The 229,327-nt window shown below is 38.9% G+C and overlaps 8 protein-coding genes across 23 annotated transcripts; 1 reads left to right on the forward strand and 7 right to left on the reverse strand.

Moving 5' to 3' along the window:
* The first annotated feature begins 256 nt into the window (after nucleotides 1-256).
* Nucleotides 257-81,310, forward strand: LOC311301455 (potassium channel, voltage gated eag related subfamily H, member 7). Of its 3 annotated transcripts, XM_084426579.1 has the most exons (18): nucleotides 257-779; nucleotides 2,252-2,482; nucleotides 32,724-32,879; nucleotides 42,053-42,514; nucleotides 46,078-46,098; nucleotides 46,638-46,661; nucleotides 46,904-47,118; nucleotides 64,917-65,342; nucleotides 65,700-66,099; nucleotides 68,601-68,800; nucleotides 69,859-70,102; nucleotides 72,398-72,603; nucleotides 73,587-73,695; nucleotides 74,107-74,331; nucleotides 77,541-77,685; nucleotides 77,870-78,017; nucleotides 78,765-79,068; nucleotides 80,848-81,310. In XM_084426579.1, the coding sequence occupies exons 1-17, from the start codon at nucleotides 704-706 to the stop codon at nucleotides 79,044-79,046; spliced, it is 3,570 nt and encodes a 1,189-aa protein (XP_084282705.1). In that variant the 5' UTR covers nucleotides 257-703; the 3' UTR covers nucleotides 79,047-79,068; nucleotides 80,848-81,310. The 3 variants fall into 3 exon arrangements, with proteins under 3 accessions (XP_084282705.1, XP_084282704.1, XP_084282706.1); XM_084426578.1 differs by having other exon boundaries at nucleotides 78,765-81,310; XM_084426580.1 differs by lacking the exon at nucleotides 46,638-46,661 and having other exon boundaries at nucleotides 78,765-81,310.
* Nucleotides 81,311-81,367: 57 nt separating this feature from the next.
* dnah9l (dynein, axonemal, heavy polypeptide 9 like) lies at nucleotides 81,368-130,078 on the reverse strand. The gene is made up of 86 exons (XM_084426244.1): nucleotides 130,024-130,078; nucleotides 128,791-128,934; nucleotides 128,504-128,688; nucleotides 128,211-128,406; nucleotides 127,549-127,648; nucleotides 126,935-127,146; nucleotides 126,587-126,829; nucleotides 125,963-126,130; nucleotides 125,387-125,503; nucleotides 125,080-125,217; nucleotides 123,136-123,260; nucleotides 122,826-123,021; nucleotides 121,602-121,706; nucleotides 121,318-121,490; nucleotides 120,285-120,507; nucleotides 118,972-119,301; nucleotides 118,483-118,737; nucleotides 118,001-118,170; nucleotides 117,549-117,771; nucleotides 117,354-117,470; nucleotides 114,541-114,627; nucleotides 114,171-114,329; nucleotides 113,917-114,000; nucleotides 113,505-113,663; nucleotides 113,251-113,373; nucleotides 113,051-113,173; nucleotides 112,224-112,448; nucleotides 112,063-112,154; nucleotides 111,815-111,941; nucleotides 111,530-111,691; nucleotides 111,322-111,447; nucleotides 108,326-108,433; nucleotides 108,111-108,242; nucleotides 107,861-108,021; nucleotides 107,617-107,773; nucleotides 107,374-107,519; nucleotides 106,817-106,933; nucleotides 106,543-106,681; nucleotides 106,358-106,450; nucleotides 106,053-106,247; nucleotides 105,883-105,960; nucleotides 105,563-105,695; nucleotides 104,577-104,704; nucleotides 104,337-104,485; nucleotides 103,567-103,717; nucleotides 103,333-103,464; nucleotides 103,038-103,211; nucleotides 101,494-101,698; nucleotides 101,152-101,317; nucleotides 100,952-101,054; nucleotides 100,134-100,373; nucleotides 99,814-99,975; nucleotides 99,535-99,728; nucleotides 98,963-99,125; nucleotides 98,725-98,848; nucleotides 98,488-98,630; nucleotides 98,238-98,399; nucleotides 97,435-97,668; nucleotides 96,650-96,796; nucleotides 96,379-96,492; nucleotides 96,056-96,199; nucleotides 95,415-95,597; nucleotides 94,970-95,015; nucleotides 94,353-94,390; nucleotides 94,189-94,290; nucleotides 93,944-94,078; nucleotides 93,625-93,798; nucleotides 92,316-92,551; nucleotides 91,851-91,973; nucleotides 91,526-91,730; nucleotides 91,267-91,431; nucleotides 90,184-90,324; nucleotides 89,824-89,994; nucleotides 89,600-89,722; nucleotides 89,203-89,396; nucleotides 88,503-88,651; nucleotides 88,166-88,293; nucleotides 87,852-88,079; nucleotides 87,371-87,562; nucleotides 87,036-87,155; nucleotides 84,106-84,348; nucleotides 83,840-84,022; nucleotides 83,552-83,667; nucleotides 83,081-83,193; nucleotides 82,268-82,408; nucleotides 81,368-82,161 (listed from the first exon to the last, which is right to left on the reverse strand). The coding sequence occupies exons 2-86, from the start codon at nucleotides 128,818-128,820 to the stop codon at nucleotides 81,914-81,916; spliced, it is 13,164 nt and encodes a 4,387-aa protein (XP_084282370.1). The 5' UTR covers nucleotides 128,821-128,934; nucleotides 130,024-130,078; the 3' UTR covers nucleotides 81,368-81,913.
* A 4,486-nt stretch (nucleotides 130,079-134,564) lies between these two features.
* Nucleotides 134,565-164,690, reverse strand: sp3b (Sp3b transcription factor). Of its 9 annotated transcripts, none has more exons than XM_084425320.1 (8): nucleotides 164,624-164,690; nucleotides 162,481-162,664; nucleotides 158,948-159,104; nucleotides 139,284-139,381; nucleotides 136,580-137,753; nucleotides 136,040-136,220; nucleotides 135,728-135,924; nucleotides 134,565-135,542 (listed from the first exon to the last, which is right to left on the reverse strand). In XM_084425320.1, exons 4-8 carry the CDS (start codon nucleotides 139,350-139,352, stop codon nucleotides 135,265-135,267), a joined length of 1,899 nt encoding a protein of 632 aa, XP_084281446.1. In that variant the 5' UTR covers nucleotides 139,353-139,381; nucleotides 158,948-159,104; nucleotides 162,481-162,664; nucleotides 164,624-164,690; the 3' UTR covers nucleotides 134,565-135,264. The 9 variants fall into 9 exon arrangements, with proteins under 9 accessions (XP_084281446.1, XP_084281444.1, XP_084281441.1 ...); XM_084425318.1 differs by having other exon boundaries at nucleotides 136,580-137,756; XM_084425315.1 differs by lacking the exons at nucleotides 158,948-159,104; nucleotides 162,481-162,664; nucleotides 164,624-164,690 and adding exons at nucleotides 155,267-155,379; nucleotides 156,809-157,832 and having other exon boundaries at nucleotides 136,580-137,756.
* A 10,907-nt stretch (nucleotides 164,691-175,597) lies between these two features.
* ola1 (Obg-like ATPase 1) lies at nucleotides 175,598-181,044 on the reverse strand. The gene is made up of 11 exons (XM_084425326.1): nucleotides 180,918-181,044; nucleotides 180,188-180,288; nucleotides 179,474-179,617; nucleotides 179,258-179,385; nucleotides 178,868-179,043; nucleotides 178,662-178,742; nucleotides 178,061-178,158; nucleotides 176,483-176,623; nucleotides 176,197-176,293; nucleotides 175,999-176,121; nucleotides 175,598-175,920 (listed from the first exon to the last, which is right to left on the reverse strand). Exons 2-11 carry the CDS (start codon nucleotides 180,286-180,288, stop codon nucleotides 175,819-175,821), a joined length of 1,191 nt encoding a protein of 396 aa, XP_084281452.1. The 5' UTR covers nucleotides 180,918-181,044; the 3' UTR covers nucleotides 175,598-175,818.
* A 719-nt stretch (nucleotides 181,045-181,763) lies between these two features.
* Nucleotides 181,764-200,522, reverse strand: gpr155b (G protein-coupled receptor 155b). 2 transcript variants are annotated; one of them, XM_084425312.1, is made up of 17 exons: nucleotides 200,412-200,522; nucleotides 198,958-199,431; nucleotides 198,684-198,862; nucleotides 198,377-198,597; nucleotides 192,312-192,477; nucleotides 192,058-192,213; nucleotides 190,538-190,621; nucleotides 190,003-190,123; nucleotides 189,771-189,855; nucleotides 189,527-189,617; nucleotides 189,247-189,442; nucleotides 188,337-188,408; nucleotides 188,130-188,233; nucleotides 187,887-187,982; nucleotides 187,722-187,786; nucleotides 187,495-187,632; nucleotides 181,764-184,764 (listed from the first exon to the last, which is right to left on the reverse strand). In XM_084425312.1, the coding sequence occupies exons 2-17, from the start codon at nucleotides 199,373-199,375 to the stop codon at nucleotides 184,716-184,718; spliced, it is 2,241 nt and encodes a 746-aa protein (XP_084281438.1). In that variant the 5' UTR covers nucleotides 199,376-199,431; nucleotides 200,412-200,522; the 3' UTR covers nucleotides 181,764-184,715. The 2 variants fall into 2 exon arrangements, with proteins under 2 accessions (XP_084281438.1, XP_084281437.1); XM_084425311.1 differs by having other exon boundaries at nucleotides 192,309-192,477.
* A 442-nt stretch (nucleotides 200,523-200,964) lies between these two features.
* Nucleotides 200,965-216,372, reverse strand: wipf1b (WAS/WASL interacting protein family, member 1b). Of its 5 annotated transcripts, none has more exons than XM_084425322.1 (9): nucleotides 216,261-216,372; nucleotides 215,930-216,006; nucleotides 207,995-208,080; nucleotides 206,608-206,737; nucleotides 206,193-206,345; nucleotides 205,109-205,858; nucleotides 204,811-205,023; nucleotides 203,555-203,668; nucleotides 200,965-203,375 (listed from the first exon to the last, which is right to left on the reverse strand). In XM_084425322.1, exons 3-9 carry the CDS (start codon nucleotides 208,043-208,045, stop codon nucleotides 203,323-203,325), a joined length of 1,464 nt encoding a protein of 487 aa, XP_084281448.1. In that variant the 5' UTR covers nucleotides 208,046-208,080; nucleotides 215,930-216,006; nucleotides 216,261-216,372; the 3' UTR covers nucleotides 200,965-203,322. The 5 variants fall into 5 exon arrangements, 4 of the variants coding, with proteins under 4 accessions (XP_084281448.1, XP_084281449.1, XP_084281451.1 ...); XM_084425323.1 differs by having other exon boundaries at nucleotides 215,930-216,003; nucleotides 216,261-216,279; XR_014629373.1 differs by lacking the exon at nucleotides 216,261-216,372 and having other exon boundaries at nucleotides 203,555-204,452; nucleotides 204,621-205,023; nucleotides 215,930-216,134.
* A 211-nt stretch (nucleotides 216,373-216,583) lies between these two features.
* Nucleotides 216,584-225,795, reverse strand: chrna1 (cholinergic receptor, nicotinic, alpha 1 (muscle)). The gene is made up of 9 exons (XM_084426352.1): nucleotides 225,589-225,795; nucleotides 224,297-224,439; nucleotides 224,146-224,190; nucleotides 220,629-220,738; nucleotides 220,278-220,473; nucleotides 219,689-219,926; nucleotides 218,641-218,864; nucleotides 217,483-217,722; nucleotides 216,584-217,329 (listed from the first exon to the last, which is right to left on the reverse strand). Exons 1-9 carry the CDS (start codon nucleotides 225,632-225,634, stop codon nucleotides 217,201-217,203), a joined length of 1,371 nt encoding a protein of 456 aa, XP_084282478.1. The 5' UTR covers nucleotides 225,635-225,795; the 3' UTR covers nucleotides 216,584-217,200.
* Nucleotides 225,796-226,315: 520 nt separating this feature from the next.
* On the reverse strand, nucleotides 226,316-228,683 carry atp5mc3b (ATP synthase membrane subunit c locus 3b). Its single transcript, XM_084426438.1, has 5 exons — nucleotides 228,607-228,683; nucleotides 228,305-228,392; nucleotides 227,570-227,647; nucleotides 227,047-227,237; nucleotides 226,316-226,616 (listed from the first exon to the last, which is right to left on the reverse strand). The coding sequence occupies exons 2-5, from the start codon at nucleotides 228,341-228,343 to the stop codon at nucleotides 226,502-226,504; spliced, it is 423 nt and encodes a 140-aa protein (XP_084282564.1). The 5' UTR covers nucleotides 228,344-228,392; nucleotides 228,607-228,683; the 3' UTR covers nucleotides 226,316-226,501.
* Between the last annotated feature and the right edge of the window lie 644 nt (nucleotides 228,684-229,327).

Here is a 229,327-nt window from a genome sequence, read left to right on the forward strand (position 1 = left end):
CTTCCTCTCTTTCTGTAAGTTTATTTTTTAACTTTAACGTCGAGATTGATATCATTTCAACAGGAGTATTTCCAGCACCATGGACAGTCCCAAAATTTACCACACATGCGAATAAGCACTTTGAAGGGCCGAATCCATTTTACTATTACTATTGTTTGGCACGTAAAAGTTTTGCCATAGCATTTTATGCATAAACACTCTTTAATTGATAGATCTAAATCACACTGTAATTGACCTGTCTAATTTAGTAGCAGCCGCTCTTAATTTCACTGTCATGGAAATCCTACGTGTTGTGTTGTTTGACGTGGTTAGCGGATAGCGATCCGTGTGAACTGTGCCCTCCTCCAGGGCTTCTCTCGCGCGCATCTCGTTGCACAGTGTCGCGTTAGGGCTCCTCGCGGAGAGACAGACGTCACTGCTGTCAGTTTGTGGCCATTCGTCACACTTGGTGGGTTTCAGTTCGATTGAGATGCTGCTCAAAGCAGAGCGCCTCGTTTTCTCGTCTTTCGTTTTAAACGACTAACGGTGAAGACCAAAACGGGAATGAATAACGGAAAGCGACAATCTAGAGGTGGAAAGAAGGAGAAGACGTCGCCGGAATGATCCCCAAAGAGACGCGTTTCCTCGCGCTGCGCTCGTGAAGCTCAAAGGATTCAAAGGGGCGCGCGATCGAGCGGCTCTCGCGCACAGCCAGCCGTCAATCATGCCCGTGCGACGAGGTCACGTCGCGCCACAGAACACATTTCTCGGGATTATTATCCGCAAATTCGAGGGTCAAAGTGAGTGTCACCTTCCAGATGTTGCAGTAATGTTTGTTTACTTAATTGCAACAATAAAAGCTGCATGTGTGGCGATTCAGTCGCGGTTTTGTTAGTGTGACCTCTAAATAGTGAGAATTTACCTCCACGTACTGACAGTAGCCTACAACTTGTTTAATCCTTTCTCCGATGTCCAAACCTAGAAATGGATACTTTGATTTATTAGTGCTGTACTGTTACCGTAAACATTGATTATTTAAGTGGTTAACAGCGCAATAGATTTTGGATAGTGTTTGGAATCTTTCTCCATTAGACTTTATGGGAAGGAAACTGTCCATTAATGTTGTTCAGTGTTCGGCTAACATCATGTCAGCATTTGAAAAATTAACCGTTTGTGATGTGTTTGAGTGTTAATGTTTACTCGCACTATACCAGGCACTCAGTTGAGTTGTCCACTGCCAAAATCTTACTCTTCCATGTGTTACTGTCTCTGCTGGTTTCTCTCAAACAAAACTGTTATAGACGGACAGTTTCTGGTAGACAACATGGAGGACACAAGCAAGCATAAAGGTTTTTGACAAAAAAATAGGCGTAAGGTGTTTGACCGTCTGTACATTTGTTGACATGACCATATGTGCAAAATGTTCCTTAATCAGGAATATTCTGGGTTCAGGTAATCTCAGTCAGTGTTGATTACCAGATTTACCACAAAAAATAACAAAATTGAGAATTTAAAAGAAATGTGAAAACTTATTTAATCTTGTTATTCATACTATTTGATCTGTAAATCTGTTTAAATAATCTTTACACTCGTTTTAGGATTGCATTGTCATGGTGATACATTTGGGAAATTAGACATTTTACAGGGAAAAAAGTTAATAAACAATAATGTTTTCACACTAAAATCATGCCAACAATGCATATTGTGTCTATAGTTTTGAAACGGTAAGTTTTCTTTGCACAAATTAGACCTATTCACTTCTAATGTACTGTAAGGTGCTCGCTGTAAATCCGAATTTAGTTTTTAGTTGTTTTTTTTTTTAAACAAAAGGACACACAAAATGTAACCAGCATTATGCCACAAATTCTGTTGATTGAGATTAACATAATGAACCCTGTATATTCCTTTAAATTGTTCCATACTTTCATGTTTTCTTGATGCAGTGAGGTTTATTTCCATCCAGCACAGATGGTAGGTTTATATTAGTTGTGTACAAATGCTAAAAAAAGAGTGTGTTGTTTGTGCTAAAATCCTCAGTTTGAATAGCAGAATAGCAGTTTGTCAACAAATCACAGTGTAACGGCATAAAATTTGCCCTAATTACTCAAATTTAAAAGTACAATCTAAAAGTACACACTGCCAAAAGCAAAAGTGCTCCTAAGGCAGTATGAGTAACACTTTTATGAAAGCTTTAAGAAAGGTTTACTCTATATCCTTTCACCTCAGTTCCCTTTTCTTTATCCCAATAACTCTTTTCTGCCCATTTCTACAGACAAGAGATTTGTCATAGCAAATGCACGCGTCCAGAACTGTGCCATCATCTACTGCAATGATGCCTTCTGTGAGATGACCGGGTTTTCCAGGCCGGACGTCATGCAGAAGCCGTGCACCTGCGACTTCCTGCATGGACAGCTGACCAAGCGGCATGCTATTTCGCAGGTAGCACAGGCTCTCCTGGGCTCGGAGGAACGCAAAGTGGAGATCACCTACCACCGCAAGGACGGTGAGTGTGTGAGCTTTACATGTTTATAGTAGTTCAATGAACTTGAGAAAGTCTGTGGGTTGAGTTTACTAAATGTTTCTCTGTACATTAATGTTTTGGTTAAAATAACCTCTGTTTAACTCTGGTGCTCTTTGCATGTCAGGCATAAATTATAGATTTTTTTTTTTTCAGTGAAATGAATGTACTATATTTTAGTTAGATTATGCTTTTTATTTAATATGTTGTATTTTTAGGGGATTTGATGGTACCTAAATATATTTACGTTGTATTTATAATCCATTTATTCACTGTTTGAGCGTAGACCTGAAAATGTCATTTCCAATTTAAATTGTCATTAATCTTGAATGCTTTAGAGCACAGACTTAAGTTTGATCTCTCTGGGCTATCTGTTGGCTGACCAATGACAGACAGGAAGTGAAACATGTTTAAAAACAATAATTTTTGAAATTCCATTTGGTGATGCTTTTGTGGAAATGCATTCAAATTGTTTAATGCACAGCTAGCCGTGGATTATCTTGCTTATAACATGGTCATTTGTCAACATTGACAACTTAAAGCTGTCACTGATGTTTGCAGTGCAATATTTGACCGGAAGGGTACAATTGATGGTTATTTTCGTCAGTTACGGCTCGTTAGATCAAGAGATAAAGTAGTGCGTAAGATTACATTTATTTAAATGAATGAATCCTAGCATTTACTTGAATTAATTATCGAGAGAGATGTGTACCTGCGCCTTTTCAGCGTCTCTCTCTCTCTTTATGAACAAATAATCTGTGAGTTTAATTACTTAAAATAGTGATGTCTAAAACCCCCTTGTTGCTGAGAAATATAATGTAGCGATTCAGTATCAAAGCTATTGTCTAAAGCTAAAAGTCGCAGGGCGGCGTTAAGTTTTTGTGCTCCTGAATGTTTCTGTGTGTGCGTAGTCATATCTCCACTTTCTGTGTGTGAGTATGTGTGTGTGCGCTTCAATGCAATTCAGTGCAGTGCATTATATAGAGCTGTCTCTTGTTGGAAAAAGCATATGCACTGAGAATTTTTTTTATTTCCTCTATAAGAAAATTGTGATTGTGTATTTACTTTTTCAGTAAATACACAAATGTGCTGTTCACACAAGTAACACCTGTGTTACGCCTTTTTTGTCACGGTTTGGGGTTGAGGAGATGAGGCGAGGACTCAAATGCGGAAAAAATAAAGCTTGTGCTTTTATTAAGCAAAAAATAAAACTAAATACAAACAAAACTACCCCGAGGGGGAAGACTTGACTTGACTTGACTTGACTTGACACACAAGGGTAAACATACAATGTACATATGACAGCAAACCAGGGGCCCGTTCTTCGTACGTCGCTAACTCACTTAGCTGGATTTGATTGTTGGCGATTTAGCATGATCTTGGATTGTTTGGTTCTTCAACGCTCATCCTGGACTTGCTGTCATAGCAACAGGTGCGCAATCTTAAACCTGCTCGGGAGCAGGCTTATTTCATGTAAACAGGATTAGACTGCGGCTCATAAACGGAGATGATACGGGAAGTCCAGCGCAGTGCGATAGTGCACTTTCTGATATATATATTTTTTTCCTCGTGACTCATGAGATTGTCGTTTACATTATTAATTTGTTGGAAACGCACATTTATTTTCGACTTGTCGGAGTCGGGCTTTAACTACAGCACAAACTGTACCCTAAGATTAATTGAGAGTGGCTCTTTCCTTTACACTATTGGAGATGCGGAGAACTTGATGGAAAGTGCTGTTTGTCGTGTCATTCGGAGTTTACCTGGCGCTTTTAGGTTTAAAAAACAGTTTTTTTTTTTTTTTTTTTTTTGGCATTTCCAAGCCACTGAAGACCCAATGTAAATCAGTTTTTTTAAGCAGCTTTTTTTTTTTTTTTTTTTTTTTATTAGACTATAGCCTACTATTTATTAGACTATTTAAATATTTTTTTATGAAGATCATGCGATCATGACCATGCTGATTACAGTATGTCACTCAGGCTTATAGGCTAGACTGCCATCAAGGCCTCAATAAAGGGGATTATGTGAACAGAAAGGGGGTTCACAATGTAAATGTGCAGCCCAGTTACTATTGTGATTCTTAATATTCCAGATTAATAATATTATATCAAATAAAAAAAAGGCAGTTGACAAATCTTCCATATCACAAATGTGAAAGCAAAATGGTCAGGATCTGTGTATGACTTAAGAATTTTCAGAGATTCACATTTATGCACATTATTTGAAAGTGGTAGGAAAGTTCCACACTTAAATATCAAGCTCACTGTATTACATACACTTATGCTGATCCTAACAGAACTGCATTTCTTCATAGGTGATTATGACATGTTCCTGCCTGCAGACAGGTGTTTTAAGACCCCATTCCCTGACCCAAACCAGTTACAATGCAGCTCTAGCCAGGACAAGGGCACACAATGAAATGAACTTTGGCTAACTAAAGGGAAGATTTCAGTGTCTGAAAAGTCTGAGGGTTGCACACCTGACAGGGCCTGTGACATTGTTGCATTTGCATGTGCCATATTACACAACACTGCCAAAAAAAAAAAATACACCTTTCATTAAATGTTTAATAAAAGACAAATATGCTTAGTTCCTTGAGTTTTATTTCAATTGTTCTTTGTAAAGAAAAGCCAGTGGTCAAGTGCCTGCAACAAGAGATATTAGACACATGCCTCATGCAACAAATAAAAGGAAAAGTTGGCTATCCACTGCCCACCTGTAGGCCTATGTCTCCTCTGTCTGTGCAGACTCTTCTGTAGGCCTTTCTGTAGATGTGGAATCCTTAAACTTATATTGCAGCCATAAAGCATACAAGTATAAATGAAGTAAAGTTCTTTATGCACTTGCAGGTAGGCTAGTTCCTCCATATGACAGTTATCTGAGAGGGTTTATTCACTGTCCAGTGCAATGGAAACAAATGGACATTACAAAGTCTTATACTTTCTTTCCTTTGGAAAGTTAGAAAATGTCCACTTAAGTTAACAAGTGTTGGTGTATTATGTAAAAGTGCACAAAAGAGGAAAACACAATGTCATTACAATGAACTACACTTGGGAAAAATGTGATCAATAACTCTTTTTGAACTCTTCTTCAATACATATTTTTACATTAACATAAGTTTATCAGTTTTTACTTCCACAAGTCAAAGCAATTCATCATTGCTCAAGATTTAACAGCTGAAATGACTATACGGCCTTAATTTAATGCAGCAAAAATACAGTGTAGGCTACTAAGATCTTTTTTTTTTTCTCAGCCTTTTTCTTGATTGCTTTTATAAACTTGATTGCTTTTATAAACAGACAACCATTTATTTAACAGTGCCTTTCATAAAAGAGACTATAATATAACTAAAAATTACCATTAGAATATTTTTGTACTTCACTTTTATTTGTTCCCATATTCTAGTGTGGTGACTCTGACATTACAATGAACAAAGTAATTATGCAATTATTAAAATACAAAAAATATAGGCTATTAAGTGATAAAAACATCTAACATGGCCACTTCTAACGGATTTAAATTGTCTGCTACTTTTTGCCAGCCCTCTCTCCTGGCTTTTGCAGACTTTGAGGTGTTCCCTGGCGTTTTGATTAAAACATTAAAATTCCGAATAAACTTCGACTATTAGTTCTTGCTCTGCTGAGGAGAAAAAACATAGATATAATATGAGAAAAACTGTGCGCGCTCTTTGGCCACGCTGAGCAGCCAATGGCAGCGTTGCTGATCAATGTTTCCACTATCGATACATATCCCCTTTTAAGCCAGCGCGTGAACGCGCAGTTATCTCAGATAACTCAATCCAGCGATACTAATCCTATCCGGCAAGTGTGTTCGAAGAAGTCAATTAGCCGGATTATGATTAGCACGATGAAATCATCTTGGATGTGTCATTTGATCTCGGATGTAATAAGCAACGTACGAAGAACGAGCCCCTGCACAGGACTGAAAACACAAGGAGAATAAACAGGGAGCAAAACAAGGCTGATAACGAGGGAGGACAGGTGGGGCAAATTAATCATTAATCAGGTAACAAGATGGGAGGAGCTAGACAAGCACATGGCACACGGAAACATACATGACAAGCCATGTGCTCACACAAAACAAGACATGAACACGCAGCCAATGAGAACACTCATAAGCCACTTGTTCACACAAAACATGACAACATGAAAGCACACAACTAGTGTAAAACACAAGCTGTGTGCTACACAGCACAAGACAAACCATGACATGAAAGGACAGGACACAACAACACGTGCAGACCGAAGAGCGTACGAGAAACCGCACGCTCACGTGACAAGACAGAGCGCACGAGAACGAGCGAAAGCTCATCCCGTACGCTCACAACAGAAAACAAACACGCGGAGCATGGATGTCTGAATCCCGACACAGAACCGAAACCAAACTAGACCGATGTGCCGGGATCCAAACACCAATGCCCCGCACATGCAACAAGACACGTAGACAAGTGAGTGCTCGGCTCGAAACCGCGCACTCTGACAAAGACGAGACAAAATCAGGAGTGTCAGAGCTCTGTCACAAAACCAAGAAATAAACTAGACAGAAGTGACAGAACCCTGACATTTTTACTGTTAAGGGACCATTCATACATCAGCACCAAAATGACGTTAAGCTCTGTGATGTCACTCATCTGAAATGACCTTTAAACGCTGTGCTGTTGTCTTCATCTGCCTTTTAGTTTCACTATCTGCCCAATTTGAGAATTGTTTTAGACTTGAGTGACAGGCTGATCACACAGAACCTGTTTTTGCTCTTAAAAACAAAAGAGGCTGCATAATATTATCCAATAGTATCCACCTGCAGAGCCATAACTGATGAATGGAGAAAAAGGCAAGGGTCTCAAGATGCATTTTGAAAAACGCGGTGATCTTGCTTGAGATGCGGCACAATGGGCAAAGACATACAACTTGCACATGTTTACACTGAAAAACAATTAAAAAGCAGCAGAAATTACTGTACATTGCATCTGAGCTTTATGATTGGTCCAAAGCAGTCTTCTTACGTTTCCGGCAGGAAAGTGACGTCAATGCATACCCTCTATTGACAAATCAAGCAAACACAATTGTTGCAAAAAAAAATATCGCTGGTTCCTCTATTCATATATAATATTTTTAACTGTCGAGTCAGCTAATTAAAAAAACAAACAAAAAAAAACAAAGGAGAGCGTATTCATCAGGATATACAGGTCATATATGCTCTGAGAGAAAAAACTAAACAAATGTCCTCTACATTGGACAAAATTAATTGATGAGTGCCTGGAGATAATATTAATTAATACATTATTTTACATTATAACATTTTAGATCTGAATCTGTTTTTAGAGCAAATGCTGAAAACTTTTTTTTTTCCCCCGAGATAATTTCTTCAGCATCTAGCATATTGAATCTCTTGTACAACCAAGCTTCCTTACAACAGCACAAACAGGCCCCTTGTCCACCCGCTGAGGATTCTCTCAACTCAATATTCTTCTTATTCTCAATATTCTATACACTTCTTATATTCTCCCCATCTCTCAAAAGTTGATTCTCTAAAGAACCATATCAGGAGACTTTATCTGCTTAGTTCTGTCTGGGCAAACCTCATTCCTTGTGCAATGTCTTAACCACAACTATTACACTCACAATTGAAAGTGTAAACTTGTAATAGTGCATTATCCAAACAGTATATAATGCATTAGATCCATCATATATCATTAATCCCCTTTAAAAATTCAGTAGCAGTTTAAGAGTCTTTTTAATAGTTTCTAACTGAAGTGCTACATTTCATTCATATAATCCTATATAATCAATCATAATGCTGGCAGCATAAAAAGCACCTGCAATTTATCTGACATCCCCTCTCCATTAAACTCCCTGGCTTTTCTTCATAGTCATGTCCCAGGGGGAACTTTGAGCTACTGTTTCTAGACCTCACTTTATTGTCAACAAAATCTGTCAACTCTGTTCTGAATGCCTCTTAGATATCATAAGAACTAATTGACATGTCATTATGCAGGTTTCCACCCTAGAGACCGCATATAAATTAATTTCTCTCTCTGAGGTGTAAATGAGGCTGCTCTCCTCTCGCTGAGACACAGCACAGCATGTTCTGGACCTACTCTTTATTTTCTATTGTGATTTTAGTGGGTTCTACTGTGAATGCATTATACTGTGAACGATGAGCAGGTGCGTGTATAATATTTTTAGAACGCCTCTGTCTTTCTCTCTCTGGTTTCTTCTTCATTTTTCATCCTTCTATTCAATTACTTATCAAACAAAATAAAGATTAAATTAGAACCAAAAGAGTTTAGTATCCTTATGTCTTTTTAGAATCTTTTTAAGGTTAGTTCACTTGTTTATATGTTTTTAGAATTTCATCTATATGGAATGGTGCATTTGTCTTATACATTACAATAGAACTTCCGTTAGGATATGTATGTATATCCATGTGTAACAGCTTCTTGAACAGGAAAAAAGGTGGGGTGGGGCTTCATTTTGTCCATCAAGAATTGATTGGATCATTTGATGGTTGTGGTTTGCTATTGCTGCAATCTCAAGTGAGTGACAGATTGTCCCATTATGGCGCAGTGAGAAATGTCTTATCAGTTAATCATTACTCATAATCGTTATTTTGATTTAAATCTAGGGCACGTGAATTAAGAAAAAGTATGATGCGCACTGCATAGATAAATCATTTATAATAAATTCTGCAATATTCCATTTGAGTAAAAACAACAACAACAAAAAACAGGAATTGTCCATTTTGATTTAATGGTGACTTTAAGGCTTAATTAACACCGAAACCAGAAACGTTTCTTTTTTTAAACTGGATGTCATGTAACACTCAAAATTAATCACTTTTAAACTAAACACAATCTGTAGATGAAAACCAGACTCACAGTGTCACTTAATTTCTATTTGAATACGACAGTTTATTGATGGATAAAGCCTGCGGAACTTGTTACATTTGCTATATTCATCACACAGTCGTAATGAAAATTAAGTTTTGAATGTCAGATTGTGAGTGAAAATAAATGTAAGAAAAATTACATTTAAAAAATCATTTTGCTGCTCTTATTGCATGAACACCTTAAAAATATCAGATAGCATATTTCAGGTTTAATCTAGCTAATTATCACTCATTCAGTTTAATGTATAAATTAAATTATAATACTAAAGTAAGAAATTATTGAATTTTGCACAAAATATTGTACAAATGGGTGTGGAAAATATTGAGCCCTATATAACAGGTTTTTTTTATTAGAAGAGGGTTCTTTGCTGAACCTAGAAGTTGCTGCTAAAAAAACACTGAATAACCATTGAGTGTGTGGTCATATTAGATGATCCCACACCGCTTATTCCATTTGACATGCGCACACACACACAGACACACACACACACACACGGTTAGGTGCTTATGAGAATGGGTCATGCCTTATTTAGCATTTATATTGCAGTAGAATGTGATAGCCCTGCATGATTCTTCTGAGACTTCCTTTCTGAGCATTGGCACTATTATCCTTCACTGCTGGCTTGGCAAATTCCCTGCTGCAAAGGATTTCATTCAACAAGAATAAAATAAATAATACAAATCAGCTAAACCCATTTCTTGCAGCATTTTTGCATTCAGCTTTTGTACGTTTTCATGTTGCAAATACATTACACACAATCCTCCTCTGGGTGCTCTTTTCTGTATGTAACATTTAACAAATTCTGGTTTCAACTCAAGTCCTTTATAAGCTGTTCTTGAATAAGTCAATTAGTCTTTTAAAAACAAATAAATTGAGATTGTGTTAGCAATAACTGAAATAGAGAGATTCAAAATAATTCCTTCGTTAATAATTCGTTACACGAAACTTTATTATATTAAATATTAATCACAAATGATTCACACCTTCACAAAATCCAAACATTCAGTGTAAGAACATTATTTATAATACGTTTTATTTGATTCACAGCTTATATAGAGTTTTGACCTCGCATTTTACCGCAAACTTGCGAATCATCATTATTGATTTCAATAATGTAGGCTAATAGTAAATGGTGAAATTAACATTAATAAAGATTAATAAATGCTGTAGAAGTGCATGTTAACTAATGTAGTTAACTAGAGTTTAATAAATGGAAGCTTATTGTAAAGTGTTACCGATTTGTTATACACGGATTCAGACGTCTCGGGAGTTCAGTGTTGGACAGATCAGTTTTTTTAACCATTCATTAAATGGAATCGGTTCAAATGAGTCATTAGTTCGCGAATCGGACGTGTCATTAGCGGACCACGGCAAGCGTTGTGTGATTATCCCGGCAGTTTAGGACATCGCACAAGATTTGTGTCAACACAGAAAACACTGGATCGTTTTTTTGTTTGTTTATTCAAAGTGTTTTTTATTTCAGCTGAATGTGCGGAATGCTTTTCAGAGAAGATAAGGCAACGTTTTTTTTAGCACAATTCACACCCAGCGGTAATTCAGGGGAAAAATCTCTGAATGCTCCACGTGAACTTCGGTCTTCCGATCTTTTACCATCGTGTCAATTCTCAATTGATTTTGATTAATATGCGCAAGGGAGCGAGAGAGAGCAAGACAGTTTGAAGACGGTGAGAGTGCTCGCGCGCGGCCGGGGCTCTCTCTCTCTGATCGTTCTTTCAGTAACATGCGCCCTGTCACAAGCGCAGCAATCATCTACATCACTAACCGATCAAATGAGGCTTTGGCGGGACAAAAATTCGCTTTGGCAGCCGAGAGAGACTGAGGGAGAGCAGGGAAAGGAAATGCAGCTGAACGAATACGCTGCGTGTTTTAAATAGCGTTAAAAAAATGAATAATGAAACGCAACATGTGGTGGCCGGTGTTGATTCTGTGGCGCACCGCCACAAATTAGTCTATGTGTGGGAAACACATCATGCAGTTGCTGCAGATTTGTCGGGCACACATCCATGATACAAATCTTCTGTTCCACCACAACCCAAAAGAGCTCTATTGGATTGAGATCTGGAGACATCTGTGGCATTTAAACGACGCTCAATTGGTACTAAGGGGCCCACAGTGTGCCAAGAAAATATGGCAAGCCGTTTTTACTTTTATTAATTTCCAGGATATGAATTCTTGATATCAACAATTACGTTCAAATTATAGTTATTGATATCAGGAATTAGATTTATACTAGTAACAATGCTAATTCTTAATATCAACAATTTCATTTTTACTAGTTAAAATGCTCATTCTAGATATCAAGAATTGAATTTCAACTAGTAAAAACTATAATTCTTGATATCTGTAATTGTATTTTCACTAGTGAAATGTCACCATAGGCTGCCATTCAAAATCAATTGTTGACATCAAGAATTGATTTCTTACTAGTTGAAATTCCAATTTCACATATCAGAAATAGGCCTACAATTCTTACTAGTAAAAACCCTTATTTTTGATATCAAGAATTCAATTGTCACTAGTTGAAATGTCTATTCTTGATATCAACAATTGAATTGCTACTTGTAACAATGTTAATTTTTGATATCAGTAATTCCATTTTCACTTGGGTTGGGTTGACATTTTTTTCAATAAAATTTCAACAAGGTCCGTAGACAACTAAAAACAAACATATATTCAGCAAACAATAAATAAGTTGCAATATTGAATTAATTGTTTAGGGCTTTCACCGTGAGGTTGAGTTACCAACTAATGAGCATAAATCGTCTTTGTGCGCGTGTGAGAGAGAGAGAGAGAGAATGCACACATTACCTACTTGCATCTGTGTTTACGGGAATACTCGACTTGGCATTTTGATATATTTCTGTTTTTATTTGGCCGTTTAGGCGAGCAACCAAAGACAAAGGCTACTATGCTTGTCCGTGTTGCGCTCGTAGCGCGCGCACAGCATCCTGTCGGTAGAATTCAGTTCTCTTTCGCGACTTATCGCGCTTTTAATATTTCTTTTCAGTATAAAGCACATCCTGCTCTTTTCTTTCTCATTCATTCATGTTTTGTTATTAATAACTTTAAACAGAATCGTCAATTTGACACATTCGACACATTTGTAGGACATAAAGGGTCTCTGCGGCAAAAGTGAAAGTACCAGCGGCCAGCAGGTGAAATGTTTCGAAATGTCTCTTTGCACAGCAAAGCACCCGTTTCAATAAAAGGATATATTAAAGTTTATATAGCCTACTTTTACATTTTCGCTGCTGTTCTAAAATGGTTTTCACCAGCTTGATTCCCAGTGCAGGAGTTGTAGAAACGTAAGCGGTTAGTTGATTGCTGTGGTGACTCGTGACACTCGCGAACAGCACTGTACAACTTCAATATTATTATTATCATAAACTTTTCATTAACTTCGGTAGGCTGTACAACAAGGGAATTGTAATTGGCTTTTTTTTCTGCAGAGAGCTGATCTCTGTTGATGTGTCTTAATTCGATCGTTTGTTGATAAAGGGTGAGAGACCTTGCGAGCCACATGATTTTTGCCAAAGAGCCAGGTATGGCTCGCGAGCCACAGGTTCCCAACCACTGGTGTACACAAATCAATAGATTAAATGACGTGACCATTTCACGAACTGCCGTGAGCCTGGGCTGGTCTGACAGGGTGGGGGGCGTGGCATCACGATGGTGGCTCTCCATCGTGATGTCGGTCAGCCATCACGATGGACGATGATATTGGCACAACCCTAGTATCAGGTAATAGCATAGCTAGTACTGGACCCTTACCTGCATGTGTTGTGTCAGCCATTAGGAGACTATTAGGGGACTTTATAAAGGCTTTGAATGGTCCCATTTTGGTGACAATGAATAAAAAAACAAAATAATCACAACTGTCTTACTGTATAAAAACTTTATATGTAGAAACAGCCAACACAAACATTAAAGTGATTTTGTACAGATTGAAAATGAATTATAGAACATAATATATTATATTTATAATAATTAAGTTTCGGCTGCAGACTATTGACAAACACATAAATGCATTACATTACAAGTTTATGTAGGATATGTTGATGATTTAGATTAAGACAAGGCACATTTTGGTAACCAGATGTAAAATAAGTCATCTCTGACGGATCCATGACCGTCATGTTTCCCGCCGGCAGCCGAACCACATGCTGATGACGAACCCGATGAAGGTGCTGTGACAGTGTGCACTGAAGGAACCGCACCAGCCCGGAGTCTGACTTGGTTCTTGCTTCGGCATCCCATGTTGAACTCCATAGTTCTAAAGTAATGCATTCATGCGCCTTATGTTTTAAAGAGCAACAAATGAATTTACATCACAATTACATTTTAAATTTTACCTCAAATATTGCATGAAATTATGGATTTATTTATGAATTAATTATTGAACAAATGCATAGAATGTTTATACAACAGTTAAAATAGTTACACACTTTTAAAAGGTATACCCATATGGAATACACAAAACTCTCAAAATCATAGACAAGTCTTCACTTACCAAGAATGATCATGCTTGGTAGTATTCAGCGCACAAAGACAATGAACTACAGGAAACAGTCTTTAATTCAATAATCCAACTTAGAAAACACCAGCAAACGCAGGAGTAAACACAACCAACAATTGACTACACCGAACAATGAACTCCGGAAAAATGAACTCCGGAAACACACGGCTTAAATACAAACAAACAAACAAACAAACTAGGAAACCAGTTCAAATCATGACAGGGAGACCGAACAGAACTAAATCAAAACACACTGAACAAAACCATGAACCTGACAGTACGTCCCCCCGGGAAAGGCATGTCCTCATGCCGTAAAAGGTCCAACTGAGGAGGGAGGGCGGGGGCTCTGGAGGAGGATGTGGAACAGGAGATCTGTTCTGGGGTAGGCAGAATCTGTACGGGGGAGTGGAGGGTGGGAGGAGCCAGGCGCATCAGGAGGATCAAGATAGGAACCCAGAGTTCAGCCAGGCCGATGCCCCATGGTGGAGTCAAAGGAAGGGAAGAGCCGTGGTGGAGATTTGGCTGTCAACACCAGGGGGACAATGGATGGAGATGGAGCCGCTGGAGGTGGAGACCCAGGTGTAGCTGACTAGCCGAAAAAGTCCATGTGACATTGATGGCTCTGGAGACGAACGTCTGAGGTGGAGCCAGGAAGCCAGAAGCTTGAGGGCGGAGCCAATAGGCCCGAGGATCAAGGCTGAGCTGGAGGGAAGACAGAACCGGACAGAGCTGAAGGCTCAGGCAGGACGAAGTCTGACCAAGGTGGCGCCCAAGGGACGAGGCAGCCGGGTGGAGAAGCATGGACGATGGTTTATGGTGGAGCCGAAGGAGGGAGGAGCCAAGGCGAAGCCGATAGGTCGACAGGCTGAGGTTGGAGCGATGGGTTCAGAGACTGGAGGCGGAGCCAGGGGATTCTCTGGACTAGGCAGACCTGGTAACCTGAAGATCCAAGGCAGATGCTTACTGAAATGTGTTGGAGAATATGCAGAGGGGCTGAAAGGAACCAGTGGAGGCGGGGCTTAGGATTTGGCACTCTGGAAACATAGGAAACTAAGCTGGGACGGGATCAGCCGGAAAAAAGGAAATTCTAGGCTGGGTGGGACTAGCAGGGATGGGAGAGACAGGGGAATTACCTCCTCAAAAAGTTCCAAACACTTTACAGATGCTAGGCTGAACTCATCCACAGCGACAGGGTTGTGGGCGGCATGAGGCTTCCCTCCATGCCCTCAAACTCCACAAGCGGTCCCTCTGTGACACACACTGTTGCCTGCTCACGCACCTGGTCAGACTCTCTTTGTGGCTCAGGCTCCGGGGCGTTCTCTCATTCCGTCCTCATTACAGGCTGGGGCTCGTAAATACGTAATCATGTTTCGCTTGGTCCCCTCAGTCGTCACTGGTTGTTCCTATTGTGCTGGGTTAGACCCTACTCTGATTACCAGATTAAATCATGACAGGGAGACAGAACAGAACTAAATCAAAACACACTTATCAAAACAATAAACGCAAGAATTTTTGTTCTTGCCTTATTAAAGTTATGAATTGTGACCAAGTATAATTTTTGAGGTTTTTGTTTGTGGGTCTTGGCTCATGACTGTATATTGTCAGATTAGGAAATGTTTGGAAAAGAGTGACGCATGACTCTTTGCACTGTGCTCACTAATGAACATATGCTGTCATGTTACCCTGCAGGCCGCTCTATATGATTAATGAGCTGTGTTTATTAACACCCAGCTCCACCAATCAGCACACAACTCCATGTACCAGTCATTTTAAAGACTGAACAAAACCATGTCAAATGCTGTATAAATGCTACTAGTATAGAAATGAGGTGATGAATGGCAAATAATGAAGATCTGTTCAAACATTTAAATTCCGTTCCAACATCTGGCTCAATTATTCACTTTTTTCCAAATTCAGTTCCTCTAGGAGACAATCATCTGGATTTACTTCTTAATGAAATTGGAATTATCCGCATGTGTGCCTCTGTATCTTATATCTTAATTCTATGAAAATGAAATCTGTCGATACAGATCCTCTTTCTATTATGAGCAGATTAAAAGTTACAGTTTCACTTTGGCACAGACAGAAGAGAGAGGAGGACACACACACACACACACACACACACACACACACAGACAGACAGAGGTATTTATAGCTCTTGTGCTTTTGGTATGATGTTTGGAGTCTCTGCTCAGGGGAACAGAGACACAGACTGCACTGCTGTACTGTTAACCCACAGCAAAATGGCAAGAACAAACCCCATCAACACTAGTCATTATAATTATTATTATTATTATTATTATTATTATTATTACCAAGAATAAAACATGCTCTGTCAGATTATGAATGCTTTAAGCACTCTGCAAAAAGAACAAGAATATTAAAAGTTTGTTTGTGGAAACACTGATTCGTTTTATCCCTATCAACACATACTTTCTGGCAGACTACAAACCTTGTCTCATTACCATGAGCAGATTAAGAGAAGCACTGAACAGATGACTGTTAGAGCTCTGTAAAGAGATACAGATAGTCATTCTGATACTGAACCCATGAGCTCCACAGTCAGATGGGGATTTTGTTAACATGGCAGGCCTCATCTTTAGTCTGTCACCATTATGTTCTGTTAGTGTTATCATCATGGACTTTTAGTTTGTTTTCATTCTCATCATGTATTCCTTTGTTCAGTTTTCCCGCTCCTCATTTGTGTTCATTGGTTTGAGCTGTGTTCTATTAATTATCCTTGTTTGTGTTTGATATATAAGTTGATCCCTCACATTCATTCTCTGTTTTTAGTGTATGTTGCCCTTCCTATCTGATTATTATTTTTCATAATCATTATTAAACTTGGTATTGAAACTTTATTCTTCATCTTCGTCTGCCTTCCTGCAACCACCAGTGACATAATCGTAGAAAACAACATGCCACATTCATTTGTCTCACCCTCAGACAACATGCCCACTGACCATCATAGAGCTTGATAAAGTGCATGTTGCTTTTTACACTGTAAAAAGTTTGTAACTTGTAAGCTTAAAGAGCTGGTTCTACCTGATCTAACCCTTGAGTTTAGTGTAACCAATGTATTAACATTGATTCAGTGATGTTAAATAATATAATTAATTTAGATATTACCACATTTTTAGGTTAAGATTTTTTGGTCGATAGTTGCTACAATGAACGTTTCTAAGCATGAATTAATCATTGGATTTGGGTGAAGTTTGACAGGTTCATGGTTTTTTAATTATTTAAAGCAATAAAAAAGCAATAAAATGTTTGTTTTCAAGAAATGAAAATTCATTCTATACATTTTGAATTAGTTGGGTTGAATTAGTCCTTGAATTTCACTCTAGATAAACTTAAAAATGAACACAATTGGAGAGAAATTAAAGGGGTGTTTGATTATGATTTCACTTTTTAACTTTAGTTAGTGTGTAATGTTGCTGTTTGAGCATAAACAACATCTGCAAAGTTACAATGCTCAAAGTTCAAAGCAAAGGGAGATATTTGCTTTTAAAGAAATCACTTTTTAAGGACTACAACAAACGGCTGGTAGGGACTACACGACATTCCTCCAGGGTTAGTGACATCACCAACCCTAAAATTTACATAAACCCCGCCCCCTGAACACGATTTATAGATTATCAAGACAGAATATGCTAATCAATGACTAGAAGATAACTACACATAAGCTACATAAATTCATCAACTAACCATTCAGAAACATGCTGTTGCGTTCTACATGTCTCCTGTTCTTGAGTCTCTCCATCATTGTCTGAATCCGGTTTGAACATAAAAGGCTAACATTTTTTTAAATGTTCAGTGCATGTCTGTGTGAGTGCAAGCTGTTGAAGCTCCGCCCTCTGTACTGGGAGCAGCAGCTCATTTGTATTTAAAGGAACAGACTCAAAACAGTGCATTTTTGCTCACCCTCAAAAATGTACAATTTTAACATGCTATATAAAAATATCTGTGGGGTATTTTGAGCTAAAACTTCACATACACTGGAGACATCAGAGACTTGCTTTACATCTTGTGAAAAGGGCATTATACCACCCCTTTAAAGCCTCCATTTTCTCACCATGTCTTACACAAACACAAGCAAAACAACTTACAAATAGTTGACAAGGTTTGAACCCTCATCCTTTTTGGAAAAAGTTGGCAGAAGCAGCTCAGTAGGGGCTATCTGACATGTTGACCATACGATGTGTGAGTGTGTAACAGTGTTTTCTTCTCTCCTGTAATCACAGTAATAACCAACCTGTTACACGCTCCTCAGAGAGCCATCAGTCACAGTGTTTGAACCTGTGTGAGTGTGTGTGTGTGTGTGTGTGTGTGTGTGTGTGTGTGTGTGTGTGTGTGTGTGTGTGTGTGTGTGTGTGTGTGTGTGTGTGCGTGCGTGCGCGCAGTGGATGGCTGCGCTGGGAAATTGAGATTGCAGACAATGAATAATTCAGCCACACAGTTTCCTCACCTTATACATTCAGGAGATACTCATAAATGGAATGTATACCTATTCGCATTAACGCAAACAAGCACATCGGCACGTACTGTACATGCACGGTAATGGTGAACATTATGAATGGATCGCTCAGGAAAGCGTCTATTGGAAAAAAATGTCACCTATTCCAAAAAAAACCCAGAAGAGATAGACCTAATGGAATGAATTAATGCTCTTAACCGTATTGATTTGAAAACGCATGACAGGTAAGAGTGTGTGTGTGTTTGTGCGCTGGTGTGTAGGTGAATATGGATTACTCTGTTTAAAGAAGTCTCCACAGGCTCTGTAGGTTTAATTATTGATAGTGGAAATTGAATCTAATGAAATTTCCATCATCTTGAAACAAGAACTGAGCTCGATACATTCTATATGTTCATATAAAGAAGAAAATTAACATATACACAAACACACACTCCTTCAAATAATTTCAGTAACCTGCATTCTATAGAAAGCAATGATCTTTTTCAGATTAGGAGCATATGACCTGAAGAAAGGGCAAGGGGAATATTGTCTTGGGAATAAAGTTGTCCATATAATCTGTCAGACATTATTTCTTAGAGTTCCTACATGGAGTTCAGATGCTTTTTCATCAAACACATTTAGTAGTGCGACTGTAGATGCATGATTCTGGTCATAGATCTCCCTTGGGGCACATGCTTAATATCTTAAGTAACAGCTGAATTTAACACACACCGGCCTGTGTATCCTGTAACTTGAGGGGATAACCAGCATGGAAGAGCTGCAAAATTCTGTAACTCTTCCCCTACACATTTCACAGTTCACCTCAGGACACTAAATGCAATTTATGTGTGGGAAATGAAGACTGAAACATGAGCAGTACCTGAGCTGATTTACTTTTGCTTTCATGCTGTGATGGTCGCCCAATCGATGCAGCTACTGCTCGCAGAAACTTCTCAGAGTTTGAAAACGAGCAATATGATCAAACCTATAAAAATGTTGCTAAAATTGTACTACAATAAGAGTGCTGGTTCCACATGGCAATAATATTTCATCAAAGACCAAATCATTTCCTTTGAGAAATGTTTGTGTAACAATACAACATTTATTATCTGGCTAAAAAACAATGTGACTCTCAGTGTGATCACCATCAATAGCAGATTGTTCAGCTTAGATGTCCATTGTCAAAATGCCCAACTTGCTTCCAAGACTTTGAAAAAGCAAAAACAAACTAACTAAACACTTGAAGTTGGACTTGGAAACTGACAGAAATGTTCAGATCCAACTTTGCAGGTGTATGATTCATTTTAGTACTAAAGTTTCTGATAAATCATGATTTGTTTGTGAAAATATTCATACTCAGAAATATCAAATTAGTGCATATGCACGATTAGAAAATGAGACCCAGTGTGTCTAGATTACATGCAAACTGTTTAGCAACCATTTGCAGATGTAGATGCTGATGCTCAAAAGTGCACATTTTGTGGTAACATCTAAATATACTGGTATTATTCAAGTAGAGTGTAAAACACAGTAAAAAAGGATCTTGATGATAAAGAAACAAATGACTTGACTTGACTTGATTTAACCCATAATTTCAACCTAATTTGTCAGGTTGATTAAATGACATTTTTGACTTTGACTTAAACCAGCTAATTTAAATGTTACCACAGGGAGCAGATTTTAAGGTTAACTGAGAAAAAAAAAATTACACTGGAGATGCTGTAAAATATCAATCTTCAATAAATCTAGCATTCAGATAACTTCAGGTCTGCTCTTTTTATAGCAATGGACAATAGCATATCTGAACTCTTTAGTAGTTTAAAATAGTTAATGCTGAGAGCTTCATGTGCCCTGTTAACCTCTCTCAGTTTATCTTTCTAGTTTTACAGTGGTTTCTCCTGCTTTATACATTCAAGACAAGCATTAGATCACATTTCCTTTAAGACGTCATTGGGTCAACAGATTCATTCTTTATTTATGGAGGTCATGGTAATGGAGCGATTTAAAATACCTCTGTAAGTCCACATTGCACAAACATGTGTACGTTTGTTTGTTTGTGTGTGTACAGAACCATACACTCACACAGTCATACTCATTCTCAAACTGAGACTGATTTTAGTGTTGTACCACACATAATTGACCTGTTGTCCTTTTGATGTCCTACATAATGCAAATCCCTTTTTATTAAGTATTTTTGTACATCCATCAAAGGGAAATATATAATTCTATAATAAAATAATATGCACTAAAATATATATGATTTATTTTAAAATATATAATTATATAAGATTGCTGAATGTTTTTCATCTGCCCCTGGACTACTTAATTCATTTAAACAGCACCACAGCAGAACGAAATTCAAGCGTTTAAAGCTCTTATTCAGTTCCATAGGGCTAATCTCTTAAGCTTCTCTTGTCCTTTCAGTCTACACACACACGCAAAATAGAATTCCCTAGATGGTTTTCTGAATTTGCCTTTCACCTAGGTTAATACCAAACATAACCAACCAGGACTGTTTGAGATTATCATCTTCAAGTACTGAAAAAACGAGCCAATGCACATTGGCGCGCGAAATTTGTATCTCGCGCTCCGCCCCGCAGCGCGGGTATAAACACTGAAGCGGATGCACGCACCACTTGTTTTTCGCTGAGGATCCAAGCGGAGCCCGTGGTCAGCAGTGATCCAGCACTAGTGGCGACGGGACTACAGGCTTTGTAAGCCTTGCCCGTGAGAATGGACGAGAACTTACAGGCACAAGAGGGGAGACGAAGATCACTCTTCCAAGAGGTAGCCTTCGCCGGACACAGCTGCATCGCGACAGACCGCTTCACTGGAGGGATAGCCTCGTATCCCTGCACCGCTCCTCCGTCAAGGGTAGAGAGGGGGGAGGAGGTACTAAGGCGGTTTCTGGTAGCTCTGGAAAGAATGGCACTGGGGCGGCAGGCTGAGGACCAGCCCGGCCCGCCCCGAGAAACCAATCATCCAACCGAGACGGTTCGGGACACGGTGGAGGGTTCCATGCGAGCCCAACCGTCTCGGCGGCCCGTTTCAGCATAGCTGACATTTCTGGATCCAACTCTGGCAACGCTACTCAGTAGCGGGAGAAGGAGGCAGCGCAGCCGAATCATCATCTCCGGAGTCCAGCTCCCCTTCTGATGCAGCGATCGACATCCTGTCCTCAGGAGGAGTCCCGAACGAAACGGCTGGTCGGTCCACTACAGAGGGACCAGCACGTTCCACAGGGAGAGGATTAAGGGGCCCACGGGTACTGGTTACTGGGTGGGGAAGCCCTCACTGTGATCCTCAGATCACCCATTCAACACGGCGCAGTAGGTCTCCTCTGGGATTGGCCAGCAACACTGACAGGAGATGGTGCAGCCTGTGCCAGTGAAGCACTCACCCTCTTCGCCCTCTAACCGACCGTCAGAACAAACGAACACAAAGAATGCTGTTAAAACAGCAGTTGAGAGCTCAGAGGGCTCGCGTTCACCGCTGCACCTCGCGCTGTAACACACCAGCACCGGGAGAGACTTCCAGAAGAAGCACCGACACACTCGCTCGTTGAAAAACACTCCAACACTCTTCAGAGACATCGAATCCAATCGGCTCCGAAGCGAAAGACAAGTGGTTCGTGCACCCGCTTCCGTGTTTATACCTGCGCTGCGGGGTGGAGCGCAAGATGCAAACCTCGCACGCCAATGTGCATTGGCTCGTTTTTTCAATACTCGAAGATGACAGGCTCCCTAAGCGTGATCCCAATCAGTACAGTATGTCCGACTACGTAGAACGTGACCTAACTGAAAGGGAACTGGCTGGTTGTTGCACTCTGCAAACATTCCTGCTGTAATAGACCTTATTCACAGCAGCGCCATCTTTGATTTTTAATGGGAATGAAAGCGAGGCTGTGAAGGACAGACACGCATCTCTTCAATGGGCTGTACTGTTATTTAATGTGTTTTTTTGGTATTGTTCTGCTCATGAAACACTGGAAAAATATCTTTTCAAGACATTTCAGTTGACAAAAAACTCCAGACAATGTAAGCTGTGGAAAATTGTAAGTAATCTAGGAGCTTTATACAGCTTTTTACAGCGGATGCCATTGGAAACACGGCAAGTCTATCCCTCACAGCCTCACTTTCATACCTGTCATGGCGCTGCTCTGAATAAGGTCTATATGGATATCTGCTCAGTCATGCAATAAATTGTATTCTACACGTAGCTAAGCCAGTATCCAAATGCAAGCATCGCAAGCTAGTTTATTTAAAATTTACTTTGTTGTAGACAGTATATTTTTTAGATTGCACTTTTATGGTGAAAATTACATATCTTTTAGCATAATGTATAGCATAAAAATTAACTTGTTGCAGCGTTGCAATTTTAGTCTTTATTATTTTATATTTGTACTTTTTTCTGTTATTAGTGTCAGGGTTTGGTGAGGGATGAGGCAAGGACAGATGCAGAGAAAATGGGCTTTTATTTGACAAAAAAAATAAAACAAAGCAAAAAATAACCCCTGGGGGAAACATGACTGGCAGCTTGTCTGGACAGGACAGGACAGGACTGGACAGGACTGAAACCAGCAAGGCAACACACAACTGGAACATTTGATGACAAACTGGCACAGGATTGCGAACAGGTGGAGCAAATTAACAAATAATCAGATACCAAGAGGGACGGGGTCAGACAACAGACAGGAGAGCACATGACACAAAGAAACAACAAAAGGTTGTTTGGTTGGCTTGCCAATGTATTAGATTTCTCTAATACATAAAATAAGTAAGCTTGATCAGATGGGGGGAAGAATTGATTGAATTCTATTGAATTAGGGGGATTATGGGGAGCCACTTACGGACTCTTACGGAGCCACTCCTTAGTTGCCCTGGCTGTGTGTTTCGGGTCGTTGTCATGCTGGAAGACCCAGCCACGACCCATCTTCAATGCTCTTACCGAGGGAAGGAGGTTGTTGGCCAAGATCTCGCGATACATTAACCCATCCTTCCTCCCCTCAATACGGTGCAGTGGTCCTGTCCCCTTTGCAGAAAAGCATCCCCAAAGCATGATGTTTCCACCTCCATGCATCACGGTTGGGATGGTGTTCTTGGGGTTGTACTCATCCTTCTTCTTCCTCCAAACACGGTGAGTGGAGTTTAGACCAAAAAGCTCTATTTTTGTCTCATCAGACCACATGACCTTCTCCCATTCCTCCTCTGGATCATCCAGATGGTCATTGGCAAACTTCAGACGGGTCTGGACATGCGCTGGCTTGAGCAGGGGGACCTTGCGTGCGCTGCAGGATTTTAATCCATGACGGCGTAGTGTGTTACTAATGGTTTGCTTTGAAACTGTGGTCCCAGCTCTCTTCAGGTCATTGACCGGGTCCTGCCGTGTAGTTCTGGGCTGATCCCTCACCTTCCTCATGATCATTGATGCCCCACGAGGTGAGATCTTGCATGGTGCCCCAGACCGAGGGAGATTGACCGTCATCTTGGACTTCTTCCATTTTCTAATAATTGCGGCAACAGTTGTTGCCTTCTCACCAAGCTGCTTGCCTATTGTCCTGTAGCCCATCCCAGCTTTGTGCAGGTCTACAATTTTATCCCTGATGTCCTTACACAGCTCTCTGGTCTTGGCCATTGTGGAGAGGTTGGAGTCTGTTTGATTGAGTGTGTGGACAGGTGTCTTTTATACAGGTAACGAGTTCAAACAGGTGCAGTTAATAGAGGTAATGAGTGGAAAACAGGAGGGCTTCTTAAAGAAAAACTAACAGGTCTGTGAGAACCGGAATTCTTACTGGTTGGTAGGTGATCAAATACTTATGTCATGCAATAACATGCAAATTAATTATTTAAAAATCATACAATGTGATTTTCTGGACTTTTGTTTTAGATTCCGTCTCTCACAGTTGAAGTGTACCTATGATCAAAATTACAGACCTACATGCTTTGTAAGTAGGAAAACCTGCAAAATCGGCAGTGTATCAAATACTTGTTCTCCCCACTGTGTATATATATATATATATATATATATATTTATTTGTATGTACATTTATAATACTAAACTTAGTATTATATTACATTGCATTAAATTACAAGAAAACTAGTTAACGCTGCTGTGAGCGTGTTTCTAATACAGCGGCTGAGAGAGAGACGGTAAAGTTGACATCTTTCTCTCTTCTGACTGCTGTTATCAGTCTCTATTTTTGAAAGTTGTGAAAACACTATTGTGGAGTTTTTCTTTTGCTATTTGAGCAAATGGGAACACAAAAATATATTTCATGTATTATCTCATTCACCACTATAGAAGTTTACCCAACTATGACGACCAGGCACTCACAAAACATTTGACAAGCGCACGGTGAATAAATGAATACACAACCTGTGCACTTGCATGAGAGACAGAACATGGAGGATGAGTGTACAAACCCTGACATGGAACCGAAACTAAACTAGACATGAGTGCCGGGATCTGAACACCACGCTCCGAGGCGCGCGGACAAGAGGGCACGTGGCTCGAGCACACTTGAAACCACATGCTCACACAAAGACAAGACAATGCAGGAGTGTCATGGCTCTGCCACAAATCCAAGAATAAACCAGGATGAAGTGACAGAACCCTGACAATTATATTTTATTATATCAAGATTTAATATTTATTATTATCAAGATTTTTATATCAAGACTCCTTTCAGCTCCTTACAACTTTTAGTTGTAATTGTGTGAAAAAAGAAAGTTTTCTGAAGGGTAAGGCCATGTGTCCACCATAGCGTTTTTTTTCCGGAGGCTAGCTTATTTTTCCAATTGTTTTTTAAAACGGCAACAGCATGACGAGGCGCTGTGCATCTATTTCACGCTGAGCGTTCTGCATTTTTTTACCGGTTGCTGAGAGTTGAAGAATGTTCAACTTTGGGTAAAACACAGTCACTGTCATTTTTTATCAAGCCGTCCAATCACAGTGGAAGAGGGGCGGGACAAATACCACATCGTCCAACTGCCAAATCCTGCTTGTACAACAGCAACAGGCAACAACAAGAAGCATAATATTGGAACAAAATCATTTAAAACAAGAGCCAGAGCAAATACTTTACATTGTATCTACATTTTTATATTGAAACAATACAGAAACAAACTATCTGCGAAATGAGATACTAGTAACACTTCCACAGATATTCCGTATCATAGCAAGCAAATTGCTCAACTGAATAAAAAAGCTGCACTGCCGAAGTGCTCTCAAGCGCCCACAGATATGCATTTTCAGCAGAGCGCCTGGCGTTTTCAGCTGGCTAAAAACGCTTTGGTGGACACGTGGCCTATGTGGATTCAAGATGTGGAGGTAGAAAGTTTGCATGTGAAACATTTGTCAATCACCTGTTATACTTAAAAGTTTCTGACATGGTAAAGTATAAAAACTAACTACTGGAGCACAAAATGCTTTTCTTGCAGATATTTCCTTATGGCCTAAAGTGTTCATACTGCATCTCTCTCTCTCTCTCTCTCTCTCTCTCTCTCTCTCTCTCTCTCTCTCTATCTATCTCAGGATGAATTGCATTATGTGGTAATATTGACAGAGATGTAGTAGAGGGTCATAGTCTGCTTACTCTGGGCACAGCTGCCTCTTGTATTCCATCTGTCAACTGCAGAAAGAAAGGGAGAGATTACATTAAATTCATTACTACACTTTATCAGTATCATTAATTTTCAAACTTTCCAGTCCTGGATACTAATTATTCAATACAGTGTTCTAACTATGCAAAAATACTCATTATACTATTATGTGGAACACCTGTTCAACTAGATGCTTTATACTCTGAAGAAATACAACACCATAGCAAACAACAGTAAAACCCACAACCCATTGAAAGGACTGTCCCTCAAAGCCCTTTTTCATTCAAGTTAAATGAAATATAATGTCTACCCTGAATAAGGTTTATAGTGTAGTAGTGTTCATTTAAGATTTTTTTTTCCAAAGCTATGTCGCCCGACAAAGGCTAAACCCATTATACAGCAACTCTGAAACACAAATTTCGATTGATTTTATATCAGTTTTCACATTCTGTTTCCTCTGAATCTGATCATAGCCGACCCAAACCATTTGCTTTCCGTTTCACAGCAGGGCTGTTTAAAAAAAAATGTGCCACCCTAAATATCATCATCATCATCATCTGCATCTTCATCTTCTTCTTCTTGGTCTTCGGAAATTGTTTTCTTTTAATTGCTTTCTTTTAAATTCACACTGTATTGTTAAAGTGACAATTTAAGCACCAATACCATTGGGTATTTAAACCTGAATAGAAACATAAACCTACTGCTATCGATAAAATAAAACAATTTTAAAATAAACAAATTAATCTCAAGATTTCTAACCAATCTTTAGAAAGACGAATGAAAATGTCAGACTTGCTGAATTTTAGCTTAATTAGTGTTATTATTTTTTATTATTGGTTCTATGAAAATATAAAAGTATATAAGATTCTTAATTCTGTACTATTTGTACTATAATATGTTCTATTATTTATTCTATTCAGGTTTTTACACTTCTTTTCAAGCATCCCCTTTGGGGTCAACCATAATTCGTTGAGTAAATTAATACAGTAGTTACTGTGATTTGCCTTTGCACAGCAGTCACAAAAACCTCAGAGATGATATATAACCATGATATATATATAACCAAACATATAACCATGTGCTCTGAACTGTCATTGCTGTTGCCATAACGATTATGTTGTTTATCTGAGCTCTTTAAGCACTGGTTGCTGTTGTTAGTTCCAGGTGTGTGTGAGTGTTTGTGCGTTATAGATGTTCTGCAGGTGGTGATTACAGAAGGTCTGTGGTGTGTGTGTGTGTGTGCCTGCACAGCTGCTAATAATATCACAGATTGACAGAGAAACTCTAGGCACACCGGGTGAAAGTTCACTCTATTCATATTTATAGATCACATGCCCAAAATAAAGCACACAAACTAACAGTACTTCTTTCTTCTGCTTGTCTCTGTCACCGACATGTGATCATTCAAGCAGTTTTATTCTGAATTGAGCTGATTCTACAGGCATATGCACAACGGCTGCTCCTGCAGGCTGGAATAATCAAACAGGGAATTCTTGTCACAGTAAACTCTGTACTGGTCTCTGATTGTTCTTGAGATGATTCTCAAAAAACGAACACAAGTAACTGTCAAAGCAGGTGAGCTCATTGTGCTGAAAGGGCGATCACACTGACAGTGATTTGCAGCGACCATGAACGACAATGACCGTTTGTGATGTGACGCAGTTGAGCAGAGATTTCCATGTACAGTGTGAAGGGTGTAATATAGAGCTCTAAACTGTTCAACTCAAAATTTATCAGTGAAAGGAGGGAGATGCTTACTAAGGAGGTCAGATCAATTTATATTATATTATATTATATTATTTTATTTAGGGCTGTCGATTTAACGTGTTCATTTAATTAATTCGCTATGGAAAAAAAACAAGGCGTTAAAATTAACGCATTAAATGCACCTGCCCCAGACCTATGTAGGTCATCTGTCTTTTCATACAGTTGACGGTGAAGAACAAGATGCAGGGCAACAGCTCACTGCATGATGTAGCCTAGAGCAGTGGTTCCCAAACCTGTCCTGAAGGCACCCCAACACTGCACATCCCATGTGATAATGAGCTGATGAGTTGAATCAGGTGTGTTTGATGAGGGAGACAAAGAAAACGTGCAGTGTTGGGGTGCCTTCAGGACAGGTTTGGGAACCACTGGCCTAGAGAACGCAGTTAGAATGCCCCTAAAATTGATGCACAACATATAAATGTGATATTTCCATCAAGAGGAGCATACATTGCCATGTCCAATGTAGTCCAGCAGTCTGTAAAGTCCAGCACTCTGTAAAGTCTCCTCTAGCACATCCCAAAGACTTGAATTTAAGGTCTTTACTCAGAGGTGTCAATTCATGTGTAAAATGACTCTTCATGCTCCCTCCCATTCTTTCACAATTTGAGCCTGATGAATCTTGACATTGTCATCCTGGAATATGGCCATGATGTGTGTGTCATTCAATTCAATTCAATTAATGTTTATTTGTATAGTGCTTTTCACAATACACATCATTTCAAAGCAGCTTTACAGAAAGACCATGAGTCCATATTACAATTTAGAGTGTTTTGTTATCAGAGGTAACCGTCAAGTTACAAAATCACAGTTAGCTAAAAATGTATTAATTAAAAAAATGTAGTAATTTAATGCAGATACAATGACCTCATTGAAGTAATGAATACTTGTTTGTTAACAAATGATTATGACATTTAGAGAATATAGCATTGGTGCATGTTGATTCAGAGTTGGCGTCATCTGAAGTCTTCACAGGACTTGGCGTCGTCTCTTCATACTGTAGGTATTGGGCATCTGTAGTCTTCATAATAGGCTGGTTCCAAACTGGAACTCTCTAGTTACCTCAGGATGGGCATCCCAAGATAAAACAGAGAAGCAAATAGAAAATAATTAGCGTAGCTGCTGTTCATAACATTAATCAAGGATAATCATGTCCATTTGATCTGATATAACTGTATATGGTTAGGTGATGCATTATATGAATGCTAGGCTAAAGAGTCTTTAAACTTGGAGACTGAGTCTGAGCCCCGAACATTATCAGGAAGGCTATTCCAGAGTTTAGGAGCAAAATGTGAAAACGCTCTCCCTCCTTTAATGGACTTAGAGATTCTAGGTACTATCAAAAGCCTACTTTGTGACCTTAAAGAGCATGATGGATTGTAAGGCGATAGAAGATAAGTAAATACACAGGAGCTGTATCTTCATGGTTGTTTAAGAAATGAAAAGCTACACACTCCATCAATTAGGGTTAAAGAACTGTTCCCAAACATATTACATGCTAAAAACATAATAATCACTGCAATAATGATCTAGTCATAGACTCTTAAGTATTTGCCTCTTTAAATCCAAACAGCAACTTTTTTGCCAGTGTATATTATATTATATTATATTATGTTGATTTATGTTATGTTATGTTATGTTATTGTAACACAGTTCAATGTTGTGGGAAGAAGGAGGCGGGAACCGGCGAACATTCACAACTTTAATAATAAAATAATTATTAGCCCCTCACGGACGACTGCTGTGACATAGTTGTAAGCACAGGTGGGACCACCTGCAAGGCATTTCTGCCTGACGCACTTCCGCCAGTGCCTTTTGGTCCGGCTGCAGGGTCGTCAGCCGGGAGCCACCCTTCACAGATGTTTCGCTCCTTTAATCCCGGAACATCTCCGGGTGGTGGAGCAGCGACAGGGACGTCTCCCTGCCGCCCCCTGCAGCCAGCCTTAGAAGGATCGTCTTTCCTCCAAGCCTTGTCCTTTCTACGGAGCCAGAGCCAAAAACTCCCTTGCTCTGTCTCTTCTGCCAGCTCCTTGCGGACTCTCTCTAGTTTGGCACCTCTGATGCCAAGGGTCTTAAGGAGTCGTTGGATGGAGGTTCCAGTGAAGCCCCTGTAACCAACTTCCACTGGGTAGGTGTATGCTCTCCACCCAGCATGTGCACACGCAGCTGCCAGTTTCGCATACCTCTCCTTTTTTCTTTCGAAGGCGGCCTCCAGCCCATCCTCCCATGGTTAATTCGGCCATAATGACGGTCTTCGTGGCGATGGACCAAATCATGATGTCTGGCCGGAGGGAGGTTATGGCGATCTCCTGAGGGAACTTCAACTGGCGATCCAGGTCAGCTCTAAGGGCCCACTCCCCTCCAGGTGTCAGCAAGGACCTCTCTCTTACTGTGCTACTGAATGCCTCTCGCCCCTTGTCTAACAAACTGGATGGGCGGGTGTGATGTTATTGGGCGGGCACGGTTCACTTCGAGCCTGCGTGCTTCGATGGCTTCTGCTAGCTTTCGCAGAACTCTGTCGTGACGCCACCCGTAGCGCCCCTGGCTCAGCGCAGTCTTGCAGCTAGAGAGGATGTGCTGGAGGCTGGGACGTTGGTGGCCGCAAAGCTGGCAGGGCTCCTCTGTGCCGTACCAGCGGTGCAGATTTTGGGGACTTGGGAGAGTGTCATACGTGGCTCTGATCAAAAAACTTAGCCTTGCTTGGGGCAACGTCCATAGATCCGACCACGTGATGGACCTGTCGGTGACAGCCTCCCAGGTGGTCTATCTACCTTGCTGGGATTGGGTCACTGCCATAACCTTGTAGCCCTCCTCTTCCCCCCTCCTGACTTCTGAAATCACGAGTTGTTTCCTTTCCTCCCTTGAGGCTTTCGACCATGGCTTGGATGGTGTTCGCCATCCAAGACCTGCCATGCCATATTGCACCGCCTCTACGACCTCCTGGTGTTTCAGCCGAGTTATGGCCTGGTCTAATGCCTGTGATGCGTCCCAACTTCTTCCTGTTCTGACTTGGACTTTGGCACTCTGTACCACTGGGTCGGGTGAATCTTTTAATTCGAACAGCAGTCTCACCTTCTCCAGTTTATAGCCCAAGCTGATGGTTTTCAGCGGAAGTCTCAAGGTGTTCCTTCCGAATAGAGCTGCCCTTGACAGGCATCGGGGAAGGCCTAGCCACTTCCGGATGTAATTGTTTGCCTTAGCATCCATCTTCAGGACTGCTTAAGAGGGGATGTCACACAGCTTTAAGGGCCACATTATGCGATTGAACAGGGTGAACTGGTAGCACCAGACCTTAAACTTGCCAAGTAGAGGGCTTTGGTCGATCTTCTTCAGACCAGCAGTGAGCTGTGCAGTCACCGAGACCACCATGTTTTTGTCTGACAGGTCAACTGTATATAGCCTTCCCAAGCTTTTCACCGACTGTTCTGCCAGGCGTGGAATCTCCTCGCCATCCACTGTGAAGGAGATGTCGTCTCTCCTGGCTCCTTTGCGGATTGAGACACTGCGAGACTTGGATGGCTGGATGACATATAATAAAACAAACAAAACACAAGTCTAGGCCTGTCCTCTCTCGATCTTCACTGTTGTCGCTCCTCCGTGAGAGATACGAGACCGGTGCGTCGCGCAGGTGTCACTCATTATTAATCACGCCACCGGCCTCGCGCCGTCCTCCCACGGCCCTCAACCTCGTCCTGCTCGCCACAGTTATATTATATTATATTATATTATATTATATTATATTATATTATATTATATTATATTATATTATATTATATTATATTATATTATATTATTTTATATTATTTTATATTATATGTTATAATGTTTACTCTGTTTACTTTATAAACATCTGTGTAAAAGCTGTTTTCCTTTCTTTTTTGAGATTTGCGATCTATACAACCAAAAATTTGGACAAGACTACTAGCAATAACAGTGAACCATGATCAGGATGCAAAGGCTAATATATTATTTAGGTAAAATAACCATTAAATAAATTTGGTGATTCGCAAAGTTTTAGGCTAGTATTTTAATTAAGATAGATTGTTTTAATATATAAATAATAATATCACTTATATTAATAATAATATGTTAATTTAAACGATTGTTAAGTTATCCTGCGACCACCTTGGAAGTTTGCTGAGGCCCCCTAGTGTGTTCTGGCCCCTAGGTTGAAAAAAAACTGTGTTAGATTGATTTTGAATTTAATGCTCAATAATATTGTATCTCTCTAAAGAACCCGGAATATGCTTTTATCGTTTGAAAAAAAAACAAAAAAGGAAATCCATGTTAAGTGCCAAGAACTGTGTGGAGTTTTTGCAGAAACAGTGACATTGTGTGTAATCTTGCCTTGTGACCAAATCTCAAACACCAAATCATCACTGTAAAGTCAATTGCTTGTATGAATGCACTGGAAAAAACTGAATGATGATTAAAAATTGTTATGACAATGATGAGGATAATTGTGTCTTAAGATGGGGGACCATGGCTAATAGCATGTCTGATAACCCTTGTGCTCCAGTATTGATCAACTCATCAATCCACAGGTTTCTATCAAATGTGAAGACGAATCAGAGCCACGGCTCCATTGTGCTTTCTCAAGAGTTGTCTTGCCCTTTAGTTGCCATAGCGACCCCTGACTTTGCCTGTCAGGAATAAATCCTGAACTTGTCAAATTGAATGAGCATCAACATCTATACACAAAACTGCATGTTTGTTAGTAAAGTAGTGAATGTAACCTGCTCTCCACAACCACCATCTGCCTCTGTTATTTATTAGTAATCTTATGCTAATTTCTTAAGCAAATTAATATGAAGAAATCTCAATTAACCGGAATTAAGTGGTCATTTAAAAATGCAAAGATGCTCACTGATCTTAATGGTTGAATTTGATTAGCTTTCAAAACCAAAAAAGATAATCAAGATTCACAATATATTGTTTTTGTCACTTTACATCCACAGGATCAGACTTCCTGTGTGCGACACACATCATTCCAGTGAAGAACGAAGAAGGTGTTGTCATGATGTTCATCTTGAGCTTTGATTACGTGCTAAAGGAGGGTAGCATGGATTCGTTAGACAGACTCAACCACAGCTCCCCACCCAGACAAGAACAAAGTAAGAATGCTTCTCATGTTTTCCTTTTCTCGTTTTCCCTATCTATAATGCATTTTTTTCTTTCCCATTACTGCAGTAAATTGACAACATCTGTCTTAATTGCTTACTTCCTGTCTCTTCCATTTAAACAAATGGAGTGTGGTTGATGAGTAGAAATGATGGAGAGGTGTGCAGGAATAAATATGGAGATGGCAGAGGAAGAGAGAAGGGTTTTTATTTTCTCTAGTTGCTCTGGCTCACCAGCACACACTGTCAAGCCTGAACCCAGTCAGCTAGAAAGGAAATGAAGTGGGGGGAAATTATTTATGTAACACAGTGTTACAATTATTTGGATACCTGAGGCCAGGTGCTGAACGGCGCTTCATTTATAGGACAACTGTGCACATTAAACCACCCAATACAAGCAGAGAGAGACTGTGCGTGTGTGTATGTGTGCGCATGCTATAATTGTGGCAAGTGTTCATAGAGACCTGGAAGCAATAAAACTTCTGCACTGCATTTTCTGTAAAATATGCTACTGCATCAGTATACACACATGTGAACACACACATGCCTGATGTCCTCCTCTAACTTTGTATTGGAAAGTCACATCTGAACTATGAAATCCAATTAATATCCAATGCTAAAACCATCTCTGTGGTATCATAGCAACAGGGAATATTTTGAAAAGGACATCTGCGTGTGTTCGTATGCGAGTAAGTTAGAGGGACTGTTTAGTTAGGGCTGTTATTGCATTAATTTCCTATTATAACTGTAAAGCTGCTTTGAAACAATCTGTATTGTAAAAAGCGCTATATAAATGAAGGTGACTTGACTTGACTTGTTATAAATTGATTATTTGCAATGGCAGTGTAGAAAGTATTATGCTGAGAAAACACAACATGATGCTTTTAAAAGCTGTGGCAAAAAATTCCAGCTGGGATGAATATAGATTTCTTAGATCTCTCTTCCTCTTGAGAGCAAGGCTGAGAGTTAAATTGAGAAGAAGTGCATTGAACCAGCAAAGCAGACACAAACTAGCTAGTAAAATGTAAATGAAAAGCTTTTCCATCCTGATTGTGTCAATGATTTATTAGGTAAGGTACTCTGATAAAAAATGAAGGATGTCCCACTCAAAAAAGCCTCTTTTGTGGGATGCATTAGGCTGTTTTGATGAAGGAGTGATATAAATAGCCCAGTTTGGAGACTTTTAATTAATGCTGGCGTGGTACTGAAACCCCAGGGGAAGAGACAGACAGAGAGAACCTGAGAAATTGAGAAATCACAATGCAGAGATAAAAAAAATATAGATTCTTGATAATAATGTACAAGGCCTTATAACTTTGTTTAGCTTTTGAATTAAATAAAATATGTAATAATAGTGTGTCCCTGTATGTTGTTTTAAAGGTTCCTAATGTTGTTTTGGAGGTCTCCTACAAAAGGTTTACATGCATCTAAGGTCAAAAAAAGCTTTAATTTTCTCTTCACGAGTTCAAAAGAGTAAGCGTATTTGGCGTGCTGTCCAAGGAGAGGGCTCTGAGCTTGTTGTTTTGGCACAAACCCAGAGTACTTCCCCCGTATTCCCTGGCTGTGATAGTAACCAGCCAAGAGTGAGGAGTCGGAATCATTTGAATGTGTTCCTCCCAACTTTGTCACCTCTTTTCTTATGGTGTCTGAAACGGTTCGGCCTCTCTAGTCCCCCCATCCCCCCAGCCAGATTGGTGTCTTCGAAAAGCTGTCTCAGTGTAGACAAAGGCCAAAGTGTCGAGAAAAAGATGCATTTTTAAATGTATTCAGATATGTGTAGATGTAGCCTCAGACTGCAGAAAACTGCTGACGCTGCTTGAAATGTCATGTCAACTACACAAATACAACAGAAATGGGTGGCATGAGCTTTTCTAGGACACCAGTAATGATTTTGTTGGGCATCAAGCTTTCAAGAAGCTCTCCTATTGTTGTAGTATTGCCAATAATATAATGTTTAATATAATGTACTATAATAAGCTGGTCTCACTGGTCCATAAATAATTTAGCTGTATTTTCTTTTTGGTTGGTATGAAGCTCAGGTAATAAAAATCCATGTGGAGTCCTAGGGCTGTCTTGCCCTCCAGAGGAGAAAGAGACATAGAGAAAATTCGAATTTAATGCATGTTTCATCTCCTTTCTCTCTGAATTTTATTGATGCCCCAGTTTTCCCTACAACAGAGACATTTCTGCTTCTTTAACATTCAGGCAGTTTTTGTTAAAGATTCACAGTGTGTGTAGGACCATGTGGCTGCAGAGGATTTCCTGCATTGTCCCCATCAGAGTAACTTTGTTTGACGACTACTATCATTAGTTCTTCTGGTGTTAATAATCATGTATTCTACTTTCTTTTTATTCCTACACTGAGACTATGCAAAAACATGCAATGACCCTCATTGCTGCCCCCCTCACCTGAGCAACCCTACTTCACCCAAAAATTTAAATTGTTATCATTTACATTTACTATCATTTGCGTCCATCCACCAGGCCTCTTATACAGCCTCGGCCTTGGCTGTAAGAGCCCTCAACGTCTCCTCCCTGCTTTCTGCTTATCAGGCCAAGCTCCTGGTCGACATGGGAGAACAACTGAAGAAAGGGACGCCTGCTCTCTGGAAGGAGATAGTCACTGTCAATGATCTCGTTGTCCTTAATTCCCATCAAGCTGTCCAAGCTAGCGGGCATTCAATGGCTCTCTCGGTCATAGGAGGATGTGCACTGTGACTTAATCTATCTGGTCTCCCCGATAGTGAAAAGCGGTGCATCGCTGGAACGCTGGTTGCAATGACAAGCACTGCAATGACAAGAATAAGGAGGATGAGGCTTTCACACTTTGCCTTCCTAGAAAGCCTGTGCCGCACCAGATGTCCTCTGTGCGACCGCCTAACCCCCCTGCTCTGGATGCCAGGCAGGGCAATAAAATCTTGCGGCAAGCCACAGTCCCAGCTTTGTATTTCCATTCAAAAGACGGAGGATATCTGTCGGCGAGGTCAGCCCCCCCTTCCTAATTCCAAAGAAAGAAGGACGGTTCTGTCGGCCTACCAAGGCATATGTCACAGTTCTTCCTTTTGGGCTATCTCTTAGTCCAAGAGCTTTCTGTCTGTGTGCGGAGACGGGCTTAGCACCGCTGAGAATAGCGGGGCTCAAAATCCTGACATACATTGACGATTGGCTGATTATAGCCGATTCGAGAGAGAAAGTGATGCAAAACACTGCTTGTTTGCTCGCTCACATCACAGCGCTAGGCTTCAGAGTGAATGCGGGCAAAAGCAAATTCACTCCCGCTCAGAATGTTATATTTCTGGGTTTTGAGCTGAATTCAATTAACAAGTTTGTAAAATCTTTAAGATATTAGGTTAAACCTATTTGGCTTGCTGTCCACTGATGAGGGGCTCGATGAAGCAGCTTCAACTCGAGCTCTGATATACCCCCCACAGTGGCTAATTGTAGGATATGATTACGAAGGGCAAGGTACCTAAGATAAAGGTGGAGTTTGGGGAGGTGGAGGGATGCTGGAACAGCTGATGCTAGAGAGAAGTAAGCGGCTGCTTATATACTCAGGCTGTTGATTGAAAGATTAGATTGGCTCACTCCTCCCTAACTTACGTTTAGGAACTTCATTTAATGAGTTTGTTTGCCCATAAAATCTTTAAGATATTAGGTTAAACTTATTTGGCCTGCTCTCCACTAATGAGGGGCTCGATGAAGCATCTTCAACTCAAGCTCTGATATACCCCCCAAAAGTATCTTGGGACTGGAGGTTTGAGTACAAGGCTGGAGAATGCCCTGCCTCTGTGTCCATGACATGGAGCCCCATGAAGTCAAAGGAACATGGGGCTCCCAGATCTCACAGACGGAGGAGGAGGTACTTGTCCCTAGGCAAACAGGCCACTGATATCCAAAGCTAACTTCCCTACCGCAGAAGGAGGGAGCCTACGGTATATAGAGAAAATGCAGAACTACTGTCCTTCTGACGCGGGGGGCTTAGATCACGTAAACGCATAAGAGCCCGCTGCACTCAAGGGACTTACGATCCTTGGTACCTCCAGTCCGCTTGTTCGGATAGGAGGGCCCAAACTGCAATCCGAATGGGAGAGCCTCCATGGTTAAAAATATGAAGGATCACACAACGATTCGGAAAGGGAGAGGTGCTGGAACAGCTGATGCTAGTAGAGAGAGGTAAGCAGCTACTTATATACTCAGGCTGTTGATTGAAAGATTAGATTGGCTCACTCCTCCCTAACTTACGTTTAGGAACTTAATTTTTAATGCGTGCGCATCTCTCGCGAGAGCACATTCTCTCCTTAACGTATTGCCTCTCACAATTCAGAGAAGGAGTGAGGGTACAATATCACATGTCTCAGGCTGAATGACGACATTCATGAAGTGGGTTTTATCTCTTCATCTCAGCCCTTTAAGCAATCTGTGCCGCTCTGTCATAGTGACGCACTCGTGCACAGCACTGGAGGAATGCGGACCCCCCTCGGATGATCATGTTGTGGAAAGTGGTAACAACAGACGCATCCTTAACAGGGTGTGGGGCCACCCAGGAGGGCAGAACTGTAAATGGTGAGTGGCCAAGCACACTTCACTCAGACCATTTAAATTATTTGGAGCTCCTCACTGTGTGGAAGGCTCTGAATCATTTTCTGCCCCATTTGCAGGGGCATCACGCGCTGGTATGCGCAATACCACAGCTGTAGCACATAGTGTTGTCACGGTACCAAAATTTCAGTATTCGGTACCAATACCAGTGAAAATCCACGGTTCTTGGTACCAATTTCGGTACCAAAGGGCTAGAAATCAATTCATTCTTTGCTGATACTTCCTCGTCATTATGGAGAGCGTAGTTTGCACCGTTTCAAAAATAGTCGATCTCCGAATGCGAATGAACTGACTCTGAATTTTAGTATTGTTTCTTATATGAGGATCCTTTTTCAAATACAAGGTCAACATTGATTTTCACTAACGACAAAACAACAAATTATCCGTGAATTTATATGGAACTAATCTTTAAGAGCTTTCCATCTTTACTCTCCTCATGTTACGTTGCATTCGGAGATTGACAAGTTTCTCCTTTCCACAAGCGCTTGCTCTCCCGTGGCGTCTGTCGTTGCTATGCAACGATGAATATAGGTGCGCCTGGAAAATGCCGTGCGCCTACATTTGGAATAACGAATCTGCACGCGCAAAAAACGCGCTATGTGAACGGCCACTTATGGCAACGTGACATTAGCCTAATCCAAAATATTTCCATATGTGTCTCTTTTCTCCTTTCTTATCAACAAGTGGATTTACAGCCACCACATCAGCAGCACCACCGGTCGCCATGTCTCAGTGCTTAGAGGACGCAACTGCACGCGCTTCGGGCATGCACATGCATCAAGTACCGGGTTTGAGAAAACCTGGTACCGTGACGTTTAAAAAAAAGTACCGGGTCTTTGACAACACTAGTAGCACATATCAACGGCAAAGGGGGGATGTCCTCCTCTAAGCTTCATGCTCTTGCTCACAAGCTATTAACCCTTCAAGGTCTAATGGGGTTTTAAGTCCGCCAGGCACTATGTTAATATTTTGGCTTCTGGAAAGGTCAATTTTCATAGCAGAGTGAAGAGAGTCATATTTCTGGATTCTATAGACCCTCAGCTATAAGGTGGATGCATTGACAATACACTTCTTGAGACACTTGTATGGGTTCTGATGTGATATATCACCAAGAAATACAAAAAACGGAAGTTCAAATTTTTGTTTTTTATTATATAAAAATAGTAAACCATAATGAATAAGGGATTTTACATCAAATATTGATTCCTCAAAGGGTTTAGAACACCTGTAAAAAATTGGGTGAAAAAATATAAAGAAACAAAATAAATATTTACATTTCTGTGACTGTAGTCACCATACGTTTTTTGGGGAAAAACAGAATATTAGGTTAGGTTAGGTATACTTTATTGTCCCAATGGGACATTTGTTTTGGGCTCACGAATACAGCCACTGCATTGTCAAACATATAAAACAAACACATAACATAATAACAGAGAAGAAAGATACACATTTACAATCAAGTAATTGGCCAGAAGCGGTGCTGTGTAGAAAAGGGCGAGCGGTCTGGGTCCTGGGTTCACCAGAAGATGTAGGCTACTCGGCTGCTCTGGGGTTTCCTGATTTAGACTAAAACACACAGATTTTTTTATTAGTTTACATTCCCACATATCAAAAGTTGTACAGCCTTTAGTACAATGTGGTAAATAAAGATTAGCTATTCATCATCATGTGTGTATTTTTTACATCAAGTAAAGAGTCATAGAACTTCTAACTACAAAATTAGTATTTCTATTATCATAGCAATGATGTAAAGTATGATATTAGTAGGCTATCATGTAAATGACACTACTTTAGTAAAAATGATGTAAATGAGAAAATATGAGTAAATACAATGTCTAAACCAAACCCCCTCTCCATTTCAGCTTTATGTAGACAAATAGTACAGGCCTTAGATAAGGCTTACTGCACCATTATTTCTGAAAAGCTACAATAAAATTTCCCTAAAAGCATTACAATAAAATAGACAAGCAAAGTAAACGAAATATAGCTTATTACTATGCAAATGAAGATGTACTACATGCGGCCTAATCTGCAATCTCATTTTAGCAATAAGCTAATGTACTACCGTTTATGTAGCAGACAAAGGCCCATGAATTTTTAAATCTACTTACTAATAGTAATAGCGCACATTATTTGATTACTGCACCGTTATTTCTGACAATAAAATAATTTTAATAAAAAAAAATGACACAATACATATTAGACAATATATTATCAGCAATATTGCCTTCATACTTACTCCTCAAATGGATCGATTCCGTCCAGAATTTTATCCTCTTCATCTGAATCATATCGGTCTGGATCAGATCCGTTATCACTCTCATCGCTCTCAAAAAAAATCATTGCAGCAGCTTGCTCGGCACGAGTCGGCTGTGAATCTTCGTTTGGCCATGTTGATTTTCTGTAAAATCTAACCAGTACAAAAACGTCTATCTCCACAGTAATCCAAATGTATCGTGTCCAAAAACCGTATATAAAAAGATTGTGTCTGAGAAGAAGACGCGCGAGATTTATTACAAACCCCTCCCTTTTTTACGTTCCTAGGACACCTGATAATGTCCTTGTTTGTTTTATATGGGTCTGTGATTGGTTCACACACCAACAGCATTATATATCATTTGATAGGGTAAAGTACCAGTCCTCTGTTTTGCGGTAAAATGCTATAGATTTGCACTCAAATACGGAAGGCTTAATTTTTTTTTTTTTTTTTTTTTTTTTTTTTATTAAATGCTTGTAGAAGATCGGAAGGCTTATCATTCGCGGAAGTCAACACAGTTTACTCATTATTATGCAGACGAATGTCAGCTTTTTCATAGAAAAAAAAGTAAGTTAATACCTTATTCCATTCCGAAGCTATTAATAGATATGTCAGGCATGCGCACTTTGACGCTCTAGAGCGTCAGTCGACTTTGAAGGGTTAATATGGAGCTGGTGGCACTTTCTGTCGTTACGGGCGACCCATGTCCCGGGCATACTGAACAGGGGCGCAGACCTCTTGTCGAGGGGGAACCCACTCTATGGAGACTGGCGCATCCATCCTCGATACTGAGTCTGCTGTGGGAGAGATTTGGCCAGGCTACCGTTGATCTCTTTGCCTCACGTGAAAACGTCATTGTCCTATGTTCTTCTCGCTACTGGATGAGGATGCCCCCTCGTCGTGGACGCACTGGCCCATCAGTGGCCTAACATGTTGCTCTACGTAGTTCCTCCCCTTTGCCTTTTAACACTGACTCTGGTCAGGGTGAGAGAACAAAGCCTGACTGATTTTGGTAGCAGGTGGCCCAAAACACCATGACTTGATTATTCCTCTGCTGTATGCCCAGCTGTGGCCCCTCCCATCACTCTCGGACCTCTTGTCCCAAGCGAACTGGGAAAATTACCATCCTCATCCAGACAGTTGCCCTCTGTGCCTGGCCCATGAGAGGTCAAACTTAAACACACTGGGGTTCCCCTCACGTGTTATTGACACTATTCAGAATGCTAGGGCCTCTTCTACACAGTCCCTTTATGACTGTAAGTGGCGTGTGTTTGAGGAGTGGTGTGAAGGGCACCGGGTGGTATCATATCAGTGCTCAGTTTCTGATATTTTGTGTTTTCTGCAAGACCTTATGGATGTTGGAAAATCTTTCTCTACTATTAAGGTCTATTTAGTGGCTATCATGTCATGTTGGGTTTGAGGCTGCTACGGTGGTGCGCAACACCCTCTTATATTTAGATTTCTGAAGGGTGCATATCGTTCTCTTCCAGTCACTAGAAGAGCGGTTCCAGAGTGGGACCTCTCCATGGTGCTGGAGGCTTTGTCTCAACAGCCTTTTTCTGAAAGTGTGCTGCACTGCTACACCAAATGCTGACCAAGTATTTGAAGGTTGAGCAGCAAGCTCATTGGCTACTGATATAGCAGGAACCAATCAGCTGTGCCCTATAGAGAATGATGTGATTGCAAGCAGATTGAGTTAAGGACCTATCAGCCTCCGCCATCTAGTTTCATGACAGAACTTTGTATTTAATTTAGGCTTTTATTCACATATAAACATTCATCACCACACACAACAGATATGGTAAATGGAAGCTCAAGTATGTTTGCAGGTTCATTCTCGTGTGTAACGCAGTATGTTTGAGCTTCTGCAAGAACCAATGAGGTTTGTTCTCGCGCATCAAACAAGTACGGTTGAACTTTTGTCTATGTTTGCTGATCGATGTTTATATGTGAATAAAAGTTCAATCTGTTCATCATATAAAGCGATCAAGTTTCTTCAGAATTTTTTTACTAAACTGCTCAATTTTTTTACTAAACTGAACTTTTTGAAGCTATAAATTGGTAGTTGTGTGGACTGTCAATGGAGGGACAGAAATCTCTCAGATTTCATTTAAAATATATTTTGTGCTATCGCAAAAACTCCCCTTATCTTGTATCTTGAATTACCCAAGCTCCCATTAATTTACAACCCTGGAGAAGGACATGTATTTTTTATTACATTTTATACAATATAATAAAATTATGCTTCTTTCTGGTTACCTCCCCTGAACTCCTGGTGTCACTTTGTCACTCCTCTGTCACTTTATTGTAGAAAAAGGACGTTTCTTCCGTTTTCGTCTGCCTGCCCCACTAAGCATGCTAGGAGTGAGTAAGCAATCCCTCCCCCAAGAAGACCCGGATGAGGTGACCATTCATTCGGCTGATCAGAATGAGAAACGCTCTTCCTGCTCGTCATCTCTCTCCCTTTCCCTCTCTCCACGTGAACTCCATCCACCAACCGGCGAGAGCTGTAGCCCCTCCTATGGAAATGACACCCGGGCTCTGATTGGCCAGAGTTGTCTGGGGTCATGCTCGCCGATCTCAGGGCCACAGGATCACTCGTCTCCACGGGGCCCCTGGGAACGGATGGACCTCCAGGAGCCTTTGGCGACTGCATCCAGGATGGCATCACAGGCCAGTATGTGCACATTTAGGAGACCATCATCTACACAAGATTTAGAAGGACTCAGTACGCACACACAGAGGACGTACCGTGATCGCCATGCTAGCGAAGGTATGCACACGTTTCTAAATACACAAGCATAAGCTTTTATGAATTTTTATACAACCATTTAGTTTGTAGTTCTAATAAAGTGACTTGATTTGGTAAAATCACAGCAACCAATGAACTGGAAGGTGCAGAAATTAAAAACAGCCACACATACAGTATATGCACACTGTTAACTCATCTTTAGGGGGGTCTTTCTATTCACGTCTGTTGATCCTATTTTATCCGTTGTAATATATGTCCATTGTAATTTCCACTACAATTCTATCATCCTATATATATATATATGCTGCTATTAATTTAGAAACTTTTTTAAATAAAAAAGAAGGTTCTACATATGAATAGGGTAAGATATTTCCTTGAGAATTATACTTGGTTATGGGTGCAGTGTCAGACTTTTACTCAAAGTATCTAGCCAAAAATATACTCGTCAAATTAAGGTTTCCACATTTAACTGTACTTAAATATTTAAAAGTAAAAAATTATCTTTTTTCTTAGCCCTTGAAACTGACTGATGAAATCAAGAGACAGGGCAGTTTTTTTCCTCATTAAAATGAATAATTTTCTCAATGCCTTGACTTTGTAAGGCTCTAGGACACGGCAGGTGTTAAACTTTGACCTATATCCTGAAATGTGTTACCTGAAATTACTGAGCATTAAATTCAACTGCAGCTTGTTTTATAGTTGTTTGGCACTTGAATATCATTGGTTATGAACTGCTATAATTAAATTACTAATTTATTAACTTAATTCAAAAGCATTGCTTTAGGTCAAAGGTATAAAATGTTGCCATGACTGTAGAGATATATCTTCATAAGGACGATTGACTATAGCTCTGAGGCCAATTGAAATTGATTGTAAACGGTTCAAATAAAAATGACAAAGAAGTCAAGGTGGCGAGAAAGTCTGAGTCTTTATTAACTCCAAAATCAAACAGAAAAACACCAAGCTTCTCTCACACCAAGCACAATATAACATTCCATGGGGAAAAGTTCTCTCTCCCCCTGTCCCAGGTGTGCGGGTGCTTATATCCGTCTCTCTGCCATTCACTAGAATTAGAGACAGGTGTTAGTCATTATTCACTTGACCTTTTCATCACCGCTCGTCTCCGCACCTGTTCCCCCGCTGCAGACCACGCCCCCCTCGCCACATTGATTTTATTTTTAAATAAAAGTGCAGTAAAATTCACAGGAACGTCATGTGACTTGTTAGTTTAGTAAAACAGACAAAATATGTCTTTTAAAGAAGATTATAGATTCCCATCATGATAACCAGTGAAATATGTAGCTTGTACTTGAAGGCCTTTTACTTTGAAGTAAAAATGCATGTTTCATTAGTACTCTAGAATAAATTCCCCAAAATAATACTTAATGAAGTACCATTATTCAATTTATAACCCTGATATCCATTGCTTTTAATCTGAATTAAACGTGCCATATAAAATATACATTTTAATATGAAAAAGACCATCATATTAAATATGCACACATTTACATATAATATCAAAATTTATATAGAGTCTTACCCTTTTGTTTTAATGTTGTCATTTTGTTTCATGTGATAATTTTGATTTGTAATTGTCAAAACTAAGGATCTTTATTGACCAAAATATATAATAAAACTTGGAAAAAGATTTCCAGTAAACCATCTCACAGCATTATCATTTAAGCACAATTTAAAACTAGTGGTCTCTACATAATATAAAATATGAAAGCGTACATTTGTGGTAACACTTTAGTGTCCTTTTTACACATTACATGTAGTTACTAATAACTAAAATTATGCATAATTACATGCAACTAATCGTAACCCTATAGAAAGTACATTTAGTTAATTAATATTACTAAGTATTTATGTATGTATGTATAATTACAAGGACACCTTAAAATTAGACACCTTAACCACATTTGCTATATGAGCAAAAATGCCACTTTAAATGGGGTCATGATATGGATTTTTTATATATATATATATATGTTCCTTAAGGTTCTCTTATAATCTTAATAAAAAAATTTGCACAAAAAACAAAACAAATATATATGTGTAAAAACTATTATTTTCAACAGTCATTCTTACGCTCTGTCTGAAATGATCTGTTTTAAGTGGTTGACTCCTTTAAGGCTTGTCAGTAAACGGCCACTGTTATGATTTGCATCACTGCATAGGAAACAGTATCAACACCCACTCGCTATTACACGCGAGTAAGTGTTTTAAGAACCTTATCCATATAAAACCGTTATTTACAGACAAAGCATTGTGACATTGTTTACTTGCGGCAGGGCCGGCTCTAGCCCTTTGGTTGCCCTAGGCAAGATTGAGTTTTTGCAACTGTAAATTGTTTATACACAAATTCTACAAAGAATGTTCAAGGATATTTACCAAATTGGATTAATTTAAGCAAATTATGACCATTAAACTGGTTTAACTATACCTTCTACAAACAAATGTGCTATTATGGATAATGTATGTACCACTACAAAATTAAAATATTTAAGTTCTTTTAGTTCTATCTCAAATAATAAAATATTAACAGTTGTTTCTGCCATTTCTATTCACCTTCAAAGTAACTAGCTAGCAAACTAGCTTAGTGACAGCAATGAAACGTCCAATATTAGGTGATGTAGGCTACAATACTAAGTAAATTTATCTCATTGGACACCTTAATAGCTAAGATGAGAAGACTTACTCTATACTGAGCTTTATTTTTTATCTTCTTCCTTTCTCCGTTTTCGTCCCTGTGCACCAGAGGTTTAGACCGCTTCATTTTCGATCAACGCGCCAGCAGCTGAGCACTTCCCTAACGTAACGTAACGCAACCCTCCCGGCCCCGCCAATCCAGAAATGGTCGACAAAAATCATAAATTCAATCTAATAAGTAATTAAACGTGTGGTTGAGGGGCGCCCTTTGATCATGTTTAATAAACATGTTTTATTTCGCGTTTCGTTCTAATTTTATGATTAATATGGGAAGTAGATAGGGCGACACTAGAGTGCGTGCGCGCCCCCAACACATGTGTCGCCCTAGGCAACCGCCTAGTTCGCCTATAGCAATCGCCGGCCCTGACTTGCGGTTTGTGATGTAGCTGCTGTCAGATCTAGTACAGTTGGCTGCTTCATCTTTCAACAAAAGTTTCTTTGCAAACTCTCCATTACATTGTGCCTCATTTACAAAACAACATGCAGTCAAATAATCATATAATATAAACATATAATCCTCCAACTTATTCCATGATGCCACTGAAAATTAACCCTCCATCCTGACGCTGATGTCCTTCTGAAGTTACTACAGAAATAAGCGAATTAAAATAAATATGTTTTTCTTACTATGTTTTCTAAATGTAGCAGCAATATTGGGGAAATTCACAATTGTTAAATCCACCCAAAATCATTATTTATAGTTCCTCCCCACCTACATTATTTATTGTCTTTATGAACCTACTTTCCATTAGGTACATCTCACACATAGTTTAAACACCTAATAGATCTCACCTATCACTGATGGTTTTGACTGCCTTTCACTGTCTTTCTCTCCTTTCACCCTGTCCATCTGTGATCTATTGCTCTCTCAGATAATGGGCGTAGTATTAAAGGTAACAGAGCTGTTACTCAGCACATGCCTGCCTGCCTGTCTGTATGAAGCATGCTCGGGCTTACACTGAATGCTCCCGAAATGCATCAAATTTACAATCACAGAATACTTTCAAAGAAAATACTGATAAATAAGTGTACATGTTACAGAGGGACAGAGGAAACATTTGCATGCATAATGTCTTATGTGACATGAAAGTGCATGGGATAGAAATCACTTTTTTTAAGAACTAAGTTTCAGCTTTTGCAGCTTCTTCTGTCTTTTTATTCTTCCTCTCCCTTTTCTTTTTCTAAATCTCTCTTTCTGAACCTACATGGTTTTCACAGGAGAATGGATTGTTTAGATTCTTGTAGTATTCTTATCATAAATCCTTTAAATTTACAAGACTGTGGACCATTTTAGTTCAGCGATCTGTTTACATCAGTAAAGTTCTTGAGATGATACCAGATTCTCCTAAACTTTGACCTCCTGACTTTTTCAAAAGTTAAATCATTTTCTGCTCCCCTTCCCTCTCTCTTTCGCTCTCTTCTTATTGGCTAGTGTCGCGCTCTTGGATGGCTGGGGGTATGGCTAGAGCTTCACTTCTTTGATTTAATCGTTGGCATGTCTCTGTCGTCTGTGCGTCTGCTGTCTTTGTATTTGTGTTTGCAATTGTCTTGCAATTGTTGTTGTTAGTGATGATTTTAATAATACTGGTCTGGAAATGCAGATTCTTAAAATAAACAGTGTTGATGTCACTATTAATGTGAGTCCTGCTGAATGAGAGAGCATTTACATTGCTCATAATTTGTGTGTATGTGCTTCAGGTCCATTTAATCAGATCAAGTCCAGCCTTCTGGGCTCCACGTCTGACTCAAACCTCACCAAGTACAGCACCATCAACAAGATCCCTCTCATCACTCTGAACTTCTCAGAGACAAACAATGACAAGCGGGCATCATCTCCGCATTCCTCAGAGAAAACCATCATCGCACCAAAGGTCAAAGATCGGACACACAACGTCACAGAGAAGGTCACACAGGTGAGAGATGTTTACAATTATAAATGCAACACCCAAACAAAGTGGAGTCAACAAAGTGCTTTCACAAAGGCTATTAATTACTATTAAATTCTACATTAGTGTCTCTCTATTGGAAAGTCAGACATATAAAAGGTTGTTTTAATAATTATAGAAACCAGGCCTGCAGCTGGGAGTAAAAGTAAATAACAGGACTAACACAGACACACACACACACACACACACACTATATCAGTGGTTCCCAAGCTGGGGGGCACGACAAGGCTAAGGGATATTGTACAGTCAGCAGATTGTTATGCAAAAGAAACCTCTTCAGGGTGATACAAGCCCCCACTGCGTAATTGTCCCGCTTATTATGCAGCTATTTGATTAATTTGACATTTATTACCTCAGGACTCGCAGTACCCACTTGAGTGGTCTGTTATCGGTTGTAGCGTTTTTTGTCGGGCAATAACAGACCACTAGATGGAGCGGTTGAAGAATAAGAATTGAGTATTGCTGGAAGCCCTGTAAAATAAATGAATGATGCATGATTATGCACTAAGCAAGTTTGTGAAAGCACTGCTAGTGCCAGGTAAACATAATTCGTAAAACTTAAAAATTATTCACAAATACCAAAACAGCCTGTCCAGAAGTAGAACCCATTATAATCAGTGATGCTGTCTACTGGATGCGGTGTGACGCAACAGGACAATCCCTGACAGTAAACTGATAACCCATTCTATTTCTGACATATTTCCGATTTGCAACGCTCATTTTTCCGTTTCCAGTAGACAGTCCGGCGCAGTTCGGCCGTCAAGTCCGCTGCAGTGAAAAGACAATATGACGAGGCATATCTTGCCCTCGGATTCACCAGTACAACGGTTGGTAATGAAGAGAGACCACAGTGTGTTACGTGCCTCAAAATATGAACTTCTGACAATATGAAGTCAAACAAGTTAAGACGCCACCTAGTGACTAAACATCACAAACACAGAGAGAAATCTGTTGATGTTGAGAAGTTGTAGTACTGTATCAATTACAATATTTTAAATTAATCCTTTAGAATTTTGCAATCAAGGTCATGTCTGAGAGTGTCTTTATGTGGGTGCATCTATATTCATCAAAGAATCCTGCAAAAAATAGTTACCTCAAAAATTTAGAGCAGCACTGCTGTTTTCAGCATTTATAATAATCAGAAATGTTTCTAAAGCAGCAAGTCAGCATATTAGAATGATTTCTGAAGGATCATGTGACACTGAAGATTGGAGTAATGATGCTGGAAATTCAGCTTTGCCACCACAGGATAAATTAAATGGTAAATTATACATGTGAATACATTTGTCATAAAGTAGTTCTCCCTCCATAAAATGTGTCTTCCTAAACTTTCAACAAAATGTTATAACCAATTCTCCAAATTAATATTTAGTAATTTTTTTTATGTAATGTTGGAACCTCTCTCAAAACATTGCAAAACAAGTAATTTATATAATTAAAGGTGCACTATTTAACTTTTTTCCCTAGCGGGATGGTTTTTCGTGGGAAATTGCGTACAGAGGAGAATCTGCTGGCAAAAAGAGAATGCAACAGAGCTCGTAATAAAACGAAAATAGACATTGGCTTGTCTTTTCCGAGATGGCGAGAACTGAGGTATTTGAAGTAAAGTAAAAGCAACAGGGAGACAAGTGATTAAGGTATTTTATTGATAAACTGCCATATGTAGCTTTCTAACAGAGTTAGAAAAAAGGGTCATTTCATTATGGGTTGTTGTAGCGCTGTGCTTGAATTTATTTTCAAGGAAGTACTGTGTCTATTAACGGGTATAGCTACAGTAATATCTTCAGCTATTCAGCTTGAGATCCTTTCTATCCAAACTGGTTATATCTCTTAAGCCTACTGGTGACTGTTTTATGAACAGTATGATAACCATATTCATCCGCACAGTCATGCAGAGCCTAAGCACAACCAAAACAATGTTCTCCTGCAAATTTTTTATTTTGTTATTTAACCACTAGAGGGCCAAAGTTACATAGTGTACCATTAATTTAGTGAGCCCACAGTAGAGGTCTTCACAGTGAACCCGAGACCTGTCGACCCGGGACCCGACCCGGTCTATATTTTAAATGATCAGCCGGGTCCGGGTCGGGTCCGAATCTATTACTTCGGGTCCCGGGTCTGTTTAACATTGTGTGTAATACCCGTGCGATCGGAGTCATCAGATCAGACTCGGAGAAAACCCGGTCGTGATTAGACACTGCTTGTGTTTTTTTGTAACTTGCAACTTGTAAAATTAGGACACTCAAAATAAATTGCGTTAAAAAGAATTTTGTTCTTTTGAATCTTTGTTCTTGTCATTGTTTCTATGGCAACCAGTTACCAGAGCTTCAGTGAGGGACCGCCAAACCACGCTTTAGATTTTACAATATAAATTAACAACCGTCTTGTTTAATCTTAAAGTTTTAGTGGTCAGATTAGGACTCGATGCAGAGCAGAGAGCACGGAGATGATAGCAAATAAATAACGTCAGCGGCCATGGCACTGAACGAGCAATCGTTATTATAGTTCAAAAGGGCAAACAGTCAAAGTTATTATGCGAGTTAACTCGAGTCAGAATGTAAGTTACATGTGCAAAGTTGCACTTGTCATCCGTCACCGTGACATCAAGTGGACTTAATGAAATAATGAGTGAATTAAGCTTGGACTTGGAATATCGAGAGGAATAACATGAATAACTTTCTTGTCGGAGGATTGTAATGCATGATCACAGCCAGTCAGGTAACGTTACAAGGAAGGGAGAGGAGACTACTACGCTACCACGGCTCCTTAAATTAAGACAAAAAGTTGTATTTTTCGCAACAGGTTTATTGACTTGTAATAGCAGTTTAAGGTGGAATATGTGACAATCGGGTCCAGTCGGGTCTGTGTCTTCCCAGCGGTTTCGGGTCCAGCTTTGAAATAATAGACGGGTCCGGGTCGGGTCCGGTTAGGCATTTCTCGGATCTGCACGGGTCCAGGTCCAGCTTTTGAAATAATAGACGGGTCCGGGTCGGTTCGTTGTAGCACATTACGGGTCTCTTTCGGGTTCGGGCACGAATTTTTGGACCCGTGAAGACCTCTAGCCCACAGTACACCTCTCTTCATTGGCTTCTGGTCACTGCCAACGTCAAGTTCAACTTGTGCACAGAACTTGCCTCCATTGCCTCTTACAAATTTACGTCCACTTTGAAGCCTGAAGTTGTTGAATGAGTGGCGAGTACCATTATGGAAAGGCATGAAATCATGTTCCCAAACATTCATGGTTCCTCTTTAGAGAAATGATCTTTTGAACCCTACCCAGACACCCAAATCCCTTGCGATAATCAAGAAATGGCTGAAATATTCACTCTTTCACTCTTAACTGCATCTTGCTGATGTTGACTCTAAAAAAAAACTTCACCATTCACCTTCACTTTCACCATTTGTTAAATCCTTCCCTGTTCTAACCTGTACTCTTTTAGACAATGTTTGAAAGTTTATGTTTAGCACTTCTTTTGATCAAGGTTTTTTTTATTGTTTTCAAATTATACAGAAAGAACAAAGATATACAAAACTCAACTCCCCATCCCTCATACACCAGACAAAAACATAAAGATACTATACATAATCAGGCGTCCATAAAGAGATAGTTACAATAAATAAACAACATGAAGTAAGTGTGAATAATATCCCCCCCCCCCCCTTCTTTTACAATGTCATATTGTCTGCTTTCATTCCCTCCACAAAATTTTGAAAAGGTTGCCAAATATTATAAAATGCCCCAGTAGACCCTCTGACTGTATACCTAATTTTCTCCAGCTTAAGATGGTACATAACTTCTCTTATCCATTGACTAAATGTAGGTGGCAAAGGGTCTTTCCATTTAATCAGTATCAATCTTCTAGCCAGAAGAGAACAGAAGGCCAATATTTTAATTTTACTTTTAGTAAAACTTGTATTTTCATGGGCCACACCAAACAATGCAATAAATGGGGATGGCTCTACTACCTCTCCAAATAGCCCAGAGAAGGTCTCGAAGATATTAGTCCAGAACATGTAAAGTTTTGGACATGTCCAAAACATATGCAGTAGTGTTGCGGGAGCCTGCCTGCATCTATCACATGTGGAATCTATGTTAGCTATAATCTTAGAAAGTCTGACTTTAGACCAATGCAAACGGTGCACAATTTTAAACTGTATTACAGCATGTCTTAGGCAAATGGATGATGTAAAGATTCCCTGTATTATTTTGTGCCAGACTTCCTCTGAGATTAGTTCATCCAAATCTTCCTCCCATTTATTTTTGAGTGAACTTAAAGGTGTTGAATCATAAATGCTGAGTAATTCATAGATCCTACTTATAGCCTGTTTTTGGACTGATTTACATTCAAAAATTGAGTCCAATAAAGAAATTGAAGGGCATGATGGGAAATAATCAGAATTCAATGCTACAAAATTTCCAAGTTGCAAATACCTATAGAAATGTGACTTGGGAATGTTAAATTTCTGTGCCAACTGTTCAAATGATGCAAAATTGCCATCAATATAAAGTTCAGACATTGAGACCACACCCTTTCTTGCCCAAACCTCGAAAGCATCGTCCATCATTGATGGAGCAAACATGACATTTTTAACAATTGGTGCAGCCTGTGATAAATCTTTAAGGGAAAATGATCGCCTAAACTGATTCCAAATTTTAACTGAATGTATAACAACTGGATTAGAAGTTAAGCTAGAGATTGGCTGTGTGAATGGTATTTTAGAACATAATAAAGCTGTTAAAGACGTAGACCCAACTGAGGCCCTCTCCAGAGTCGTCCAGGCAGGGACAGTGATGTCATTCCTTAACCAGAACAGCAGAGCCCTTATGTTGGCTGCCCAATAATAATACATGAAATTTGGAAGTGCCATCCCTCCTTTTGTACGAGGTCTCTGCAATATACTTCTTTTAATTCTTGGTATTTTTTTGTTCCAAATAAAAGTCGATATCTGATTATTTAATTTGGAGAAGAAAGATTTTGTTAAAAAAAACGGGAGGCATTGAAAGATATATAAAAACTTGGGCAGTACATTCATCTTTACTGTATTAATTCTTCCACCCAATGAGAGAGGGAGGTGATCCCATCGCTCAAAATCTTGTTTTAGATTAGTTAAGAGAGGTGGGTAGTTGGCCCCATACAAGTCTTTATACTTGTGCATAACCCAAACCCCAAGATACTTCAGTTTTTTAAGGCTAATTTTGAAGGGAACTGAGCGTAAAGATAATAGGCTGACCCCATCACCAACAGGCATTAGTTCACTTTTCTGGATATTAACTTTATAGCCAGATATTTTGCCGAATTCTGTAAGTAGAGTCAACAATTTGGGAAGACTTGACAGGGGTTGTGACAGGTATAATAACATATGATCCGCATAAAGCGAAACCTTATGTTCCAATCCTGCCCGCTGGATACCCTTGATATCAGCCCTTTGTCTCAAAGCTAAAGCAAGTGGTTCCATTGCGACTGCAAATAGAAGTGGGGACAAAGGGCATCCCTGTCTCGTGCCGCGTTGAAGCTCAAAATAAGCAGATAGATTATTATTAGTGCGCACAGCAGCCAATGGAGACGTGTATAAAAGTTTGATCCATGATATGAGCTTACGACCAAATCCAAACCTCTCCAGTGTGTTGAAAAGATAACCCCACTCCACCCGGTCAAACGCCTTTTCCGCATCCAGTGAAAGCACTACCTCTGGTGTACCGGGCGGAGAGGGGCCATAAAGAATGTTCAGAAGTCGTCTAATGTTAAAGAACGAATGACGATCCTTAATAAAACCTGTTTGGTCAGGTGATATGACGAAGGGAAGCGCTCCCTCTAAACGTCGTGCAAGGACCTTAGCGAGCACTTTAGCGTCAGTGTTTAGAAGGGAGATTGGACGAAATGAGCTGCACTCAAGAGGGTTTTTGTCTTTTTTGAGAATTAATGAAATAGTTGCCTGACGCATGGTTGGTGGTAGGATTTTTGATGAAAGCGACTCTTTAAAAACTGATAACAATAAAGGGGAAAGCTGTTCTGAGAATTTTTTTAAGAAATCTGTTGGAAAACCATCCGGTCCCGGTGATTTGCCACTCTGCATAGATCTAATTGCTAATGTTATCTCTTCCACCGTGAGGTCTTCTTCCAATTCAGCAGCCCTCACTGGATCTATAGAGGGAATATGTATATTTTAAAAAAAAACTTCCGGCGAATGAGGGTCGACACATAAATCGGATGTATACAGTGACTGGTAAAAAATTTTGAAACAGGAATTAATTTTTAAGCTATCAGTATTTTTTAAGCCTTGCTCATCATTAATTACAGGAATGGACTGATTGGCAATCCGTTGCCTCAGCTGATGTGCAAGTATTCGCCCAGCCTTGTCCCCATGTTCATAACCCACGTACCGCGATTTAGAAATGAGACACTCAGCCTGCCTCGTTGACAGGAGATCAAATTCAGTTTGCAATAGTATACGCTTTTTCATTGTATCTGCAGAGGGCAGATGACTATATAGCCTATCTAGTTGCAGTATTTCATCCGCCAACTCCTTAAGGCGTGCAGTGTTGTTTTTATTCTTATTTGCACAATATGAAATTATCTGGCCCCGTAAATATGCCTTAAGTGACTCCCATATAGTTGAAGAGGACATCCCTGGCGTTCGATTGATCTCAAGGAATGATGTAATCTCAGTGGAAATTAATTTAGTGAAAGTTTCTTCTGCTAGAAGCAGAGAATTGAATCTCCAGGGACGGTAGCTGGACTGTGTATTAGGGATACGCATTTTCATAACTAGGAGACCGTGATCAGATATAACTATAGCTTCGTAATCACACTTGGTAATGAGAGGAAGAAGTCTTTTATCCAGAAAAAAATTATCTATACGGGAATAGGTCTTATGGACAGAGGAAAAGAAAGAATATTCTCTGGAAGTAGGGTTGCGAAACCGCCAAACATCAGCTATGCCATATGATTTAAGAAAAAGTTTAATTGAACGTGCTGATTTGGACAGGGGAGCTTTTTTGAGCGAACTACGGTCTAAGACAGGGGAGAGTGTACAATTTGTGTCACCACCAAGAATAAGGTGGTGTGATGTCATATTTGGTAACTGAGAAAAAAGATTGGAAAAAAACGCTGGGTTATCCCAGTTTGGTGCATAAATATTGACCAGGATGACTGGAAAAGAATAAAGCTGCCCCACCACAATTACATATCGCCCCAAAGAATCAGCCTCTACATTAGTCACAGTAAATGGCACATTTTTCTTGATGAGTATGGCAGCACCTCTAGCTTTTGAATGAAAATTAGAGTGATATATCTGTCCCTCCCAACTCCCTCTAAGTCTGAAATGATCCGTTGTACGTAGGTGGGTCTCCTGAAGGAATGCGATATCTACATCAAGTTGCTTTAAATGTGCAAATACTTTTTTACGTTTCACTGGATGATTAAGAGATTTAACGTTCCAACTCACCAAGTTGACTGAACAGCCATTAAACCCTTTGGAAATATTGATGACAGCCATGTTAAGGGGAAATAGTTATATATATATGAAAACTGTAGAAGCTTCGTGACAGCAAATGAAAATTAATATGGACATCTGACAGAATAAGTCTGGTAGGTAAACAAAACTGGTAAACCACCCTGCCCCCTCCCCCTCCCCCCTCCCCCCTCTAGCATCTACAAGAACATGGTGAGCACAATACCCTTCAAAAACAAATCCACACATTAAGTGTTTGTGTTTGGGAACACTATAGAGCCAACAGCTCAGGCCCCGCCATACTAAAGTAACTCAAATAACGCATTATGATATTATATCATAAAATCTGCTGCATAATACAATGACAGAAATAATAATGATAACAATAAAATAAAGTAAATCTAATGACATTGGTCAAGGCAATAATACGCTTCCCATGAATAACTGAGCAACACAGGCTCTCAACTAAGAGTGCACCTTATTGTTTTGCATGAGAAACATGAAAACAAGAATGGAAACCTTAACCGTGTAGCTGTTCATTATAGAATCAGTGGTATTAACATAAAGAGCAGAGTTATTCAAATAAATATTATCCTGTCAAATTGTCCTTGGAATGCATAAGTCTCTTACTCATGACTGAGTAGCACAATCCTACTCTCATGGGTGGAACTAAAAATAATGAAAACGAACAAGTTCTTAATACTCCAATGGGGTAGGATTTAAGTTAGGACAACGCATAAATGGATAGAAGATAGTCTCTGCATTATTTTCAAGCCTCTGTGGGGATAATGTTCTTCTTGACATACCTCATAGCTTCTTCTGCATCTGTGAATTCTTTTTCTTTACCGTTATGTGAAATACGTAGACGGGCTGGGAATAAGATGCCAAACCGGACGCCCTGACGAGTACGCAGTAATTTCCGAACCTCCGTGAACGCAGCCCTGGCCTTGGCGACGCTTGCAGTATAGTCCGGAAAGATGGCAATTGACTCTCCGTTGAATTTCAGCGGGGCTTGAGTGCGCGCACGGCTCAACACCTCAACACAATCTTGGTAGTAGTGAAGTTTAGCCACGATGGCGCGTGGTTTTCCTTCCGATCTTCTAGGAGCCAAACTTCTATGCGAACGGTCCACAAGTACGTCCTTTTCCAGTTGTAGCGTTTCTCTCAGCAGCCTCGAAACCGACACAGTGGAGCTTGATCCATCCGTCTCAGCTACCCCCAGTATCCTGATATTGCACCTTCTCATCCTTCCCTCCATGTCTTCGCATTTTCCTCTTAGCACGGTCATCTCTGCTTTCAAGTCAGTTACCACAGACTGTAAAGTTGTCACCTCGTCAGACCACGTTGATAGCCCGCCTTCCACCTCTCTTATCGTAGCCTTCATTTGGTCTATCTCTGAGTGAATCGCCGCCGTATTATTTATTATTTCCTTTTTAACTGCTTGCAATTCGTTTTTAAGAAAATTGAAATCATCGGAAAGCGCACTTTTCAGTTCAGATTTGATCACTGCTGAGATGTCCGCTTTTAACGAACGAAGGATCTCTGATTTCAAGGCCACCGTGTCCATTTTCTCTGGGCTGTCCAGCGGGGTTGGGGTCGTTCGGGATCGCGTGATGGTAGAGCACGAAGTCGAGGCGGCGTTGGGCCTAGTGTTGGATGATGCGTCGTATTTATACTTGCGTAGCTTTTCCGCCATTGACCCGCACATCAACTATTTCCTCATTTCAGAACCAGAATCAGAGCAGATTTTATACAATGTTTTGTAATGTAAGGCGTTTATTTATTTTATAAAACAGGGATTCGGCGAGAGCCCGAGCTAGACACGTCTTACTCCATTGGCATACAAGAGCGCCCCCCTATGTTTAGCACTTCTAATGATATAATAATTTGTTACATTTGTTTAGAGCTTTTCACTTCTCCTATTATTACCTGCTCAAAGTGAATTGCTTTGTTGTTTTCCTTTTTTGTAAGTCCCTTTTGGATAAAAGCATCAGCTAAATGAAATGTCCACTACTGTTTTTTTTGGGGGGGGGGGGCTTAATGTGTGAAGCCTGAAGTTGACTTGACACCACTGAAATTCCTATCGTCGTAATTTAATATGCAATTCATAGTTTGCAGTCACGTGACTACCATGGATACCTGGCAGGCAACAAACGGGTATTTTCTACATAGAGTCCTGTAGTTCCAGGTCTTAGTAGCTATCAAGTCTGTTAGCGAGCTAGCTGCATAACTATGGACTAGGATTAACTCCAAGGTAGCTAAATTGTGTAAAGCAGACAAGGTTTTTTAAGATAATCGAGGAGTAATAATTCCTCCGTAAATAATCTAGCTCTACTGTTGGGTCATCTCTGGTTCTCATTGAAAACCATAGATATCACAAACCTCAAAACAACCTATCACACACTTTTGTTGTTGTTAGCAAAAGACGACAGCTGTTACTGTGCGTTCACACCGCCACCGGCGAGAGCGTCAAAGTGCCCGGAAGTCATTCATTTTCAATGAACTTTGCCGCTCTCGCCAGCGGCGGTGTGAACGTACAGTTAGCCTAGCTTAGACTCATAACACAAACAGCTGACTCGGCGAACCAGCTGGTGGTGTTGATTGACGAAACTACAGGGTAACTTAAAGACACGATTAATTACATGATCATACACCCATTGTATTCAAACAAATGTTGAAATTACCTTTGATGGAGTGATGGAATGATCACTGCACAGACGTGTATACTGTGAAGGTTGCTTATCTCATCTGCGGTTAGTGCATCCAATCGCACAACAACTATCTGGCATGTCGTTTACACCTCAAAACACCAACTTTTGTATAGTAAAACTGGCGACGTCCTGGCAAGATCCTTGATTAGTTTACTGGTTTTCGTTGCTGGAGAATGACGTTCTTGCCCACCAGCCAGTACGTGTGACGTCACGTGCAAAGTATAAATAGTCTGAAGAGAATAGCTCACCTTGACTAGGACACTATTCAAAGTTTTGTGTTGTCACTCAAAACAATCAAATCTCTAGACTCATCTATGTTCTGGAGTTCTAAGAACATTCTCTTTAGTTCTATCTTTGCAGGTCTCATTGTTTCCCTGAGATCTGCCACGGTTAAAAAAAGTGATGGAAAAATGCCTCCACTTATATATTATCCAGCATGTTGGTTTTTAAAGGTATAACACCTATGTACTATATGGACCCAAGGTCTTATTTTTTGCATATATATTTAATAACGGGATCTATAAAGGTTATAAGCTATAATGTTAAGGGCCTTCATAGCCTTATGAAGAGAAAAATGATTCTCCGTCAGCTAAAACAAACTAACTGTCAAATAGCTTTCTTGCAAGAAACGTATCTCTCTGACGCAGAACAGAGATGTTAAAATACCAGTCTTCTGAATTTGGTTTTACATTTGACTCTTATAGACATGCATCTTCCATTCTAAGATAGATTATTTTTTCAAAGAAGAGCTATAGAATAGTAGATATGAAGATATTACAAATGACAATTTCGGACTATTCACCAGTAGAACTAATGTGGAGCATAGGACATAGACAAACTTCCATACAATGGAGATTAAATGCCTCGCTCCTTAATGATAAAGAATTTATTTCATTTGTCACAACAGAACTTAAATTATATCTAAGTATAAATGACTCTACAGAGGTATCACCACTCATAGTATGGGATTGTGCAAAAGCATATCTCAGAGGTCGGATTATTTCATTCGCAAGTGCCAAGAAAAGAGAGAGAGTAGCTAAACAACAAGAATTAGAACACACTATTAAAAATTTAGAGAAACAACATAAACAAAACTCAAACCCACAACTACTAAATATAATAAAGGATGCGCGAAGAGAATACAATAGCTTAATCACTGATAAGATTGAAGGCAATCTAAGACTTATTAACCAAAGATAAAATGAACATGGCAATAGGGCTAGCAGATTGTTAGCAATTAGATTAAGAGAGCAAAGATCTTCAAACATCGTACAAAAAATAAAATCTCGTAGCTCTATCAATCCCCGTACTAAGCCTGATGAAATTGCAGAATCCTTTGCAGATTTCTACAAATTCTGATACTTGCTCTGATGATAATATTCTGGCACCGTTCCTAAATAATATAAAATTGAATTAAATTTGGCCCCAATTTCATAAAGTAGGTTCAAACACTCTACACAAATCCACTCGCCTCAGTGAGAGTTAACGGTTGTAGATCTGGACGCTTTACTCTAGAACGCGGATGCAGACAAGGATGTCCATTGTCGCCCTTGCTGTTTGCTATCAGCATCGAACTCCTTGCTCAACTCATTCGGGACGACAGTGCAATTAAGGGAATTGTAATTGGAGAAGAGGAACATAAGTTGTCCTTATACACCGATGATGTCCTACTTTTCCTAACAGAACCTGAGACAACAATTCCATATTTAAAAAAGCTAATTCTCAAGTATGGGTACTACTCTGGATTTAAAGTGAATCTGGATAAAACTGAGGCCATAGTCAAGTCAAGTAAAAGCAGGTTCAAATGGCCCAAGAATGGGTTTAAATACTTGGGCATCTTTATTCCCTCCTCTTTGGACCAGTTATACTGTACGATACAAACTATAAAAAAGTGATTAAAAATATTAGTGAAGATTTAAATGGTTAGACAGCTCTCCCTCTCTCTCTGATTGGCCGTGTTGAATCTATTCATATGAATGTCCTGCTGAGATTACACTATTTGTTTCAGATGTTACCCATAGAAGTGCCAAAATCTTTGATTTGCTTAATAAAATAATTTCTAAATTAGTTTGGCAAGGAAAACGGCCAAGAAAAAGGCTTTAAATACAATCGCCTAAAACAAATGGCGGGATGGGACTCCCAAACTTTAGGTTTTACTTTTGGGCAGCTCAATTGAGGCCCCTGGTTTCATGGATGAGAGAAGACACACAAACCCAGTGGATCAATATTGAAAAGAACTTCTGTTCCATGCCCCTTAATAGTACCCTTTTCCAGTGTATCATTAAAAAATGCCTCCATGGGTGAATGGACCAAAGTTACTTTAAAAATGTGGAGAACTATACAAAGATCAAAATCTCATCTGCAGCAAGCATTGGCTATCTTAATGACTTTGCACCATCTCGTACAGACGTGGGTTTCAAAAAGTGGTCACAATATGGACTTGATTATCTGCACCAATTATTTCATAATTAAATAAAATTTGAAAATCATTTGAACAAATAAGAAATGGATTTACACTCTCAAGGTCAGAATTTTTTCGATATTTACAACTGAGACATTTCCTCACAATGCATAAGGAACTAGAAATGATTAAAAAACCCTCCCCAATAGAAGTTTATTTTAAAGAAATACAAATTGGACATGCGGTCAAAGAAATTATTTCTAAAGGATATCTGTTATTTTTGTCTAAGAATTCAAATAACACATTACAGATCAAGGAAAAATGGGAGGCCGCAATTAATGAAACAGTCCCTCTTGAAACTTGGGAGGAAGCTTGTGGAGACATCTACATCTCGTTGTACTCTAATGTCTGGAGGGAATTCAAATGGAAGATAATAACCAGATTTTTTCGAACTCCACAGATAATTGCAAAGTGGAATCCATCCTGCTCAGACAAGTGCTGGAGAAATTGTGGCCAGCATGTTGGTAACCACACCCATATTTTGTGGTCATGTCCAAAATTAAGAAATTACTCTTCCATTATGAAATCCCAGAAGACCCCATAATAGCCCTTCTAGGTGTGCGTCCAGAGGGCCTTGAGGGTAGAGCTAAAATATATTTACAACAAATTTTACTCGTTGCAGCCATCAAATGTATTACATGCAGATGGTTAAAATTTGACCCTCCATCATACAACGCTTGGATTCAAAAAGTATGGGAGTTGTACGAAATGGAACAAATCACATTTGCATCACAACTTCAGAAAACGGTTTTCTTAAAGAAGTGGGCTCCTGTAATGCCTTTAATACTCATGAGTTATACTGTCATATCCACCCTGTGTTCATCTCTGCCTTTCTCAATTATTATTATTTTTTTTATTCCTCCCCCTGGCCTGTACTAGGTGTATTTGTTTTCATTCTCTGTATAATGTGTACGATATAATTAAGTTTTGAAGAATTGTCAATATTGTGGGAACATGATGGACTAACATGTTAAAACCCAGTGCCATACTGTATTGTATGTAATGCTGTGGTTCTAAAAAAAAAAGTAAAAAAAAAACAAAAAAACAATCAAATCCAACTGATGTAGCGTTCAGTGGCGGAATCCATTGACGATCCGCCTGATGAACAGTTGAGCGAAATCAACAAAAATTTGGATGTGCTGAGAGAGCTTCTAGTCCCTCATAGGAAGAAAGCGTGAATGATTTCAATTGGGGTCAACCTGAGTGATAAAGGTGGGGACCTTTCTGTCAAACGTGGTGTCACAGGAGTTGGACCACGCCTAAGGTGATTAGTTAGGAAAGTGAAGTTAGAGAAAGAACCTTATTTAACATACATGTATTATATAACCACATAGTATACACTTCATGTCTGGAATAAGTAGTAGGAACTAATATTGAAACATGAAGTAAATACAACTATATTATTATAGTACAAAGCATAGTAGGGTTGAAAGTGTACAGTATATGCATAGATGCACCATTAATGACTAAACACATATATGCAAAATATTGTCTCAGTTTGTGTTGCTCTCCCTCCTTTTCTGTCTATTTCTGTCAGTGGTGCTGTTTTTGTTTGTTTGCCACATTATAGACTTGTTGCCCATAACTAACCAGATGGCCAGTTACTGTACACACACAGATGGCTTGTTTCGTCTTTTTCATCCTTTGAGTCGTGCTGGTTGAAGAGTTGGACTCTAATTAAACTGGGTCTTGGCATCTATTCCTGAAACTCAGCCTCCCACGCACCCTCAACCTTTATGCCAAATGTGATTTCACTCTTTCTGATTGACCCCTTTTTAATAATATCTCTTTATACTCTTCTTAATAGTATTGAAAAATCCTCAGGATATTAAACTGAAAAAGTTCCTCATGAGTCACTCATATTCACATTCAACCTTGTGTTTTTAACACATTCATATTAGAATAAAAATAACCAAGCTATCCACAGTATCTCAAATATAAACAGAACTTGTGTACACGCTGAAAAGGTGGATTTGTAAGTAAGCATGCAAAGGACACTAAAAGCAAGAGTTTGATTACCGCACTGCATTATTGATTAATAATTAAATCCCAATCATTTATCCACTGCAGGGACAACGTCATTCTGGCAGGACACAACTTATCAAGTGACACACAGACATGCTTACGGATACACAGGGATGCTGGCTGATACAGTAATTAGGTGAACACATAGTTTACAGCCAGCTCCAGTTGTTCTATACTAATTATGACGGACTTGGTCAATACAGAACTTTTGTGACCTGCACTATTATTTTGAACGTTTTTACCCATTTTGAGTGAGCACTAAATTAAAAATAAAATAAAAATGTTTTGGGGGTCTGTAGATAAGTGACAGTAAAGACGTTTATAATATTACAAAAAAGTTCTATTTTATATAAATGTTCTTCCTTTGAACTTTCTATTTATCATAGATTCCTGGAAAAAAGGTTTAATGGTTTACACAAATATTAAGGATCATGTGATACTGAAGGCTGCTAAAAATTCAGCTTCGCCATCACAGGAATAAATGACATTTTAAAATATATTATGATAAAAAGAAAATGGTTATTTTAAATTGTATTAACATTTCCTCCTGTGTGACCTCTTAGTGTCCGCACCCCATGGGCTTCCCAGCAGAAACCTACATTATTCAGCAAGTGCGTGCGTGAGAAGTGAGAGAACCCTCCATGACACAAATACACACAAAGGCTAGATGAAGGCTTGGCAATTACTGAAACAGAAAGCAAGAGGAAATGATCTCTCATCCTCTCTGTATCAGTGGAGGAGTGGAGAGGAGAATTGCCTCTGTGACATTGAGACTGTCCTAGTATGTCCCACACGCATGCTGTCATAGATTGCTGTACAAACTTAAGCAGCTGTTGACTCATTTGTAATAATAGGTATTTCTGTATGCTTCTGTAATATATTGTGGTATATGATATGCATTCATTTGCTTACTGAACACCCAGGCTGGTCCTTTCCGTTCAGCCTGGTTCCCTGATGGGAAGGACATAACAGCCTTTCTGTTTGTAATTTTTTCTCTGGCTGGGATGGTGTGCTGTGGTCCGTTATTAACTTATGGCTGCATCAGCCGTGACCTGTCACCATGTGGCCTTCTCTCTGCTTTTAACATTGCCTTCTAAAAGCTGGATCATGAAATTTGCATCATAAGCAATGATGTATTGCTCTCTCTTTCTTCAATTTCTCTTTCCCCCAAATTTCTAGAAAGTAGACACAGTATATCATGATCTTTCGGAAGAAAGGAGGTCAGTGTACTAGTAGACATACTCTAACATTCACATTGCAAAACTTCCTCATCAATCCAAATAGATTATTTCTTGAAACGAAGCTGCAAAAATGGTTTGATCAGAAATGTTCATGATTTTGGCACCTGAATGTGATTACATTAACATAAAACCACCCAAGTTTATGCATCAATGGCTATTTATTGTTCAGGAACATGGTCTGCCTTGAACTACAGTATGATCTGTGCTGGTACAGAAACTAATTTACATATTTTATTCTTAAAGGTACAGTAGCAAAAACTGTGCATTTAATCCTAAGGGCCCTATTTTAATGATCTAAGCGCATGGTCTTAAGTGTACAGCTCAAGTGCACTTAGGGTGTGTCCGAATCCACTTTTGCTAGTTTAACGATGGGAAAAATGGTCGGCGCGCCCAGCGCATGGTCTAAAACGTTTTTTTCCCATTCTCTTAATGAGTAATGGGTGTGTTTTGGGCATAGCGTGCAATAAACCAATCAGAGTGTCATTTCCCATTCCTTTTAAAAGCCAGTTGCGCTTGCACCATGGCGGGTTGCTATTTACATGGCGGAATTTGCAAGCGGAAAGACTGAACGCTTCTGCTCGTGTGCGAGGTTAAAGCGCACAAGCAGATCATCTATGGGACAAGCCGGATTCCACCATATCTTTATGTAAACAATATTAAGGTGGGGTGGTGTGGCGCAATGGATAAGACACATGCCTTTGGTGTGAGAGACCCGGGTTCGAATCCACTGTGAGACACCAATGTGTCCCTGAGCAAGACACTTAATCCCTAGTTGCTCCAGAGGCGTGCGACCTCTGACATATATAGCAATTGTAAGTCGCTTTGGATAAAAGCGTCAGCTAAATGTAAATGTAAATGTAATACTTTTTAATTATGTAATTATTTATTATCTTTTTTAATATTTAGCATGTTTGTGTGCTGCTACGCGTCCCTGTGTGTGTAATAAGCAGAGTGTATGTGTGTTGTGCACCCGCCTATAGGCGCATATTACTAATGCGCTCTTTAAATAACAAAAAAATATATACTGCGCCATTGACTTTAGACCAGGTTTTTGTTAGTCAATGGCGCAGTCTATTTCAGTTGCCTCAAAATAGCAACGTGCCAACATTGCGCCTGAACACACCTCGTTTTCAGACCAGCACGCCCATGGGGTCCACAAATAGGCACAAAAAAACTGGCTTAAACTGAATAACAAGTTGCTCTTTGGATCATTTTCAAATCATCCTCATCAGGATTTGCATAAACTGTATAAACCTCAGCTCGGGTGCATGTTGTCATTTAAGTAAAAGTATGCTATACCAAATTTTAAGACATTCTAAAATCCATAAACATGACCAGTTGCCATAATCTAATTTCTAAAAAAAATTAAATATTATTATTAACATCATGAAAACTATAACTGAATCCAATTAAGAGAAATAATCGTCACATTTGACACTATATAATGTGTACATTTCATACACGAGCCACTGTGTTGTTTCCAGGCTCTGATTTAGCAGCTTTTGATATTGTTGCTAGTCGTTGCAAAATATAAAAGCACTATTCCTGGGAGAGCCTGGGTTCTCCCAAGGTTTTTTTTTTTCTCCATTAGGTCACCGGATGGAGTTTTTCGGTTCCTTGCCACTGTTGCCTTTGGCTTGCTCAGTTGGGGATATTTGGGGATATTTAATTTAATTAATCAATCAACAATACTATTGATCAGCATTACCAAATGTGGATGTTTTCCACTAGAAACAAACATTGATGTATTATTTTAATTTAATACTGTGAAGCTGCTTTGATACAATCTGTATTGTGAAAAGCGCTATATAAATAAACTTGACTTGACTTGACTTGACTTATTGTTGTCATAGTAACCACATCTTTATGCTTCAGGTGTTATCGCTAGGCGCCGACGTGCTTCCAGAGTATAAGCTTCAGACACCAGGCATCAACAAGTTCACCATTCTACACTACAGCCCCTTTAAGGCAGTCTGGGATTGGCTGATTCTGCTGCTAGTCATCTACACCGCTATTTTCACGCCCTACAGTGCAGCCTTCCTGCTCAATGACCTGGAGGAGGAGAGGAGACGTGAGTGTGGTTATTCCTGCAGCCCTCTCAACGTGGTGGACCTCATAGTGGACATTATGTTTATTGTAGACATTCTTATCAATTTCCGGACTACGTACGTCAACGCAAACGAGGAGGTGGTCAGCCATCCAGCTAAGATAGCTGTGCATTACTTCAAGGGGTGGTTCTTCATAGACATGGTGGCAGCCATACCCTTTGACCTGCTCATATTTGAGGCAGGATCAGAAGAGGTGAGCATATGTATATGCAAATGTATGTGTGGTTTGATTTATTTTAAAAGTTCTATAATTTACGATGAAGGCGTTTTCATGCTATTCATATTGTTCAAAGTCTGAGTTTTGGATTTTAACAAATCCATAGTGACTATTTAAAAAAATAAAAAAATAATATACTTAAAATGAAATAATATATATTAAATATAATATACACCAACAGCTGAGCTTTAATGCTTAAAAATGGCTAGAGATATGAATATATGACAGACTGTTTTAGCTTTCTTGCAATAAATATTTTGTAATTTTTATCTAAATACATTATTTACATTATGTAAGCGTGAATTTACAGTATGTTTGCACTCTCTCGTTCAGACAACGACTCTGATTGGCCTATTGAAGACCGCCAGACTTCTCCGATTGGTCCGTGTGGCACGGAAGCTGGATCGTTACTCAGAGTATGGGGCGGCTGTCCTCATGCTCCTCATGTGTATATTTGCGCTGATTGCTCATTGGTTGGCTTGCATATGGTATGCAATCGGCAATGTAGAGAGGCCCTATCTGGCGCACACGATTGGCTGGTTGGATAATCTGGGCATGTCCATCGGCAAGCAGTACAACGTCAGTGACCGCTCCTCTGGCCCCTCAATCAGGGACAAGTATGTGACAGCACTGTATTTCACATTCAGCAGTCTGACCAGCGTGGGGTTTGGAAATGTGTCACCAAATACCAACTCAGAGAAGATCTTCTCCATCTGTGTCATGCTCATTGGCTGTGGGTATCAATATGTCGCACCTTTAAAATTTAACTTTAAAATTTAAATTTAACTTATGCCATCACCAGTACCGCAAAGGTCACCGTGATTTTGCTAAGACATGTTCCTGGATCAACATATTTTGTTGATCCTGGAACAACATTTCTGTCCGAAAATTTTGTCCTAACCCTATCCCTGCCCCTAAACCTGCCCATAACTTATCCCTAAAATCAGAGGGAGATGATAGGTGAATAACACTGATGTACAAGCTTCTAACCCTGATTGTAAACCTAAACATGACATAAACTTTAAACTTGTCCCTCAAATCTGATAGGTTGATTGAAACGTTCTTCCAGGATCAAAGAAGATGTTGATCCAGGAACATGTTGCACTTGGTCAAATCACGTTCACCCCCGAAACCTACCAATCACAGAAAACATTGTGCATTTTTACATTTTCAATGTTGATTTGATTTGAAAAATGCTGTTTTCCTCATTGGGACCAAAAAATGTCCCGACAAGGATTTCGCATATTGCCATCTTTGTGTGGACATTTTGTACACACACACACACACACACAAAATATATATATATATATATATATACACTACTGTTTTTGAAAGAGGTCTTTTGAAAGAGGGCTCACCAAGGCTGATTTGATTTGATTTGACAATTTTTATTATACAGACAAAAAAAAAAAAAGAGAGAGAGCGTACATTAAATCATTAAAGAGACAAGCATAAAAGAGAAAACATTGTCTGCACTTTTATCTATTTAACTTTTATTCTATTTGAAAATATGTGAGTGACCCGTGCTGGCAAAATGAGTCGGAATGCGCACACGCAAAATTACAAGCTACAGGCAAAACAAGTGAAAAAATGACAATTTTGATAGAATCTGAAGTCTTCACAAAAATGAGTTCATTAAGCCCTTGTCTAGTGATCCCAATGCCCCAGAAAGCAATTAAACATCTAAACGTATCTTTATTTGTTTGTTTTCTGAGAGGAGTACCTTTCCTTTGTCCATGAAATAATGCAGTTTTTCTCTGCTCGCTTATCGACGACTGGCACTTCCCCCCAGCACAAGTTTGGTATCTTTTTAAAGTGCAGCATTCCAACTTTGTGAATATTCGATGTCATGAGTCTGAACCAATGAAATGTGATTTTCAAACTCATGCTGATGTAAACAAAATTATCTTACTTGCACTGATTTACAGATCCAAAGCATGAGCACAAAGGCCTCAGACAGTGCGCGATCCTGATATACACATAGCATATACACAGATTTACAAAATATCTGTCTTGGCGAGTATTCACACAAACATTATCTGTTATGTCTTAAGTGAACGTTTGGTTAACTGTTGGGGAAAAACATCTGATGTGTATATTTATATCAGATCAGTGCGGTACATGTCTTAATATATAGGCTGACTTTCATTAATGTTAATCAAACAATTGTGGTATCGTGAAAAAAAAAAATCAATATATATTTTTCCTCTAGATATTTGGTTTTGACTTGGTGTCTGCCAAATTTGGTGTTATTACCAGGGATTTTAAGGTATGGTTGCTAGGTGATTTTCTCGAAATTGACTTTGCTGTCTCTATCGACTAGGTTTAGCTCAGTGTTTTTTTTGTCAAATCATACGTCATTTTGAAGGTTTTTTTATTCGAGAATGTGAAAATAACAACTAATTTTTTTTTATTTGCTCATTGCAACTCATTTTGCCAGCACGGGTCACATATTTTAAAATGCAATTTAGTCCTGTGTTGCCAAATTTTAATGTTCAGCATCATTACTCCAGTCTTCAGTGTCACATGATCCTTCAGAAATCATTCTAATATGCTGATTTACTGCACAAGAAACATTTATTGTTATCATCAATGTTGAAACCAGTGTACTTTTTTTCAGGATTCTTTGATAGCTTTTGTCACATTATAAAGGTCTTTACTGTCACTTTTGATCAATTTAATGAGATGATTTCTGATCATGTGACACTGCAAACTAGAGTAATGATGCTGAAAATTCAGATTTGCCAACACAGAAATAAACTGCATTTTAAAATATATTCAAATAGAAAGCAGTTATTTTAAATTGTAAAAATGTTTCATTGTCTATTTCCAAAAAATGATTTTCATTTGAAATTTCTATTTATCAAAGAATCCTTTAAAAAATGTATCATGGTTTACACAAAAATATTAAGCAGCAGAACTGTTCTCAACATTGAAAATAACAAAAAACTTGTTTACTTAAGCACCAAATCAGCATATTAGAATGATTTTTGAAGGAATTACAGGATTTGTCACAGGAATAGATTACATTTGAAAGTATATTAAAAATAGAGAACAGTCATTTTAAATTGTGATAATGTTTCACAATATTAGTTTTAATGTATAAATGTTTTGATCATATAAATGCCTTGGTGAGCATAAGAGACTTTCAGAAACATTGAAAAAAGAAAAATCTTTACTTGACTTTATAAATGACTTAAATCCTGACCTTTGCCTCCTCTCTTTCTATTCTAGCTCTGATGTATGCTAGTATCTTTGGGAATGTGTCTGCTATAATTCAGCGACTGTACTCTGGAACAGCTCGGTACCATCTGCAGATGCTTCGGGTCAAGGAATTCATTCGCTTTCACCAGATCCCGAACCCACTGAGACAAAGATTAGAGGAGTACTTCCAACATGCGTGGACTTACACCAATGGCATCGACATGAACATGGTACGAGCCAGGCTTTTTTTTTTTTTTTTTTTTTTTTTTACTAAATATGAATTACTGTCATTGAATGAAGACATGCATTGATGTCACTGTGTAAGCTATCTAGTGTTTATAACATATGTATCTCAATCACACAGTATTAATGTCAAATGTGTTCATGTGTCTACGCAGTGATCTGATATGCATTCTCTTTCTTATACGCACTCAAACGGATTGACTTCAACACCCTGGTGAGCAGGAGGTATAGAGTAATGTTTGCTTTTTATCAAAAAAGCTGCAGTCATTTTATCTTAAATGTTTCCATAATGTCTGTATATTTTATAGAAGCATACAGTTGATTTTAAACCTTGAGCAGTGCTGGTTATATGCATACCGTTTTATGAGGTAAGAGTAGTCTAAATGTTATAGCCAATCAAAGTAATTCAAGTTTGGTCCATTTAATGACTGATTTTAAATCAAAAACTCTATTCTCAAAGCTAACGGCAATGGGTACTTTGACTCATCTTGCACACAGGCATTTCTATTTCAGTTAATTTCCTTCAATTAAATCAGTTTCACTTTGATTGACCTAGGTCATACTGACATTTCCTGTTGTGTTAGGCATCAGATTTAGTTAGTCAGTCAGATAGATAGTTACTGCAGATTAATATATTTCCATGACAGTCATTGTTTTTCCCTGGCTGACATCCCAAATCCAATTTTAAACAAGGAACATAGCGTTTTATAGATGAATCAGAAAAATTGGGAGAAAACGTAATTGGCAGTTGCATTTTCTTCTGCTTAATGTGCCATATATCATTTTTGATGAAGCAAGAGCAAATTAAAGGCTAACACAATGCAATGCAATGCAGCAGAAACAAAGGGTCCCAGATGTATTCTTACTTTGCTTCATCTTTTATGTATTTGCAGTTGAGGGAGACAGGGCTATATTAGCATTGTTTTATCTGATCTCTAACGCAAAGCTCTTAAAAACCGGCAATCATTCTGCCCTCCTTCTCTTCTCCATGGGGAACACTCTTTCTGTCCTTTTCTCTCTCTTCCCCTCTCTGCAGGTACTGAAGGGCTTTCCAGAGTGCCTGCAGGCTGATATCTGTCTTCATCTGAATACAAGTTTGCTCCAGAGTTGCAAGGCGTTCAGCGGAGCGACCAAAGGATGCCTTCGGGCACTGGCAATGCGCTTTAAGACCACCCATGCCCCACCAGGTGACACGCTTGTGCATTGTGGGGACGTTCTCACAGCCCTCTACTTTCTCGCCAGGGGATCCATCGAGATTCTGAGAGACGACATAGTGGTGGCTATCCTGGGTGAGCAATAAACAATTAAACAAACTTTCACTGTAAGCCTGTAAACCTGCTAGTAAAACCACCAAAACTTCATGGTGATGAAGAGAGTTTGTTCCATGACTTTCACAAGGTGTCACAATCAGCCCTTGTAAGGGTTAAACCTGTTGTCCTTTGGTTGCCAGGCCAGATCTTTTTAACCATTATGCTTTTCCACCACATAATAAATGACCTTCATATTGTTCTTAAAATGTGTGCATAATCTTTCATCAAAACCTCTCTGAAATGACTTTTTTTGCTGGAACCAAGGCTGCACAAGAAGAAAAAATAGTTTACCATATATCACCCTCCAGTCAAATCCAAAAAGGACAAAAATATGTCCCGTTTAACTTCCAGTTGAACATTTTGCCTTTTGGAAATTAAATGCTTTACAAATGCTGCTAACTTCACATCTAAAAGGCTGGCCTTCTAAAAAAGGAAGTAATGAAAGTAATCTGCTATTTGGATATTTTATATATAGATATATTATATATACACACACACACACTGTATAGTACAGTATCAATGTCAAAATATCAGATTACTGGAATGCTGTGGAAATTGGGTGGCTTAATATATGGCACTTGCACACATCTAAATTTAATATAAACAGCTCAGAGGCTCACAAGGTAATAAAGACTTAATGAAAAAAGTGCTGTCCTTCATTCAAGGATATCTCTCCTGTGATGAGCTCATGATGTTTTTATAGATGGAGAGCGACTGAAATAGAGGAAAGCTGAGGGAAAATTAGAGAACGAGGGAGAGAAAGGTTGTAATTAAATAAGAAGATGCGGGAATGAGATTGGCAGCAGTGTGGTGCATGTTTCCCTTGTTCATTAGATTTGCAAAGTGTCACTTAGTGTGACAGAGAGCCCAGAGTGACAGCGCTAGTTTCATTATTTACAGACACATTAATAAACTCGCGCTCACATGCTTAGAGTCTCCAGTCACATCGGTGCAGCGGGCAGGTGGAGCAGGGTAAGCCGAATTTAAATGGTCCATCCCTCTTCCTACGCAAGCTGGCTTTAACAGAATAAGGCCAGGGGAAGAAAAAGAGACACACACACTAACATACTCATGCAACTCAGCAGAAACTTGCCGTACACTGCACAAATTGCTGAGAGAAGCTACCTCCTGCTTCATATGTACTGTATTCTTAGGTCTCAGTTGAAGAATCACTACCTCAGCAAGAATTTATTGTCTTACGAAAGTGTTGCAGATGGACACTTAATCACTGTACACTAATTCTGGCTCTGGCCTGGGCTCTGTTACTCTAATATCATACTGCTAATAGGCTCACCGAAATACTTAATGTGCAATATACAGCACCAATGGCTTTAGCCACGACCCTGAGCCGGATTTAGATACGGTGGCAGGTGGCCACTGCCCAGGTGGCTGTCGTTTGTTTGTCAGGTCTGACCTTTGATATGTATCACTGCAGAAATGTGCTAGAGAAGCTTGCAGGGGCTTTCAGAAATATGTGCTCACATCAGTGTTTTTCAAGTTATGGTTTACCCAAATTGTGAGTTTGCAATCAATGGAAGCCCATTTCTGCCACAGAACAAAAAAGTTCATTGCAAAAAAAAATCTTGAATTTAGATTTTTTTCTCTCAAAATTGAGTTTGCATTTTGCAATTCTGACTTTATCTCTCAAGAGGTGCCTAATTTCGTTGATGAAAGAGTGTATCTAAGAAAATTGTTTAACAAACAGAAAATTGGCTAAATTTAGAGATTTTTTTAAGAGATCTAAAGTCAGAATTGTGAGGAAAAAGTCATACCTTTTTTATTCTGTTGTATTTTAATTAAATAAGCAAATATCTTATAAAAACAGTACTGTCTTCATATTGTATTCAGTATGTAGTAAGGATCAAGTTAGAAGGTGCCGTAATATTTACAGTTGCTGGTCGGAATTTCGCAAGTTATTTCAAAATCCAGTTATTTCAACAGCGATCAGAAATTTTGCATGAAGGCGAAAGATTTCCCCGTTCAGATTTTGCAACGGGTTCTGGTTGGTCACACGGATTCATCGCATTAATCGACATAAAGCTACGTGGTTTGAAAGTGACTTCTGTGTGAGCTGTGTTTCATACATTGCTACTACTATAGAAAATAGACTTTTTTTGCCCATAAAATTTTGCCTACCGGTACATACAATCACACACTCTAATGTGGAAACTTGCTTTCCCCTTCTCACTCATTGTCCATTTCCTTCATTGTTCATTGCTTTCAAATCTTCTCTTCCCTCTCTTGTCCTCTGATCACTGTACACCTACCTCTCAGGTAAGAATGATATTTTTGGAGAGATGATTCATCTGTACGCCAAGCCGGGGAAAGCCAACGCAGATGTTCGAGCGCTGAGCTACTGCGACCTGCACACCATCCACAGAGAGGATCTTCTGGAGGTTCTGGACATGTATCCTGAATTCTCTGACTACTTCCTGTCCAATCTGGAGCTCACCTTCAACCTGCGCGATGCGAACACCAAGGTAAAGCAGCAAGCTATTACTATGTACTTACAGTTTTGGAATAAAAAAATGAATGTACTATGCAAAAATACACTAACATTCACTATATAAAGCTCCCTCCGCAGTCCACCCGGACCCTTTATGGAAACTAAGTAAAACATCTTCAGAAATCACAGTAATGAGCACATTAATAAAATATTTATAAAACTTTATTAATCGTAGATGTGTAATATTACTGTAGATTTGGGCATACAGTGAAAAACACAAACATTGGGGTACAGGTGAAGACATTAGAGATCAAGAGAGATAATGGTCAACAGTAGTGTAGAATAATGCTACAGAAATAAAAATGGATCATTTAATTGTCAGTATGAATTAGGCCAGTTGTTTTCACATGCTTCATAAGAGTTTACATAAACATTTACAAATAGAAGTCATAAATTGATACTGGCACCGGCACTGGAGCTTTCAAGCTTTAAAAAGGACAAGATAAAAGAAGAAATAAGAAAATGAAAAGTCATGAAAATGAATGAAATCTAATATAAAAGATAACTTAAAATAAGAAAATGAAAAGTCATGTAAATGAATGAAATCTATGTAAAATAAATTCTATAGGTCTTATCAAGACCCTTATCAAGTAAATAATGAACAGGAAAAGTCATGGAGCTTTTAAATATTGTCTTCCTTTTTGTGACGAATGGACATAAAATTCACGTTGTTATTCTAATAATCTTCCTTCTCCTTGAGCCATTGAGTTGATTTTCAGAGAATAATGACTTTTATTAATTACTTTTATGATGCACTTTTCTGTCATTTTGCTGTTTGACAGCCCCAGTCTCCATTCACTGTCATTATATTTAAAGAATAGTCCTTCAGAAAAGGAACTTTTGGGTTCCTCAGAAGAAAACCAGTCTGTTTTTCCCATACTAATTTTGCTGCAGTAAATCAAGTTAAATGCCGTTTAATGCTTTTCCTAATGTGATGTCATTTCTCGTGTGTGGCAGAGCGCCACTACGGCTCCTCAGAGGAACCTTTACACGGGGATGAGTGACTCAGACACTGAAGACCCTGATGTCAGGACTAAACCCTGCTTTAAGAGGAACCACTCCTCAGGTCAAGACCTTCTCCTCATGTTCTGCTCACATTTCTGTCTTCCTCTCCTCCATTGTTCTCTCCTTTTTTCGGTCCCTCCTTTGTTTCCCTTCCCCCATTGCCTCCCCTCCTCTTTCCACCCATTTCTTTTCCCTCCCCGCTGGGTTTCAAGCTGTTGCCATGGTGATTGTTGGCCACAGACAGATGTTTGTTATTGTGTGGTTGCAACGTGCCAGATTTTACCTGAATGGTCAAGAGCTGTTTTATCCCCCGTCCCTGTATAACCTGCTGTTTGGATTATTTATCCCAGCCAAATCTCTCACTCTTTCTCTCTTCCTGGCACACTCTCTTTTTTCTTTGTTCAAGGTGCAATCTGGAGAGTGACCGTGAGAACCATGTGTGTAATTCTGTGAGGACGTTGTGTTCCCTCAGGTTCTCCGAGCAGACAGAGCGGGACAGACCAGGAAAGGGGAAGAGATCGAGAGGTTCACATGTTGCCGGGAAGGGGGGAGGAGGAGGAGGAGGAGGAGGAGGAAGAGGACGGTGAGGAAGTGACAACGAGGCCTTTGAGTTTGGGTCAATCCCTTCCTTACAACCTGAACACCATCCATGACACATACAGTAAAGATTGTGTTGAAAACAATCTGTTTCATAAAGGTATAACATACTCATTCATAAGGGTGTCCTACTGTAATAAAAGAAAACTAAGTGGTTGGAGGCATACTGTATCAAGATGTTTATAATGCTCTGTAATACAATTTTAAATTCATCTATTCATTTCTAAACAGTTGCAATATGAATATAATATAGTATACAATATAAAAAATTATGAATGCTGTAATTATATTAACAACCCTTTCTATGAAGCCTATATAAATAATACATTGTATACACCAGCGCTATAAAAATTATTGGCAAAATAAATTGAATTCATAAATAACTTGAAGAAAACAATGACTCAAACAAGTGCTGCAGTTTTACTGAGACTCTTTACTGTAAAGAAGAGCTTTTGTAATGTGTGAACAATAGCTGCATCCTTCGAAGGCCGATTGTGTCACCGCGTGCGACGAAGGCTGTCTCGATTCGAAGGCTCATTTAAATGCGGCCTCAAATGAAGGATACAACAGATGGATCCTTCGCTAGTGATGTGGAAAAATTAAGCTTTTCAAAGCTTCGAATAAATTGAACCAATTGATTCGAACTGTTTCGAAGCGTTCGAAACACCACACACTGGTGACCCCTACTGGTCAGAACACTGGAAACGCAACAAAAACTCGGGCCAAACGTGCATTAAAACACCTTTTACAAACCCATTGCATTTGTTTTATTGAAAATAAAATCTATCAAATGCAATTGACTAATCATCTAATAAGATTAAATATCAAGTATATGTGTAATATGTGTTCTTTTATAAAAAAATTAACAGGCCAATAAGAGACTATTACCTACTATTATTACTTTTTAATTATACTAATGTTTAATTAAAACATGTACAAATGTATAAAACTGATAGCCTAGAAATCTAGACGCACCCTAGCGGCAGCAAAATTATTTTGCAGCCAGGGTGGGTCTAGCAACTCTCAATAGACCTTTTTGCTGCAAAAACCTAAATTGGGTCAGGCCAATCACGTCGTGTATAGAGTAGGCGGGGGCGGGCTTAACATATGACGACAGAGTTGCGACGGCTCCCTGCCACTTGAAAACAAAGAATGGCTGCTGCGGATGGAGAACAACGGTCTTTCGAATCGGCTTTGGCCGCAACTCTGGAGGAGTTGGAGTTAAGTTTTTCTTTGAGAAAAGAACAAAGAACGGCACTTAAGTCATTCTTAAAAAAAGGAAGATGTGTTCGTAGTTTTGTCGGCCAGATTTAAAAGTTGAATCTATCAACCAGAGAATGTCTAATATGGCGAGAAGTTTCACTCTCACTACACTTCCGGCTTCTGAACTGGTTGCAGTTCCACTCTGATTCCATATGAGGGCGCTCACAGGACGAGTGCAGAATGAATGGAGGTCTATGGAGCTATACCCCTCAAAATCCACTTTTCTCAGGATATAATTTTTTGTCTAGTAATTTGAATGTTGTATTCGAAAGGAGATGCAAAGAAATTACACATTGCTGGGTGTTAGATTTTTTAGAGTCACTTATTTGCTTTAAAAAGTCTTTCAAAATGTCAATGACATCAGAATGCTGACGTCATTAGCAGAATGCTAGCGTGTTATGGGCAACAACAACTCAACCTGTAAGAAATCGAAAGGACATAAGTACTCGTTCATTCAACTTTCGACCTAAAACCCATGTTGAACTTGCAAAATCTACAATCAGATCTGAGATTTCTCAACGGCAATCGGGTGAAAGAGACAAATTTAGCTGTCTAGCCCCATTGACTCCCATTCATTTTGCACTCATGGCGATCGCCCCCCAGTGGAACTCTGGTGGTACTACAACCAAAATTCGGTACAATAGAGCTTAATAGGGAGTGGGCAGGCTCTCCGTAGACGGGCTCTGCTATCAACTAAGCTCCGCTGTTGGGAAAACGCTCTGGTTGGTTGAAGCGCTGTCCTATTGTGTGCAGAGGGAATTTGAAAGACAGCCGTTTATCCCGCCCATCAGATTGACCGTGTCTATGGTGAGTTGCCAGACTAAACATCTTGATGTACGTCTGGTTTGCCAGGCTATAAAACTGATCAGAAATCAGGTAAACCCCATAGGCACTTATTTAATGGTTTGTCACTAGGGGGCGATCTTAGTGAATCCACTTGATTCATGGGTTCACAGAGATCATCGTCCGCCAGCGGTGAACCACTGAAATTTCCCAAATGTTTCGAAACAGTTATGACATGAAATCACGTGACTTTGGAACTTTGATACATGCTCCAAACTACTGATTCAAAACAAAAGATTCATAAAGGTTTCGAAGCTTCATGAGGCACTGTTTCGAAATCGCCCATCACTATCCTTCGCAGCCTACCCTTGCCCAGAATTCATTGCGCGCTGGTGACAACAAGAGTATTTTGAGAGAGATTGGCGGATTACATTTTTTTATGTAAGTATTGGGTTTTAACTTAACGAATATCTAATGATACAAATATAAAAATGAAAACTTTAAAGCAGTTTAAATGTTGACTTAAATCTTACGAAGATGTGATTTTATATATTTTATACTCTTTATTATCTACAGAAATGGACCACGGTGAAAATATTTAGACAGGTTTTGAACCCTGTTTTGTTTTCATGTAACTTTCAAAAAAATCCAGTACAAACATTTCTGCCGCTCATCAACGGCAGCTGTCACAGTTGCTAGGCGACAATAACCATCCATCCCATTTAACAACACTCAGTCCGACCGTCGCAGTCTTGGAAGGCGTGGCCTTTGAGTCCAAGTCCTTTGAAGGATGCAGCCTCTGAATTGGGACACAGCTAATGACTGCTGATATAATTACACAGCCAGGGAGCTTTCCTCTCTATTCTTCTCTCATTCTTCTTCCTGCTCTCTAAATATTACAAAACGGCCCTTAGAGCTCATGATTAGACTGAGCTTGGTGTAATATCTTGAGGCAAACACATTCTTATGGCTTCTGGGTATTACTTCTGTTATATTAAGGGACACTGGTGCAGTCTGGAGATTATTAATGACGTACATGTTTGCGTATGTGTGTGTGATGTATAATTTGTCTTGTCGGAGTGCCGTATGTTTTATTACAGTGTGTATGTAATCTCTCTGTGTGTGTGTGTGTGTGTGTGCAGTACAACTGACATACAAGCATGTTGACCTTACATATGTGTGCATGATGCGTTAAGTTTGTGTGCATCTGGCATGTTGTGTGTGTGTCTGTGACTAATTGCACTGGGATTTGTGTTTCTCTAGATGTTCGTGTTGAAGAATGGCCTTGTGGGAATGCAGATGACTCAGCGAAATCTCGGGACAGAGAAGGAGGAGACGACTCTGAAAGTGACATCACATTCGGTGAAATGGAGCAAAGACTGGATCTACTACAGGAACACCTGAATAGGTGAGAGAGAGAAATTAAGTTAAAGTAGGTCACATGAAAGAGTAAATAAAGAGAAAACAAGTTGAAACATCAACTTTAACATCCAGAACATTTTGTGCTTTTGATAGAATGGTGCCTACCACCATCTGCTGGTCACAGACGGTATTGTACTTCTGCGTCAATATGTCTGTGTGCGTTTGTGTAGGCTGGAAGTGCAGATGACTTCAGACATCCAGGCTATTTTACAGTTGCTCCAGAGGCAGAGCGCTTTGGGACCTCCAGCGTACAGCACTGTGGCCGTCAGCCCAGAGTACCACAAACCTGTGCAGCCTGTCACCGCCATGCAGACACAGGTAACACACAGGCTGTGTTCACAATGGAAAGCTAGCGTGGATACAGCACGTTATACACTCAGAGAACCCCAGCAACCAATAAGAACACCCTAGCAACTGCTTTACAATCACTGAAAAAACACTTACAGCAAGGTGACCAGATTCCTAAAATGAAATCTGGGGACATTTTTGTATGTCTTGTCTTCTTTTTTTAATTGTTACTTAAACAATGGTTCCATGTACTATATTACAATTAAGAATTATGATTGAAGAATCAAACTGACCCAAACTGGTTTTAATACAATTTACACTGTAAAAAAGTGGAGGTAAGGTGTTTTCAGTAAATGCTCAAGACTTACGGTTCTTTAGCCGCTATAGGTAAATATCTAGAAGAATAACCAGTCCAGTAAACGCTACAAACCAATGTTTATAATTATAGTACATCAAACTAATTTGGTAAGAAATACCAGTTTGCAATATCAGGCAGCATAATGAGATGTTTTGTACAGCTAAAAATAACCGGAAGCAGAAGACACCGGAAGCCAAACACATTAAATTGACAAATTACCGCATTTGCTCCTAAATATTTGCTCCTAAATACAAATATTTTATGTCTGTGCTTTTGGAGACTATGTTGGCCAGGCTTTTTTTGCAGTGTATTTACTCATAGCTGTAGGAGACAAGGAACAGATTGCTGTTGATTTCGCTTGAATTTGCAGCAGCATACTAGCATGAACGGCAGCGTTCAATGTGTTTTCTTCTTTGCAGAGTCCTGATCTAGAGAACGCCTACAAAGCCAAAGACTCCACGCCTGCCGTTACCACGGAGATGACCTCTGATGTCAGCACGGCGACTCCATTTGTGACAGACCCAGAGTGGGAGGCAGGCCTGGGACTGAAACCATTGGAAAATGAGCTCTCTGCACCACAGCAGCCAAGATCTTTCCAGATGTCAGCCAGACAAGCGTCTCTCCCGGATTCGTCACCCGGAGGCGGATTGACGCCGGGTCTCCACAGGCCCTCCTCTGATCCTGGGCTGCCAGGGCAGTAACATAAGGTCAAAGGTTTTGATGGTAATGAAGCAGAGTCCAATAACAACTAGGTTAAGTTCTAATAAGCTGAATTGTGAATAAGAATGCCTCATAGAGGAATCTCACTCCTGTATGCTTTCATGTAACTATGCATAGAGAGAACAAACACTACAGTAAGCTCAGCCTCCTCCCTTCTACAGCTAGACTCAGGGTAGAGAACACCAAACCGAAGAGTCGTATGCAAAGAACTTCCATGTCCCTAATAGTTACCTTAAAAATGCTGTAGTTGAAAACAAAAGCAGTTGAGCAGATGCATTAATGCAGAATGAATCAGTTTGAAGGTTGTTCATTTTGTAAATACATACATAGAGCGCTGTTCAGGAAGTAACATACTGGACATACAACCATGTTAATGAGAGAAAGATGCATGCTAGGGGGATAAAAATGCAGTGTTTATTTTTTTGCATGTTTCTTAAAACACTTGCATTGTTAAATTGGTGACGTGAGCTCCTTTTTGTTTTTTGTTCTTACATTACCTATTTGAGATTTACATGTATTTAACTATGAATTTCCTGGTATTCAGGAAGAATCTTTACTTGAACTGAACTCTGCAAAGCAAAGCCTCATCATGAAAACTGTTGTCATCATCTCAAAATATCACATTATTCGACCCATATCAGATTTCCACTGCACCGTTACATTTAACAACGACACACTGTCCCTTCAGAGCCAACTCAACATTTTAGCATTGTCAGTATTGCAACATCACGTCTCAGTATTGAATTTGATCATTGTGACCATTCTATGGCCCTCATGGTGGGTAGTTCAAACCACAGATGAGCGCTGTATCTCCCCAGAAACAGTTAATACTTTAGGGGTCATTCTTAATCCTGGGTAAATCTTATTTGCTATCAATCTCATTTACCCCATTAATAGGCATTGACAAATGCAGCTCACAACCTGTTTTAACAACTGCTTGTCCATCTGAGGAAATGTCGCCACATAGATCCGCTCTGGTCTCTGCGGTTCCAGAAAAGCTTATGAATATTTAATAAGGTAAGCACTGAGGCAGTTTATGATTAGCTAAATCTGTTGCTAAAAAATCTCGCCTTTGGATTCTAGCACTCTTAAAGCAAGGTTAACACTTCATTTCCCATGGTTATTTGCAGTGCTAATACAATTGCGTTGCCCCTTCCCCTTAGTTTTGCACTCTCGCGTGAATGTGCAAAACTAAGGGGAAGGGGTAAGACAGAATTGTGATTGGGCCCTGTGGAAAGCCTTTTGTGTTATACATGCTTTTTGTCCATTTCTTTATGCAGTTTACGGATTCATTTTAGAAGGTTCTTACATTCTAAAGCTGTAGCAGTGTTAAAGTTTAATTTGTATCTGTAGAAATATATCTGGATAACGCGATCTGCAGGAGAAAACACTAGCTTTTGTAGCAGCAGTCATCCCTGGCCTTCCAGAAGATAGATCTACGTTAACAGAACCTATTAAACGCACACTTTTAGTCTTGCAGTGTAACATGACAGTGAGTTCATGTGTAGGAGGACTGCATGTTTAACCAAAGTTAGTTAGTTGACGTAATCACTTAATCCACATTTAATGAGATGCATTGAAGCACACCGTCTTCCTAGTGTCTGCTAAAACAAAAAGAGCAGAAAAAATGTATGCATGTTTAGTAATTTGCTCATAGGGCCACCAGATTTAGAGCTTCTGCATGAATGGATGAATCTGATTGGTTGGCTGAAATCTGGAGGCGGAGCATCATGACATATCGTATGCGAAAGAGGCTCTAAATCCTCATCTTTCATCACACAGATATGTGGTTGGCCGTCATCATCACTGGCTCGTGTGACCGCTGTGATCACAGCATGCACTGACCTAACAGTTTCCTGTGAGATGGTCCAAGTCATGTCTCGTGTTTTAGTAAGTTGGCCGGAGTGGGTTTGCCGTAGGGGTGTTTCTGGGACGAGGACACGTGCCAGTGCGGGAAGAGAGCAAGAGAAGGATACGATATTATTGCGATCTTTTGCACAAACTCTTTAAACATCTTGTACAGTGTCACTTTTTAAAACTAGTGCTGTTCACAAAATTGTTTTTATGCATTTTTTTTTAACTGTTTGACACTGTATTTTATACAATGCAACACATAACAGCAGGTTAGAATGTTTTCTTCCTTGGGTATATTGGTATGTATTATATTTATGCTGTATATTGTGAATATTACAAGAGTTAACGCACAACTCTGTGAATTAATAAAGGACAGAATGCTTAATTTACAATGTTGCACAAGATCATTTATGGAAAAAGCACTTTATTGCTCTAAGAACCTGTGGAAAACCTAAACGAGATGCTTTGTTTGCGCTTCCATCTGCAAAATCCTTTTGAAGCGTGTCTGTTCATGCTGTGGCCATCTTGGTAACTTTCCAGAGACAGTGCACAGTTTGTTGGCGGGAAAAAAACGACTGCCAAATCTAAATGTTAATAACATACAGTACAGTGGGGTCCAAAAGTATCAGACCACTATTACATTTCTCCTGTTTTGCATTATTAATTTACTTTTTTTTTATTTATTTTTTTATTTTTTTATTCATATACATCATAACTTTGATTCACATTTTTTCAAAATCCTAAAAAAAACCATATATTTCCAGGTTTTCATACTGTAAGTCCTGGAGGTTTGCATCCCACTGTATGTAAATCACCACTGAAATGACAACAATATAATATATTTTGCTTTTATAGCTCAAATCAGGCTAAAAACAGTTTAAAGTTGATCCAACTAATGCACACTGTAGAGTAAGAAAGACCAGGTGACGTTTTTACCTACAAGAAGCTTTGCTTGTTTAAATAAATGAACGTCCTTTCCTGTGTTTCTTCATCATCACACACTAAGCAGCAGAGCGACCCCTGCAAGAACCCATTTTGCTGGCCTCTCTCTGGTCTTAAGGCTGAAGGTCCAGATATACGTGTTAGCACGTAGTTTGGTTTTATAGACGGGGCATTCGTAGGTATTGCGCGTCTCCTGGCGGTCGTTCGGGATGGCTCGAACAGCTATAACAGGCATGCTGGGAGTCAGTTCCTTCAGGCGTGCTTCTGCGATTGTCCCACCCTGAATATCCCAGCGTGCACCTGCAGTCACAAACACTGACTTAAGAATCAAATGAGCATTTTGATTGACTGATGGAAATGCCCTGTGATTGGCTAAAACTGTTGTATTTAGATGGATGATACAGACCCTCCATGTAAAGGCCATAGATGTAGGCTCCCTCTCTGGCCGGCTGGTTAAACTCCTCTTTGAACTTCTTGGTCACATCCACCGTCAAATTCATCTTGTCCAGCGGCCATTCGTTCTTGCGTGCCAAACTCTGCATCACAGCTTCAAAGACAAAGTGTGACAAATGAATGAATGTAAAGAGGTCCTCTGAAGGAAATGTCTTGCACTACTGTTCAAAAGTGTGGGGTGGGGGGGTGTTGGAAGAAATGTCATTAAATTGATCTGAAGTGACAGTAAAGAAACAATGTTACACAAGATTTCTATTTCATATAAATGCTGTTCTTTTGAACTTTCTATTAATCAATCAAAGAATCCCCCAAAAAGGTATCATGGTTTCTTCAAAAATATTAAGCAGCACAACTGTTTTTCTAACACTGACAATAATAAGAAATGATCCTTGATCACCAAATCAGTATATTAGAATGATTTCTGAAGGATTATGTGACACTGGAGTAATTAATGCTTAAAATTCAGCTTTACCATCACAGGAATACATTTTAAAATATATAAAAATAGAAAAAAAAATTTTTTTGGATCAAATAAATATAGCATAAGAGACCAAAAAAATAAATAAATAAATAAATAAATAAATAATATATCAGGTCATGTATATTTATAATTGTTCTAATATATATATATATATATATATTATTATTTTATTTTTTTTTTTTGGTCTCTTATGCTATATTTATTTGATCCAAAAATTTTTTTTCTATTTTTATATATTTTAAATGTATATATATAAAAAATGCACTTGTCTGTGTTTTACTGCACCTGTTAGAAACGACTGAGGGTTAAATAAACCAGAGATCCAGACCACACTAGGCAGAGAGAGATCATGAGTCCAACTATCTAACTCTCTACAGCGCAGTAACACATCATTGTACCTGATTGGACACACACACACACACACACAGAGACATTATACAGAGTGGTATCATAAAACAGTACAACAGTTATATAGTTCCAAAGCTTATTGAGTTGCCCAGCTAAAATATAATATTTACATAATACCAACATAAACTCTTTATTTCAGCTAATTGCCAAGACAACATTTCTCATTTTCTTTTTAGTTTAAGTTGAGGTACTAAAAAAAGTACAAAAGCACACAACAAATATACTAAAACTTTAACTAAAATGAAACCAGAAAATACAAAAATAACTAAAATTAGAATGAAGACAGAAAATATAAAAATAAATCGAATAAAAAAAAAACTATAATAGTATATCAATGATACTGCTTACCACTGTCCGAGGCTGTATATAGAGGGGTAGGCCAGTCTGGTCCAGGTATCGGGAACATTATCAAAAAACAAAGCTGTCTGTATCTGCTCCATCTCGGATGAAATTGCCAGCTCTCCCTGCCAGAGAAAAGAAGAAAATAAGGTTTACGCTAATAGTCAAACGCCTGGCCTCACAAGCATGTGCGTAAAGTAAAATTAAACAAGAAGAGACCGTGACCAAGCAGAGTTCATTAATCTGAAATCAATCGATAATAAACTGGCACAGAAGAAAATTCCAATAACAGCACACCTTCAGCCCCAGGTCCAGCTCTTTGAGCGAGCGTCTGATTTCATTGAGGAGCATGTTCATACGCTCACACTCCTGGAAACACACCAGAATGTACGGCGAGCGTTCGGCTGTTTTGGACGTGATGTCAGACATGTTGTACTCTTCTGGTAGCTTCTCCAGGATGTCATCCAAGATTGTCTTCACCTGAAACAGCAATGGCTTAAACCTTTGTAGAAAGCTATCCGTCACCACACGACCAATGGTCTTTCAAAAGCTCAGAACCAGACCTTCTCTTCAGTGGTCTGTGAGGCTCCTTCACCCATGTTGGAGTCTCTGTACTGCAGCTCCAGAAGCGTGTGGAAGAGGCTGTCTGACGTCACTGTTAGAAACTCAATCTCAGCGTTTGGATGAAGCCCATAATGCACTGGGCTTTCGTGGGGCAGCATCTCATCTATGTACGCATGATAGCCTTGGTAATCCAAGTTAGAAGGCACAACTAATCCTGGGGCCAGTGACAACTTCCTGTCGAACTGAAAGGACAATGAGTTAGAGTGTGTTTGTGAGACGAAATATTTATCAAGAGCCAAAATAATTGGGATCAACCAATATTCAGACCTGCAAACTCCTCAGACTAAAAAAGGTGACAGTGTCGCGGGGGGGGGGGGGGGGGGGGGGGGGATGGCATGTTTTTTTTTTAGCTACATGCCATGGGATTAATCAATGCATGCTGATGAATAATGTATAATAATAATAATAATAATAATAATAATAATTAATCTGCATACCCTAGTTTTGCACTGATGTAAAAAGACTGACAGTGACACAATAAGACCTCATGTTAGCAAAATGTTTTAATCTTTTAACTCTTAAAAAAAAAAACTCTTAAAAAAAACATGTATGTTCTTTAATGTTTGATTATAATTTTACGGTCTTCACATAGGGATGGGAATTGATAAGATTTTATCAATAATAATGCCACTGACGATTCTGATTATCGATCCAATTCTTTATCGATTCTCTTATCGATTCTTGATAGCACTGTGTGGAAAAATGTAGTCATATGCTTCTTTTTTTTTGTAGTCAAAGTGGTTTTCTTTATTTTGAAGTTTAAGCTTGAGTTAGCAAACTGTACTTTTTTATATAATTTATGTAATAAATATAACCTTATTGTAAAGTGTTACTGATTAGTTACACCGATTCAGACGTCACCTGAGTTCACTGTTGGAAAGATTAGTTGTTTTAACCATTCATTAAAATGAATCGGTTCAAAGGAGTCACTAGTTCGCGAATTGGACGTGTCGTGCGCGTTGTGTGATTATGCCAGCAGTTAGGACACTGACATCCAAGATTTGTGTCAACATAAAAACATTTCATCACTGTATAGTTTTATTTCGTTTAATTAAAGTGTTGTTTAAGTCAGCTGAATGTCCAGAACGCTTTTCAGAGAAGATAAGGAAACTTATTTAGCAAAATTCACACCCAGCAGTAATTCAGAAAAAAAAAGGTCTTTCGACCTTTTACCACCGTGTCGATTTATTTTTGATTAATATGTGCGTGCGAGGGAGAGAGAGCAACACAGCGCCTAGTTTGGAGACGGTGAAGTCGTTTACACAGAGAGTGCGCGCGCGCGACCGGCTCTCTCTCTCTCTCTCTGCTCGTTCTTTCAGTCAAACATACGCCCTGTCACAAACGCAGCCGTTCATCTACATTACTCACCGATCAAATAAGACTTTGGCGGGACAAAAAATCATTTTGGTGGGCGCTAAAATGCAGGAAAATTCATGCGCGAGTTTCCATTAGACTCGCACGGTAGCCAGGCGTCTCATCAAATGGCGAGCTCAGCTCAGTTGGCGCTGTGTGCTTCAAGATTCTGACGCAAGTCCTAAGATTCCAATTGGCCAAGAGAAAAAGTGCTAAGATTCCGATTGGCCCAGAGAAATGTCAATTATAAGAATTATCCAATAATGTTTCGCAATTCTAGCCTGCATGGCAGTTACTGTGAGAAACAATATACCCCCCCCCCCCCCCCCCCCCCCCTCCTCGAAAAAAAAAACTCTCCGGTTCTACGCGATTCACGTAAATGACCCAATTGACCAAGAAAACGGCGATTGTCGCCGAAAAGCGACAAGTTTGCAGGTATGAATATTGAAAATCAAATTATCCAATACAGATCAACAGATAATTATTTTCATGTTTTTCCCAATAAATGGAAGATAATAAAATTCAATAGTAATACTTTACAATAAGGTTCCTTGTGTTTAACATTAGTTAACTACATTAGTTGACATGAGCTAACACTGAAAAATACTTCTAAAGCATGTATTAATCATAGTTCATGTTATTTTCAACATTTACCAATGCATTAGTAGAACCAAAGGTTTTATCTGTTAATATTGTTTAATGGACCTGACATGGACTAACAAAAAAAACAGATGTATTTTTATTAACTCATGTTAACGAAGATTTATAAATACTGTAATAAATGTGCTCATTGCTCACTAACTAATGGGACCTTTATTGTAAAGTGTTACCATTTCAATACTATTTTGTCTAAATAAATGTCAAATACAACACTAAAAACTAAAAATAATTTTAAATGCTAAAAGTGAATTTGTAATGTACAGTCTGAAAAATGGATATTCTTTTTGAGGTTTGCTAAAATGTACATTTACCTGTTATTAAATTAATTAGTAAAGATTCATTTTAAGTGACCATTGGACAACAGCTGAAGTAACCTACATGTAAAAATATGGCAAATGCATATGAATGTATATTTTTACATTTTGAAAAATACAGACATTAATAAAAAAAATAATAAAAAAAATAATAATAATGGCCGATAACCGATTTGGTATCAATAATATATAGTCCATCCATCCCCACAAAAAACTAAGATCAATCATTTCAAATGCTAGAAGTGGATTGAAGCATCACAACATTATTATGTGCATTATAAAAGATAGATAAACAATATTTTGTAAATGTACTTAAATGATGATTATTTTTAATAATATTTTTGCTATTATCTAGCACTAATTTAATCTAAATCTTAAATTAAGTGGATCAAGTCAAACATCAGCTGATAAATCTTCTGGACTGATCAATCAAATAAAATATTACCACGCTGACTTGTATTTTACCACAGTCTTGGTACACTTTGTTGAGTGTTTGTGCTGTCATTCAGTGTGTGTGTGTGTGTGTGTGTGTGGGTGTACACCTGATTAGGTTGCATGTATTCTTCCAGGTAAGTTCTGCACAGTCTCCTGTCCCAGTCATCAGTAATGTGACCTCCATACATGATCTCACCAAACAAGTAACGAAGGTCTTCCCATGGTACCTGTGCAACACGGGTTTGTTTACATGGCTCAGTATTACATACACACTCTCTCACCTTATCAGTGGAATTAGTATCTCTTCCAAAATGATTTCCATGTTTATATCAGTTACCAACACATGGAATTAATACATTAAAGTTACATTTTGATTATAGATCACAATGTTTCTAGTGAGGCCTCTGGAGATGGTTAATTTGGTTTTCTGTTAATTACACACCTGTGAGTTGGCTTCTAGGTAGTTGTAGAGCACATTCACTGATATGGTGAGATCCCCTGTGTTAAAAGGGTACTTCCTGTTCCAGCCCTGTGGCCCAAATTTCCTCCTTTCAGCCACACAAGCGTGAAAATAACACAGCGAGAACAGGATGGTCTTAAACTCCTGCTCACGGGAACACTGGTCCAGAATGTCCTGCATTCACAACACAAACAAATGTGCATGTAACCAAAAGAGTTCCTGTAATGCAATGTTCTCATTTGACTTAATCATACACGAGCAAAGATTTGGTGTTACGTCTCATCCTTGACAAGTCTGAGGCCTTACAAAATTGTGTTCCTTTGGTTCGTCACAGCCTATTAAAACATATTTGATGTTTAATATACAGCTATTTAAGCAGGATTTTGGACCACTAGCATTTCATTGTGGGTGGAGCCACCAGCACAGCATGATCAAAACAAAGAAAGAGTTCATTTGGTTTAACCTGATCAAAGTTGTCCAGAGCAGCATGTAGGTTGGCCAGCATGCCTGTGGGCGGCTCGTTAGTGATTTTGATGGAATTTTCCAGAATTCCCTGTGGAATGATGTGTTCCTGTGGAGTGGGAGAGGGTTCTGCACTCATGAACACTCTGTAGTCTTGGTGACTGTTCTCACAGCAACATTCGAGAAGCTTCTCAAGACTTCCCAGCCACTTTGCCACCAGGTGAATGTTCTAGAAGAAATGCATGCATTTGCATAAGCTATATGCATAAAACAACAGAAATATACAGTATACAGATCATGTACACAAAGACACACCTGTAAAATGACCCAGTGGCCCTCTCTAGAGGCCTTTTCCATGGCAAGTTCAGCCACAGATTCCTGGCCCTGTCCTAGAGACACATTATGGAGCTTCCCCAGGTCTATTGTGAAACCCAGCTTCTTGCCTAAACATGCACAGAAATACACAGGCTTTCTTCACAATGTCAGTTCAAACACTGTTTTTAGACATATCGTATTCAAATCTAATGTTTTTCTGAACCAGTGCAGGGTCATGATGCAGTACCACAGTCAAGATGATGGCACACTCTCTTTGACAAGCTAAACGTTAAAGATTCATGCATGAGATAAAAGAAGAGCCAGTATGTATTTTTACCCAGGGACTCGACATCTTTTAGGGGGTCCACTCCAGGGGACAGGATGAAGAATACAGGGGAAGCAGGACCGCACTCTTTAAATGAACGTGCAAACTCCACCTTCCTGCTCTCGGTGTACTGCACACCTAGTTTCTCTTCCACAAAGTTCCTACACACACACATTTGTTTTTGTTTTCTTGATGGGGACTTTCCATTGACTTTTATTGTTTTTATTCTAAGCTTATCAGACCTTTGTTCATCTTCGAAAAAATAAATGATGATTTTTTTTTAATACTCTCTATTCCTTTTTGTTCATCCATTTAAAGTCTGCGCAACCAACATTTTTAAGCTTCAAAAATGACATGAAGAGTAAGTAAATGAAAAGTAATCCATAGTCCATATTAATCCAGGTGTTCTGAAAAGACACGACCGCTTTATATGATGAACAGATTTTATTTAGGCTTTTATTCACATATAAACATTGATTAATGCACATAGATCTAAATCAAATATGGTAACATCACATGACACGTTTGATTCATATGGATTACTTTAACCATGTCTTTTTGTACTTCATAATGTGTGAAAGTTTCAGTTTCGTGGACTTTCAATGGATGGACAAAACGGATAAGAGAATATTTAAATCACCATTTGTGTTCCGAACATGAGCGAAAATCTCATGGGCTTTTAATGAACACATACTACACCTCGTAGACTTACCGGACAGCGTACGTCATCCGGTCGGGTCGGAGAGCCCTCATAAGGATGAGTTTCTGGAGCGAACTCTTGCTTTTCCATTCCTGAGGGAGTTTCTCTTTCTCTGGACACTCTGACTCCACAACTTTCTTCCAGCGTTTGGGTGAACCCTCGATGTCCCGGTCCAGACCACGAAACTCATCGGTGAAGCTCATTGTCTGCAGGAAGACACCAGGGTAATAAAATAACATTTTTCAAATACTTGCAGTGCCCCGACTCTCTGCCACAAGGAAAAGTGTGTACGTCTGCTTGAAACCTGACGCGGCACTAAGCACTTTTCCACGTCCAGGCCTCAGGAGTGTTGCAGGTGATAATTGTCACCTCCTTGAGCGTGTGTGTGTGTTTCTAAGTTTGTGCTTACTTTAACAGCACTCCAGGCGGTGTTGGAAAGGAAGTCGACTGGGCTGACATAACTATGGTCAATGTTGAAGCGCAGCAAAAAGTCCAGCTCCCGAGGATCCACTTCTTTACTCATTAACAACAACTGATACACACAAAAGTCACAAAAAGTATCCGTCAGGACAAACAAAACAAAAACTCACCCATCCATTATAATGCGTGTGTGTTTTACCCAGACTGCATTACCTGAAATGTAAGCTGTGCTGCGAAGGTGAGCTTGTCTCTCTCAAACAAGCCTCTGTTGATGTAATTAAACGTAGAGAAGGTGATACAATCAATCAGTGTGTTCACACGGGTCTTTACATCTGAAGAGGCATCTGCGTTCTGCACTGCCTTGTGGAACACAACGTTAAATGCCTGCAGAACGAAGATAACATGCAAAGTGATTTCCCTGAAACACAGCAACACTATCTCAGCCGAGTTGAGTTGGGGCTGGGACTTTCTGGTGACGATAATGGCGCATAAATTACACAGAAATATTTCCAGGAAGACCCGAACACCTGTCTTACAGAATGCATACACAGACGCATACAAACAAGGCCAGACCTTGAGGGAGAACTGGTACATGGGGTTGATCTTGTTAAGGTCATTGATGATGAAGTAGAGCAGGGATGCTCTGACAGCCACGGCCCGGTAGTGTTCACGAGCCTCATTAATCTTCACCTCATTAACCTTCGCCTCCAACACCTACACAACGCAAAAGCAGAATCAGACCGAGAAGAAACAAACGCCAACTGAAAAGAAAACTCGAAATCTCTGGCTGGTCTAATGTTCTCTAGGGAATGTGGTTAAAAACCAATAATAGCGCAGTCCTAAACCTCAGAGAGCAATGCTCCCAACATGAAGACTGTTCAAAATTAAGCAATTATACAATACTTTGTTTGGGCCAATCTGTGACCACAGAATTGACATGTCTATTACTCACACAGTTCTCTATATTACACATAAATAAACATCACGTTTATTTCGTATATTGGCTAATTTGATTATTATGCTTGAGCTACAGTATCAAGAGCGTAGTTCAGCTCAGCTCAACAGATTGTAAAATGTCTTACACTGCCGTTCAAAAGGTTTTTGAACATTTGTGAGAACTTCTGCTTACCAAGGCTGCATTTGTATGATCAAAAATACTGTAAAAAAAAACTGTGATATTGTGAAATGAACTGTTTTAATTTTTTTACGTATTTTATGTCATACCTGTGATGGCAAATTCCAGTCTTCAGTGTCACATGACCTTTTTAAAAAAAATCATTTTGTGCTCATCAATGTTAAAATCATACTTTTTTCAGGATTAAACATTAAAAGTTCAAAAGATGAGCATTTATTTAAAATAGAATTATTATTATTTTGTAAAAATGTAAAAGTATTTACCTACTTTTGATCAATTTAATACATCCTTCTTAAATAAAAGAAAGAAATATTATCGACTACAACCTTTTGAATGGCAGTGTAATCAATTCCCACAAAACCAGTGCAGAAAATGCCAAAATGTCAGCAGATTCGATCTAACTCTAAGGATCCGACATGGCTACAGCAGCGAGGCAGCTCACTTGGGTTGGAACAGAGTGACAAATGTTGGAGGAAGGAGAAATCTTTTGTCAGGGAAAAAACGGTTGAAAATACACAAACCTTCATCTCAATCTCGGCAGCAGTGTGTTTAGTGCTCTCGAGTTTCTCGACCAGAACGTTGTCTCCCAGGAAGTTATTCTCAGCCGCGGAGAGACGTGTCAGTAACTCATCCTCGAGCTGCTTTAACTCGATTTTAAATGTGTTCTGTTGTTTAGTCAGCTCTGACTGCAGATACACAAAGATCACTATCAGTAACACTTCACTCAAAAGCGTGTCCAGGTCTGATTAAACAAGCCCACACACACACACACACACACACCTTGAGATGTTCGAGGTCCGGTCTCTCCAGGTTGACCACCTCCGCGAGCAGCTGGTCCTCGAGCCCGTCCCGTGTGACGGTAAAGTTGATGAGGGTGGTCTGGGCCTGGATCTCAGGTTTATAGTGCGGGTTTGCCAGCTTAGTGTGCAGAATCAGACGGAAGTCAGGATGGAAATAACATTCCTTATCCCCCACTTTAATACATCTGCAGAGGCGAGGAGAGAGGCATGATGAGGGGAAGTTATACTGCTATATTGATACACTTTTTCTGTTTCTGTATTATATTTTGTGAAATGCTGTGTGTTGTTGTGTTGTGTTGCTTTACCTGCCCTTCTTGATGGTCTGTCGGCCCAGTAGTGGATCAAGAACTGGTTCAATTGTCTCCTCCAGATTCTCAATCAATACAGGCTGTCCTGAGACCACGGCCTGTTCAATCACATCCACATACCTGTAGCGACAACGACACAGGATAAATACGAAGACAACATGAAATGGCATTAGCAATGCATTTACTTCCATTGATAAGTGAAACATTATTTATATGGAGATAATGTTGGACAGGATTTGATTTTATCCATCAGGATTATATCCATAGAGACAGTTATTGCATTTTGTTGAAAGATTATGAAAATAACCATTTTGTGCACAAGAAAACCTTTTATCTAAAAAACTAAATAATTATAAATAAATAAAAATATTTTAAAAATGCAATATTTATAAGGTCACTATTTTCACATTGTGTGAAACCTCTTGGGACGTCATTTCTGAGGTATGTTCATCAACCGCTCACCCCTTCTGGCTGAGGTTAATGACCTTCAGGCTGTTGCCATAGCGACTCTTGAGCCACTTGATGCCCTGCAGCTGGGGGTCAATGAGCAGCGGCCAGCGCTCACAGTTGGTCAGTATAGTGGCGTTCTGAGTAGATATCTTATCACCCGGCAAGCCCTCGTTATTCCACTTCGCAATGGTAGCGCCATCGGTTAACATGGAGATGGGATCTACGCCCTCAGTCATAGGGATGGGCACCTGAAAGATGTCAGGAAATGGAGAAAGAGAATAACAGATTCATTTTGTATATTAATACTTCTATCCTTATAAGGGATAGATTAACCTCCTGTTATTGAAGGACGTTTCTACAAAGGACCTGACAACAAACCTGCAAGATGTATTAAGCACATAGTCACTTTTCCACCATCGGACCAAACCGTTCTCTTAACTGTGCTAGATTTGAAGTGGATCAAAACCTTTCATCAAAGTTATACATGAATTTTGAACAATACCCGTTCTTGTCTTAGGACAACTTTGATGAACTTTTTTAATCCACTTCAAATGTTGACTACTGTATAACTGAAATAACCGTATAACTGTATTTAGAACCATTCGGCCCGACAGTGGAAAAGCGGATAAAATGGATACTAATTTCACAAACAGGTTAGCCAATCATAACATCATAAGGTCGCTGACATACAATTTGTAAAAGTACAGAAAAGTGTCAACATAATTATTTACCCTGTTGTTTTACGTAAAGTTTACACTTCTGATTTTTTTTTTGCATGTTTTTTTGTTCTTTGTATGTTTACTCATGTAATACTTTTGTAGTTTATTCCTTTACATTTAAATGAAATATATTTGTAGATTATTATATATTTTTATTTATTTTAACTTAACTTCATTAGAATTTCATTGCAAACCACCGTTTGGGATTTCCTGGTGTAAGATATGGGTTTTTATAACGGAACGCAAAGGATAAATATGTTTCAATTCCTTGAAGGTTACTTTCGTGAACAAAAACTGAAATTAAAACTAAACCTATTGGTCAAAAAACATTTGAAAAACAATTAAACAATGAAAAACTAAAACTAAACAAAACTAACAACAGTTACTGAAAATCTAACTGAAATGAAATAATTAGCAAAAATAAATAATCGTGTTGGCTTGTCCTCTTGTACAAGAAGGTACATACTCTATGCAGTTTGAGGTTTCTGAACTTGAACAGGTGAAACATTACACATTTTAGCACCACAATCTCATTTTGATATGGAGACAATAACTGTGAAACTGTTAATCTTGAATACTGATTTTCTCGATCCCACACTCACCTTCTGGGCGCGCAGGTAAGGCATCCAGAGGTTATGGAGTAACTCCTCTCTGTATCTCTTTGAGAATGAGCCAGCGTATGAGATGAAGGCTGCAGTGAGGAGAACGTCTCCACACAGAGTGGATTCCTGCTCGCGGTACTGAGCCACAGAGTGAACCCAGCGGACATTTTCAGACTGAAATATTTCACAAAAACATGTGGAAGATTTAAATAAATGATTGATCCCTACTAGCAATGCACATATGGTATGCACCATGAAGTTACAAAATTAAACGTACAACTATTGTCCGAAAGACAAAACAAGCGTATTGTATTCTGACCTCTAAACCCTTGACCAGGCGGTTGGCCAGCTTGATGGTGTTGTTGGTGTGGTTCACCTCATCCTGACAGCGGAGTTTCTCCGAGGTTGCTTTTTCAAACGCAGCTTTCAGGGTGTCCAAACTATCATCCAACTCCTCCACATTTCACACACACATTTGACATTATACAGTGCACTTTTGTGAAATGCTGATAGGATGTTGTGGTGGAGAGAGAGAGAGTGAGAGCAAACGAGAGAGAGACTTACGGTCAGCTTCTTTCTGATAACCTCTAACTTTTCTGCAGCCTCAGCCAAGTCAGCATTGGCCTGAGACAGACACATCCTCTTCACCTCCACCTCACAGAACACCTTATTAAACCCAAACACATTTAAACACACACACACAATACCAGAACGTTAGAATGGTTTACAGAGCACTGGATTGAACTGGAGATGGAGGATTCTTCGGCTAAATAGAATTATTGGCAGACATTTAAACACTTGAAGATGCAATAATAATCACAGTTGACTACATACTCTACTGTTCAAAAGTTTTGGGTCAATATGGGTTTTTGAAAGAAGTCTTCACCAAGGCTACATTTCTTTGATAAAAAATACAGTAAAAACAGTAATATTGTGAAATATTATTACAATTCAAAATAACTGTTTTCTATTTAAAAATATTTAAAAATGCAATTTATTCTTGTGATGGTAAAGCTGAATTTTCAGCAGCCATTACTCCAGTCTTCAATCACATGATCCTTAATGCTGAACTGGAACTGTGTTTCGTTTTTAACAATTGTCATGATATGTACTAAAAATGACAATAAACTTGACTTTGACGTGGTGCTCAACATTTCTTATTATCATCAATGCTGAAACTTTTGAATAGTTATGTATATACTTATACAGATTCTATATTAATTGCAATTAAACCAGTTTAAACAGTCATATAAAATCTGTTGGGTTGCGTTGAAATGGTCTTGTGTCCAATATTATGTTGTTTTATAATTTATTGATCTGAACAGATTAGCAAGTGTTTACTCACATAGGTCTGGACAGAACAGCATGGAGGAGGGAAGCAAAAAAACACACTGTAAACAATACAATCACAAAAACTCAATGAGAATCCCACACAAGACATTAATTCAGTTCATCTAAAGTTCTACATAATAGCAGCACTCTCTGTCTTAGTTTGTGCAAAAGCGTTTACATAGACACATTCATTTTAAAATCTTGCATTTTTGAACTTGGTGTAAAAAGTTACTATATATATATATATATATATATATATATATATATATATATATATATATACACACATATATATATACATATACATATATATACACATATACATATATATATACATATATATACACATATATATATACATACTATATATATATATATATATATATATATATATATAGTAATTACATATTGATAATTACAAATAGTTATTAATGCTTGATGGTGTAAGTGAGCAGAACCTCATGGAAGCGGATGATGTTGATGACCCAGGCACAGAGACCAGCCGCTGCAGAGGATTTCAGACGGACAAACTCTGGATTGAACTCAGGATCACTCAGATACTCGTCTTTGATCACACGTACTGTGGCTTCAGGGATATGCTCTTTATCAAAATTAACCAGCGCCTGTAAGAAGTCATCCACCTAAACACACACCGAAAGAAAAGGAATAAATCTAGCTCGATGGTGTTTTTAGCCCCCAATGGCTCCTTCCAGGCAGCGAACCCTAACCTCAACCTTAAACCTACCCATCCCCTCGCTGCCTGGAAGGCGCCGTTGGGGGCTAAAAACACCAAACACCATAAATCTACCCAATTTACCTCTTTGCATAACCTGCTGAGTTACAGTATACAGTAGTTTCACTGCCAAATTATTCATACATCTCGACAATCAGTATGTCATTTGAAAACTTCAATACTCAAGATTCGCTAACATTTTTTGTTCTCACATTTTGGCAATTTAAGTAAATTTCAGCCTTTTGCTTATAGATGGAATATGAGGTAAAAGCTAGATTTCAAGAAGATGGCTAAAGTTAAATGTCAGAAAATTGTCAAATATGACCATGAGAATAAATCTTAAATGTCAGCTTCACACACACTCACTTTACTCATGACAACTTTAGATGCTTTCCAGCTGCGATCCTTTGGGATACGGCCGCCAGGAGCCAGGAGCACCACAACAGCTGCGGACACATTCGATACGATGGCGGGAGGATTCGGAAACGTCCGCAACTCTGTTAGATTCAGCTATACACACACATACATGCATTCACAATTACTCTGGACAAAACCAATCAAGTCTGCTAATCAAAACAAAGCATTTGGATATTGAGTGTGAGGACGGTTCAATACAGAAGACAAAGCACACCCGTTAGTCCCCAAACTATAGTCAAGTACATACATACACTACACACACAAATACACACCCTGTTGAGTGTGTTGAGTGCTGCATTAGCTGCCTGTAAAGCCGGTTCTGCTTTCCACAAATCTGCTTCAGTCTCTTGCTGCTGTTTGGTCACTTCTGCTTGGATTGCTTCTACCTGATATTGCAATCATTATGATGTCTTTCTCAGATACATACTCATCTATAGCAATTATTAATATAAACAAACAAGGATGGGAATCATGTGATATTCTAATATGGTGATACGTGTGACTTTGTGCATTAGGGTGGGAATATCGTTATGTGCGTCTCACTTTTTGCTCCTCTGCATCTGCTACGCTCCTCTCCTGACTGAGTTTTTCACTCTGCTGGCCAATTTTAGCGATGAGAGCTTCAGTATCAGTGTTTCTTAGCTGCAACTCCACTTCCTGTGTGGCCAGTTTAGCCTTCAGATCCTCCACCTGAGAGAGAGGTCCAGATAATGTCAAACTTAAAGCTCTAGGACTGAGAATATGGTGTGATAATATACATTTATTTGAGTTTTTGCAGCTCCTTCAGCTTCCAAAATGAGATGCATTCTCCTGGCACAATCAGTCTTGGTTAAAGTTCACTTAAAAATGAAAATTCTGTCATCATTTACTCACCCTCATGTTGTTCCAAACCAGTATGAATTTTCTTTATTCTGCTGAACACAAAAGAAGATATTTTGAAGAATATGGGTAACCAGACAGTTGATGGACCCCATTGACTTCCATAGTAGGAAAAAAATACTATGGAAGTCAATGGGGTCCTGTCTGGTTACCAACATTCTTCAAAATATAAAAAAAATTGTGTTCATTCATTGTGTCAAATTCATACAGGTTTGAAACAACTTGAGGTGAGTAAATGATGACAGAATTTTCATTTTTAAGTGAAATATTCCTTTAAGCCAAAAGAAAATAGAAATCCTTTCACAGGATGAGGTGGTCACATTTTCATACAATTTGGTAGATTTTGGTGAAACCCTGTGTGTGTGTGTGTGTGTGTGTGTGTGTGTGTGTGTGTGTGTGTGTGTGTGTGTGTGTGTGTGTGTGTGTGTAGTTTTAAATGTAAGTTTGACCTGTGATGCAGTGTTCAGTAGTTTCTGCAAGCCGTTCTCCAGACGTTCCATCTTCTGTCTCAGTTCTCTTCTTTTTGTCCCCAGCAGGTTGCCGTAAAGTTTCATGAACTCCAGGAAGCTTTTGGGTGTGGTGTAGTTGAAACGTTTTTCATTCTGCTGATACTTTACACTGACTTCATTCACACTAGTGTGTGCGAACGAGATAAAGTCACTGATGGACACTTGCACCTCTGGCTACAGAAAAGAAAAGCATGTCTTGGTAAATGCATTTAGACTACTGTTGTAAAGTTTGGATAGGTATGATTTTTCAATGTTTTTATGTTTTAATGTTTCAGTAAAAACAATAATATTGTGAAATATTATAATTTAAAATAATAATTTTCTATTTTAATATGGTTTTAAATGTTTTTATTTATTTCTGTGATGGCAAAGCTGAATTTTCAGCATAATTACTCCAGTCTTCAGTGTCACATGATCCAATATGCTGATTTGCTGCTCAATAAACATTTCTTAATATTATAGTTTAAAAGAATAGCATTTATATAAACAAATCTTTTGTGACATTATGTCTTTACTGTCACTTTTGAACAATTTAATACATCCTTGCTAAATAAAAGTATACACATTTTTACTAGCCCTAAACAACAGTTAAGTAATTACTTAAAAGATGCGTCTTAATGTAAAGTAAGTAATTAATCAAAGGTGAAATACGTCCATTAAATGTGCAGATGTATGCAAATTAGGATGCAGCTATGATTTAATCTATTTTATGTATATCACCCTTGCTGTCCCTAGATTTTTACCTCCAGGCCAGAGATATTTTGTATAAAAGTGCTGCTGACGGACAGCAGTGCATGCTGGGGCCAAGGATGGAACCAGTCAATGGCGGTACAGTTCACAAGAGCCGGAAACTTCCGTGCACGTGTACGAAGAGTGAAGCCAACCGGAGAGAAACACAGCACCACCTACAGAGTAGATTAGAAGAAGCATGACATTCACATATTCACACGTAATATATACTTAGGATACAGTTTTCTAAATAAGGAAACCAACCTTGAGCTGTCTGCGTATACGATCAATGAAGAAGTTCCAGCAGTTTTCACGTGTGTCCAGCAAACCAAGCGCCCTCAACTCCACACGAATAGAGGTGACGATCATATCAACCTCTTCCTCACTGAAGAGATCAGGTATATCCCCTACACACACACACATATACATAAACACAAACAAACTGAGAGCTACTGTCAGGATTGAGAGGAAGAAGAAAATGTGAGAGTTTGCAATGCGAACCTGATGCTAGCATGTCGTTGATCAGGACCAGGAATCTTTCATCAGGAATCTGGGCATCTGTGTGCAGGAAGACTGTGCCGATGTTCTTCACTCCCACCTTTATGTACAGTGCAGCGATATCACTCTACAAAGAAAGAACAAAGGATGGAAGTAGAAGGGAAAACTTTTCACAATATTTCATATTAAGCTTCTAACAAAGAGAGATCATTGAAATGCAGTGTGTGTGTGGGTGTGTTACCCTGAGGTCGCTGATGCCATAACCCTTTCTCAGTGTGATCTGAAATACTTCCAAGCTGCTGAGAAAAGCAGCCAACCGACAGAGACTCTGTTTCCCACTACCACCTACTCCAATCAGCAAGGCATTACCCATAGGAGACTCAAGAATACGACTTATCCTACAACTGCACACAAACACACACAGATTACCCATGCAGATTAGAGCTTGGTGATAATATAGTTTATATTTTGAGATGATACAAGCAATCAAGCCGTTAAGATATGAGATATAGTATATATCGCCCTACTCAAGTATACTGTATGAATGCCGATAAAGTTGGACATACTTATATATATCCAACTTTACATAAAGTAGAATGTACTATATATCCAATTTTTTATATATTTCTCAGCAATAATATAGTTTACAAATGAGGTGCTCAAACTTCAGAAAATGTCAACTTTTTTTGATTGTCAACTTCAAAAAGTCAAACTAAATATTATATGAGCTGTTTTATGTTTTTAATGATGTTTAAAATTCTGTTAAATACAGTTTAAAACCTGAATGATTTTGTTATTTTCTAGCAGGCTCACATGTGTTGCATGGCTTCCTCAAACAACACCAGGTTCATGTCAGAGTGCAGCTCATTGTAGTGCTCAAGAGCATCCATCAGGGTCTTCTGAAGCTTCTCCAAGTCCGTCACCTGTGCATAACGTGGCTCACCCATACCATGAGCGAAATGAGAGTAGATCAATGGCTGGTTGATAAATATAGACTCATCTATACCCTACACAAGGAGAGAGAAAAAGGTTTTACTTGATAATTAGACTATCAGTTTACAGGCCACAAGGGATTTGAGAAGTTCTACTCACCTCAAAGTATCTCTTTCCTGTGTCTAGCAGAATCTTGTTGAACAGCTCAACGTCTTTCTCCTCCATCAGTTTGTCTGAATACACACGAGAAGACTCATGCAGCCATAGGTGCACCAGGTCTATAGGGTACCGCACATGTTCTGGCAGAGCAAAGAGAATTCCCTACACACACAGACAAAGTATAAGAACACAGAAAAAAGCATGTCAACACTAATACTAAACACAAGTAGGCCACTTTATACATACATACAGCCATAGTACTCTGTATTATGGTACATGGTAACTGCACAGACACACGCATCTGTTTCATTGACACACACCTGGAAGATGTTAGATATGTCTCTGAGGTTGAAAATGTAGTGAAACCGAATGGCTGTGGGCAGGAAGTTCTGGCTCATTTTCTGATGCAGGCAAATGGCACCCTGGACCAGTGTGTTGGCCAAGCGACTAACACCAAAACTGTAGCCACCCTGCTGGAAATGACCACTCAAAATACTGCTGTATATAGTTGCCAGAGCCTCCGGACTGGGGAAATGTACAGCAAACACTGAAAAATGTCTCTGCCAGGGGGAAGATAAAGATCAAAAAGAAATGTGAAACATAAAAACATGTGCGTATTTGGACAGGACTTTTCTTTGTTTGGTAAACACTAATGAAATTGTAAGGCAGGCTATCTGTGCTTGAGGGTTTTGCATAAGTTGGTTTTTATGGTCTACTTTTCTGTATTGTGCTGGATTGTCTGAAGCCTTTAACACTGTTAAACACCAAATCTTCCTTTACCAAGTTACCATGGGGTGCCTCAGGGTTCAGTACTTGGCCCTCTCCTTTTCTCGATATACACAACATTACTGGGGCCTACCATCTGCATTTTATTACCACAGCTACGTTAAAGACTCATCAATAATAATCCCAACCAGGTCAGCCAGGAAGTACTGTTTGATGACCAGTTGAACTTAATGGAACACACAACAAAATCAGACCCATCCTACAATATCCGAGCATGCTGCACAACTCCTTGTCCAGGCTCTTTTCATGTCTACACTGGATTCTAGGCTGTATATTACGTATAGTCAAGGGTGAAATATTGCTATGGTTACTTTCAGATGAGGGCTGGATATGTATTGGTTGCTATGGTTACCTGTAGCCGAGGGTTAACTGAGAAGCTTCCTGCTGTTGGGTTCATGCAGGTGATGTACTGACAGTTATGAATCTCCTTGAGGACTAGTCTCTGACGGTCATACCTACAAAATAGAAACATTCATTTAATCAAAAGCACATTTAAAAACAAGACTGTAAATAATGTTTCATCTACATGCTTTAATGCTCATGTTCTCATACCAGTGGGAGTAGTCCAGGTGCTGCCTGATAAGAGTATGAGGCTGAACAGTGCCATATGCATCTACCTCAGGCATGTTCAGGTCATCCACAAAGTAGATGAGCTTCTTAGTACCATAAGGAGCAAAGTTTCGCCCTGCCTTCTTCTCCAGATGTTTCTCCAGTACGCCTACATTTAAACAACCAGAATGGAAATATTGCCTGTAATTTGTACGATGATGTCCTCCTGCATACCTTGCAAATGTGTCCATGCGTTTACATGCATAAATGTGAAGTTTGTGCACTACATGTCTTTGTGTTTATGAGAGAATATGGTGTGTATACAACTTTCATCATCTTACTCACGCTGTAACATGGCTGAGGTTGTGTAGTAATTGAAAGGTACTTTGGCCACCATGAATTCCTCTTTAAGTTTAGAAATATTATCCCAGACCAGGATGGTTTTCCCTACACCAGCATTTCCTACCAACATCACTGGCTTCCCCTTCTGCATAAGTAACTCAATGAAGTATGTCAAGCAGATCGTCTCGGCCGATTGCACCAATACTGTCTGTACACATGGACAAAATTTTAAAAGGTGAATCTTTGCAGCTCTTTGATTAAATATTCTTAATATAAACCTACAGAAATAATCTCATTATAAGTCTGCATAGCATCAATGACATGACATGCTGAGGAAGTAACACCAAACAATAATTATAATAACCATGAACATAAAGTTTAAAAAAATTATGTTGACTCTAAAAAAAGAAAGAAGGTGGGGTCCACTCCATAACTATAACGATAATGGCACAGAGGAACAATATCACTGGAATCACATCAAACAATAAAAACAATGATAGCTAATCAAAATCTTTCCAACTTTAAAGTGGATGATGCAATTATGTTCACAGAACATAACTAAAGCATGAGAACAGAATAAATCATAATTATCCAATGGTGTGGACGCTAATATAGATATCATTAAAGTTATCGTTATACACAGGGCTTGACATTAACAACACCCTGTTATGTTAAATTTTATACATAGTATATACATTTTTCAATTGTAGTCTTTTAAAAAGACATCTGAAATAATAAACTAAGTGCAATGTAGTGTTGTCAAAAACAGTTTTTTGATACATATTGATACTGAAATATCTAAATATCTGAAAAGCTTACAATACTCATTTTCCGAAGAATAGATACACAAAACCAGCTGCGCTTTCTCGCTCTCTCATCTCTCTGACAGCAAGCTGACACACACATACGGCTCACTGACTCGTTTCATTTGCTCCGGATATATATTGTTAATGTTACAGGGCTTGAATCTCGCCGTGGAATTGCATGTATTACACATTTTTACTCATTCCCGCAGATTTTGTGCTCACACCCAAAGTGCATGCACATAAAGCCGCCTCTCAGTACTAAATGGAGTTCTTTTTCGCTGCTTATTGTGCTTAAACAGTCAAATACACACACAAAAATCATGTCAAAATACCGGTCTTGTCAAGTATTCACAACAGGTAAACACAGTTATTTATGTTTTACTCTAAGTGAACGTAAACAGTTGAGAAAGAAAACGCATGTGTAACAGTATGATGGATCCGTGTGTCAGGTCTTAAAATGACAGCAGCCTAATATATCTGCTGCCAAAATATGTTTTTAATATTAACTAAATATAAAGTTTTTGTGGCCAGTGACTGGTGAGCAAAAAAGTGAATGTCAAGGCCTGGTTATACAGGCCTTAAAGGGATCGTTCACTTAAAAATGAATATCAATTCTGAATTTTGGTTGAACTGTCCTTTTAAGACTCTGAAGGAAATTAAGCTGTGATAAATTGTTTAATGAAAACAAAGAATATAAGACAGACCATATTTTCTGTATTTTGTGTTTTGTTCGTAATTGACCTGCAAAGGGATGTCGGGTTCCAGCTCAAAGGGAGGTGTGCGTTCACTCCACGGAGTGAACCGTTTGGTGTTGGGGTCGATGTAGTAATCAAACACTGATCCCTGAGAGGGAAACTTCACAGCTCTCATCTCCTTACACCACCAACGACTGAACTCTGAACGATAGTCTATTAGCTGACAAGAGACAAAGCAAAAGAATAGAGATGGAGTATCACAAATATAGTTTATCACAAAGTAAAGATCACATTGGATATGTAGCTTATAGCAAACAGTGTTCATGAATTTGCAGACTAACATGGTCCTGGAATAGAGCCCCTCCAAAGGCCCACACACATGCAAACACAAAGTAGAGCTCATAGAGCTCACGGGGAGAGTCCGGAGGGGTGTTATCATCAGTCAGCAAGCAGTCCAGCAGACAGCACAGGGTCTGATGCATACAAACAATAGGAACACGTTAAAGTTACAAAAGTTTGGCTGTACATATCTATACTGTATGTAGCCTATGTGTGTTGGACTGTGTGTCTCTTACCTGTACCATGCTCATCTCAGGTATAGGTGTGATCGTCTTAAGGTTGCATCTGACCTGCTCCAGACAGTAGGGTACATACTTATCAAACAATATAGTGAGATTTGCTCGCTCAGATTGGGCCTGACGGGTGTCTATCCAGCTTGTCACAAACCTGTTAATTAAAATGAGGGGTTGAGGGTCTCAAACACAAACTGCAGTATTGGATGCAAAACCTACTCTACGGCTCAAAAGACCCCAGGGTCAGTAAGATTTTTCTCCATAAAAATGATTTTCAACAAGAATGCATTAAACTGACCAGTAAAATGACAGTAAAAACATTTCTAATGTTACAAAAGTTTCCTATTTCACATAAATGCTCTTCTTTTGAGGTTTATATTCAAAGAATCCTGAAAAAAGTGTCATGGTTTTAACCAAAATTTTAAGCAGCACAACGGTTTTCAACATTGAACATAAGAAATGATTCTTGAGCAACAAATCAACATGATTTCTGAAGGATCATGTGACACTGAAGACTGGAGAAATGGCTGCTGAAAATTCTGCTTTACCATCACTCACAGATATGTTGCATTTTAAAATATATTAAAATTGAAAAGTTATTTTAACTTGTAATAATATTTCTGTATATTACTGTTTTTTTATCAAATAAAGAAAGCCTTGGTGAGCATAAGGGAACTCTTTTAAAAAAAAAATCTTACAGGCCCCAAACTTTTGAACGGTAGTGTACATTAAGAAGAAAGAAATGGGTCAGTGAAGTGAATACTGTCACTCACGAACTCCAGCCCAGATCCTGAGGGTTCACGTACAGAATTCCAGCCCTAGATACTGTAGCCGGTGTTGCAGCCTTCAAGTGGCTGATCTCAAACAGCAAACGCATGGAGGGGGTCAGTGATATCCGCTCATTACTGGCCAAGGTAAGCACCTAATATATACACATCACGTACACACATAAATAAATATAAACAATCACACAGTACACACATTGATGGCAATCTTAAGTCAGGACAAACAACCTTATTATCATCCATGACAGTATTCAGTGATTCAATCCACATGGGGTCGATGTCTCCATCTAGAACAATCCACTTCGGTCCATCATGAGATATGGCAGAGAGTTCTCTCATAGTGGATGAAAACAGACCTGAAACCCACAGATTTGTGATCACACAAACACACCTTTGCACATATTTTTATACACACACACAAAATGGCACAAAAAAGTATCTGAACACTTAAGCCACACATGAAAATGTGTAAATGGCCTCAATGGCCTGCATTAGATATTATTACTGATGCTGAAAACAGTTGCAGTGCTTAATATTTTACATTTATATGATACATTTTTCCAGGTTTCTTTGATGAATAGAAAGTTCAAAAGAACTACATTTACATTTACATTTATTCATTTAGCTGACGCTTTTATCCAAAGCGACTTACAATTGCTATATATATGTCAGAGGTCGCACGCCTCTGGAGCAACTAGGGGTTAAGTGTCTTGCTCAGGGACACATTGGTGTCTCACAGTGGATTCGAACCCGGGTCTCTCACACCAAAGGCACCAAAGGCATTTGTCTTATCCATTGCGCCACACCACCCCTTTACTCCAACAAAAGCACAGCATTTACTTTAAATATAAATCTTTTGAAACTTTGTCAATTTAATGCATCCTTGCTGAATAAAAGTATTTGTTTCTTTTAAAATAAATAAATCTTACGGACCCTAAAAACTGTAGCATTTAATATAATCCATTTATATAAAATGCTTAGATTTTAATTTAAATCACATTTTGCCCTTTTATGAATAAAAGGCCCCCGCCATGTTGTTTATATCAGATATTTATGGGACATATGGTTCCTCATAGCAATAGACAAACGCAACACACACTCAAAAGTTTAGCGAACCAGTCGCATATAAACACATTCACACCACAGCTGACAGCTGTCTACAGAGATGAACTTCAAAAAAAGGAATTAAACCACACTCCCATAAACACACCCACCATCTTTCCACTCCCGTGTAGCTGGGTGCAGAAAGCCAAACAGCTCATCGGTGGTGACAGCTTTAGGGTTGATGTCAGTCCAGATGGGCTTCAGTTTCATGTTAGAATAGGTCTTATGCAGTGTCTTCAGAATCTGACCCATAAACAACCACATAATTCAACCATATATACAGGTTAGTTTACTGAAACAGCAACATGACCCACTCAATACAATGGAGCTGGCTAGTATAGGCTCTCTGATACAAATACATAGAGTTAGAAACTCAGAGGTCAACTCAACCTCAGAAACATTTGTCTCTTTATTTCTTCATTGGACTGACCTGACTTTTTCCTGTTCCAGGTCCACCTACTACAAAAACAGAGTGTCTCACTGCCAACAGCTCCTCCAGCTGGGTCACCTGAAAGCAGAAGGCGTGATAAGAAACAGAGGGTACATGCAAAACCATGAAATGTAAAACATTTGAAAATTTCTCACATACGACAGACAGACCTTGAGTATGAAGTTCTCCTCTGGCTGCAGGTGGAGTTCAGCGACTGACTGGCGTACGTTCTGCTCAAGCTCATTGTCTCTCTTGCGTGGGATATCCAGAAGAGGAAAGAGATCACTTATAAGTCCCAAAAATATTGGCACATCACTCGTCACAACCTTTGGCAGGTTAAAGTCTCGCAGAGCACGCATCAGCACCTGAAAAACACACATACACCACATTACAAAATCAACATTTCTGAATATGTTTTAAATATAAAGCAACAAAGAAAAATGCATCACTTCTAAACAACAATTCCCATGAGCACCTGCTCTTCAGGGCGGCTCCTCTCCTCCCGCTTCAGTGACCCAGCAACAACCAAGACTGACTTTATGGCCCTCAGGCCCCAGTCATAATGATCCTACAAAAAATAATGATCTTGTTTGAAAGATCACCCAATACAGTGGATAAATATAATGCATTAAGTGTGTTTATGTTTCAATGTGTGTGTACCTGTTTGGAGAGCAGCTCTTTGCAGAGTGTATAGAGGCTGATGAACTTGCGTGCGAGCAGACGTGCTTCTATAAAACCTTCAGCCACCAACATGATCTCACAGATTAACTCATAATCAGGAATCACCATCGCACATGGCCTGACACACGGAGATAAGAGTTATAAGATTATAAGTATATAAGAATGTTCAGTGGACACCATATGTCTATCTTTCCCATATAAACATCTAAAAATCCAATTTCATTCCATTCAATAGCATAACCAGAGCCTAAACCTGAAAAGTGCTTTAAGGTTTTCTGGTAGTTCAGTCCTCCCTGCATATCCAGGGTTCAGAGTGATGAAGATCCCAACTGTTTGCCTTAACTCAATCTCCTCCCCCAGGAAGTGGAACCTAATACACAGTGGAATGAAGGGGTAAGAGATGGGATAGAATGGAATGGTTTGACATGTTATGAGATAGAATGGAATGGAAATGGATGGCATGGAATAGGATAGAAAAGTGTGAGTTATGAGTTATACTTGAGAGGATGGGGTGAGATGGAATGGGAGATGGTATGATGGGATGGGATAGAATGGATACAGAAAATATAAAGAAAAGAATGTAACAGAACATGATGGAACAAGACACAATTGGATGGTATGGAATAGTGTAAGATGAAATTTGTATGAAATTGTATGGAAAACAATAGAATAGGATACAAGAGGGTAGGGCAAGATGGAATAGAGGGTGGGAAAAAAGATGTGATAGAACATAACAGAATCAGGACATGATAGGATTTGATAGAACCGAATGGTGTGAAATAAGCCGAAATGGGGTGAGATGGAGCTGACCTCTGTTTCTTGTTGCGAACTGCATCCTGAATGGTTTTCACCTGCACAGCAACCACAGACAGAACCTCCACAGAGATCCTGTTAAACTCGTCAAAACAACCCCACACTCCCGTCTGGGCCAAACCTTTATAGATATTACCTATGGACTGAAAGAGGAAGGAGGAAAGAGAAAGAAACAATGCATAAAGTAAAGAGAGGTGTGCCAGTAGTGTTCCTGAGACCGATGTGCTGTGGCCTGCACACCTTGTAGTCCATTTGCTCTGAGCAGTTGAACACATAGACCATAATGCCGAGCGATCGGCCAAGGTCTTTGGTGGTTTCTGTCTTGCCAGTTCCGGCAGGACCAGAGGTGGCGCCACTCATGGTGAGGTGCAGAGACTGAGTCAGAGTGATGTAACATCTGCGGGTACAATGACCAGCATAGTCACATAACATCAGTAACAAGATCACTGCACAAATCTGATCAGTAATTATGTGTGACACTGACCGGTCAGTGAGTGGTGTTATGACCAGTCTGTTGGTATTCCCTAGATACTCGTACGAGAACTGAAACTGTGCGTCACAGATGTTGATGTAACAGTGCTTCTGCTGCTCATCCCATCGGTGCCGTAACTGTGACAGCCACGCAAATGCCTGTCCACTGGTCACCTAGGACACATGTCATTATGATGTCATCATACTTCCTCTTCCTAAACCCTTATTTTAGGCAACACAAAATTCAATACAGGTTTGATTACCTTCTGAGATACGAGTTTAGCGACTACATCACGAGCGTGGACATCAATAGTGCAGATGGTCATGATCTTTTGTCGGTCTCCAGGGGTAAGGTCACCCAGTAACATGTGTATCAGAGAGTGGAGCTGACCGATCTACAGTCAGTTACAAACAACAGTGATTTTCTCAGATATCAACATAAAGTGAGATGAGTTAGTGTTTTTATATTTGTATTTACCTGTTTTCGGTTGTAGTCTTTCAGGGCAGTCTCAAAACCTTCCTCCACCCTCTCAAAGGCAATGCCCACATCTATCGCCCACCAAATTTGACTGCCAGTCAGTGCGACCTAAGAACCAGACATATACAAATGCACACACATTTAAAATTAATCTGTTAAATAATTGTTAAATTATTGCCTTCATGTAACATTATTGTTTTTCATTTATCCAACCTTTAACCTACTTATTGTAGAGTTAAAGGGATACTCCACTTTTTTCGGAAATATGCTCATTTTACATCTCCCCCAGAGTTAAACAGTTGAGTTTTACCGTTTTAGAATCCATTCAGCCGAACTCCGGGTCTGACGGTACCACTTTTAGCATAGCTTAGCACAGATCATTGATTCTGATGAGTCCAGTAGCATTTCTTTCAAAATGACCAAAGAGTTTCAATATTTTTCCTATTTAAAACTTGACTCTTCTGGTTTGCTACTGGACTCATCAGAATCAATGATCTGTGCTAAGCTATGCTAAAAGTGGTACCGTCAGACCCGGAGTTCGGCTGAATGGATTCTAAAACGGTAAAACTCAACTGTTTAACTCTGGGGGAGATGTAAAATGAGCTTATTTCCGAAAAAAGTGGAGTATCCCTTTAACGAAAGTTATCATGAGCATTGTAATGTTTAAAGCGGATGTTTAAAGTGAGTGGTTCATTCAAAAATCTGCAAGATCTTACCTTCATGCTGTGAAAATACAAACTGGAGTATAAAACACAAACGGGGCTACATGAGGTCTATAAAAGTTACAAACTAATAGGATAGGGATCATAAAGAATTTCAATTCTGGTTGTGATTCCTTCTAATGAATCTCTCTTTTTTTTTGGTTCTTACAATAATTAATACAAAACAATACAATACTCAAAGGGATAGTTCACCCAAAAATAAAAATGTTTACTCACTCTCAAATTGTCCCAAACCTGTATAAATGTCTTTGTTCTGCTGTACACAAAGGAAGATATTTGGAAGATTGTTTGTAACCAAGCAGATCTCAGGCCCCATTGACTACCATAGTATTTTTTTTCCTACTATGGTAGTCAACTGGGGGCCGAGATCTGCTTGGTTTTGGAATTGGACTAAACTGATACTGCTGTATGTTTCATGTAGTAAAATAAAGATATAAGCCTCAATTGCTTTGAATTTTGAATTTTCCAAAAAAAATACTTTTTCTAACTCCTCATAGGCCATTGCTCTGATTTTCACGAAAAATGAATCAGATCATCTTCATACCATGCCGACGAAAAGTTATGGAATTCAAGTCGATTCGTCATACCGTTCTCGAATAACGAAAATGCACACCAAAATGAATGTGAGGCTATATCTCCGAAACACTTTAGCGTATTCTGTCCAAATTTGGCGCGTGTTATGACAACCATGACCTGAGGATAGTGGTCAGGAGATATGAAAAGTGGCTATTTTTGCTTATAACTTCTGAACACTTTGACCAAAAATAACAAAACTGGTCTTTTTAGATTCGGTGCAGCATGCCAAGTCATACGATACCCAATTTTCCCATATCAGCCATTTTAGGCGATGGCCATCTTGAATTTTGTCTAAAAAATGCTATATTTTACAAACGCATTGGTGTATCATTACGAAACTCGGTATGTGCCTTCAGCACAATGCCCTGACAGTTTCGGGGCAGCGCCACCTTGTGGTCAAAATTTCCAAAAATGCTAATTACTTTTGAATAAATTAGCCTATTATAATGAAACTTGTCTTAAGATTCCTTGGATCATGCCGACAACATGGATACCAATTTTGCCATAGTCAGCCAAACTTCCTGTCCGCCATTTTGATTTTCTTTAAAACCTACTTTAAAGGCAGGGTAGGTAGGATTTATTAAAAATTAAAGATCCAAATTTGTTAAAACTTTCTATATATATCAATACATAATTAAAATGTAAGAACTCTGAAAAAAAGAGTATAAAAATCAAGTGACTCTAGACCGTTTAATCTGTATTAAACACAGCTCATTATTTCGATTCGGGACGAATCAAAGGATTGGCTTAGGCGACTGTCACTCTCTCGCAACCATGGCAACCACCCTTTTGCCACACAGCACCTGCACTTGCGCGCGACCGTTTGATTTGAGGAGTGCGAGAGGCACGGAACCTGATCACACCTCCGTCCAGTAGATGGCGGTAATGCACTATGTTTGCAAGCTGCCAATAAAATCTATCGAAGAAGAAGAAGAAGGCACTGAACCTAGGAATACCAAAACAATGGCAGAGAAAGAGCAATCTAAATTTACAGTACCGGCATATGCAGTTAGTGAAGGCAAACCAGGCAAAAAAAATGCCCCTTCCCCTCCGCTTGTCTCAGGTAAATAATGCGTCCTCTAGCTCAGCGGTCGGAGTCGCGCGTTCATGTGTTTTGGGGGCGTGGCTTTGGAAGAAGCACAGAAATGAGGGAGTGGAGTGAATGGAAATAATGAGATGTCTTTAAAACAGTCGTGAGAGGTCTACAGACACTCGATTTTGATACTTTCTTTTTCAGAGTACTTACATTTTAATTATGTATTGATATGTACATAAAGTTTAAACAAATTTGAAAAATAAAATTTTTAGACCATTTCTACCTACCCTGCCTTTAACCGTTAGTCCAATTTTCACCAAAATTGAATGGTATTATCTTCAGACTGTGCCGACATGGGTTTCATGTCGATAGACAAAACAATTTTCATATACTGCAGCAATAAATTTCCTGCATGATGCCAAAATGACTCTGAGGCTGTATCTCTGCAATGCTTTGACATATTAACACCAAACTTTGCATGTGTCATTGTCACTTCACTCTGATCACAACACATCAATTTGGTCACAGTGCCACCTATTGGTCAAAAGTGATAAAACATTAAATCAAATTACTGTGAGTGAGTTCAAGTTTAACTTTATCTCAAAGCATTAAAAGTCAGTGAAATCCCTAACTAAAATGGAACTAAACACTCACTAACACACCTGTGCCGGGTAGTCAAACAGCCACTGATCTCGTGGCTTGTCTTCATATGCTGCCACAGCTTCAGAGATCTCCTGGCGAACAGTGGAGCGCATGGCCTTCTCTAGAGTACTCAGCCAACACTCGGCCTGTTACATGATAGACAGACAAAATGTTTTTCAACTACAGCATCTAAAGATGGAGTGTTGTGTATGTGTCATTGAGTCTCACCTGTCCTTCACACACACAGGGCTGTGAGAAGGGCACATATTCTCCCTCTCTACTGTACATTCCCAAGGCAACAGTTGTTTTGGGATCAGTGGCTCCATCATCATCCTCTTTGAAGCGGAGGTCAGCCAGATTGTCAAAAAGCTTCAGCAGGTGTCGTGTCACCTGTGCATTATACACACATTTACACACAAATGCATTACAACACACATTCTTTTGCAGATAAACACAAAGTGGACTTTTTGCCTTTCATTTTTTAACTTTGTGGTGTGTTAGTATAGCAGCAACCTGTCTAGGCTGAGTTCCCTTAGAAACTATTTCCAGCAAGTCACTAGCCGAGACAAAGTAAAAGCGTGGAAATGTCAAACGCTTTGTCTCCAAATACTCAGCCAGAGCCTTCTCGCACACAGACAATCTGCAATACAGAGACATACACAAATAAAATTATTCATGTTTTACAATAATCTATTATGGTGGAGTATTGAAAGGCGTTCACACAGAAAGTGATTTGCAATGACAAACCATCCAAAAGTTACCTTTGCTGAAGAGTCTCAAGTTGCTCCAAGAAGCCTGGCTGGTTAGTGACTTTTATCACATTATTGGTCTCCACAACAGTGATCATTAAACCCTGAAACCAGGTTTTGTGTTAATACATTTCTGATCTTGCTGGCAACTCATGCATAGTCTGTCACAATACCTGGAAGTCCTGGTGGATGCCCTGAAACCGCTCTGCGTCATGGGCCAGCTGGTTCCGGATGTCCTCAGAGTTGGTGAAAATACTTTGGAGGTGAGCCCATGTGCGCTGAACCGCCAACCACGTGCCAATGACCAGATCAGCCACCACCAGCTTCCGCTGCCAGCCACTCACCTCCACCATGAAATACTCCACATACTTACTCATGAGAATATTCTGCAACTGAACCTGGGTATCACACATATACAAAACGAATTGAACTAAATTGACCTGATCTAATCTAATATGAATGGATCATAACCACACCAAACTGAGCTGATTGGAACTGACCTGAACTAAACTGATCAGAACTGAACTGTTCAGAACCACACCAAATTGAACTGATTTGGATTAGGACAAATTTGGACTGATCAGAACTAAACTGATCTGAAGATATCAGATCAGATCGGTTCAATTATTGGAGCCGATCTGATCATAACCAAACGAAATTGGTCTGATCTAAATGGAATTTGAAATGAACCAAACTGAACTGAACTTAACTGAAACAATCAATTCAGATCAAATCAAAATAAAACTAAATTTATCTGATTTGACTGAAACTGAACTCAACTGAACTAAACTGATAAGAATTTAACTAAAAGTTTTGAACTAAATCGAACTAAAAGATCAGATCAAAATAGAATCAAACTGATCTGATCAGAATTTAGACTGATCTACACTGATAATAACCAAACTAAATTGATCTGATCAGATCAAAACCAAACTAAACAGAACAAAGTTAAGTGAATGTTGATTTAAGCTAAACCCAGTTGACTGATACAGGAAGTTACCTGGTTGTCCTCCAGGGTTTCAATCAGGTTCTCATTAGCTTTGAGCAGAGGTGTTCCAGTACTTGTGTGCGTCTCATACGACAGAGACATCATGGACCAAGTCTGGTGAATCTCACCCAGAATCTGTAAATACAACAGATACATTTTATTGTGCCCTGAAATGCCTCAGAGTTTCTAAGAAATGCTTTAAATCTCTCTACCTTCTCAATTCCCATCTCTTTGACTGCTTTGTCCACAATGTTCTTCACTTCTTCCTCCACACGGTGGAGCTGCAGCTCTAAGAGATCTCCAAGTGTGGTGTTCTCATCCATCACAAAACTCACCTACAGGGACAAGAAGAGAGGTTAGTCCCTCTGTCTATTACTCGCATGATATTTATCACTCAACTGTTATCTATTAGGCATTAATAGGTTTTCGATCCTATGGTTATGCTATGCTGGTTTGTGTTTGTTACCCCCGTTGTGTGCATGAGCTGTTGCCAGTGTCTCTCTCTGACAGCAGAGTTTTGAAGTTCATTGACAGCTCTCAGTGATGTCAACAAATTCTTAACAATGGATTCCAGGCCGCTGTAGACGTCCCACGCACGCACATCTTTATCCAGAGTCTTCATCTCCTACATATTCACAGACACTGTTATTCTATGACAATTCATCACAAAGTGACAATAAACATACATAAGGCCCCATTTAATTTATAATCTAGATAACTTAAACTTCTGGATAAATATTCAGAGCTTTTGTATTTATTTTTGTATATGTTTAGATACAGTAATTTTTCATACACCTCGTCCAACCACTGGTTCTGTTCTCATTTTTTGCACATGGTGAACGTTAAAGACAGACAGAACTTTACGATGAAAACTGTACCTTAGCAAACCTTCTGAGCTCCATATCCATCTGTTCCACATTGATCTCCTTCCATGGAGTCTTAGTCCAGTCTGAGATGCAGGACTACATTACCCATCATTCCCAAGAGGATGCCAACCAGAGGAGAATATTGGGTTAACATTTTGGAAAGTTCAACAAAGACTTTAAATGACTTTTTCTGTATGTGTGTGATCTGTGTAAGTGGGTTATTGGAAGTACTTTGTGCTGTAGATCTTGTGTGTAGTAAAGATTACCTTGACAAACATAACCATATCCCAGACTGCTTTAACCAGGATGATGTCTGACCGACACTGTCGAAGTTGTTTGTAGTCAGGGAAACTGACCTCGAACAGATTGGCTGTTTGTTGAAGCTTAGACATCTCACTCTCCAAATGAGCCACCGCACGATTTGTCTACACAGAAATGCAGATAAACAAAGAAATTTATTCAAGCACATTTAAACAAATAGAATGTATATCATTTATATATTTTTTTTAATGAGCAAGCACCATCTGGGCTAGAACAAACATTTCAGCAGAAAAATAAAACCTTTTTATACACATACACACTCACTCATTCAGACACAAAATAGTTTTTTTTTTTTGTTTTTTTTTTTAAGAGCACCTTGTCGATGAGTTTGTATGGCTCCTCCAGGCTGATAAAGAATATGGGCTCAGTGCGGAATTGTTCCCTGAATTCATGCTGTTTAACCTAGGAAACAAACCATAAATGCTCAACAACATCTCCACCCCTCTATATACAAAAGTTCTCAACAATAAGGATTTTTTTCTGCTGTCTTGGACAAAAACTATTTACTGGTCCCACCACAAAAACCTTGTCTTTATAGCCACCAGAGGGCACTCCATCCCAGATAATTGTCATTCCCTCACAAACCACATTTCCCAGAACTCACTGCCAGTTCTCATCATCTCTGATTATATTCAACTGTCTCATTATCTCATTACCTCAGCCTTTAAATTCGTGTATCTCTCAGGGTATGCTTACACAATACTGTTTTCAACTAAAAACATAAAACGTATGCGTTTTGCCTGAAAACGCAAACTTTTAAAAACAGTCTCCATGTAAACAACAAAAACGCAAATCTCTGAAGACGATGACGTCATGCATATGCGCATTACGTGTTCTGTCTATAGTGTTTCATCGTCATCTAAATCATAGATATCATATATAAACGCTAGATGTCTTATGGCGCAGTCACTTCCGGCATCATCGTTCGGCCATCTTGTCACAGTGCTCTGTGCATTAAGGTGAATGATCAGCACGCACACAAATCCTCTTATCTCGCTGAAATCTTGACAGATTTACAAACGGTTTGGTTTCTTACAAACGTTATTAACGTGGCTATAATTCCGAATGCTTGAACATGTAATAATAATAATAATAACTTTGACTTTTATAGCGCCTTTCAAGAAACCCAAGGCCGCTTTACAAAGGGTGGGAACTGGTTGGGGGGGGGGAGGTTAGAGAGGTTAGAGACCAAAGGCCTCTGTGAACAAGTATGCCTTGAGGTGCTTTTTGAAAGACAACAGTGTGGGGGCATGACGTATGTGGAGAGGTAGTTTGTTCCAGAGGGTGGGGGCAGAAACACAGAATGCTCTATCACCAAAGGTCCGTAGCCTGGTGCGAGGAGTGGCAAGCTGGTCCTTGTCAGAGGATCGCAGGGACCTTGGCTGTGAGCAACGGTGGAGGAGATCTGCGAGGTACTGGGGTGCAAGTCCATGGAGTGATTTGTAGGTTAGTAGCAGGATTTTGTATGAAATGCGGGATTTGACAGGGAGCCAGTGAAGCTTCTTGAGTGTGGGGGTGATGTGCTGCCATGGCTTCGATCGTGTCAGGACCCTAGCAGCTGAGTTTTGGACATACTGCAGTCTATCCAGGGTCTTACTGGGCAGACCATACAGTACACCATTGCAGTAGTCCAAGCGGGATGTGATGAAGGCATGGATGAGTGTTTCAGTCACAGAGTCAGAGAGTGATGGCCGGAGTCTGGAGATGTTTTTGAGGTGAAAGAACGCCGACTTGGTGGTGGTTTTGATATGGGCCTGGAGTGAGAGTATGGGGTCCAGGATGACACCAAGGTTGCGTACCTCTGGGGATGGCCTGATGGTATAGCCATCCACAACCAGGAAAAGATCACCAACCTTCTTAGCCAGTGATGGGGGGGCCACCACCAAGAGCTCCGTCTTCTTATTATTAAGTTTGAGTAGGTTGGCAGTCATCCAAGTTTTTATTTTATGCAGGCAGTCGACAAGGGATATGGGAGGAAGCTGAGCCGAGGGTTTGGTGCTTATGTAGAGCTGTGTATCGTCAGCATAGCAGTGGAAACTGAGTCCATGGTGACGAATGATTTGACCAAGGGGGAGCATGTAAATGGTGAACAGAAGGGGGCCAAGTACCGATCCCTGGGGCACACCATGATTGACTGGAGCAGGGGTTGAGTTTGAGTCTTTGATGGTGATGTATTGTTTCCTACCGGAGAGGTAAGACTGAAACCAGGAAAGAGCAGAGTCAGTGAGTCCTAAGTATTCATGAAGGTGGTTGAGGAGGATGGCGTGGGAGACAGTGTCAAAATGTATGTTATAATTTTTCATATGTATGCAGTGTATGTATGCAGTGTCATAACTACATCTCTGACGTTTATAACAAACCAAACCGTTTGAAAATCGGTAGAAAAATGAGCAAGTTATGGTTATTTAAAAGTACATGCACCATTGAAGTAGTGAGCGAGTACACTGTGGCAAGATGGCCGCCACGTGCGGACGTCGACCTCCATTGGCCAGCAGTGCGCACGAGACATCTAGCCTTTATATATGATATCTATGATCTAAATGGCCTGGCAGCAGAATACAGCGTTTTTAGTCGTTTTCGCGGATCCGTGTGAATGGGGATCGTTTTGACAATGGAGTTGTCTGTACGCGGAAAACTCAAAGGAAAAACTTCTCCATTTTAAGCATATCGTTGTCGTGTAAACGTACCCTCAGTCACTCTTTGCGAAGTCTTGTATGTGTCAGCACTGCATTTCTGAGTGCTCTGTCTTTAGTTTCTCAAGTTGATGGTTTTTGATTTTATGCCTGGTTCCTTTGGATTTCTCTGTTTTGCCTCTGCCCTGGACTCTGTTAATGTTTGGACTGTTTGCCTGTGTTTTGACCTTTGCCTGTTTTTTGGATTACGTTTTCGGATTACCTTTGTAAAGAGAAAATTACACTAAGTGATCATCTTTTTAAGCTTGCATTAATTAGACCTGTTTTGGTGACACATTTGGTTTTCTGTAATGTATAACACTTTGCAAATTCTGTGATTTAAATTTGTAACTAAGTTAAAGGAACTTTTTTTAAAAGTTGTCATGAACTGCTCGAAGACGCAAGGGTTGAGGATCCAAATGCAGTAGTTTATTTTAAGTTTTTTCAGCCTCTCACCTCAAACCGAACACACTTCCTGCGGATGACAGCAACTTCATTGGACTGGAGAGGAGCAACCTCATGTTTTACTGTAAATGCTACCTTCTTAAGATTCTTCCATTTCTCCGGCAGGGACTGTGAAAACACATGGGCATGTGAGGTGGTAGTGTGTCTAGTAAAGCAGCAGAATCAGATGCATGTAGGTGAAGTTACCTCCAACTGTATGTAAACATGCTCAGGAAGCTGCTGGTTGTAGGTTTTGAGCAGGTTCGCGGTAGCTTTGAGAGGTTTGAAATGCTGCTCTGTACTCAGCTGGCGGTCTCTGATGGCCATCAAGTGGCCCATGATGTCCACCAGTTTGCCATAATCCCCATCGGTTACAGTCTTTGCTAACCCGATCTCTGTATCCTCAATAAATGATCCTAACTCTTGCACACTGAGACAGAGAAAGATGTGATTGGTCACTGCATCATTATAATTGTTGTAGCTGAAACATTTCTAATGTACGGAGCCCCGCACATGACATGCAGGAAAAATCATGCACACGATGTACTTTTTTTTCTTGCATGTCATGAGCGGGGCTCTGTACTAATGCTTTGCACTAGTATGATTTATTGGGGAGGTTCTTATGGGAAAAAGTGAATTTATATATAAATAAATATTACCTGGCATTAACATGGTTCAGTAAGTGTTCCTTAAACATCCAGCTCCATTTTTTAATGATGTTCATCAGCGATATTTTAAAAGGTTTTATGTCCACCTGACACCAGCCACAGAATACTCTCTTCTCCTCTAATACGCGCACCTTCTCGTAAAGTTCCTCAAACTCACTGATCTAATGAGAAACAAGTGAGAGAGAGAAAGAAAAGGGAAACTTTTTACGCCAAGAAAATTAGGTCTTTTCCCATTTCTGCCAAAGTAATTGAAAGATAATGCTTAAGATAAAGTCATGTTTTTTTACTGTGAGGTATAAAGTTTCAGTTGTGAGATAGCATTAACGAGAAATAGTCATATTTCTTAGAAATTTTCGAAAAGTCGCAATTACAGATTTTTTTTAATCTAAGGCGAGGCTTCTAGAATTAGATCACATATTTAAATAACACAAAATATTGTGAATTTCAATCCTCACTCCATGACTGACAGATACCTGCTCTCTGAAGTTTTGCAGTTGGGGTGGATTCTTGGGCAGTTCATAATCTGCATAAAGCTCCGCCTCCTCGGCAGAGAGGGCGTGTCCATAGAGCAAAAACTGCCTCATAAACTCCACCCTGTCTCCAGTCCAGAGGTAACGATAGGAATCGAAGGAATGTTGGAATTCTTTGACCTTTGCAATGGCCCCACGTGCACGGTGTCGCACCAGCTGAGCTAACTCCACTAGCTCAGGTATCTGATCTACATCCGCCTAGGGAATAACAGACATAGTCAGACTCGTCGTGTAGCGAAGAATAGTTATAAATCTTTCCAGAAAGCACTACTCATTTAGATCAGGTGGCAGGCTTGCATGAGAAAAATACATTTCCAATCATTCTCTGATGAGCTTTAACAACCGTTAAGCTGAAATGATCTATAGTTCATACACTGTGAACATGAACATATGTGCAAGACATGCATACGGATATACACAGTTGTTACACACCTTGTAAGTCTTAGATTGTTTGCTCTTGGCCACTCTTTTCATGAAAGAAGCCATTTTAAAAATATCTGACACCATCTGGTCAATGATATCATAGAAGTTGCCCTTCTTGGAGAGGTTGAGTGAGGGGTAAAAGGTCATGTCAGAGGTCAAGGTCAGCTGAACTTCGAACAGAGGATCAATGTGGAGCGCCGGGTCCGTGTTCTCAACTAAGTACTGCAGGGAACATCGCACAGCACTGCAGAACCCAGTAAGAATGTTTCTGTCCACATGTTCTGTGTAGGACTGCCAAGCATCTGAGTCCAAATCAGCCCCAAGCAGCTCAGCATTCTCCTGAACAAGAAAGAAATCACATGAGAATCCACTAGAATAGTTAAACAATTTAAATCTAATTTTAGAAAATATTTATTTTATTTTTTAATACGATTAAGTATTAAACGAAAATACAATATAATATGAAGTTACGTTGAAGTAAAGCCTAATTAAAAATTAATTGGGTAAAATAAAAAATTTACAAGTATATGACTTGCACATCAATAATGATTATTTTAATGACTTATATATAAAGTAGAGCTGGGCAGTATGAAGACATATATATCGTGGTGATGATAAAGTGTCTATCATTAGATATTTTGCTATTTTGTGTATGCTGAGATTTTTTTGCGATAAGGTTTGTTGACACGTTAAGAGCAATTAAAAACAAGCATGAATGAAAAAATAAACTGCGGAACATGCTTGATGTTAAACAGAGTTATGAAGTGCGATATTTTTACTTTTGAATATTCAATCTCTGTGGTATTTCTTACGTGAATGCTACCGTTAGACCTACAGTACCTGAAAAACCTGCCACTTTTTATTTCATTTGTATCTTTTTTAAGGCCAATTCACACTGCACTGATTACAGTACATCACTTCTTAGACATTCCACTATCCGACAAACTGCGATTCAAAATGTTCATTGAAAACAAGCGGTGACTCTTGCCAACAGATGTTGACAGGGGTAGCATACTGATCTGACAACACCCGACAAATGTGACTGTTTCCGTTGAACGCCGTCTGTCGGTGAAGTGAAATGGCCTTTATACTGTATTTGTCCTGTAGTTTTTTTATTTGCATCTTTGTTGTTGTTTTAAAAAAATATCTTATTGTGAAGATTTTGGTCAAATCACCCACTCAGAATATAAAGTATATAAGTAATTTAATGTGGTTGCAAATGTATGTTATTTTAGGCACTGTGTAACAGGGTCCCTGCTCCATCTATATTAATCAATGCTTCAGAACTATCATTGTGTTGAATCAAACAGTTAAACCAACACCTGCACAAGCTCATGTATCTTCTCTCCCGTGCGAGCGACGAGAGCGTACTGCCGCTTGAAGTTCTCCTCTACGTCTGTGAGGTTGAGTAAATTGCCACGATGATTAGTCCTACGCGTAATGCAGGCAGAGTGACTGAAAACTCCCATCAGCCCCTGCAGTTTCTCCAAGTTAGCCTTGCTCTTCTGCACACGCTCCGACACACCACGCACCAGATCACGTGTGCTACAAGCACACACAAGAGTACTTGTTAACAGAAGCACCTTCGCATAATAGACCAATTATATTACATACATTTTTGAGAATATATCAGTTGCCTAGATAACAGGGAACTGTTCTTGTTCTCAGAACAAGCTAACGTTTTGGCAATGTTCTCTCAAAGTTATGACAAACATTCTTCCAGTAATGTTAATAGAACATTCATTCAGAGTTATATGGTCTTTAATAATGTTCTTAAAATGTTAGCACAAAAATCGCTCTGCGTCCATACCTTAAATTTATTGAAAGTCTTCGGGATGTGCTGGAGGAGACTTTACAGAGTGCTGGACTCTTGCATTGTAAATACAAGATCTTGACCAAAAATGTATGCACCTCCTGATGGAAATAAATGTTGTGATGTTATTTCCATCAAGAGGTGTATCAATTTTTAGTCAAGATCTTGTATTTACAATGCAAGAGTCCAGCACTCTGTAAAGTCTCCTCCAGGACATCCCAAAGATTCAATGAATTTAAGGTCTTTACTCAGCGCTGCCAATTCATGTGTGTTTTTTTTTTTTTTGAGCCTGATGAATCTTGACATTGTCATCCTGGAATATGGCCATAATGTGTGTGTCTTCATAGTTGTTTAAGAAATGAAAAGCTACACACTCTATTAATTAGGGTTAGAAGAACCGTTGCCAATCATATAACATGCTAGAAACATAATAATCACTGCAATAATGATCCAATCATAGACTCTTAGGTATTAGCATATTTAAATCCAAACAGCGACTTTTTTTTTTTTGGCCGGGCAGTGTATTTTTATTAGTTGGGTACCTCTTGATGTAGTCAGCGAGCTGCTCATCACTCCACCGCAGTTCATTTAACGCTGGCCTTAAGGTACACCTCACTTCCTCCAGCTCAGACTCTACCAAACGTAGCTCAACAGCCAGGATTGTGCTCTGCAGTTTATTATACCACTGAGTGATCTGGAACAGAGTACTGGTGTACTAAACACGCACATAGAGAGAGAGAGAGAGACAAAAGAAGATTGAAAGAACTGAATAAACAGAGCTATTTTCTTGGCAAATATAAAGGCACAGATGGCCACACAGTCTCACCATGTGAAGCATTTCCCATTTAGAGTACAGACTCACAGCAGCCTTGGGAATTTTGTGGTTCTTCAGAATTCCAAGATACTTAACTTCCCTCAAAACAGATGTCAACTAAAACAACCACATCACACAGCAGTAAACATGGGGAAAGCATTGTTTCTGAGCTTTACTTTGGGGGACAAAATATTTGTGTGACAAAAAGTTAGTTAAATCTTAAACAAACTAACTCACTCAACAATTTAGGGACATCCTACAATAACAAATAGTTTGTAAAGGGACAATAACTATAAAATTATTGATATTAGCTTTTTTTTTTTTTTTATGTCAAGTGGGTGAACGCAGCCAAGGCCATTGCATTGCAATTGTATCTTTAACTTAAGATGCAATATTGCCAGTTACTTTGTGTATTTTTGCTCCACAAATGAAAATAGTTTTGAACAAAATTCTGGGTTGTTCCTAAGGCGTTGCTAGGTGGCTTCTAGGTGACTGAAGAGTTAAATCACCCATATGAAAATTCTGTCATCATTTACTCACCAACTTGTTATTTCAAACCCATAAGAATTTCATCTTCCAAACCTGGTCATCTTTAATAATGTAAATCCTAAATTCAATCTATTAAAATGTTCATTTGTGTTTTAAAGATGAACGAAAGCCTTCAGTGTTTGGAATGACATGAGGGCGAGTAACTGATGCCGGAATTCTTTTATTTTTGAGTAGTTCTGTCAAATCGATTAATCAAGATTAATTGCATTTAACATAAAACTTTGTGTTTGCATAATATATGTGTTTGTAATGTATATATATATATATATATATATATATATATATATAATGTATATAAAAATAATAATATAGATACACACATATATCATATAAACAAACTTTTGCTAGATAAGATTAATCGATCTGACAGCACTATTTTTGAGTGAACTAACCCTTTAAAGTCGTGATCTTTCAGTTTTGACAATACCGATAAAAAATTTAGGCAAAAAAAAAAATACATGGATGATTCATTCACTATAAGATCTATAACATGCATTTAGAAAATAGATTAATTTTTATTGCATTTTATTGCATGATGGTGCAGTTAAAAGCGATCAGCAGTCTCTATGGCATTCTGGCCTCTAGATACTGCCTTAGCAAGCAGATTTAGTTAGCTTACTTAGCCAAATTTAAGAACAATAGAAGTAAAAGTAAAATATGTGATGTGAGTTCATGAATGTTTCTTACAGTAGGGCTAAAGTTCACGCTGTAAAAGCTGCTCTCCTCATCCAATATCAGCAATGGTTCATTCAGATGTGTGTGGCACAACTCATCTAAATCAACACTCCAATTAGTGTAGACTTCTTCATCCATTTGATCCAGAACCTCCAAAACACACTCACACACCTGCAACACCTGTTGTGCCTCAGGACTGTCCAATGGCCTAATACACACACACAAAGAGTTCGGCATAAGTTACATTGTTAAATATAGCACCAGAAGCAAATGTATGTTTATTTGCGTGAGTGTTGTACATGTGTGATGGGTTCTTGTTTACATATGTGTAAGCTGGCTGAGGTTACTGCGGTTTGACAGGATCCGTTCTCTGAGTTCTTGAGACCATTTCAGGTTACCAGCAACGGCTGGCATGTTTTTACCAAGGACAGGACAGCCGTTCCTCAGCTGCACAGAAACACAAACAACAGCGCAAAAGTCAGTGAGTATGCTTTTATCCAAAGAAACTTTAAGTTAAGAGCCTTGCTGTTTGCATAACCATATTTTGCAGTGTTAGAATGGTAACGCTACATGCTTAACAACTGTTGGCCAATCGCGTGCCTCATATTCATGTACTTTGTACAGTGGTGTTTTGTTCCTGAATGAATCAGTTATTTTGAATGAATGATGATGATTCAGTGACTCACTCATAAAGAAAGACAGTAATTTGTGGCCACCTACAGAGAGTAACAGAAAATTCCCGACCACGCCAGAACTACCGGTTATATAATTCATAAAATAATCAAGTATTATTTAAATATAAGCATATTTAATCCATATCAGAGAACATAGACCTAAAATCTAGGGATGGGAGAAACAAAGCTTTTTGAAATTCTCGGAACCAGTTCAAAACGACAGCTGGTGACAACTGCTGGTCAAAATGCTGTGAATGCAACGAGCATCCAGTCCATATCAAGGCTGCATCTGAAATCGCATACTTCCCTACTATATAATAGGCAAAAAACAGTATGTGACCAAAGACGTATGTCCGAATTCACAGTACTCATTTAATAGCAGGCAAAAAGTACCCGGATGACCTTCTACTTCCGGCGAGATTCTGAAGTGTGCGTATGATGGACACTTTACTATCCCAACGGGAGAATGGATGGCAGTGAAGTGACGTAACTGACACCGGTAGGTCACATGATAATGAGAACATGGAGAAAGTCTGGATTACACTTATACTACTCACATTCATATTAAATAGAACATACTTTTTTAGGGGTTGTGAAGTATTTACTTATTCAAATTAAGTACCTACTCAAGAGAGTATGCGATTTCGGATGCACCCCAAACATGTACGCTTTTGGTATGGACTGACTGCAGGGGCGAGGCCAGAAATGTTCAAGTGGGTGGGCCTTCATAAAGCAGGGTGGGAAAAGCATAGAAACATGTCCTCCTACAATTAGTATGAGACAACAGTTTAACACTGAGATTATCTCATCATAATCCAGTGTCATTGCACAATTCATTGCTAGACTTGGTTTCTTGCAGCAGTACAATTTTGACATCCAATTAAGGATTTTTAAAGTATTTACTGAATGATATTTGCTTTGCCACTTACAAATTCAACTCCACCAACGTGCAAATCTTACTATTACGTCCTTAAGTGGTAAAGATAACATTGTGGGCGGGACTAACAGAAACTGACAAATGATATTAAACTTTTCATTTTGACAAGCTTATATGAAATGCACCTATATAGGGAGAGGGAAAACTAGGAAACTAATTGTAATTGACCACTGCATTTAATCATTCTTTTAACTATATATATATAAAATTATAGTGTGATAAGATGTTTATTAATATTATTATTATTGTATATTAAATTATTTCATACATCTATTTGGGAAATGACCAACTTCTAATTGGGTGGGCCACAATTCAAAGTGAGTGTGCCCATATACCTAGGCCCACCCTTAGGCAGGCCTTGGCAAACTAGCCCAACTGAAAAACAATTAACTATCATTCTTCTTTTTATATCATACATGTGTGTGTATTAGAATTCATTGAAGTCATTAAAAGTGAACCTACATTATAAAATTGACCCGAGATCAGTTAAAACAAGTTACAATTATTGACTCGTTCATGGGTTCATCAGATCAGCGCCCTCTAGTGGCGAACTATCGGAAAGCTCTCTGAACCCCTGATAAAAAAAAAAAAAAAAAAAAGATTCTTCAAAAGCGCCAATTGCTACTAAAACTCATTTGGTAAATGTCATTCAAACCTTCTCTCTGTGGGTTTCCAGCATGTGCTGACAGAGGTTGACCTCCTCCTGGAACATGAGCAGCAGCTGAGAGTAGTTTGGAGCAAAAAGCTGGTGAACCCTCGGCCTCTCCAACAGAGTACCAAAGATCTGTAGGAGCTACACACACAGGTTTTCACTGTTAGTGACTAAAAGAGAGAATTTTCCCAAACACACTTAAGTGACTAAACAGTAAAGTCTTGTGTTTGTGTTTGGCAGACTGCATGCAAGTCTGTTCCTTCATTACTGAGCCGCTGTGTGTGTGTGTGTGTGTGTGTGTGTGTGATACCTTAAAAGCAGACTCTAAGCCTGGGGAGTGTTGGAAGGCCAAGTTTATTACTGTTCCCAGTCTCTGATCAAAATCTCTGTTCTGTTCCATGAATCGATTATAGTCACACACAAACTCCTAGAAAACACAGGGGAGAGTGTGATTGTACACATATGTATATGAATATGAGCACATACACTATTGTTCAAAAGTTTGGGGTCAGTAAGTTTATTTAATTTTCTGTTATTGGTACTTTTATTCAGCAAGGATGCATTAAAAATGACAGTAAAGAGATTTATTTCAAATAAATGCTTTTATATTTATCAAAGAATCCTGGATGTATCATGTGGCATGGTTTCAACAAAAAATATTAAGCAACACTGATAATAATAATAATAAAAAAAAAAATCTGGAGCAGCAAATCAGCATATTAAGATGATTTCTGAAGGATCATGTGACACTGAAGACTGGAGTAATGCTGCTGAAAACTCAGCTTTGCCTATTCAGCTATTCACAGGAATAAATTACATTTTAAAATGTTATTAAAATAGAAAACAGGTGTTTTAAATTGTAATAATATTTCACAACATTATCTACCTTGTTGTTGTAGTCAAGTGGATCATATTTGCTCTCTCTCAAAGTTCTCCAGCTGTCCATGAACTCGTCATTCATGCTGTACACCATATCACTGAGAATCTTTCCTCTAGAGCCGCCCAGCTCAATCCGTTCCAGCTTTAGAAAGTCCAGAGCTGAGGCAAACAACTCCTGAAAGACATACACTGAATTCATTTAAAAATGCTTAAAAAAAAGATTAATAAAATTGCTTAAAAAGTAGTTAACATCATCAAGATTTTTTTTTAAAGTGTAATAATGGTCTAATCACTGACTTTACCACATTTGATACAACCAAAGACCTAAATGATATGCACTAAAAAAAGAAAATGATTTAAGCCAAGTACAAATATTTTGTCCGTAAATGTTTTTATATAATGACGGTATTGCCAAAGGAAAAAAAAAAATAGCCTAACCTCTAAATATTATAACAACAGATCATCACAATACAATATTACAAACTCTGTATGAAGGAGTACATAGAAATGTTTGATTTTACAATCTTGTCATGCATGTTTCTTTGGCAAACATTTTAATTTTTCAGGATTTTTTTTCTGCAACCGTCAAGATCGGCTTTTTTTCAGTGGGGATGGATGTGTGTGAACACACCTCAATCATGCGCAGTCTCTCCATGATACAGTCAGTGCGGTGAAACACAAGCTCAGAGGGAAAGTCCCACGGTTTGACCGCAAGTCCTGGCCGGCCATATGGTCCAGTGGGTGTCAGTTTGTCTCTGTGCTGCTGGAAACTGCGCTTGAATGTCCAAAACACCTGGATGGCCTTCTGAACCCGGTCCATACCCTCCTCTAACTCCATTTTGAAGAGCTCCTCAGGAATTAGATACACAGACGCCTGCAGAAACATATGTACACAAACACACATTATATAAACGCCACATCATACAAAAATAGTCTAGATAAGAGGATAATAAGAATTGACATAAGTAAACAAACACACCTTGTCAGTGAGTAGGTTGCAGAACTCTGTGAGTAGCGTGACGATGCGTGCTGGGCGGCAGTAGAAGTGAGAGTGTGTCCAGATGAGAGCAAGTGTGTGAAACAGAGCGGGAATCAGAGGCTCCAGATCAGTGAAGCTCCGCTCCTCGAACGCAGCTATGGGCCGCCGTAAGGTCCTCAAGTGTAGGTCTATGTCTTCTGCCTCCATCACCGCTAGAAAACAAATGAGTAGACAGTAGCTTTGAGGGTCCAATGTGGGATTTGAACCAACAAGCTTTCACTTATCAGCCTAGATTTGAACTATAAGACCACACTACATTATGCGAATAATAACATACATATAATGCAGTTTACATCAAAATCAGAGATGGTCCTCACTGCAGAACACGAAATCCAGGGGGAGGAGTTGGATCCAGATCCAACTCCTCCCACCTTACATATACCTAAACCTACCCATCTCCACCCCCTGATCCCTAAACCCACCCCTAAACCTACCAATCTCCACCCCTTAGATCTGGATCCAACTCCGCCCCCTGGATCTCGTGTACTGCAGTGAGGTGCTACTGCAAAATCAAGTTGAATTAGAGTGTCTGTACACATTTAAGATGTGATTACCATGGTTGACTTTTTGAATAATGCCATAAAAGGAATCATAGTAACTGCTCTTGATCCTCAGCAGAATTTCCAGCACTTGATCAACTTTTGGGTTCTGCAGCTGCACAAATAAACCAGAGTTGGAGTCAATTTAAATTCAGTCAATTTTAACGTTAAAATAAACATAAAATTAGGTTGTAATAAATGACAATTGATTCTCATTTCCAGAAGGAAATACAAGTAATCGGATAACCTAGATATTTGATTAAAGCCAATAACAATTAATGTAAATGTTAGAAAGAGATTGGAAATATTACATACAATCACTGGTGTTTTTTCATATTTTGAACACCGACCATTCATCTCCAATTTTAATATATTAATCTAGTTTCTTCACCACTATAGTATCACCAAACAGGTTTCCTGGTAACATGCAATACATTTCTACAATGATAACGGTAAAAACATTTTTTACTATTTGTATCAGTAGATTTCCAAGGAGACAACAAAACAAAAAAATCTTTAAATAAAAGTTTGTCTCAATGAGATGGGCTGTAATAATGAATGAAAAATATTTTTGTCCTGCAAGCACTATAACGAAAGGTCTTAAATCCTAAACTGTGACGTCAGCACATTTAAAACATGTATAAAAGCATACACATGGAAATCGACTTCATTTCCACCTGTTTCTGGATTCCTAATAAGTTTTCTTTCTGTTTAGTCCAGAAACTGAGCTCCACTGTGGGGCCTGGGTGGTCCCCCTGGTGCAGGAGCTTAGACGAGTCCCGCTGCAGCACAGAGCCCATCAGTCCACACCACTGGATCACCATGGTCTCAATGGAGTACAATAACGCCCTGTCAATCAGACAGAAATCCGATCTACACAGACACAAATGTTACATGACAATGATGACATCACAAACTTGGTAAATGTTTGAAAAAGATGATTGAATGATTGACGGGCACACTCTCACACCTGAGCTGGTGCTCATCTTTCCTCTCCACACACAGCGGCAGGGGCAGTAGAGTTCGCCCTTGTGCTCGCCCTCTCAGTGTGACTGCTTCACTGCACAGATGCTCAAGGTGCCTGCAAATGTCCTGACCGACCACCCGTGGCCAGGCGGACTGATTCAGGGGACTTCCCAGCACTGAGACGAACACCTACGAAAACATACACTCACTAACTGTAGATTATAGTTATGATAATAATAGTTATGATTTCTATTCTAAAAGGTGCAACAGGACTGAGAAATGTCTGGTTACCCGAGAGATGAGCACAGGAGCGTGGTCCATGGGTTGTGCTGGAACCTCTCCAAGCCAGAGCTGGGTTCTAAAGGTGGTTTTGGAGATGACACCCTTCTTTTTTTTAAGAACACACAAAAGCTTGGTCCTCCAGGGAGAGGAGCTCTTTGGGGAGGAAAAGACGGGTGTAGTGCTTTCAGAAGCGAAAGCACTCGAAACAAGTGATGACTTATTTCGAATACCAAAAGCCAATCAGTGCATTGAACCTGGGAGACACTTCCAGTAGAAATGCTACATGGCCTTCCAACACAGCAAGAACACAGCAAAGCAGACTGTGAATTTTCTGTTAGTCCCAACATTCAAGATGAGTGCGTATGAGTGGATTTAATATAGGGGTGAGCGAGGCACCACCTAACTTGGGGCTAGTTGGAACACACTTGTTTTAAATAATTCCACACATGCTAGCATGACGAAACTTAGTGTATTTACTAGTTTCCATATCCACACTGTGTAAAGAAAAAAAATGGTGCCAAAATTCAGAAATCTTTATCTCTGTTTTTTGTGTTTATTTAAAATGAGACAAATCTGATATTATTTTAACCTCCAATCTGTTATTTAACAGTTGATATAGTTCTTTAATACTTCGCTAACTAGCAGAAGACAATAGCAGGGTTTAAATCCCAGTTGCACGGGTGGGGCATCAGAACTATGCTATTCTGTGATGTTAGCGATATAATTCACATTAACAACTTTTATGAATTCTATTGAGAAAATTATTTACTTTATTTCTCAGTAAATAAAGACTGAGAATCAATGTTCAGAAATTATTAATTATTATTATGTTTTGTGCTTTCCAGTGTGTTCGTTGTCAAACTCAAAAATGTCTAATTATTAAAAAATGCCATTATTTTATATGAAAAAGTTAATAATTGATTTTATTGAGAACATATTTTAGTTTGTCATGTATATTTTTTGATAAGATCAGATACAATTTTAAGCTGTCACATGGTCATGTTACAATGTGCCCCTTACATGTTACAAAATGCCCCACCTATGGGGCATGTTGTCACGTTTCACTTCCATTCTTTCAGGGTAAATAAAGAAAAAAGTATAAACTGTATTAATGAAACAAAACCACACAATTGTATTAGCCGTGTGAAATTAATGTGGGGGAAAATAAATACTCTTAAGTAGGTTTACACAAACTAAGAAAGTCAAAGAGCGTCATGTTGTGCCCGGCTCTCCCCTACTCACATGTTCATCTCCTGTATGAAGAGTTCCTCCTGGTCCCACAAACAAAATGAGATACTCTCGCGAGCCCTGGTCCAGGAAGTCAAGCAGAGCCCTCTGATTCTCCTCCAATCCAATAAAACGGTTCCATTTGTCTGTTTTGAGACGTAGAATGGTGAACGCCTGTTCCCTAATGAAGTCCACTCTCTCATCAGAGATGGCGCTCATCTTCACCTGGTCCATAGGAACACGTAGGCCTACACCGGCCTCAGCCATACTGAAACACAAAAGAAAAGAGGGGACCTACCCATGTCTTAAAGTCCAGGGTAAATTGTCCATTTAAATCTACCAACCTAAGAATGTATCATATTGTGGTATCTCTTACCTCTAGCAGACTTCTATCAGTTTTCTGAGTCTGATCCAGCTGTTTTTATATCATCAGTATATTTCCATCACAAAAATGGACGATGTCCTGGGTCGTCCTTTGCCTTCTTCTCCAGTGGGAGAGAGAAACTGAACTCCTCCTGTAGAGTCAGGCCACTATGGTAACAGGGTCAATGGCTTTTGTGGATCTGTACCCCCGTTGTGTGAGAGAAGCACACACCTGGTACAAATGAAACCCGAGTGCGCATTGGAAAAGCCAGCAAGGGTATCAGGTGTATGTTTGCATAAACACACTGTATAACTTGATACCTACACACATCCAGATGGATCAATTGGGCTGATCTGATGCACCGTCATTCATGTAATACACATGTATTTTAAAACAGATTCATAATTCTGAAGCACATTCAGTAGAGACATTAAGCTAAGAGCAACTTAAATCTACAGCATCCTGTGGCGCTCAGACTCACACCTTTAAAATGAAGTGATTTGCTGTCACTGTCTGACTAGAAGTAGCACACTGGCCTCTACTGACGCCAACGTTTAAATGTCCGCAAAAGTGTTCTTTGAAGAACTGAAACGTAAAAAAAATGTGCTTGAACCGTTCTCTTTATCATTTTGAACAGCGTGGAAAATTACGAAAGCTTGCTTCACCCAGAGTAATTGATCATGTGGGAATGAGTGCTGAGAGGGACCTGACTGCTGACTGCAGAATGCAGATCGGGGCGGGGCGGCACATACCTACTCTGATTGGTTCAAACGTCTTTCATAGACATACATGAAAGTGTTCGTAGTTGGTGTAGGAAGGAGTATATGTCATTTAAAAAACTAGAAAATCTGCAGTTTCACAAAGCCTTCATTATAATGCACACAAGGAACATTAGCCGTCTAACATGCAATGTGCCTGAAATTATTGTTTTGCTAAATTAAACTGGTCTTTAGGCTAACGCACGAACGACCCCACAACATTTAAAAAAATTAATTGGTTTATTATAGCAGGTTGGTCAGGTCTTCAGGTAGAGGGATGAATGATGAATTAAATGATTTATGATATTTTGAATATTTCAAAGAAATGAAAATGATGAATCATATATTGTTATTATCAGTAACATGACAAGACAGTTGCAGAAGGTGTACTGGTCATGCAGTTGTATGATAACTAAATGACACTGCAATAGGCTAAAATGCTATTTGCTACACTTTATTTCAGAAAAACAACCTGTTTCTCGTCATTTAAAAGTGACGAAATCGATCAACATGATTCTGAAAGAACGCGCCTGGAGTGTTGCTATAGTAATGAACACGCGTAGTTCACATACAGTGAGGAAAATAAGTATTTGAACACCCTGCTATTTTGCAAGTTCTCCCACTTGGAAATCATGGAGGGGTCTGAAATTGTCATCGTAGGTGCATGTCCACTGTGAGAGACATAATCTAAAAAATCCAGAAATCACAATATATGATTTTTTAACTATTTATTTGTATGGTACAGCTGCAAATAAGTATTTGAACACCTGTCTATCAGCTAGAATTCTGACCCTCAAAGACCTGTTAGTCTGCCTTTAAAATGTCCACCTCCACTCCATTTATTATCCTAAATTAGATGCACCTGTTTGAGGTCGTTAGCTGCATAAAGACACCTGTCCACCCCATACAATCAGTAAGAATCCAACTACTAACATGGCCAAGACCAAAGAGCTGTCCAAAGACACAAGAGACAAAATTGTACACCTCCACAAGGCTGGAAAGGGCTACGGGGAAATTGCCAAGCAGCTTGGTGAAAAAAGGTCCACTGTTGGAGCAATCATTAGAAAATGGAAGAAGCTAAACATGACTGTCAATCTCCCTCGGACTGGGGCTCCATGCAAAATCTCACCTCGTGGGGTCTCAATGATCCTAAGAAAGGTGAGAAATCAGCCCAGAACTACACGGGAGGAGCTGGTCAATGACCTGAAAAGAGCTGGGACCACCGTTTCCAAGGTTACTGTTGGTAATACACTAAGACGTCATGGTTTGAAATCATGCATGGCACGGAAGGTTCCCCTGCTTAAACCAGCACATGTCAAGGCCCGTCTTAAGTTTTCCAATGACCATTTGGATGATCCAGAGGAGTCATGGGAGAAAGTCATGTGGTCAGATGAGACCAAAATAGAACTTTTTGGTCATAATTCCACTAAACGTGTTTGGAGGAAGAAGAATGATGAGTACCATCCCAAGAACACCATCCCTACTGTGAAGCATGGGGGTGGTAGCATCATGCTTTGGGGGTGTTTTTCTGCACATGGGACAGGGCGACTGCACTGTATTAAGGAGAGGATGACCGGGGCCATGTATTGCGAGATTTTGGGGAACAACCTCCTTCCCTCAGTTAGAGCATTGAAGATGGGTCGAGGCTGGGTCTTCCAACATGACAATGACCCGAAGCACACAGCCAGGATAACCAAGGAGTGGCTCTGTAAGAAGCATATCAAGGTTCTGGCGTGGCCTAGCCAGTCTCCAGACCTAAACCCAATAGAGAATCTTTGGAGGGAGCTCAAACTCCGTGTTTCTCAGCGACAGCCCAGAAACCTGACTGATCTAGAGAAGATCTGTGTGGAGGAGTGGGCCAAAATCCCTCCTGCAGTGTGTGCAAACCTGGTGAAAAACTACTGGAAACGTTTGACCTCTGTAATTGCAAACAAAGGCTACTGTACCAAATATTAACATTGATTTTCTCAGGTGTTCAAATACTTATTTGCAGCTGTATCATACAAATAAATAGTTAAAAAAATCATACATTGTGATTTCTGGATTATTTTTTTAGATTATGTCTCTCACAGTGGACATGCACCTACGATGACAATTTCAGACCCCTCCATGATTTCTAAGTGGGAGAACTTGCAAAATAGCAGGGTGTTCAAATACTTATTTTCCTCACTGTACATAGTTCACGCGCATCTGACTCTGACTGACAGATTGACAGCCCGTTTTTATTTCAGTGCTGTTGTTAATGATGTGGTTATTTCACCAAACAGTTTCGTAAATTCATCACCATTAAGTAAAAATTTTGCGCACGCATTTTATACATTATATGTGATGTTGTCTGTTTCAGGTGCAGCCAAAGTTAGACTGGAAAACATCACATTTTGACATTTTTTTTGCTCAAATTGTATCGGAAAATCTCACAGTCCCCGAGGTCAAATATTGTGATTCACTTTATGAAGTATTAAATCGAGATCTCAGAGACCCGTTTCGTGACCGAATCTTTTAAATCAACTGATTCACAATAAATTACATTGAATGATTCATTTGTGAATTTGACTTATGCTAGATTACATTTTAAGTAGCTAACAACTCATAGCGGGTTAAGTTGACAAAAACACCTGAAATTGTCAGATTATCAGATTAAATGCGTTCTAGAATGAGCTCAATCTTATTTGTGTGGCATTAAACACCCTGGGCTTTACCTCTTGAGGAGCCCTTCATCCACCAGAATCATTATCTACATTCACTCAATCTTCTCTTAAAAGCGCAAGTTCTCTTAAGGCACACAATTACCTTGAGCTGTGTTACAACGATGCTCAATTCAGTAAATAACAGTAAAAAGTTTTAGGTATCAAACTAAACCCGTTATACAAGTGTCCCAAAAATGTAAATGTAACTGATCTACTTGTGGGACATTCATGAGACTGGAAACGTAAGATCAAGTTGGGCACATTGCATTGTGGGATGCAGTATACCCAGCAGTGTTCTCCGTTGTATAATGAATATTTTGGTGTACCAAATATCCAGGTTCATTCTGTAATCCACATACTGTGCACTGTACACATTCTGAAGTATACATACATTATGATTATGAAGTATATGGGCATACAGTTAATTCTCATTCAGTACATACATACCAACACCAAAAATTTGAAGCATATACAAACTCGTAGTTATGAAGAGTCATAGCAAGGTTTTTGACTTTAATCGTTTTCCATTTAAAAAAAAAAAAAAAAAAAAAAAAAGTTGTACAAAAGTAACATCAAATTTTACACGTTTAAAAAGTAATCAAAACGAGGAGTCTTTGATACAACAGAATCAGTATTAGACTACATTATTGTGGCTATAACCAGCTTGGGGGCTGAAGAAAAAAAAGAAATGGAAGATACATTATGAATGTTACAGGAATAATCTGGAGAGCAATAAGAACAACGATACAAGAAAAAGAAAGTTTATTACACGATTGTTTGACTCTGCCACCTGATGTCTTGTTCGAGTTGCATGTGGGCAGCAGAACAATGAAACCAGAAGATCCTCGAACAAGATCCAGAGGACACGTGACCGAGAGCGCAAAGACCACTAACATGACATCAAATAAAAATGAAAGCAAAGAGTGAAGACACATTTGGACGAAGGCCAGCCGAGAGGGAGGAGGAGGATAAAATGGACAGATCATGAGTAAGTCTCCCTCACAGCAGACTGTGTCCTTCTCCTGCTGTCATTCTCACAGAACAGTCTCACTGTAATCACTCACACATATCCGGGCTTCCCGTGTACCATAATTACACAATCACACTCTCTCAAATGATCGTCCCCTGAACATATACATGAGAAAAAGTAAAAACACATGCAACTCCAGCATTTTATACTACAGATTATGATACAAAATAAGGCATTTCTGTGTATGTATTTGTGTATGAGCATGAGTTCATAATGAGCATGTGTGTGTCAGTGAAAACTGCAACCACATTTAATGTCATTTTTTGCCTTGTTTGTACAAAAGACTGCTATTGAACATAAATGGATAAGTCATTTTTAAAATATATATATTTATAATATATATATATATTTTTATCATATATATATAAAAATTGATAGTGAAAAGCAGACGAGCTGTGAAAGTGGGCGTGATTTTGGTCACTCCATGACCTCACTGGCAGACACAGTGACCAACTGGAGTGGGAGGTCGGAGTTTGAAAGGAGGTCCTGGGTGCCAGCCTGTTGCAAATTGGTGAGGATAAGGGTGGCTCCACCCCCGGTGATGATGGTGTCCGAGGGGGCGGCAGCTTCTATCTGACCTGCCCCAGTGTTGGAGTTTAGCCCTTTTTTGTTCTGGTGAGTTTTAATGTGTTTGGCCAAATGGTCGCTGCGCATGAAACGTTTCGAGCACTCTGGACACACAAACTTCTTTTCGCCTGAAAAACAAAAATAAAACTGTAAAGCCATGTCTGACATCAACGAGGAACCTCTAGAACTACTACTCAGCCTATTAACCTGAAGAAGCAAACAAAATTTACAGCAAGTGTTGGATCAATGTAATGGGTCTAAAGAAAACAGATGATGTATTTTCAGACCCTGATCTCTTCCAGTGTGCCCATACCTGTGTGTGTTCTGCGGTGACGCTGGAGTTCGTCGCTGCGGGTGAATCTCTTGCCACAGTAACTCCACGAGCAAATGAAGGGTCTCTCTCCTGAGTGCCAGCGCAAGTGAGCTCGGAGGTGAGACGTCTTACCGTACACCTTACCACACCCGGGGATATGACAAATGTGTTGTTTCTTCTTTCCCATACTTGAACCTCTGAAATTACACACAATTTTTAAAACATTGTAAAAAATAAAATAAAAAATGTACACAACCAATGAATTTGGCTGTTAAAACAGAACTTGTGCTTCTGCATTGACATGTACATTACCTTCCTCCAGCCTCTTTGCAGTTGGGGCAAGTGCAGGCTACTCTACGTAGTCTTTTTCCCTCTTGGCCTGTCCCCTCCATATCCTCCTCAACCAACCGCACACGCAGATGCGACAAATCACTGGTGTTCAGGGTGGAATTCGGCCAATCATCTGACTCTGGCTCCTCTTTAATTTGAATATCTGCAAAAACAGAGAGGGTGAATCTTTTAAAACAGACTCTAAAACAATCAAGAACCTCCCCAAAATAAAACAACTGGGAGGTACACAATTTTTGAAAAAAGTAGTCAAGACCAACTTTTATTTAACCAATAAATAAAGTTATTTAATTCATTCATGGTTCCCACACCTTTGACCAATGAATTTCCATGACTTTTCTAGTCATTCATTGTTACTGAATAATTCACTTGGAAAGATTCATAAATACACACAATTGTACTTGCAAAAATGTATTTCAGTGAAAAATGACATTTTTAGAGATAAGCATAATTGGTTTTATATTTACATAAAAAAACTATTCAGTATTCTGTATTCCTGTATACCTGAGTGGCTCTCCGTGTTCTCATCTTGCTGGTACTGACCAACCGTGACTGTCTGAAGGTTCGGGATCTGCCCCACTGCGCCTGTGGCGCCAGCCTGCCCGAGAGAGAGGGTCTGCACTGGTGCAAGGGTAATTTGGGAGGATGAGACCCCACCAGCAGACGGCAGCTGCAGATTCTGCAGGTTCTGAACTCCTTGAACCTGGAAGGTCTGCCACTGGATTTGGCCGGTCGGAGAGACAGTTTGAGCTTGGATCAGAAACGTTCCAGCATTCAACAGCTGCACGCTTTGTAGTGTCTGCGCTGCTCCATCCGCCGTCTGCGCTGATAAGAGCTGCACCACCTGTTCGCCGCCAGACGTATGGTTATGCTGGATGTAAGACGGATCTTGGTGCCCGGCTGATACCGCAGTGGCTTGGGTGAGAACTCCAGTCCCGTCTATCGTCTCAGGAAGCGATGTCGTCGTGGAAGAGGTGGTGGTTGGCACAAAGGCATTAGTGTTAGCGTCATTGGCGTTAAGTGGCTCTGTGCATTTGCTGCTTTCACCCTGGTTATCACTTGTTGAGGTGGTGGGACCGGTCATGATGAGCTGGCCATCTGCAGTAATGCTTGTCGCTATGGTCTGAGCACCAGCCAATCCCAGAGACTCGAGATCCATGTTACTTAAGCTATTTATCGGCACCAATGTGATGTTGCCTGGCAGCCCCATCGGCACATTAGCGACAACCTGGCCCTGTGCGCCAAACCCTGAGCCGGCCAATGAGACGGTGGGTATCTGCTGCACGTGCCCACTTTGACTCAGTAGGCCCTGGAGGTCATTAGCATTTGTGGCGATGCCTTGCGTTCCATCCGGAAGGATAGCAATGTCAGTGCCAAGGGTGCTTCCGTCTGTGGATGCTGCATAGCTTAGTGACGCCCCATCCGTCCCCTGCAGCTGAGGGATGACCTGGTACTGCACCCCATTAGCACTGGTGCCATCTACCCCAGCAGTCACAAAAACAGACTGAGTCTGCCCTGCCATAGTCTGTAGTGGCACCACATATTGCCCGTTGCTGCCCAGAAGTCCTCCGCTGGGTACCTGCACTACTGATGGCTCATCTTTCACTGAGCTCACAGGCGTTAGAACCTCCCAGCGATCAGAGGAGCCCGTTAACTGGATGGTCGTGAGGTCTGTGGTCTGCTGGGAAGTGGAGATAATACTATTAAATTAGCACTTCATGATGAATTTGACCTCACACACAGACATTTCACAACTTTTAGTCTAAAGGTCCATTCACACCAATGGACAACAACATTTTGTTTATAATAAATGTGTGCTGCAGTTGCCTGCCGCTTTAAATGCTTGATCTCATTAAGTCAAATGGATTCTAATTGGCTGTCAATGTTTTCATTCATCATTCAGAAAATTATTCTAATGATATCATTTCTCTGTGTCATTGTTATAGCTGTGGTGTGGACTTCACTATTCTCATAAAATTAGAGTGATTATTAAAGCTTTATAGATATGGTTATCGTCCTTGGTGTTAATGGGTCTAAGCAAAGATAAATATATGGAAATAAAAAGTCTGTGTGAAAAAAAAAAAAAAATCTAAGTAATAAGACTTAACTATAATCCCCCATGTTATGAAGATGTTTATGCTGAAAATCCAATAGTATCAGACCTCAGTGAGGATAAAGTTAGTTTTAAATAATAAATTTAGCTTGAAAAGGAACATTTGACATTAAACATAGTTCTTAAACACACAATGAAATGCAAGTGGGCGACAGATCTTTTCTTCCGTATTGGGACGTACATCCAAGATTATCGGAAAACATTTTTAGGGCAAGAACTTATTCTGTCCATCAGTTCTTGATTGGATTTTAACTCTCAGGCCCTGTTCACAGCTAGTATTAAGATGTGTTTTGGTCAATCGGATCACAAGAGGACAACGCTAAACACACGTGTAAACAGGGTCTAAAGCGTTTTGAACTCAAATGGAGGTAAGATGAACAAGATTGTAGGGCTGGGGTTTATGCAGACTAAATGATTTGAGAAGTCCTGCATAAGTCACTAGGGAGAAGTCAAACGTTTTCGCTGCAAGCTCTGTAATTTTAATTAAACATTATGAAGACAAAACATAAAAACAAACATGCACAGATTAATTATTTACATTAAGAGCAATAACATGCTTTTAAATTTGCATTTCATGCTGCTTTTGATGTCTGAGGCTGTCATTCAGGGCTTTGGTTCAGTTGTCTGTTTAATAGCAAACAATAACGTCTTTCAACGGCCGTACATCTGTCATAAAAGGCAAATAAATGATCTAGTATATTTCATAAGCCAAGTGCACATGACAAAAGGTGACAAAGAGCTTCTGTTTGCCAGGTTTGTGCACGCAGCCGCTCCAGGGGGAATGGTGGAGCTGTGGAAGATATGTGACAGCCTGGGTAGGGGTGGAGGCTTTTCCCGGTGGAGGGGTCCTCCCCTATCGTGGGGGTGACCCGGGATCACCGCAGGTAAAGCGGGCAAGGCGACGGTGGCGAGTCTGTCCGACCCACAATGGGCGGGTTTTAATGGGTAAGAAAGTGGGTGGCCGTACAAAGCGAAGCCTCACAGGAAGTGTTCGACTTATCCCCTATATTTAAAACGTGTGAACTTCACCAAAACACCACAACACCCCGCAAGACAGCGCCGGGGAAGCGAGAAACCAACAGGGGAATTGCATACCTGGTCCTGGGCGCCGCTGGCTGGCTGCAGAAAGTCGCTCTGACTGCTGTCCACGTCCAAGGCAGCCATTTCCTGCTGTTTCGCTGGCTGTTCTGGGGCTACGGAGACACAGCGAGAGAAGGAAAAAAAAAACTCAAAACAAATTCATGCTCAACGAACTCCCACCTCGAAAAGGCGGAGATTAGCCGCCAAACCGCCTGGAATTTAAACGAATCAGGAGGTTCTTTCTGCTTTCCAGTTGCCTGAGCAACAGTCTTTTCAAATGTTTACTTTGTTAAAGTGAGGCTAGCTGGCTAACGGTTAGCGTCGCTGCTGAGAAAGATTAAACACTGAGCTAGCTCGCTTGGCTAATGGCTCTCCAAACTCACCGGCGGTGCTGTGCTTCGATCGGGCTAAGTGTTACGTACCAGTCATAGCGTGAAAAGGTAAAAAATCGGAGGTTTATCTGTTCATTTAAACTCCCAACATGATTGTTTTAATCAAAGGCGGGCTGTGATCGGAGATTCGGGTCGATTTTTTTTCTTATTTTTGATTGACGGTGCGGGAAACACAAAAGGTGGGGCTTCGGAGATTACCAGTGAAATTTGCGTCACGTAAACGGAAGACCCGCCTTTCTTCTACGACGTGATTGGCTGCGTGATTCGACCCCTTGGACACCGAATGGTCAAAGCTTTACGTCTGTCAATTTCACGGCACGAGCGTTTCCTGTTTGTTGTGCGCTTCGCAGATGCGGAGAGAGTCTTTGGAAATATAGCTGGAATTGTTCACGTATGGCAGGAAGTTAGTTGCAACTCTGGTGGCCATTACACTGAAAGCGCTACAGTAGACGTATTGTGAAACATTCAGTACAGTTTGCGCAATGCCACAACATTGTTTTGCGTTCACATTAAAACGAAAGGTTATATTGTGACATTTGCTATATGTAAACTTAACTAGTTTCGTTTTCTACCATAGCGTGCCCTAGTTTACGTGTCAGTTTACCCACCTGGGTAAACAATGCTTTGTGGAAACAGCTGTGACTCCGGATGTCAGGGCCCAACTCTACCATAATCATCAACCGCCTCACGCTGCTCATCTCTCACTTGTCGTGCACGCATAACATGTCATTTTAATATATATATATATATATATATATATATATATATATCCACTGGATGCCCCCTGTCCAGCAAGAACAACATACTAAAGTTTCCAGTTTAGTTCACATCCAATAAATAAACATAAAAGCCCAGTATAAAGAGCAAAGATTTATTGATGTAATAGACTGTTATAAAAATATGACACCCACATTTCTAAAACATCTATTACTATAAAGTTCGTTGTATCTATTATTTGTCACTATTAATAATTAGAATATATAAATAAGATTGCAGATAAGAGCTCAATATAATAAGCTAATCTGAAAATAAAAAGGTTAAAAAAAAAAATTTATTAGTAAGAATTAAAAATGTTACTAGTAACTAACAGTAACCACAGTACAGATAATTGCATAAAGTAACCATTATTGTTACCAATAACAAGAATAATTAAAGCTGCAAGCAGCGATGAAAGGGCCCTCGCACCCGTGCCATCAACACTCGGTGGTTTTAGGAAGACAGAGCATGTTTGGGAAATGTACATTTAAGGAGGTATATATAGTAAGAGTATGTCAAAGTCAGTTACAAAATGTTTTGTATAATGGTGATAATAGCATGCTTCATGACTCAGCTAAGTGTTGCTAGCATGTTTAGTCTGTTTCTAGCATGCTCAGTACACAATAATTATGTGGTTAGTACTGCATTACTGTGTTAACCATGTCAGTTTCTGTTGCCAGTAGGTGGCGTTATGACTATAACTGAATATGAGCATGGATGTGTGTTCAGGACAGAACTCTTATCAAACGTGTGAAGTTTGGTGCAAATTGGACATTGCCTTCTTGAGTAACAACAAAGTCATGTTTCATTGAATTAGCATTCTTTAGCACTTAGCTAAGCATTGTTAGCATGTTTTAACATGTTTCTAGCATGTTTAGAACTCAATGGCATTTTTAACATGTTGCTAGAACGGCATCAACGTGTTAAACATGTCACTTCCTGTTGCCAGTATGTGGCGCTATTACTATAACTGAACATTCTCATGCAGATGTGTTCAGGCCATGACTCTTATCAAAAGTGTGAAGTTTGGGGCAGATTGGACATTCCATGCCTGAGTTACAGCAAATTCCTATTTAATTGCAATAATAGCATGCTTTAGCACTTAGCTAAGAGTTTGCTAGCATGTTTTAGCATGTTTCTAGTATGTTGTTAACATGTTTAACACTTGCTGGCACTTTTTTATATGTTATTAGGAGTCCATAACAGTGTTAACATGTCACTTCCTGTTGCCAGAAGGTGGCGCTATGACTGTAACTGAATATAAGCATGGTCATGTGTTCAGGACAGAACGCTTATCAAAAGTGTGAAGTTTGACGCAGATTGGACATTCCATGCCTGAGTTACAGCAAATTCATATTTAATTGCAGTAATATCATTCTTTAGCACTTAGCTAAGTGTTTGCTAGTATGTTTTAACATGTCTCTAGTATGTTGGTAGGATGTTTAGCACCTACTGGCATTTTTTTATATGTTATTAGGAGTCAAGAGCAGTGTTAAACGTCACTTACTGTTCCCAGCAGGTGGCGCTATGACTATAACTAAATATGAGCATGGACATGTGTTCAAGAGATAACTCTTATCAAACGTGTGAAGTTTGGGGTAGATTGTACATTGCCTTCTTGAGTAACAACAAAGTCCTGTTTCATTGAATTAGCATGCTTTAACACTTAGCTAAGTATTGCTAGCATGTTTTAATATGTTTCTAGCATGTTTAGAACTCAATGGCATTTTTAACATGTTGCTAGAACGGCATCAACGTGTTAAACATGTCACTTCCTGTTGCCAGTAGGTGGCGCTATTACTATAACTGAATTTGAGCATAGACGTGTGTTCAGGCCATGATTCTTATCAAACGTGTGAAGTTTGGGGCAGATTGGACATTCCATGCCTGAGTTACAGCAAATTCCTATTTAATTGCAGTAATAGCATGCTTTAGCACTTAGCTGAGTGTTTGCTAGCATGTTTCTAGTATGTTGCTAACCTGTTTAGCACTTGCTGGCTCTTTTTTATATATTATTAGGAGACCACAACAGTGTTAAACATTTCACTTCCTGTTGACAGCAGGTGGCGCTATTACTATAGGGCAATTCCAGCGTTATGGACGTGACATTTGCAGTCAAAACTTGAAATATAAATTCTCAGAAAATGCATTTAATACCAATATATGTAAACGTCTGTTTATATATCCATACTCCCTTAATAAAGGAGTCCAGACATTAGAAAAATATCAGTCTACGCATGCGTTTTATATTTAATTTGAGGGAAATACACATGCGTTACGGACGTGACAAAAAAAATCTCAAACTTTTTGTTGCCAAAATATTTTTTAGTAATTCTGTGAATTACACTGCGCAAACCAAAAGTAATAGTACCCACCGAATGAAGAAGGGTTGGCTCTCCACAGAACATAAAATATTCATTTTATGTTATTTTTCGTTTTCGCATTTATGAGGAAAAAACAATGTTACGGACGTGACAGTTCTCCGTTACGGACGTGACCGCTCTGAAAGCGGCACTAAAATACTGCTTTAAAACGTTCACAGAGACCTCAAACAGGCATTTAAAACACCAAATATTAAGGATTGGCATTATAAGCAAAAATAATATTCGATGTTTGTTCGAAAATCGCAGCGCTCTCCCCCAACATCACCGGTAAGACGGCGTTCACTCAAATCCCGCTCCAACATTACATTTGAGTAGGCATTTAGTCTCATATTAATGTTTAAATAAAATAATTGTATTTTTTATTTCATATGTTGATTATATGAAAGGATAACAGCATGAGTAAGATCATAAGATGCCCAATATATCGGATACAGTATATCAGTGGGCAGACATGATTTTGACCTATTCTTTAGTTTTTTTTTTTGAGAAAGCTTTTCTTTAATGTGAATTTCGTTTTGTATAAATTGTATCTTAATTTTAATCAATGTTTCATCAACAAATTGCTTGGATTTATTAAATAAGAAGCAAATAGGCTATAGCAGACAAAATAATCAGGACACGGAGGCGCCGTCGCGTGAAGTGGAGCGCGCCTCATAAATGAACCGAAACTCCGCGTATAATGTAGGCTACTTGCCTCACATACCTGAGAAATATATCTATATAGGACGTCTGAAATGTCTACTTTTAAACTACTTTTAAGTCGTGACTCAAAATGATTGCAATATCACTATTATTTTGTCAGCTTGATCGCGGGATTATGATGAATATTCATGTTTTAACCAAGAGGGAAAAACGCGACATCCCGAAGAAGTGTCCTATGGCTATAAGACACATGCTCTTCTTTAAGTTGTACTGTATCATACTACCTTCTGATATTCATATTTCGTCCTGTAACTGGCAGAGGAAGAGAAGATCCGTTCATGTGCACTTTATCCGCCGCGCACTGAGGCGCAATATACAGAAATATACCACGCCGCAGGGTTTCCGTTGTTATGAATATGTAAAATATTGCAGTGAGACATTTTAATTGTCTATTAATAAACAAGTGTTTTCTGTGTCGGCTGCAAAGATGAAGTCTGACTCGCGATCTTCGCAGTAGTGAACGCGCCGGAGAGAAATACACATTTCATACGGATTACATCGTTTTATTTAGTTTTGAATGGTTCTGTTTAAAAGTAAAGATTTCTGTAGATAATAGATATATTTCTTCTTTTTTTTTTAGGTGTGTGAGGCGAGTAGGCTACCTTATACGTTAAATTTCGGTTCATGGATGATAGCTTAACATTAGCTCCAGTTCAGGCGCTGGCGCCTCCATGTCGTGATTATTTATTGTCTGCTATATTTACTTTTAAATTACTTTTATTTTATACTTTATCGGGAAAATTGGATAATGAAACACTGATTAAAATTAACATACAATTAATACAAAACGAAATTCGTTTTAAAGAAAGGCTTTGTGCTTTCTGTTTGAGGTCTCTGTGAAAGTTTTAAAGCAGTCTTTTAGTGCCGCTTTGAACGGTCGCGACGCGTCTGTAATGGAGAACTGTCACGTAAGATGGTAATATTATTATTATTATTATTATAAATAATAAATCGTGTAATAATCCCGCCCCCTTAATTAAGAGGCGATATTTGACCGGCATATCATCAAAATGTCCGGAAAACGAAACCTCTGCCGGTCACTTTGACCGGCACCATTTTTTTCTAGCGGAAACTCTGCCACGCCGTATTAAAGAGCGGTCTCTATTGTTTACATTTTGTTATAAGATAGACTGAATTTGAAAGTTGAGACATTTTTTCATATTAAAACTTACAAAGCACAAATATTATTGCGATTATTGGATATGCACTGAATATATGGTAAGCCTGAAACCGATCACAAGTGCATATGATTTGATGTGAAGCGCCCGTAACGGTCACGTCCGTAACGCATTATTATGGTTGTTCAGAGCAAAGTAGTGGAATGAAATGTCGATCCTAGTAAGCATGAACATAGTTTAGCTTTGCATATAAAGTTTCAAGTTATTTGCATTTATAATTGTTATATTATATAAACTTAATCTTTAAAACGTTACGGACGTGACAGAGCACTGAAGCGTCGAGACCTCTTTATTAAAGCCCTTATAAATTCAACAGGCAGTGCTGTTATGACCAAATTAGTAAATCTATTTCTCAGGCATGCCTCCAACTTTCAGCAAAATGCTTTATGTTCAAATTAAGTTTTTAAAAGGGGGGTCTTTGATACCTCTTTTGAAAGCATGAAATATGGCTGGTTGAAATTAAAATTTTAGCATTGTTGCTCACCTCATATGTGGTGGAAAAACAAGGCAATTTTCTTAAAATTTCTGATACAGCACATTAATACAGTATATTACAGACCTAAATGGACAACTTAAAAGGGGTTTTGATCTTTAGGTAAAAACTTTAATTTTTCATGGTAAGGATGACCTTTGCGTGGAATTGCCCTATAACTGAATATTCTCATGTAGATGTGTTCAGGCCATGACTCTTATCAAACGTGTGAAGTTTGGGGAAGATTGGACATTCCATGCCTGTGTTACAGCAAATTCCTATTTAATTGCAGCAATAGCATGCTTTAGCACTTAGCTAAGTGTTTGCTAGCATGTTTTAGCATGTTTCTAGTATGTTGTTAGCATGTTTAGCACTTGATGGCACTTTTTTATATGTTTTTATATGTCCACAACAGTGTTTAACATGTCACTTCCTGTTGCCAGCAGGTGGCGCTATGACTGTAACTGAATATGAGCATGGTCATGTGTTCAGGACAGAACGTTTATTAAAAGTGTGAAGTTTGGTGCAGAATGGACATTGCCTTCTTGCGTAACAACAACATCCTGTTTCATTGAATTAGCATGCTTTAGCACTTAGCTAAGTATTGCTAGCATGTTTTAACATGTTTCTAGCATGTTTAGAAGTCAATGGCATTTTTAACATGTTGCTAGAATGGCATCAACGTGTTAAACACGACACTTCCTGTTACCAGTAGGTGGCGCTATTTCTATAACTGAATATTCTCATGTACATGTGTTCAGGACAGAACGCTTATCAAAAGTGTGAAGTTTGGGGCAGATTGGACATTCCATGCCTGAGTTACAGCAAATTCCTATTTAATTGCAATAATAGCATGCTTTAGCACTTAGCTAAGAGTTTGCTAGCATGTTTTAGCATGCTTCTAGTATGTTGTTAGCATGTTTAGCACTTGCTGGCACTTTTTTATATGTTATTAGGAGTCCATAACAGTGTTAAACATGTCACTTCCTGTTGCCAGCAGGTGGCGCTATGACTATAACTGAATATGAGCATGGTCATGTGTTCAGGACAGAACTCTTATCAAACGTGTGAAGTTTGGGGCAGATTGAACATTCCATGCCTGAGTTACAGCAACTTCCTGTTTCATGGCGAAACATCGAAATTTGTCAGGCCGCCGAGGACCCGCCCTTCGACGAAAACTCAAGATCTTCGCAATTTAACGTCGCAAAGGCCTTAAGATTACACTCACCAAATTTGAAGATGATCAGATTAAAACTGTAGGAGGAGTTCGTTAAAGTACGAGGCCTGAAAATGGCAAAAACTGCACAAAAATCTGAGAGGAAGTTGAAAATGGCTGACTTCCTGTTGTGTTTAGGGCTATGCTCCAAGAGACTTTTTTGTAGGTATTAGGTCATTACATGTATGTACCGAATTTCGTGCACGTACGTGGAACGTTGCGGGAGGCGCACTCCGTTGAACTTTTATAGGTGGCGCTATCGAGCCATTTTGCCCCGTCCAATTCTGAAACCTATATCAGATGTAAATTTTCGCCAGTTCTGACGCGTGTGCAAAGTTTTGTGAGTTTTCGAGCATGTTTAGGCCCTCAAAAATGCAATTAAATGCGGAGAAGAATAATAATAATAATAATAAATATAGCTGCGAGCAGCGATTGCGGGCCCAAGCCGGTGGCACCGCCACCCTGGTGCCTTAGTGTAGGCACCGGGGTGGCGGTACCGCCGGCTTTGGCCCTCCATCGCTGCTCGCAGCTATATTTATATATATATATATATATATATATATATATATATATATATATAAATATATATATATATATATATATATTATACAAACATATATATATATATATAAACCGTTCAAAATTTTGGGGTCAGGAAGATTTTTAATGTTTTTAGGAGAAGTCTCTTCTGCTCACCAAGGCTGCATTTATTTGATTAAAAATACAAACAAAAACAGTAATATTGTGAAATATTATTCCAATTTAAAACAGCTGTTTTCTATTTTAAAATATTTTACACTGTAATTAATTTATGTGATCAAAGCTGAGTTTTCAGAATCATTACTCCCGTCTTCAGTGTCACATGATCCTTCAGAAATCATTCTAATATGATGATTGATGGTCAATAAATATTAATTATTATTTTCAATGTTGAAAACAGTTGTGTACAGATTTTTTTTCAAAATGTGTTGATGAATGTAAAGTTCAAAAGAACAGCATTTATTTCAAATATAATTTTTTTTTAACATTATAAATGTCTGTATTGTAACTTTTGATCAGTTTAACTCATTCTCGATGAATAAAAGTATTGATTTATTTTATTTCTTTCCCCCAAAATTAAAATTAAAATTATTATTGACCCCAAACTTCTGAACGGTAGTGTTTAATGTTACAAAAGCTTTAGATTTCAGATAAATGCTGTTCTTTTGAACTTTCTATTCATCAAAGACTGTACACAACTGTTTTCGACATTTAAAATAATAATGAATGTTTCTTGAGCATCAATCATCATATTAGAATAATTTCTGAAGGATCATGTGACAGTGACGACTGGAGTAATGATGCTGAAAACTCAGCTTTGATCACAGGAATAAATAACAGTTTAAAATATATTAAAATAGAAAGCAGCTGTTTTAAATTGGAATACTATTTTACAATATTACTGTTTTTGTTTGTATTTTTAATCAAATAAATGCAGCCTTGGTGAGCAGAAGAAACTTCTCTGTTATGTACGCGCCACAGACTGCACGCACGTCCGCTTAGAGTTCCGCCTTTTGCCTTCCGTCAATATTACGTTATTAGAAAAATATTTTTTTAGAGAATCGATTTTTTGACATTTGGGAATCGATTCAGAATCGTCCACGTCCGCATCGCGATGCATCTAAGAATCAATTTTTTCTCCCACCCCTAGATTTCATACAACAGGTTAATAAACAGTTACAATTAAGTCACTTACATTTTGGATGCAATGTTGACTGTTTTTGTTCTGTTTCAGCATCACGTGTTTTCTCATAACTGAACGATTCAGCATTTTTAACGAATCGGTTGACTCAAAGATTGAATGATCAATCCATAAACATCTGTCTTAATCATGATCGACTCATTCGAACGAATCGTTTGAACGAACGAATCAATGACTCGCTTATTAAGATGGATGCCTGGCGACACCTAATGGCGGTTTAGTGTTGTTTAAAAGCATCATTCTTTCCCACATGTGTGTGATTTGTGTGTGCAACATTATCATTATTTTTCTTTCACTATTATATTAGCGATTTAAAAGCACCCACTCGTGTCACACGTCGATTAACCGGTGGGAAAATATCTTCAGACACATACCTAATAAATGTATATTTAAATACAATATTGGCCTACCTGGTAAAAAGTTTTATATACTATTTTGATGTCCTTTTGGACACAAGAGGGCAGTATAGCCCTATGTTTGCTTTTTTGTTGAACCAAATAGCACTAAATAGCCTGTTTTTAACTTTTTCATTCTTCTTGAATTGCAAAAACAGAATAAAATGGGTTTAGTTGTGATATTTGTATACTTTTATATAGAAATAAATGGTATATAATTACATTTTTAGAAGATTTTTACTTTAATCCCTCGCCATAGCAAAACCGTTTGAGATATTTATTATCCATTCACAATTTAGCATATTTAATGTAGTTTCATCATGTTGAAAAAGTTTGGTACGAATAAAATAAATAGTTTAAGAGGAGTGGCTAAAAATTCAGAGGCTGATTTTGCAAAAAAATTCACATTCAGACCAAAATATCTGACTTCCTGATGGCCAGAGCTATTGAATGTAAATTAGAAAGTTGTCCGGCTTGATGAGTACAATATAGAAACTATTTTTTCTTTACTGTAGTTAAAAGTAACCCCCCCACTTTTGTCAAAAGCATGTTGAAAGTGACACACTTCCTGCTGCCAGTTGGTGGCGCTATAACTTTGACTCACAATAGCTACATCCATCTGATCGGCCTCTTACCACGAACACACTGCTGAAGTTTCATCAAGATCAGTTAATGTATGCAGAAGTTATTCCACTTCCGTGTTTCTCTTTTCTCGCCATAAATTCGATTCCTCGCCACAGCCAAACCGTTCGAGATATCAAAAATCCGTCCGCAATTTAGCATCCTCAAAGTCTTGACTACATGCACACCGAGTTTGAAGGGGACACGGTGAATTTTCTAGGAGGAGTATTTCACATTCCACAGCAAGCGTTTTCCAAACAACCCATAATAGCCGACTTCCTGTTGGGCTGGCGTAAAACTTGACCGGGGTAAAGTTGTTCGGCCCGATGAGATCTATATGTGTACCGAGTTTCATATTAATTCATGCGAGCGTGTTTGATATATGGATCAAGTTTTAGAACCCCGTTCAAGGGGGCGCTGTTGAGCCCCCCAGCCACGCCCGGGTACCAGCTTCAGCCCGGCCCTGATGGCCGTGGGTTCTGACTTGTGTGCAAAGTTTCAAGAGTTTTTGAGCACGTTAAGGACCCCAAAAGCCCCTGAAACCTTGATTAACAATATAAAAGCAATATTCAAATCCCCCCTCCCCTCACAGACACAGAGAGAGGGAGAGAAAATTCTTCAGAAAATCCACATTCAAACCAAAATATCTCTCTTCCTGTTGGTCGGAGATGGTTAATGTCAATTAGAAAGTTGTCCGTCTTGATGAGAACAATACACATACAAAGTTTTGTTGCTGTTGATAAAACTAACCGCCCCATTTATGACTAAAGGTGGCGCTACTGAGCCCCTCACCACGCCCGTTTCTGAAACTTTGCACATGTCTACGGGCTAATAAATGTGATGTGTCTGTCGAGTTTCATCCAATTTCAAGTATGTTAATAGTCTCAAAAGCATCAAAAAAGAATATTAAAGTTTGAAGCGTTGCCATGGCAACAGTATTAAAGATATCAAAAATCCTTTCACAGGTCTACATCTGCCGTGTGTTTACATTATACACATAAAGTTTGAAGCAAATCGGGTAAAAATAAGAGGGTGATTTCAAAGCATTTTGAAAGTGACACACTTCCTGCTGCCAGTTGGTGGCGCTATAACTTTGACTCACAATAGTCACATCAATGTGATCGGCCTCTGACCACGAACACACTGCTGAAGTTTTATCAAGATCAGTCAATGTATGCAGAAGTTATAATACACTTCCTGTGTCCCATTATTCGCCATAAATTCGTTTCCTCGCCTTGGCCAAACCGTTCGAGATATCAAAAATCCGTCCGCAATTTATCATCCTCAATGTCTTGACTTCATGCACACCGAGTTTTGAGGCGAATGGATGAATTTCCTAGGAGGAGTACATCAAATTCCACAGCATGCGTTTTCCAAACAACCCATAATAGCCGACTTCCTGTTGGGCTGGCGTAAAACTTAGAGCACGAAAGTTGTTCAGCCCAATAAGATCTATATGTGTACCGAGTTTCATATTAATTCATGCAAGAATGTTTGGTATATGGACCAAGTTTTCGGACCGCACTCGGACCCCATTCAAGGGGGCGCTGTCGAGCCCCCCTGCCACGCCCAGGGACCATCTTCAGCCCGGCCCTAATGGCCGCAGCTTCTGACCTGTGTGCAAAGTTTCATGAGTTTTTGAGCACGTTAAAGGCCCCAAAAGCCCCCGAACCCTTGAACAATAATAATAATAATAATAATAAATATAGCTGCGAGCAGCGATTACGGGCCCAAGCCGGTGGCACCGCAACCCCGGTGCCTTTAGTTACCTAAAGGCACCGGGGTGGCGGTACCGCCGACTTTGGCCCTCCATCGCTGCTCGCAGCTATATTTATATATATATATATATATATATATATATATATATATATATATATATTATACAAACATATATATATATATATATATATATATATATATACACACACCGTTCAGAAGTTTGGGGTCAGGAAGATTTTTTATGTTTTTAGGAGAAGTCTCTTCTGCTCACTAAGGCTGCATTTATTTGATTAAAAATACAAACAAAAACAGTAATATTGTGAAATATTATTCCAATTTAAAACAGCTGTTTTCCATTTTAAAATATTTTACACTGTAATTAATTTATGTGATCAAAGCTGAGTTTTCAGCATCATTACTCCCGTCTTCAGTGTCACATGATCCTTCAGAAATCATTCTAATATGATGATTGATGGTCAATAAATATTAATTATTATTTTCAATGTTGAAAACAGTTGTGTACAGATTTTTTTTCAAAATGCGTTGATGAATGTAAAGTTCAAAAGAACAGCATTTATTTCAAATATAATTTTTTTTTAACATTATAAATGTCTGTACTGTAACTTTTGATCAGTTTAACTCATTCTCGATGAATAAAAGTATTGATTTATTTTATTTCTTTCCCCCAAAATTTAAATTTAAATTATTACTGACCCCAAACTTCTGAACGGTAGTGTTTAATGTTACAAAAGCTTTAGATTTCAGATAAATGCTGTTCTTTTGAACTTTCTATTCATCAAAGACTGTACACAACTGTTTTCGACATTTAAAATAATAATGAATGTTTCTTGAGCATCAATCATCATATTAGAATAATTTCTGAAGGATCATGTGACAGTGACGACTGGAGTAATGATGCTGAAAACTCAGCTTTGATCACAGGAATAAATAACAGTTTAAAATATATTAAAATAGAAAGCAGCTGTTTTAAATTGGAATACTATTTTACAATATTACTGTTTTTGTTCGTATTTTTAATCAAATGAATGCAGCCTTGGTGAGCAGAAGAAACTTCGCTTAAAAATCTTACTGACGCCAAACAGTAGTGTATATATATTATATTAAAATGTAAGGGATAAGACACAGGTAATTTTACTTGCCTGACCTGATTAGAACAATGAAAAAACTTAAATGAAAAAATGGAATCACTAAAACGAGGGCGCGATTGAACAGTGGACACATAAAAACATACTGTCATTTTGTTCAGAACATCATTCAAACTGCAAAGTGTTAACTTATATTTTTGTACAGTAGCAAAAAACACAACATTGTGCTTTTTTAAAATACATTTAAGCAATCCGCCTAGAAAATGAAACTAAAATGCTCACGGCTGCACAGGCATTCATAATGGTGCGCGTCCTCAGCGAGGAACGAGCAGAACAGAGTCAACGTTTTTTAGGTCATTCCTCCTTCCATAGAAATTTATTGAAAACGCTCGCTCTGCTCCGCACCATTATCAATGTCCGTGCGGACGAACATATTTTACTTTCGTTTTTAAGTTAGCGATTAAAAAGCCCCCAGCGGTGTCACACGTCAGTTAACCGGTGGTAAAATATTCCCACCGTCACATACCTAGTATATTTTTATATAGATATAATAGGCCTACCTGATTTTGAACACAAGAGGGCAGTATAGCACTATGTTTGACTTTATTTATTTATTGTTTAGACTAAACAACCATTCTGGCAGTTTTTAAACTTAAACTTCATTCTTAAATTGAAAAAAAAGAATAAAATGAGTTAAGTTCTGATATTTGTATACTTTTATATAGTAATAAATGGTGTATAATTACATTTTTAGAATATATGACCCTTTGAGTGTTAGCTTTTTAGACAATACTTTAATCCCTCGCCATAGCAAAACCGTTTGAGATATTTATTATCCGTTCACAATTTAGCATCATTAATATATTTTTATCATGTTGAAAAAGTTTGGTGGGAATAAAATAAACCACTTAGATAAAGGTGGCTAAAAATTCAGAGGCTGATTTTGCAAAAAAATCCACATTCAGACCAAAATATCTGACTTCCTGATGGTCAGAGCTAATGACTTTAAATTAGAAAGTTGTCCGGGTCGATGAGATCAATATATGAACTTTTTTTTACTGTAGTTAAAACTAACCCCCCCACTTTTGTCAAAAGCATGTTGAAAGTGACACACTTCCTGCTGCCAGTTGGTGGCGCTATAACTTTGAATCACAATAGCTACATCCATCTGATCGGCCTCTTACCACGAACACACTGCTGAAGTTTCATCAAGATCAGTTAATGTATGCAGAAGTTATTCCACTTCGTGTTTCTCTTTTCTCGCCATAAATTCGATTCCTCGCCACGGCCAAACCGTTCGAGATATCAAAAATCCGTCCGCAATTTAGCATCCTCAAAGTCTTGACTACATGCACACCGAGTTTGGAGGGGACACGGTGAATTTTCTAGGAGGAGTATTTCACATTCCACAGCAAGCGTTTTCCAAACAACCCATAATAGCCGACTTCCTGTTGGGCTGGCGTAAAACTTGACCAGGGGAAAGTTGTTCGGCACGATGAGATCTATATGTGTACCGAGTTTCATATTAATTCATGCAAGCGTGTTTGATATATGGACCAAGTTTTAAAACCCCGTTCAAGGGGGCGCTGTTGAGCCCCCCAGCCACGCCCGGGTACCAGCTTCAGCCCGGCCCTGATGGCCGTGGGTTCTGACCTGTGTGCAAAGTTTCAAGAGTTTTTGAGCACGTTAAGGACCCCAAAAGCCCCTGAAACCTTGATTAACAATGTAAAAGCAATAGTCAAATCCCCCCCCCCCCTCCCCTCACACACACACAGACACAGAGAGAGGGAGAGAAAATTCTTCAGAAAATCCACATTCAAACCAAAATATCTCTATTCCTGATGGTCGGAGATGGTTAATGTAAATTAGAAAGTTGTCCGTCTTGATGAGAACAATACACATACCAAGTTTTGTTGCTGTTGATAAAACTAACCCCCCCACTTATGACTAAAGGTGGCGCTACTGAGCCCCTCACCACGCCCGTTTCTGAAACTTTGCACATGTCTACTAGGTAATAAATGTAATGTGTCTGTCGAGTTTCATGCAATTTCAAGCATGCTAAGAGTCTCAAAAGCATCAAAAAAGAATATTGATGTTTGATGCGTTGCCATGGCAACAGTATTAAAGATATCAAAAATCCTTTCACAGGTCTACATCTGCCGTGTGTTTACATTATACACATAAAGTTTGAAGCAAATCGGGTAAAAATAAGAGGGTGATTTCAAAGCATTTTGAAAGTGACACACTTCCTGCTGCCAGTTGGTGGCGCTATAACTTTGACTCACAATAGTCACATCAATGTGATCGGCCTCTGACCACGAACACACTGCTGAAGTTTAATCAAGATCAGTTAATGTATGCAGAAGTTATAACACACTTCCTGTGTCCCATTATTCGCCATAAATTCGTTTCCTCGCCTCGGCCAAACCGTTCGAGATATCAAAAATCCGTCCGCAATTTATCATCCTCAATGTCTTGACTTCATGCACACCGAGTTTTGAGGCGAATGGATGAATTTCCTAGGAGGAGTACATCAAATTCCACAGCATGCGTTTTCCAAACAACCCATAATAGCCGACTTCCTGTTTGGCTGGCGTAAAAAGTAAAAGTACGAAAGTTGTTTGGCCCGATGAGATCTATATGTGTACCGAGTTTCATATTATTATATGCAAGCGTGTTTGATTTATGGACCAAGTTTTCGGACCCTGTTCAAGGGGGCGCTGTTGAGCCCCCCTGCCACGCCCGGGTACCAGCTTCAGCCCGGCCCTGATGGCCGCGGGTCCTGACCTGTGTGCAAAGTTTTAAGAGTTTTCGAGCATGATAAGAGCCCCAAAAGTGCCCGAAAGGTTGACAGAAAAATAATAAATAATAATAATAAATAATCCTACCGAAAACAATAGGGCCTTCGCCCTTTCAGGGCTTGGGCCCTAATAATAATCCTAACGAAAACAATAGGGCCTTCGCCCTTTCAGGGCTTGGGCCCTAATAATAATAAACAGAGCAATTCCAAGAGGGTCCTCACACCATCGGTGCTCGGGCCCTAATAATAATAATAATAATAATAAACAGAGCAATTCCAAGAGGGTCCTCACACCATCGGTGCTCGGGCCCTAAATAGATAAAAAAATAGCCACTTGTTTGAGGCATTAATGTTAAAACTGATTGCCATAGGCTTCTAACAAGTCTGTATTCCAGTAGCATCCAGGTCTCTAATCTACCTATGACACATCACAATAAGGATGGACAAACCACCAATGTCAGTCTATCTAAACTAAAGGCCATTAAAAAGATAGAGGTAGAAAACTGTAAAACACACGTTCATTCTTTAGTTCAAGTTTCCAGCTGTGCTGCTTCAAGTCATGGATGGTTTGGCATTGACCATCTTTGGTGCTGGGCTCCTTCGTCTGGCATTTCACGACATGTCGTGGGCTGCCAGTATAGAGATAGATTAATTTCAACATGCATACTATCCAAAGCATAAGACAAGCAAATTAACTTGACAGTATTATATATAGAGTGTGTATGTGGCCACTAAGGCACACTTTGCCCTTTGTTTCACTCTCAGAGGGAATTGGCCATAGACCTTAAGTTAAAACAGTATCGAAGCCTCTAACAATTGTGTTTTGTGAGCTCTTGATACAATAGAGCTTATTACAACTTAGCTTATTGTATATTTAAATCGTTTAAATATAGGCTACATACAATAACATACAATATCATATCGTAGAACATGTATATGATGTAGTAGCCTATTTGAGTTGATATTACTCTTGTCAGGCTCTGATTTCTGAGAGATGCACGCATAGATGGATTTGCGCTTGTTTCATTTTTACTCTCTCTCATTCACTTCTCATTATTGCATAGAGAGGAACACCCCTAATCTACTCCAGTAAAAAATTCTGGAGGATGACCCATCCACATTTTTTTTTTGCTTCCGACACCCACGCGCTAAAGGCTATGTGTAAACCTATTGTTTCTTAATTTGGATAAAATATTAATAATAGGTATGGAAGCTTGTTTCCGCCACAGAATAAAAAATAAAAAAGGTAATTGCAATTTTTTTTATCTCACAATTCTGACTTTATAACACGCAATCGTGACTTTATCACTTGCAATTGCTCACAATTCTGAGAAAATATGTCAGAATTGTGAGATATAAAATCACAATTGCAAGAAAATATGTCACAATTGCAAGATGTAAACTCACAATTGTGAGAAAAAAAGTCACAATTATCATTTAAATAGTTTTATTACGTGCCGGAAACAAGCTTCCCTAAATAGACTAGGCTATTAATAGAATAGAATAGAATAGAATAATAGAATATTCCATACATTATCAGAGCTTGGTAGACAGATAATTATTATATTTGTAGACATTATTAGACAGATCATTAATTAATATTATAAATAATGTTATTTAGATTGGTATTAAGATTATAAATGTTTTATTATTAGAATGTTATTAAAGTTATGTTATTTAATAATTTATCATTCATGGTCTACATAAAAATCCTGTCATACACAATTTATGACATTAAAAAAAAAGATTGATTCCATGAAACCTGCTGCTTCAGCACCAGTTTTGAAAAATGCTATATAAAAAAGTGGGCATGGTAAGCTTCAACAACACCGGCTTCTGGATTCATTCATTTCGTTCTCATTGAGTTCAAATCATTCAGTTTTACCCAAATGCATGCAATTCATCATTACATGGTTTTGTAAGTTCACCGTAAATTACACAAATATGCATATCCTGTGACAGCTATATGATGTGCAACACACAGCTCTGGTCAAATCTGGAGTAGTTTATAGTGTTTTATGACAAAACTGTTGTGGTTAAATTATATAGGCTACATACCGCCTTTGGAGGGATGGAAAAATCCTCGGGACTTGGTACCACATCCTTGCCTAGACGCAAACTGCCTTCAAGAGCAAGGCTGAATTCCACCTTTCTCCAATTCTCGTAGCTCTCCTGGTAAAAATGCTTGCTACACACAAACTATTTTGATGTGTCAGTAGTTGATGGCCAACCAACCACCCGCAGCCAGAGTTTAGACCTGATAGCATCGCAGGGAAAGCCATGCAACACCCTCGAACTCAGTCTCTTACACCACGGAAACAAACACCTGCGACCCATGAACTCCTCCCTCAACTACTACGTGATCTTACAGTTTGACATGATGTATATCATAAGAAATAATAATACTAATTATAGAATGATAATTATGAGACACCGACGCGTTATCGAAGTAGGCCTACTATAATGATTTCGAGGTCTTTTAATTTGCATCATTGAGAACTGCAAAACAAACAAAAAAACTTTAATTTTAATAATTAAAAATAAATAGAAATGAGTGCATGGGGTTTTACCAATCGGTGACTCTACCTGTGGCCGTTAAAAAAACCAACACCGGTACGGCGAATCCAACACAAAAGGACTCATACTGAATTTAGAGTGTGAAATTGACAGCATTTTAATGATTAATCTAAAATATTAAAATAAAAGAGAGGACACAGCAGTATTTTGCACTTGCCAGTTGTTATTTTGCCAGTTTCTTAATGCGAAAGATGGGAGCTATAATAATTACTTGGTTGACACAACCTTAATTTCTACATAGACCTTTATCAGAATGTCGATCACAAATAGCCTAATAATTATGATCTACCTAACGGTGACGGGTCCCGAGGCAGGCGCATTTAACGGTGACGGGTCGAGTGGCAGCTGCCCCTAGCGGTGACGGGTTGGGTGACAAGTCGAGTGGCAACTCCCCCCTGCGTCTTTGTTACGCAAAAGCAGTTTGAATATGGCACTTATGTCACGTCACTGTACATTCGCTCCTTAGTGTTCAGCTGCTGCAGAGCGTGCCAAAATGTATTTTTTTATGTAACTGATTTAACTGAAGTTATTAACAGTCTTAAAGAAAAAAAATCATGTCTAACTTGTAAATCTAGTCTTACTGGTTTATGCAACCGGTGTAAGACAGGCAAATAGCTTGTCGCTGTAATCTTATCGAGTCTGGTTAGGACAGTGTCACTCGAATCTCCTGATTGTGTGGATTCCTTTCGAAAAGACTGGTTTTCACTTAACAACAGTAAATGTGAAAGCGCTCTTTAAAGTGTCTATATGCAGCAGACCTTCACAAACACAATATACAGCTACAAATGCAAATAAAACATGCAATTACTTTTTTGGGGATAGAACAATTTTATTGAAAAATATAAATACATTTTTCGAACTACTGGCTAAGCTGTAGTTCCATATTGTTGCGGCCTGTTATTAACAAGTAAGATATTTTGGTCATGGTACTTGTTTGTTAGCATGATTGGAGTACATAAATTACCATGGTATTACATTACTGTACTTTTTATTACTGTACCACAGTTTCTTTAATTCAAGTTCAGAAGTTCAAATTACTTGAACTGAAAATGACTTTGTGCAACTGTGAAAAATGCGAGTGACCATATCACAAAAGTTTGAGATGGGCTGTTTTGAGCTGTATGATGGAGCTGATCTGGTTCCCACACCTTGGTTAACTTTAAATTCAAGGACTTTCCAGGTCCAATACCCTCAAATTCAAGGACTTAATGTGGGAACACATTTGTTGTGTCCAACAACAAACATTGAGGTACCATCGTAGTAGTTTTGTGTGCGCGTGAACGTCATGGCAACGTACAACACAAAGTACCTCACGCGGGAAACACTTAACGTAACGCGTAAATAACGTAAATCAAGCAAGCTATTGTGCATAGGCCACGAAGTGTTGGTGAAATAACACATTAGCGGACCGAAGGGAATAATATGGATTTTTTTCCAGAAAACTTCTTGCACAAAATAAATTCAAGAACTTTCAAGGACCTGTATCTATGTATGTTTCTTTTCAAAAACTTTCCAGGGCCTTGAATATTTTTTTTCAGATTCACAAACTTTCATGGATTTCAAGGACCCGTGAGAACCCTGTTTCTCCAGCCGGTTTAAGTGACGTTGAGTGATTCTCACCACAGGCAGGCCGTGACAGTCCCAGCCGAAGCGCTGGTCCACGTGGAAGCCGTTCTGATGGGCAAACCGGGTCACGATGTCATTGATGGTTCCGGCTAGGATGTGGCCGTAATGAGGCAGACCCGTGGCGAAGGGCGGCCCGTCATAGAAGGTGATTCTGAAAAACAAATCAACGACACATAAACCTACATGTATAAAAGACATGTGGAAGAAGGGAACATTAGGAAACTGATGATGTCACACCCAGTGTTGGGAGTAACCCATTACAAGTAACCTGAGTTATGTAATCAGATTACTTTTTCAAGTAACTAGTAAAACAACGCATTATATCTAACAAAATAAGTTACTTTTTTAACAAGTTACTTTGTTTTCCCATTTATTGACTGACAGCTCTCGGCCTTATGATGAGACAAATCAAAGTGCAGAGTGTGTGTGTGTACATGATGGTTATTGTAGTTCTAGACTAAATGTGAGCGTGCATTTACTCATCTCACTTGAACAAAACAAAAAAGATTCAATATTCCTCAAAATGAATAAAATCAGTGAAATGCAGAATCAGAATCATTGGTCACACCACTGTAATCAAGTTCTTCGACGGTACATTTACAGTAATGATCCTGCACACACACGACCAGACATTCACTGCTCAAGGACTCATTTCTAGCCAACGGAATATCTTTACAACCGAGTTAGACTGAAAACAGAGGAGAGTGTTTTTATTCTTACTCAGCTTCTTTTCAGAGATGCACCTATTGCAATTTTCTAGGCCGTTTCCGATTTCTGTTTTTGAAGTGTGACCTGCCGAAACCGATTTTTGCCGATTCCCATTATTCTTTCAAGGACCTATAATTGACAGCATATACAAACAAAAATCGACTTTACTTAAATGCAAAAAAAAAAAATCATAAATAAACAAGTAAAAAATAAGAACAAATAAACCAATTTCAAACAGCACAAATAAATGCAATAGAATAAAGAGAGCTATGAAATAAACACAGCTTTAAGTTTTTTTTAAGGTGGTCTAACAGTAGGTTAGTATTGAGGTAAGAAATACAACAAAGTAATCAAATGTAAAATAACACTTAATAGTCTTCAATGTAAAAATTAAATACAGATTAATGCTTACAATTAGTTATTGACTGTGCTTAACTGAATATTTGCCAAGATGGGCATTTAGACATAATTTTGTGTGTCTGTTTAAGTGCAGTGTAATAAATCCACTCATTTTGGTACTTACGACTCACAAGCTGCTTGAGAGGCGGCTTGTGTAGATCAGTGATTGAAACCAGCGAGAATGACTAAAATTATGCACAATACAAGCACTATTTAACTGAGACAAGTAAGTGAGAGGACGCCGGTGCGCGATCATGCGGAAAATCGTCCCTGGTTGGTCGATCGCTGCATCTCTAGTGCTTTTGAACTTTCTATTCATCAAAGAATAGAAAAAATAAAATGTATCACAGTTTCTACAACGAGGTGATAATGTCAAACTTCAATTAAAATTCAAGCAACTGTAAGCAATTCACACGTGCATCTCTCTCTCTCTAGATGATTATTCATGCAAATTCATTCATTCATGCAAATAAATGTAATCTTACCGCACTACTTTATTTCTGTCTGATTTAAAGCGGACAGAATTCTAGGTTTAATGAGCCGTAACCGACGCAACTAACCGTAATTTTTACCCTTTCAGTAAAATATTGCGCTGCAAACATCATTAACAGCTTTAACCTGTCAATGCTGACAAATGACCATGGTATAAGCGGGTTAATCCATGGCTAGCTGTGCATTAAACTATTTGAATGCACTCCGCTTCGCGTCGGGCTGATATTTGCCTCCACGGCGAGCATTAAAATCGTTTAAATCACAGCTAGCCATGGATTATCTGTTGCATTTATAAACAGAGGCATTAATTATTATTAAAAGCATTGTTAAAAACGCACACTTTGGGGTAAGATGTGTAAGTGGCTCAAAGGTGCCGGTGAACTTTGCCTCCAAATGCAGGAAACAATATTCCAAATATGTTTACAAAAGATATTAAACCTTTTCCAGGCAGCTTTGTGAAGATGTAAATGGGGTGAAACAGCATAAGACTAACATACATCTTTCACAAACAATCCAATGCCTCAATATAACCCAATATAACATATTCAATTCCTCTTATTGATTCCTTTGTGAGCATTTCAATATGACTTTCAAAATAAATCTTAAAGCTGCATTCAGTAACTTCGGGATTTCTTCGCTGTATTCTCGCTTTTTGCTTGCAGGTTTCTCTCTAGAGCTCCCCCCACAGCTTCGGAATAGATATTTGACAACACTGTTGTAAAAACTCGTTGGCTATTCTCAGACACCAGAGGCTAGTAGATCACGACATCAAAGCAGATGGGAAATTCTTTAAAACGTCTTCTTCATTCGGGTTCGAACAGCGTGAGGGAGCGCAATAATGACGGCATTTTAGCAGATTTCTTTTGGCCGTAAAGCAATTGTTTACATCGCGAGACCTGATATCACGCGAGACTTCCTGACGCGGCGGCCGGCGGCCCGCCGCCCCAAAGTTGCAAGTGCGTATTTTCCGCTCACGGGCACCAGGGGGGTGCGAAACGACCACCATTCAACCCGAAATAAGTAATATATAACCATTCCAATGACTCCGAAGCTGTTCAGTTAAGGTAAAAAAAGTTACTTAGTTCACCTTTAAATCAAATAAAATTCAAGCGCAAGACGACTCGCACGCTGTTTTCAGTGCTGCGCACACATCCAAAGCGCTCAGAAAAAGTTATGTTAATGTGAGTTTAAACCATTCAAGCGCTCTGTTTTCACTGGTGCAGGCGTGTGTATCAGTATATTGGATCCGAGCAACTCTTTAAGTGACAGCAGCCTAATATTCCTGCTGCCGTCTCTATAATAACATTAATAAACAAAAGACAACGAGAAAATTCACTCGTTCTTGCCTGAATAACTTTAACTATATTTGTAATTTATATTTTAATGTATCTTTTATTTTTATATATTTATATATATTTTAAGTGCAGTGTTATTTTACATTTGATTACAGTTTCTTTACCTGAATACCTGAAAATCTTAAAACACTGTTTATTTCAGTCGTATCTTCGTTCAGTTGTATCTATTTGTTGCGATTGCAAATTTTTTATTTGTTCTTTTTTAATTACTGGGTGTTTACTTGTCTTTAATAATGCTTGAAATGTATATCAGCTAGGCTAGTTGTTTTTCTATGGTGTTTTCTAACCAAAGGCAAATAAATAAAAAAAAGTGTTCTTTAGCCTGTTAATTATTGTTCATGATATTCAGCTAGAATTAAATGTTTTGTAATAAGACGTGAATGATTATTCATATTATGTGAATGTTTGTGAATGAAACTCTAATTTTTTTTTTTTTTTTACCTCATTGGAATCGAAATTCGGAATCGATAAGCAGAATCGAAATCGGGAACCTTTTAAACGATAAACCGAATAACTAGCAGTGCTGTTTTACTTCTTCCTGTCTAAATGACAACTTCAAGTGGCACAGCTTACCCCACTCTCCCCTAGCATGATTGTGAGCCCTGTGACGTCTGGTGACCCAGGTGACCTCAACTGGGCCGGTTCTTGGACTGCTTCAGACACTCCTGGAAACAGTTCTTCTGCTCCCAGAGCTCCAGGATTCGCTCCTCCTCCGTCGGGAAGTGAATGGATTCTGGCACGGCTTCCACCATTCTGACTAGACAACACATTTACATTGACATTTATGCATTTGGCAGATATTTTTGTCCAAATCGGCTTTTAGTGTTGTTTATATGTCTATGTGGTGTTTTTAATATGCTTTAAGACAAACCATGTGTAAATTCATAAGTCAACGCCATTGCTGAGTATTTTCTCCTTAAAACTGCAGTGAACCAAAGACAGTCTCAAAAACACGGTTTGAAATCGTTGGTGTTTCTGACGTCACAAACTACCTTGTAACCAATCAGATCAACGTGTGATCGTCAACGAGTGGATCTCTGAAATGCTGTGAGTGAGTGGAGGTGGGGCTCATTTGCATATTCATAGAACTGCGTATACTAAATGAGGCAAGGGTGTCGAGTTACATTCAAGATATTTTAAGGATATGTCATTTTGGTGATCAAGATAAGTTTCAAGGGATAAAATGATTGACTTCCGGGAGACTTTAAGCTGTCTAGAAGTGAGTTTCAGATGAAACTTTATTCCAGCAAAACAATTAAAGTCACCATGAAATAAAAAAATATTTTTTTAATGGAATATTGCAGTATTTATTATAAATGACTTATCGGTGCACATGATTATATGTTCCTGGTAATCTTGAATCAGAATAAGTTCCGCTTCTCTTCTCTGATGATGTGGGCGGGGCAACCTGTCACTCACATGAGATCAGCCAATAGCAAACCACAACCATCCAATCATCCAATCAATTCCCCACAGACACAATCAAGCCCCGCCCACACCTGTTCTTGTTCCAGAAACGTTTCACTCGCATATATACGACACAAGGGAAGAAAAGACTAGCGCAAGGTCCGTCTCATGTCGACTTTATGATTACATTATTTTATGAATAACAGTGAACAACTTTCGGACTGCTCCTCACGCAAAGCATCATATGACTTAAGAAGAATTATAATTATAATATATAGTGCACAAGTCATGTGAACCACTGTTAAGATGCTTTCATGGTACATTTACATCATTTTTGCAAGCATTAAAGTATCAGTCCTCATTCACTGTGGTTTCATCGAAAATAAAACTTAAGTCGTTTGGGAAAGGCTGTGTGATGACGAAAATGTGGGTGAAATTATCTGCATAATTCAAAATAATTTTCTTCATGAGAGTGTGTGTTTTTTTACTTTTATCAAAGCTGCAGTCCACAACTTTTTGCGCTTTAGCGGTTAATAATAGAAACTGCATGCGTCTTGCATATTACTGTGGCCGGATCTACTTCTCTCTGTTTATATGTATGACGAGTCATGCAGGTACTGGGCTACACCGCAGTGATACGACCCGACTGGTTGGTCTAAAATAGTCCCAATATAAACACTTATTATAGGTGTACGGTAGTGATTAAGGATAACACAAAAACACGGTTTGGAAAATGGATTCATGATGTACTCGCTTATAATATACATTTTGAAAACAAAAACGTTACGGACTGCAGCTTTTAAATACAGACTTTTCAACAGCTACAATATTTGCATCTATTCATTGAGTTTTCAAATTTCAGTTTCACTTTTCTGACCTGCTATCTATATAACAACGATAACAATAAAACACAGAAATTAATGTAAACGGATAGGTTCATAAACATTTGAATCACTAAACCAACAACATTGTTGTAACATGACTGCACTGCTAGAGGAACAGATAAGTTAATTTATAAGGACGAAAAGCTCAAACTGTCTAAACATACTTAAAAAAAAAAAGTGTTATTAAATGATACAAAGCACTTCATGGACATTATGATGAAGTTATTTTGAAGTGTAAATAAATACAGCTGCATCACAATCTGTCATCATCGCACGAGCGCGCGCTCGTCTCTACAATCACAGTTCGCCGCTGTTATAATCGCATTTCTCTATATATGAGATCCATAAACACAGAGCAGTGAGTTTATGTGTGCAGTGAGTGTGTATAAGTTCTGAATAAAGATGAAGTGTCAGTTGAGACTCACATGCGGACCTTCACCCGGTGAACAGAGAAAGCGGAAATGATGCAACTTTGCGAAAGCATGGCGCAGGACATCATACAAGAGTCTCTTTTCATAATAAAAGTCTATGACAATCATCATATCAGTGATGTCCACTGATATAGTAAGATTTATTTAATGATTCGTCAGATTTTAGTTTATTATGCGTGTGCGTGTATCTTACTATCATTAAATACTACAGTTATTTAAAAATCTGGAGGGAACTGCGTCTGCATGCTTAAAGTGATTCTCAATTGTAGCGGGTATAGGGTGGAAATGGAATATACGATTTAATATGAATGACGTGCATCAAAATCTTTTGTTTATTTGTGATAATCTTAGCACTTTATTATTGTCTAACCTGTATTATGACTGATATTTGACGAATTGCTTTGTTCCTTTTTTGTAAGTTTTGGACAAAAGCGTCTTCTAAATAGCCTAAAATGTAATAATAATAATAATTATTATTATTATTATTAGAGTTTATAACTATAAATTAGTTAACTTAGTAATACAGTAATATGTTTGTCATAAAATAATTTGTGTGATTTGAGTTGGAAAGAAATCAGAAAACTTAAAGAGAATGACCTGTTTAGTTGGCTTAAAGTTCATTAAAACAACTATTTCAAAAGCTGAAGTGATTTTCCTTTTTTTATATTATAGGTAGAATATGTATAACTCAGAGTTTTAACTAATTGAAAAAGCTGAACAATCGTTCCAAACTTACTGATTAGTCGTCGAAATAATCGACGATTAGTCGATTAATTGTTCTAATAATCGTTAGATTAATCGATTATCAAAATAATCGTTTGTTGCAGCCCTATAGGAAAACCCTTTCTTGAAATTTAATTCTTCATTTTAATGGAATTGAAGTGGCAATGAATGGTAAAACTAATTGGATTCTTTACATGAGAAAATTTGGCTGAAATTAAAATGTAAATAGCGAAAAGTTATTTTATATATGCTCGTTGTTAATGCCTGTATTTCTTTGTCAAATTTGTTCACAGGGCTCTTTTCTCCAAAAACTGGAGCAGCCCACAACATTTATGTGAAATTCCAGGAATATCCAGAGACATCATGCCTCTTATTATCCAGTATGCATACACAAGATCTGTGCTCATTACTCAAGAGAATGTGATGGAGCTCTTGGTGGCGGCTGACACGATCTTAGTCTCAGGTCTTGTAGAAGCCTGCTGTCAGTTCCTGGAGTCACATTTATGCCCAGAGAACTGCATTGGCATCTGCAAGTTTACAGAGGACTTTTACTCCTGCTCAAAGCTCCGCTGTAAAGCAAAGCACTACATCCTGCAGCACTTTGAGGAGGTTCTGCACGTATCTAAGGAGTTCCTGGAGCTCTCCCTAGAACAGCTTGAGGAGATCATTGATGAGGATGAGCTGAATGTCAAACAGGAGGAGGTGGTTTTTGAAGCCGTCCTCCACTGGATTAATCATGCACCAGAAGACAGGAGGCAACACATTGCCGTGCTTCTGCCAAAGGTAAAACAGAGATTTTTGTCTTGTTTTTCATTACAAATATCTCTCAAATATTATAAAAAACTCTTAAAGGGTTGGTTTGGAGTAAAATCAACCTAGGGTCCTTTGCACCATAACCTCGAGCCAAACACCCCCCAGAAGCCTTTTTTCCCTTGGTCAAACATTATTAAAGTTAGAGCTTATTTATATATATCAGCCGAATTAGTGCAGGCGCTAATGGAACCCAGATTGTACCTCGTAAATTACCCCACTAATAATGCCCAGAAGGGTACCAAACTTCTACAGTAGTATAATGCCTCGTACAGAACCTATTAAATAGGTTCTGTACGAGGCATTGCAAAGTTTGTAAGTACATCAGGAGTTTATTTAAATAACACTTGCCTGATGGCTTATGCTACCGCTAACCCGGACATCGAGGTCACTTCCGAGATTTGGGAAAAGCACATAAAAGTCCTGGCAGAAAGCGATGCATAAGGATGTAGTGTAACGACGAATTGTTTTTTTTTTCGAAGTGTTGATAACTTAGTGTTAACTAATAATTGTTGCAAACTGGTACTACCAACAAAATATTAGTGCATTCCTGGAACTGGGCGTTGTTACACTACATCCTTATGCATCACTTTCTGCCAAAAAAATAACTATTATTCTTTTACAAAATTACATGTTATTGTCTGGGGTCCCTGGAGACCCCAAAGACCACGAGTGTCACTCTAAATGAAGACCATCAGAGAGTTAAACACACAGGGACGCACGTACAGCAGCACACAAGCATGCCAAATATTTAAAATTAAAGGACTACAATGTAAAAGATAATTATTGTGTACATAAAGATATGGTGGAATCCGGCTTTTCCCGTAGATGATCTGCTTGCGCACTTTTACTTCGCGCACAAGCAGTTCCGTTTGTGCTCTGGAAATGGCTTCGGTCTTTCCACTATCAAATTCCGTCATGTAAATAGCGAATCTGCCATGGTGCGAGCGCAACTGGCATTCAAAGGGAATGGGAGATGAGACTCTGATTGGTTTAATGAACGTAAATCCCGAAACACACCCATTAAAAGAATAGGGACAATTAGACCATGCGCCTGGCACGCCGACCATTTTTCCTGTCGTTAAACCAGCAAAAGTGGATTCGGACACGCCCTAAGTTAACTTGCGCTTTAGACCTTGTGCTTGGATCGTTAAAATAGGACCCTTAATGTCTTAAGTCATTTTGGAAATCCTTTTTCGTTGTTGAACACCATATAACTGCTTAGTAATAGCAGAGAATGTCTAATAAGGCGAGAAGTTTCACTCTCAGTACACTTCCGGCTTCTGAACTGGTTGCAGTTCCACTCTTGTTCCATATGAGGGCGCTCACAGGACGAGTGCAGAATGAATGGAGGTCTACGGCAGTATACCCATCAAAATCCACTTTTCTCAGGATATAATTTTTTGTCTAGTAATTTGAATATTGTATTCGAAAGGAGATGCAAAGAAATTACACATTGCTGGGTGTTAGATTTTTTAGAGTCACTTATTTGCTTTAAAAAGTATTTTAAAGTGTCAATGACGTCATACACATCGTACGACCAGAGATACTGCTTTACGGCAATCCTTCAGTCACTTTGGTGCTTTTGCGCTCTGCACTTTCTTTTCTCTCGAGGCATCGACAACACAGCTGACACAGGTAAACACACGTGCTAGACGAGTTTTTGTTTTGTTTGTTTCTGGTCCCACTTCGGATGCCACGAGGCCATCAAGCGGTATCTCTGGCCGTAATCAGTCCTTCACTGACCAATCAGCATTCATTAGCAGAATGCTAGCGTGTTATGGGCAACAACAACTCAACCTGTAAGAAATCGAAAGGACATAAGTACTCGTTCATTCAACTTTCGACCTATAACCCATGTTGAACTTGCAAAATCTACTATCAAATCTGAGATTTCTCAACGGCAATCGGGTGAAAGAGACAAATTTAGCCGTCTAGCCCCATAGACTCCCATTCATTCTGCACTCATGGGCGATCGCCCCCAGTGGAGCTCTGGTGGAACTACAACCAACATTCGGTACAATCGGACTCAATAGGGAGTGGGCAGGCTCTCCGTAGACGGGCTCTGGTAATAGTCTTCCAACAGTCTCTGAAAGTCTAAACTCTCCCTTGTGCTTCAGGTTCGATTGGGGTTGATGTCATCAGACTACTTCATCAATAGTGTAAAGTGCAATGCACTAGTGATGGAGAATGAAGCCTGCATGCCTGTTATCATCAATGCAATGAAGCTCACCATGGATGAACCCACCAACTCAGAACTCATGCGTCAACTGACGCGGCCACGTCTGCCCTCTTCGATCCTATTGGCCATTGGAGGACGGAGTTGCGGTAGTGCCACCAATAAGATTGAGGCATATGATGCGAAGGCAGACTGCTGGGTCAGTGTGACTCAAGGATGAGCATCCCAGAGCCTCTCATGGTACAGCAGTCCTGGATGAGTTTGTCTACTGTATTGGTGGTTTTGACTTTGTGGAGTATTTCAACAGCGTGAGGAAATTCAATCTTATCACTCAGACTTGGCATGAGGTGAGTAATGTCGTAAGTCAACATGCAACTTTAATTTAGCTTCCTACACAAAACAGTATTGTGGTACAGTGATGGTACCGGATTGTAGTTTGATATGGACCATAGTGCTGAATGATGAGCTGTACTCCAAATGCCCGTGCAAAATCAGTTTTTGTGTGTGTTTTTAGTAATTGTTGGTTTGGTGCCCGTGAAAGAGACTGTGAACGCATTGAATTCAGGGAGCAGGCTAGGTTACTACAAATGATGGCTGTGAGTAAACTATAATATTCAGAAGTAAACAGTGTAGCTGACTGAGTGTTTATGTATACCACAACCTTCTAAGTGCTAGTGCAAAATGCCTGTGCAAAATCAGTTTTTGAGTGTGTTTTTAGTAATTGTTGGTTTGGTGTGTTTGAGTGCTCATTGTTACAATTACACAGCAAAAGGTCAGTGACATTTTTATTTGTGCATGGTAGAAAGCACACAGTGAACTCCGAGAAAACGCTATGCTTGAGGAAACAGTTTGTGAATAGGCTACTACAAATGATGCCCGTGAAAGAGACTGTGAACACATTGAATAGGATATGTTTAGTTGGTGAATAGCATAGGCTACTATTACACAGCAGCGATAACGTTAAGCGCACCAGAATGAAATATAATATTCAGAAGTAAACAGCATAGCTGACTTACAGATTCAGTTAACATCCACAAATGAATAAGCGCGTCGATTCAGGGAGCAGTGCAAAGTGCCCGTGCAAAATCAGTTTTTGTGAGCTGATCGCCGTCAAAAACGTTCAGGAGATATTTCTTAGTGATGGCTGATTTCAACAGTTTCAATATGATAGCATTTTGAAAAAAAAGTGTCATGAATTTTTTGCATTTTTGGGGAAAAACAATCCGTTTTTATAATAGATCTTTGAAAATCCAAATCTGGATTTGAATTTTTTATGATATTATAATCTAAAGATGCTATGTGAAAGTTTGAAACAGAAAATAGTGGTTTTCATCTTGCCACTTTCTTGGTAAAGAAAACACATTTTTACTCAAATTAATCAAAATGTATTTATCACGTTCTGGAACCAAACTACAATATTCAGAAGTAAACAGTGAAGCTGACAGAGTGTTTATGTCAGAATGTTTATTTTTAAACCACAACCTTCTTGGGGCTTCTTTGACTGATTAAAAATAAACATTAAAAATGTTTATTTTTAAACCACAACCTTTAAAAAATGATATATTTAACGATATCTTTAGCATTTCTCATCCAAACAACGTCAAACTTGGCACTTAGGCTACTCGTGCCCGTGGCAAGACACCTGTCGAATTTGAAATCCATCGGACTAACGGTTCGAGAGATATGTGGTTAACACACACACACACAGACACACACACAGACAGACAGACGTTCCTGTAATTTATAGATAATACCACTGTATTACCATATTACATGGTAAAACCATGATACATTTTTTTTTGTGTTCCAGCAATTGTTGTAGCTTAATAATATTATATAACATAATATATTACACCAGAGTTACCATCATTACTGTGTCAAAAAAAATACCAATAAGAAAAATAATAATAGTAATACCATTGTATTTATTTGCAACTGATAGGACAGAACCAATGAGATGATGTGTGTTCGCACACGGATGTATTTGGTGTGTTGTAGGTGGCCCCCATGTATTGTTGTATAATATCAAGAAAATGCAATTACCTGCCTCCCTGTTTATTATAGATGCCTTTTTGTTACACATATTTAGCCAGTGTATTGGATATAATGCATTGCATTCAATGTTGTTATTTATTTTGTTTGTAAAAGATGGCTTATATTGTTTTGGCATAGATGTACAGTAATTGGTTATGTATGTATATGTGACTGTGCCAACCCATGTTGAGAGGAGCAGAAAAGTGTGATTATTTTGCACTAGAGGACTCCTAGAACTCAGCCATCTTAGTTGAGTTTACTGTAGTTCAAGGACATGAAGAGATGGACCGCTTGCACCTGCCTGGAGAAGGATCTGGGAAACTTTGGAGGAGTGTCAACCTAACGTCTGTTGAAAACAACAGGAGTATAAAAGACTGAATGAACTGACTGCCTCTCGGGATACTGATACGCCAGAGCCCCCGACGCCTAGAAGCCCAGAGCTGGGGACAAGAAGCCCCAAGCAGAAGATAAGAAGCCCAGAGCTTACTACACCTTTGTTTCAAAACATGATTATTGTATTTTATACTTAAACGATGAAGTTATATTTGCCTTTATATTTTTGTTTATTATAAAAAGAAAAGTAACCAATTAAAAGAAATTTAATTGATTACAAAATCTGCCTTCTGAGATTTATGATGCTGGAAGACTTTTAATGAGAACATACCACAGAGGAGTCTTCTGACCAAATTGTAAGTACCTTTTGAATGCTTACGGTTTAGGTCAGATTTGACTTTCTTTACCTTACCTGAGAATAATAAATAAATAGGTAAAAGGTGTTAAGAGTAAAGTACACACCGTAAAACAATGTATTCATTCATTATAAAATGTGCATTATAGCTTATTTGACTAAATAAAGGGTTAATACTCTTTTACATTGCATACAAAACTTATACAGAGCTTTATTCAATACTTTGTTATAACAATACAAATTAGCATGATTTCCCCTTCAGTCTGAGGACAAAACTTTGACATGCTGAGTAACAGCTGACATGAAAAAAAAAAAACCACCCACAGAAATATAACTGAACACTTAACAGAAGGGAAAAGTGTCATAAGCCCTGAAACAGACTAAAATATTGATAATGAAAATATTCAGGATTATATGACATTTAAAAAAACAAAACAAATCTAGACACTTGCATGGATGAAGTATACAAAATGAAAATGTAAAAGCTCAGCCATAAATGTTTTAGTGTTATTACTTTATAATTAGACAATGGATGCTCTGTTCCAATGTTGGTCCCAGTAACTAGGTTTCTTGAAAGGCCTAGAAACATTAAGAAGGTCCCATATTTTGCATCCAGAAATCCACTGAACAAAGCCAAATGTCTGAAAAAGTTCCTCCACAAAAAGCACTGTTTCCAAAAGATTGTTAGAGTTTAAGGCTTCTTTATATTTCCATCAGGATAAACTCAGGATTACACACAAATTATGATCATCACAGATCCCGAGCGAGCATCATAACACCCTCTCCACACCGGACTCAAGCGGCGCGACACAGGGCGTCAAAAGCAAATAGCCCCATATCTTCCCTGCTGCCGTAGCGGTTTCAAATAATGTAAAACTAACATGCTTGCGATGTTAACACATTTTGCCCATGAAGTCTGTTTTCTTACCTGCAGATATATGACGTGTCTATAATCTTCCTTATTCGCTAGTGCTGGCTACATGAAAATTCATAAGTCTACAATGGACGCGGCGCAGCGCGACACGATGATTCATTGACAGTAAACGGATGTCCGTTCTTCTTCTGAAGTAGCGGCTACTACATGCAACTACACGGAGGACACATAATATGCAGATTTGCTTTGTCCAGTGTAGACAGCCTCGCACGAGGTAGAGACGATGTAATGGCAAAACGGATGATTTTGTATTTTAAAATCACAATCGTGGGGACAAAAAGCTATAGGACACAAATATTATGTAGAATACCAAATATCAGCCCAAATGACCATCATTGAAGATATAACAGTATATAAGATATAACATCAGCGTGTAGGCTACTAGGGTTTTTTTGAGTGGCTAATGCAATGCGGAAAAATGCATCTTTGCATTTATTTTGGATGCTGTAAGTAACTTTTACAATAAAATAAATATTAAGTCTGATTCATAATCATATTAAATATTATTTGTGTGATCAAGTGTTTTAACGGATAAATAAATGCAAATTGCTTGTCTGCTGGGCATTTCACTTTCAAATGCATGATATAGGCCTATCTTGGAAGGCAACAACATGTCACACGTTTAAAAAGAACCCACCTATATCTTCTCTACAAACAAAGGGAGTAGTATAGGTATTTAATATTTAAAATACTATTTAACATATTTAATGCTCTATAGATCAATAGATCCACGGACCTGCTGCATATTTAAAACTTGACTGAAGAAGTGGGAAAAGCTGTGGACTGTTGTGACAGTAATTTCACGTATATTACACAAACTCGCGTATTTATCACGAGGTTGAATACAGTTATTCATTAGTCAGCAACTTATTGATGCTTTTCTGTTCTATCATGAATAACGTGACGCTTCCATAACGCGTTGTTCCCATAACAGAGATTTAAGCAGCATTTTCAAAGGCTCATAAAAATGTGTCTTGGCTTGATACACTGGTATCAATGGTCTAACGAAATTTTAAACATTTTACTGAAGCAATTTTATGGGCCTTACACTTTGAAAAGCCTAACGTGATTGGTCGTAGTGAGAACGTGCTACAATTGACCCTTCGCTAAGCCACGCCCGAAAACCGCCACTGGCCAATCGTGGCTTAGCAACCGTAACTAGGCGCGGGAGGTCTGGCAAGCTTTCGAGCGAGGGAAATATGCCCATGCGTTATGCGTATGGATTGTGCAAATCTGATACCCGGTATCGTAAAAGTTTGGACGGGGTGATGGATTTTGTTCTCTTCCCGAAACCTAAAACCCAAGGGGAGAAATGCCGGGCGTCATCTTTATTTATATAGCGTACAATGTAGATTGTTTCAAAGCAGCTTTACATTGATAATAGGAAATTAAAAGTAAAGTGTTTTGGCTTTATAGCAGCTCTAGAATAAAGTTATTGTCCAGCTCGTGGATCAAGCAGTGTGATTAAAGGCAAGACGGAGGCTCACTGACATAACTTAACGTTACTTAAAAATATATTTCAGCATTTTGTTAATCGACGGCTAAACTAGTACCCCAATCCGATCGCGACTCTCCCGGTGTTAGTTCTAGTATAAGTAAAAGGTAGTTAGTAAAAGGAGGGAACATCAGGGGGCTTGCCGGAGATCTCCAAGGAAAAGGTTAGTATGCAAACTTAATCAGTTCATAACAGTAACGTTAGTCACTTATGTGACCCACGACGTGTGAGCTGTAGCCTGGCGCACTAAAAATATAAGCGGGAGAATGTTATCATTGCAAAGTGGTCAGGCTAATGTCTTGTGTTTATTCCACAATACTTATGGATAAGCTGTTTGATTTATAAATATTAGATTTTCTAATTTCACTCACCCTGCTGTGCATGCACATAGCTGTTCCTCAATTTGTGTGTTTCCCATTTGAATGGTCAGCGTATGAGACGGCTGCTGCTTGCGCTGGGACCTAACGTTATAGGCTTTAGCTTCAATTTTGATGAAATTATTCTCTAATCGTTTGCATATTATGTCGTGGATATATCCCTCGAATGCATTCTGCAGTCCCTTTTGTCTTGCTCTCTCAGATTTTCACCTGTTCGCCAAAAATGACTAATTATCTCCTTGGGAATGTCTGAAACCGGTGCATACATACTGTAATAGACGTGCCAGGCGCAAAAGCTTGACAGGCGTAGCAACAGTAACTAAGGAGGGCGGGGCTTAGCGAAGGGTCAGCTCAATGTGGCCGTTATCTGATTGGCTTGAGTAAACGGTGGTGCTAGAAGTGTTTCACAAATGTGTGCAGCGATTTACAAATGCACAGAAAGCGGTTCACAAATAAATGCCAGGAGTTGTATTTGTGACATAAAACACATTTAAAAAAATATATATTTTAAATATTTATAAAAAATATTTTTACTTTTATTTACAAATGTTATTTTAAGTATTTGTGAGTTTTATCATTTTTTTGTGAAACTCTTTACATTTTTTGTGGATCTTACTCTATTTATTTGTGAATTTGATAAATTTTTGTGAATCTCTTTACATTTGTTTGTGAATCTCAATCTATTTGGAATAATGCAACAATTCTAACCCCATACACCCCGTGCCCTACCCAACAGAAACACGCCTCCCCTCATTGCTCTGCCAGGATAACGAACAGGCTCAACAGGCAACCACAACAGCTAGCGCACCGGACTGTCCCGTTACTATAGTATAGCTAATATTACAACAACAACAACATCATCATCTTGGTTCTGTGAAATGTTACTCACGTATCAAGCAGAAACAAAGCAACGTCAGCATCCGTTTTCAGGCCTTCTCGCTCTTTAAAGTCTCTCCAGCGCTGGGAAGCTTTTCCTATATTAACGCGGGTTATAGCTCTTGCCTGGTCGTAACATTTCTTGTTCCAATAATATTTCTCTGACCTCTTCCTCGTTGGTAATATCTCAGCCATCACTCTTTCTACAAATGTCCCGCTTCCTCATCTCTCTCCTCCCTCATCATGAGCGGATAGGCGCCCCATTGCTGATTGGCTACAAGTGTTGTGGCGATCGGTCCGATCCAAGTGGTGCCCACTGCAGAGCCAAATGATGTCTAGCTCCGCCTCTCTTGACGTCTTGGGTTGAGCTTGACCTAGTCCAGCTCCACCTATGGATCTAATGGGTGGAGGGATAGAGTTATGGGTAGGGTTTAGTTGGACCTTCTAGCTCCACCCATTACACCCAAATTACACCTAGAGAGGGGGAGTTAGATTTTATGCTCGCTCCACCCATGGCTGTGCAGTGAGCAGCCTCTTGTCCCATCCACTTTGCGCGCACACACACACACACACACAGAACAGTACATCTAGCAAATATTCATAAAATTTGTTTGGTGGTCGATTTTCAACAGCACAAAAATCAAGCAGCACATAAATGCTAAACATTATTACAATTATTTTTTCCTCCCAGATGGTTTCTGTATTGCTAATATATTTGCTTAAGTTAATCTCTATAAATGTGTTGTTTCACAGCAGCTTAATACTATAAATCCCATCTGACATCAATGCAGCACACACACAATCAATATAAATGTATGAGACGATTAGGAAAGTACCTTGAACAGAAAACACTTTGGTCTGAGGAAGTGTTTTATTAGAATAAACTGCTGTGTGACATGCAGCTTTTGTAAGCAGACCAGCCTTTACATTTATTTCAGCCATCAGCCAAAATAATAAAATAAAAAATAAACCACTAAGGTGTGACTGTGTTTTAAATGTTCCGAAGCCATAAATGAAGAGACGCAGCAGGTGCCACAGATGGTACGTTCCAACCAACTGGCATAAGGATGACTTCACTTCTTCTTGGGTTGATTAGGTGTGTTGAATTTGAAGAAGATGATGTCACCATCTTCCACAACATAGTTCCGTCCCTGTTGTCTGTATTTCCCTGCAGCCTGCAAGTATTCGACACATTTTCAGTTTTCAACCTTTAAAAATCTATGCTATTTTCTATTCTCTTTTTAAGATCTTACTTTAGCAGCGTTTTCACTGCCTTCCTCCTTAAAGTCTGTAAATTTCATGACTTCAGCCATAATGAAGCCTTTCTCAAAGTCTGTGTGGATCTTTCCAGCTGCTTGTGGGGCCTTGGTGCCTTTCTGTAAGGTGTTTCAGAGGTGCATCAGAAATATATCCCATGTAAAACTGTGTCTGTGAACATGTGCTTTGCTCACCCTGATGGTCCATGCACGGACTTCGTCAGGTCCTGCTGTGAAGAAGTACTCCAGCTGCAAGGCCGCATACCCATTCTTGATGATCTTAGTCAGAATGCTGAAACAAAAAAACAAAAAAAAATACACAACGTGAAAAACTTCAAGGGAAGAATTATATCACTACTGAGATTAAGCATGACCAAAAATATGATTTGACATTAGAGCATCAGTTTAGTACTGTTGAAAATGCTTTTTGCATGTGAAAAAATATGAAGTTTCTTAAATTGAGCAAAGAGCAAATCCTGACCTCTGCGTTTTGTTTTCCTCACAATATTTCTGTTTCTCTTCATCAGTCATATCCTGATATTTGCACTCAAATCCCCCACTGAACGGGATGACCAGCGCACCTGGATCATGAGCATCAACCCACTCCTTGATCTTCACCAACCTACAAAAGAAAAGATAGCAAATGTTTTACATCGGGGGACGAAAGCCAGTTCTCCATCGGGGACCAGCTAAACTGTTGCAGCACAAATGTTTTAACAACCATGAATTTGGACTACATAGTTATTTGCTAGTTATGTTGAGCGACTCATCTCTCCATCACATACTGCTCTACAAGTGTACTGGAGTAATGACACCTGAGACTGTATTACTTGACAATCGCATTCGCAATTCAAGATCAAGCAGGAAGCCGTGCCAAAAAGTCCATCCAAAAATGAAAATTCTGTCATCATTTTCTCACCTTGTCATTCCAATCTGTATGACTTTCTTCTGTGGAGCACAAAAGATATTTTGAAGATGTTGGTGACCAAACCGTTTTTGTTCCCATTGACTTCCAAACCAAAACTGTTTAGTTCACAACATTCTTTTTTTGTGTTCCACAAAAGACTGAAAGTCATCCAAGTTTGACATGAGACATGAGAGTAAACGATGACAGAATTTTTATATTTTGGTGGACTATCCTTATAAGAGACAAGACACATCACTATCAGGCTATGATGTAACAGGCAATTATTTAAAGATATACATAATCAATTAACATAAGACATTTGTAAATCATTTTCGCCTCAGTTGGATGAACAAAATAAAATAGCTTGTGTAACTGTGCTGTGTCAAAACTAGAAACGGGGTACAGGTTCCACATTTTTTTAGAAGGTGAATTTAAGGATAAACTATTAAAGGTGCAGTAAGCAATTTTCTGAGAAACGTTCTTGAAAGTGGATCAGACCATGCAGCACAACACACTTGTAGTCAGAGAGAGAGAGGGCGGAGAGACATTATAAAAGAGAAAAGCTCAGAGGAATTTCACTGGAAGAAGAAGGGTAATGATCAGGCTTTGAGACCTGCGTTAATATTAGAGAGACCCAAGTGGGAAGGCTTGAAAACATACGTCGAGGTCGTGTTGTTTCTGCTCCACACGTGAGTAACATTGGTTTTGCCATGTTTCACAGAACCAAGATATGCTGTAATGTTAATTATAGTAACAGGACAGTGTTGAGTGTCATTGTTTGTCTGGAGCTGGTGTGCTGCTGGTAAACTACAAACTGTTGCTTGCATATGTGTACATTTTTTGTTCCTCCTTGACGTTCCTTTGTTATCTTCGCAAAACATTATTTTGCATCACTTTAGCTATGATAAAGAGACCATGTATTTAATGTTCATGCATTTTGGGGGCGGAGCAATGAAGGTGTGTTTGTTTGGATTGATTTAAAATATATTAACAGTGTTTTTCAGAATTTGTTTACTGCACCTTTAACACTTGAAGAAGGATTGGCACGCTGGCCAGTAGATTGAGACCTGTTTCACATGGTCCAAATGATGTGTAATACCAGCACAGAAAGGATTCACTAACAGAAGATAAACAGCTAACATGTCATCTCACCATTTATTCTTTTTCCTGATGTAATCTTTCTCTGAGAGGTTTACCAAGTAGATCATTGGCTTGGATGTCAGGAACAGATACTTATTTAAGACCTCAATCTGAAAAACAACAACAAAAAAACAGTTAGAGTATAAACAAAACTTAATCTGAGCAAGTTCAGGCAGAGTATAGAGTGCTGCAGGTATGATATATTTTTGTAGGCCAACCCAGAAGGTAACATCACCCTTGTTCCCTCTATAAAAAGCCAATAGGATTTTTCCATTGCAGAAAATAAGTTGTGTGACAAACAAAAGTTTATGATTCTTTAACGTTAAATGAATTTTAGGGCCTTAATACAATCGCCAGAAGTAAAAAGCACAAGTATAAACATAAGTGAGTAGATGAGTTTTCCTGTTTGTGATATGAGTGGGTTATAACTGATGTATTTTATGTCTTAGAATAAAACATAAAAGTATCTTGAGCTTGTGTTAATCACAGACCTTATTTCAGACATTCAAAAATCCATAAGAAGGGCAAAAACGCTAACTCATTTCCAGGTTTTAGGACTCATTCCTCCATCTCTATTTTAGATGAAAAATAATGACAAAAAAAAGATTTTAACCTCTTTGTCGTTCCATTCAAGGTAATAACGGACATGTTTCTTTTCATCAATCACCCAGGACTTTATTTTACACATGATGTCCTGCAAGCAAAGAAAACATTAAAAGAAAATGTCAGTGCATGTCTCGGCAGGCTTTCTGTTAAAGAAGGAAGCATGTTTTATTTCTGCAGTGGTCAGATGCATACTGGGATCTATAGTTCACTCACATATTCAGGTTTGAGTTTTTTGTCTCCACCCCTGACAGAGGTTTTCTCCAGCTTATCTATGATTGGCCCAATCATCTCTTCATCCTTCAACCTCAGCTCCTCATGAATGATCTCAATATCCCTAACTGGGTCAACACACCCCTCAACATGGATAATATCTTCATCCTCAAAAGCTCCTACAAAAAAACAGTTTCATATACATATCATCAGGTTTTATGTTTGATTGTATTTCATCTCTTATATCAACAAGTTTAGGTTTTTATCTGACACATATTGTTGAATTATGTCTCTCACTCACAGTGTCACACATTTATTTGCAACTACATGGTAACTTACAGATAAAGAATTTGATAAAATACAGTTTGAAGTTTGAAATGGCAATCTACTCACGTGTCATGTGAAAGATGGAATCACAGGCGCTGATGTGGGAGAGGAAGGCGTTACCCAAACCCTGGCCTGCGTGGGCCCCTTTTACTAAGCCAGCAATATCCACCACATTCAGAAATGCTGGAACCTTACTGGAGGGAAAGGTAAAAGAGAAATTAAGATCATGTCACTGATGTCTAGGAGCAGAATGTGCTGATAATTGTATTATGCAGTGAGCACCTGACTGGTTTATGGTACTGGCAGAGGAAGTCATAGCGCTCATCTGGAATGGGCACACGGCTCTCGTTTGGGTCGATGGTGCAAAAGGGAAAATTCTCAGCCGCCGCCTGACTCTTTGTCAGAACATTGAAGAACGTTGACTTTCTGAAACACATACAAATTAACTGAGATAAAAGACGAGGACATGGATCGCTGACATTTTGCTATGCATAACAAATGAACAAGTATTTGCTATATATACAGAGACCAAAGCTGCGTCCGAAAACCCACTGTCTAGAATGTACTACATTTGGTTTAAAACTTACTTCTCCACTGTTTAAAAAGTATGTTCTATTATGAAATTGGGTAGTATGAATGAAATCTGGATGTAGAACATCTGCCATGTTGTCACTGTCACATGACCATTCACAACTCCTCTCCCATGGCTTCATGGGACTGAATCTCACCGGAAGTAGTAGGTCATCCAGGTACTTTTTGAAGATAAAAAGAGGACATACTACTCTTTTGGCGTACTGTTTTTCGCATCCTATATAGTATGAAAGCAGGCATATTCGGACACAGCGCTAATTTGTTTCCATTCAAAAACCACTGCTCATCCTGTGACAGGATTATGTCATTTTCATAATGGACCAAGATCATGAGTCACCATCCTAATAATAAAATAGCACACATCACATGCATAAAGCCAAAATGACAGCTGGAAGAGACACGTACCCTACATTTGGTAACCCAACAATTCCAATTTTCAAGGAAGTCCCAAAACGTCCAATCAGGGGTTGTTGTTTTGGTCCATCACCACCCTTCTTTGGAGGCATCTGTGGAGAAAAACAATCATACCCACTTTCACATTAATGCATTACATAATTAACTGAGAAACACAACCTGTCACGCAGCAACCACACCTTTTTAGGAGACATGGTAAAATGTTATCAGTACTCTCTTGCAATATTACGAATGGAGTATATTTTGCATAATTAAGATGCAGTAGAAGCCACCCCACGTGTAACTTCTTCGCCTGGCTAACTGCAGAAACTAGTTGCCTTTCCACGACAGTTAAACTAATGGCAGCAGGTTCCCAAAATAGCCCCAGCATTGAGTGTAAACTGACCGGCCCGATTCACAGTAAGAGAGGCTAAATATATGCCACTCCCTGGACCAGAGAAGACATATCATATCACTGCTTATAAATCCCTGCATCACAGCTAAGTGACAGCCGGGTTAGTAGAGGTAGGGGTTCTTCATCGCTCGCTAGGAAGCCAACAGAGACACACGTGTGCATCCGCAGCATCAATACCCCTATCCTCAATTCATTACTATGTGTAGCAAGTTAGCATGCCGGTCATACGAAGGGGACAACATGAAATGAAAACAGACAATTTAAACAAAAAAATACCACGTTTTAGCGATCTATATATAAATATGATAAAGCCTGCGCTCATATCACCTTGATATCACACTATTTCTGTAAGCAGATGGAGAATTTCGCTGTGCTCAAATGAACACACGCTGCTCCACACTTCGGCTGACGAAACGCAAAGAATGATCATACCGGAAGAGTCCTGAATCCTCACATTGTGATTGGTCGAAACCAGTTACAATATAATGACGTTGGTGCATGACGTATGTAACATTTTGTTTCATTTTAAAAACAAGATTAGGGAAATTTAATTTACGATGTTGCACAAATTTTACCCTGCTAAGCACTTTCTACGTAAGTTTAACCAATATAACTTTTTTTGTTTGTTTGTTTATTGCAAACAGAAACTGTACGTCATGTTTTATGGCATTGTCAATATACAAAAGAGGTTATGGAGTTAGAAACTTATTTATAGTTACTATTACAGGGAGTACAAACAAAGCTATCAAAACTGCTTTAAAAAATAGATTTAAGATTTACTATTATTTATTATTATTATTTTGTATTTATTTTATATGTTTTGTTTTTTTTCAACCATGTTGGGTTTCCATGTTTTATGGGGACATTCCAATGTTTTTATACAATACAAACTGTATATTGTATTCCCTAACTCTAAACCAACCCATCACAGAAAACCTATGGCACTTTTAGATAAAAAAAACAAACATAATTTAGTATGATTTATGATCTGTTTTCCTCATGGGGACCAAAAAAATGTCCCCACAAGGTAAAAAATGACTGGTATTACTATCTCTGTGGAGACATTTGGTCCTCATATCGTAGGGTTTACCAGGACCACCCACCCATCCACACATGCACACATGCCTTCCCACACACACACACAGGGTTTTCATGTTTTACGTGGACTTTGCATAGTCATAATGATTTTTATACTGCACAAACTGTATATTCTATCCCTTAACCCTAAACCTACCCATCACGGAAAACTTTCTGCATTTTTACATTTTCAAAAGCATCACTTAGTGTGATTTAAAAGCTGTTTTCCTCATGGGGACCAAAACATTTCCCCACAAGAACAAGGATTTTGGATATTGCCATCTTTGTGGGGACTTTTTGTCTTGACTATGAAAGTAGTTTTTCTTTTAGGCTGAAGCTTTGCCCTTTAAACGTATGATTCTTGCCATGCAGTTGCCATTTTATAGGTACAGTTTATGATATTGTTTTTGACTTTAATGTATGAACAATATTACAGAAATTAAACAATTTATGACTTCAACATTAAAATAATGTCCTCCTGCTTTCTAATGTCATTTCACATATCTAGACATAAAATTATGACATACTTTGTCACAGAAACATAAAAGCCATCACTTGTATAGATTCACACCAGCTAAACAAATTTACATACATAAAATATACAATTAGGGAGATTGCACGCCTCAGTAAACATGAAGGTACTTAATAGTTCTGTTGATTGAAAATGAAGTGACCCCATTGTAAATTCCAGAGATTGTCCTGAATTTCTCCTTAGCTAGCTCTCAAAACGTAACTGTGTTTGTAAACATGGCTTGTATTGCTTTGCTACAAGGCCATATAGTCTTGTCATTAAGACAAGGATCTATTAGCACAAAGCACACAATTCAAATCCCAGTCAGCAGTGTTTTCGCAGCACTTGTGTTGACAGCATATTTCATATTTCAGTGTTTCAGTTACCATTTCATTATAATTAATGTAACTATAATAATTAGTGCAGATTCAGAGTTATACAAATGTGTCATTTGCTCTGTTCCAAAACCTTCTGGCAGCATCCTTGACAGCGTGAAACCCATAAATGACTAATCAGAGATGCAGCAACATCATACAAAAAGGTTTCTGCATATGAGACTTCTTGCAATAGATTTTAACTGTGTTTAACTTCTGCATAGGATCTAATAAAAAGAATACCCATAAATACATAGCCCTCACAAATACAGGAATAAAAATATAGCTGCGAGCAGCAAATATCGGGGTTCAAGCGTTTTAAGGCCTTTAAAGGTGAACTAAGTAACTTTTTTACCTTAACTGAACAGCTTCGGAGTCATTGGAATGGTTATATTACTTATTTCGGGTTGAATGGTGGTCATTTCGCACCCCCCTGGTGCCCGTGAGCGGAAAATTCGCACTTGCAACTTTGAGCCGGCGGGGTCAGGAAGTATGGCGTGATATCAGGTCTCGCGATGTAAACAATTGCTTTATGGCCAAAAGAAATCTGCTAAAATACTGTCATTATTGCGCTCCCTCACGCTGTTCGAACCCGAATGAAGAACATGTTTTAAAGAATGTCCCATCTGCTTTGATGTGGTTGATCTACTAGCCTCTGGTGTCTGAGAATCGCCAACGAGTTTTTACAACAGTGTTGTCAAATATCTATACCGAAGCTGCGGGGGGAGCTCTAGAGAGAAACCTGCGAGCAAAAGCGAGAATACAGCGAAGAAATGCCGAAACTACTGAGCCCTGCTTTAAGCCAATGCGTAAAAAGGTATTATGTAAAGGTAAAAGGTATTATGTTTTATTTAGCAAGCATGTATCACTTAGATCATAGATGGAAAAGACCATTTATAGCCAATACAGACAGTTTACTAAGAAAATACATTTTACTAAGAAAATACAGTTAAAGTGACTCAAATGGCCCGATGTCCATAAAAGTTTCCATGCTTCTTTAGAATCATGTGACGCATGTGCACAGACAATTCTGTGCAGTTCTCTGCAAATCAGGCAGGAAGAAGGCCATTTTCAACCATTTTATGGGATTTGCCATAGAAATGCAGCATTTTACACCTTTTTAACAGTTATAATGACACCTATGGTCCAATTTCCATAAAAGTTTGCATGCTTGTTTAGAATCATATGTCACATGTTCTCACCTATTTTCGTGCAAGTTTAAATTTTTCGTTTAGGAATGATAGGCTTTTGGGCCGACTTGGCCACGCCCATTTTCTAAATGACCCACCTATAGCAATCCAAAAGCCAAAGTTAATTTATTTTTGTTAATTACTGACCTATAGAGAGTCTCGAGAATTGTGCCGCAGTGATTTTATCGATGTTAAGCCAAAAACCTAGGAAATAGTTCATCGAGGTTGTTTTTTTTAAATTATCTCCACTATTTAACTAATTATTTGATCGACAGCGGCGATCCTAGAGGCAGAGTTGCTCAGAATGAGGAGTTCTACCATGTGGTAGGAATGACGTGGGTGTGTGCCAAATATCGCGTGGTATACAATCCTTTACGCATGTGAAAAATTGAACACCTAAAAATGAATTTTTAATTTGTCTCACCACCTTGTACTTATTTTTCACTCAGCTTGTAATAGTGCATTCTGGGATTACCTTTTCACAAAAAACACAAACAATGCTGCCTTAAATTGGGCTAAAATGAGGTGTCTCAGGAGGCAGCATAACCATGTTGCTCACTTGATGCCTTAAAATGCTGCCTACACAGGCAGCTCATTAGGCTTTGGAACAGAGCAAGTGTGTGTGAAGTTCAAAGGCTGTTGATTGTGCATATATGAGAAAAAGAGTTCTGTGCTTTTTGCATGCCATGCATAGTAATTCAAGATGTACAACACATACTGACACATAAATCAGTCTATTTAGCTCTTGCTTCGGCTTGTGTGACACCACAAAGTGACGATTCACTGAGCACATCACCCCTATGAAGCAATATCACAGGGAGCTGGAAGCAATACAGATATGTCACATGAAGTAAGTCAACGTTTATCCGAAGCCGTGTCCTGAAAGCAAGGACACACCTTTCTGTCTTTGGCCACACCCACATACAAGAGCCAATGATCCCACTGCCCATACACCAGTGAGTACACCTGTCAATCAAAGGAAGGATTCACCCACAGGTCCAGTGAGAGATTCAGAAGATCCACTAAGAAAAAAGTGAAAAAATAAACTGTTAAGAGAGGAAAAAAGAACAGGAATAGGTCAAAATGGAGGTGTAAAGGTGAAGTGAAAATTTGGAGAGGACCTATTATGGCCTAAGTCTTGATTTTGTTTTTGGGGTGTAATAGAATAGAACAGGTTTTTACACTTGAATATTCAAAAACACATTATTTTTCACATTTTACATTGTTGCAGCACCTCTCTTCCCAGTCTGTCAGTAACACTCTGACTGTGTCCAAAATTTCATACTCTCTTGAGTAGGTACATTTTTGAATATGCACACTTCAGAATCTCGACGGAAGTAGCAGGTCATCCAGGTACTTTTTGCCTACTCTTTTTAAGTACTGTGAATTCAGTCATACTTCTTTCGTCACATTCGTTTTTTTGCCAACTATATAGTAGGGAAGTATGTGATTTTGGATGCAGCCTCTGTTTAGTTCCTGTTTCTATGAAGCCCAATGTACAATGTACTCTGATTGGCTGGCTGGACCAGTGTGTTCTGATTGGTCAACCACTAGAAGCGTGTTTCGGAAATGTCAAGCCCTTTACTATAATTGCAATTTTTAACACATTACTAACATAACTCAACAAGGCCTAGCCCCTTTTTTTGTGTACGCCTTTAGCGGGAATTATTTAAATCAGGAATATTGTGATGCATTCCTGGAAACTTAAGACTACAATTGACCTTTCGCCGAGCCCCGCCCCCCTTAGTTACTGTTGCTACGTCCGACAAACAAATGGTCAAACACGACCAGCGCGACAGATTGCCATGACGGGAAGAGGTATATCCGTGCGTGTCAGTGACCATTTTTGGAGCAATACCTCCGCGATATCCTCCAGATCGAGGCAAAAGGGGTTACAGTATGCAGTGGAGGGATATATTCAAAATATAAAAATACGCAATGAAGGAGACACGACTACTATCTACGTCTCTGTCGAGGCTAATGCTTACCGGTGTTCATACACATAATTTGTGATATGACAAAGAACAAGAAAGCAAGTGTTTAAAAGCATTGAAAGACACTCACTGTTGTGTTTTTGTGTGAAAGAAAAAACTCTCTGAAAATAAAAGTGCTGTCAGCAATAATTTCTTATGTGTGTTTTTTCGCATAACACACTATGACTACAATTTTAAATGCTGCAAAACACATGGGAGTTATATTCTCGATGCTGTAGTTTATCTGATCAGTCACAGTATATCATTAATCAAGCTTAATTTGACTTTTCAACTACAATTAGGCAGGGTGAACTGAAAGCTTTTACAATCTTTTAGCTATAACTTATATCATTGACAAAAGTATGTGGTGCATTTTCTTCCAAAAATGATTTTCTTTCTCAAATTCATGCTTCAAGTTGACAACACTCAATAAACGAAATCACACAATAACTGTTTAACCAGACATAGCCTTAATTTGCATCTAAATAACTTTCATTGCTTGTCTTTCATAATGCACTTACCATAATATTTATTAGGGGGACAACAGATCACAAAACTCGCGGTTGAGACCATAATATTTATTAGTGGGGGAACGGATCATAAAACTCGCGGTTCAGACAATATTATGTTTTTTGAGTAACAGATAGGATAGTTTTTCAGATCAGAAAAACAAAACAAAAAAAACTTTAAGTAGCCATCGACACCACAGCCAGCAGACGTATTTATGCTTCGTAATGTTCGACACATTTAACTGGGAGTGGGGCCGTCCACACTGTTTTATCCATTGTAGGCAAAAGGTCAATTGTGTTTCAAAGAGTTCAGAAACAGTGCGCCCTGATTTAGAGAATAAAGGCCCGTTCACACCAAGAACAATAACTTTAAAGAAAACTATATTAGCGTCCACACCAGCGAATGATAACGTTCTGTTTATTTTAAGCGTGCACTGCAGTTTTGTCGTCTGCTGCTCTAAATGCTCGAGCTGGATTCTGATTGGCAGTGATTCCAACGATAACGTTTCTCTGTGCCGTTATCGTCATAGTTGTGGTGTGGAGCACGATTATTAGAACTACTTTATCGTTATCATTATTGTTATATTTATATATTGTTATATTGTGTCAACATCTTTGTTGATCCTAGAACAACATTCCAAACAACCAATCAGATTTGAGGGACAAGTTTACAGTTTATGTCAAGTTTAGGCTTACAACAAGGGTTGGATGCTTCTATATCAGTGTTAGTAATCTATCATTCCCCTCTGATTTTAGGGATAAGTTATGGGTAGGGTTAGGTGTAGGGGTAGGGATATGGTTAGGACTAAATTTTCAGACAGGAACGTTGTTCCAGGAACCACAAAATATGTCTGTGGCACTATTTAATTTGTTGAAATATCCCGAACAGTCATTCAAAGAAACGTTTACTTAAATGGTGTGAGCGTTGTTATTGCTTTGGTAAATATAAAAATGTTATCAGTTATAACATTTAATAATAAATGTGTGCTGGATTGCCCACATTTCCCAATCATTTTCAGTCCCCAATTTACTATGAATAAAAATGGCCAAAAAATAAAACTAAACTAATAATCATATGTTTAATAATGTATTTGTGATTAACATCTAGAAAATGTATGTGAAAATGAAAAAGAAAGTTACAATAGAAAACGCTTGTCCAACTATGTGAACATCTATAGATAAAAATACTACGCTGCACTGATACTCCCTAAAATGATAAATTATTTCATTTCGAACCACATATAAAATATGTGAACACACACATACTCACCCTCTTTGGCGAACAACATCCTGAACGCACTGATCTTTGTGGTATCTCACAAACTGTGTACAGGTCAGTCGTATTTCCTCAGGAACAGCAGCAGACTCGAGGCTTTCATCCTGACCGAAACCACACAGAGTAGCCAGCCTACAAACACACAAAGAAGCTGATGAAACCACATCCAAAATAAATAATAAATAAATAATAAATTAATGACACAAACATGGCTGATCCACCTCTTTTTGAATGGAAGAATAATCAGGTGCTCGTCCAACCCAAAAATTCCAAAGGAAACAAAACCCTGATGGAGAAAAGGCATATTTTACATTTTTATAGCAACTCTTCACATGTATCTTCTAGATGTTCTACGTTTGCAGTGAGAGTTGTGTTACTGTGCTCACCTGTCCATAATTGGCTACAGCACAAAAGAACTGCAGCTCGAGGTAAAGCCGCCCTGGATCTGCGTTGAACAACCACCACAGGCAGCTGGACAGGTTCTGGAAGAAAAAAACAGTCCCAAATGTAAAAGAGATCATTTGACGTTGGAGGATGTTGAGCGCTCTGAGTATAATTTACAATGTGTATATGCATGTTTTTATGAGGGAGTGTATGTCTTTCTCATACGGTATGTGTAGTGAACATACAGCCAACATGCTGACAATGAGAAGTAGGCAGAGGAGCAGATGTCGAGCTATCTGTCTCTCCTCCTGCACGTGCCTGGAGCTTGATGCCTCGCTCAGGAAAATCCCTAAAACAGAAACACGCTCTCTTATACTCCCTAATGAAACCTGGCGATCAAACAGTATTTAATGACTTGATAAGCATAAGTATGAAGTAAAAAATATTTCAACCTGCTGAAGGCACTGGCGAGTCAGTAAGATGTCCGACTATCATATCTGGCATGGGTTCACTGCGGCAAACGTCTGCCAACAAATGAGAAGTTACAATACATGTACATTCTACAAATATACAGCATTTGAAAAGCACTTTTTGACTCAAAAATTGTGATTGTCATAATACTTATGTTGTACCAAACTTGTATGCGTTTCATTCTATATTGGAACACAGAAGAAGATATCTTGGAAAATGTAAACAACAACAAATGTTGTTTTGAACCCCTTTTATTACATTGACCAAATTATTTAGAAATGTATTCTTTAAATTATATTTTGTGATCTGCACAAGAAAGTCAAACAGGTTTGGAATGACAAAAGTGGTCAAAATGATGAGAATTTAAATTTTTGGGTGAATTATTATTATTATTATTTCTTTAAAGGGTTGGCTCACACCAAAATGAAAATTCTGTCATCAATTACTCACCCTCATGTCCCTCCATTAAAAGTCTATTCACCCAAACCTCTTACACTTCAAAACATTTATAAAGAGATTGAATCGAGCAGGTTAATCAGTCGCTTTACCATATCTGAGTGCTCCATCTATGCATGCTCGCTGATCAATGTTCATATGTGAATAAAAACCTAAATTAAATTAAATCATCATATAAAGCAATCGTGTCTCTTCAGAAGACTTGGATTAAACCGCTCTATTCATATGGAATTATTTTATGTTCTCTTAACTATGTTTTGGGTGAGAGACAGAAATCTCTCAGAATTAATAAAAAATATCATCATTTGTGTTCCGAAGATGAACGAAACTCTTGTGGGTTTGGAATGACATGAGAGTGAGTGATAACAGAATTAAAAAATTAGTTAGTTGCTTTGCTTATTGTAGAATATATGTAATCTATAACATACAGTCTACCTGTGTTGGTATGATCTAGCTCAGATGAGTTCTGGTTCTCTGGCTGGTTGTGTCTCACATCTTCTGTTGTGCCTGTCATGGAGTTTTGATCTAGGGCCTGATAGTTCTGCTCCTCCTGGGCCCCTCGGCTCAAACTCAACAAAGACAGACCAGCCAGAACGATGCTGTAGCCCAGAACTACCAGAGTACACACAATCTGAAGAGAAATGGACAGTTAGTGTGTGTGTGGGGGGGGGGGGGGGGCAGAGACAAATTGTTGCAGTCAAAAATCCCAACCTACCTGCCCCTTGCCGTAAAAGAAGGCGGAGTCTACGTTGTCATTCATTCTTTGTCCAATCATGAGCAGCCCGCCCACAATCAGAAAAGGAATGCTAAGGTAACAAAATGAAAACACAAAAGGTGTTTTCTCCAGTAAATATGGAATTCCGCTGTATAATTTGCTATCAGTTTTAAAAATTCATTTCATTTCTCATTGAAAGGATTTATTTTTTTGGAATAATAAACACACACGCATATATACTCACCCCCATCCAAAGATGATGAAAACTATGGGTTTCACTTTCAAGTTTTCATTTCTGCCCAATAAAGTAAGTGAGAACGCCAAAAGACCTATAACACAATATCTACACAACTGCTAAACACCGCTACAACTGCACAACACAAAGGAGATGTCTCACAACCTAAAATCACACTATGAAAATAATCCTTATCCATCAAGTATTGTTTACTGTGAGTAAGAGTTTGATGATTTGTTACCTGTCCACATGTAGGTACTGTAAAGAGACCCATAAAGTAGTGTAAAGGTGAGAATTTGGCCAAACACGTTCCCCTGCTTCAGCACAAACTTCCACAAGATCATCGACACACACGCTAGGAGCTGCATAAGAGACAAAATAAACATAGCATGCTTGAAGTAAATCAAGAAAATAGATTTTTACATTTTCTGAAGAAATATATGTTAAAACAACTTGCTAGTTGCCAGGGCATTGCTTTGCGGCAGCTAAGGTGTTCTGAGCGAGTTTTATTGTGTCTTTTGCAGTTGTTAGGGTATTTAGGGTAGGTAAAGCTATTTACTTTTAGTAATTGCACTCTTCTCAATAAACCACATGATTTGAGACATCATTCATGTCTGTAGCATTGCATGGAACAAGTTTCTGAATTCTTAAGGGTAAGAGTTTTTAAAAAAGTGCCACTAATTAAAGAGAGAGGGAAAGAAACAGGGAGGGAAAAAAGCAAGTGAGTGAAACAATTATGGATGCAATATTTGCAATTATTGTGCAAGATATTGTACCTGTGCTAAAAACAGATTTGTGGCAAAAATATGTGGCAGCCTCCTAAACTTCTTACTAAGAAGCATGACAGCAAGGGTCCAAACCTGCAAGACACACACACACAAACATTTTGGGTAATCCAGATTCTGTAACTCATTGTTTCTGGGATAAGATATTTCTATAAACCTCTGTTTGATGTAGAAACTATGATTCCTAATCCTCTTAAAATTCTTTTGTATGTTCTCTATGGTTACACATGCATATAAAGCCAAGTTTTACAGAACAGTACAGAATAAAATAAAATAAAAAAATGAACCAGATGAAAAGAATAGGAGAAAGAGAAGAGAATAAAACCTGAATAAAACTGAATAAAAATGTAATAGAATCAAAAGTAAAGTAAACCAGAAGAGACGGAAGAAGAGAAGAGAACCTGAATAGAACAGAAAATAATACAACAGAATAACACAACAGTGAATAGAACAGAATCAGAAGTGAACCAGAAGAGACAGAAAAGAATCTGAGCAGAACAGAATAGACAGAAGTGAACAGAAGAGAATCAGAAATTAACATTAAAACATAAAAGAAAAGAGAACATGAACAGAATTGAACAGAACAGAGCAAAATTAAATAGACAGAATAGACAATATAATAATAGAATAGAATCAAACGTGAACCAGATGAGTCAGGAGGACAGAAGAGAACCTTAAAATAGAATAGAATAGACGAAAGAAGTGAACACACACCAGAGTGAACAGACCTAAAAAGAATTGAACAGAACAGAACAAAATTGAATTGACAGAATAGACAATATAATAACAGAATAGAATAGATTAAAACAGAATCAAAATTGAACCACACAAGACAGGGGGACAGGAGAGAACTTAGAATAGAATAGAATAGAATAGAATAGAATAGAATAGAATAGAATAGAATAGAATAGAATAGAATAGAATAGACAGAAGAAGTGAACACACAGCAGACCTGAATAGAACTGAACAGAATAGAACAAAATTGAATAGACAGAATAGACAATAAAATAACAAAACAATAGATTAAAATAGAATCAAAAGTGAACCACACAAGACAGGGGAACAGGATATAACTTTAATAGAATAGAATAGAATAGAATAGAATAGAATAGAATAGAATAGAATAGAATAGAATAGACAGAAGAAGTGAACACACACCAGACCTGAATAGAATTGAACAGAAAAGAGCAGAACCAAATTGAATAGACAGAATAGACAATATAATAACAGAATACATCAAAATAGAATAAAAAATGAACCACACAAGACAGTGGATAGGAGAAAACCTTTTATAAAAAAGAAGAGAAGAGAAGAGAAGAGAAGAGAAGAGAAGAGAAGAGAAGAGAAGAGAAGAGAAGAGAAGAGAAGAGAAGAGAAGAGAAGAGAAGAGAAGAGAAGAGAAGAGAAGAGAAGAGATCTAACTAAACAAGTCTTTAATTTTCTCACTTCTAATCCACTGTAAGCAAATGGCATGTGTTGTTATACGCATAAACCCACACACACACACTCACCAGGGCTATTAGGCTGACAATGCTGATGTTAAAGCTCACGTCCTGTAGCTCCGCCACCAGGGACGAGGCCTCCAACCATGGGATGGTCAGTAACCAAGCCGACACATACATGATGGGCGCTGACAGGAAGGTGCTAATGACCATACCAGAGGTCACCTACCACACACAAAACACTTGTACTGATCTGTGTTAACTAATGTTCAATAGCAGTGACTGAGTCTGGGTGACAATTACAGAAATGCATAGCTTACCACCTCCAGCTCCATGTTGTACTTGGCAGCATAGATGGCCACGCTGGGAGCGGTGGGGAAGACTCCGTAAAGGAAAGCATAATCAGACATGCTAGAGTGATTCACATTGCTGGAATTACCAGCATTCAACAGCTCCATCATGTCCTTACACATCAATGGCATAACTAGTCTGGAAAACACAAATATACAGTCATGGATCTGCCTAAATTGCATTAATCAGCACTCAAAAATGGTTAAGATTTATGTATTTTAACTACATTTAAAATGTACACTATTACAAGGGATAGTTCACCCAAAAATGTAAATTCTGTCATAATTTACTCACCCTCATGTCATGCGTCAAAGTGGTAGTTGTGTAGGCTGTCAATGGAGGGACAGAAATCTCTCAAGATTTCATTCAAATGATCGTCATTTGTGTTCCGGTGATGAATGAAAGTCTTACAGGTTTGAAATATGACAGAAATTTCATTTTTGGGTGAACTATCCCTTTAATTTGCATAACAGGTGTTTTAACAAACAACCTAAACTTAATATGATGCATTTGAATTAGCTTTTATTTTTATATTTACAGTTTTTATTTTCATTTAATTTTTAGTAATTTAATTTAGTAGTTCAGCTTTAGTGACCTGTCCTGACCTGTTCCTTTAGTTTTAGTCATTTTAATACTTCATCTTCAACTGATTTTATTTTAGTTACTTGCCAAGACAACATTTCTAATTTTCTTCGACGTTTTTTTTTTTTTTTTTTTTTTTTTTTACGTTTTTCATCTGATATCTATATTATATATTTATTTTATTTCAGCTTCATTTCAAATAATAAAAATGATTTTTATTTTTTTTCACTGCTGATGATAGGAATGACACCTTGGTCTAACGTTTGCTATAACTGGCATAATCACGGTAGCAAGTGTGGAGTTCAAAACTACAGCCTTTCGGTTAAGCGGCTCAAATCTTTAACCATTGTTAATGATATGATTTCAGATTATAACCTAGACGTGTTGTGTTTGACAGAAACCTGGCTAAAACCAAACGATTACATTACTTTAAATGAGTCCACCCCACAAGATTACTGTTATAAACATGAACCTCGTCTGAAACGCAAAGGGGGAGGTGTTGCTGTAATTTATAGTAATATTTTCAAAACCACTAAGAAATCTAGTTTTACATATAATTCTTTTGAAGTGTTGGTGCTTAATGTAAAAAATAAAAATATATAGTGTAAACGATAAATCACGTTTGAGATTTGTGCTGGCTACTGTATACAGGTCACCAGGGCACCATACAGACTTTATCAAAGAATTTGCAGACTTTCTATCAGAATTAGTATTGGCTGCAGATAAAGTACTAATTGTTGGTGATTTTAATATACATGTAGATAATGAAAAAGATGCATTGGGATTGGCATTTAAAGACATTGTAAACTCAATTGGAGTTAGACAACACGTGTCAGGACCTACTCATTGTCGTAATCATACCCTAGATCTAATATTATCACACAGAATCAATGTTGATGCCGTTGAAATACTGCAGCAGAGCGATGACATCTCAGATCATTATCTAGTCTCGTGTAATTTACATTTAGCCAAGGCTGCAAAGCCGACTCCGTGTTACAAATATGTTAGACCTATCACTTCTGCCACTAAAGATTGCTTTATCAATAATCTTCCTAATCAGTTTCATCATCTCAGCATCCCAGATAGTTTAGAAGAACTTGATATTGCAACAGAAACTTTTAACTCTCTCTTTTCCAGCACTTTAGACACAGTTGCTCCGTTGTGCATAAAGAAGATTAAAGAAAATAGTCCAACGCCGTGGTACAACGAGCACACTCAGGCCCTTAAGAGAACAGCCAGAAAAATGGAGCGCAACTGGAAGAAAACAAAACTAGAGGTATTTCGCGTTTCATGGAAGGAGAGCTCGATTGCATACAGAGAGGCCTTAAAAGCTGCTAGATCTGTTTATTTTTCAACCCTATTAGAAGAAAATAAACATAATCCTAGGTATTTATTTGAAACAGCGGCTAAACTAACGAAAGCTTCAAACCCAGAAGTTTCCAAGCAACACAGCAGTAATAACTTTATGAACTTCACTTATAAGATTGATAATATCAGGGACAAATTTATAACTATGCAACCGTCTACTACAGTATCGCATCAGGGAGAGCATCGTAGTCTCCCTGAGGAAAAATTCGATTAATTTATTGCTATAGGAGAGGAAGAATTTTGCAAACTCGTTAATTCATCTAAATCGACAACGTGTATGTTTCACCCTATACCGACTAAGCTACTGAAAGAGATGCTCCCAGAGGTCATAAATCCTCTTCTTAATATCATTAATTCGTCTTTGTCTCTAGGATACGTACCAAAAACCTTTAAGCTGGCTATGATTAAACCGCTTGTTAAAAAAACACAACTTGATCATACCAAATTAGTCAATTACAGGCTGATCTCGATTCTGCCTCTTCTGTCAAAGATACTAGAAAAGGCCGTATCCTCACAACCGTGTTCCTTTCTAGAAAGAAACGATATCTGCGAGGATTTTCAGTCCGGATTTAGACCGTACCATAGTACCGAGACAGCTCTCATTAGAGTCACAAATGATTTGCTCTTATCATCCGATCGTGGTTGTATCTCGCTATTGGTGTTACTCAATCTTAGTGCTGCATTTGACACTATTGACCACAACATTCTTTTAAATAGACTCGAACATTATGTTGGCATTAGTGTAATTGCACTAGCATGGTTTAAATCATACTTATCTGACCGTTATCAGTTTGTAGCAGTAAATGAAGAGATGTCTTATCGATCACAAGTTCAGTATGGCGTACCACAAGGCTCAGTACTAGGACCACTGCTGTTCACTCTGTACATGCTACCATTAGGAGATATCATTAGGAAACATGGAATTAGCTTTCACTGTTATGCCGACGATACTCAGCTGTATATTTCTTCAAAACCTAACGAAACCTACCAATTCACAAAATTAACGGAATGCATAGCTGATATAAAAAACTGGATGACTAGTAATTTCCTACTACTAAATTCTGAAAAAACAGAGATTCTAATTATTGGACAAAAAACTTCCACACGTAATAACCTAGAATACTGTCTAACACTTGATGGCTGCTCTGTTAAGTCTTCGTCGTCGGTTAGAAACCTGGGTGTGCTCTTTGATACCAATCTTTCATTTGAAAGTCACGTGTCTAGTATCTGTAAAACCGCATTTTTCCATCTTAAAAATATATCTAAATTACGCCATATGCTCTCATTGACAAATGCGGAACAATTAGTTCATGCGTTCATGACCTCAAGGCTAGATTATTGTAATGCTCTTAAGGCCCGTTCACACCAAGCACGATAACTATAAAGATAACGATAAAGATAACTATATATGCGTCCACACCAACGAACGATAACGGTCTTTTTATTCTAAGCACGCGCGCGCCCGCCCCATTTTAAATGCGCGAGACCTTTAAATTAGAATGGATTCTGATTGACTGTCAGTGTTTTATCGTTTGACAGCTGGAAAAAAATCGTTCTGAAAGTGATCCCAACGGTATCGTTCCTCATATCTTATCGTTATAGTTGTGGTGTGAACTCTGTTATTCTTTAATATGGAGAACGATTTTTAGAATTATATCTTTATCGTTATTAGGGCTGGGTATCGTTCAAAAAATCTCGATACCAATACCGATACCTTGATTTCGATACCGGTTCCTGAACGATACTTTTTTCGATACCAATTTTATGAAATCCATTTTAACAAGATTACATAACACATTACCTCAGAAAAACTTTGGTTTTATTTTTTCAGTTTGACTCATGCTCCTTAGTCAGTGCACAAAGGAACAAAAAAAGCACAAAGGAACAAAATATTCCTTATAATATACATATGGTACAAAATATTTTTTTATAAAGAGCTCATGCTCACCAAAGCTGAATTTGTTTGATCAAAAATACAGTAAAACTTGTAATATTGTGGAATAGTATTACAATTTAAAATCTTATTTGAATATATTTCAAAATGTCATTTATTCTTGTGTTGTCAAAGCTGAATTTTCAAAATCATTACTTCAGTGTCACATGATCCTTTAGAAATATGAAAACAGTTTTTGGAAACTATGATACATTTTTTTCATGATTCTTTGATGAATAAAAAAATTCAAAAGAACATCATTTATTTGAAACAGAAATCTTTTGTAACATTACACAAGGTTTAAGGTCATTTTTGATCACTTTAATGCATCCTTACTGAAAAAAAAAAATTCTGACCAACACATTTTTGAACGGCAGTGTACATTCAGTAGGTCATTATTGCAATATAAACACTGTCAGAGTGATCAAGGTATCTCTTTATTTACCAGTCAAAGACGGAGCAACTTTCTGCTCTTATGTTTACTCCGTGCACTGTCAAGGGCTTCATCATATCTGTCGCGGTACCGTCTTTGCAGCAATTATTTTACCGCAAATACTGCATCGCGCGCTGTTGGCATCGAGCCTGGAGAAATGTAGCCACACTTTTGATCGACTTTTCCACATCTTTAGGGTATTGTGAGTGTGTGTGCTCGCGTCTCATTGAGTATGTGCGCGAGTTTGTGTGTGTGCTCGCGTCTCATATGAGAATGTGCGTGGACAGTTTGTGTGCGTGCGCGCGTCTCATATGAGTATGTGCGCAGAGAGTTCCACGCGTCTCGTGTGTGTAGAGTTTGCGTGTATGTGCGTGAGCGACTTTAGGCGTGTCGTTGTGCATTTCATATGTACTTGAGCACTGACGTTGACGAGTTAACCCCTTAGGTATCGAAATCTGGTACCGAAAAACAAGTCATTTTTCGATACTCGATAGTATCGAGGCAATTCGGTCGGTCCCTTAAAAGTATCGAACTCGGTACCCAGCCCTAATCGTTATCTTTATAGTTATCGTCCTTGGTGTGAACGGGCCTTTATGGGTGGTTGCCCTGCACGCTTAATAAACAAACTACAGCTAGTTCAAAACGCAGCAGCTCAAGTTCTTACCAGAACCAGGAAGTATGACCATATTAGCCCCGTTCTGTCAACACTGCATTGGCTCCCTATTAAACATCGTATACATTTTAAAATATTGCTGATTACTTACAAAGCACTAAATGGTTTAGCTCCGCAGTACTTGAGCGAGCTCTTAACCATTATAATCCTTCATGTCTATTGCGACCTCAAAATTCCGGCCAGTTAATAATACCTAGAATATCAAAATCGACTGCTGGCGGTAGATTGTCCGGGAAGCAGACACACTCTGTCAGTTCAAAGCTAGATTAAAGACACAACTCTTTGACCTAGCATTCACATAATACATTATAGACTTCTATAATCCAATGTTAGGCTGCATAAATTAGGTCAGCCAGAACTGGGAACACTTCCCATAAATCCCGATGTACTCGTTACATCATAAGAAGAATGGCATCTACGCTAATTTTAGTGTCTTTGTTTATCCCAAGGTTTTCCCACAGCCTGCCGGATCCAGGCCGTATCCAGATCTGACGAAGGACCTTCGCCTGGACCCGATGACAACGCAGTGCTGAAGTGCCAACTAGTCTCTCCCTGTGAAGGATCCCTTTTCCACTCTACAGATAAAGCGTTGTCGGGATCATTTCGGTTTCGCGTATCTACCCCGAAGTGATAAAATTCTGTATCAAAATGTTAAGGCCAGACAAGTAGTTTAAGGCTTGGTTTGTAGGGAATTACAAACCTGCGCACATATATTCAAATGCGCATAACTATAGAATTAATTCTTGATGCGCACGTGAGCGCCATCATCGTTTCTCACAGGTTCGTGTTTAAAGTCTTTTGATCTCGTGTTTAAAGTGTTTAAATCCTTGCGACGGAAGTGAATCAATCAAAACTAACTTTAGCTGGAAAATATCTTTATTCAAGAACCGCTATAAAGTCAAAACAATCTCTGTTACCTTAAATTATCCGTTTGTTACTGTAAAGCCGCTTTGAAACAATCTACATTGTTAAAAGCGCTATATAAATGAAGATGACTTGACTTGACCACTATGCCATTACACCCCGCATATAACTCTCTTTCACTCACAGTTTGGCAGTGATAAGCAGGATGAGGGAAACCCCAGTGGTACGTGTGAGTTTACCCATCTGTCCCACCATGCTCAGGCCCAGATAAAAGAGTGCCGCCCCTCCGAAAGAGTCTGCCAGTCCATCAACAAACTCTCCTAATAAAACAGGGACACGTCCACCAAACAGGAAATGAGAGAGAATTCCGACAATAACCATGAAGACTATTGGGTTCTTCAAAACCTAAAAAGAGAGAAGGGGTGAGACCAACATGAAAAAAGGCTGACATCAACAGAAACTTCAGGATTAAGATAAATACACACACACACCTGCAGTATGACTGTAAAGATCACATGCAGTTTGCTGTAGCTGCGGTCATTGGAGTGTTTCCATCTCTGGATCTCACACAAAGCAAAGCCCACAGGGTTCAGCAGCATCAGAGACACAGGAGCCACCAGATATATATACTGTACATACTCCGGGTGCGAACTCCTGTACAGCGCATCCACTGTGTGGGGAATATGATCTTATGATTAATATGTTTTTGTACAGAACTGTCTGCATGTGTATTTTAGATGTATTTGTGTGTGAGAGGATCCTCACCTATAGGATATCCCAGTGCAAAGTCGTTGCTCTGAGTGGCAAAGATGGCAAACATCCCTGCTTTACTGAATTTACTCTCAGGACTCGCCACCAACAGTGTCAGCACACAAACTAGCAGGAACACGCACACTTTTGCGATCAAAATGCTCCATAGAAACGACCAGACGACGTGCTCAAACTGAAGCTGCACCATGTTCTTGAAAAGCAGGGCAGGAAGTGCGAAACACGACACAAAACTGCCCAGTCCTTTGACCTGTGCCACGCTAATGATGTCACTGCGACCCGCCACATATCCGCACAGAATGATGCCAAAGCACTCCAGCAGAGCCGGGAAAAGTTTGTTGATAGACATGGCCGGTGCTCCGATGGGGCTGTGGGTGATGTTGAGGCCATGAATGGTGATATATTGGCCCTCCATGATGATGAGGTTGACAGTGACCACTGAGAGAAGATCTTACGGTGCAGATCAGAAAGCTAGGAATAAAAGGAATAAAGACATTAGTGAGGGCTCAACAAAAGAATGTGCTGCTGCTAATACAGAACCGGTTTACTCCGCACATGCGAGTAATTAACAAATTAACAGCACGAATTAACAAAGCTAAAGCTAGTACCATTGATGCATGGCAATGTTATTCTTCCAACATATTGGATTATATAAATATTTTTTATTTTATTTTTTCCTTTTTTCTCAGATTGTTAAATTATTGATTGGATTTAAATAAGCTCATACTTAAGAGTCTATGATTGGATCATTATTGCAGTGATTATTTTGTTTCTAGCAAGTAATATGTTTGGCAACGGTTCTTCTAACCCTTATTGATGGAGTGTGTAGCTTTTCATTTCTTAAACAACCACGAAGACACACACATCATGGCCATATTCCAGGATGACAATGTCAAGATTCATCAGGCTCAAATTGTGAAGAATGTTTAGGAGGGAGCATGAAGAATCATTTTACATTTATACAAATGCCAAACATATAACATGCTAGAAACATAATAAATCACATCATAGACTCTTAAGCATTTGCCTATTTAAATCCTATTTAAATCTTTCTTTTTGGCCGGGCATTGCATTATATTAAATTATATAAATTAATTGCTGAAACTGCAGTAACTAAAATAAGGAAATTACCAAATTTAAGTAAAGTTAACATAATATATACAATTATATAGTAAATTAGAAATATTTTATTATGTGATGAATACATTAACAACTAATTATTACTATTATTTTTAAATGAGCTACAAAAAATCTGGACACTGACCAACTATAATATATTCATATATATAATAGTATAATATTGAAAATTTTAAAAGATATCTTTTTTTTTCTTATGACAAACAAGGCCAATGAATACACAGCCAAAGCTACAGTTGACATCTATACTACTATAAACGTTTCAGTCTTACCTTGCGAGGAAAACAGAAATTTAAAGGTTGTCGATGACCTACCATGTATTCACGTGTCGAGATGATCAATGCATGGATTGCATATCATGGTGAAGAAAAACAAAACGCCTGAAACATCCATGTCTTCACTCTGCTCACAGAATCTCTAGACTAGAGCTTCGGCACTCCGTTACTTTCAATGTCAAATCACTCAATGACTGACGCTTGAGTCAGCCTATTACGTCGTCAAACCTCGCCTTAAACTCGTCTGGTCATTTCGCTGATTGGTGGAAATGTAGACAATATACTGACGGTCGGAACACTCTCGTGTGATTGGCCACCGTCATGCGCGCTAGTGGATGGGCGTCATATTGCCTCTAATATTAGTAAAGACGGAAAATGTCGGGAGACATCCACATCATGGTCTATTTTTCACTTTAAAACACAGTAGGTTTCCTTTCATTTATTTATTAATTTATGATAAATCAACAAAAATAAAATACAAGTGAACTGAAAATACAAAAAAACAAAAAGTTGCCCACTGAAAGCGCAACAAGAGCTTTATAAGAACTGAAAAGCACAGAAATGCACAATCATTTAAATGAAAAGCAAAATACAGCGTCTAGCGCATGTTTATTTAGAAAACAACATATTTTGGCACACCAGAATAGCAAAAGACTGTTTTTAAGAAAGTAAATACACAAATTAAACAACATATGTTGAACATATAAAGTACCACATTACGCATCTGGTCACAACACAATGTCATAAATGGGGTGCAAACAGAACATTCAAAAAAATTAGAGGCCGTAGTAGGCTATTACTAATAAGGTTGGTGGCAAATTGTTGTTTCTTTTTGGCTGTGCAATCATCTGTCTCCTCTCCGTCTAATTCAAGATGCTTCAGAGGTTATGCTGTTTTGCATACATCACTTAAGTGTAATTTTCATTTTAATGTTTCATTAGAAGACTTTTGCAACTCTTCTTTATGTAAACAAAAATAAGGCAGCATAAACCAAGCCATTACATTGACATTGTAATTCAAAGATTGATACACTTATTGATGATACTTTTAGTAAAGCGCTTTAGTCAAACCAAACAGTACACTTCCTGACAGGCACGTCTACATGTCTGAGAAACATACATAAGGCAACATAACACTGAGCTAATATCAACAAAACAAGCAAGTGCATACATATAGAATAAAATATAACACTTCTTAAACACAGTTTTGGCCTTTTGTCTTACTTCAACACAGATAGAATCCCATGATACATAGAAACACACTTGCATGGGATTTTAAGGCAAATCATTTTTCATTTAAAGATTAGCCCTATTCAACATCAGCTCTCAGACTTGTTTAAATGCGGGTTGACCTAAAGAGCCTTTAATAAAGGACATCCACATTTCCCCATAACCTCAGTCCTTTTTATTTTTACATCAGGCACTGCATATGTGAACAAATCTGGTGAAAGTACCATCCATACATGCTACAGGATTAACAGAGTCCTGACAGACTGCAGCTCTGCACACTGGAGAACATTCCACATTCTTTATAATGTGTTGGCCCTTATCACCACATACACATACAATGGTACTAAAGCAAACACATTCATTTAATTTCAGTCTGATACTGTTCTAGTCACCTTACAATCTACCTTTGAAACGTCAACGCTACATTCCTACTGTGTTGTATGAAAACAGGAAGGTAGGGGGTGCCAAAACTCACCAAAGTTACCAATGGTTTAAATTGATATTCACCCAAAAATGAAAATTCTGTCATTAATTACTCACCCTCATGTCAAGTCAAACACGCAAGACTTTCATTCATCTTCAGAACACAAATGAGGATCTTTTTTTATGAAATCTGAGAGCTTTCTGTCCCTCAATTGACAACTACCACTTTGAGGCTTCAAAAAGTTCATAGAGAGATCGTAAAACTAATCCATATGAATTGAGCGGTTTAGTCCAAATTTTCTGAAGAGACATGATCACTTTATATGATGAACAGATTGAATTTAGGCTTTTATTCAGATATAAACATTCATCAACCCACACATCAGTTGTGGTGGTAAACAGAAGCTCAAGGATGTTCGCTTGACATGTGAGAACCAATGAGGTTCATTCTTGTTTACGCACGTTTGAGCTTCCACAAGAGATTTGTTCTCGCGCATCAAGCAGGTTTGGTTGAACTTCTGTCGATGTTCACTGATCAATGTCTATGTGTGAATAAAAGACTAAATTAAATCTGTTCATCAAATAAAGCGATCGGGTCTCTACAGAAAAGACTACGCTCAATTCATTTTGATTAGTTTTACAATCTCTTTATAAACTCTTTGAAGCATCAAAGTGGTAGTTGCGTAGCTGTCAATGGAGGGACAGAAAGCTCTCAGATTTCAACCAAAAGATCTAAATTTGTGTTCCGAAGATGAACGAAAGTCTTACGGGTTTTGAACGACATGAGGGTAAGCAATTAATGACAATTTTAATTTTTGGGTGAACTATCCCTTTAATGAGAGGCATAAAACTGACTGTTGCATTCCTTCTTAAAATATAATTACATCGAGGAGTGTCTAGCAAACTCTGATGGAGTAGAAGTGACAGACAAACAACTGAAACATTCAACACTCTCCTAAAGGGCAATAAACTGCTGCAACGATTCATCTTGCTCAAAAAAAATCCTCAAAAATAAAGTCAAACGTAGCTGTAGTATCACTGTAGAGCTCTTTACTTGACATAGTCATAACAGCAAATATTTAATAATCTATAAAACAAAAAAACGAAATGCTATAAAATATATGTTTTCTATAATAGAACACCATGTGCTGTTTTTTATGGTTATTTTATACTTTTTTTGTTTTGTTGATATTTTAATGAACTACTCTGGTTGAAAAATATCAGAAACAGACAGTACCAGAGAAAACAAGATAACTGGGTAAAGGAAGGATTGTCAGGCCCTGAGAAAACGGTTTCTTTCACCTAGGTATGGGGGGGAGGGGAGGTGCACCTCGCTCTTTCTTTCCTGAACCTGAAACAGACAGGCAAAAGGCACATAAACAAATGGGTAAGACCATGATTGTGCTGAAAGAACTGAATGTTATTCAAAGTATTCATTGGCATGTGGAAGCGACAGCTGTGGGTCAGTTTTGTCTATGTGCATAGCAACAAAAACGCAAAAGATGAGAAAACGCGGCTGTGATTGGTTACCTCGGCTTTCGTTCCTGGCCAGTTTGCTAGGATAGGTCTTCTGACAGGGAATGTAGGGCTCTGGGGGTGGAAGGTCTGATACAGGTCGGAACGTGAAGCGTGATTCCCACTCATCTTGGAGAAATAAATCAAACGCACACACAATTAATCTGCAAATCCAAGTTACTTTCAGTGTTATTTAGAGCTAAATAGAAATAAATTGTAACTTCAAGGAATATGCTGGGATCAAAACACAATCTATAGACAGCATAGATGTGTGACATGCTGTCAGTTAAGCTGATAAAGTTCTTGGTGAGTTAAGCCCTGAAGTATACTTTGGCTTTCCACGTACATTAAGTGTGTATGCATACACTGTGCGTGATGTAAATTTCATCATCAGCATACATACATGCATACATAGTATGTACGCACGGAACATGCGCAGACAGGTTTTTTAACTTCATACTTTAAGCTCAGATCACACATGCACCTTGAATTTTTTTGCACTTATCGGTTTGTCCACAAGATGGCAACACCTCTGCTCCAGGCCTTTGTTTCATTATTAAAAAAAGAAACAGACTATGGAATAACAATTATGGAGGCCGAGAGAGCTCAACACGCTGCAACTGAAGAAAACACAGGCAAATAGAAAAAACACCAGCAAATTAAGAAAACATCATCAGACTGACAACACGTGTGCTGAAAATACAACGGAACCAAATACAGAAACGCGCTGCAAATACTTACAACACAACCAAATATAGAAAGGCTCTTCAAATAGCAAAGACCACAACGGAAATGTTTGAGAAGACCTCAACAAGTGATGAACCTGGCAGCAATAAAGGTTGCAATACTGGCCTATTACATTACATGGCCCCTTGAAATTAACAGTTTCGAGCAGGGGTGTCAAACTCAGTTCCTGGAGGGCCACAGCCCTGCAGAGTTTAGCTTCAACCCTAATTAAACACACCTGATCAGCTAATCAAGTCCTTCAGGCTTATTTGAAAACTGCAGGTGTGTGTGTGTTGAAGCAGGGTTGGAACAAAACTGTGTAGGGCTGTGGCCCTCCAGGAACTGAGTTTGACACCTGTGGTTTAGAGCGTGGTACTGTCATATGATGCCACCAGTAAACTGCCTACGGAATCTAGTGTGAAAGAACCTAACTAGTCTGCACAAAACCCAGATCCGAACAGCTTTGGGATGATTTAGAACACGGACTGCAAGCCAGACTCCAATGTTCTTGGTGAACTTAAGCAAGCATATGAATGTCACACTACCTATATTATGCCCTTGATTGTGGTAACCATTGCCCATAGGTGGGGGAGGAGGGGGCAGAGGTCCAGAGGAGGGTCTGTCTGGTGGGAGTGGTGGTCTACTGCCACCACGGTGAGGCTCCACACCTGGTCTGTTTGGTGGAGGAGGGGCTGGTGATGACCTCACACTTCCTCCTCCTCCTGGACGACCAGAAGGAGGTGGAGGTGGAAGAGGACCTGTGGACAAAAACACATTAATGATCAAATGATCAAACGGGTGATTTCCAAATCTTTCTGCAACAACTTGCCACTCCTCGTTTACCTGTTCGCCCTCCTGTATTCCTACCCAATGCAGGCGGTCTCTCAGAAGGAGGTGGAGGAAGGGGTCCGGATCGCCCAGGCGGAGGGGCAGGAGGATGCGTGCCAAGTGACAGGTTCCGTTCGGGAAGGCGTGGCGTATGCTCATCGGGAGAAAGCGAGCTTGGCCGTCCTGGCGGGAGTGGAGGTGCTGCACTTACAGGTGCCCGCAAAGAGGCGGGAGCAGGAGTCGGAGGAGGAGTTGGTTTATTAATTGCTGATGGAGGAGGTGGAGGGGGCGGGCTGTCCCGAGTGAGAGGCAAAGAACGATTTACAGGGGGAACAGGTGGAGGACGGTCATCACCTCGACCAGGTGCAGGGGGAGGAGGGGGTCGCCCAGCATGACCAACAGAGGGCGAAGGAATTGAAGGAGGACGACCAAATCCACCTGGCACCGGTGGAGGTGCAGGTTGCCGTCCAGGGGGGTTTGGAGGTGATGGTGTCGGGGCAGAACCCAAGCGGGGAGCCCCTGGAAGTGAGGGTGGTCCCCTGCTCTGTGTGCCACTCTGAAATGGCCGTGGGGCACTTGGAAGAGGTGGTGGAGGCCCTCCAGGTGTTTCAGGACGGGGTGGGGTCATCCGTGGGCGCGGGGGGTCAACGGATTCACTTCGTTGCATAGGCGGACGAGGGCCAGAGCCAGATCCTCCTCCAAAGGGCCGTGGACCAGTGCTACGAGCACCAGGTGGCAGAACTGGAGGCCTGACACAACTAGAGTCTGAAACAGAGACAATATAATATAATTGTGAAGTTCTTTTATATATATATATATACACACACCCTTTTCTGAATTTTATGAAGGAAATATTACATTGTGTTTCATAAATTGTATATTACAAATATTATTTAATGTCAAATTCTATATTGGAGCTTTTGTGTGACCACTAGAAAAAGTGATGAAACCGTCATGAGTTATAACATCAGCAACCATGTCGTTATCAGCCATAACATAATGGTGTTGGCCAAGATTTCTATATCAGTCAATCCCTAGTGAGGGTGAAGGAACCAGCCAGTACACAGAACACAATGTTTAAATATTTGTGCGTTCTCACCATCTCGAGTGGAGCGTAGCTTTGGCATGCCCCCCTGGAAGAGTCCTCCCAGACCACCTGGAGCTCCACCCCCACTCCCACCTCCAAACCCTCCCCCTCCGCCACCTCCTCCTCCAGGCCCACCTCCTCCTCCACCCCCACCACCTTTGGGTTCTGTCAAAACAAAGATGTGTTTAATATTTTGGACTGGAGAGCAAACCTGCAACAAGTAAGCGTTGCTACTTGCTACTCATATCATTTGTAAAAAAAAAAAAAGTTAGCCAATCATCACAAAGGTAATTTACATAGGAGTTTTAAAGGTACAGTAGAAAAGAAAACCTGTTTAAATATAGTTATACATTTTATAATTTATAACATTTAATTCTGGCTGTTTTGGTACAAGAACTTAGTAACTCCATAAGATGCAGGATCTTACTTTCGAATACGGGGGCACTACGGTCATTAGTAACCGTCTTCTTCAGCCTGGCTCCTTTGCTGATGTCCGACAGTAGAGCATTCCTGCCCTTCTCCTCCGATTTATTCAAGACAGGCTTCTCAATGTTTGCCTGTGAGCAAAAACAAGCATAGATATTTTCTGTAGAAATCATTAAAGGAACACTCCACCGTTTTTTGAAATAAGGCTTATTCACCTTCTTTCCTACATTTAGATAGGTGGGCAAATGCATTTTTGTCTCAGTGCATGCATTGTTTTAGTTTGACAGGGTCGGCCCTAGCTTAGCTTAGCATAATGAATGGAATCCTTTGTTGCCAGCTAGCATGTCATGAGTAAAAGTAATATATAAAATAAAAAAAACCCACCTAATTATCTCTAGTGGCCTGCGTTTTCACAACAAGTACAAATAGTGATGCAGATTAACACTAGGCGATTTCCTATGCAGATATTGACTTGGGACTATATTAGGGGGAAGCACAGGCGAAGCACTGCTACTTGGGTGCAGAGATATCACGCCCAAGTAGCAGTGCTTCGCCTGTGCTTCCCCTGTGCTTCCCCCTAATATAGTCCTTAATATATAAGTCAATATCTGCCTAGGAAATCGCCTAGTGTTAATCTGCATCACTATTTGTACTCGTTGTGAATACGCAGGCCACAAGAAGTAATTAGGTTGTTTTTTTTGTTTTTTTATATCACTTTTACTCAGGACATGCTAGCTGGCAACAAAGGATTCCATTCATTATGCCAAGCTAAGCTAGCGCTGACCCTGTCAAACTAAAACAATGCATGCACTGAGACAAAAATGCATTTGCCCACCTATCTAAATGTAGGAAAGAAGGTGAATAAGCCCTATTTCAAAAAACGGTGGAGTGTTCCTTTAAAACATTGATGCCTCATGCCTACTCCACTAAAATCTGGAATACACCACACAACATTTTCCCAGATTTTTGCCCCAATTTGCTGGCTGGAAAAGTTGATACTAGCTGATGAAAGTCAAATCCAGTCTGCAGATTTTAGGCAGCTGAGTTAACAGATTTGTTTGCAGAACAAATTGCGTAGTGTATGATGACCACAGACTCAAATTTGTTTAGCTTCAGACTATTATTTGATTCATCTGGAAGATATCAAACATGTTTGATATTTTGAGCCAGTTTTAAAACACACATTATTTTCATTTGTCATGCATCTCTTAGCAATGAGGAGCATGTTTCTGTATGAGTTTGTAGTGTTCAGAACGACTTGAAAGTCTGTTAGTGTGTGATCCTTGGTTGTTTAGTGTATAATGCCCAGTTTGTATCTGTAAAAGTCTCAGATCTTAAAAAGTTGCGTAGCGTATTCCAGTCCAGTATGCGTGTTTATTTGTGTCTACCTGAGAGAAGGTGGGGGGTGGGGGAGGGGGAGGTGGAGGAGGTACCGGCATGTTTTCTCCTTGGTGTCACCTCCTCTTACTGAGACCTGACAAAAAGACAGAAACTTTTTTTTTTTACTTAAAAATACTAAAAAATAAATAAATAATGATTTATTCAAAAAAAAATTTGTACTTTTTATTTTATGGTCGCACCATATGACATCATTAGAGCAATTAAATTTTAACTTTTCATTTAATGTAGCACAGAATTTAAGTTTTTCAAAACCATACGAAACCAACATGAATACAAAGTCTACATTTCTAAGATTGCTGGCACAAGTTTTCTAAACTAGATTAAAGTTGGCATGAAACAGAAGTTGCGATAGTCTTTCCTTCACTATTGTTATACATCTGAATGAAGCGGCTTCTCAAACAAGAAGAAATGTAGGGCATGACTTGATTTCGTCTATCGGGAATTGATGGATCATCAGAGAAACAAATTTAAAAAATATATATATATATAAAAAAATATATAAACACACACACACACACACACACACACAAATAATTTATAATAATAAATACTGCAATATTCTATAAAAAAAACATGATTTGTTCATTTTGATTTCATGGTGACACTTATATTTGTCATTAAGCCCATTATCTTTGACCTTGTATTGGTGCTTGAACACCATAAACAGGAAACCCAACTGTAGCACAATTAGCAACATCTGAAACTTCACCACACTTTTCAGGTTAAAAAGAAAAAGAAAAAAACAGCCTGAGCAATTCACCAAATCACTGCTACTAAACAGACCACATGCCCCTTTATAAAGTGGTCTCACATAGCCACAAAGTTTTGAATGGGTTTGCAAGTCTTGAAATACCCCATTGTGCTATACACCAAGATCCCTTGTTGTGCATGTGATGACAACGTGGGAAAAGCCATAACAAAAGAAGAAGGTAATTTCTGAGATGCAGAAAGCATACTGTAATAGACTAGTTCTCATAACACTCTCTCACATGCTCACATATACAACTAATACAGTGATAAATATCACATTCTTTCTTAATGCCAACATTTACAAACTGTTTTTTTCCACTGAATTCATGTGCAAGTTCGATGAAAGGACCTTTCTGCTGACTTCCGGAAGAGATCATAAACAGGAAGAGCTACAGCAATATACCTCTCACTTCTCATTCTCTCTTTCATAAACACACATCCACATGGGTTCATAATGTCCAGACAAAGATGGCTAAGAAACAATAAAAGGTTTAAATCCAGAAGTGTGAACACAGATGAGACTCAAAGAAAACAAGTGGACACACAAACATGGAAACATACTCACAAGCTCTTAAAACATCTGCTCTTTCATCATCAAGATCTCTAAAGGCATCTTACAAACAGCCACATCGCACTACTTCATTTCTCTCTCCTCCGCTCTTTCACTTCCTCTCTCACACCCTCTCCCTCTCTCTATTCAGAGGTAAGCAGACATCCGGTCAGTTTGGTTCACTGTGAAGTGAGCAAACCCTGATGCTGTGCACAAAAAAAAGGTAATCGTACAGTAGAACGCAGGCACGCATATCATTTTCATAAACAATTATGTGTATTTCAGTTTGGCTGATCATATCAGGACGAATAAGGGTGACACACTTGTTGACACTAAAATTCAGCCACTACTTGGAAATCCCAGAAGTGGAGTGTAGCAATCATTCATAATCACTTCTAGAATTGTCTGAGTTCCCCTATACCCCACAACTTTTTTGGGGGGGAATAATCATAGGATTTTAAAAGCTTAATTTTGCTTGGCTGTGGTTGGAAGGAAAAAAAGGTAAATGTAAAATGACCAAGCTGATGATTCTGCCAAATGGTTGCATTGGCAGTATACAAACTTACATACCTACCTACCCTTACAAAAATCAGTTAACTTAGGACTACAGGGTCGAACGCTACATCGCCTATTTATTATTAGATTTATAATATGTCACTGTACTTGAATATCTGTTTGTTTGAGAATCCTGACCAGGGGTGCTCTTCTCAAAAGAATCGTTTGCCAACTATGGTCACAAGTTCAGTCGTAACAACATAGTTCAAAGATTCAGTATTTCCTAAAACAATAGGAAACAGTATTTCCTAAGTTCCGAGTTCCAATGAACATTCATAAACAGCAGTGAAGGGGAACAAAAATAGTGAAGTACTGTAGGTAAAAAATGAACAGCTTTCTGGTGTTCATGTACACTCACCTAAAGGATTATTAGGAACACCATAGTAATACTGTGTTTGACCCCCTTTCGCCTTCAGAACTGCCTTAATTCTATGTGGCATTGATTCAACAAGGTGCTGAAAGCATTCTTTAGAAATGTTGGCCCATATTGATAGGATAGCATCTTGCAGTTGATGGAGATTTGTGGGATGCACATCCAGGGCACGAAGCTCCCGTTCCACCACATCCCAAAGATGCTCTATTGGGTTGAGATCTGGTGACTGTGGGGGCCATTTTAGTACAGTGAACTCATTGTCATGTTCAAGAAACCAATTTGAAATGATTCGAGCTTTGTGACATGGTGCATTATCCTGCTGGAAGTAGCCATCAGAGGACGGGTACATGGTGGTCATAAAGGGATGGACATGGTCAGAAACAATGCTCAGGTAGGCTGTGGCATTTAAACGATGCCCAATTGGCACTAAGGGGCCTAAAGTGTGCCAAGAAAACATCCCCACACCATTACACCACCACCACCAGCCTGCACAGTGGTAACAAGGCATGATGGATCCATGCTCTCATTCTGTTTACGCCAAATTCTGACTCTACCATCTGAATGTCTCAACAGAAATCGAGACTCAACAGACCACGCAACATTTTTCCAGTCTTCAACTGTCCAATTTTGGTGAGCTCGTGCAAATTGTAGCCTCTTTTTCCTATTTGTAGTGGAGATGAGTGGTACCCGGTGGGGTCTTCTGCTGTTGTAGCCCATCCGCCTCAAAGTTGTGCGTGTTGTGGCTTCACAAATGCTTTGCTGCATACCTCGGTTATAACGAGTGGTTATTTCAGTCAAAGTTGCTCTTCTATCAGCTTGAATCAGTCGGCCCATTCTCCTCTGACCTCTAGCATCAACAAGGCATTTTCGCCCACAGGACTGCCGCATACTGGATGTTTTTCCCTTTTCACACCATTCTTTGTAAACCCTAGAAATGGTTGTGCGTGAAAATCCCAGTAACTGAGCAGATTGTGAAATACTCAGACCGGCCCGTCTGGCACCAACAACCATGCCACGCTCAAAATTGCTTAAATCACCTTTCTTTCCCATTCTCACATTCAGTTTGGAGTTCAGGAGATTGTCTTGACCAGGACCACACCCCTAAATGCACTGAAGCAACTGCCATGTGATTGGTTGATTAGATAATTGCATTAATGAGAAATTGAACAGGTGTTCCTAATAATCCTTTAGGTGAGTGTAAATTAACTATAACAATCTCAAATCAATCAGTTAGCAAAAGTTATTCCTCCACCACCTTTGCGCAACGTCATTATTCATTTTGTGGTTGAATCAGGGTTGTTGAACAAAGATAGCAGTGCAGCTATGTTACTACAGTTTTGGGAAACAGTCGAGACTAACCAGTTAAATTCACCAGTGATGCAACATACTATGGTTGTTTAACAGCGAGTTAATTTGCTGTACAGGTAACACACCCCAGACAAACACAGCAACATTGACGCAAAAGCATGAGTTTGAGGCAGGGCTTTTTGATTTTATAACCAAAGGAGGCCTGTTTGAAAAGAGTGGGTGCTTCTCATTTCTTTTTGTGCATCCTCATTTCCTTTCCACGCTTCCTTTCCTCAGAAGGATACACCTGTGTATCTTCGCTTCGCTTCCACACAGCTTCCACACCCCTCGGCTGCGTCCGAAACCTTAGGCAGTTGACTTGTTGCCTCGCTGCCTGATGAAGGTACCTCACGAAACTGATTTCCGACAGACTTCTGGGGAAGCGTAACAGTTTAATGATCTACAGCAAAATAGAGCGAGCTTTGGTGAAAACTAAGAAAATATTAAATTACTACAATAGTAACTTCTCGCTAGACATGACATCATAGGTAGAAACCGTGATTAAAAATGTACATTTACAACTGACAACCAGCCGGAACTTTCAGATGTCTTATTATTTTTCTAGCTCAACTGTCACTGAATGGAAAGCACAGGATTGTGGGATATCAAAGGCAGCGAAGGATCCATCTATGCTTCCTTCAAAAATCGATCAGATGAAGGTATCTCAGGAGACAGGAATGGAAACTAACATTGCATTCGGACGTGCCTTGATGCCTTCCGACCTTGAAATGCGTTTTCCGAAGGCAGCATTTATCAGTTTTCGGATGCAGCCCTCGTTCCTCGTCTTCTCGAGGTGCAATTAGAGAATTGAAATGTCCTTCAAAATGGTTGAGTTCAATCGGTTTCCGGGTCACGGGCTGGAGGACGGTGGAAGCATCAATTTGAGTATTGAGAAGCACCCATTGTGTTCAACTTTTAGCTGCACCTCACCTAACCGATCGGAAAGATCTGCCGCTTATGATTTACGAGGGGTGCAAATTAGTGCAAAAAAGTAGAAATGACAGGGGAGAACGAACAAGAGGAAAGGGTATGAGAGGAGGATAAATGTAGTGAAGAAGAGATGAGAAGAGGTGCACAGTAAAAGTTTCCTGGAAACGGACTATATTTACATTCCAGTGTCTTGAGAGAGAGACTATGGAGAATGTGATGCTATATACACCCGACGGCTGCACTGTCCGGATGGTGCTCTACATCCAGCAGTCTGAAATGTCATGTCGAAAACAGGGACTTTGGCTAGACATTATGTTCTTTTTGGAATTAGTCTATGCCAAGTGTGTGTTTTAGTGTGCCACTGTCTTATGCAAGCCCATAATGCATTTCACCTCTGTAACGGTCAAGAGAGTCAACCCTGCATCCCAACTGGCATACTATGTGTTCTAAATAGTATGTGAGATTAGTGTGTCCCTCTGTAGCAGCTTGTTAACAACTGTGTACTTTATATTGAAGAGCAAAACATGAAAACAATTTTCTAAAAACCCAGAGGAAATTCCAGAAGTAACCCATGCCAAATTAGCCTTCCAGGTTGTCCTAGAAATTTTTCCATAGGGGAACTGATTTTGAACAATAACTTATAAACCTTAAAAGACATACTTGCATACTGTGAGCTATGAGGTTTGTTAATCAATGGTATATGCTATTTGTTCAATAATAACAGAGGAATTCCTGGTGAGAAACGAATTAACCCATGATTCTGCAGAGAAATTTCCCCAATCAGACAATCGAAACAAGCTAATTGTGTCAAAAGAACTCTTTATGGCCCACCCACTCCCATGAAGCCCTGCAAATGACGTTATAAGGACAGTATCCCCTACTCGCTCAAATTACTCAAATATTTGTAATTATATGCATATTTTGCAATAAACGTAAAATATGTTGTTTCTATATACCCTCATTAAATCAATAGTTTTTATTTATTTATCTCTCGTTTTTGATTTGTCATTCTCAACACTTCATAGTTCTTTATGTGAAAGTCACCATGAAATCACTTTTTTTTAATGGAATATTGAAGTATCTATTATAAATGATGTATCTGTGCACATCATTTTTTTATTCATGTGCCCTTGTAAACTTTAATCAAAATAATGTACAATAAGCAGTTTCACTTGGATATACGTGACAATAGGGAACAAAAAGACAACTTCTGCTTCATGCCGGCTTTACAGTCTTGTACCTTTGATGTTTTGTCCAATTTTCAAAGTTTGCAATGTTGTGATTCACCTCGTAGCTGGTTGGCTTGCTTCATGGCTTTACCAAAGACTTTAAAAAAATATATATAAAAAATATCTGTGGGAAAAATACTTCCGGAACCAAGGCAGCTGAAAAAGTTGGCTGGCACTCTATTGGGATGCAGCCAAAGACCCTGAATTATGGAATCCAAAAGTAAGGCCAATGTCAACAATTAAAGGTTAAATCCGAGATATCCAGACCTCTCTAAATAATGTTAACTCAAGTAAGAACTGAAGAGATGGTTGGAGTCATTCAACCACAACCTGCTACATCATACATGCAGAATCAGGCAGGAAGGGGCCACCCACAGAGAACCATGCATTAATTTATTTGAAAGTGTCAAGTCAAGTTGTAAAGCAGAATTTCAGTGATCTGCGCTTTGCAATGCTTGCTTACAATTCCACATCAAAAGCAAAAAAGCAGCTTACGAATGCTCAGCAAGCATAATGTGAGCATGTTCCAGCAAATAATGTGCCCACTGTCTCTTATTCTGTCTTTCCATCACTTTATTGTCCACTTCCTTTCTGAAACTCAGCATAATGTTGACACCTCTGGCTACATGCAAGCCTGTAGCTAATGAATGATCTCAGATCCCGTCACATGATTTCTGACTCTCTTTGAATGGCTGGTTAGATAGAACACTAAACCACCAGAGAAGAGAGAAGTAGAAGTTATGACAATCATAGAGAGGAAGTTAATGTAGAGAAAGAACTATATTTGTGTGACTTATGAAGCCTAAAATGACTCGTTCCTACTTAAGTTCTCACTAAAAACTGCGCACCTAAATTCACAGCCTCAACAGCAACTCACTGTGATTTTAAACAGTGGCTTAATAGTGTCACATTTCACACTTGCTTAAAACCACATGAAAAAAAATCAAGAGCATGGCCTGACATTGACATCAGCAGTCATAGTCTAATAAAAGTCTTTAATGCAAGAAAGAAATCTCACTTGAAAGCTACATTTCGCAGCTTTTCAATGATCAAAGCTACTGTGCTTGAAAAACTTTGGGACATTGACAGCGCAAAATAATGTGGTCTTTAATTCACAAGAAGAAAGGAATAAAAAAAAAAACTGAAAGAAAAAAAAGGAAGGGGAAGAGCATATGACTTGCATTGTATCTCACTGTGGAGACCCCATGGCCTTTCAATTAGAAACACATGCTCACAGAAGTCCGACTCATGTCCACGAATCGATTCTTTTGAACAGTTCATTTTTTAAAGAACCGGTTACCAAAAAAAACGATTCGACTATTCTTTTGTCATGCTGTATGTGGTTTCTAACTTTCTTTACAAACTTACATTTATTTATTTTACATTCATTTTTAATTTCGATTAAATTTGTAGCCTATTAATAAGGTGGTTGGATGATTCAGCGCACAAAAGTCATTATTTAGCTTAATAAAATGTTATTTACATTACACAAAATTAAAACTAATTTACCTCCGTTGGCTGAAAACGTTTCTCCACGTTTTTATAAAATGGTTTAAAACCAACTTGTAGCCTACGTGTTTTGATCAAACTTTCATGCAAGTTGAAAAACTATTTCCAGTTATTTGTAACTTCTCTGATATTCCTCAATTACAGCAACTTATCACCCTATAAGTGAAATCCAAAGCTCACTCCAAATATTGCTCTTATAACGGTTCTTGGGAATCGAGCCGAGCATTGGTGAACAAATCGCTCGGCCCGATTTTAACCGATTCACTGAAAAGATCCGGCTCAAAAAAAACAACAACGAGTCTTTCACTAATCAGAAACCGTCTGCACCAACAGCAACAACCAGATTTGGAATAATTGTGAAATGACAATGGTCCTTCATAAAAACCAGTGGAATTTGGTTGAAAGATAAAACTTTAGATTTGTTGTGTCTCTAAAGAAAAAAATGTTTCTTATTTTCCCTGCCACATATACACGCTCAAACTGGCAACCCTGTGGGGAGACTTCCTCTAAAAGTTGGCAACGTTTGTGCTTTTGTGGATGAAAAAAACTTAAAACTTAATAAAAACCCACACAATACTTGCAAGTTTGCGACAATAAATAAATCACGGCGAGATCAAATCATAAATTAGATCTAAATCGCGCGTTTTTAGAAAGCAACATGCAGCATGTAAACACTCACCGGTGGTTTGCGTATTTTTCTCCGCGTCCTCCGCTTACGAAACAAATGCAGCAACGATCATCATCATGAAGCATCTACTACACAAACACAGAGGAACTCAAGTTTTGGGCCACTCCTTCATGGCAGAAAACACTCACAACTTCTCCCCACTGTTTCCGCCCAGCGCGTGCAGCCTACAACCCCATCATATTCAATGGAATAACATTATCGCTTCAATACTGCATGCAACAATTCAGTAGCCTAGTCTCATCAGTATCACATCTCTTTGGATGAGGGAAGTACAGCTCAATGTTTAGAAAAAAATGGGGTATCTTGAAAATTGTGTCTTTACCCAGTTTTTCTTCCTCCACCAACACAACAGACTCTCTTCGTTTTCTTTATCCGGGACATTCGTCTGTGATGCAACGTTTCCAGATGTGTGCGACTGCCTCGAGCTGAGCGCAAACAAACATCTGTCAAACTCTGTAGACTGTGTAATAGCTGAGCTCTGTGTAAATGTGGAAGTAACAGACATGTCAATCAGATTAAAATAGATAACCTCTAAATGTACTCATTTCTAAATAGGACTTTAAGATTGTATAGTTTTTTTTGTGTGTGCGTGGGGGGGATTTATGCAATATTTTTGTCCTTTGTGGGGCAAGACAATAGACAATAAAGTTGTAATAGTTGTACATTGTAATAGTTTTAGACAGAGAAGTTTATGATGCATTCAAAAACAAATGTTTAATTTTTCAATCAGGCCTGTATGCATAATCAAAAATGAAACTATAATAATCAGACCAAATAAAAACAGCAATATCATCAACCATTTGTTTGCTACTTAGGTTTAGTTTTTTTTTTAATGAGCAGTTATATACACTCAAAAACAGTTTATTCATCCTTTTCTCTCTTTAAATATCATGCCATTCAAGTACAGTGTTTACCACGGAAAACACAAACCAAGAAAAATAAAAACATTTGAAACAAATCTAACACATCAAATAAACAGAATAAAATATAATACACTCCTACGTAAAATAAATGCCACGAGTTGTCATGTTTCTCTGCTTCTGTGCTTAATTTAGTCAAGATAAATGTGAACACAGTGTACTGACATTCTGAGGGACGGAGCAACTGTTATAACAGATATACTTTAAATAAAGAGAAACAAGTGGTGTGTGTTTTATTTTCCAGTTGTTGTCTAAGCACACTGTTCCAAGCAGCCTCTTTGCTACAGCTCAGCAGAGAGTCGAGTCACTCCAGTCCCTGGCTTCGGTTGGGCCTTTGGACTCTCACAGCATGCTGAGCTCGATCAGGCGTCCGGCAAACACCCCTAAAGTGCCAATAATACACACCGCCATGAACACGCATAGAAGAATGTGATCCAGGACCATAGCGACAAACTTCCATTCCTCTGCGGCCTAAATGAACAGACAGAGTGAAAGACAAAGTAGTCAGATGAAGAAGAAGGTTGAGTAAGTACTTTACAACTTCAGTTTAAAGAATTGCAAAAGTGCCTGGAAGAACAAAAGTTGTGAAAGCTAGGGGGTAAAATGATGGAGATAAATTCTCACGTTGTTGGACTCCTCGTCGCTTTTCATGGTGTCCGCGATGTATTTAACGCCCTCGATGGCACTACGTACATCAGGATTTTTGGTTATGGGAGAGTGGTAAGTGACAGAGGCTGGCATGGGCTTCCCTGAGATGTCAGAGATGTCAAAATCGGCAGGAAAGAGATGCTTTTCCTGTCGTTCCTGGGATGGTCGCTTCATGGTGGAGAAAAACATCAGGTTTGGAATGGTGTCTATGAAGATCTGTAAAACAGAGGCATCCCTGATCAGAATATAATCAATAGCTCAAAGTAGGCAAAAATTCCCACAAATATATGTAAAGTTTAGAAACAAGTAAAAATTGTACTTCACTAGCAGCACCAAATGGGACTGCAAAAATAATGACTCTCAACTCGTGCCTCTGGTTGAGAGTCCACTTTAAAAAAAACAACAACTGGATTTGGAATTTAACTTCCAAATAAGTTTTGTTTTTTTCCCAGGTAAAAATAACAGTGTCAAAAATGCTAAGTGAAACTAAGTATACTTATGTAATAGGTAAAATCAATGTACTAGAAGTATACTTGTGAGTGTTTTGGAACTTAAATTGGCCCTTATTTTAGTTTAAGAAATTAAACTGTTAAGTGTACTTTAAGTGTAACAGTAGTACATTTTGAGTACACAATTAGTTTGCATCAAAGTTTTTCTTTTGTATTCCAACTATACCGTGAACTATACTACATGTGAACTTTATGATAAACTGTTTTAGCTTATACAGTTACTGTATACTAAATCAGGGGTGTCCTCAGTCCTGCGAAGTTTAGCTCCAACCACAATTAAACACCTCAACCAGCTAATCAAGGTCTCACTAGGCGTACTCGGCTGCGTTTAACTCCACTTTTAGACATACACTCGCAAACTTCCCTAAGCACTTCCCCTCGAGGGAATCCCCACCGCCATTTTGAAGCACGTTCAACTTCGTCAAGTGGACGATGGAAGTTTATTTGGCCAGACTCTTGACCCCTCGTTTTTGACAGAGGGAGCGAGTCAACTCAACATGTACACTTCAGGCAGATCCATAGACCACAATGCACCATGATTGTGACGTCACAGCAGATCGCTCTTAATTTACCCCACCCAACGCAACTCTAGTGTATGATATTGGCATTATTTCGACATACGTACTTTGCGGACCCAGGCAGGCATGGTGTGTGTGCTGGGGGAGCGGTGGTGTGTGTTGATGACAATCACAGTGATGATGATAGAAGCAATGACAAAGATCATGGTGAAGAGCATGTATTTGCCGATGAGTGGAACGGCACTGGACGTGGAGGGGATCAACTCAACAATCACCAGCAAGAACACAGTCAGAGAAAGCAGGACAGAGATGCTGAGGGTCATCTTCTCACCTGCAAGACAAGACAAAAACTAGTGAAGTTCAAAATGTCCATCAAGCTCTAAGTACCTGTCATTTGTAATATACTTAACAAGGACCAGTCATGTTTTTTTCCATTTTCAACTTTCTTTAGTGTGTAATGTTGCTGTTTGAGCATGAAAAAGGTCTGCAAAGTTACAACACAAATCCCACTCCAGCGGGAGTTATTCTCTTTATCAGTGTGCAATGTTTTTGAACTCCCTGAAACGCCTTGATTGTAGGCGTTTCCTTCAGGGAACGTACACGTCACAATATTGAAATAATTCCCGCCCAAGGCATACTCAAAAAAAGGGGCGAGGCCTAGTTGAGTTGAGCTGCGTAGTGTGTGGGAAAAAGCGATTACGGTAAGGGGCGTGACATTTCCGAAACACGCTCTAAGTGGTTGACCAATCACAACACACTTGTCCAGGCGACCAATCAGAGCACATTTCACTTTTCAGAAGGAGGGGCTTCATAGAGACAGGAACTAAACAGAGTGTTACTGACAGACTGGGGAAAGAGGTGCTGCATTAATGTAAAATATGTGAAAAATAATGTGTTTTGAACTTTTAACCATGAAAACCTATTCTAGCAGACCCTAAAATCAAGCCTTTGTAAAAGGGCATAATATGGCCTCCTTTATTTATTGGATTATTAAAAAAATAGGCAGTACCCTATGGTTATTTATATATTTAAATATATTTCCAGCAAAAATAATTCAAGTGAATATGATATAATGAATTCAAAATAAACTATGAAATAAGATTTTGGTCATACCCCAGCACACATGTACACTCACAAAAACACACAGTGAGTTACCAGAGTCTGTGGGCAGGTAGAACACAAGCCCAGTGAGGAAGGAGAACAGCATGCAGGGGATGATGACGTTCACGATGAAGTAGAGCGGGAGGCGGAGCAGGAGGAAGTGATAAGTGATGTCGAGGTAGGGTGTATCTGGACAGCAAGCATAATACACCCAGTGTTTCCAGTTCCTGTAATCCTTCATCACCCACTCCCCGCTCTCCATGAAATTACTGAGGTCTGGTCTGTCGCTGTCCTTACACATACACACAAAGATGCATTTATATCCTGGTTCATACAATAAGCAATGTACAGTCATTTATCCAGCTTATTTTGCAGTGCGGAAGCAAGCAATTTTCTGTGAATGTGCGAGACTTCCTATTCATTAGCCACTAACTAGAAGAATAACAAAGTGCACAGTAAAACAATTTGCAGTACAAGCCAGTGTGTTTATGATTATGATAATCAATTTAAATAATATTATAACAAATACCAGCCTTACACATTTAAGTTACATATGGCCGTACCTGCGCTTGCATTAAAAACAAGATGGATACTATATCCTGATGGTCATGATGACTGGTGATCATGTGTGTGTTATAGTTACTGGGTTGATGATGACAAGGTTGCCATCATAGGTCCACGTTCCAAGTTTCATGCTGCAGTTCTGCAGGTCGAAGGGAAAGTGAAGGACCACGATCTCACAGTAGCTCTTAAAGATTGCTGGGGGAGTCCATGTTATCATACCCGTGTGCTCCAACATGACCTTTGTCTCATGGACGATGGCAAAGTCTCCATCAGCACTGCACATGCACAAATTAAGAAATATATCAGACCAGGTATATGCACATTTCAATTCATTTATTTTACCTGATAGACTCACACTAACATAAATACACTCAGATAATGGGTGCAATTTTGCAATGGGTGAAAGCCAACAGGACAAAGTGACTCATACTTGTTATAAAGCACTAAATCGGGTTTCCAGATGTCAGTGGAGGGAATTCTGATCTTCCTGATGCCACCATAGTCATCAGGATTCCACTGCAGATTCACATCCTTCCATTGCTGAACATGAGAAAAGGAGAAAAAGATTAATACATGTGTATTGACTCCTGGCTGTATCCACATGGGTAATGTAATTTTAAAAGTCGGCATGAAACAGAAGTTGCAATCATATTCTTCCCTATTCTGACGTATGAAACATGAAAAAATGTAGGACGGGACCTGATTTTGTCCATTGAGAATTGATTGGATGGTTGTGGTTTGCTATTGCTGTGATCTCATGTGAGTGACAGGTTGCATAAATGGAGAGGTTATTGTTCCATTGAATGTTGTCAGAGGATAGATGTTGTTATAAGGGGGAGGGGAATTTATTTTGATTAAATTCACCATGAAATCAAACTTGACAGTTCTTATTTGTTATGGAACTAGTGCAAAATGCCCGTGCAAAATCAGTTTTTGTGTGTGTTTTTAGTAATTGTTGGTTTGGTGTGTTTGAGTGCTCATTGTTACAATTACACAGCAAAAGTTCAGTGACATTTTTATTTGTGCATGGTAGAAAGCACACAGTGAACTCCGAGAAAACGCTACGCTTGAGCAAACAGTTTGTGAATAGGCTACTACAAATGATGCCCGTGAAAGAGACTGTGAACACATTGAATAGGATATGTTTAGCTGGTGAATAGCATAGGCTACTATTACACAGCAGCGATAACGTTAAGCGCACCAGAATGAAATATAATATTCAGAAGTAAACAGCATAGCTGACTTACAGGTTCAGTTTACATCCACAAATGAATAAGCGCGTCGATTCAGGGAGCAGTGCAAAGTGCCCGTGCAAAATCAGTTTTTGTGAGCTGATCGCCGTCAAAAAAGTTCAGGAGATATTTCTTAGTGATGGCTGATTTCAACAGTTTCAATATGATAGCATTTTGAAAAAAAAGTGTCATGAATTTATTGCATTTTTTGGGGAAAATAATCTGTTTTTATAATAGATATTTGAAAATCCAAATCTGGATTTGAATTTTTTATGATATTATAACCTAAAGATGCTATGTGAAAGTGTGGTACATAGTGGTTTTCATCTTGCCACTTTCTTGGTAAAGAAAACACATTTTTACTCAAATTAATCAAAATGGATTTATCACGTTCTGGAACCAAACTATAATATTCAGAAGGAACCAAACTATAATATTCAGAAGTAACCAAACTATAATATTCAGAAGGAACCAAACTATAATATTCAGAAGTAAACAGTATAGCTGACAGAGTGTTTATGTCAGAATGTTCATTTTTAAACCACAACCTTCCTGGGGCTTCTTTAACCGATACAACCACTGATCTATATAGAATGACTGGATAGCTCATGACGTCATAAACAGTGAAGCCACCGCGCTGCCATATTGGTATTCCCTAGTGAGCTCATGCGTTCTATTGAATCAATAGGAAATTTTATGATTTGACTAAAAAAACATTGCCTAACAAGACACAGTTTTTAAATCTAAAGTCTCCCTGTACATTCTCACAACGCAAACATCCTAAGCATTTAAATGGGTATTTGTTTAAAGTCGGAATTTTTCCTGCTTATTAAAAAACGGCAATTTCTTTGCAAAAGGAATAAAAAGCTGTACGAGAACACTTCGGCCTTCACTGAAAAGCTATCTTCACAGGTAAGAAAAACAGTTTGATACTATTAATTAAATAGTGAAAGGTAAAGACCTATATTTTTGTGAATTGGTGAATAGTCAGGTGAATATTGTTTCGTAGCCACGAATTAATAATACCTCAGCACGTTATACTAATTTGTTCCCTCGTTTTATTATATTGTAGCACGTTGTAATTATATAGATCAGTGGATACAACCCATAATGTCAGAATGTTTATTTTTAAACCACAACCTTTTAAAAATGATATATTTAACAATACCTTTAGCGTTTCTCATCCAAATAAAACTATAATATTCAGAAGAAACCAAACTATAATATTCAGAAGGAACCAAACTATAATATTCAGAAGGAACCAAACTATAATATTCAGAAGGAACCAAACTATAATATTCAGAAGGAACCAAACTATAATATTCAGAAGTAAACAGCATAGCTGACTTACAGATTCAGTTTACATCCACAAATGAATAAGCGCGTCGATTCAGGGAGCAGTGCAAAGTGCCCGTGCAAAATCAGATTTTGTGAGCTGATCGCCGTCAAAAAGTTCAGGAGATATTTCTTAGCGATGGCTGATTTCAACAGTTTCAATCTGATAAAAAATTACTTTTATATTGATTCAATGGATTAATTGCATTTTGAAAAAAAAAGTGTCATGAATTTATTGCATTTTTGGGGAAAAAGAATCCGTTTTTATAAAAAATCTTTATTGCATTTTTGGGAAAAAAGAATCCGTTTTTATAAAAAATCTTTGAAAATATGTGAAAGTTTGAAACAGAAAATATGGTTTTCATCGTGTTTATATCAGAATGTTTATTTTTAAACCACAACCTTCTTGGGGCTTCTTTGAATGATATAACTCTGTAATGTCAGAATGTTTATTTTTAAACCACAACCTTCTAAGTTGTTCTTTTACTGATATTTTTAACAATATCTTTAGCATTTCTCATCCAAACAACGTCAAACTTGGCACTGCACTTACTCGTGACCGTAGCGAGACACCTGTCAAGTTTGAAATCCATTGCAGTATTTATTGTAAATTATTTATCCATGCACATCACTATAGCTTTTTTTATTTCATGCTCCTTCGTAATAATCAAAATAACTCCCCCTCCCTCTTGCAGTAAGATCTCTTCTCTTCTCTGATTACGTGTTTTTTTGTGCAAGGGCCGGGCAACCTGTCAGTAACGAGATCACAGCAATGGCATACCACAAACATCCAGCAATCCAATCAATTCCTGTTGGACAAAATCAAGTCCCGTTCTGCATTTTTTCTTGTGTTTCACTCTGATATACTTCACAATAGGGAGAAAAACAGTCAGTTTTATGCTGACTTTAAAGATCATGAGGGCACATGATTTTTCTAAAAGAAATGATGGTGTGCATAGATAAATAATTTATAATAAACACTGCAATTCTCCAAAAGAATCACTTAGGGTGATTTTGTGGCAGGCAGCATATGTTGTACTGCCTTTTATTCTTTAAAAATTAACTTAGTTTAATTAAATCAAAATAAATCGTTGCAGAATGTAATTAGAATCACCATTAAAAAGAAAGACAATACCAGGCACATTGCAGTAAAGAGATTTAGTGGTTTTAACATAAAAATAATGGGGTTTTCTTCATGCAAAATATGATTTCAAATTTGTTTCTTATAATTTGAAGTTGAAATGTGACCTGGACATTTATTGACTGGTTTCAAGTGACCCAAGTATTTGGCACATTCAATGTTATAGTACAGAAGTAAACGTTTTGATATCTACTTTGATAGCAGCACACAGGAACTGAAACAGCAGCTCAAACCCACACCTGCTTTAGCCGTACATTACTGGAGACAATCTGATTAACTTCATCCTGTAAAAAAGAAAAGGTAGGTATGGAGGGTAAGAGAAAAGAAAAAGTATATGGTTTTGCAATGTAAACTTTTAATCATAATAATAAAACTTTAATTAGAATTTACCACGCTGATAAGCTGAATGAGTTGTAGTCCAACAGTAACCACTACTGGATCCTTAAAATGGCTGACAGGACGAACAACCTTGTTATATCCGGTAAACAGAGTCTTTACTAATCTTGTCTCATCTTCCGAGCACAGTGCTGGTCCTGCAACACAAGCACACACACTACTTCGATGCCCTGTGAGAATAAGTTATCACCCTACTCTTCTTACTCACAAACAAACACAAACACACACACATCCATCCTAAACAGCACACAGGATTAAAGTTGAAGGACTCAAGCAACTGCATATGACATACACACACACAAACATGTCTTCATGTTTTATGGGGACTCAATAGACATAATAATTTTTATACTGTACAAACTGTATATTCTGTCCCCTAATCCTTGCACTACCATCACAGAAAACTTTCTAAATTTTTATGTTTCCAAAAAATACAATTTAGTATTATATTTAGATTTTTTTAGATTTATAAGCTGTTTTCCTCATTGGGACCAAACAATGTTCCCACAAGGACATGTTTTTTTTAGATATTGCCATCTTTTTGGGGACATTTTGTCCCCTTAGGGTTTACCAGGCCACCCACACACACACACAAGGACACACACTGACACTAAGACACACTGATGTCTGCATATTAGAAGTGTACAGTCAGGTAAACTAGTGAACGTTCGGGTCCACATGGACATTTACAGTATTTCAGATACAAACATCAAACTTTAAACCAGTATAACTTCGCCCTGTTGAGCAGGAACCTTGACTTCAGCCTCAGCTAAGACTAAGAGATTAAGCATAAAAGAAACAGAAAATGTAAAGAGAGATAGACGAGATGCTAATATTTGTTAGCAAATAGCACAAAATTGCCCTCTGACACACTGATCTCATATCACCCACAAACCACCTGAATGACGCCGGCAGGCCGCGCACTTGCACCTGTCAATCAAACGGGACGCATTGTATGCATTGCATACCATACAAAGAAGCATAGAGAACTTTTAAAAGTGTTTAAAAACTAAATCATTTTAGCATAACGTATCGCTATGGAAATGAACCTGTATCGGTTTCCAACAAAAGCTTGGGTGAAATAGCTAAACGATTATCCGCTTTCGTAGTCGTCAGAGGTTATTTCTAAGTACACTATTCTTCTCCATAATAGTATAGATAGAGCTAAACTAAAGCCTTTATCAATGTGTTATAACTCATGGTCATTTTTATTACTTTGTCGTCTATTTAATAGGGCAGGTTCCCCATACAAGAATCTAAAAAAAAGGTGGTTAACGGTTACTCACCAAATAGAAAAGGCAAAAATGGCAAAATCAGTATAAAGTTATTCATCTCCTTGCTATGAGAAAGTCCGTGTAGTCGTCTGAAGGAAATAATCTATAAGAGCACAGCTACAGTTGTCTGTGCGTCCTGACTGTAGCTCAACTCTGCGTGTGTGAGAGTTGCACTATTGTTAAGCACGCATGTGGCGCGCGCTGGCAGCTGTCAGAGTCAGCGCGAGACAAACATTGCTGCACGTGCGTGCTTGCGCTACGCGTTTACGGTTTCACACAACTATCAAATGTCTTAAAATGTAACCATTTCAGTTCATCTAAACCGATTGTTGTCACCGTAATAATTAAAATAAAAGTCTAAAATACGCCCCCTGTAGCCCCCTTGCAGTTGCAACAAATTAAATTATTGTAGAATATGTGAAACGTTTACTGATGCTTCTGTGCATTTAATTCTTCATACTCAGAAACTTAATTATTGCACAATAATTTTCTATATTGATGCATCAAATACATTTTATAACCTACAAGAGACAAACTAAATAAAGTTTAAGGATTATCATTTAAGCTCTGAGACATTCTGTAACAAATTATGGCACTATAAATGGTTGACATGAATTATTGAAATAATTTTAAAGTAACCCATTTTAAAACACTCCCCAAATAGCTTGAAATCTGCAAAGGACATGCGTCTTCATTGATACCAGATTCCAACACACACAAAAAAAAAGGCATTTGAATATTTTAAATAGTGAAATACATGTATTTATTCTGTATTTGGATACATTTTTACAATACATGTTTTATCTTCTCAGCCTTCAACAAAACTTGGAAAATGTACAATTTTATGACACCAACACAGAACTCTTTTGGTAGCCAGTGTAAAACACGTCGTCACAGCTGTGGGAAGAGGTGGACGGAGCAGTATTTACATGGCAAACAGAATGAGGAAAGCCACCATCAAACAGAAGAGACCCATAGCCTCAGACAGGGCAAATCCCAAGATAGCATATGAGAACAACTGCTGCTTCAGAGATGGGTTCCTGTAGGAGAGAAGGAGAGGTCATGGGTCACTTATCACCAGATCTCTGTAATGAAGCTGGCTTTAGGTCATGGACAAAAGACATCGGCTCCCAACAGTGTGATGCATGACAGATGAGTTTGCTCAAGTGGAACTAGATAAACTCATTTTAAACAATACTACACTTGCATCGCTGCAATAATCAAGCTCAGTTCTTAATTAAACTTTAAAATATAGCTGAAAATGTAACTATGAAATAAATATTTTTGAAAACTACCAAATTTTAGGAAAATACCAAATTGTGTTTACATTGGACTACCATCTGGAAAGTCATCAAGTACTGCCATATCCAGAAGCAGTCATTCTGTTTCTGGATATGGCAGCTGATGGAAAAAAAAAAAGAGGGTAAGCATTAAGGGGTCATTTCAGTGGTTTGTGTTGGTCTAGTCTACCTGGCATATCCAATAATGAGACTGCCGAACACTGTTCCGATTCCAGCTCCTGAACCTGCCACTCCCACGGTGGCGGCACCAGCACCAATGAACTTGGCGGCTGTGTCGATGTCACGGCTTATGGCGCTTGTCTGAAAACCCCGCACTGCAACCTGGGAAACGGCGGTCTGTGGCAGGAAGGCTGGGCTGGCCTTTAAAATAAGGCGCAATAATCAAAATTAATGAATTGCAACAAACATCCCTCGACAAAAAAAGAAATCTCTCTGCAGATCAATTAAAATGACATTATGCAACAGTTTTATAATGCAAGCAAGTTCACATAATGAAGGAATGCATCTTAAGGTGACAAAGTCCCTGCAAAGGGAAAACTCGAGAATAGCATTTCTTTCAATACTTAGCTTCAAAACAGCTTTAAAGAAAATGCACGTTTCATTCTTGTGTTCAAAAGAACATTTAATGTTGATTTAGAACAGGAAGTGCCACTGATGTTAAACATCTCTCTGCAAATACATAAACCGCTCACCTCTGCAGAGCTGACATCTGGCCTGGAGAGCACAGAGGCAGAGAGTGGTCTGTACAGCGCCCTTGAGCCAGAGCGGACCTGAGACACGGATCAGAAAAGTCATTAGCACCCAAGACACAAGATTACATTCATTAGGAGTGCTGTACTTCAGGCTGACACACAGGACTGTTGCTTCAGCACTTGAATGAAGTGGGAGGGGCAAAGTACATTTATTATGTGCAACAATTAGAAATTATACATGACATTTGGAATGTTACTGGTAAATGTCAATTGAACAAAACACTACATTTATATTTAAAGGAATAAAAGGTTTGTGACAAGTCCAGTGCAAAAGGGAAGCAACAAACCAGGACATAACCATTGCAGCCTTGATTAAAATCAACCATCACTACCATTTTAACCCTTTAGCTCTAATGCAACACATTTAAAAGAGTTGTTTCACATTTCTGTAAGACATGAAACATGGACAGGCATACTGTCAGATTGTTATAATGACCTTGACTTCGCTGGAATCGCAGTTCAGATGATAGCATTAGCAACACAACAGCTATCAGCTGCCCATTGACATATTAGCCACAATGACATACAGAAACACGAATTTTGCAGTAGCAATTTTTGATTTAGATGCAAATAACGCATGTCAAATGGACAGAGTTAGGTGCACCAGGCCTCTTGTAGAAATCTCTGACCATATCCATTGTATCGCAGCTCATCATAATCATCATAAATACTCACCAGTGCGGGTGCGGACACGAACTTTGCACAGGCGTACATGTTTGATTGAGCTCGCTGACTGTGGTGAAGAATAAACCCGCGTCTGTCTCTATTGGGAAAAAAGACGACAGTTTAAGGTCAATGCAATATCAGCGCTTTCAAAAAGACGTCAGGCACTAAATAGCTGCTTTTGCAAGGGTAGTACAATCAGCAGAACGTGAAATAGATCAAATGATTAGAAAAAATACATCTAAAGCGCAATGATGGTATACGATTGTGACAATTTAGCTTCGCCGGTTCCCATTTAGCTCTCCTTCACTTACCCGGCTGCAGAGGTCGAACCGCTGAGGAACGACTGCGCATGCCCGACCCTCTATTTAATGAAGCGCCCGGATGCATGAATGACGCGTTTGAAGGTCATTCAATGGTGCTTTATTTAAAACTGCATTGAGGGCAAAGAAAACACTCTTTTAACAGACAGTAACAATATGTATAAGTGAAATGAGTGAGCTAGAGGAGTGTATTAAAGTAAATTGATATAGCACACAGACAACTTTTGTAAATAAAATATAAACAATTAGGCTACTAAACTTAACACTCAGTACTGGTCATTATTCTCATACTTGCTAATAGGCTACTAAGGATACACAAGAAAAAGATGACTAGGATCATGAGAGAATTTATAGTTTTCAACAAATATTTCATGACAAAATACAGCTTGTTTTAGGGGGGGTTGTATAAAAATATAAGGGCACATATAAAAAAGGAACTGTTGTTTAAAAAACTGTATCTACTTTAAAATTATTGATCTACAGACCCTTTCCAAAAAATTTGAATATCATGGAAAAGTTTATTTATTTCCATAATTCCATTCAAAACGTTAAACTTCCATAGATTATAGATTCAGGGCCCATAACTTAAAACGATTTCAAGTATTTAGTTTATTTGTACATAATTTGGGCTTCCAGCTCATAAAACCCACGAAAACAGGTTTTCAAAAAATTTGAATATTACATGAAATCACACAGTTATTACACAGTGATA

Source organism: Rutilus rutilus (genome assembly GCF_951802725.1).
Source record: "Rutilus rutilus genome assembly, chromosome: 12".
In the NCBI taxonomy this organism is placed as follows: domain Eukaryota; kingdom Metazoa; phylum Chordata; class Actinopteri; order Cypriniformes; family Leuciscidae; genus Rutilus; species Rutilus rutilus.

Excerpts from the sequence above, each read along its gene's own strand:
- LOC311301455 (XM_084426578.1), top strand. The coding sequence starts at position 704 with ATGCCCGTGCGACGAGGTCACGTCGCGCCACAGAACACATTTCTCGGG. Across the intron at positions 47,119-64,916 it reads TCACAGAGAAGGTCACACAG|GTGTTATCGCTAGGCGCCGA; the intron begins GTGAGAGATGTT and ends TTTATGCTTCAG. Across the intron at positions 68,801-69,858 it reads ATGGCATCGACATGAACATG|GGCTTTCCAGAGTGCCTGCA; the intron begins GTACGAGCCAGG and ends CAGGTACTGAAG.
- dnah9l (XM_084426244.1), bottom strand. The coding sequence starts at position 128,820 with ATGGACCACGCTCCTGTGCTCATCTCTCGG. Across the intron at positions 105,961-106,052 it reads AGGAGAACTTCATACTCAAG|GTGACCCAGCTGGAGGAGCT; the intron begins GTCTGTCTGTCG and ends TTCTGCTTTCAG. Across the intron at positions 104,486-104,576 it reads CTGTCATGGATGATAATAAG|GTGCTTACCTTGGCCAGTAA; the intron begins GTTGTTTGTCCT and ends TGTATATATTAG.
- sp3b (XM_084425313.1), bottom strand. The coding sequence starts at position 155,429 with ATGCTTTGGATAGTATGCATGTTGAAATTAATCTATCTCTATACTGGC. Across the intron at positions 139,382-155,266 it reads ACTTGAACTAAAGAATGAAC|CCCCAGAACAGCCAGCGAAA; the intron begins GTGTGTTTTACA and ends GTGTCTCCGTAG. Across the intron at positions 137,757-139,283 it reads CCAGCGGCGCCCAGGACCAG|CAGACCACAGACCTCACGAC; the intron begins GTATGCAATTCC and ends TCCACTTCCCAG.
- ola1 (XM_084425326.1), bottom strand. The coding sequence starts at position 180,288 with ATGCCTCCAAAGAAGGGTGGTGATGGACCAAAACAACAACCCCTGATT. Across the intron at positions 179,044-179,257 it reads TTCCATCTTTCACATGACAC|GAGCTTTTGAGGATGAAGAT; the intron begins GTGAGTAGATTG and ends GTTTTTTTGTAG. Across the intron at positions 176,624-178,060 it reads ATCAGGAAAAAGAATAAATG|GTTGGTGAAGATCAAGGAGT; the intron begins GTGAGATGACAT and ends TTTCTTTTGTAG.
- gpr155b (XM_084425311.1), bottom strand. The coding sequence starts at position 199,375 with ATGGAGGGCCAATATATCACCATTCATGGCCTCAACATCACCCACAGC. Across the intron at positions 190,622-192,057 it reads TTGTCAGCCTAATAGCCCTG|GTTTGGACCCTTGCTGTCAT; the intron begins GTGAGTGTGTGT and ends TGTGTCTTGCAG. Across the intron at positions 188,234-188,336 it reads CTCGCCAGTGCCTTCAGCAG|GGATTTTCCTGAGCGAGGCA; the intron begins GTTGAAATATTT and ends TTTCTGTTTTAG.
- wipf1b (XM_084425322.1), bottom strand. The coding sequence starts at position 208,045 with ATGCCGGTACCTCCTCCACCTCCCCCTCCCCCACCCCCCACCTTCTCT. Across the intron at positions 206,738-207,994 it reads CACCCCCCACCTTCTCTCAG|GCAAACATTGAGAAGCCTGT; the intron begins GTAGACACAAAT and ends TTTTGCTCACAG. Across the intron at positions 205,024-205,108 it reads GAATACAGGAGGGCGAACAG|GTCCTCTTCCACCTCCACCT; the intron begins GTAAACGAGGAG and ends TTTTGTCCACAG.
- chrna1 (XM_084426352.1), bottom strand. The coding sequence starts at position 225,634 with ATGAATAACTTTATACTGATTTTGCCATTTTTGCCTTTTCTATTTG. Across the intron at positions 224,440-225,588 it reads ATTTTTGCCTTTTCTATTTG|GACCAGCACTGTGCTCGGAA; the intron begins GTGAGTAACCGT and ends CTTGTGTTGCAG. Across the intron at positions 218,865-219,688 it reads CTACCTGCCCACAGACTCTG|GTGAGAAGATGACCCTCAGC; the intron begins GTAACTCACTGT and ends CTTGTCTTGCAG.
- atp5mc3b (XM_084426438.1), bottom strand. The coding sequence starts at position 228,343 with ATGTACGCCTGTGCAAAGTTCGTGTCCGCACCCGCACTG. Across the intron at positions 227,648-228,304 it reads TCGTGTCCGCACCCGCACTG|GTCCGCTCTGGCTCAAGGGC; the intron begins GTGAGTATTTAT and ends TCCGTGTCTCAG. Across the intron at positions 226,617-227,046 it reads CTCATTATTGGATATGCCAG|GAACCCATCTCTGAAGCAGC; the intron begins GTAGACTAGACC and ends TCTCTCCTACAG.